Raw genomic sequence first — 288,358 nt, forward strand, 5'->3', positions numbered from 1 at the left:
ATTAAGTTTACATTTTTTTTTTAGACCTACTATAATTTCTTGTTTAACTACTTCAATATACATATCTAACCACTTGTCTCCTCCATCAGGAGGAGTCCACATGCTTGTACTATTAACCTTAATCCCATGCTCATAATTACCCTCTGAATCTGAGATATTTTCATTGAAAAAATATTCTGCTAATCTCATGCGTCTCTCCCACTCCTTTAATTCAGTGGCCAGTTTATCTTTATCAATGTATTTTTTAGTCGGTATAAACTTAAGTCCTTTACTCAATCCTGCTTTCTGGGATGTGGTTAAAGTTTTACTTGATAAATTAAATACTGTGTCTTCTGTCTTTTCTTTAGTGTATTCCGTACCTTTTCCATTTTTGGGTCTCCTATCTTTCTGTTTTGAATTCTCTGTCCTAGTCCTGTTTAATTCTCTAGTTTGCATTTTATTATTTACTTTAAACTGGTTTATTTTTTGTCTTCTTTAATTATGCCACAGTATTCAGATGTTCTTCTGGTTTCAGTGTCTTTAAGTACAATAACTGAGAAATAGTTATTGTTGTATAAAAGACTAATTGGATCTTTCTTATTTTTAATAGTTTCTATTGTGCCTTCATATTTTCAAACACACATATATATATATATATATATATATATATATATATATATATATATATATATATATATATATATATATATATATATATATATATAATTGTTAGGTTATTACCATAACCCTTGTTCACTGAAAAAGAATGACAACCATTACCGAATGGGAAGAGCCTTCTCTGACTGTCAATCACTGAGCATATATAACAAAACTGCCCTATCAGGGCACTGCTGTGAGGAGGAAGCCCCTCCTGCAGTTCTGCTGACGCCATGGGCTCAAATGGGGGACCCATAAGGACCCACAATACCAGTTCTAGATCCCACTTAGGGACCATACTTTTCATGGGAGGATGAATCCTCCGAGCCCCTTCAAGAAATTGCACTGCCAGAACGTGTGCCCCAGGGGACACAGAGCCAATTTTGTCGTGGCACACTGATATTGCTTCTAGGCATACCTTCGAAGTGGACACTGATTTTCCTGCGTCAAACAGGTGTTGTAAGAAGGTTAATATTGTCTCAATAGGGCAGGTCACAGGATCGTGACCTTCGGCAATTGGAGCTGGGCTGGGTTCGGATGCCATAATAGTCCCTCCACTTGGCTCAGGAGGTCCTTGCGCAGTAGAAGCTGCCACAGTTGGCCTGACAACATCTCAGAGAGAAGAGCAAACCAGGGGTGCCTTGGCCGTCTCGATGCAACCAGCAAAACCTGTGCTCTGTCCTCCCTGATCCTCTCTAGTGTCAGGGGTAATAATGGTAGCGGAGGGAACGCATACAAGAGCCTCTGTGGCCAGTGGGCTAGCGCGTCTACTCCCAGAGGGCCCCCGTCTCTCTCCGTGGAGAACCATAGGGGGCAATGAGTGGACTCGGCTGTGGCAAATAGGTCAACTCGTACCGTACGAAACCTCTCCCAAATCTGTTTCATCACTTGAGGTTGCAGTCTCCATTCCGAGCTGTTTGGAGCTCTTCTGGACAGGAGGTCTGCTGCCTTGTTGTCCACACTGGGGAGGTGAACCACCCTGATGGAACGCAAGTTTCTGTCCATCCAGGACAGGAGTCTGTGCACTGCGTGGTGAAGGCCTGGCAAGCGCAGGCCGCCTTGGCGGACCAGCACATGTTTCAGCGCAATCTGCTGGTGAAAATGAGATAACGGCAGGTTTACTGCTTGCAGCTCTTGGGCATTTATGTGCACTTGCTGCCAATGTCCCTTCCACTGACCTCTTATTCCTCTCCAATTCCAGACCACTCCCCAGCACAGGCTGGAGGCGTCTCTATTGACCACTTCCCTTCTGTGAGGGGATCCTAGGTGCAGATTGCCAGGATGGAGCCACCACTCCAGTGTCTTCCGGCATTGTCTGGACAATCGCACCAGCCGGTACCGATCGTGGACCGGGTGCGCCTTGAGCGTATTTACCCAGGCTTGAAGCGGGACTAGTGGAAGGATTCAAGCAGGCATCTTGCACATCGATCGATGTGAACCAGTCCCCTGGCTGGACGGATGGAGGATACGCTGTGCTGTCAACATTTTTAACTTCCTCTGTTTGAGGAACAAGTTGAGGACCCTGTGGTCCAGAATAGGTCTGAAACCGCCATCCCTCTTGGACACCAAGAAATATCTGGAGTAAAAGCTGCTGAGGGCATTGCTTGGGTTTACAAAGCACAGTGTTCTTCAGCATTGAAGATTGGCAATCTCGCTCGCTGGTTTGAAGGTGGTGAGGAGCACACCCTTGAAGGGTGGCCAGGGCTCACAAAATCGCTAGCCCGACGTTCCAGGACAACCAAAATAACACTATGTAACACAATTTTTGTTCCTGGGTAGCAAGTGTTATTTCCTAATTGCTTATGCCTCAAAAGTATAGAAAATGGCTATTATTCCCCACAAACTTTGCTTTTGTGACCAGGACAGTGATATTTCAAAATATCACTATTTCCAGTGGGAAAACGGGCAAATGTGTGTCTTTTCGTTCACATAAAGTCAGAAAAAAACAACATATGAATCCAAATTAACATGTATTTATACTAAAGTAATACATAGTATTTACAGTATAATCGTAAATCTCGAAAAACTACTCACTTCTAAATCTTTTGTAGTCATTTTTGTATTACTTTAGTATAAATACATGTTAATTTGGATTCATATGTTGTTTTTTTGCTGACTTTATGTGAACAAAAAGACACACATTTGCCCGTTTTCCCATTGGAAATAGTGATATTTTGAAATATCACTGTCCTGGTCACAAAAGCAAAGTTTGTGGGGAATAAGAGCCATTTTCTATACTTTTGAGGCATAAGCAATTAGGAAATAATACTTATTACCCAGGCACAAAAAAATAATAATAATTTGTTACACAGTGTAATCTGTCGGACAATGTATTTTTTTTTTGCTGCTTGACCGAAGGACAATCCGATTTTTTTACTCTGTAACAAGATAACGTTCTGTGCTTTAATCAAACCGCGATTTCTGAATCGAGATTCAGCTCATAGATCATCCCGGTAAAACACGTTTAGCGGGATCAATGTTTTTCATTGGTAATGCTTGAGTGATTTCCGGGGTGACATACACGTACACATTGCTTGTGACCAAATCCCGCGAGGATTGCCCCGTGTAACACCCCTGACAACTCAAGCAATCCTATCTAGTCAGCGCACTGGTGTCACATGACTGTGTCTGCTCGAAAGGTAAATGGAAACTACGACAGCAAAAGTATACACTTTTATATTGAAGGCTATGATTTTTTTAAACAAAGTTACAGACTGGAACAGTACTCTGCTCACCAAGATTCACATTTTGTTATCTTCTTGTTACCTGTATTAAATCGTTAACATTATTTCCCAACCCAGGAAAAAACAACAAAAAAGAAAAACCAATACGATAATTATTATCATTGACTCAGATTTAGCACGTAGCATGTCGACATAATTTCATTTTAAATGTATGGTGCTTGCTTGTAATTTACAGTACCGAGTGCAGCAACGGTCTCGGGTCCAAACAGTCAGCCGAGTGTAGATATGCTATTTACATCCTCGCTATAGGTCTTCATTATAGGAATAAAATACTGATTTAAGAAAAAACAATAAACAAAAACAAAACAAATAAAAACTGCTGCTGATGTTGGCTCGTACAGCTCTATGCAACTATGCAACCGGCACGGCAAAGCAACATCTTTTTTTTTTTTTTTTTTTTAAATATGGAACCAAGATTTAAGCTAACATTTCCAATTGAAACAAAACTGAAACTGCTCTTTTTTTTTTTTTTTTTTTTTTTTTTTTTTGGTAGTGGCTTTGTACTGTTTTATTCAATGAATAGGATATAGCCAGAATACTGGGTGCAGCATGCCACAAATTAGGTACTGTACTTGGAATTCTACTTTTATTCACAATCTCATTATTATTATTATTATTATTATTATTATTATTATTATTATTATTATTATTATTATTAGTGCTAGTAGTGACACATACTGTAATAAAGAAAATCAAAGAATAAAACTGTACTAATATTATTAATAATTTAGCTAATGCCTTTATTCAAGGTGACTTCCTTAACTTACTCCTGCAGCTTATATTGTTCGTTTTGAATTGTCCTTTTACTATAGTGAACAAAAGGCTTTGGACCCAAACAGGGTTGTTATAGCGAGGGTGTACTGTATTTACTTTTGACTTATAGGCTTATGTGACAAAGATGGCTGTAGTACTGCGAAAGGAAATTATAAATGGATGCGCTGCTGCTCGGTTAATTATTATAAAATAAAACAGGACCAAAACAGGACATGGCACTGGTAGCCAAAAAGCAAAGAGACAAACAAAAACGAACAACACAGACAAACATGGTGAGCTGAATTTATGATTTACTTTAAGTTATTTTATTATTACCTCCGTCTCCACACCCGTTCTCCACTCACCGAACACACAACCCTGAGTGAGTGAAAACATGCTGCTTTTATGCAGCTGTACCGAGACTCGATTGCTAATCAATCATTCAATTGGAGTCGCGGTACAACTGCACGTGAATTAATAAAGTGCAATTCGATGCTCACATATTATTACATTTTATTTGCACGTGAAGTGCTGTGCAATCCTCATGCCTAAATACAAATATACACTTTAAACACTCGTGTTACACAGACCCATTTATATCCTGTGTACCAATGACTATACACCAACATTAATACACAACACAAAATACATACAGGGGCAGGCATTTTGCCACAGCTTAGTATACAACACTTGCACATTTTAATTTATAATACGTGCACGTTTGTTATTTCATTTTTGTTATTTTTCACCTCCCATAATGTTCAGCATTTAACAGAGGATATAAAGAAGTTTGGATCAGAATCCAATATCACCCCTTACAAAAAAGTAATATACTGCAAGTATACTTGTGCCAAAATTGTCTAGTTTTAGTATAGTATTGGTACCATTATACTATTCTATTTTGGCACAAGTATACTTGCAGTATATAACTTTGTATATTCTTTTTGTAAATAATGCAATGTAGTTCTAAAATACTGGATATCTTACTTCTGTTTTGCATACCTGCATTGCCTCTTGCTAGATATGCGCCTCCAAATTCTGACAAATACTTTTAGAAAACCAGGTGCAACTTCTGCTCTGGATCAAAAAGCTATAATGCTCTGCTGCTGCCCGCCTATGTGGATAACTATCAAAACTAGTAGAAACTAACTAAAACACAAGTCTGGGTAAAACAAATGGAAGTCTGGAAAAAGTATGAAATTTTGATGTTGAAAAAGTGTATGAACCCTTTGATACTGTACCTATATTGGGTACATTGTACTTTGTACAAATCACAGTCCATAGGTCAATTATGGGCAACTTGACATTTTTTTGGACAACCAAATGTCTACATGGACTGTCCGAAGGGCAAGTACCATTACCAAAATTTTGCAAGGTCTGGATGGCAGACCTAAGCGGAATTGTAAAGCGTATCTGTGTCTCATTGTCAATTGCACCCAGGAGTCCTGGGTGCAACCTTGCCATGGGTAGTTTCCTTGGGTCACTCCGGTTGTGAGGGGGGTTGGAGGTAGGGGGTGGGTCTTTCTTAGGCCCCGGCTTCGGTTACCCCTGGCCGGCGGTGGTCCCTTGCCAATGGCTCTTCCTCTGCCTGCTTATTTATTCTGGGGTGGAGGACGGCGTTCAGGGCTGTTGCCCCTGCAGGCTGTGAAGGCCACCTTGGGCGCTGGCGGTAAGCAGGAAGGCGCGAAAATTTGGAAGTGACCTCCGTGGCCTTGTGGGACCTCTCAAGGCTCACATCAATGGTCACCCCAAACATTTGCCCAGGTGTAATGGGGGCATCCAATAATGCCACCTTCTCGGTCTCTATCACCTTGGCCTGAGTTAGCCACAGGTGTATTCGGGCGGCTACCAATGCCGCTAGAGACCTGCCTGATGCCTGACCTAATTCCCCCATTAGGTCAGTCATCACCCTTGTTACCACCAATAGCTTCTCTGAGTCCATCTCCTTTGCCCTCTCCTGCAGCCTCTCAGCCAGCTGTGTCTGGTACAAGGCCAATATGACCATAGCATTGGCCACACTGGTTGACAGTGCCGCTGATGCATACACCTTTTTTTAGCTTCGCGTCTGTTGTTCTGCACGGCTAGGAAGGGCAGGTAGGGTCTCTGTCCACTTTGGTGAAGTTAGACCCCTGCATCAGTACTGTGATTGTGTCCCCGTTGGTGGAGAACGTGCCTAGACCTTCTTCTTGGGATCCTGCGGTGTGCAACAGGGCCTCTGCTGTTGTAGAGGCTGAGGGGCGGATGCAGGGTTGCTCCAGGATGAGCGCACCAGCTCAAGAAAGTCCTGGCAGCAGCTACACGCAGCATCAAGGCCCGGAACTCCTCCCTCTGTGATACATGCAAAAGGGGCGGTGTAGAGCCCCCCGCTGTGGCCTGCTGTGGCCTGTGTGACATGACGGGTTCGGACACGTCCGACCTTGAGGCTGTGAAAGACAGCTCGTCTGGGCTTGGAGGTCTGTGTGCTGGAGATGGAGATTGGGACTGGGGTGGTTGGGGCTGTCCGGTGGTATGGAGCAGTCTGTCCTGAGATTTTAACAGGGTCTCCAGCATGGTCTTCTGAGCCCTCACTGTCTCCGCCAGCTCCTGGAAACGGCGCTCAGCTATGGTGTTTCTGTGGTGACCCCGACGGAGAGCCCCTGCACTTCCTTGAGGAAGGAGAGCGGTACCTCCTGGGTAACCACCTACCTCCTGGGGAACGTCCCCTTCAGCGGTGCCGTCTGGGCAGTGACCATCTTGCCTCTATGGATGGATATCTGTGCCTCGGCACTGGTGGTGGAGAGGGTGACGGTGATCCAGACGTGTCCCTGGATATCGTGGCGGGCGTGGTTTTTGGGGACCTTTGGGTGGGACCCTGAACCACCGATCTCATTCTCCCTTGCTCTGGGGAGAGAGATTCTGCTGGGGAGAGGGCTGCCCTCCTGCGCTTAGTTTTTCTTGAGAACTTGTGGTAGGGAGAGCAGTTCAACTCGCCTGCCAGCGCCCTGGCCGCGTGGTCTGGCCCTAGGCATCTGGCGCAGGTCGAATGCTTGTCCTGTTTGGGAAGCTTTGCAGTGCACTGGTGGAAGCCAGCAGAGGACTCAGTGGAGCGCACTGCCATGGCACAGGATGTCTGTGCCGAGCAATGCGTCGATGCCAAGTTTTGTAAACTGGCGCCGATTAATCGGTGACTGTGTCGGCGTCGAGAGTGCACCGATCGGTGTCAGTACCCAGAGAGTGTGTACAAAGTCAGGCTGATAATAAGCGCCAAGTATATCAGATTCGGTGTCGAGAACACATGGTCGGTTCCAAAGTCGGTGCCAAGACTATCCGTGCCGAATCAATGGGTGCCGAGTCAATCGGCACCAAGTTCAATCTGCGTCAGAGTCGACAGTAAGAGCAGCCAAGCTTAGGAAAGCCCGAGGCCTGGGAGGGGCACATAGGCCCGAGTTGCAAGTAGCTGAGGCAGAGTAAATCAGCATAGGGGACGATGCCGCAAACCCGCGGGGTCACCCTACAGTACAACAAGAGCTCAAAACACGGTCGAAAAACTACACGAGATAGTGGAACAGAGAGTAATGGCCACTTGCCAATCTAAAAAGAGGGGTCAAAACCAGCTCTAGTCAGTAAACTGTTGCAGAGTAAGGCAGGAGCACTCTCAAGTAACGCTCGAAAGCATAATATTACCGTGTACAAAAGTAATTTAAAGGTTTAGAAACCAACAAATCAACAAATCAACAAATTTGGACAAAGAAAGTATGAGGCAATCTGTGACCTGTCTCAGTGAAGTGAGAGAGAAAATGGCGATATGCTACTGTGAGGACGTCCCTCTTCAGGGGGAGGTGGGAGGGACTTCCTCCTCACAGCAGGGACCTGATAGGGCAGCTTTTTTATATATGTTCAGTGATTGACAGTCAGAGAGGGCTCTTCCCATGCAGTAATGGTTGTCATTCCATTGAAAGGGAATGAAACTACACCCAACCCGACCCGAACCCAACACTTATTGTTAGCTATCATTAAATTGCCAGTCTCTAATAGATGCCGGGTCTCTTTTAAACGCCGGTAATAATGCACGTCATACTGAATGTTGCAGCCAGTACACACACATTGCTGTACAGCGAGCTTAATGTAGTCTCACTGTATTATTTTCACTCTAAGTAAAAAAAACGACCTACCATAGAAACTGAAGGCGTCGGTATTTCCATTTTAGTCTCTAGTACAGTAACACTGAATTGGCTACCTACTTGGAGGACAACCGTGCTGAGCTGGTGTAGCAAAGTGGTGAATACATGCAGGTGAGTGACAGTGCAGAGTGGATTAATGACACAGATGAATGATTTACAGGTGCAAGGGTGTTTATTAAATGATTGTAATGTCCAGAGCCTTATAGCAAAACCTGCAAACAATAATAGTGTTGGAAGTGGTACAGCGGCGTGTATCACTTCTGGTTATACTCCCATGGGTTTGACCCGTAACCCAAAGTCCGATTCTTTCACCCACACAAAACACAAAACAGAGACACAATTCCAAAAGCACGTGATTTTAGTGCTAGTGGTGCAAAAGACAGTTCCAGTAATGGAAAGGTGAGTGGTGATGTTCGGGTTTTACGCTGGCCTGCGGCTGCAGCTCTGGGTTGTGCTTAGTATTCTTGGTGACAAACGACACACAAGACAAACAGTGTTATTACACAGACAAAGCAGAACACTCACAGTTTTGGTATAAACAATATGGGCTCCTTCTAGGTTGTTTGGATTAACCATATGCAAAGGAACAGATCACTGAAGCTATGCCCCCCTATTTATACCCACGCCCATGACCCCTAGGTTAACAAGCGCATCCGCTCCTCCAATCCTCAGATGCCACGCCGTCTACCGTCCGGGTCAGTGAGCTTGGGTGCCCTAGCTCCGCCCCTTTCCTAAATGGCCAACTTCCACCTACCCTATGGAATAAATTGTCTTTCCATTTACTTAAGGTCACTCTGTTCCTTCTTTCTAGTGCCCTCACAGGTCGGGAAGGAGATCTAACACCAAGCATCATTTGATCTCTGTCACAGCTAGTCATCCTTAAAGAGGTTCATTTTGTTATTTGTACTGTAATTTTGATATGTATTTTTTGTATACAACTGTAAGTTGCCCTGGGTAAGGGTGTCTGCTATGAAATAAATAAAAATAATAATATAGGGGAAATACGCCTGTTACTTAACAGTTTTTGATTGGTTTAAAATAGACCAGTAATATTTGAGAATTATGAAAAAAAAAATTATTTAAAAAAAAAACGACCTGTCACATGTACAGAATAATGAGAACTCACTTTTTTATTGAATACAGTATAAACAATACAATTACACAATACAACATGTGAAGGAAGCATGTACAAAGTGACAGATGTCCACCATACAAAACAAAAACAAGTACAAGTTCCTTCCTTAAGACAACTTACAAAAATGAACAGTATTTAAAACGTAAGCATGGGTCGCCTCATTTAAATCAAATGAAAATGTTTTAATAAGGGTAACGTTTATTACTTTTTTTTATTTTTTATGCCCATTAAGTGGTTATATCATTTTTTTTTTTATTTCCAGGTTAAATATAATAAAACATTTTGTTTATTTTTTCACTGAAAATTTAATTTCAGGGTAATTTAATTTCATTATATATTGTAATTCCTCTTCATTCACACTGGAATCATTCTAATAAAAAAAGTATATTGCCACCTATTTTTATTTTTTTGTATGACAGTCCAGAATACTCTAGTATATGTTCAGTTAATAAATAAATGTTCAATAGATTCCTTTTTAGTTAAACAGAAAACACAACTGTCCTCTATATCTGGAATATATTTAGCTAAGTTACAGGGGTAATACTTATGAACAACTTTGTAAGATACTTTAGTTTTGTTTGTAATACATATTTATAAGGGATAGTCCACACCTTTTATTTGGGATAGTCCATTCTATTTAACTATATCGAGAAGACCAGGGAGATATGGCTGCTGGTAGTACTTTTCTGTTACAAAGATCTCTAATAACAGTTATTAAAACTTATCTAATACAGAAATCCCATTCACAATTACATGTTCACAGCTGGCAAGGGATACACCCTCTGAAATTCTGTTGTCTTTTAATAAAGTCAAGATACCATCTGGAATTGCATCAAATACAATAGAATATTCTTTTGGTGAAAATTGGATTGTATATTTAAAATCTGAGTGTGTATAATTGACCACCTGAATTAATTAATAGACTTACTAATAAATATTACTATTATACCATGTCTCTAGGAACAGAGTTTTATTTTGTATTTAATATATTTATTATTCCATAAAAAAACATCTGTCACACAACACAGGTTGTATTCATCCACATCACATTCTATACTAAACAAAATGGTCACTTTATTAACACAGTTTCCCTCTTATGAAATAAAGTTCTCTTTCTTCTTAACAGAAAATGTCCTGGTCAAATAAATGTCTTACTCCCCTTTAAACAAAAATGTCTAAAATTAGTGTCCCTCCTTTTATGAAACAATAAATCCTTGTCGAAAAATAAATCCTGTTTCAACACTTAATGTTGCTAAAACAGTATTATATTACACTATGCTGTATGCGCTTCTCCCTTCTCCCCACCAGGTCGTGCAAGTAACAAAACAAAAGATTATTTCTCTCCTTGTAGATCAAAAAAGCACCGTCTCATTCAGAAATATACATCAGGCTTCCCCGTATTTGCTGATTACATATTCGAAACAAAATGTAAGCTCCTTCTGTATTTCTTTCTTTAAAAACAAGTGCTGTTACAATAATCTATTTAAATCAAAATCAAACTACGCATCCAGTAATTCAAGTTGTGAATTAGCAATATAGGAAATAGAAAATATTGGAAATTTCACCATATTTATATATATAATTTTATACTTTCGTTTATACTTGGGGGCAGCATTGTAACCAGAGCTGACATTCTACCAAGGTCAAACTTAGGTTTCAAGCTATAGCTGGCAGTACTTATAGGACTGCTTTATGACAAACCGTTTTAACATGTAATCCTCATTTGCTGATATCAGCAATTTTAATACTGATATCAGCAATTCTATTTTTGATATCAACAATTCTCAATGTTATTTTTTGATATAAAAAATAGAATTGTTGGTATTGAAAATATAATTGTGGATATCAAAAATAGAATTGTTGATATCAAAAACGCTGTTCTTGATATCAAAGATGCCATTCTTAATATCAAAAATAATACCTTGTTTTGAATTCTATTTTTGATATCAAGAATAGCGTTTGATATCAAGAATGGCATTTCTGATATCAAGAACGGCGTTTGATATCAAGAATGACTTTTTCGATATCAAAAATGCATGCTAATGAACATCCAGATTCAATTTTGGACTTCAAAAACATATACTGAGACGGAGACTTCCGGTCGAAATATTTGTAAGCACATTATCCTGGGTATGCCAAGAATGTCATGACCGATAGTGTTGATAATCTTTCTGTTGTATTAAGACATGTTTTTTCATTTGTAGAACTGGCCAGAACGGACATGCCTAACAATAATGAAGCATCAGAGTAATGACTTTAACACAAAGGTATTTTCAAAGATGAAGAAAGATGTGTTATGGTCATAACACATTGTATAATCTATATATTTAAAAAAAAAAAAAAAACACATTCTGCATTCAGAATGCTTTAGCTGAACATTACTACTTCTGTCTTAATTATTTGAAACTATATAAGCCTTGCGAGTTCCAATCCTGCCTGGAAGTGCATTTTCTATTAATTGCTCATAAAACATTGTCCATGTCACAAGAATTCTCAGATATTTTGCCAAACACAAAACAGAAATACAGACTGGGTGTAATTCCTCACCTAATTAGTATGCATTTCTGATATCAATAATTCAAACCGGATGCTCATTAGTATGCATTTCTGATATCAAGAATGGCATTTGATATCAGAATTGCCATTCTTGATATCAGCAATTGTGGATTAAATGTTAAAACAGCTTGCCATACTGCTTGGTATTTACAATTCTACCTCCAAATCCATGTTACAAACCAACAATATAAATTAAGGAGTCTTTTGTACTTTACCAGAATCTTTACCCGAGCATCAGCATTGATGATGCAAAAAAATAACCAAGGACACGACCTCGCTGTCTTCATAGCTAGTTACGGCCATGCTTGGGGGTGTACAATACAAACATATTACCCATTGACACAACCTTTAATGACGCTGCTGGAATGTTGTAATTTACTTATGTCGTTTCTATAAGGTTGTGTGCAGGCAGCTTTTTCATGATTGTATTTGCAGATGTTAGTGATCTTACATAATAAACACATAGTCTCAAATAGTCGCCAGTCTCCAGTAGGTGCCGGGGCTACTGGCAAATATTGTAAATAAACGGCAAGGCATTTTTTTAAAGATATATATATGAGTAAAGAATCCCCTAGCTAAGAACGCTTGCACCACTGCTTTCCCCTTCCAGCAACTGGCACAGTCTCAGCAAGTTTGCAGGCAAGTGTGTTTTATTTACAATATTTACATCAATAAACAATTTCTGTCAAAGTTCTCACCCTGTATGGGCCACTGACTAACTCACTTCTTCAACTCTCTCTAAGCTACTTCAAGTCGTGGAGATCGAAGAGAAAACCAAGGATCCTTCAAAAGAGGTGAGTGAACAGGGCAGCTCTCTTTTTCCTATAGCTGTCTTGAGTCACAGGTAAGTGCAGGATGGTCTCCCTCTGCTGGAGTAGACCTGTAACACAGGTAAGTCCAAAACAGGCTCCCTCTGTTGGAGTAGACCTGTAACACAGGTTAGTACAAGACAGGCTCCCTCTGCTTGAGTTGCCCTGGAACACGGGTGAGTACAGAGCATACAGAGCATATCTGCCTTAAAGACAAACTCCAGGAATACAATGAAAATGCCCTGGACGTCCAAGAAGTGAAATAGAGATAGCACACGTTATATCCAGGCTGTGAAGGTGGAACTCCTGCAGCCAACTCCCGATCGTCCGCGGAAACACACTGTATTCCTTCCAAGCATCAGAGTTGTGTCTGTGCTACAATAAACAACGTCCTGTACTTCCAGTCTCAAAATCTATTCTTTCTGTTTATTTACTGTCTCTTCAAAATGAAAATAACCAATACCGCTACCTTCTTGTAAAACAGCAGGCCCATGTTCCCCACACCTCTCTCCATGGCTCTGCCCTGCTTCCTTTTAAACCCTGAAACCCCACCCAATTAATTGGCACTAGGATTTCTGGGTTGTGTAGTTTCTCCTATAGCGCCACCATTCTTTAAAGGCGCCACTACCCTTTCCTCACAATATATATATATATATATATATATATATATATATATATATATATATATATATATATATATATATATATATATATATACACACACACACACACACACCGTTATGACAACTTAATATAGGTAAACAGAACAATTACATGTGTTGATATGTTTTTCAACTTTAAACACTGATTTACATTTTATCACAAAGGGAAGCTTAAAAGGTATAGTCGTTGGAGGAGAAATATGGATGTCCAGAAAAGGAAACTGTGGATTCTATCCCACAATGCAATATATACAAAAACTACTCTAATAAAACTGTACATTCTGTTTGATTTTGAATTATAGTATTTTCTCCATAAAACTAAGTTTGTTTGTTTTTTTTTTTACAATGTAAGTGGGGGTAAAACATAAAATATCAGAAACCCTAATTATATACCATATGTGTTTGTGATAATGCCACGGGGGAAAAAAATGCAGGTAAAAAATGGCTTGGCAAATAAATGTTTTGATTGGTACCATATATAAAAATATATGCAGCTAATATCATCAGGTCTCACTTCTGCTGTATACAGCAATTACCAGCTAAGGAGCTTACTTAAACAAATGTTTAGAGAAATGATTTATGGCATTCATTACAATGAGAGTCTGATTATATTCATACACCAATTTTGCACCTTATTTAAAAGACACCAATTATGGTGAAATCACCTTTCCTAACATTGGAGACTGCGTATCCACACAAAATTAGAATGAATTATTGATTCAACACACATATTGAGTTAATTAGATACTGGTTCAGTAAAATAAACACAGACTAAGGTGAAAGGTTCTGAACACATAGTTATGAATGAAACTGCCACAAATTATTGGCAATGATGAAAAAAGAAGAAATCAAATAAATCCTTTAATTTATAGGTTAATCGTACAGTAGTACTAAAAAAGTAGTAGTTTTGATAAGAAGACATGCATGCAATAACATGTGCAGGTGTACTGAGACAGTGTGTGAGTAAAGTAAAAGTTATTAGGATAGATTCTGAAAGCTATTTAAACAGCCATGAGAATATAGATCCCCTTTCACACTGCTGGACTGAGAGCTAGGGTCAACCCGGGTATATTGTTTCACACTAGCACGGAATGTGATCCAGGTAGCCAGGACCCATCTTGGCAAATATCTGTTTTGACTGGTAACAAAGTATTGTCTTCAGTATCATATATTGAAATAGATTGCTAAGCCCAGGTTACTTACCTTCCTTTCCATCGACTTTGCTTTCTTTCTACTGTGCTTGAAGTCCACAACCAGAATCTTTTCATCTCAACAAGAGCCTGTTGCTGCTGTGTTCTGCTGCTTCAGATAAGTTTTTCACTATGCGTCGCAACTCGACCACAGAATCAGATGTCTGAGAAACCGAGTTGTGGAGTGTGCTACAAATCCTCAACAACCCACCTCCACTGGGTAAACCTGGACTCTTCATCCTCGCTGTTCCGCTTCAGCTGCTAGTTGAGTGTACCAAAGCTTCTTCCTTTTTGACTGGTAACAAAGTAGTGTCTTAAGTATTATATATTGAAATAAATTGCAGCTAATATCATCAGGTGTCACTTCTGCTGTATGCAGCATTTACCAACTACCCGGCTACGTGGTGTCATATCATGTGATGTGACCCAGGTAGCCAGAACCCAGCTCAGGACCAGAGTAGGAGTTCTGGTGCGTAGTTGGCATAGTTCATTGTGCTTATATTATTTTATGCTATAATAGCAGTTCAAAATACACTATACATTTTAACTCTGAATTCTTTTTTATCGGTTCAAAAAGATTTGAAAAATACCTTATTGTCTGTATTACTATGACACAGACATGTAGCGCAAGAACACCATAATGTTGATTTATGTTTTATTTTAAATTTGATAACAAAATCGGAAAGCTATGATTTTTGTAAGTTGTATAAGACTTTTGGAGATTTAAACACTTAAGACCAAGTGTGACATTCTGCTGGTACTCAGTATCAGGACTTGTTTTTATCTGATTTTTATCCAATGAGCATGCATTCCATCCACTCCACCAACATTCTGTTGAAAAGCAGCCTCACCACAGAAACTAAACAATCATTAAAATATTTTCAAAATGAACCAATGGATGACCTATTGATCTTAGTTTTTAGCAGCAAGATCATGAGAAGTTATTTCACAGTTTTGGTTCTATATTAAACCAATCAGTCAGTCTCATCTTGCTATGGATTTTTATGACAGGTCAATAATCTCAAAATCACGCATTTATTGTTTTTGATGCCTGGTGATCGGTACCCTCCCCTGATATCAACTACTAAGTATCTGTTGAAGAAATGGAAAGCCAAGGAGAAGATGGTAGTTCATGGAAAGAATGACATCTGAAGTAAGTTTACTATTATTAAAACAATTACTTTGATGGAATTTGTAAAATACAGCCATTCTGGTGTATGTGAAATAAAATCAATTTAAAATTAATGTATGTGTATCAATGCATTCTGAGAACCCCAGATTAGTAGTTTTGCCATGTTAAATTAAACTCTTCATAAATCCAGTTGATTAATGATTCAGAAACTGATTTGACCATTGGGAGAAAAAAATGCCAGTTATAACAATTAATTTTAGCTAAGAAGCTGGAACTTTTTTGCATTTTTAAAAGGTTTTGTGCTGATTCATGTCAAGTGGTAGGGGTCTATTCATATAGAGTTAACGGCTGTCTTAAGGGGAAAACAGTCGTACTTGGATTTGGATTTCAACCCTAGCAGCTTATTTAACGACCATTGATAGTCATAAGGGACAACTGACATGTTGTTCAGCCCCAAGGATATTAGTATCTGAAGGAGAGAAACAAATAGAGTTTGGGATTAATAAGAACCTCATTAGAAGGCTGTTTTAAATCAGCTCTGAGCACCAACCTGCTAATCATTAACCTGAATGACTGCAAAATGTTGTTGAAAACTAGGTGTCATTGTACGCTTGGTCTAAACAACCAACAGCCTCATTTAAAAATGTAAAGTGATCACCATTGTCAAAACAAGTCATCTAAACATTTAAAAAGGTCATCCCCCCCCCAAACATTTTTATAATAAACCTTAGGGAAAATATTTAAATATTATATTATTAGACTGCTGTGCACAGTTATACAATTTGCTGTCCCCTCAACTAACACTATGAATGAATAGTCATAACATGTAAACTGTCACTGCATCTGTGTTGCCAACTTGTTATTGCCAGGATAGGTCAGGAGGTGCACTTCAGTACAATCCTGACAAGGTGTGCCGCTCATCACGACTGCATGTTGCATCTTGCACAGCATTGTAGTCAGAAGGGAACCAAGATGTGCCTTACCCCACAGAATACCCCACAATAGGTGTAACATTTATAATTTAGGCTATAAACGTCTAATCATAAAGACCCTTACCAATCGCAAACATGCCCATCCCTGAAAAAAAAAAAAAAATAATCTAGGCACGGGTTTTGGACCATATAGCCGACGTTCATTTTTCAAAACTTCTTCAATCAATAACAACATTTTCTGGAGCACAAAAACGGCCCTTACTTCGCCACTTTGGCGTGCTTGCATGTACTTCTGTATTGCTATTGGTAGGCTTCTTTAGTGTATGTTTTTAACATATACCAAGGGCCCTAAGGGAGCATTTATAGGGCTAATGATGGCATGAACGATTAAATGTCCATTCATAAATTGCTTCGTTGATGGTCAACCGTCTGCACACATTTTATGATTTCCATTACATGAGAGTAGGTGTTAAAACTTCATGCTGATATTGCACTCTTGCCAAGATAAGCACCAACTAAGACATAGCTTCTTTTACTGTAAACAAAATGTGATCCATCTGCGATTCATCAAAATAGTCACTCTGCAGCAATTTTGCAGACCAGGCTGCTTCTGAAGGCAAACCATTATTTTGCATAAGACATGATGATGTCACAAATTTGCAGGGCCCCTTCATTTTTTTGGCATTGGTGGCAGGTTCTCAGAGAGGCTGGACAAATCGAGTTACCGCCTCATTTGCATCAACAGATGTGATATTCCTTGCCAGGAGTTTCCCATACAAAATATCCACCTTCATTATCTTTTGGAACAAGTACAGGAACTGTGGCTAAAACCATTATCTTCTTTAACCATGACACTGTCAAAGTCAACTGAATCACTAATTGTTTGAAAACACTCCATAACAGGTGATTGCGCTGTTCAAACACTGTCCTCACTGCTCGACTACGAAATTCCGCTTTGTTTGAGGAGCAGTTTGTAGTCTTTTCTTTACAACTTCATCCAAAACAGCAGTATTCTTTGGAGAGCGAGAGAAAAAAGTTGAAACCAGAGAGGGTTTGAATCGAACCCCTGAAACTTGACACACTGCATGTACCATTATTATATTTAGTTGATGTGCATAGCAATAGACATAATGTGAGTTTGGATATTTTTTCCTTACAAATTTCTGGACCCCACCCGTCTCACCACGCATTACACTAGCTTCATTGTAGCTTTCTGCAATTATCGTATTACTTCAATTTGGCGCTGCAGTGTTTATTTTAAATTGATCAGAATTTATCGGTGAAGTTACCGACAGCCTATTAAGTGGGAGTTGGAAGGTCAGGGGAGTACTGTACCAGCGAATCAGGATTGTGTATTGGTTGTTAAAGGGCGGGACAATGCTGGTGTGGCAGTTCAATCCAAGAGTGTGACATAGATGTTTTTCTGCACCAAAAATTACCTCAGAATATCAGTTTGCTTTCTGTAAAAACTACAATATATCATACTCTTATTTTTTTCTCACTATAACTTGATGTTTGTAATTTCTCAGCAAGAGAAGCTGAAACTAAATCTTCTTATAGATAGTAAGCACATTGTTTTTATTTGTACCGGAATTACAATTGAACTAAAAACAAAACAACAAAACCACCTATAAGAATTTCAGAAGGACTGCTGTTTTGTACGTAGTTGATCTTACATTTTCTATCAGAAGTGTACAACCATAAAATAAAATGTGCTTAATAATATGTGTGTGTTCATTAGTTGTAATTTACATGCTAGATTGAGGCGCCCGTCTCTTCGGGGGCATTACATGTACAGTCAGTGTTGTGCGTTTGTTTACTGTGTGTTTTTTTTTTAGTAGGGGGAGAAAAAATACCTTAATGTTTCTTTATTGATAGCGGTGTTTATTCAAGGACAGCATCTATTATAAAGCTAACCTATGACTGTGGCGTCAATACGAGGGCGTCTTTAATTCAAGGGTGTCGCCAAATTGAAGTAATATGGTATTTTAGCCTTTTTTCTTTCTTCTGTGAATATGGCATCTAGCTGTTGCATAATGGCAGTGGAAGTAGCTTCAGCATTTCCACGTTGCAACTCAACTACCCCAAAAAATCGCTCAACAACACATCCAGTATTGTACCTAAAAACTAGTACACTGGGAAATATTTGCAATGTCACTGGTTTCATCAACTTGAATAACGACATAATCAGTTTCAGTTCTTTTACAATATTTTTCCTGCAAACCTCCAACATGCAGCCTAGAAATTCATTTTGAATTGTCTTAGAGGTGGCTTTAAAGACTGTGGCCTTCCGCAAGTGTGTTTGCATTGCTTGATCAAGCTTTGAAACAAAATCTACCAGCCCAAGAAACACACCAGGATTGGAAGATGTTGATGATTCATCATGACCTCGTAAGGCCAATTCAAAAGTTCTACAGAACTTTATGTATTCAGTTATGTGTGCAAGTATGTGTCGGTTTTTAGACAATTCTTCATTGTGCTTCTTTATGGCATTTCGGTAAGCAGAGCCAAGCTGGACAGCAATATTCACTCTCCCCAACATACCTAGACACATTTCACATGTCTCTTGAACTCCTGAGTTCTCATGTTTTTTTGATTTAGAGAGATGTTGCAGGTCTGTAACTCCGTGTGGCGCAGTGTCCCGCCCCTTTGTTTATTATTGTTTTGATTTATATATTAATGCGACAGCGAAAGCCGTCTGATATTATTTGTATTGTTATTATTATGTATTGTTTGGCTTGACGATCGAGACGTCGTCCACCAGGTTATTGTTTTTATTTTTGAAAACCTTGTGAGGATGCGTGACTGATCAGCTACTGACTACTGACAGTCACGCATCCTTATTTAATCTCGTGCAGACTGTGGCCGAGGGGTAATAGGGTAATTTAATTAATAGCTAGTTAACCCCTCCGCCAGAATATAAAAGCCTGCAGCTGTCTGCACTCGAGGTGGAGTGTAAGAGTGAGGAGAGACGTAAGTGTGTGTGAGGGTATGTAAAACTAAACTAAACTAAAAACAATTGCTATACGTGCTGTCTAAAACCCAGCACGATACTTGTTTGTTTTGTTCACTGTGCTTTTGTTTATTATTTGTTTATTCGTTTGGCCAACGCGCCCTTTGTTTTGTGTGTGTTTGGTTTTGTTTACACCTTTTATTTTCTGTTAATCGTTTAATAAATATACTGAGTGCTCAGTTTTCACTCGCCAGCAAAAGTGTGTTTTGGTTTTTGTGTTCTTCCGGGTCTGACGTCACCACTAGTGTCATCCTGTTCACACTGCAGTTCTTGACCATGCTGCATCAGTGTCACCCCGATCCTTAGCAAAAAGTAAGCAAGGAAAGCAAAACAGTGCATTGTTGTTTTCATTTGCACAACCCCATGGCCTAAGCTTATACCACGAATTGTTAAAGATTTGAGTGTATGCCCTTCTTCCTCCATTGTAGCAAAATTATTAGCAAGCAAAAAAATGTACTCAAATTTAAGTGTGTATTTATTTAAATGTATGTTGTCCCTGAATCTAAATCAATCCCAAGTTGAAAGACCAAGACAGGAAAAAATGGAAACCACAATTAAGGCCAAAAAAAAAAAAAGTCACCCAACAAACTAATTAACAATGAAGTAGATTTCTATTTTATTTGCAGGAACCAACAGATAATTGATATAGACCTAATAAAGACTGATCAGCTACAAACAGTAACACACTATGCAAAACTGAGAAGAGACGAAGTCGTGCTGCTCATATTTATAGCCTTTGTTGTCTTGGCACATGCGCGCTGATCACCTCATCACTGTGTTCGCTAACCAGATGCACTCCATCCAGAAATTTTTAAGCCAATCATAGCCAGTCCAGGCTGACGGCTGGCTGCTACTGTGCATGTGCACAACAGATTTGGGTGCTCGCATTTCTGACCTAGCACAGCATGGCTTCAGCCTATTAAATAGATGGGATGAATAGCATTGTTGAAAATATTATTGTGTATAATACAGTTATTCATTGGCATACAAATTGTCTCCATTTGTTTAATGTTCATGTTGGTGGAAAAAAACTGAAACACAGGTCTGCTCCACCCAGCTGCGCATATGAGTATCTGCACTTTTTTGTTCAGAATTTCACCCTAGCACGTTACTTTTTGCTAAGCACAAAGAACACTACCTATGAAAATGTATTCTCACATACATAGTGTGATTAGATAGAGATAGAGCTGGACAGATAGATCGATTCACAGACAAAAGTATTTGGGCAGTTAAAAAAAGAAAAACCACAAAGAATGTGATTTCTATCATTTCAAATTGTTCTATGAAAGATAAATTAGAGATTCAAATTTATAATAAAATGGCAAATTATTACATAACACATTACATTCACAAAACGAAAAATAACACGCAAAAACTAATTTCATACTTTGACAAGTGTTTGACCAATCAACATATTTCGTATGAAACCCATTCAGTGCTAATTAATGACAATTATCATGATTTAAAACCAACATCTGATGATAATTGTCAGATAATAAAAGATGGTCAGGAAATTTGATGATACCTTAACAGATGAATGTCCATGGGCAAAGATCAAGATGCAAATTTTGTTAAAAACAATATACAAAAGAAAGAGATTGGGATTTTCCACTGAATACTTGAAGAAGCCTGATGATTTCAGACAAATCCAAAATATACATTTTTTCACCAAGAAAGCAACAATGTGTTTGGAGGAAGAGAGGAAAGGAATTCAAAGAAAAGTTCATCATATCCTGTGTTAAACATGGTGAAGGTTGTGTGATGGACTGGGCTTGTTTTTCTTCCTCAGGCACTGGCGACCTTTGTAATATAGAAGGATTAATGAATGCTGCAAAATATCAAGAAGTTTTGCACTCTCATTTGCTACACAGTGTTAGAATATGATTATTGTACAGGAGTTTGTATTTCAGCATGATAGTGACCCTAAGCATTCTGTGAAGACTACAAAGACATTTCTGAAAAAAAGGAAGACTACAGTTATGGATTGGCCATCTGAGCCCACAGACTTGAATCCCATCGAGATGTTGTGGATTGATTTGAAGTCCAGTTGCAAAATGGAAACCAGTCGATTGCAGAACTCAAAGCTGTATGTGTTGAAGAAGGGGCAAAAATATCTGGAAAGGTGCCAGGAACTGGTTTTAAAATACAAAAAAAGACTGCAAGCTGTAAAGGAAGCAAAGGGTGGATGTTACAGGTCTCGGGCAGAGAGCCCATCAACAGAAGATAAAGTGTTTAATCTGTTAAAATAGGAAAAGTAAAGACAGGACTAAATCAATTGTTGCTTGCAGTCTTTCGGTTTTACTACTGAAAGTTTTAAAACATAAAATAATCCATCACTTCATTGAAGAAGTGCAGAGAAGAACAATAATAATCATGACAATAAAATAATAGCAATAGAACATAACCAATAACAAGCCTTTTGAGATAGTCTTCATATTGGTATTCAACCACTATCTCAGCTGTAGTATATTAAAATAAAACATGACAATCACAACAAAGAAGCATTCCACGATGGATAGTCTGTGTCATTTCTATAGTTTCTATAGTCTCCATATACATGTTATATAACTAGCATCACTATTTTAACATGTTCAGACTACTTCCATGGCACTGTTGCACAATTATTAATCAGCAGTTCAACTACAAATATCATTCAAGTCTAAGCATCCTGATCACAGTGTTAATAATGGTACATACAACTCACAATAAGGTATAAGTTTTAGTAATTCAAAACATGCATTTACATCACGTTATACCATGCCTAAATTCTACCTTTTATTAATTAGCAAAATGAAACACAGAATAACAAACATCACAGAAATATCAGTTTACACTGATTATTGGCATCAGGATAGTATGGGCTTAAATTTATTATCAGAACATCTTCAACCGTAATATTTCACAAGCATTTTATATATCTTTTAAACCAGTTAGTTTCACTTTGAAAACATAATCGCCATCTTGTCTTCACTGACTAACACCACGTGATGATCGCCACTATAATGGCCGATTCAAAATGTGCACTTTTATATATTAAAAATACACATTTAAACCACCAAAATAATGCACCACACCCACAGAATAATAATCTACAACATTTAACCTTGTGATTTATGGAGTTTTAATGCTATATTGACTCTTACTAACCTGTTAAAATAGGAAAAGTAAAGACAGGACTAAATCAATTGTTGCTTGCAGTCTCTCGGTTTTACTACTGAAAGAAAGCACGATATCACCACTAACTGATACCGCTGTCCTGCATTTAGGCTGCTCCACCTAGTGGCTGTATCAAATAGTGCAGTTTACTAGGCTTTTCCTTTAGGTTCAAGGAGGACTTGACGTGTTCCTATTTTAAAGGTACAGGTAAGTAAAAAAAATAAAGTGTCCATACTTTTTCATGTATGAATTCTCACGTTTCGTGTGCGTCACATGGGCACACAAAATACTGAAGTAATGGTGCCTAAATACTTGGCAAAACCTGCTTACATACATGTTTTTGCATGATATTTTTAATTGTATGCATGTTATGTAATAATGTGTTGAAACAGAGTTGTTTGGAAAGCCTCAGCCATCAACAGTTATGCGAGTATCCTTAGGAAATTATATGTAGGCCTGCCCTTTTCAGCATGACATCCAGAAATTTGCCTTAGCACTCTGGCGAAGTAGTGCAGAGAATACAGCACTTTCACATGTGTAGAGATAGCGATCCTTAGATTGATGCAGAGGTTTAGCTCATCCCTCAGTTCAGCTATGAGGTATAGGATGACCTGTGAAATGAGACGCTAACACTTTAGCACCGCATCCTCTGGCATCCCAAACAAAGTGACCCAGGGATTGAATATTTTTTGGCTTTCCCTTCTCCTTCGAATGTGTTCCTGCCTCTCCTCAACAAGAGCCAAGTATCCCTGCTTCAGGAAGTGCACCACAGCAGCCATCCTGAAGCCAGTGACAGGTCTCTGCAGGTGTGTGCTTTTGTACAGCTCTTAGTTTCTCACTTCTATAATGTTTTACACCTTGTAATAGGTGTAAAGTTTTTGGAGGGTCATCAGTTGCCTAAGTGCAAAGTAAAATCCTTAAATCACATTATAATGTTTTTCGCTTCCTTATTATCCAGATCCCGCCCAATTCCATGCTCTTTTCTTCATGTGAAATCATTTCAATATAATTAACGGATTAATGACGGCAAAGTGCAAATGTAGAATGCCTGGTGAATACCATTCTTTACATACGTCGCATTTTTAGCGACTGGTAAAATCAGGCCTGACTGCTGCTAAACACGATTTACAGCAGCACTATGGGGGTTTGCACCTACAAATCACTTTGCGCGTATCCTTACATCACCCCCTATATATTTAAACACAGCTGTTCAGCCATAGGTGCTTGACATGTGCAGGCATTTCTAAAGGTAGAATACAGTATGTTGTGTTCAAGCAATTGTGCTTTTTTTTAAAAAAGACATGCAGTACAAACTTGAGAAATATTACATTGAAATATAGTGACCTACGAATTCATGCTAGTATCATTAATAATACTCTACTCGTCACTGGGTGCCAAAAATGGAGGAAAGACCATGTCAGTGTCTGATTTGTCGTTATTTCCAGTTGGGGGCTAAACAGGGCGAAGGGGGGTAGCAAAAACGGGTTTTGATGTTTGTTGTCATACTAGCCAACGGATGTTAATTATCTAAGTAGTTGCAACATGTTGTGGTACATATACGATTGTTAGACGGGGATTATGTTTCCACAAAAAACAGTTTATTGTCTAAGTTACACAAGTATTATTATATTATTATTAAACTAAAAGGCAACAACATTGTCGCTTATAATGCTACAAACATTTGCCAAACCATGGATTTCGCCGTAGCCGTACTACCTTGGAGATCCGGGGCCCCCTCAACCAAAGAAGGCTTGGGGGCTCTGACATCAACCCCACCCACCACCACCCACCATAACAGCCCACCCAAGGGACATAATTGGACTCTTGGGGGAAGGGGGGAGTTGGCCAATTGAGGCCGGTGTACGTTGTACGTGGGGGGGGGGTGTGTGGGCAGAGCAAAGCTCTGCCATTTGGAAATTGGCAGGGATGGGGTTAATTTCCCCTACCTGCCTGGGTTTATTATGTTCAGGTGGCTGGGGTTGATTAGGCTAATTAACAATCAATCAGCGCCCAGCCACCTGACATAAAAGGAGGCCTCTGCTTCTCATGTGAGAGGAGGGAGCTAAGGAAGCAGGTTGATGTTTGTGGTTGTTTTGTGGTTTTTGAATTTTGATAAATCCAGTGAAGGCATTGCCCAGCCTTCAAACCTAGATCTACAAATCTAGATTTCCCTGCTGGGGATGAAAATTAAAATTCTGAGCCAGGGACACGCCCCTGTCAAATCACACTCTGCTAACATAACTTTATTTATTAAAAAATGCAAAGTAAGGCAGGGACATCCTATTGACTTAACTTATTAAACAATTTATGAAATAGATGACCAGCAAAATAACTATAGACCGTTCTATACCGAGTGGTGGCTGGTTGCTAAGTCACAACAGGCACAATTGCAAACCCGTTGTTTCATCATTGTTTTGCAAAAAAAAGGAGCTTCATTAAAGTATCGATTTCTTAATAGATTATAAACTCCTATCTCAATAACCATAGTACTAGCAATGACAGATGATGTAGTCTGAGCCCTGGTTTTAACTGGAGTAGCAACTCATACCCGCTTGTCCAATGCTGAAGCACTGCTACCGTTTGCTCAATTAGGAGCGAAGAATGAATAATGAAAATTGCGTAATTCGGTTTCGTATTCAATTTTCTGAAGGAGATTCAAAAAAAAAAAGTGATCCGAAAAAAAAAGAAATCCATCATAGCAGTAAGACAGAAAGTTCACATACAAAGCCAGCATGTTGTTGACATGCATGGATGACGGGAGTTGTAATTTTTGTCACCATTTCTGCTGATTGGAAACACCTTTAGTGTATACCAGATAAATTACCGTTCCTTTGATTGTACTGCTCACCTAAATTACATTCAACACAAAAAATCTAATTTCACCAAGGGGTTTTTATGATACACCGTAAAAATCGTTTTAAAGGTCCGGTTGCACCGGCATAAAATTCGCTCCTCCCTTTTTGAGACTATAAGTTTAGGAAAACACAATTTTTGTGTTAAAATAACTTTTTTTACAATAGATATTCTTCCTACATGCTCAACATCAATAAATAAAGAAAGATACACAGGTTTAGTTTCAAAATAACCCTTGTTTGCAAAATTTTATTCAATTAATAATTTTTAGTTAAACTGCTTGTGGCAGAGCAAAGCTCTGCCGTTTGGAAATTGGCAGGGATGGGGTTAATTTCCCCTACCTGCCTGGGTTTATTATGTTCAGGTGGCTGGGGTTGATTAGGTTAATTAACAATCAATCAGCGCCCAGCCACCTGACATAAAAGGAGGCATCTGCTTCTCATGTGAGAGGAGGAAGCTGAGGAAGCAGGTTGATGTTTTGTGGTTTGTGATTTTTTGAATTTTGATAAATCCAGTGAAGGCATTGCCCAGCCTTCAAACCTAGATCTACAAATCTAGATTTCCCTGCTGGGGATGAAAATTAAAATTCTGAGCCAGGGACACGCCCCTGTCAAATCACACTCTGCTAACATAACTTTATTTATTAAAAAATGCAAAGTAAGGCAGGGACATCCTATTGACTTAACTTATTAAACAATTTATGAAATAGATGACCAGCAAAATAACTATAGACCGTTCTATACCGAGTGGTGGCTGGTTGCTAAGTCACAACAGGCACAATTGCAAACCCGTTGTTTCATCATTGTTTTGCAAAAAAAAGGAGCTTCATTAAAGTATCGATTTCTTAATAGATTATAAACTCCTATCTCAATAACCATAGTACTAGCAATGACAGATGATGTAGTCTGAGCCCTGGTTTTAACTGGAGTAGCAACTCATACCCGCTTGTCCAATGCTGAAGCACTGCTACCGTTTGCTCAATTAGGAGCGAAGAATGAATAATGAAAATTGCGTAATTCGGTTTCGTATTCAATTTTCTGAAGGAGATTCAAAAAAAAAAAGTGATCCGAAAAAAAAAGAAATCCATCATAGCAGTAAGACAGAAAGTTCACATACAAAGCCAGCATGTTGTTGACATGCATGGATGACGGGAGTTGTAATTTTTGTCACCATTTCTGCTGATTGGAAACACCTTTAGTGTATACCAGATAAATTACCGTTCCTTTGATTGTACTGCTCACCTAAATTACATTCAACACAAAAAATCTAATTTCACCAAGGGGTTTTTATGATACACCGTAAAAATCGTTTTAAAGGTCCGGTTGCACCGGCATAAAATTCGCTCCTCCCTTTTTGAGACTATAAGTTTAGGAAAACACAATTTTTGTGTTAAAATAACTTTTTTTACAATAGATATTCTTCCTACATGCTCAACATCAATAAATAAAGAAAGATACACAGGTTTAGTTTCAAAATAACCCTTGTTTGCAAAATTTTATTCAATTAATAATTTTTAGTTAAACTGCTTGTGGCAGAGCAAAGCTCTGCCGTTTGGAAATTGGCAGGGATGGGGTTAATTTCCCCTACCTGCCTGGGTTTATTATGTTCAGGTGGCTGGGGTTGATTAGGTTAATTAACAATCAATCAGCGCCCAGCCACCTGACATAAAAGGAGGCATCTGCTTCTCATGTGAGAGGAGGAAGCTGAGGAAGCAGGCTAGTGTTGGTGGTTGTTTTGTGGTTTTTGAATTTTGATAAATCCAGTGAAGGCATTGCCCAACCTGGAAACTATTTTTGTGAGTTTTGTTTTTGCTTTATTTGTGTTTGGGTATCTGTTATTTTGCCCTTGTGCACTTTATTTTTGTGTTTATTTGTAATAAAATTGTTATTTTTTTGAACTGCAGACTGTCTCTGGGCATCTATCCACTCACCAGCCTGCCACACTGCTATTTAGTTTTTTCGAAATTTCTAATTAGTTCAAATTTAAATGCACTGTCAAAATTATATATATATATATATATATATATATATATATATATATATATATATATATATATATATATATATATAATTGTAGCAATTCATGCATTTGTGGTTATGGAATGTATTCCCTGTCTGTTTGCACGATGTGTGTTACTTGCAACACGTTGTATTCTGCCATTGCTTATTTACCTTATGTGTGTCACAGACAATTGGCTTTTACAAATTTGTTGTATTAATTCGAAATTAAAAGAAAAGTATTAAACATTGCTGCTTGCATCAATTAAAAAAAGAAATAAATAAATAGAGCACCATCTAATAACCCATAAACAAAACACCTTAGTGTTGCATATGGTGCAGTACATTTGCAATATATTTCCTGCTATAAAAACTACATTCATTTTGTTAATCAGAACCACACCCATACTTTATAAGCATGCCACTGAGTTGCACTGACATGTTGAACTAGAACAATTTACAATATTAAAGTCATTTAAAGTACTTCATTCAAACAAAATGTTGTGTACATCAGGCCATGAATACATTCCTGATAATATCATCCCTTTTTTCTTTTGCCATATTTAAGTTGTCTTTTTGTCTCCAGGCACATACTGTTTTTTTTTTTTTTTTCAGCAATTTCAAACCTGTTGTGTAGCATTTTCATTTTTATCCATAACTGCGCCTTTGGCTCTCGGGTTCATTGTGCACGAGTTATTTGACCCAACACAGGGTCAGCACTTTTACTAACACAATAAAATAAACAAACAAAACAAAACCTTAACTCCAATCGGGATTTCTAATCTACTCTTTTTTTTTTCTTTCTGATTAATCCTATCCTAACATTACTTGATGGTTAAGATGTTTCCCAGTCACAGACAATCCAATTTGCTGATTCCAACCAGACAGGTCTCCTCAGGGCTGTCCGCAGCCTTCTCCACAGCACCCCTCACTACGGGGTTTCCCCTACCTTTATGCAGGGCTCCATTAAAACAAACTAGAGCAGTCACAACAAACTCAAACTTGATCAATTTTCTCAGCTTTCTAACCAATAGCGGGTATAGTCTGAATATTGACAAATCAATGGCTCAGGAGGGTGACAATAAGGAAATTCAGAGATTGACAGCTAGTGTTAACAGAGAAGCAGTATAGGTGTGAAGTTTTTAGTCTGAGAGCTTACGTTTAACATTCATTGTAACTTAGGATATTGAGAGTAACACATTAAAACTTTGAATTAGAACAGTGGTTTTGTGTTAGAGCCTGAAAACATACTTGGGATGTTGACAGTTAAGTTTGTGTGACCCATAATAACAGTGGCTGTGGTAATCCCATTCTTGTACTGTGGTTTAATATTAGACACACCGGCGCATATGTGGCACCGGGGTATTAATCACTCCCCCCATTCGATTTATAGTGTTTTTATGGTAACAGTTTGTTTTTCAGACAAGCGTCAGTCAGTTTTGGGACTTACCCTTGGCGCCATGTCTGTTGCACTGCCATTTTCAGTTTTGGTCTCTCTATTTTGACCTGGCAAAAAGGTCCACTTCATATCATACACACAAAATGCTTTAAAATCAACGTAGTACTATTATGAGCTATCTGCAGACCTGATTGACTGTAAAAAGTTATTTAAATAATTTGAGGCTGTATTTCGAAGCCATAACCACCTACCAATTGTGAAAATAGTACATTATTGGTTAGTGCTGTGTGTCAGGAAGACATACCTCTGAATTATTTTCCTGTCCTGTATGGTTATATGAAATATATGGTTGAATTAAATGATGTGCACTGGAGGTTTGACCGGCATCAAGTTCAGCCAAGTCTCTGCTCTGAACAACGCTAGAGTACGAGTACAATTGTTAACATTAAAAAGGCGCCAAACAGGGAAGCAGCAATTTGCTGATATAGAAAAAGTACTATAATTACGCACATGTTTGTTAACAGTGTAAATAATTAAAGTATTTTTTATGCATTAAGTATCCCAAAACAGTAAACTGTGTAGGACTATATGTTAAAGCCTCATTTATTTAATTTTATGCTATTTTCTTACAAATGCATGTTTATGTTACAAAATGAGAAACCAACAGTTTGAGAGTGCTTAAGAGATTAAATTATTTAACTGCTTGATTTTGCAAAATTAACATGTGCTTTACCTCTTCAGGAGTTCATTTAAGATTGTGGTACACACTTTGAAAACATGACGTATTATGTCCTCTCATATTTCTTTCTTCCTTAGCGCTGTTTGATACAATTATTCCACATAATTTCAACATTTAATTATTAGTAGCATTACATATTTACCAGGCATGAATTGTGCAATAGGTAAAAAGAAGAGCTAGACTATACAGTATGAAGAGCAGATGATGTGGTTTAATGCTGTTAGTTTTAAAAAAGGTAATAATTAATTTACATTAATGATTTAATTAATGTGTGCAATTGTTAATTTTTATTATACGTTGTTTTTATTTTTTTTTTATTAAATCATAGAACACAAATGAAGGTGAGCTTTATATGGTCACCACTTATTTAATTTTGAGTATATTAAAGATTAACCCCAATTAGCTTTGGGAACTGTGAAGAGACATATGTTGAATGCACAGGGAAGATCATTTCACTTGACAATTTTAAGTCTTTCAAGGATTAGACAAATATGTGTTGGTAAGTTTTATCAACTCTCTTCTCTCTCTCTCTCTCTCTCTCTCTCTCTCTCTCTCTCTCTCTCTCTCTCTCTCTCTATATATATATATATATATATATATATATATATATATATATATATATATAGTGAGAAAGTGTAGTCCTGGTGAGCAAAGGACTACAACTCCCAGAAGGTCACAGACTGAAAAGCTATATATATACTTACACAGCTCTGGAAAAAATTAAGAGACCACTGCAAAATTATCAGTTTCTCTGGGTTTACTATTTATAGGTATGTGTTTGGGTAAAATGAACATTTTTGTTTTATTCTATAAACTACTGACAACATTTCTCCCAAATTCCAAATAAAAATATTGTCATTTAGAGCATTTATTTGATTGATTCATGCGTCCTTCACAAAGACAAATCTGCCCGATTCCAGCCTTGCTGAAGCACCCCCAGATGAGTCCAATTTTCAGCTTTGCCCAACACCTGGTCGTCTAATGGTTAGACTGAGACCTGGAGAGGCTTACAAGCCACAGTGTCTCGCACCCACTGTGAAATGTGGTGGTGATCTGGGGGTGCTTCAGCAAGGCTGGAATCAGGCAGCTTTGGCATGAATCAAGCCAAGTACAAGGTTGTCCTGGAAGAAAACTTGCTTCCTTCTGCTCTGACAATGTTCTCCAACTCTGAGGATTGGTTTTTCCAGCAGGACAATGCTCCATGCCACACAGCCAGGTCAATCAAGGTGTGGATGGAAGACCACCAGATCAAGACCTTGTCATGGCTAGCCCAATCTCCAGGAGTGGCATAAAGTCACCCAACATCAATGTGAAAGACTGGTGGAGAGCATGCCAAGACGCATGAAAGCTGTGATTGAAAATCAGGGTTATTCCACCAAATATTGATTTGTGAACTCTTCCTAAGTTAAAACATTAGTATTGTGTTGTTTAAAAATGAATATGAACTTATTTTCTTTGCATTATTCGAGGTCTGACAACACTGCATCTTTTTTGTTATTTTGACCAGTTGTCATTTTCTGCAAATAAATGCTCTAAATGACAATATTTTTATTTGGAATTTGGGAGAAATGTTGTCAGTAGTTTATAGAATAAAACAAAAATGTTAATTTTACCCAAACACATACCTATAAATAGTAAAACCAGAGAAACTGATAATTTTTCAGTGGTCTCTTAATTTTTTCCAGAGCTGTACATGTACATATAAATATATATATATATATATATATATATATATATATATATATATATATATATATATATATATATATATATATACACACACACACACACACACACACACACAGAATATTTACAATATTACGCATTCAGAATACTGAAATATTCACTGTTGCATGTTAACATTTTATTGTAGGTGTACATAATGGAGACTGCATGAACATTTTTCACAGTTCCTTTAATTACAATATTCTAAAGGAGTTTTGCACTATATAAATACTGTAGTAGAGATTTTTTGACAAAACTATCTTAACACTGACACAACAAGACCATCACATTAAATTAGTTCAATAATGAAAAATATAACTGTGCTATCTGGCTTTATGTTAAGATTAGATTACTTTTATTTAAAGTCTATCGCACTGACAATTTGAAGCTGCAGAATAATATTATTAATGTTGATTGTCTTTAATACGTAATTGATGTTGTATAGTTTATGCAAGAATAGCAGGAACAGACATAATAAATAATGGTGTTTTGATTTTTTTTTTTCATTTGTCTCCTTATGTTGCACAGCGAGAGAGGCTAGGGGGGTGGAAAGAAGCAAGCAATATTAGTTCTGTTATGTGCTGCCAAAGTCCTGCAGAGCATGTTGTGAAAAACCATAATAGATACTTATGAAAGACAAATGGCAAACCCTTGTCAGTAGAAGAACGGAACCATGATGAAAGCAGGACTGGTAACACATACTTATTATCAAGCCATTGAAGGGAAAGTTATCAAGGAAAATCATCCCATTCATATGAGCTAGTAGGGACCTTCTACCTATTAAAATGTGCAGTAGGGCGTTATCAGTATGGATGATCAGTAGTGCAGGTAATTCAGTACGCATACCTTTAGTAACAGAATAAAAGTCTTCAAATCCCCAAACGACTGTAATCTACCCTCTCCTCATACCTCCCAATTCTTTTTTTTTTTTATTTTTATGATTCTCCAGTTGAGCAGTTAAAAGGGGCACATTTGTCAAGTCTATTAATGGAAAGGTTCTGATCAGCCCAGTGAACTGTTGATATCAGTGGTGGCTGGTAACCAAAAAAAAATTAAAAAATGGGGAGTTTGAAAAAAGGTAGAGGGGTTAGGGGTAGGGTTAGCAGCAGTACAACAGTATTATTACAGTCATACTTACAACACTTTTTCATATTATTATTATTAGGCTTCCAAGCCTATTGTTATTGCTGGGATTATTCTTATTATTTTTCTTTCCGCCAGAGTTGCTTAAAAACTCACGAAAATAGGAAGGGTAGAAGATGCCTATGGGAAAGTGTCGGGGAAGAAAAAACATATGTCGTAGGTCACATAGTTTGGCTGCCATATGGGATTAATTGAAAAATGGGTTGCCTAAATGTAAAAATTCGCCTTTCGAAAACCACTTCCCTGAAACTGGGTACACAAGATTAACTGGTGTTCACAAATTAAAAAGCTGATGGGTTGTGTGGTATTGTGGTTATATTGGATGGCATAATCACAAATTACGAAGATCTTCTCCCAAACCGCTGGTCCGATTGGTCCGGTTGTCTTTACAATAAAAAAAAAAAAAAAAACATTGCGGCCACATTAGATGACATCATCAACATACAAAACTGGCTTAGAAAAACCTTCGTCTCTGAAACCACCAGCCCGATTGAACCAAAAATTGGCACACATGATCCTAGTCTGGTTGTCTTTAAAAGTTGTTCAAGGGAAGTTGCTACAATAAAAAACATAGCGGCCACGTTGGATGACATCACCAACTTACAAAGCTGAATAATAAGTCCTTGTAGAGTGCAGATCGGGCCATGGTTGCTATGGAAGACATATAGTAACCCATGTATGCTCTATTTAAAAAAATGTATTTGCATGTGACCTTTAACCTCTCCTAAAGTTTAAAAGTAAAACTGTCTTATAACTCCTGAGAGAGTGCAGATAGGGTCATGGTTACTGTGGAACACATAGTAATCCATGCATGCATTCTGCTCTATTTGCTAAAGCGTAGTTTCCATGTGCAGAGAACTGGTACACGAGTGAATCCAGCTGCTGTAATAAAGCAAAATGCATTGTGCCTGGTTGGTTAATAATGTGTTTTTCTGCTCTTGCCCAAATAGTTTTTCAAATGTCATTAGTAGTGAATACTGTTTCGACTAATTTACCGTAGTAATTAGTTAAAAATAAAGTATAAAATGAAACTAACCAACAGGTATTGCAGATCACCATGGCTGAAAAATGGCAGATATATATATATATATATATATATATATATATATATATATATATATATATATATAATCGAGATAGAGAGAGAGAGAGAGAGAGGATCAAGTGATGCTGCATAGACTATCCTGGTTTAGAAACGCTACCCGTCTAGACGGCTGACCGCTGCTGAGGAAGCATTCAACACCATGACTGGGCAAATACGGAAAGTGGGCACTTGAAAGGGAGGTGGCGGATACTGATAAAACGGACTGAAGTGCAACATTAATTCTTTCCCAAAATTGCCACTGCCTGCTGTATCCTGCACAAACTGTTTTCAACAACAAAATGAGGTGTTCAGGAATCAGTGGCTGTCTGTGAGACAGACGGGGAAGGTTGCCAGTGTTTCCTTTCTTTGGTGGTCTCCAATACTTGCTGGTCTCTAATATAGTGCCGGGGCTGCTGAGAAATATGGTAAATAGACACCAGGTCTCTTTTAAACGCTGGGTTATGGGCAATAATATAATGCATGTCATACTGAATGCTCCAGCCACTAGACACACATGGCTGTACAGCAAGCTTACCAATTTGCTTTTCAACAGCGATGAAGAGACCCTGAGGCTCAGGATGAATGATAAGAAAACTGAATTTAATTTATTTTAAGGTACACATAGTGCATACAGTTTTTAAATGACGATATCCATTTTAAAACCAGTTGTGAAGCTTTGTGTATGTGTATTTTTTTTATTTTTTTATATTAACAGTATTTCGTGCATTTGAGTCTTGCAATGTATATTCGTATTTTGCTCCTTTTCTACGTTCTTATTTATCAATGTATACGTATAAAAACAAATTAATCACTTTTGCTTTGATTTTGTGATAAAACTGGTACTTGTATTGATTTTATTGTTTATCTTAAAAAACAGTTTGAAGCATTACTGAGTGTGTTGTGGGCCAACAGTATTAACTTATTCTTTGATATTTACAGGATTGCATTTTTTCATATTAACACAGTATTTCATGCGGTTGTTTTGCAATGAAGATTCGTTGCTGGTTAATTTTTCATTGATTGTCCATGCTTACCAATGTACACGTTTTGAGGGTGAACAATAAATGTGTTAATAAAAGATGAAACTTATTACTTTTATTAATTTTAAAACCATGTTTGTTTGTGTTTTTTATTGTGCTGCAAGCCTACCTTAATACACGCTTGTGTTCTGATATTTACAGGGCTGTCTTTAGCGGATTTTACTGTTTTCATTATTATTGTTAGCTGTGGTAGGTGCAACAGAGCTTTACAATACAGATTTGTTCTGCATGTTTTGTTGTGTGTGTGTGTGTGTGTGTGTGTGTGTATATATAGTGTAAAGAATTATCTGTCGTCTATCAGGTTAAAGACGTTATGTTGTGTAGAATATTTGAGTAAATCCAAACAAAAGCCCTTCTTACAGTGAAACACGCCAGAGCGTGGTTTTATTTGAAAACAAAACAATCAGAAAAACAAACAAAACCTACCCCGTTTTCGGGTCCTAAACTAAACACGTATTTTTTCTCTCTCCAAACTAAGCAGGGGCAGGCTAATTCTGCTTACCCTGAAAATAAAGTCGCCTGTTCACTTTAAAGTTCTCTGTTACCTCACCGTTTGGGGTCTTCTCCTGATCTCTCCTCTCTCTTTTCCCAGACCATCTCAGCTTTACCAGTTTTAACTCCTAGGCAATCAGGTAATTACACAATTAAAGTCAATTGCTAATCCCTGTTGACCTTAGTATGTTCCCAGTGTCTTAAAACCTTCATATAACTTTTCTAACATAATACCTTTTTTCCTCTTTTAACAAAACATAACATAAACCCAAATCTGTAGTTTATCATACGACATCACACTGTGGGAACCAATTTGCATGAATTTAACTATAATTTTGCTTTTAAACCCATTTAGCATGCCCAAATGTATACTTTTATATCATAACTCAGATGTCTGTGGAGTCAAATCAAAGAATTGACTGACCCTTCAAACAAAAACATTACATTAAATACTATGAATATATTAGCATGTCCACCCCATTTCTTATACTTTCAGCACTTTCATGCTGCGAGGTGGTGGCTGGGGAGGATGGAGGCCGAAACAAAAAGAAGCGAGAAGAATGAATAGTACACAGAGCTTTTACGCGCTCGCTGATGACGTATTGGTTATGGGTGGATTCTCCTTCCAGAAAAGCAATCAAGTTTACAATTCAGCACAGAGAATCCGCCTAAATGAATGGCAATGAATGAGTGATAATGATTGCGATTGCAACTGCAGTTGATTTATGACTGTGAAGGGCATTCAGGGCCTGAGTGAAATATATATTTGGCCGGAGGTCTCGTCAGCGGATGCCCAATGGCTACCTGCGCGAGACAGGCTGGAAATACATGAACAGATACATGCATCCCAGTGCCGCAGATAAGAAGTGGCTGTAGCCACCTCTCCCCGAAATAACGAGGCCACCTAACCTCCAAATATTGAATTTAATGAAAATCAGCAGCTGAGACATGGCCCGCCCCCCAGAGCATGACTGCACCGAGGGAGAGAGCCCAGCCTCTCAAACCCGACCACGCACCACGCAGAACTACTAAATACGAACCGCTTAGCACTCAGGTAAGGAAACCCCCCCTACTCACATATTTATTTTTATTTTTTTAAGGGGAAACCTCAGGAAATCCATGGCTGAGGGTAGCCCTTCCTCCAGGCTGTAAGCGGTCAAGTCCCATTTTGGCCTCCCAGTGCTTGGCTGAGTAGCTGAAACAAAGAGAAGCGACAAGAATGAATATTACACAGAGCTTTTGGCTGATACTTAACACTAGAACTACAGGACATAGATACCTAGAACTACTGGAGCGGTGTTTTTAAACGCTATACTAAAAAGCGTATAAAACTACTGCAACATAGCATGCTAAGAAACTGTTGTGTTAAACAAAATTAGAAGTACAGGCAGGACTACCAAACGCAATCATTTCGATGCAACCTAATGTTTTTTTTTTTAATAATCAATACAGAAAACACAGATGTAACATCAGACAGTTTTACATTATTGGGGAAAAATATATGTATACTAACATATATGATTGACATAAAACTGTTTTAGACAGTTTAATTTGCTGTAAATACAACACCATTTACCTGTGTATGCTACTGGATATAATTAAACACATTTGTTTTGTAGTTCAGTCTATGTGTAATTCAAGTATTTCCTGCCCAACTCGCATGATAACTCTGGTAACTTGGAAAAGTATGGAACGCCTCCTTTATCACCAACTCCAGTTGTCCATCAACTCCAGTTCTGGGAGAATTCAGACCAATTCAAGTGCACTCAAGTCGACTCGAGTTTTACAATAAGCAGGTTGGTTATTACTGCCCATCCCACCACAGGTAACAATGTATCAGTTGAAACACATTTCATATTGGAACTGTTACGAGTGACTACACTGAACAAAAATATACAAAATATAAAGTGTTGGTCTCATGTTTCATGAGCTGAAATAAAAGATCCCAGAAATCTTCCATATGCACAAAAAGTTTATTTCTCTCAAATTTTGTGCACAAATTTGTTTGCATCCCTGTTAGTGAGCATTTCTCCTTTGCCAAGATAATCCATCCACCTGGCAGGTGTGGCATATCAAGAAGCTGTTTAAACAGCATGATCATTACACAGTGTGGCAAAGTGGTTGGTAAAGGGAACAGATGTCGCGGTGATGAGGTGCAGGAGTGATGAACAGACAACAGTGATTCAGTGAATAAGTGCTTTATTGCTCTTTTCCAGGTCTGGCGACCGTCAAAAATAATAAATCCCCGGCAATACACAACAATGTGTAAAGCACGGGGATAATGAAACCAAGGGCACAGTCCTGAACAAAAACAGCGGTACGGTCACCAGTCCTGGGTGATCGAAAACGTGCAGGTGCTCAGTGCAGTGGTGCTCCGGATAGTGCTCTCCTTTCGACAGCTCCGGAGACGTGCGTTAACTGTCTAGTGCTAAATACAAAAACAGACAGTTACACGGACAGACACAACAATACCAAACACTAACACAATCCACTCTGAGAGCTCCTCTCTCAGTCCTTCTCTCTCTCCACTCGTTTAACCCAAACGAAGGAGAAGATCAGCGTTACCCTGGCCCCTATATGTAATCCCGCATGATATCGAGATAAACGGTTGCAGCTGCCTTATTACTTGCAGCTGCCTCTCGTTTACCTTTCAAATCAATACGGTCTTACAACAGAGTCGCGCTTCCCTCCAGGCTGACCCACTTCCCTGACCCGGAAACGAACTGTCAGGCCAGCCCTTCCAGATACTTCTCCTCCCGTTCTTTAGCGCCCTCACAGGTTGGGAGGAAGATTCATCACCAGAACTCATCTTTCCATCACACACAGGTGCACCTTGTGCCGGGGACAATAAAAGGCCACTCTAAAATGTGCAGTTTTGTCACACAACACAATGCCACAGATGTCTCAAGTTTTAAGGGAGCATGCAATTGGCATGCTGACTGTAGGAATGTAGCTGTTGCCAAAGAATTTAATGTTCATTTCTCTACCATAAGCCACTTCCAATATTGTTTTAGAGAATTTGGCAGTACGTCCAACCGGCCTCACAACCGCAGACCACGTGTAAACACGCCAGCCCAGGACCTCCACATTCAGCTTCTTCACCAGCGGGATCGTCTGAGACCAGCCATTCGGACAGCTGATGAAACTGGGTTTGAACAACCGAAGAATTTCTGCACAAACTGTCAGAAACTGTCTCAGGGTAGCTCATCTGTGTGCTCGTTGTCCTCACCAGGGTCTTGATCTGACTGCAGTTTGGCATCATAACCGACTTCAGTGGGTAAATGCTCACCTTCAATGGCCACTGGCACGCTGGAGACATGTGCTCTTCACAGATGAATCCCGGTTTCAACTGTACTGGGCAGATGGCATACAGCATGTATGGCATCGTGTGGGCGAGCGGTTTGCTGATGTCAACGTTGTGAACAGAGTGCCCCATGGTGGTGGTGGGGTTATGGTATGGGCAGGCATAAAGTACGTACAACAAACACAATTGCATTTTATCGATGGCAGTTTGAATGCACAGCTATACCGTGACGATATCTTGAGGCCCATTATCGTGCCATTCATCCACAACCATCACCTCATGTTTCAGCATGATAATGCACAGCCCCATGTCGCAAGGATCTGTACACAATTCCTGAAAGCTAAAATTGTCCCAGTTCTTCCATGGCCTGCATACTCACCAGACATGTCACCCATTGAGCATGTTTGGGATGCTCTGGATCGACATGTACGGCAGCGTGTTCCATTTCCCGCCAATATCCAGCAACTTTGCACAGCCATTGAAGAGGAGTGGGACAACATTCCACAGGCCAAAATCAACAGCCTGATCAGCTCTATACGAAGGAGATGTGTCACGCTGCATGAGACAAATAGTGGTCACACCAGATGCTGACTGGCTTTCTGAGCCACACTCCTACCTTTTAATTTTTAAGGTATCTGTGACCAACAGATGCATATCTGTATTCCCAGTCATGTGAAATCCATAGATTAGGGCCTAATGAATTTATTTCAATTGACCAATTTGCTCATATGAACTGTAACTCAGTAAAATCTTTGAAATTATTGCATGTTGCGTTTATATTTTTGTTCAAGGTAATTGGAGTTAAAGATCGGCGGTTGTCTGTTCTTGACTTTTCCTAAATACATGTATTTGTTGGAAAGTGCAGCCCGCAGCTAATGTTATTGTGCAGGGAAACACTCAGGAACTGGTGAGGCTTGGTTCAAAACCAAATTATATTTATTTAAGAACACAAGGCAAAAAAAATAAAATAATTGTACAAAAAAATAACTTTCTTTTACTTGCACGTTTTTTCAAACATTAAAATACAATGTATACTATATACAACATTAGTCAGCATAATCTTGTAATCTAAATATAAACATGGATTGATGATGATTAATTATTATTATTTTTATTATTATTATTATTATTATTATTATTATTATTATTATTATTATTATTATTATTATTATTATTATTATTATTATAATATAATAATAATAATAAATAAATAATAATAATAATAATAATAATAATAATAATAATAATTAGATAAAGAAAACTGTGGTCTTTGTTAACACAAACAGGGTTCAAACAAAATTGGTCTAACAAGACATTTTTTTAAACAGACATTCCACAACCTAAAATAACCTTTAATGACGTCTAAGACAGACGTTGCCTTGATGTCATTAAAAAGTTGTGCACTGGTAAAATGTTGGTTGCCCAACTTCACGACTCAAATACAACCAATACACAACGTCAGTATAATGTTGTGTGCCCACTAGGTTATATTGTTCTGTACTGTGTTGTGATAATATACTGTATGGAGTGGAATAATTGTAATATTATAAAATGGATATTTTAAACACTATCCTGATTGGTAAAAACAGGTCACATGGGGGTGTTGATATTACAGCATTTCACCATGGGTCTGCACTTTTTTTTTCAAAAACTGACAAATTACTGGCAGATATCCATACTACTAGAATTTAAAAACAAAACCGGCAGACATATTGGAATTTATCGCAATAAACAAAACCGATGAGATTTATGTAAATTTTTAGGAAACCAAAGTGTACATGAGATAGTGAATGATTCTGAATCAGACACCAATGATTCATTAAAGTAGTGAAAAAAATAAAAAGTATTCAAATACATTCAAAACTCGACATTCTGATCGCTCTGTTCCTTCTCCCTGAACTACGGCGTTTCCCTATCCCATTTTGAAAATAACATTTCAGCTTTTCACAAAAGATTTGGGTCCTTCTTAAAAGAGACTTTGGGTTTAAAAGCTGTTTTGTTGCCGTTGCTCCCGCTGTCCGTTCTTCTTCGGTCTGCCTGCCTGCTGCCACAGGACCCATCCCCTGCGCAGCTGTGTGATCTGATGCAGAATATTTATAAATTCATCTTGACAGTTCCTCCATACCTTTTAAATGTTTCCAGGTATGTTTTTTAAAATACCATAAGAACTAAATATTATTCATTGGTGTGCTTTCCATTTGGGTTCTAAAATATAAAACTGGAGAGCCACATTAAAAATTGTGATTTATTTTAGGGAATTGGTCAATAAAATATTGCCACTACATCTTGCAGTGAAATATATATAGTTTTTATATTTGTTGGTATTAGATGATAGTACACTGTCAATATAAAAGGTAATCAGCTTACTGACATGCTGGGGGACCTGGCAGTTTCCTTGTTGTAAAGGGATTAGTTGTTGACCTGATGTATGAGAAAGGACTGGGAAATTATTATAGATCCTTTGCACAGCTGGCAGTTGATAATCAAGCAGAATCATATGGCTTTATCCAATGCCACTGAAAAAATAGGAAAGAAAAGAAAGAAAATGTGTGTCAGTAGGGTAGCTTCATAGCTTTGACATGTTGTTCAACAGTAATAATGTATAGGACTCACAAAATACAGGTACCAGTAACACAGGTAAGGTTTTGCTTCTGATCTTTTCAGAAAATCAAAAACTAGAAAGAGTGTTTTAAGTGTTCATAAACCACTGAGCGAAGGATTATCTTTGAGGCAACTCTAAACATTCAACTAAGCTGTCCGAGGACCATAAAGTCAAAAAATCTAAGGAATACAAAATGATACTTCTCCTTTACTAGGTGTTGCCTTGGCTGTCAGTCACAGACGTGCATCAAAATTTGGGTAACACCAACAGAAGTAATAAGTAAGGAACTGATTTCCCTTTGGAAGATATTCTTTACTTTGTCTAGGTCTCACAACACCAAACAGATTAAAGACTTCAAAATGCTTGGGATTTGAAAGTGTATTCATACACGTAGCCCATTTATACTCTGAGGAACTCAGTACAAGCAGTGGACTGGGAAACCAATAAAGTATCGTACTGTGTATAGTAACTGAAAATACATTGATTTGCCACAGTTGTGTAGAAAAGGACACATCTTTGACAAGCCAAATCAGGAAAAAAAAGATCACCCGAGGAGTATTAGGAAATGTGTATTGGCTAAAAGTCTGGGTTACTGCCTACTATACTCTTTATCCTCACAGCTGGCACTAGAAATATGATGAACCAATAGGCATTTGCAAATTTGATTGCAGCCATTTTAGCTATAGAAAAAAAGAAGTTTTCATGATGTTAGACATTACTTCCTTGTTGGAAGGAATACATCAAGAAGATGGTAAAAATTGGTTTATGAAAAAGTAATAGTTCTGTCAGAGTTCTCCTTCTTACATTAGACTATTCATTCCAGGTAAGTATACATTTTTATAATTATCTTTATAACCCTTTGCCCACAGGCTGATTTGGATTTCGAACTGACCAATGAGTACAACCAAAAGTATAATAATGGTTTCTTTATTACAGGAAATTGAGACAATCACATACAAATCATTTTAAATCAGACAATTTGCAACTACCCCATTCAACCACCTTGCAAAACCTATTCTAAAAACACCCAAGTAAACAAGTAACACAACAAGTAAAACCCTAAAACCTTCCATAAAATATTTTAACAGGCTACATGTAACTTCAGGGGGCTATTAGGTAAGCAAGAAGACACGACAGGGTGTGGGATATATTCTAATATCCACACGCCCCATGTGCGTTATAAGTCACGAGGCGAAGCCGAGTGGCTTTAACCACCCGGGGCGTGTGGATATTAGAGTATATTCCACACCCTGAAGTTCCTTATTGCGCTTATAAAATGGATCAACCAACATTACAAAAAAACCCCCAAAAAAACGTAAAAACATGTTTTAATTGACAAAAAGGTAATTTTTATTAAATATCCTTCCACCTCTGCCTGACCTTAGAAAAAATAGTCCCTTAAAACATAAAAAACAATAAAACCAAAAATGCATTAATTAAAAAATAATTTAAGATGTTGAATTGAACACTGCCATTGAAAGTGCAGTTGTGATTCGTTACAGTTCTTGTAATTCTTGGTTTATTCATTACATTTTAAAATAAAATATTACTGCCCATTTTCATCATGACACAGCACAAATGGGTCTGCCTTTAAATCACGCAGCACAAATAAGAATTTTAAATCATGCAGACTCTTCCTTATAAGACCTGCAATAGTATCAGGTGAGAGTGTGTTTTTTTTTTTTTTTTAAAGCATCCTTTGTTATCCGGGGTAGTAAAAGGACGTATCCATAATAGATTTGTGCTACAGCTTCCCAGGGGCGAGAAAGACGTTATTTGCATGGAATACCTGGTCACTTATCAAACTGACTGCAATTTACAGCTTGGTAACGTGGAGAACTACTGGGCCAGTGTTAGGAAACAATTTAAACCAATGCAGGACACAACAGAAGACATGATACCATCGTACATGTGTCAAACCAGTATGTTGTGTGAAGAGTGGCTCTTATTGTATAAAATATATAATTGTGCAGATTCTTATAATGAGACACTCCACGCACAAAATATTAACTTATTATAAATCACAAATACACATTGTTCCTATTGTACTCAGGAACAACTATTAAACATAAAAACGCGTATTTAAAAAAAAGAATTGTGACATATATACAGTATGCACAGGATTACATCAATACACAGCAAGATGTACTGGAATGTTGACAAATCCACAACATACTGATGGATTGCTTACATAAATATTGTTGTGATCCATGTATTGTAATCTCTGTTGTGTATATGTGTTTACGTGCTGTATGTGTCTGTCATTCCCCTTGTTTATAATTGTAATCTCCGCTTTGTATTTATCACCACTGTCTGTTACCTGTGTCTGTAAATCTAACCTGTTCGTGTGCGCATCCTGTAACTCCCCTGTAATTGGATGTTGTTTGTCTGTGCCCATTGGTGTGTGGCTGACGACCAATGGGGTGTGTGTAAGCTCTGGTACCCTGTCTGCATAAGGGGCGGAGCTAAAGGTATAAGAACATAAGAAAGGTTACATTCGGCCCATCTTGCTCATTTGATTGTTAGTAGCTTATTAGTCCCAGAATCCCATCACGTAGCTTCTTAAAGAATCCCAGGTGTCAGCTTCAACACCATTACTGGGAAGTAGTTGGTTCCAGACTCCTACAATTCTCTGTGTAAAAAAGTGCCTCCTGTTTTCTGTTCAGGTTTTTCAGTACAATATTACAAATAATAACTGAGCTACGTGTAAATATATAAAGCATATTACATACATACAATGGTTTTCATTACCATTACCCAGACATTACACACATCCCATTATGATTATAATGAAACCATTTACAGCAAATAAAAAGATACATAAAACATGGTTTATATATATATACACACACACACACACACACACACACACACACACACACACACACACACAGTGCTTCTCAAAAGTATTCGCCCCCGTGGAATTTTCCACATTTTATTGTGTTACAACATGGAATCAAAATGGATTTAATTAGGAGATTTTGCCACTGATCAACACAAAAGTCCATAATGTCAAAGTGAAAAATAAAATCTACAAATTGTTCTAAAATAATTACAAATATAAAACAGAAAATAAAATGACACACCTAAATAAGCTCTGGTGCAACCAATTGTCTTTACAAGTCACATAATTAGTTGAATGGAGTCCACCTGTGTGCAATTAAGGTGTTTCACATGATTTCAGGTTAACTACACCTGTCTCTGGGAGGTCCCACAGTTGGTTAGTACATTTCCTAACAAAAACTAAAAACATCATGAAGACGAAGGAACATTCAAAGAAAATCCGGAATAAGGTTCTTCAAAAGCACCAATCAGGGCTAGGATATAAGAACATTTCCAAGGCATTGGATATCACGTGGAGCACAGTAAAGTCCATTATTAAGAAATTGAGAAAATTTGGCACAACTGTGAATCTGTCTAGAACAGGCTGTCCTCAAAAACTGAGTATCCGGGCATGAAGGACGCTGGTCAGGGAGGCCACCAAGAGGCCTATGGCAACTCTAAAGGAGTTACAGTCTTCCACGGCTGAGCTGGCCTTTATAGGTGAGCGGCAAAAAGAAAGCCATTGTTGAAAAAAACTCACATCAAATCTCGGCTAGAGTTTGCCAGAAGGCATGTGGGAGACTCTGAGACCAAGTGAAAGAAGATTCTATGGTTTGATGAGACCAAAATAGATCTTTTTGGCCTGAACGCTAAGTGCTATGTTTGGCGCAAGCCTAACAACGCACATCATCCTGAGAATACCATCCCTACCATGAAGCATGGTGGCGGCAGCATCATGCTATGGGGATGCTTCTCTGCGTCAGGGCCTGGAAAGCTTGTGATGCAAAAAAGTACAGAGAAATCCTGGAGGAAAACCTGCTGAAGTCTGCAAGAGACCTGGAATTGGGGAGAAGATTTATCTTCCAGCAGGACAATGACCCCAAACATACAGCCAAAGCCACACTGGAGTGGCTTAAAAACAAAAAGGTCAATGTCCTGGAGTGGCCCAGTCAAAGCCCAGACCTCAATCCAATTGAGAATATGTAGAAAGAGTTGAAAATTTCTGTTCACCAAAGGTCCCTATCCAACTTAACGCAGCTTCAGCAATTTTGCAAAAAAGAATGGGAAAAAATTGGGATGTCCAGATTTGCAAAGCTGCTAGAGACTTATTCAAATAGACTCATGGCTGTAATTGCTGCCAAAGGTGCCGCTACCAAATATTGACTCAATGGGGTGAATACTTATGAAATGAATTATTTTCTGTTTTGTATTTGTAATTAATTTAGAACAATTTGTAGATTTTATTTTTCACTTTGACATTATGTAATTTTTGTGTTGATCAGTGGCAAAAACTCCTAATTAAATTCATTTGGATTCCAAGTTGTAACACAATAAAATTTGGAAAAGTCCAAGCGGGGTGAATACTTTTGAGAGCCACTGTATATAAACCATGTTCTATGTATCTTTGTATTTACTGTAAAGACTTTAATCATATGCAGATGAATATAATGTATAGGATCCAGAGATGATAAATGACAAAAACAATAAAAGTGTAAACATTACGATTAAATACCAATAAAAAAATAATCCATTGTGAGACTAAATCTTTCTGATTAATTGTGAAACGTAAATCTGTATTTCTTGTGTATTTAGTTCTTAGTAACGTTGGCCCACCTGAGGATCATGACTAAATGCCAGTGTTGGCCCGATGAGCAAAATGACGTTGGCCTGCAATCATTTGTCACATTAAAGTGCTTTGTGATGGTGGTCCACTAAGAAAGGCACTACATAACATAAAGATTGAGTGAAGATTGAAGTTGTGTTATTATTATTATTATTATTATTATTATTATTATTGATGTTAGAGATATTATTTATGTTTATACGTCATGCTTAGGGGGTGAGTAATGATTAAATTAGTGGTAGCGTTTGGGTCTATGACAATTTATCACCAACAGTTTATCACGAACACTTTATCACCAACATTCATCACCAGCAATTCATCGCCAGTGACAGTTCATCATGGAGGGTACATTATCATATCACAGCTGTTTAAAATGCTACAGGTGAAAATGACCAGTGTGGTGCTTGTAGGTAGTTTGAAATTTCGTCGCTTCTAGTGTTAAAATAAAGGTTTGAAAAGCAAACTTGTTATTTATTTATTTATTTATTTATTTATTTATTTATTTGCTTGTTTGTTTGTTAGTTGGGTGCTCACAAACTAGTAAAAGTTAGTACATTATGGGTTTTATTTATGTAATTTGTAAGTGAATACACACTGTATCTGTTATTTATGATTTATTATAGCTCTATTTGTTTTTAGCACACCTTTTATGATATGTTGTGGCCTTAATTGGTGAGATTAAAATACCCCGAAATGAATTTCTCTTCTAAATACTGGAACCCCAGTCTGCATACAGTCATTCCTTTGTTTGTTCACCCTGGATACACACACAACCAAATTAGCCTTCCCAGACAATCTGTATGTAGAACAAAAAAACAACAAATGGAGAACTGAGAACTAAGGACTGGCTTTTCAGTCTTTTTTAAAGGCATGTGGCCAGGTTTAATTGATAATCAATTATTCAATCAACACCTGGCCACATGCTGCATGTGAAGTTCAATTAGGCAGCCCTGCCAAATCTAGCACAAATGTTATTTAGCCCTACCACAAGGACATATATCCCCACTTAGAAAATCTTTATGGTACAATACACTTGTAAAATATAATGGAAAGATTTTATAAGAATAAAACTTCGGCGAGAAATGAATTAAAAAGATTGGGGATTTGATTAACTTAAATAAAATAACTATAGTTGACTACAAAGATTTTAAACAGAGGAATATAATTACATATACTGTACGTCCAAAAATATACATGAAAAGATTTGTGAGAACCTCTTCAGTTTTAATATTAAATACCAATAATTACATGGACATATCATTAAAATGTGAACACTAAATAATATCCTGTTTTTCTTAAAACTCAAAGATTATGTTGAGCTACAATATCCTGAGCAATGTTGCCAGCAGCCTATGCTCAGTGGTTGCCATAAATACAGGTGGAAATCGACTTTTTATTTCACATTTATCAATCTTCACAGTATACAGCATCATGTCAGAGGAAATACTGTGAAGTGTGAAGCTTTAAACACTTGAATGCTGCATTTTTAATCCCATTATGTTGTGCTTGTCTGAAGACAGCTATATGTCCCCAATTAACAAAGAATATTTCCTAATCTGCAGACTGGGCCAGCTCAAGAGGTCAGACTGGTCGATGAGAAGCCACAACTGAGCTGTCACAAGCCACAGTGTTGATCCGGCTGGTGGCCATCTTATCTCTCTGATGTTATCAACAGGGGTCCTTATAGCTGAAGTTGTTTAAGATTTTGAATTCCATAGTGATCACAAAATAAACAAATGTTATAATTAAAAAGTGTAGTTTAAGTAAACGAAAATGTATGTCAAATGCTAAATTAAAACTGCATTGTACTTAAAACATAACATAATAATAATAATAATAATAATAATAATAATAATAATAATAATAATGAATTTATCAAATCAACAAAGGGTAAAACACTACATATGATATTGCAACATGTTATGGGATTACCACAAATTAGGTTTGCAATTAATTTGGATGAGGCCTGTCCCAAATGGGAGCTACTTCCTCTACTTCATCTACACAGCAAGTACTATAGATCTGTGGTCATGCAACTTTTAAAAGGGCCCTCTTTCAGTTAATACCCCTTTTATATATGTTATTGGGTGACACTGTGTGATCTGGGCAGTCAGAGCCAAGTGGACTTTTAATGCCAGCAAGGATGCTGTTTGGACAGGATGCTATAGTGAGATAGAACATGTACAGTAGTTGGCAAGGAATACAAAAAGAGGGAAAGACAGGGTCTGAAAAATGAATGTGCAACAGAGGGTAAAGTTCAGGACCCTAGGTTGTTTACATGAGCTGTATTAAGTGTTTATAGCCAAAACTGCTTGTAATGTTTATTTACTGTAGTTTTACACCCCAGTTACAACTTGATTATATGAAGGTCAAGCTTATTACTTTTATAAAAAGTATGTCAGCATAAAACAGATTAGGAAAAGGTTATGCCTATCAACCATTCACCCACTGCCTTCTGTCTCCACTCCTAGCAATTTCCTTGCTGAAATTTCAACAGCTGCCAGCCATCTGGAAGTCTAAAACCATTTAATCAGACAGAAGTTTCTAAAGTTATTGTATTCACAGTTCAGGTGCTTTCTGGAAGGTACTGACCATAGCTGATTGATACCTGGAAGAAATTTTAGATTTTTCAATGCTGCTACTGTATGTGTCAGGTCGCAGTACTGTGTTTGGTTTTACTATGAGATACTCTACAGTAGAATTAATACATCAGCATAAAATAAACCTTTTTTTAAGAATCCAAGTTAACCACAATGGAGTAAGGATAGCATTTTACTTATTCAAATATTAGGTGGGTCTAAAACAGGCTAGATTAACTGAAAAAAAAAAAAAAAAAAAACTGCAAAGCACAATGTACAGTAGATGCTTGTTCAGTGCCTATAAAAAAAAAAAATTAAAAAATGTATATATATATATATATATATATATATATATATATATATATATATATATATATATATATATATATATTAGATATATTATATGTCATATTTCGCATTTTTGTACAATGTTAAATGTTTTATTTATTTATATAGCACTTTTTATACAAAAGTATTGCAAAGCACTGTACAGTACATAGCAGAAAAAAGAACAAACCACAATACATTTGTATAGCATGTCACACATACAACTGCCACAGTCAGACCATTTAAATAACAGTATAGACCTCATACTACTACGACTACTACTACTACTACTAATAATAATAATAATAATAATAATAATAATACAAAAGCAGCAATTTTAAAGTTACATTAAAACCCACTAAGATAAGAGAGCCATTTTAAAAAAGTTTGTTTTTAGTCTTCACTTGAAAACTGAACAGTCCCCCTTCCCTGACAAACGAAGGCAGAGCATTCAAAAAGCCCTACCTCACATGTTGCTTTTGTTGGCCCAAGGAATAACCAGCCGCCCCACATCCTGTGATCTCACAGTGCAGTTTGGAAGATACCGGGTCAGTAACTCCTGCAAATAACTAGGTGCTATAATTACCCTTTCATACGCTATACATAGAATTGAATAGTATGACTTGATAATGAATCTTAGTAATCCTTCCAACAGGATGTTATCAGTACCAACTAAACTGTAGAGATATAGTTTTGGAAGGCAGGGAGTTCAATTTCCAACTGGGAAATCTTTGTTAGAGGGCAGGTAAATCCTACTTGATTAAACAGATTGGTATGGGGACATAAGGGTTACAACTTGATCCCAAAGCAGTAGAATATGCCCACTGAGACTCAACTTGTAAATTGCTGCAGGATTCATTTTCAACTTGGTACGGGAATAGGAAACTACAAAACAAAACATGCTGGAAGTTGGCCAACAAACACTTCCTTATTTATTTATGTTTTTTTTTTTTTTTTTTTTTAATGAAACGTGGTAATAAAAAGAACGAGAAACTTCTACCATACCCTAAGTATATATTTTTTTTTACTTCAAAGGCCCAGAGGATTATAAATATTAACTATATTTACAATATGTTGATTTGTGTGTGAAGAAATTCAAACATTTCACCAGCCATCTGTATCCTTCATTTTTTTAAAAGCAGTATTCTAAGTGCAAAATCAGTATGCATCTCTAGATATGAGATATCCTACCCCTTTCCTCCAGGGGGAAAATGGATGCATGAGAGGGAAATGTTGTTTCCTTATAGAACCACTGAGCTATGTGGTGCACTTGTTCAGCATTGCTGGACTCCAGTCTGTATTCACATCACATCTCATTCCCTCCTGGTAGCAGACTCTCCAGTCCACAGTCTCTTGAGCTGGGAAGGCTTTTCATTTCTTCTCCCAACTTCCTTCTCATCAACCTTACCGACTCTTTTGAGTGCGCTTGGTCAAACATCCAGGGATGCTGTCACGGCCACTTTACAGCGGGATTAGAAGAGAGACGCAGTGGTGTCTGTGTGACTGAATAAAGACTAACCGCAACAGAGAGAGAAGAGCATCTTCTGGCAGTGGCTGTGACATTGCAAACCAGAGACACGGTGACAGCTCCAACTTAAACGAGCTCATTCCGCCTTCAGTCGGCAACACAACTTTACTTCGCTACACATACTGCACTAGTGTAAACACTGCAGCAGAGGGACGAAAAAGTGTTCTTCGGAAAGGTACTGTACGATTTTATTTGAACACATTAATAGCTTTTAAGTCTTACGTTAACATGAGAAGCCATGTGTCTATATGTGTCTATATAAACAAACGAAAACAAAATATGCGTTTCATCATTCAACTTTACTACACTTTTTAACAATGTGCGTAATTGTGTACATTGATGTCTGTGGATCAGTTTGTATCCTCAATACAATATTTTAATGTTGGAGTAAACGAGTTATTATCAAGCGACTTTCAAATGTTATCATATATATATATATATATATATATATAATATATATATATATATATTATATATATATAGGGTTGATGGTAGTACAATAGTAAAACCATGCTTACGAGCGCTTTCTTCCAGAAAACAGACAAGTGAATGAATGTATGCACTTCGAAGCAATTTGAAATACCGGTACATCAGATATTCGAGAAAAACTATCTGGTTTAATACGAATACATTAGAATATAGTAAACAATAAACACTGAAGTGATTCACAATTGCAATTAGTTTCCCGTACTTTTTTTTATTCTTGTTGTATATTTTCATTTTGTAATCCCAGTAAATCTAAAACCTGTTGAGGAGTACAATCTATGGCTATTTCATTGTAGGTAAAAGTAACGCGTGGTGTTTGTATAGTAGTGTTAATGTTACAAATTGTATTGGTGTTACACATATTCTTGCATAGGGTTTGCATACAGTACGTACCGTACTTAATAGCAAAGTGTGTTTCGTTGTAACGCTAGTTTATTCAGGGTTAAAGCGAGTTGTGTAAAAAAAAAAAAAAAAAAAAAAAAAACCCTCTCAAGTCAAGATATTACTTTTCTTCAGGTTGTAACTGCGTTAAACAAAACGTTGAAACAGGTTAGCTCAGCTGTTTTTAAAACAGGGTAGTGCATTACGGTTCTGGCGCAGTCGTTGTTTTTATCTCATAATAATGTCGATGAGAGTGTTTAAACATTCAAGTCATGGTTACAGATTTTGAAAGTGCGCATTATTTCATAGAGCTGTACTGCTTGAAAAGTTGGATCAAAATAAGATTAGTACCAACCAAGGAAGATCAAACTAAGACAAGTGACACAAAGTACAACATGAGGGTTTTTTTTTTTTTTTTTTTTTTTTTTTTAATACTGAATAGCAGTTTTTCATTTGTGTTAAAAAACAGTGTTTACTGTGTGCGTGTATTTTGCAGGTTTATCAGAAGAGTGAAATTATTACCTTTGATACACGTTACAAAACACCATCAAAGGATAATTCTGGCTAATACAAGCAAATATCCATACAGAACAGTTAATGTAATTTAAAAAAATGACAGCAACATATAAAATAATAAATATATTTTTCTTTTTAGCTCTGTGCCCATAAAAAAAGCAAACTGCAATATATTATCTCTGTAGTTTGTAGTCTTCTGAAACTATTTAACTGATTGCAAAATACAGCCCACATCCTTCCCCTAGTAGCAAACCTTTGGCAAAACACTGGATAATTAATTTTCAAATATTCCACTAACATCAAAGTATGGCACTTAGGTTTGAACACATTTGTAAATGTGTAAATGCTTTTATTTTAATATTTTATGTATTTATTTTTCACAAAAGCTGTATTACTAAAGCTGAAAGAATAATTGCACACTAAACCAGAGAATGGTGTCTTAATATGAATGTACTGTAACAGATTATAATAATTGAATGGCTAATTAAATTATGATGGCTAAGCATTATCTCTCAGGATGGTTTATATTGTGTTCAAGCCAGGATGTTAAATTAAAAGCTTAATGGGATTTTCAATAATTAAGTGATAATCATATGAAGCACTACAGTAATTATGTTATTTTGGTATCATTGGTAGACCATTTAACAGTTAAAAAAATGTCAACTCTGAAAATGCATTACATTTTAGTATTGCTACTTACATTTGGTTTTAATGTTTTCTATACCATAAATGGCACATTAAATAAAATAAAATGAAATAAATGGCATCTGATATTAATGTGTCAGTAACTTCACTAGCAGTGATCCAAATATATGTGGCTTTGATACAACTTGGACACATTTTTATTTTTTCATAGGATATTTTGTGCCTGGGCATCCTTGAATCCTGCATTATCTAAAGAAGGGAACAATAATGAAAACTTGCTGATGTTAAATGCAGCCTAAGTAAATTAACACTCTGTTGTCAAAGTATTTTACAGAGTTTTAGCTTGTTTAGCATGACAAAGAAATTAGCCAAAATGTTTATGTTTTTACCTTAAACAGAAACTACCCAAAACATGTGTCTGCTTGACTATTTGTATAGTTTCCTGCAGTTGGCATTTTCATACAATATATATATTTGTAAAAAAAAAAAAAATCACAAATATGCCTTGCAGGGTTTTAAAACTAATACCTTATTGAAGGCTAGCATCCTTCATTGTCAATTAATGGGCTAGTTAATTTTGTCAAAGAGGGTGATAAAAACACTGTAAAAGATCAGTAAGATTCAGAGATAACTGGCATGCGGAAAGAGTGAGAGAAAATGAAATATAAGAAAGGCAACAGATAAAGGCAGAAATTATACAAAACAAACTAGCACACATTTAACTACATAGATAGTGAACATTGTAGTGTTGTCTTTGTTATGTATGTAATAGTTCACACTTTGTTGAACCAAAGTGCACAGCGCATAATAACCCAAATGTTTGTTTTTATTTTGGAATTATGTTGTGTTGCATGTGTGCTTTTAGTGGCAGTATTAAATTATTTCACAAATACAATTATATAATATATAAAATAAACAAACCTGTGGGTTCTCAATTCCCAAACTGATCCAGTTTTTCTTTCAGTTAACATTTGTGAGAAAGTAAATACTGTACCTAAACTCCACTGCGTGTTCGATTTACAAATATATAAAAATGCAGGTTTTCATAGTTATCATTGTCAGTGTTCCTTGACATATGTAGGCTGCTATATAATTTGTTGTACTGACATCTGCAGTGCAAATAAGATATTTAGTTAAATACTCTCTGCTTAGGTCTAAATCAATATGTTCGCAAAGGAAAAGTGAACTTGCAAAGATTCATTGACAGTTACAGGGCCCTGTTTAGCAAACCACTAAGGCAATCACTTCTGCGGACAGTTAGCGCACCAAAATCAGACGCACTTGTGGGCAAACATACTTTGCCCACCTGTGTGATTTAGCAACCGCGTTTTAGTGCCCACCCGGCAAGTTAGCGTTCACGTTGGGCATGGGCTGAACTTTAGAAGAGTGTTGTCATTTACATACAAATATAGCGATTTAGCAAACCATCAACAGTGTTAGCATTTGTGTTTCAATTGGCATGTGAAAAACAGGTCTAAACTGTGTGCAGATTACATGGTCGACTGTAAATACAGCTGAGATTACCAGGGAAGCAGGCAGAGAAAAGAGAAAAAAGAGAAGTAAAAGAAATAGAGTGTGCACTGGATTTCTACTGGCCAGACAAAGAGAAAGGAAGAGAAGTCCCTAAATATTTAGAAGTCATCTATCTTTTCTGAGCCTGTCTGACACACAATGTATGCAGCAATTTTGCCTCAACAGACAAACAATCACTGACATCTGCCAACTGCTTCAAGCTGACCTGGAAGGAGACATGCAGAGAGCACACTGTGCCTGTAGCACTAAGAGAACCCGCTACACTAACATGTTATGTCACTGGCTCGTTCCAGCATACTGTGGATTACTATAAAGCCATAAGTATTTGTGAACAAAATATTTGGCGAATCACACCCATAAAACCAATTTTGTTCCAGAAATGTTGGATATCTGTTGTTAGCAGAATTTGATTTCATGCCAAAAATGTTTGCGTTTGTATGGCTTTACAGAATACTGCAGACATGAGCCAGTCAGCTGTGCAGTGCGAGATGTACCTGCAGCTTTAGTAAAGCAGGCAGGAGAATTCATCCATTTCCCTGTCTCTCACGAGCTGAAACAAAGTACAGCAGGGCTTTTTTGTGAAGTATGTGTTTCCTGGTGTCCTGGGAGTCATCGATTGCACACATGTGCAGCTATGTGTTCCAACACAGAATAGGCATCTTTTCATAAATCGTAAGGGGTCCTATTCTGTCAACGTGCAAGAAGTGTTTGACACCAACAACTTAATCACAGATGTGTATGCAAACCTCATGACTCATTTGTTATCCTTGCTAATTCGCAGGTGGTAGCTGCGTTTCAGTGGAATGGCAGTCTGAGAGGCTGGTTGATAGGGGACAATGGGTATCTACTGACGCAGTGGCTACTGACACTGTTGCTCAACTCCACGACCCCTGCCAAACAGAGGTATAACCATACCTTTAAATGTCCTCGTACTGTAATTGAATGAACATTTGGAATCCTCAAAATGAGGGAAACAGATGCTGAAATTGAGACCCATCGGTGGTGGTTGCAGATGGTACACGTGCCAGGCAAAAACATGTGTTTTTTATTTCATAAGTATTCACTGTCCACCTCCAAGCTGCTAAAAAAATGCTTGCTTGAGGGGCTTGTTCATCCTCCTCACTTGGGCTGCTGGGCATTTGTAATGTTTTTGCACTTTTGTCTCCTTTTTTTGGGTTTCAAAATGCCCTCCATTCGCTATCGCAGATGCACAGGTGTTCTTAAAGGGAATGTTGAATCCTTACTGGTTGTAACCTTACTCCCCTACTGTGAGCTTTGATTGGCTGGGCACATGATTTGCTATTGAGACCCGACCTCTAAATCACGTTTTCATGCACTGTCGCAGCGTTTTGCTAACATTGTCATTTTTGCCCTAGCGATATCGGCTGTGCACATATTTGCTAAATGCCTGGAGTGTCTTATCTTTAATGATGCTTTTCAAGTGTCTAATTGCAACAGGCAAAAAAAAAAAAAAAACGATTTTTGCAGATTAGTGGTGACCACACATCCTTTTTAGAAAAGTGGTAAAAATGGTGTTAATGGATTATTCACATTACAACTACTCTAATCATTGGTGGTATTGCTGTGGTATTGTATTGCTCTAAAATATGTTTTTGCTGTAATCTTAATGTGAATGTAATATAGTGTTACGGAGGTCATTTTTCTAGTTTATTTCTAATGACTATTACGCTTAGAAAAATCACAACAATGCTCCAATACTTTTTGAATTGAAGGCAGTCAGGATTCTAACATGAGGTTCTATTCTAAATTAGGTTTTGTTAGACATCAGGAAACAAGTACATTATCTCCTTCACATAGAGGTTTAAATAAAGAACTAATGTAGAATCCGTCATCTATTTCCTTGTTGTAAAAAAAAAAAAAAACAGTAAGCCTTTTGGCATAATTTAAGTTAAAGGAGTTTAACCAAGCATTTATGGATTAATGGCAGTGAGGTACATATACCTTGGCAAAAAACTACTGAAACACGAAGGAAAACGATTAAACCTTTTGTGTGAACGTGATTAAGAATGATGAGCTGGACAAAGTCAAACGATTTAAGTTAGTACAAGTATCCCCTGTACATCAAGAAAATTGGTCGATTTCATAAGGTTATATGTACTGTACTAATACTCAAGTTCAGACATTTCCAACATAGTTGTGGGCACCAATTAAATCTATTAGCTAGAGACAAGACCTTATATTCCCAGCAATATTGTTCTATGAAGTGCTTTTTCAAAATATGATTTTAATAATAGAAGTAGTTTTAAGCAGTGATAAATCATTTCCATGTTTGAATCAGATGAATAGTGAATGGGCATACACTAGAGAATTCTGCTTTACAGATGATTTATTGCTTGGAAAATATAGAAAACTCATTCCTTTTATAAATGAATGTTTGTTTCTTTTTATATATATATATATATATATATATATATATATATATATATATATATATAAAAAGAGAGAGAGTCTACTATATATTTAAATGTTTTTATTGGGTAACTGGACACAATTATTATATGGGAAAAAAATCTATACACCAAACCCATGAATTCTCAAAAAATATATTAATCAACATCATATGTTTATCATTATCCACATAACATACTTAGATAAAAGTGATCTGTTTTTTTTTCCCCCAATTCTATAGCCACAAGTTTTGCATCGCCTACAATTTTATAATTAAGCCATAATTACAAAAAAAAAAAAAAAAAAAAATCTCCCTATATTAACATAATTGACATATTTTATTTAACATCATGTAGTCAAAGAAACTACAAAATGATATTGCAAAACTCTGCTGGAAGCCATAATCTACGATATTTCATGTTAGATTTAAAAAAATGTCACATTAACATTTTTTCGTTAAATATATGGAAAACTACAAAGCAGTTTGTAATTCAATATGTTAACGTAACATTATTCAGCAGGATTAATTTGACTTTATGAAGCAAAATTAGTTAATCTATAGGGTAATACAAAACTTTTGGTCATAACTGTATGTTGTCACTGTATTTTATACAACCTTGCAGCTACATGGTATAACAAAATACCATAAACGGGTTACAACTTGGCAACATCTTTGAATTTTAGTAAACTGTATGCATACCTTCAGCAGGGTTGGCGTTTACCAAGTACGACTGGTTTCCTCTGTACTCCTGGAATAAGAAAATGAACAACAATCTAGTTTTTTTTTTTTTTTTTAATTATTTCTTGTTTTATTTTATTATCATAACTGAAAACAGATCTGCTATCGAATTCTTTACCTCCTTCAAATTTACAATTTACAAAGAGGTCAAACATTAAGAAAATACTGTTAAGTTGTGCTATTGCTTAATTGACTATCCACACTTGGTTATGTTATATCTATATCTACTCTAAAACACAGGCAAATATAACATACTGTTTACTCTATATAAAAATGTTTCTCTACACCACAGCAGAAGTGTCTGGAGAGTAATGTTATTTAGTGTTTTATTAAGTATGTTAATTGTTATATTAATCCAGGTATCCAGTTCAATTTCTTCCATTGTAAACTTTGATTTCAAAGAAACCGTATTGTGCATGCTTTGGCGTATGCCATATTTTCAGATTAACTTTAGGTCCATTTCAATGTGTGTTTATGTGCGTTGTACAAATGTTCATATATATGAATCAGGAGTAGAGTTTTCACAATAGGTCATCCTTTTTCTGTTATTAAATGAAATTACATTTTCAGTATTCTTTTGACTGAAGTAAACACACAGAGAATTAGTCTTAGCATGTTTGTATAATCCAAGGTAATAAGAATTTCATAAACAGCTTGGTGGATATTATCAAAGGAAACCTCTCGCAGTTTAACATATTAGAAATACTGAGGAGATTAGAAATTAGAAATCTTTAGCCAAACTGAATTTGGTTATTGTTTCTGTCACAGATAAGTCATGAGATATATTGCGTGAAGTCTTTTGTTGGTTCACAGACATATATATGTTGCCTGATAGTTGAACCTAATGGTTTTGATAAGGATGGCTTGTGATGACCTTCTGAGATTGGAAAGAATATGCACAAATATTTTACCTGCAACTTCTCATGAGTATTATAAGGTGAATAAACGACTTAGTTGGTTGCATTTCATTGATATCACACATATCTTAGTACAGAGATGGTTTGTTTTCAAAGCTTGGTTAGTGGGTTTATAAATTTGCTTTGCAAACATTTAGGAAAATGTGATTTGTTTTTTAGATTTCAAGAAAATAACTCCTTCAAGGGGTCTTTCAGTGTTATAAACCTCAAAAGTGAAGCTGAAGTGGTTTATAATGTTTCACAGAACCCTGAGATTAAATTAATTTCTTCTAATTCTATGGCAGGCTTTTCTTTTCTAATACGTAGATAAAAATCTGTAATAATAATTGAGAAACACAGTTGTTGTTGCTATAAACTGCAAAGTATCCCACCACTACAAAACATACTTTTCTAACCAAAGTAACAAACACCTTGACTGGGATTGACAGTGGTTGAGTAACCAATAGTCTTAAAGCAACAGTACTACAAGTGCACATACACAGAAAGTACATCACTTGAGTAGAAATAAGTATATTTCTATACTTAAACTGTAGGACAGTTTTAGAAAAAAAATACTGTGTCAAGGTTTTAATTATACACTTCTAGATCATTTTAATCTTTAACATACAATTGTCTGAGCTGGTGGGTAACAGAACACTATCTCAGAAACCAGCCCCACAGGGGTAATATTCAGAAAATTACAAAGCAGACTGTGAAATATGTATGAAGCACTCACAATACCATATATATCCCCATTAAATATGTATTAATACAAAAGTAATGTCCTATCATAGCATTAGTAAAAAGCTTACTGTCATTTTTTTTTTTTTTTTTTGGGCAAGCAAACGATAATACAATTATTGTAAGCAATTTAACATATTGCAACCCGAGACTGACTGCCACATGTACAGAATTGTGTTCCACCAGAGAGAGACAGACTGCTACACCACATGAAGATGTATATAATTAAATGTAGCTATCTGGCTGGGGGGGTGCAATATATGGGTAGAGATATTCTCAGGTGAACTTCTTAATTTTGTGAATTTAATGTAAGATGATAAATCTAGACTATAAATAGACTATAATAGAAATCACATTCCCTCTCATCATTTTAAATAAAAGTTTGACTCTACAAGCATTCACTGTGTACTCAGAGTAATTAAATAAGTGATAGAACCTAAATTATTTTAACTTTATAATTGTTATACTCACAGAAACCACACTAGTAAATTTTAATCCCCTGGTAAAGCAGGGCAGAGAAAAGGTGGAATAAATGAATAAATACAGTGTCACAGGATTGCAAGACATTTTTTTCAAGCTTTTGTTTTAGTGTCTATGGGGAACAAAATGTAAAGCTCAGTCACTAAATATTCTAGCAGGCACTGATAGTGCTGACTGTAATTCTATAGTGGCACCAGTTTGCAGGCTGACAGGAATCTCAGGGGTAAAGGTGTCAAGGCTGTAATATTTTCACAATGGAGTGACTGATGTTTTTAGAAGTTTTGTTTCATTTGAAAGGGCACTTTACTTTTTTCTGAAGATGAAGATATTTATAGGCTCTTGTGATGAAAACCATCTGCCTTCGCTATAGAGAAGGCACTGAAGCGAATTTTAAGGTTTCTTCTATAAGTTCGATTAATGCCATTTTTGTATTTATTTCATAAGGCACCAAACAAGGTAATACACATGAATCACATGGATTTATCCAGTTGCTGAACTGCTAAAACATCCCCATATCATGGCCGAACCACCTGTATTGTAAAGATGCCATTACTTTTGTCTTGACTAAAAATTAGAAAATGCTTAAGTGCTTTTTTTTCTTTTTATAAATGTTGTTTGTTAAATTACCAGAAATTGTTTATGTTGGCCTTTGTCATATTAATGAGTGGCTATTGTTTACTAAATGCTTGTATTTAAAATGTTTTCTTGAATTATCTTATCAGTTAACCACAGGGTGTCAATAATTTTGTCTGTGACTGTATCATACCTGAAAACATCTTTTGTTTGATTGTTACATTCAATCCCATTCCACTGCTAGTGTTGTTATTCGCCTCAAACATGTTTACAGTTTGTTCAGCTCAAGTACTCCTTTACAATTTTTGCTCTACTGAAAGGTGCCACAGTTCCAATAAAAGGCAGAATAATCTGATAACTGTACGTACCCCCCCCCCCCCCCCCCCCCGTTTATATAACATATAATTTATGTGACAACAGTTTAGGACTGACAAACTGCTGGTTTAGGACATGATACCAAACAGGTCTTAAAACATTTAATTACAAGTCTTTGGTTGCACAGAATCAACAGACAGTATTTGCGAATCTCCTCAGGAATACAGACATTTGCTTTCTATTTGGCAAAGTTATTGTAAACAATCCAAAATACTCTTTAATTACCACTTACTATTAATAATTATATGTTCCATTTAAAATGTTTACAAGTTCAAAAATATTAACCTCATGATAAAACTATAATAACTAACAATGCTAACCTTTTTATAAAGCCTGCATAAAAATCATCAAAATGGACTCGGTATAACTTCCTGTCACTTTGCACTTTCTGTAGACTCTTTTGTGTTTTCTTTCTTCATTTTTCTAGGAAGAAATGTATCCACTTTTTACTTGTGAAACAACACACAAGATAATCTGGAAGTACTTTATCAGTGAAAACAATTCAACCAACCACTATTGCAGTTACTAAAATGCAGCCGTGCCTAATAGATAAAAACAAAAAAGTCAAAGCATGAGTATTGCGATTATTATTTATGGTTACCGGAGCATTTATACTCCTAAAAAATGCAGAAAGATGTGCTTCGCTGATTAGTGTTCAGTTTAAACGACAAGTTGAAAACTGAAAAGTTCAGAGTTCTCCATAGAAGAACGCCTGCTTCACCCACCCCAATCAGTGGAAGTCTGCTCAATCGAATTCACACATGGGTATCGGTGAATGATACGTTTTAATCTATATTATACTAGCCTTTGAGCTTCTAAACAAAAATGAAATATTTATGCACAGTGGTTCAAGATAATAAATAACACAGTTAAAAAAAAATTCTATTCAACAATATTATTTTCTTTTACTTTGATTTTAATGGTTTATTTATTTTAGTTTGTACATGTCTGTAATTGTTCTGTCTGATATATTTTTCTGAAAACACTAAAGATCTAAAGCAAGTGTGATGTGGCCAAAGTGAAATCCATTTTAGTGTTACGACTTAATGAAAACCTGTGTGGTAAAGAATGAATGCTTTCCCTAAAAATAATTTATTGTTTAACTACAGTGTTTACATCAGTCATGGTTATGCATACACATTATGAGTCCTAATGCATGTACATGGTAGAGGTGTTTACATTGCATACTTTATTTCAATTGACACCCTCCATGTCGCCACTGACAGCTTTTCAGGGAAGATGAATGTTTTCTGCCAAGAACTATTGCTTCCTTGCTGAGGTAGACTTAGATGTATACCTTGATGGATGGCAAATACGTTAGGTAGAGTGCTCTTGGTTAAGTGTTTTAGTGCTTACTTTTTTTTTTATTATAGTGTCCATGCCTTTAGAGTGGTGCATTAACAACCCTGTTACATATTTGTGTTCTATGAGCTTCTCAATTAACCCTAAAACTCACTTCTTCTTCTTCTTCTTCTTCTTCTTCTTCTTCTTCTTCTTCTTCTTCTTAATAATAATAATAATAATAATAACAATAATAATACTAATAATAATAAACTTTATTTAAACTCAACAAAAATTGACTATTTACAATTTACAGGGAGTTTACCCTGCCACACCATTCATTTCTACTCAGACATAACATGTGTCTTACTGATCCAGCTAGTGGGGCCTCAGGGCGAATTGTTTGATTAGCTCATGAGCATTCAGACGTATGACGAGAAAGGGGAAGGACATTTAAACCTGGTTCACACTGGGCAAACGATTCAGATGGATGCTACAAACGGACACAGGCTGTAGTTCACACTGAGCAATCTTCTCCCTACGTTAGTTCATTCTGATTGTTTTAAAAAAGAACACTCTTCTGGAGGTTTCGGGGAGTTGTGCACACAGCCGCATTTAACCTATACACTGTATAACCAGAGCACCTCTTTTTTATAAACAGCAGATCAAAAAAAAAATGTATTGTGTGATTGACAGCAAATGGTAAAATCACTGACATTCACTCAGGCTTTGTTGAGATGACCTGCTCAATATAACCACCCCGCTTTCAGTAAAGACTGTACATAGGCTGCGGAGAGACACACATCAAACACAGGTTAAATTCCTGAGTTGTTAGTTTTCATTCTGATTTATCTGTTTATTTATGCTACCGTAAATGCTTAATTATTAGTTATTTAGACAATGTCCGCTACATCTATACAAGTATAATTTATTTCAAGTAATAAACGGTAAATTGTATTTTACTTGTGAAATTCCAAAGGAAAGAGAAAGGCGTGTGATTGGTTGAACGCGAGTGACGTCACCAACTTGTCCACAGCGTCTGCGATTTGAACGCAAGGTGGTGCATTCGTAGCGTTCATCTGAATAGTATGCCCAATGTGAACCAGCCTTAACCCTTTAAGGACCGTGATTGTGTAAATATGATCATACCGAAGTGTCATTCTGGGACGGTGATTGGGTAAACACGATAAAAACCACACTTCATTTATTTGACTTACTGGGCTGCCATACTTTGCAGTACAGGTTGTAAATTCTCCCACTTTGGAATGCCCAATTGCTTTTACCCTCACTGCAGCAATTCACCTCATAAGAACAAAAGAACATAAGAAAGGTTATAAGTACAAGTAGAAGAATTATGAGGAAGATTCATAACAATCCGAGATTGGCTGTCAAAGATATTCAAAGTGCATTGGCTGTAAGTGTGACTGGGGTTTCCATTTCAACCAGAGGTCAAGTATTGCATGGTGAAGGTCGTAATGGTCGCAGGCCAAGGAAAAAGCCACTTAGGAAAACGTCACAAGGACAATCGCTTAACATTTGCAAAACAGCATTTGAATGATGAATATGAGTTCTGGCCAAAGGTTTTGTGAAGTGATGAAACAAAAATCAAGTTATTGAGAGAAAGTATGGTGAGGCGTACAAAGAAAAGAACTGCATACCTACTGTCAAGGATGGATGTGGTAATATGCTTCTATCGGGCTGTTTTTCATCCAATAGCACAGGAAATTTAGTACATGGTAAAATGGAGTCCATAGCATACCAAAAGATAAAAGGCCAATTATATGAAACCCTCCGCTACAAGACTTGTTTTAAAGCGCAAATTGACACAACAATGATCCAAAGCAAACATCAAATTCTACTTCAGAATGGTTAATGGAGAATAAAGTCAACGTTCTGGAATGGCCTAATCGAAGTCCCGATCTAAATCTGATTGAGACTCTTTGGTATGAGTTGAATAAGGCTGTGCACAAGAGAAGTCCTTGGAATTTGAATGAACTGGAAGTCATGCTAAAAGCTATTTGACAAATATTCTGATCGTTTAAAATAGGTTATTATTGCTAAAGGTGCCTCAGCTAGCTATTAATTAAATTTTCCATGTCAGGGTATGAATGCTTTTGAATTTGCATTTTTATTACGCGCGCTCATGGCTATAATAGAGCCTTACGCCAGCAAGTGTGCTCCCAAGATGGTGTTGCTCAAAGCTACACCAGCATGCCAGTGTGTTCAATTTATTCAAAAAACAAAATGCATTTAAAAAATCTTAACATGCACTTACCCTTTTCTTCTTTAACTAAAAGCAAATCTAAGCTTTAAAAAGTTAAAAAAGCAACTCGCTAGTAGCACATTGTGTCCTCATAAATCATATGTGCACCTATTCATTTTCAAACACAAAATAATTACAGCAGTGGTCTCAGAACTAACTCTTACCATATCTTTTCATAGCAGTTTGTTATTATTTTACATTTACCATAAACAAACTGTATTAATAAGACAGACAGTCTTTGGGATTATATCCTTTTGTTATACAATGATGCAAGACAATGATGGAGTGTGTTTCTCTTTTGCTTTCACTCCATCACATGCTGTTATTCTAAAAATGTAAAACTGAAAAAAATTGAAAGATATTTAATTGAAAAAAAGATGTGTAAATGTCCATTCTGTTATTCCCATCACATCATGATTTCAAAATAGAAAAAAATTAAATTAATATGACTTCCTTTGATACTTTCATGCCAGCATATCATATACAAAATTCAAAGTGCCCTCCACTGTGTGTATTTTGTGTTGTATGTTAATGTTGGTGTATAGTCACTGGTACACTGGATAAACGGGTCTGTGTAACACGAGTGTTTAAAATGTATATTTGTATTTAGACACGAGGATTGCACAGCACTTCACATGCAAGTAAAAAGTAATAATATGTGAGCATGGGGAATTGCACTTTATTAATTCAGTTGTGCTGAGACTCCAATTGAATGATTGATTAGCAATCAAGTCTCGGTACAGCTGCATAAAAGTAACGTGTTTTCACTCACTCGAGGTTGTGTCTTCGGTGAGTGGAGAACAGGATTGGAGACGGAGGTAATAATAATAATAATAATAATAATAATAATAATAATAATAATAATAATAATAATAATAATAATCTTTAAAAAGATCAACTCACCGTGTTTGTTTAGTGTTAGTCTGTTTTGTTTCATCACTTTGTTTTGGCGAATGTGCCGTGTCCTGTGATTTTGTTTGTTTTGCAACCTTTTATTTTCTGAATGTGTTCATTTATTAAATGCTGATCGGTACCAATACCTTAGCTCCACCCAGCTCCACCTCTCTGTCGTTTATTTTCTGGTTCCTGTTTCTGGTCTGACGTCACCCACTCCAGCCGTCTTTGTGACACGTGGTGTCAGAAGAGAGATTACCAGTACCTCCTAGACGCAGACCAGAGCAGGAACCGCAGTTTCTTGTTTAAAAAAAAAAAAAAAAAAAAAACAAACAAAAAAAAAAAAAAAATGTCAGAAGATGCCGTCAGGTTGAGAGACTAGATCCAAGACAATGCTGGGCTGGAGGCCCAGTCCATGCCCATAGCCATCCAGGTCCTGTGGCTGATGGATAGGGAGTGATGGGAGGCGTACGAGAGGGAACACACCCCAAACTCCCTTGAGAAGCCCAGGCGGTTGGACCGCGAGAGTCCAGCGCCCAGACGGGGGGACCACAGGGATCCAAAGCCCGAGAGGGAGCTGTCCCACTTCAACCAGCAGAGGGTGAGTGCCTGCTTGTATCACTTCCCCTACCGTCACCACCTAGAGGAGAGGAGCAGGTGCTTCCTCTGCCTCCTTCACCTTCCCCTGCAAGTGAGGGAGAGCCGCACCAGTCCCCTGTAATACGGGTAGACTACACGCAGCTCCCACCTCCGCCGACAGGAGACTACACGCCGCTCCCACCTCTGCTGCTTGTGTGTTCTTTGAGTGGAGAACAGGATTGGAGACGGAGGTAATAATAATAATAATCGTTAAAAATATCAGCTCACCGTGTTTATTTAGTGTTAGTCTGTTTTGTTTCATCTCTTTGTTTTGGCGAATGTGCCGTGTCCTGTGTTTTTGTTTGTCTTGCAACCGTTTATTTTCAGACTGTCTGTTCATTTATTAAATGCTGAGCGGTACCAATCACTCAGCTCCACCCAACTCCACCTCTCTGTCGTTTATTTCCTGGTTCCTGTTTCTGGTCTGACATCACCCACTTTGTGAAACTCCCACACAGGATATGTATGATGAAGGGATTACTGTGGAGGTACTTATACCGTCCTTGTGTCTTTTGGTGAGAACCACTCATCAAATTATGTTGAAACTTGGCATAATGTATTGATGCAAGTGTGGTGCATTAAAAAAAAAAAAAAAAAACCTAAGTAGTTTAGTAGGGAAAATGAAACCTCTGAGAATCCATGGCTAAACAGACCACTCTTTCTCTAGGTGGCTAGATAAAGGTCACAGAGAGGTTTATATAGCATTGTTCATGACAGCATCCAGTCTATTCTTGAAGTCTCTGCATCAACAATTCTTTCATTGAGCCTGTTCCAATGGTTCACCACCCTTTCAGTGAAAAAGCTTCTTCTCCCCTTGGTCCTGAATGTGCCCTTCTTCAGCTTCCACCTGTGGCCCCTGGTTCTGTTCTCTGTGAACTGTGAAAAATAATTCTCAGCAGTTACTTTGTTAAACCCCTTGACAATTCTGAATACCTCTATTAAGTTGCCTCTGGCTCTCCTTTTTCTAGGTTATATAGATTCAGCACTTTCAGTCTATCTTCACATGGACATGCCCTTCAATTCTGTAATTAATCGTGTTGCTCTTCTCTGTACTCTCTCCAATGCTTTGTGGGTACTATTGTGGGCAGTTAATATATTCTTAAGAGCAATACATCAAAGGACCCCCAATAACTATTCTAACCTATTGTAATGCACAAACCCGTTTTTAATATCGCTCTCTGAAAACGATAGTGGATTTACAAGTTACAACAAGCCAAAAATAGACCACATTCCAGACTGTTCAAAGTTCATGAATCGTGTTTGTTCAACATGAGCAAATAATTTAATACTGGGAATCTCTTCTTAGAAAGATGGTATTTATTAAGCATACAATGAAATAAGTTTGAAAATCACACAAAACAGTTACACAATTAAATGTCACATTAAAAGCATTACAATGGGAACTAAGGTTTAAGACAACAGTTCACCAAAGAAATACCAGTACATACTGACACAAGGGGTCACAGTACCTGAATAGATATTTTAAGAGTATTGTTACCTAGCCTGAAAAGTAGTCTCTTGCATTTCTCCGAATGTCAGGGCTCCCAACCTTGATGGATAAATACTTAGAGCTGAGGGCTCCAGATGCAGTCTTTAATTTCTTAGTCTTCTTAAGTCTGAGGCAGCTTCAAAGGTTTGGGGCGGCTAGCGGGTCCAGGGAGCTAGCGGGTCGGAGGGAGCTAGTGGGTCCGGGGAACTACCAGGTCGGAGGGAGCTAGTGGGTCGGAGGGAGCCAGCGGGTCCGGAGGGAGCAAGGAGAAGGGCTAAAGCAGGGGTTTTGTACTTTTCAAACAAAGAGATTGTTTGAATTTCCCGCTGCATCCTCCGATTGGCTATTTTGTTGCACATGGGCTTGCAATCTTGATTGATTGCACACCCCCCTTCCTCTGTCTGATTGTCATAATCTGGAAAGGGGAAACTTTAAAACATGCATAACTTTTGCTAAATAATCCAGATTTTATTCTGACTTCCTGTTATTTTTACCACAAGAAATTACATTTCTTTAGATGTTATAGTTTGGCATTGGTTATGGTTTTTTCATTGCAAACAGTTTAATTCTCTTAGGGATTTATTGCTTGGGTTATTCTATACTTTTTAGGCAATTGAAGAATAAAAACACCTGCATCTTGTACTCAGTAGTATTAAATCATTATGTGAAATTTGTCTTAAATCTTTTAAGACATTTTCCTCTCTTTTTCAGACTCCTATGTTAAATCACCTCTCTCTCTCCCCCTAGACGGGTTAATTAAATCACAGAGACGGGTTTGATCTCCTGAGTGCCTGGTGCATTCAAGGTGTGAGGTTGATAGTTATCTCTAGGCAAAGCTAGACGAAGTAGATTAAGGTTCATTCCATGTAGATTCCTGATACTGTAACATCATAAAAACATAAAATAGGAAAGTTCATGACCTTTGCAATATTTGTGATGACAATGCCTATAGAACCTACAGCTTCAATGTCTTTCTTATGATACGGGGACCAGAACTGGATACAATATTCTAGGTGTGGTCATACCAGTGCATTGTATCATTTTAATCAAAAATCTTTGTTATATAACTTAAAATTCTATTTGCCATTTTTATAGCTTCTCCGCAGTCTAGTTGGCTTGAAAGATTCATCCACTACTACCCCCAAGTCCTTTTCATACATAGCCACCTCTATTTCATTACTATTCATGCTGTACTTGCCTCTAATGTCCTATGAGCAAGACTTTACACTCATATTGATCTACTGAAGCATAATTTCATAGTTTCAGCTAATTCTTACATCAAAATACTTTCAATATATTATTTATATTTAACTTAGAAACATATATACATTTTGAATGTTGGTATAAAGTTTTTTTTTTTTTTTTTTTCAGGATTTTTCTTGTAAAAAACAAACAAAAAGTTTTCAATTTTGTTTCAACTCATCTAGCCCATCCCCATTATTGATTTTGTTTCTTACGTATCTTTTGTTTTGCTACATTGCTACAAAAGAGGAGATACATGGAGAAGGGATTTGTCATTTTTTAAAATTGTGGTGTTGTTTTAAAGCTTTGGTCATGATTGGCTCAGTTAGTTACATCCTTTTGTAAACACTTTTTTACATAATAAACCGTATCTCGAAACACTCATAAGTAGGAGCCTACCTAAATCGCAATTTCACGGAAAACGTGAAATTGAGGGGTCACCGCGAAATTCACCTCTTTTAGGGGCCAGTGCATTCCGGACAAGTACGGAGAGAAAAAAAAAAAAACTTGTTTAAATGAACTACTGCACAACTTAAGCAACGAAAATTACTTATCTTCCTTCTGTAGATTGGCTTATTTTATTCCTTCGCCTTCCTGTGTGCTTTGCACTTAGGCAAAAAAAAAAAAAAAAAAAAAACACCTCCTTAGACAAATAATATTTACTAAAAAATTCTCTAAAGCAGTTAACATTCTTGTTTACCGTTCAAACAACAACAGTGTTTTAATCAGCCTATCAGTGCATCTGTACTAGCTTTTCTGTGACTACAGTAGGGGGTAGAACGTGCTGCATTGTTCTGATTTAGGTTGCTAAAATCTAGTTTTCAGCATTGGAGGTAAAATAGCAGAAACGGATGACAAAGCAAAAAAAAAATTCGGTGATTGAACGTGTCAAGATATTTCACAAAGAAACTGTAGATACAGATGGAGGTAGTTGTTTTGAACATTTTGTAATGTGACTTAAAGAAATACGATCGATTGTTATTTAGCTTCAGAAGTACACATTAAACGAAAGGTTACTTCATAGGTTGCTGAACAGAATGTAAAATAAACATCTTTCATAAAACAAACCGGAAAGTCAGCGCAGACAAAAAGTATTTCTGTTGGTTGTAACCAAGTTAAATCAGTACTACCGGTATGATCTAGCACAGCCACCTCACTTCAAACAACCTGCTGCTTACTTTTTAAACACAGTTACAATATTAGACCCGAATAGGCCCGTTTTCTTTGCTTTGAGTCGGTACTGATAAAATAAATTATTGGATGGGAAAAAATTAATGACAACGAACGTGCTACATATATTGCCTTTAGTTTTGGGACGGTTTCTAATCGATTTCCATATCTGTATAACTTGGCAAAGCTTTGCCTTAACTTCCAACCAATTCAGTGGATGCAGAACGTGCAGCAGTCTCAATGTATGAGCAAGTCAACTGCAGGGGGGTGCTGCAAGCTTGTCTTTAACAAATGACAGCACTCTGTTTTAATAAGGAAGCAAGTATCACAATTTCTAGGCTTTATAGTGTTCTGAAATACATCTACTTAGGTTTATTTAATGTTTAAACAGGTCCGCGAAATGTCCGCAAAACCCTAATTTTATTCCGCAACCTACCCATAAAAAATACGTAAATTTACGACGATTTAAGTAGACTCCTACTCATAAGTCTTTAGGTATGTATTAAAACGTTGTTATTATCATAACCCTGGTTCCTTGAAATAGAAATGTAACCATTGCTAAATGGGTATTACCTCCTAAAGACCCAAATCCTGAATTGTTTATACCAAAGCTGCTCTTTGAGCTTATGACGCAGTCGTGACCCTGCCCCAAGGGATCAAAAGTACTGCAATGACAGATCTTAGCATCATTTTTCCTTCAAGTCTGCTGCAAATAATGGGCAACGTGACCATGAAGGTTAATGGGTACATATCTCTTTCAGGGAACCAGGGTTATGATAATAACCTAACGTTCCCTTTCAAGTATGAAATGTAACCATTACCAAATGGGTGAGTATACCCAAGCCATCGCAAGGGCACCATCACAGAACGACCAGAATGCTACAAGGCTATCACTGTTGTGTTGTCTGTACGGACAAGCACATATCTCCCTTGGACATCCTGCAAACAAATTCTGCAATGCCTGGTAAACTGCCAGCAGCGCTAAAACATTGTGGAAAACCTTCCACGGGGGTTTCCACATACCTTGCACACAGTAGCCATTGCACACAGTGCACCAGCCCACACTGGACTTGTCTGTGGTGACAACTTCCCTTCTGGTGACACTACCTAGCACTACACCTAGGCATGGATGGGCCGGCTATTTCCACCAAAATAGCGATCTTAGCCAGAGGTGGGAAACTGTCAAGAGGCGGCCGCGGTTCAACGTGGGCTAGAAGACCCTGGGGTTGAACCAGGCCTACAGAGGGCACATGTGCAGGAGAGACCCAGTGGAAGGGTCTAGCAAGCTGCTGCCATCAGGCCCAGAAGTTTCTGGAATGTTACTACAGTGAGTGCTCTGTTGAACTGAAAGAGCTGCAAACAGGCAGCTATTCTGTGCACTCTGCCGTCCAACAGAGTGGTCTTCAAACCTGTGCATTCAGTGGACCCTAAAATTCTTGTCCTTAAAGACTGCATTTCTCCTGGTTGTCACGTCAGCAAAACATGTCAGTGAGTTACACGCCCTCTCGATAGAGTGTTCCTGTTTGATAAGGTTACTTTGCACACTAACCTGGCTTTTCTGCCCTGAGGTTGTTTCGCAGTTTCATCTGAACCAGTTGGTGGAATTGGAGGCGTTCTATCCACCCCCTTTCGCTTCTGAAGAAGATTTCGCTTCTGAAGAGACTTAACCCTTTGCCGTCGGACTGTTCTAATTTCGGTGCCTGAGAACCGAAAAAACTCTGTCTTCTGTGATGTCTCACAGCAATAATAAGCCGTATAGTAATCAAATCATTCTTTCTGAAGCTTGTTATTGAGTATACCTAGGCCCTAGAAACAAAAAAAAAAAAAAAAAAAAAAAAAAAAAAAAAAAAAACATGTTTCCCACTGTGTATTTTTAATGATACACTTCAAGAAAACCATGTACAGCAAATGTGATAGGCAGTGCCGACTTTTGAAGCTGAGTTACATAGGAAGTAAGAGATATGCCATGGAAACACAGCTCGAAGGCAATGCAGGCTTCTAATCTCTGGCTGTTTTTGAAGGTAATTATCTCCTGAACTTGTAATTAAATATGTATTTCGATTCAATATGTAATATTAAATGTTTTTGTGTTTTATATATATGTGTTCTTTTTTTATATAGTTGCTTGAACACGGGCGAGCTGCCTGTGTTTGACGATGACGGTACATTATTTGCTTGCACTGACTGCAATAACTTGCATTTTACATACAAACTTGCTTTGTATTTACTTTGTATTACATGTATTGCTTTATCATCATAGTTATTTTTTCTACTGACTTTTTTTCTTCTGCTGAATATATCATTTCTTATTTTTTTTTTTACTTGCTGTCGTCGCAACATGTAGGCTACATTATTCTGCTTTACATTATTCTGCTTTAATAATAATAAAAAATATAAAAGCAACTGCATAGTCACTTGTATGTATTTGTATATTTTCAGTGTAAAAGGTTTTGCATAAGATTTGACAAAAGTACTTATGATATTTTGTTTAGTCCAGCCAACTTCCATAAGATGGTGCTGTTTGGGGCATTTTTACATACAGACTATGGTTTGGACAAACCCTTGTAGCTTGTCAACGGTAAAAAAATATTTGAAAACTGTGTTTTTATTTTTCAATCCTCAAAATTTCGCAACTGCAATATCCATATTTTTTTTTTTCTATTTAACTTGGAAAGTGGTCGATATTAGCAGTTATTAAAAAAAAAATAATAATCATTTTTCGATTTGTTAATGGGGGTGAGGCTTACATATTTATTTATTTTTATATTCCACTAATTAACAAATTACATAATTGGAAAAAGCTACTTCAGACCTTTCTATTAATATATTGGGTTTTAAATTCTGATTTAAGGTTACCCAACAACAAGCAATAAAACACAATATGTTCATGTGCATGTCCAAATGAAGGATTTAAGTGAATAATTTATTCACTCACTCAGGGTTGTGTTTTCAGGGTGAAGGAACGGGAGAGAGTGAGGAGGTAATAATAATAATAATAATAATAATAATAATAATAATAATAATAATAATAACTACGAGTGCTGGAAGCACCAGCGCCGTACTTGTTTTGTGTTTAGTGTTCATGCCCTGTTTAAGTGTTATTCAATTTTGTTTGTCTGTTTTGGCCAATGTGCTCTTTTCTTTTACAAAGCATTTTTATTGTCTGTTTAAACTTTTTATTTGTTCATTTATTAAACTGCGCAATTCACATTTCACCTGGCAGTACTGAGTGTTTCTTCCGGGTCTGACGTCACCACTACAGCCTGCTTCTCACAGTCACATACTCAGGGTCAGGCACTTTCCAAGCAGCAGTTGTTGCACTGGATAGTGGGTACAGTCGAGTTGGCTTATGAGCTGGCTAACTTAACCTCTCCGAGTAACGTTACAGCTCACTCGACTAGAGGGACTATGACGTCTTAGCAATGTTTCATGGGACATCCCTGCTGGACATACATAACTCTGAGGCGTGGGCCACACCACGTATGTTTATAAGGTTTTATCGACTGAGTGTTGCTGGTTCAGTGGCACCTTTGGTGGTGCCCAGAGTCCCTGAGGCAGCTTACCCTATTGCGTGGAAGCCTGACAGGCTTGCACTAGGGCAAGGCTTCTGGTTGCTTTGGCTCACTGCGACAGGTATAAATTTCCCCAACTCTTAAAGGTTGACATTTCAAGATTGAAAGGGAACATTGGGTTACGAATTGTAACCCTGGTTCCCTGAAAAATAAATGTTAACCCTTCATTTTGCAAGGCCGCTAGCTCGCCTTTAGTGCCATTCCGGAATCAAATGACAAAAGTTTGTTTCAGAATGCAGTAGATATCTGATCACAGGGGGCCTATCGGGCAGCTTTTTGAATGTATGCTCAGGTCATGTGACACAAGGGTCATTTCCCAACTCATGATTCACATTTCTTTTTCAGGGAAACTCGCAACCTAACGTTTTGGTTCTTAAATAAAAATCTGTTAATTGACACACAATTTTTTTTTTAAAAATGTATTTACACTTCATAAGGAGTAATACAAAGACTATAAAAAGCTAGAGCTAGATAAATAATTTTGGACACCTAGTTTGGAAAATCTCACACTGCAGTTAAAGTAAAAATAGTTTTTTCACACATGCAAGAAATACAGTATTATAATAACTTTATGTCCATGTTACACAACAGTCAGTTGTCATTCATTTCAGCCTAAAATACTTAAATTCAGTCTTTTTAAAACATTAGCGCCAGAAAGCAAAGTTGCTTTTAAGTTAGGAAGCTAGTTTCTTTTCCAGTATTTTAGGGAAAAGAATGTCACGAGATAAGAGTTTGCTACCCCATAGTCACTATCGGTGAAATTCTCAATAAAAACGTGCAGGTACTCATATGTGCAGCCATGTGCAAACATAAAAAAAATTGAGACAATCTGAGAGCCAATGAAAAAGAACTTTATAAATGTATAGCTATACATTTTTTAATACCAAATAAGCCCGTGATAGGGCAAGGAGCCCTGGCTGTGGAGCGTATGGGCACATGTTGGCCATATGTCCCACGCAGTATGAAGAGGAGAAACTAGTGGGAGGAGCCCGTGCATCCAGCATCTAGATGGGGGGACCGCGAGCATCCAGCACTCAGACGGAGACTACGTACTGCTCTTGTCTCCACCACCAAGCAACTACCTCCTGCTCTCACCTCCATCGCCGGGGGAGACTGCCCACTGCTCCCCTCTTCGCCACCAGGAAACTACCTGCTGCTCTCACCTCCACAGACAGGAGCTGCCTCCGCCACCTCCACCGGCTGGAGCAGAGCTGCCTCTGTTTCCACCACTAGAGGGAGCGCAGCAGGAGCTGCCTCTACCTCTACTGCCAGAGAGAGAGCAGCAGGAGCTGCCTCTCTTACCACCTCAAGAGGGAGACTGCTCCTTCTAACCCTAGAGGAAGGACCAGGACGTGATGCAAGCAGTCCTCAGCTGCCACTGCATAGTCTGCTGGGGGGAGCACGGTGGAAAACAACCTGGCCTCAGTGGCCACAAAGAGGGCCATCCCCGCCACAGCCATTGCCCGAGTGGCCAACCCCAGCACCATGACTGGTCCTAAATTCATCCCTCCCCAAGGATACCTTCACTTCATCGCTCGGAGGTGCCTGTATGACACCGCCCAGGGATGCCATCACGCTTTGGACCCACTACATGTGTCACTCAGTCATGTACTGTAATATAACACTTAAGTTAAACCTTAAATGATAAGTATTATGAAATATTACACAATGCACTAACTGCTGTAGAGAAGGGGTTTTGTTTCAAGATATCCTAAAAAAGGTATGTTTATATATTATATATACACTGAGTGTACAAAACATTAGGAACACCTTCCTAATATTGAGTTGCACCCCCTTTTGCCCTCAGAACAGCCTCAATTTGTCGGGGCATGGACTCTACAAGGTGTCGAAAGCGTTCCACAGGGATGCTGGCCCATGTTGACTCCAATGCTTCCCACAGTTGTGTCAAGTTGGCTGGTAGTGGATCTCTACTCCAAATAGCTCATTCCATCTCATCCCACAGATGCTCAATTGGATTGAGATCTGGTGGCTGGACAGGCCATTGCAGTAAGCTGAATGCACTGTCATGTTTGTGGAACCATTACTGGACAATCCTAGTCTTGTGGGGCATGGTGCATTATCCTGCTGAAAAAAAACATTAGCAGATGGATACACTGCTGCCATGAAGGGCTGCACCTGATTGGCAGTGATGTTCAGATATCCTGTGGCATTCAAACGTTGATCCACTTTTATCAAGAGGCCCAATGTGTGCCATGAAAACACACCCCACACTATCACACCAGCACCACCAGCCTGCAAAGTTGACACACGGCATGATGGATACATGTACTCATGTGGTTTTCTCCATACCCTAGTCCTCCCATCAGCGTGAAACAGCAGGAACCAGGATTCATCAGACCAGGCAATGTTTTTGCAGTCCTCTAGTGTGCAGTGTTTTCATTCATTAGCCTACTGCAACCGTAGTTTCTGCTGAAAGAAGTGGAACTCTGTTAGGTCGCCAGCTTCCATACCCCATTCGTGTCAAGGTACGACAAGTTGTGCATTCTTTTATGAGTCTTTCGGCACCAATGTTGTACTGGCCTGTCAGTTGACTAACTGTAGCCCGTCTGTTGCTCTGCACAATTCGTGTCAGCCTCCTTTGGCCTCTTTCATCACCGAGCCGTTTTCGACCACTGACCTGCCGTTGGCTGGATGTCCTTTGGGTGGTGGACCATCCTTGATACACACAGGAAACTGTTGAGCGTGAAAAACCCAGCAGCGTTGCAGTTCTTGACACACTCAAACTGGCGCGCCTGGCACCTACTACCATACCCCATTCAAAGGCACTTAGATCTTTTGTCTTGCCCATTTACCCTCTCAGTGGCACACATGCACAATCCATGTCTCACAACCCATCTACTATTTTTATTTTAAAGGCACGACTCTTTTACTACCCATACTTTCCAGACCCTGTTATTTAATTTATTATACTTATTACTTATCCTACTATAATATATTCTGAAACTTCTCTGTTGTGTTTCTGTTTAGATTAATTACCACAAACTATTCCAGAAAAAAAAATAGCTTTTTAATGGCATGTTAAAGCTGAACAAAATTAATGTGATGGAATTATGTGAGTGTTACACATACTGTACAACTTCAATTGATTTTTCATCATAGAAGTAACATTCAAAAACTCAGTAACTTTGTAAAGTCATCATGTACATTAAGAAAATAATTATATATTATTTTTCTCTGTAGAGCTGTTCCCAGAATGCGTTGATACACATACTTTAGTTTTAATTAGAAAATGGGTCAGAGATTTCCTTTAACCTTGTTGGTCAATACAAGGGCTTTAATCTCTGTTAAAGGACCTTGCATGTTATCTTTCAAACTATGTTAAATCAATGTTCCAAATCAACCCGCCCGTAAATATGTAAATATAGTATTCATGTATTTGACCTTTTTTGAAAGAAAATCACTGTTCTTGTACACGTCCTCTGAGTGTTGTCTGTCAATGTAATGTGTTCTGCTTCCTTGCTGTCCTATCTATCTATTTCAATTTATTATAGCAAATAAAGTAAAAAAAAACAAAAAAAACAAACAGACTCGTGTTTCCTGTCAGCGACAATGCAGTTACCGGTTTGAATGACAAGTTGAAGAAATCAAACAACTTTATTTCAGCACATCGTAGTAACAACACAGGCATGATGCTTTCGTACTGAACAAACAGCACGATCAGGATTAACGTATAGATAACTGGATATTTTTAATTACTAAAACTTTATGTATTTTTGCTGATAAATGTTAGAACCTAACAGTGACTTAAATACTGAAACTTACACAAGCACACAAACATGCACTGTGGAAAACGTCTGTATTCATCAGCAACAACTACTAGTGCTACATGTGCTAAATGTTTATTTATTTTTAAGGTATCCATTTTCTAATAGTAAAAGAACCCTCACAAGAGGGTGTTACCATCTGGTTAGGCGCTTCTCGTTATGTTAAATGCCCTTGCCTTCGGCTCAGGGCATTTAACAACACGAGACGGTCCGTAGCAGATGATAAAGATCTCTTTTGTTCTGTTGATTACATCGATTTTATTTCACATGTCAAAGGCTACATTTGACACATTCTGTCATATTCATTGTTTTGAAGGTTTAAAAGAAGAAAACTCAAATACTAATCCAAGTCCACCCTAGTCACATTTCCATGTGTTTTGACAGAGAGAAAATTAACCCCCTCTTTGCCACATGGCCATTGGTGTATCAAAGAAGTATTCAGATTGTTTAATACTGTTTCAAAAGCTAATGCTAAAATATGTGACATAATAGCTTTAGATACATCTGTTTAAATATGTATATAATTGCAATGTTAATGTATACATAACTCTGAAAGCTGTATTTCATAGCTGTCTTACATAACTACCATCCTGTGTCCTTAACTTTCTCAAAACTATTGCGCTGATTAGAGTTTTTTAATGTAATATATACGAAATGCTAATGTATAATGACATTTCTTTCTCCTGTTTGTATATTTTTTTCAGCTAGATAGCAATAAATCAAGAAATATTGAATTTTGAGGCTCATTAAAGAGACATTATACAATAAAATCGCAAAGCAGTCAGCATAATCAAATGATGAATGCCTTTCACTGTCTCCATGAAAATTCTGTAAGCTTTGCTTGCTTGTATTAGTGCAGCGCACCACATTGTGCATCCCTGAACTCTGTAGGTGTAAGTGACAGATGTTTAATGTGAACCTCTCAAAAAGCATACTATCATTAGTGCCCACTGTGGAAAACAAAAATTAATAAACCGCTACACAAATGGCTGCAACAGATTGTGAATAATTTCTGGAATCCTTATTGTTACAAAATTATGTTTTGAAATAAAACTGGAGACCTGGATTCCAGCCATTGTTCCCTACTTGTGATAATTGGTTCAATTTAAATATACTTACTTTCCCTCCAACAGGAGAACACCTTATATGTACTGGTTTTATGAATATGGTTGCGTGCATTTTAGATATTAACTCCTTTATGGGATGAAACCTAATCACACCAGTGGAGCTCATTTAGCTTGATGGGTAAGACTTCTCAATATGAAGTGGGTTTACTTATTAAATTTATTAAACACCATTCTGCAACAGAGGGAGGTTTTGATTCTTTCCAATCATACAAACTTATTTTCTTTTCAAATATGCTTGCTGAAATTATTACCCTTTGTATTTAGGTAAATTCTATGTTGCATAACAGTGGAATCATCTGATAGAAGTAATACAATAAGAAGAAATAGGATATGGTAGCAGGGCAAACAATCTTTTCACAAAATGTTGGTCAAAAGCAATTGAATATATACCAACAATTACCCATCAGATTAATGATTTAGCTATACAAAAAAACTCCCAGGGGTAGATGCATATTTTTACAACATATATGGAATGGAATAAGGGAGTGGCCATAGGATTTAATCAATGAGATATGCATGGTTTTACACGACTGTAAAAATTCTGTTATGTTTAATCTGAGCTTTTTAAAAAAGAGTATCTTATAAAGTGTTTAAGAATTTATGTTCATTATACAATGTTATACCTAAAGTGAAATCTTCACCTGTTTAAACTAATTAAAAAGCTCTGATTAGGCAAATTATTAGTTCAATTATGTAACTGAGTGTTTGGTTGGAACAAAAACCAGCAGGGCAGTGTTCCCCCAGGACCAGGTTTGAGAACCACTGATCTATACCATGATATAGAAACTCTTTAATTATTGTTTTAAACATCTCATTCCAGTTTTGTTTTGACCACCTCAGGGGAAATTGATTGCCACACTGCCTTGTTAGCTTATTTTTGAAGGGAAAGAAAGAAAACAAAATCTAAAGTATGATAACTACAACATCCCTGAAGAAATGCTTAATAATTGAAGTACAGTACAGCTTGGTAGTTGTTGTTCTTAACAGTGAACGATATATTTCTACTGTGAAGGATTTCACTGTTTTAAAGGTTTGATTGCCTTTTTTATGCAGACCCAGAGACAGAAATTGATTTTTAAAGCACTTTCGTGATATTTTTATAAAATTTAACAGAAATAAAAAAAAAAAAAAAAAATAAAAAAAAAAAAAAAACATCTCCCACATGGAGTACTAACGAAACTTTTTTTTTCAGTTCTAAACTAGATCGGACAGCTAAGCCGTTACTGATTAACAAAACACAATTTTTCACGATACATCACACACAAGGTTTCACACAGTACCTTTGTTTTTCCAAGCTTGACACACAGCCTTTCCTTTTTCATAGATGCACCTACCCTGAAAGCCTCTTGTCTTCACACAGACTGGAGACAAACATTTCACTCAGGACAAACATTTCTCCTATGTAATATATCTGTCTGCTAATCCAGGCAGGTGATACTCATTAATTATTTGAGCAGGTGAACCTTATCCTGGCTCTCTCCCATGGCACTTTGGGTGATGTAGTCCCTCAGCCCCTCCTGGACTACATTTTCCTCTCCTCTCCCTAGTCTCCTCCCACCTACTCTCATGTAATGGAAATCCTCCACCTTTAAAATTCCACCATCCTTCCTCAAGTCCCACACTGTCCATTTTCACCCTTTGTTGTGGGTGAGCTTGAAGGAGGGTTGATCCATCATCTGCGACCTCGGGAAGAAACCGCGAACTGGCGACAGGGGATCCAAACGGGTCTAACTCAGCAACCTAGCTGGCTGCCTGTATTCACAGTTAGTCCCATTGGCCTCCATTTAACATTTACAGCCCTATCAATCCAAAGGATAGGCTTGAACAGAGACTGATTAACTCTGTAGTCTATTCAGCTGGACTAAATGGAGGCAGATCGAAATACTAAGACTGTTAAGATGGTTATAATACCCATTGGATTTTACTTCTTAAAGACAAACAAACACTAACAAGACTTAGAGTTGTTTTTAATACCTTCATAGATAATTTAATGTGTTTTATAGAAATGAACAAAAACAGTATTAAGATCAGTTGTTATTTACATACTATATATATATATATATATATATATATATATATATATATATATATATATATATATATAAAAGACTTTAGTACAGGCTGTTAAGTAGGTAGATTACATTTACAATTATGATGTTTAAAATTCAAAGATACAGCACAGCATACAGAATCAAGAAGTGCAGTTAACATATTTATTGACTGGTGAAATACAACTCAGAGTTGCTGTCTGTCCACTGTTTTGTCATTTCAGATATTTTCACAAAACAAACTTTAAAGTTACAGTGTGCACCGCAAAACCGCATCATGAAAAAAACACATAGGTGACAAACGCTTGCACAAAAGTTGCTATATTTATAAAAGGTATAAACACATGAAATTTTAGGTCCACTAAAATAAATGGCTTTACATAATATCTCCAAGTAAGAAAATGGAGAGTCCAGTGTGAAAACACAACAAGAAATAATAAATTAATGTAGCATCCAAAGTAGCACTATAGCATTTAAATGTTCAATACAAAAAAATGCCTGAGTTACAAGGTCTTGCAGAGTCTAAAAAAAATAAATAAATAAAAACCGGGGCGTTGACTCAGTAGAATCCGGTATTGTTATACAATATAAGATTGACTGAAATTGGAACAATCTCAAGTACAGTTGGATAATAGCATAAACCTATGGTGTAGTCAGAAAGTTATGCAAATATATTGTTTGCCCAAAACAAAGCTGCTTTTACTGTACATCAGTCTACAGGATGACCTGCCTAGGTCCAGTAGAACAGTCCAAATGGTTTGAAAAGCCAAGAGGAAAACTAATAAAATTAGAAAACTGCTTTAATAAAAGGTTTTCCTTGTCCTTATTCTTTTGTATTTTTGATCCCTATCCTGTAAAGATGTGGAAAGATGTCAGTGCTAGCTAATCTTTTACCAGTACAGACACTGCAATAACAGTGACACTGTGACAGGAATGGTGTTAGTCTATGACAGTGGTATTCAATTGCGTTCACAGTGCACTCATGACATGCGTATCTAAGGTTTAAAGTGAGTTCCCTGTCTGAACCACTGCTTTGATTAATGTGCATCATGGTGTACCATGCCACAACCAGATTGGAAAAAACGAAGACCCTAATTCTGGGACTGTAGCCAAAAATGTAAACATACCACCAAGATTCAGGATAGACCGTGCTGACATTTATTTCAAGATAGGAAAAAAAGGCAGCAAGGTCCAATACAAGTACAGTAATCCATCATGTATCCGGCCTAACTGTTTATCTGCTATGATCAAACTCTTCAGCAGCATTAGTTTATTATTGAACAGAGAAGACTAGTTTAGAGATTGTAGATAAGTGACGGCTCGTCAGAGGAGGTTAGAGTGGCTAAGCCTACGTGTAATTTTGCAAGCTTACCTTACGTCCTGCTTTCCAAGGTCTACTGTGTTGGTATTGGCTAACATTTAGCCTCAAAATGGGTGGGATTCTGTGTGTATTCCACTGCAATCACCCTCTGTCTGTCAAGTTTTAATGTATTTGTATTGGCTACACGATGCAAGCTTGTGGCTAGCCACTACCACTCATAATTAGATTGAATCTTGACATGTCTGTTGCCAGGCAGGTTATGGGTCACATGTGGCAACTTGCTTAAGTTTCGATTTCCATACATTATGTTGTGGATTTTGTAAATTCATACACTCATTTTCCTCGCTTTCAATTGAATAAAAAATGAGAATAAAGGTTGTCCAAAGCCTAAATTGGCCTTCTTCAACGGGGAGGACCAAAACAAAATTACCTTTTGAATTGCTCATGGTACAAAAAAAAACTAAATGGTTGAGTATTCACAGTTTGTTTTTTCAAACTGCCTCTTCATCTTTCAGATATTTTTTCTACAAATAACATTACTGAGGATTCATCAATCACGTCCACAATGCTTTTGTTATATTGAGTAAATTGATTGATGTGCTGTGTATACTATATTACTGTATTACATTTCTTATTGAATTATGAAGTACCTATATATATATATATATATATATATATATATATATAGATATATATATATATATATATATATATATATATATATATCCTCCCCACTCCTCCCCACTTATTAAAGTCAGGAGCCACTGCTGTTGTAGATCCTACTGGTAGTGTCACGTGACCTGTTCAGTGTGTTTTGATATGTAAATAAGTCCTGTCCACCTGCGCGGCGTATCACCTTCAACCTCCATCTTGATCTCCTGCCTGTCACTCAGCAGTGAATACATGCACCCACACGGCAGACGGCTACCCTGTCACAAGCATTTATACCCTGTATCTTTCTAAACAAGGGACTTAGAGGTGCACCCTAATAAAAGCTGAATCTCAAAACAATAATTCTGTGAATAGAGTAATTGTTACAGCTGTGTATAATGGCATTTAAAACAGAATTAATTTATCCAACATAAAAAATACATATCTGCCTTTACTCTGGTCCCACCCACCACAGTCGGATATGCGACTGACTACTGTATTGTTATTACCTATATCAACTTGATACTGGATCTTTAATGATTATGTTAACTAACTGACATAAGGTCAGAACTATTTGATACATGATATTTAAAGATGATTTAATTAAGTATTTGTGTTACCATTTCAAATTTGACATGCCTGTTCTTCTTCATGCAAAACACTAGATGTTGGATCCACAGACCCTGATTAATGCTAACCTTGGATCACCTTACCTAAAATAACATTACGTAGTCCAAGATTAGTGGTAATCATGGTCTGTGAAACCAGTGGTAGGTATTTCTGTACTGCTAAGCACCTAACACAAAGCACCAATGTTGCCAAAACTGGTGATGTAGTTGAAAGTGATATCACCTTTTGTAATACAATATACAAATAGATTGAAATTGCAGCTGCTGTAAAATGTATAGATGAAAAGAATGCATGTGCAAGTGTGAAAAGCACAAAGATCAGGACCGTAGCCAGCCCCCTCCCCCCCCAAAACAACATTTTACACAACATCACTTTACGTGTCGTTTGCCAATCTTCCTTGGACTACTGCCATAAAATGTCAGCAAAATGTCTGTTCTGGACAGATCAATCTCATCTCTGTGACAGTGCAGCAGAGGAAGAACGCAAAACCCATCTTCAGATGGAAGCTCTTGTCCAGTCCTTCAAATAATTCATAATAATTGTGCTTATTAATTATTTGTTTGAATTATAAGACCACTACTTAAAATGCTTAACAATTCATTTTATTCCACCATTCATTCTTCATTCTGCACATTATTTGCAGGAGTAGAAAGAAGTCTTAATTGGCTCATTTTGTAAATTTTTTAAATAAAAACAGAATTGGGGAAAAAAACATATTTAAAGGACAATCGTCAGAATTAAAAACCCCAAACCAGAAAATTTTATTGAAATACAGACTCATAAACACACCAATTCAAGCAACAGTCTATAAGCCTGCCACCCACAAAGAGACTTGATATAACTAAATACTATTTAAGCATACAGTATGTTGAGCTGCTCACTGCTTGACTCAACAAAAAACGACCATTTATGTACCCAATTTCAACTGTGTATTGGCGTACTCATCACGGAGCCCAGGTTTTGTCTCTGGACCCATCTGTGTCATCACCGCAGAAGGTATATTTATGTATAGTAAATTAGCATCTATTGGGGTTAAGCCCCCAAACCCCTAAACTATTGTATAGAATTAGAATGTGCATAAACTGGGTCCTCTGAATTGCAGTTTACAAGCCACATCTACTAGTGGTTTAGACTTGAAATATTAAACCTTTGTGGTCCATTTATTCAGCACTTCCCAGGTGTGTCAGGTCTAATTTATTTTCACACAAGCTGTTTATTTTACATGCACTGTTTAAAAGTAATTTTATTCACAGTAAAACAGGTTTAAAAGGCACTGCATATCAAAAGGACACACAGTACTGCATTTCCAGCCCTGTCCCACTCCTTGTTTGCTGTATTTATCACATATATCTTCATAGTAGTGGATAAATATTCTCCTGATCACTCGATTTTCACCAAACTCCTCAATAATTCTCAAATGAACCAATAGAGCACAGAGGAGACAATACCAGTATACATTTTGCCTCTCTACTTTTTTGCTCAATAGACACTATTTTGTTATGGTTTTGGCTTTTAAAGGGCTTAAAGTAATACAATAAAAACCTGAAAGTCATTCAGAAGACGCCAGAAGTCTTACATTGATAAAAGTCATTGACCCAGGTCTGCACTGCACTGTTTACAGCTGACGGCAACAGCAGTGTGTCTGCAACAAGATGCTGGGCTATTTTTGTTTGGAGACAACAAAAAATGTATTCAATAATATAGGCTAGGTAGCTTTTAGTTTAGTTTGTTTTTATTATGTATAAATTAAATTATATTCATTAAAAAAAGATGAGAGAACCAGACGTTGTTTTGTATGGGTGTGTTGCTAAGGGGCCATGAACGGATTTAAGTTCAACACCAACTCTAAATAAAACGTTCTTGCTGTTATTAAGCACTAATAATAATCAGAAGCAGTGGTATTTCAAAATAACAAAATCATGGTTTTAATTTAGTGAAGTACGCTAGAATGGTTTTATTATTAACGTGTCGTTCTTTATTAATTGATTTTCATATTAAGCTTTTTGTGCTCATTGAATCAAACTAAGTAGGAATCTGCTTGCACCATTTAAGACATTGTTCAAGTCAAGTAAGACTGGAAAAAGTAAACCAAAATTATTATTATTGTTATTACACGCACGTCTGTAAACCTGACAAAGGTTATTATTATTATTTTTTTCATGTATGTTTCAGACAGACTTGCCTAGCACCCCCCCCCCCCCCCCCCCCCCCCCCCCCAATGTAATGATTGGTTCACCACTGCTATCCAAGTCATTATTACTATAACATCTCAAAAAGCTTGGCAAGTGTCCGCGATTTGAGCTCTGGATGCGGAAGCAGCTATCTTGTGAAGGGACTATACCTATTGCTCAGATCCACCTACTTTTTTTCGGCCTGTCTTGGCCATTGAAAGCTTTTCTCATCTTTTTCCGGAGAAAGACCGACTAGGGCCCTGTGTATGATACCTTTTTGATGATGTCGGACAGGGTCTAACATCGGACCGGAAAGGAAAAATTGTAATGTCAGACCTGGGCCGACATACGACCGCAAAGGGTTAAAAGCTGGGTTTGGTAAACTGCGGACTACCAAGGGTATTATTATTAGTCTGATTATGTACTTCTTTCTAATCTACATTACTACTTTGCCTCGCTTTGTAAAAAGTCGCTAATAAGCCTTGGTCATTTTGAAAACATTCAAACACATTTCTAGCAGCTAGAACAGAACTGTATGATGTTGCTATAAGACAGTAACATATTTTGAAGAGCACAGTGGCTATAGTATCAGTGGGACTTGGAAATTAATGTATGCACACAACAAGGGATAAAATGCATTTTATTTTGTGGCAAAGCTATGTGTAAGAGAGCCTTAAATATTTATCAGTATGATTTTAACCAAGGGTCGTGCCTCATTGCTGGCTAGGGTCTTGAATAACATGGGAATTCCATTTCTCTCATTTTGGACACATGTCAGGGATTTATTACCACAAAATAAGATATGATGGAAATCCCATTTTTACAAACATGCATATGATTTTACCCTCTTTGCACAATAATGTAAAGTAAATATGTATGGATACAAATAATGATACAACAATCAATGATTCAAGTCTCCCTGCTTGAGTTAATGCAAGACATAAAACTTTAGCAAAAAGAATGACCTAAAGTGAACATAACTAAGTATTTTTAAATATTAATGGCTTGACTGATTTACCATTATAAAGGTGTGTCATGCACTGATTGACTTTCTCTTCAGGTATTTAGGTTGCTTACCAAATGTTAACTTGTTACTTGGATCGACCTGGTTTTGTATTGAAACCACTGGATTTTAAATCGATCATCAAAGTGTTACATTATCACTAGATCACAGATAGCCGTTACATGTTTTAGGTCTTATTCTTTTAAATTAATAAATGTTTTCTTCAAAAATCATGAACATTGTTAATCTCTTTAATACATTATTTAATTGTAGGCAAACATAAGAATTAATTTTTGAAAATTGTATTTCACATTACTCTATATTTCAGAGTGTATTTTATATTTTATTTGTACTGAAAAAAATCTTATTCTATTCACAATAAATGCATACAGTTGATGTTGATTGTCAAACCAAACAAACAAGAACAACATTTTAGTCATAGGTATTCATATGTAAATATTGAACAAGCTATACATTGTAAATCAGGTAGTGTTTATGTGAGTAAATCAGAAACTAATGTTTCCTAAGGAGTTGGATTCAGTATTTTGTGTTTTTAACATATTAAAATTTGATGCTTTTTTTTTTTTCAAACGTTGATTGCAGTCCCTGATGCAAATACTAACCACTAATATTTAAAAGTTAATTAATCATGTTAATTAACAGTGGAAAAAAAGACCTTGAGATGTGATGGACTGTCTTTAGATAAATTTCCCCCTGAGATGATTGAATGTTGCAGAACAGTTTATGTATCAGAACTGAGGCTTTTTTTTTTTTCTTTGGAGTTACACATACAGTTGAAGGCTCTTTATAAAGGTTTTTCCTGAATCTTCATTTTAAGCAGTTCATGCTATGATGAAAGCAGCTCAATCCATTTTTATTTTGTCATTTTTGTTGCGGTGGAAATTCTCCATCATGGTGTAAATTACTTTGGAGTTATGTGACCCTTTTAATTTCTATATTTCACAAATCATAAGTACATTACAAGTCATTATTTTCTGTATGGTAAAAATAGCATATGGTTTTACTATAAAACATTGCAGATCCCTTCCACTGCCGAAGAAAAAGGAGTAACATTTCATACTTTTTTTTTTCCAAAAGACAATTAACAAGAATAATCAAATTTTAGTATTTCAAGGGTGCACTCTTTACTGACTAAAAATGTACTGTTAATCACAAGACCCATTGAAATAAAAAATGTTGATCATTAGTGGACAGATTAACTCTTGATTCATTAGTGAACAAAACAGATACCAGATGATGGAGCTGCCACTCCTAATCATCAAGGTAAAAATCAGCGGTCTCTTCTGTGTGTGGGGGTCAGTTGAGAACTTGTAGCTGGTCTTCTTGACCTCAAACCAGACTTATGCAATCTGTTTCTCAGAGTTTGGTCACTTATGTGACAAGTTGCTGTCATGAGGTGGATATTGCTCAGTAGATGTTGACCACTGCATGATGTGACCTCTCATTACCTTATCCAGCACTGTGATGATGTCCACAATCTGGAAACAACAGAAGGTGTCACATTGAGTTGACCGGCTACATGTCTTTGTGTTTCCCAGATTCTACCATTTGGACAGCTCTAGTGGTCTGTATGCTGCTTTTTTGGAGTAGTGTACTGTACAAGAGTCAATTGTAAGAAAAATGGTTAAAGTAAATATAACTAAATAAGGAAAAAAAATGAAATGGTTAAAAAATTAGTGGGCTAATATAAGATTCTGTCACATTTGTGAAGAAACTGGATTCATAAAAGATCTTTTTCAAAGAAACTCTGCTGAGCACATTGCTTTTGTATAACACTGACATTTTATTCTCAGGGAAAATTACTCAAATCCTTATAAGATCAAGAATTTGATGGTGTTTTTAATAGCAATATAGGATTTGCAATATCCAGTTTTAATTCCAAGACATCTGAGTTCTGTATCTGTGAAGGTGTTAGGCTAGATGTCACACCAAGTTAATTTACAACTTGTATGCATTTTACCCGAGGCCAGTGTACCTTAGTCCACAGTACAAAACCTCCAGATACTTTGGCACAATCCCTGCTGTTTCAGCAGCATTCAAATATGATGTCTACTGATTTTCTAGTTTCACCAGTATACTGAGCTGTACAGGAAACACAACCCTACACAACTGCTGGCTAAAAAAATAAAACAAAATGAGAGAACGGGAATGAGCACTTGCCAAACACTACATTACACAACATAACACAACAAAAAAACTAGCCCAGTGACTACATTTGCATCACAAATAGTGGTCAAGAGGGAGCGCATGGGTAATTCAACCTTGTTTGTCCTGTTAGAGATTACTGGTGTAAAGTGAGGCACATCAAGAAGAGATAGGGTTTAAAATATAAATACAATTTAAAAAAAAAAAAAAAAAAGTATAATCAATTTAACGACAACTTTTCTCTTGTACATCCGCTGGTACAGTGTACTATTTTCTACCTGTCCGTTTGCTATCCTGTTTTGACCTCAAAGATATGCTCTGCATTGACTGTGCTTATTCACGTTTTCAATAAAATCCCCTTTACCCACACCTTTCAAGATTTTACAAAAACAATTATGTAATTATGTAACAGCTTATGTAAGATGACATATTCAGACCTGCTTGCCTGGACATTTCTTGATCATCCTGTGAATGTAGATCATTGGTACCTGCTAACTGTGAATTGTGTTTAACTGCTGTAAACAGCTCATGATCTATTTCATTTTTTTTAGTAGTAACACTTGCAGTGTAAGAATATAATCAGATGACTGTGACTGGCAGCCATTTTTTTGTATTATTCCAAAAATAACAATTTGTATACTGTATAATCACAGTTGCTTCAAAACAAATAGATTTCCATAATTAATAACTTGAAATGTCATATTATGTATACACATTTCTATTACGATAATTGATCCATAGTGATTGAATCCACATACTCAGAAATGTAGTTCGTAATTTTCAGTCCTAAAATGTACAGATTAGATTTTTGTGAGAACAACCACGCTTCAGGAATATAGGAGTGCTGCACCTGCATTTTGGAGTAGATGAGATAGCGTGGATCAGGAACAATATGCATATCACATTTTACAGGGACTAGCTGTGAAATAGCATTTTGCTAATGCTGGTTATATTGCATATTACCAATGTATTTATATCCGTATAAACAAATTAAAACAAATCAAGTTAGTTTGTGACGATAAAATAGTTATATAATATATAAAAATGATGTGCTGTATTGGGCTGCATGGTTCATTGGTTAAACCTCTATTCGGTGTCACAGATGCTTTGTTTGTGTCCACAAAAACACAAATCTATAATTTTTTGTTATATAAAACAATCCATTTGTCAAAAAGGGTGGTACCCCCACCCCTGTACATATTTTGTGTTTTATGTGGAGTGTGAAGGAGGCAGTGTAGTCCAGTGGTTAAAGTCCAGGGATTGTAACCAGAAGGTCACCAGTTCAAATGCCACCCTGCCACTGACTAACTCACTGTGTGACCCTGAGCAAGTCACTTAACATCCTTGTGCTCCATCCTGCAGATGTGATGTTAAATCAATGTCCTATTGTAAGTGACTCTGCATATAATGCACAGTTCACAGCCTACCTCTGTCAAGCGCTTTGTGATGGTGGTCCACTATGAAAGACACTTTATAAAAATAAAGATGTTATTATTATTATTATTATTATTATTGTATGTATGTATGTAGTGGTGCACTTCATGTGCAGAGTAAAGTGTGTATTTGTATGTGGGCACAGGGATTGAACAAATTAGTTCACATGCAGACTGTGCCGGGGTTCAAGTGAATGATTCATTAGCAAGCAAGCCCTGGCACAGCTGTAGATAAAAAGAGCATGAATCACTCACTCAGGAATGGGTATTCAGGGCAAAAGGACAGGAGAGAGGAGAGGAGATCTATAAATAAAACAATTGTCACTCGTGCTGACATAGCTCATCACAATATTTGTTTGTTTAGTGTTCGCCATGTTTTGTTTGTCTGTCTGTTTTGGTCACTGTGCTGATTTGTTTGTTCAGTGTTTTGTTTTGTGTTTAAAATGTTTATTTTACAATAAATTTGTGCACCAGAGCACCACAAAGCCATCTTATGACAGGGTCATAATTCAATCTGTTCTACTTTAAACATCAAGTGTTCATGGGAAGGAAATATCGCATGCTTAAAAATTCTCAAACAACAAAAAAAAAAAAATGTTGGGACCAAGATGTATTTTTTTGTGTTTTATTTTTTTTCTGTGTTGGGATTCTAGAAAATATTTTCTGTCATGCTTAAAATTCTCAAAACAACCAAAAAAAAAAAAAACTGTTTGAGACCAAGAACTTAGAATACCATTTTAACATCTGAAATGAAACTCGTGCATATTTTGGTTAATGTTAAAATCCCTGGAATGGTTTAAAACATTTTTTTAACAGGTTACAGATATATTTGGCTTTTAAAAAAAAAAAAAAAAAAAAAAACTGGACTCATTCCTATAAGTTTAAAAATTAATTTTAGGCGCTTCTCCCTTGGTGAGACCAGTGCCAGGATGGAAGCACCAATATAGAAATTATAATTATAAATTGCAATTGCAAAATAGAACATCAGATTATTTACTGATTACCAACCAGTGGCAGTAGAGTTTTCTTGTTGGAACACCTTCTGCTTGGTATTTTAGTCTAAAGTGCAACTGCCTTTGACCCCCTGGCAATTGAAAATAAACCAGCTGCAAACCCTCTGAAACAAGTTTGTTTTCATTATGTTTTATAGAGTTACCAGCCAAGTATGCTAATTAGAAACAGATCATCAGGCCCATAAAAGAATCATCAGGAAACCTACACTGAAGCCTAATCCTAGATTTCATGCTCTTTAATAATGCCGCTTCCAATGTGTCATTCTACCTATAAATAATTTATACTTCGCTACAGCAAATTACATCCTATTATGGAAATAGAGAGTCCCCTCCCTAGTTTAATTAACAGAATTAACTCAGGAGGGTATCTGAAGAGAGGCAAAATAAATCTTACAGTTTCGCATTAGAAATTAAATTTTTTTTGCAGATTGTATGATTTTAAAATGCCAAGCTGTTATTCGAAAGGGCAGTTATTTTGATATAATCATAAAACATGCAAAGTAATTGCATTCAACATGTTTTAAATGTATCATTTGAAATTGTACAGCACTGGTTAAAGCTCTTTAATCTTGGCTTGCTCAGTCACCATTACAGTCGGATCTAGCTGTTATCGTCAAATATGTTTGCATTCCTTTTTTCTGGGGACTTCTCATTGACTCTCACTATATTTTTATTTACTATTTCTAACTCCAGTCAGACAAAACTCGACACAGGGTGAAAGTCAAAAACAAACAAAATATTTCAGCACATTTTTTTTTTAATTTAAGGCATATTTAGGTCTTAAAAACATGTTTTACAAAGTGGGGACGTCCCCACAATGTAGTCTTTTCAGGAGTTACCATCTTTATAGGGACATTTTCTCAAATTATGTCCACACAATTAATAGTAATACCCCCACCCCACACTGAACACAGAAAAACACAAGCTTTTATACACATGCACCTCATACCAAATACAAACCCCCTAAAACAACAATTCAATAAAAGGCTCGAGCCACATTCTCGCACATTTTTGGTAGGGATAGGAATTAACCCTATCCCTGCCAACCACCACCAACACACAAACCAAACAAAACATTTATTTTTAAATCGCACTACATTGTTTTTAAATAAAGACAAAATACATTTAAATACAAAACCAGCAACCCATTCTTTTAAATAAACCCACAATGCATGTATTTACAAGCAGAGCTTTGCCCTTCCCCACTAATAACATACAGGGCTCTCTCCTGCTCTGCCACTGTACCAAATAATAACAACACAAACATTGGTGATTTCTTTGTGATTTTTTACCCCACCCAGTAGAGAAATGCAAAGTATCACCAAATATCATCAGAATGATCTTTAAATATAGATCAATAAAGCAAAAAAAACAAAAAAAAACAATGAAAATCAAATTATGATCAGTGGATCATTTTCTTCTAACTGCAGTTTGGTATCAGCATTCAGTACGGTTACATGAGATCAAGTTTTCAGAAAACTAACGTATTTGGAAAACTGAAACAGAAAATTGTTTTTCTGAAAAGAACTCTTTTCTGTGTTTACGTGACTTGAAATAGCTACTCTAGTCACAATTCCAATAAATTAAATTGTGTGTATGGATCAAACTTCTTGGAAAACATAGAGCATTTGCGCATATGCAGTCACTGGTAGGATGGAAACAGACAGGGCTTGGCTCCGTCTGCAGTAAAATTAAGGCCTGAATTATCAGGTATTTATGATTTAGCACAGTTGCAAATTCTTGTGCAGTAATCAACAGATTGTTATCCTATACATTTTTTTTTTCTAATTCCCCAGTGTGTGCCAACTGTCCACTCCATGCAACAGCTCGACTTTTTTCTTCATAAGCTACTATGCCTTACTTACGGTACTGTAAATTCTCATTGCATTTTATCTCGCTAGAATTAATTTACAAAAGGTATAGGCAATTTATGAGTGAACAACTGGAGTTGTAATAATGGAGTTTTCTTTTGATCAGGTACTATTACTTTAATAATAATAATAATAATAATAATAATAATAATAATAATAATAATAATAATAATAATAATAATAATATCTTTATAATAACCTGCCCACCGGCCCTCAAAGGTAAGTCCATTTTTTAATATGGCCCTCTATTCAAAATGTTTTTGGACAACTGCTCTAGACCATGCTTGGCAGTATCTCAAACATTTACCAAGCGCATTTTTGCTTGAACTGTAATGCCTGTAAACTGTAATTATATAGGTATGTCTGGGCTAGCTTTTCTGTTCCAATTATTTATGAAATAAGAAAAGGAAAAGCTGTTTGTATGGCTTTTTCGACCTTCATAATTAAGACACAGAACTACATTTTTGCGATTTGTCATGCTTTGGTCGCAAATGACCTGCAGTTTTTCAAGATTTCACCATGATTTATGTAGCCCCCCCCCCCCATTATAAAAAGCTGCCACTGCATCAAAGTATCAGATTGTTAAGCAATTATCAGGGTCTGAAGCACATGCTTTTTATAACAACCTATCTACTTGCATAATTTGGTGTGGAGGAATCACTGTTGGAGCTAGTTGATACAATCTTCAAAAGGAGTGACTGTCCTTTTCATACTGAAAATATGGGCTTTTCTACTTAAATTTCCACTGAAGATATGGCTTTTCTACTTATAATTTCCTTTTGAAGATGCCAAAGTTTTTGAAATGCAAATTGTTTTATCAACTGTAACCACTGTCATATTCAAGTGTTTGTATCTCTGCTTCAAAGAACTAGAGGTTACATCTGACATGCTTTAAAGGAAAGGCAAATCATTTCATTGATAGAGAATGTTATAGAAAGGACACAAGTACAAATGTATATATGAGGAGGCAGATATTGGAGGGATAAAGATGAGGGTCATACTACAGCATGCTAAAATAATAATAAAAAAAAAAAAAAAAAACTTGCAAATTACTGCATTAGGACCTAGAGTAATTACCAGTACAATATGTTCTTCCACAAATAGGAACACATTATATACATTGTAGTGTTTTTCATTAAATAAACACAATAATTCTGTAGTATTAAGAATGATATAGGGGTCCCCGAGTGGGTCATCCAGTTAAAGCGCTGCCAGACTGCGCAAAGAGCCCGAACGTTACTGGGGACTCCGAAGGAGGCATCACATTGGCTCTGACTTTCCCAGGATGGGGGATGGGAAACCGGTAGGAATTGCTTCTCCTCATCGCGCAACAATGAACCCTACTGGCTAGACACCGAGTACGGTCAAAGTGGATAAAAAGCTCTCTGTTTTCCGGGATAGCCCGGTATCCCGTCCACCTCTGCTCTGGCTTGCTCGGTGTAAGACTAATTCTGGCTTTAGGCTTGAGATCGGAAGATTCTCACAGGCCCTCAGAACACATGTGCTGTGTGGGGACTCACTATGGTGAGGAGAACAAACATCATTGGACATTCAAAACTGGGGGAAAATAAATTTAAATCATAATTGGTCACTCTAAATTATTAAAAAAGAAATAATAATAATAATACAAAAGAATGACCTATATACAGTAATTACAATTCCAAAAGAGTATAGATATAATAAACTGCACGAGAGCACAAATATGGAAGTAAACGTATGTTCAGAACTCAACATGAAGCCCATGTTTTGACATAGAGAAATTATTGAATTTTTGCATTACAAAATATGTTTCAAGATCACATTTTACAGTATGTACAGCAAGGTACCCTCAATTGAATCAATGGTACTACTGTATGCCTCTGCGCACACACACATCCAAACTGCCCCTATAGGTACACTGTTGTTGTTTTTGTACTCTAGCAGGGTAATGGTGCTTAAAGAAACACATCTCAAGAGGTCAAACAACCTCTTCTCCCTCCCTACATTTCTTTCCATCATTATTTATAATGGAATTGAATATTATTATATGGAATAACAATTTTTTTTATGGGAGTGCAGTAACTAGGATCTGTTACTTTGTTTGAGTCACTGCTCAGAACTTGTTCACAATTTGTACTCTTGGGGCAGTTCCATATTAAGAACTGAAAAACAGCTTGTGGCTACAAGACACTGGGTGTCCTTCTGAATACTTCTCTGCCCCCTCCATAAGCCCTAATTCCCCCCACAACACAGCTGGAAAGGAATCCCCAAATCCTTTCCCCTGCTCTCTCATTTACATACTGATTTGATTCCCATACATAAATAAAACATATATAAAACAGAAAAATGTATTATCAAAAGTGATATAATAAAAATAAGCCAATTCAACTTTGATTGACCTGAAATATTTGTTTAATCGTGTAGCTGATGATTTCAGTAATTTCGTTCAGTCGTCATTCTCCCTTTAATCTCTTCAGAACCCATGTTATCCAATGCTGCTTACTCCAAACAAGATTATGGACACTATACCTCAGAGCTCCCCTAGGAAAAGAGCAGTTTAAATGACTGCTCTTCAACCACTGAAGCTTATAGCCCAGCATTTGTATGCAGTGGTGTAGCCCACTTTTAACAACACAGATCATCTAACCTGTGACAGTAGTTGTTATTCCATATCGCATTTAACAGTTTAACAGTGTATCTGAGCATTACTGAGCATGTAGAATAAAGCAAAACCCATTTTATAAAACTGTAGGACACTGAAAGGGTTCAGTTAAGCAGTAAGCCATGACAGGGTGCACTGTTGTCTATTAATCACACACCTCTAGTGCATTGTGAGGTGCATGTGGAGTAGTTATATACACATTGGTATGTAATGTAAAGGTATTGTTTAAAATGTACTTTTTCTCTTGTACAATAACCACACTACACCTTTAATCCCCCTTCCCAAAACACAATTCCTGCTTTTATTCTTACCACCAGTCCTCCAGAATTTCAGATGTCTGTATTCGGAACTCAAGCTTGGAGCTTCAGATGCATTGATGACGCTAGTGCCCTGACATCCGCTCTCAAGATTCTGGGTATAAAGAGCCTGCAGTCTGCTCAGAGTGTTAAACTGCCAATGCAAGCAATTACCCAGCAGGCAATCCCTTATAAAGGGTTGCCACGATACATTTACATGGTTTACCATACTGTTGTTTGCCCTGATTTGCTTTTTGGCTTTTTTTTGTTTTTTTGTTTTTTTTTAATATGCGTCACCATACCTCTCTGGGCTTTACAATGCTTACCTATACTTTGCCATGCTTTCATAATACTTTGCTATGCTTTTACTATGGGAAAACATTCATAAAGATACTAGATTGAGCATAACTAAATCATGGTTAACTGTCGCCCAGTTTGGTGAAAATGTTTTTTTTTTTTTTTTTTTGCCACATTTAAAAGTTGATTTTTTTAACTATTGACATCCTCTATTAATTTCAGTATTATTTGTCTGACAAGGATAATATAAATGTTGATTTAGGTTACATATTCTAATACTGGAGTGGAAACTTAAGATTATTGGAGCAAAGCCCAGACAGGAATCCGATTGAGCATTGCTGAATCAATTTTTAAAAAAAAGCTGTGGTGAAAAGCAAAAGGTATTAAAGCATGGAAACAGTTGAGAAGAGTGGCAAAATAAACCATACATGCTTGTTTGTTACATACAAATTTGAATATTTATGTTTCATATGAATGAAAAAAATACATATTACTAATTAGGTTGTAGTGATAAAAAAAAAAAATGCTGCTTGTTAATGTGGCATACCCTGATGATTATTTTTAATTGTTTAGTTCCCTTTCAATTCGAAAATAACCATTAACGTATGGGACATTGCCATCAGGCAGTAGGGATTGGCTGAGCTTTATAGCAAAGCTGCCGATAGGCCTCTGCGCGAGCTGCCGTGTAAGCCCGGTAAAAGCTGGTTTTGGCCCCTTCTCCGAGTTTATTTCAGTAGTTTATTATTGGTTATTGGATTATATAATTGTGTTATATATTATATATATACTTTATATATATATATCCTTCACGCTTTGCTTCGGCATCGCGTTTTTGTTTAACCTCGTGGTCTCCGTCTTCTCCTATCATTATAAATATTATTATTATATTGTGTGTTTTTGGGTTGTGTATATTTCCTTTACAGATTTATATATATATTTTGACGAGAGTCGTTGGCTTTGCCACGTGCATATTGCAGTCGGTCTCGCCTGGCTAGACTGTGTATGTGTGTGTGTGCTTTGCAGCCCTCTAGAATCTTCCACTGCTGTGTGTTCCTCACCGCGTGGTAGCTGTACGGCTTGCCCTACAGTCCCTTCTACAGTACACCAAGCACTCACTGCAGCGTTCCAGGATAAAAAAAAAATTAAAAACAAAAAAACCTTTTCACCAAAAAGAAGATGACCACCAAGCACATACTCCCATTACCACCTAGGTAAGTATTAACACCAAATAAGACACTGTACCAGCACCAGCGTCTCCGCTCTGCGGGTCAGCTGACGCTTATGCGTCTTGTGCTAGCATCTCGATGCTCGGTACTCGCTCTGCGAGGTGTCAGCGCTTCGGCGCTCGGTGTAGCGCTTTCGCGCTTGGAGCAGCGCTCAACGTCGACTCTCGGCGCTTCGACGCCACGTGCTCGTCGCTCGGCGCCTCGATGCTACGCGCTTGGCGCTTCGACGCTCGGCGCTTTGACGCCATGTTCTCGACGCTCGGCACCTCGACGCCACGCGCTCGCCGCTTCGATGCAACGTGCTCGACGCTCGGCACTTCGACGCTCGACGCTCGACACTTCTACGCCACGTCCTCAATGCTCGGCACCTCGACACTACGTGCTCGGCGCTTCGATGCTCCGCTGCCACATGCTCTACGCTCGACGCATCGGCACTCTGCCGCTTGCTGTTCGACTTTCTCGACTCGACGCTTGGCGTTCGGTCAATGTTTACGGTGCAGTGCTCGCACAAGATGTCGGGCTTTCACCAGTGCACGTGCACCCTCACGAGGAGTGCGTGGCATGTCTCGGGCCGGAGCACGCTGCATCCGCGCTGGTGGATAGGACTTTTTGCAGTCTCTGTGCTGTCTTTCAGACACGCACCCTTCAACAAATGGCCAAGAAGTCAATGGGTGGGCACTCCCCTTCTCCGGAATCTTCCCACACTGTCTCAGCCCCTCCGTCATCCACTGCGACGCCGCCAGGGAGACTGCAGCTCTCCACGAGCCCGGCATCCCAGATCTCAGCTGGTCAGAGGTCCCCCACCAGACGCACTTGGGCTAGCAGCCCCTTCCCTTCTAGGTCACGCTCCAGGTCGTCTCATCGTAGGGGATGCTCTCGTTCCCCTCGTCAAGACAGGTGGCACTCGGACAAGTCTGAGGTGGCGGAATTAACCTCCAAGATGATTCAGTTCATGGAGATCATGATGGGACAGCAGTCCCTGCTTATGTCTCTGGCTACTGCAGTGCCTCGAGCCCCAGAGCAGTCCAATGGACCCGTCTACAGCCAACCAGTGGCACCCCCACAACCTCTATTGGACGTTTCCCTTCCAATACAACCGTAGCAGGACTGGGATATAGATGCTGTCTCCAGAGATGCTTCTGACATCCTGAAAGGGGACAGTGTAGAGGCTGAGGTAGCCTCCCACCACTCGGACCAGGACGCTGAGCCCGAGCCGATGGACACTGACGACCCTATGTGGTCTGTGGTTGACAGAGCAACCCTCCACTTGGGTATTGATTGGCCCCAGACATTGTTTCCATGGCGATCTCTGTTTGAGTCGCCTTCGTCCCAGTCCCGTCAGTCCAGGTTGGTCCCAGCATTCCCGGACTTTGTTAAAGAGGTGCAGTCTACTTGGGGGGCTTCGGCCTCTGCTCCTGTGACGTCTTGCAAGGCTTCGGCCTTTACTATGCAGGGGGCCAGCAAGGCTGGCCTAGCGTCCTTTCCACCGGTGGACGCTGCGTTCGTCGCATTAGTGAAAACGCTGACACTGTCTGGGCTTACTAAGGACCCAGCGTGTCCTAATAAACAGTGCAGGACCACAGAGATACACCTAAAGAAAGGGTATTCTGCGGCCACGGAGGCAGTCAGACTGTCTAACGTAGCCAGTCAACTGACAATCTACCAGGCGGCACTAATTAGAGACCTTCCGGAGTGCCCTTCTGCAGCCCTCAGAAGCGAGCTAGACACGGCCAGCCAGCTGCTGGTAAGGTTAGCCCAGCTCAATGCACGGGCTCAGGGCAGGAGCATTGCTTCAAAGGTGGCCAGAAGACAGCTCTGGCTCTCGCAGGTGAGAGTGCAGGAGCCTGACAAGGCCCCCTTGCTGGACGCTCCAATCACTCCCGGACACACGTTTGGCCCGGCAGTAGAGGAGATGCTACAACGCTCCGTCAAAGCACGAGAGGCGTCTCAGCAAATGGCCAAGATGTGGCCAAGCAAACGGTTCCAGCCGAAGCGGCCCCAGGGACAGCCCTGGCGCAAGGCACCACCACAACAGCAGGCGTGACCACGGGGTGGTAAGACCCCCCTACAGGTCTATCAGTGCAGCTTGGGGTTACACAACCGCGGCACGTAATATGGCGCCCTAGCGGAGGTGGCAGGTCACATCCTCGTGGCTCCGGACAGGCTCCTCGTGAGCGTGAGCAGCCATAGCAGCCCTGAGACACCCAGGCAGCTATTAGCCCACCCCTACACTGTTCCACAGCTCCAGTTCTGGCAACAGTGCGCCAACTATATCTGGGTGCACAAGACCATTTCCACCGGGTACACCCTTCAGTTCCGGTTAAAGCCTCCCCCCTTCAGGGGGGTGGTTGTAACTGCAGTAAAGGACTCGGTTCAGTCCTCAGCTCTGAATGCAGAGATACAGGCACTGCTCAGGAAGTGTGCCATTCAACAAGTAGACCCTGCTCTGATCGACCAGGGGTTCTATTCCAAATACTTTCTAGTGCCCAAAAAGGACGGCGGGTTCCGCCCTATTTTAGATCTGCGAGTACTGAACACATACCTGCGGCGGTTATCGTTCAGGATGCTTACGCACAGGCATATCATCCAGTCAGTCCGGCACGGTGACTGGTTTACCACCATGGACCTGACCGATGCGTACTTTCACATTCCCATCTGCCCAGGTCACAGGAAGTATCTGTGTTTCACGTTCAAGAGCAGGGTGTACGAGTTTTGTGTCCTCCCATTCGGTCTGTCGCTAGCTCCTCGAACCTTTTCAAAATGTATGGACACCATTTTATCCCCTTTGCAGGCTCAAGGTGTCTGACTGCTGAACTATCTGGACGACTGGCTCGTCTGCGCGCAGTCAAAGGAGCAGCTGGCACAGCACACAGTGATGGTTACAAACCATCTTCAGCGGCTGTGTCTGAAGTTCAATTCAGAGAAGAGGCGCCTCATGCCAAGCCAACAGACCGAGTTCGTGGGTTTGCATCTGGACTCAGTGTCCATGGAAGTGACCCTGTCGACACAAAGAGTTGCCTCGCTGGAACGGTGTCTCTCCCTGTTCAGGTTGAGAGAAACAATCTGCATGGAGCTGTGTCAGCGTATGCTGGGGCTGATGGCTGCCGCCTCACAAGCCCTTCCCTTGGGCTTATTACACCAGAGACCTCTACAGGCCTGGTTCAATGCCTTCGCGTTACATCCGCGGAGAGACAAACACCGCAGGTTGACGGTATCCCGAACCTGCTGGGAAGCACTACGCTGGTGGAAAGTTCCGGCAAACATCCGCCAGGGCGTTCGCCTGGGTCCCATCTTCCGGAGGGAAGTGGTTACGACCGACGCTTCCAACCGAGGTTGGGGAGCAGTCTGGAATGGCTCAGGGACCCACGGAGTGTGGTCAGGACCCTGGAGGTCAGCCCACCTCAACGCTCTGGAACTCAGAGCAGTGGACCTCGCCCTCCAGCACTTCTTGCCAGTGCTTCTAGACAAGCACGTGTTGGTGCGGTCGGACAACACCACGGTTGTGGCGTACATCAACCGCCAGGGCGGCCTGCGGTCCCCCCGCCTTCACCGAATGGTGGCACGGCTGTTGCTATGGGCACAGCCGCGCTTGACCTCTCTGCGCGCGGTTCACCTACCGGGCAGAGTCAATTACGCAGCGGACCTCCTATCCAGAGGAGGCCCTCTTGCAGGAGAATGGCGTCTCCACCCTCAGGTGGTAGAGCGCATCTGGGAATGGTTAGGCAGAGCGCAGGTAGATCTCTTCGTTTCGCGAGAGACCACGCACTACCCCCTATGGTTCTCGATGAGGGATCCCGACAGCCCCCTAGGAGTCGACACACTGGCTCACGATTGGCCGCCAGTCCTCCTATATGCTTTTCCACCGACTCCGATGCTCCCCGCCTTCTTAGAGAAGGTCAGGGTAGAGCAAGCGACAGTGATTCTGATCGCTCCTTGTTGGCCTCGGAGAGTATGGTTCCTGAGCGTGGTGCAGTTACTGCATGGTCAACCGCGGGAGCTTCCCCTGCGAGCAGACCTATTGTCCCAGGCCGAAGGTCGGCTTTGGCACCCGAGCCCCAAGCTCATGCAGCTATGGGCTTGGCTCCTGAGCGGGAGCGCCTGTCAGCCTTAGGGCTTTCGACAGCAGTGATCTCGATCATTCAGAGCGCCAGAGTGCCCTCTACCAGGTCGCAGTACACGTACAAATGGCAGTTGTTCCAAGATTGGTGTCTGGCTGGGGGCCGTGACCCAATATCTTGTCCTATGGCAGTAATATTACAGTTTCTGCAGAAACTGTTAGATGAAGGGAAATTTCCCTCTACACTTAAAGTGTATTTAGCCGCCATATCAGCCTGCCATGTACGCATTGACGGATTATCACTGGGTTGCCATTTTTTGGCATCTCTGTTCCTTAAAGGCGCAAGACGCTTGCGACCTCCAAGAGTGACCAGCTTACCGTCATGGAGCCTTGACGTGGTGCTAGAAGCCCTTACCAAGGCACCGTTTGAGCCTATCCACTCAGTGGATATGAAGTTCATGTCTATGAAAACCGCATTTGTGCTGTCGGTAGTGTCAGCAAAACGCGTCAGTGAATTACATGCACTGTCAGTGCACCCTTCATTATTCGCTTCGCAGGAGACGGTTCTAAGGTCTCCATGCGTACAAATCCAGCCTTTCTGCCAAAGGTTATATCCCCGTTCCATATGAACCAGCCGGTCGAGTTGATGGAGTTCCATCCTCCTCCCTTTTCCTCTCCAGAGAAACAACAGTTACACATGCTCTGCCCTGTGCGGGCATTGAGGTGTTATATTGACCGTACAAAGACCGTGAGGCAAACAGAACAACTGTTCATATGCCATGGTTCTAAGACGTTGGGTCAGCCGTTGTCAAAGCAACGCCTTTCCCACTGGATAGTGGATACTATTAAATTAGCCTATGAGTCTGCAGGCCTTCCACCGCCAGGGCAGTTGAAGGCTCATTCCACTAGGGGTATGGCAACGTCCTGGGCCCTCTTTAGAGGGGTGCCAGTGTCTGATATTTGCGCGGCAGCCAGTTGGGCTACACCGCATACCTTTATGAGGTTTTACAGATTAAACATGCTGGATTCCTCTGCTCCATTATTTGGAGCATCTGTACTACACTATATGGCACCTCAGGATGCCAGTATAGTGTCTGATACCCCACCTTAGGACAGGTGTCATTGTGAGCATAGACGCTGAGGCGCTGCTCCGCATATGCCTAGATGTATTGCCTATGAAGTTGCATTATGACGTAAGTCTGTCCTACTGCCGAGAATCCTCCCTCGCAACGGCTTGGGTACACTGTTCTCATATGTTAATGGTTATTTTCAAATTGAAAGGGAACAATAGGTCGCTCCGGAAGCCTTCTCGGCCCGAAGAGCAAAAGAGGAAGAGAGTATCTGCGCGTTGCATATAGTAAGCTCCCAGGGGGTCAGGCTAAGGCTAAGGCTAAGCGGTTAAGCTCCGCTTCATTTACCTCATAGAGGAGGGTTCTCCATGAGTCAGAGGGGACCACCAGCCAAACCCTTCCATCTGCATGTATGTTTCTTTTGGAATTCTTCTTTCAGGTCTGATGCCTCTATGTGAGGGTCCCCTAGCGGTGGCATCCCTCGTGTTTGTCGCGTCTCCTCAAAGACGGTGGCCCCTCTCCTGTTTGTCGGGTCTCCTCAGCGACGGAACCCCCCTTCTATTATGTTGGGCTTTGAAGAGGCGGAACACCATGCATTATATGTTTTAACAAATACTAACTTTGTTTTCTTTCCGGTTCGCGAGCCTCTTTGTATGTCGGGTAACCTCAGAGACGGTGCCCCTCTTGGTATGTCGGGTCACCTCAAAGACGGTGGCCCCCCTCCTGTTTATCATGTCTATCAATCAAGTAAATGTTGGGCCTTGAAGAGGCGGAACCCCTCTCTTTGTGTATATGTTTACTAACTCTGTCAATAAACACTATCAGGGGTCATAGCTCCGCCCCGTGAATTAGACACTGAAAAGCTGCACTACCCGTAGGCAGAAACTTTAATAAAAAAAAAAAAAATGTTGTGAACTTAACCCTGGTGTTTAAAGTGTAACTTTGAGTACCTCTTCAAAATTGTTCATAGGTCTGTGTTAAAATAGTGATGGATCCTATGTAATGTAAAAGTCAGTAACATCTTGAAACCACTGATGGTCCAAGGTTTGTACCATACAAACCATGCTACAGCCTGTACCTTGATTTTGCAGTTTTATGCGGTCCATCGTGAATCCTTAAATGACCCATTGATAAATTTAAAATTACTGTTTAAGTTTTGCAGCACATATATAAGTGGTCCATGGTGCTTGTTTTTATTAATTAGATATATGTGGATTCCAGGCCATTGTAATATCAAACTGTTTAGAAAAAAAAAAGTACTCAACCTGCTTAAAACAGACTTATCCAAAAGGCAACCAAATTTAGAAATGTCCTAAAATCCAGAATTATATAAATGTCTACACTTCCCTGCCCTTGATAAACCAGCAAGCCACTAAACTAAAAATGGTGCTTGATATACATGTATGACAGAGCACATAGTGTATCGATAGAGTATCGATCAGAATTGCTTCACTTGTGTAACTCATGATTAACTGACAGCCCTTTCTTTTTTTACATATCTGAAATATCACGAGCCATGTTACTGTGTGTAAAATATATTGCATAATACTTCATTTTAGTTTACCCATTCTTACAAATTATATTTGCGATTTATTCCAACCCTATTGGTATTGCTTAAACACAGTTACACCAGAATGAATCCAAGTACAATGTCAAGTGGTCTTAACTTAGGTCCTCATGTTAAGGTCAGGCACTGAAGCATATACACTATATATATATATATATATATATATATATATATATATATATATATATATATATATATATATATATATATATATATATATAAAAAAAAAGCTGAGTACTTTCTGCAGATGTAGTTAGATGTAGTTGTTTGTGCCAGATGCAGAATTGTGCTTAACAAGTTAAATATGTTTAGTATCTGTGTTTTATTACTAATACAAACATTCATCCTGCTGGTTAATATGACGTTACCACAGTAATTTCCTTGAAAGTGAGACAAGAGTTGGAAAAGTGCTTCAGCCTTATTTTATATACACGGACAAAATGCACACTACCATTAACAGTGCAAGCCTCCAGGGTGTAGTAGCTAGGTCAGATCCATTGCTAATTTTTAAGCTGCAGTGTCCCACAGTCTTGTTTAATTTTACAGTGAAATATGATATCTGGATGAATGTTTATGACATTTCTGTCCACTCTGCTAATCATTTGCACATTTACCTGAGGCTGTTTCAGCTGTGAGCAGACACACAGGTGTCCTAAATCCTTGAAGCTTTCTGGCCATCTGTGAACAAGTGAAGACATTTTCATGCGCCGCCCTGCAGCAGCAGAGGGCATTGACGTAATGTTAACAGACAGTTTTAGTACTGTATTTAAAGATACAGAAATTGTATTTTAAAATGTAGCTATTTAAGTGCACAATGCCAGCTGGAAGTGATCAGTACATGTTGATGTGCAATGCTGTTGTTGTTTTGGTGCAATATGAATCTGTCCCCCAAAACTAATTTTTTTTTTTTTTTTTTTTTAATTTGAAAATATTATAAAGTTATGTACTGTGAATTAGTATACAACAAATCAGTTTGTATTTTGGTATTAATTGGACAGCACTGCTCCTGTCAAGCCTCGCTTGTTCATTAGAATGCCACAGCCTAACATGTTTAGTAATGCCTGCTACAGAATGATACTGTTCACAGCAGAGCATGTGATCTATGTATCGATGTTAGGATGAATTACCACTGATTAATGAATCTTACTGGCTTTTCAGAACTTAGATTCAGGCAATACTTTCAGTCATGTAAAATACAGGCTTATAAATACCTGACCAGAGACTTGTTTGCATGACATTTCATATTTGGTATACTGCCCGAGAACCACAGTTTTATAGAAATACAAGCACTGTAACAATGCTAAATTATGAATTCCTATAAGGTATTTAATGTGTATGCATTTAAAGAAGAAAACAAAAAAATCTCAGTATAATTTGGTGCTGGTCTCTGTTTTAGCATTATATTTGTGGCAAATGTTGGCGTTTATAAGCTAAGGTAAATAGGGAATTTGAGGGAAACAACTAGTGCTAATTCTCACAGATTAGAAAGCCTTCTCACGCAAACTAAACACTTACCCTTGGAGAAGTGCTTTAAACCCTAAGCCACCCGTTATAAAAGTTTACTACAGTATTTTTGCCATGCTTTGCCCATGATTATACTATGTATTTACCATAGTTTACTCTGGTTTGCCATGTTTATGAACATGCTTTACAGTGCATACCTATGCTTTACCATTCTTGCAATATGCTTTATTACACCTTGCTATGTTTTTACTGTGGTAAGCTTTTATAGGGAGACTCTTGACATTGAAATGTCCTGTACCAAAGCATCTGTTAATTATCTACTATATTCCCTGTACCTGGTGATTTACCACTTAATTATATCTATGCTACTCTGCATAAAAAACAGTTATTGAGTGAACTGAAAATAAGCAATTTCATACATTCCACAGATTTTAAAAAGTAGTTTCAACATTTCATCATGACAGAACCTATATTCAGGTGTATTGTTTATACCACACATAATGATCATAGAAACAACAATTGTACTTTTTACAGTAGGAAACAACCAAATGTAAAATAAATTTAAAAAAAATGAAATATATAAAAACAGCATAAAACCCTTCAAAATCAAACGCTTTGTTTATGAAACCCTTTTTCTCAAGGACAATTTGTATTCATCTCGATCATTATTTCTGTATGACACAAAAGTCTAACCAAGAGAGCAAAAATATGAATTCCAGAATATACAGTAGTTCAGCAATAATCCATATGACACATGGAGGCTAGTCACAAAACCATAAAGACTATTTTGATTAATAAAAAAAAGTTTTCAGTTTTGTGAAACCTTTTTAAAGCTGTTTAAGAGAAGGTTTGGAGCTTATTCAAAGCACTGTTTAACCTAATGGTGTTTCTAAACACATTCCAAAAACTTATTTTTAAAAAATCCTAGACGTTTTGTGAATATGGAGCATAGTCTATGAGAGAAGTTGTAAATAAACATTTTCCTATAGTTGGTCCTAGGCCTGGAATTCACTGTCAGCTGATGTAAGGTCTGCTCCTTCACTATACTGTACCTTATGAAAAATGTCTGTGCTCACAGGATTTTAAGCTCACCGGACCATTCCTTGTGAAAATAAGTAAATAAATACATAAAGAAAGAAAGAAAGAAAGAAAGAAAGAAAGAAAGAAAGAAAGAAAGAAAGAAAGAAAGAAAGAAAGAAAGGTACCTAACCTAAACATGTACTTGTATCGCACCAGACCAACTGTTTTGACCAATACATATAAGAATGTAAGAAAGTTTACAAACGAGACGAGGCCATTCAGCCCATCTTGCTCGTTTGGTTGTTAGTAACTTATTTATCCCAAAATCTCATCAAGCAGCTTCTTGAAGGATCTCAGGGTGTCAGCTTCAACAACATTACTGGGGAGTTGATTCCAGACCCTCACAATTCTCTGTGTGAAAAAGTGCTTCCTATTTTCTGTTCTGAATGCCCCTTTGTCTAATCTCCATTTGTGCAGCACTAAAGTCATAACTAAGAAATGTAAACAGAACTCATTAAATTATATTATGGTGATAAGGTGTGTCAATCCAGGAGTTATTTTTACATTACATAATTCATATATTTGTCACTGTAATAAAGAGTACATTTATTTTATGTCATAAGCCATCAGTCTGTGGCCAGTCAATTAATGTGTAAGTCAGCATTTATCACATTCCTAAATTAAATTTTAGATTATGTTTTATTGAAATGTCATGAACTTAGGAATGTATGCAAATCGTATTTTATACAGTTTAAAACTTTTTTTTATAGTTATTCATAAATGTTTAAAAAGCAACAGTGGCACTTTCCTACTCAGTTTATATACACTGTTCATTTTATTTTAAAGGTCAGACACTTTTGTCTAACCAAGGCTGATGTGCCTGAAGTTACTGGTGATAATTAGAAATGGCAAAAATATAGAATCCTGTATAATAGTACAGTATAGGATACAACGAAATTATAGTGACAAGACTGAATACTTGAAGCAGGGGCGCCGGAGCCGGTGGGGGCAGAGGGGTCATGCCCCCCCCCCCCACCGAAATAAATATGCACAGCGGAAAAAAGGTATGTATACAGGGCCTGCCTTAGGTCTGTACAGCCTATGCAAAGCGCCACACATATTGCTTCCCTTGGTGTTGAATTTGGATACTCGCTCACACCACACCTCTGTCAAAGTTTTGTATGTACATTAGGCTACTGTTGCTTTTAGGAAGTATCCTGGGCACTGCTCAACACAAATGCAGGAAAATATTTCTTATTAGGCATCATTGTTGTGTGATTTAGTAACAGAGCAGAGAACACGTTAACAAACAACTCATGCTTTACACTTTGGGAGCCTGCACATCTGTACTTTTATTTCTGAAATATACTTGTGTGTATTATAAGTAGGGCTGTATTCTTTCACAGTAAAAAATGCTTATTTCACAGCACTTGATGGTCTAGAAATTGGTATTTGACGGAAAAACAATGTTTATTAAAGCAGAAAAATGACATTGTCAGATTCAAAATCATTATACAATAAATGTGTCTCAATAGTTAAATGCTTACCTGAAAAACAGTAAATTGTACAATATTTAGTTGTTATTTTTTTTTTTTTTTTATGTCAATCACATAAACACATTTTCTTTGTTATAAAAGTTCTTATTTAAAACAGGTCTACAAAAAAAAAAATTCCATTTCAAAGTGTGTTGCCCAAGCTGTAATGTAAATACAGTTGATGTTATCTCCTATTTGTAAATGTACATTATTTCTTTCTGATTTATATTTAAGTTTCACTTAGTTTTCTTGATTATTTGAGCAGTGCAGGGAAGTTGTTCCGAATCGTGAACAGTAACTTAACAGCAACTGTGATCAGCACTATTTCATTTTTGGGAGAGGCTACGTCACCCAGTTCACTGGCAGACTGGTAGGCTTTCAGTGTGCAGAGCTTTTACATTTGCTGTGAGATAAGGTTTTTGTTTTTTCAGTACAATAAATAGGCTACTTTTAAAATGAAAAATATACAGAGAACTTGGACAATTAAAGAATGGAAAAATGAACTATTTTATTTCACCGCCACCAAAAATCTAACAAAACAAGGCAACTTTTTAAACTATTACTGTAGGAGATATTATCCTCAGCAAAGAAAAAAAAAAAAAAAAAAAAAAAAAAAAAAAAAAAAAAACACTGCCAACTTTAAACACAGTGGCTTTGATAAGCATACATAAAGACAGAACTAACACTGTGAATGCTGCAAAAAATATGGGCATATTTATAGCAAAGAATGAGCTAGCAAATGTTTCTACATTAGTCATCTTGTAACACTATAGAAGACTGTTGAAACAAGTTGAAATGTGTGTTGCTATTTCATGTAATTTGTGTGCGAAGCAGACATTTAGAAATGTAAATGCTGTACGTGGTAATTTTCTTTTTGGTTTGTTTTACAAAACATATAATTGGTTTTGAAGTACATTAAACAATGTTTGTGGGATACCATTCACTACTCAACATTCAGATAACAAGCTCTTTATTTTTATTATTTGTAGTTGTTTTAGTGATTGTAGTCGTAGTGTATTGTTGTAAACTTTAAATAACTAGCAGACTTTAAATATATAACCGGCTTCAATATTTTACATAGTTGTTATATTGCATTCATTTATCCGTGGAGACTGCATTAACATTATTATTATTATTATTATTATTATTATTATTATTATTATTATTAATAATAATAATAATGTATTTTTTAAACAAATTGGTAGTTTTTCTATGATAGTAACGTTATCTGTTCTATAGGGGGGAAAAAAAAAAAGGTTTGGCAACAAGGCAAAGGTATGGCTATTTTTTCAGTTGTAAAATCATCCATTAACTGAACTTTATTCAAGTACAAGCTCGGTCTCATGCATTAAGTAGCTGATTGCATCTTACGTTTAAATATCAACCCGTTAAACAATCTTTTCTTTTTTTTTTTACTATAGGCATGTTTACAATTGAATTTGTCCTACAAATCTATAATTTAATTTCAATGTATGAAAATTAGCCCCAACCCCTTTTAGATAAGCTCCAGCATCAGTTAAAGCACTTATCCTTGCAAAACATTAAAAAAATTAAAATCGTATTTGTGCCACTTTTTAAGTAGAGATTTATTTGGTTTAAGGGAGGGGATCATCACTTTAATAATCTCTTAGGCGCAGCATCTGATAAACAACTAATCATCATGCATCTAGTTAACAAATGGTAATGGCAGGTACATTTTTATTCTGAATAGTGAATAAGTAGTTGGAATGGTCATGGTTGAAGCACTTAAGTTGGTTTGAGGGAAGACAGAACAATCTCTAGCATCTATGTGGCTTTCCTATTTTCTACCACTGTCAATACTCACTTTGTTTTCAAGATATCTGGAATGGAAGATTCAGACCAGCAGTTACAGCATGCAAATAATTTAAACAATTACAGATAATAATTAAACACTTTTTTTTTTTTTTTTTTTTTTAGTTTTTTGCATTGGCAATTAGATACATTGTACAGTTATTACAATACAAATGCCAACAGATAATTGACCTATTCATGCTTGATAGTTATCAAGATAAATGTTAGTGGAAAAAACATACCTAACTTACTATAATTGAAGGATGCCACTCACCAGTATGTGTTGTGTTTCTCAGTGAAAATGTCAAATTTAGCTGTTTTCTTTAAGACATATCACAGTGATATAGTTGTCAACATGCTTTGATGTATTTTGTTTTTTATGCAAACATACTAGTTAGGGAATCAGCCAGAGAATGAAAATCCACTGTGAAATTATGTACATAGTATTTATGTTTTAAAAGAATTAATAAGCTGTGAGGAAGAAACTGATGAACCCTCAAAATCATTTAATTTACAAGAGAAACAGATCTGGATATATCTTCATATGTGGCCACCTTTTAATTATACATTACTCAAAAAACAAGAACCCCTTGAGGAAAGAGGATTAATAAGCATCATACTGTCACAGAATGCTCATTTTTAGTCTACCTGAAGCAATATTATATGTATGAGCTCCACTGTTATGACATGTTCATAAAAGTGTTATAAATGCACAGCACTAACATAACAAATCAACACCATTACATTTCCAGTAGCCCGACATTTGATAATCACATTGCTGAAGACATTACCATCTCTGGGATCAGCCAGTGCTATGTAGCAAATACTGCTCGCAAACAAAGGGAATGTGAATTTATCTTCAACCCAGGAACTTTGCAACTGCTGGGATGAATATTACTGACATAAACCTCAAAAAATAAGTATTTGCATTCAATTTCACCAGAAACCTGATCCGGACAAACATATTTTGAATTTCATCTTATCAGTGAAAACAAAAATGGGGATGACTTTGAACCAAGTCTCTCCTAAGCATTCTTATCAGCGTTGACCGTTACCAGCGCAGACATAACTATGACTGAGCATTTTTTACAGCAGCCTGTCACAGTTTACACAAACAAAAGCAGCTTAGGAAAGGAGGTAAGAAACATAGAATATATAAAATAATAATAGGGGTATGAATATATTTATATACACCATATATGCAGTGGGCAGCATGTAGGTGTGGCGGTTAGCGTTGCTGCCTCACAGCACCAGGGTCCTGGGTTCGATTCCAGCCTAGGGGTCTGTCTGTATGGAGTTTGCATGTTCTCCATGTGTCTGTGTGGGTTTTCTCCGGGTACTCCGGTTTCCTCCCACAGCCCAAAGATATGCTGTTTAGGTTGATTGGTCATTCTAAATTGCCGTGTGTGTGATGCCCTTTAATGGACTGGAGTCCTGTCCAGGGTGTATGCCTTGCACCCTGTGTCTGCTGGGTGAAGCTTCAGCTCACTGCAACCCTGTAAAGGATTAAGAAGTTAATAATAATGGATGGATATATACATTTGTAGTCAAAAATTTACATACCCCAATGGAAATTTATAATTCTCAAAAACAAAGAATTTTAGCAAAAGTTTTGTGTTTGTGGATGAGGAAAAAAAAGTTACAAAAATAGATGTCTACAATTATTTATTTATGCAATTTTTTTAGCAAAACTCCAAAAATGCTAATTTAGAAGTATTCATACGCTTAATGCTAGGATAATATTGTCTACAATGTGGTAGAAATCGCAATATGATAATGCAGAACCTAATTCTAGAAAAGTCAAGAAAATGTTGGATTGTAGGTGAACATTCTTAGAGAGTATAAAAGGGTTAGACATAGGATGATTGCTGCCATTACCAATATGTTAATATGCAGCTGTTTTTCCTCTAATGGCACAGGAAAGTTAGTTCCAATACATGATAAAATGTATTCCATAGCATACCAAAATATATTAGCCAATCATCTGAAACCCTGTGCTACAAAACTTGGTTTAAATCGCAACATGACATTTTAACACGACAACGATCCAAAGCACACATCAAAATGTACTTCAGAATGGTTAAAGAAGAACAAAATCAAGGTTCTGGAATGGCATAGTCAATGTCCCGATCTAAATCCAATTGAGAATCTTTGTTATGAGTTGAAGAAGGTTGTGCACAAGAGAAATCCTTGGAATTTGAATGAACGGGAACAATTTTGCACTAAAGAATGGTCAAAAATCACAAAAGAATCATGGCAAAACCTCACTGACAAATATCCTAATCGTTTAAAAGAGGTTATTATTGCTAAAGGTGCCTCAACTAGCTATTAATTTACTTTCCTTGTCAGGGTATGAATACTTTTGAATTACCTTTTTTGTAGTTTTACAAAGAAATTGCTGAAGTAAATAATTGTAGGCATTTATTTCTTGTAACTTTTTTTCCTCATCCACAAAAGCAAAACTTGCTACAAAAGATTTTTTTCTATAATTCTTTGTTATTGAGACATTTCTAGAAATTATAAATTCCCATTGGGGATGTAAACTTTACTACACACACACACACACTTAAATATATCTCTCACTGATTTTGAGCTAGTAATGTACTTATGGCTGTGCCACTCCTATATATTATTCCATTGATATTATACGTAAGGTACATTTAAAAAAGGGCATATCACCTGTATATATGAATAGTCGTATTGTCAGCTTACAGGTGTAAAGAACAATGGTTGACGTGTTTACAGAACACATTTATCGCCATCAAATCAGCAATGCTTTTGGAGGTTTGCTGAGATTTCTGCATGCATTATACTGTGCATTTCCATAAATGGTAGATACTTTTAGCACATGAAGCAACAGTACTCGAGGTGGTGCAACCTTTGTAAATCACAATGTGTATGTTACCACCCTTAGGCGCCATCCATTCTTAGGCTGACAATGAATATCATTTGTCAATTGTACATGTCCTTGGATAAAATATAGTCCAATACGTTTGCACAAATTACAAAGTATTTCTCAAAAAGTTTTAGCATACCATATTAAAAAAAAAAAAAAAAAAAAAAAAAAGTGGAAAAATAATCAGTCCAAAGACAGTCACTGACTTTTATCCATATCAGAGTAGGGTTTTTCCTTATTTTACATCCAGTCATTTTATGTACTATGGGCATTCCTTTTTGTACAATATTAAAATAAATGTAATCGGAAACCGAAATTCCACCATTTTAGTAATAACCTACAACTTTTCATTATTTGTCGTATTCAGTCAAGAAAGAGATATTTTTGGCTTTTTAAACTTTATTGGAATTAGTTTGTTTGGTGCAAAATGTAGGTTAGCAGGTTGACCATTTAGAGTTTGACGGATGGACACAATCAGTGTATAAAGGTCCCCAATGAAGCATGCAGTTAGAGTGAGTGGTGGCGAACTATGTGACACAATAGTTGAAAAAAACAATATTGGACAGTATTCACTGTAACTACTGTTAATATACATAGGTTCAAATAAAGCAGACAGTGAATGTAGGTGGGACTGAGAGTTAAATGGTTACACTGCCACATGATTTGAATAGAAGGAGGAAGGCTGCTAGTTCTATCACAAAGGATTCTCCAGACAAGCTCAAAGGCAGGTAAATTGTGAGGGAAAGCTGAAAGAAAGTGTGCAAGTGTGACATAAGCTTTTTTTTTTTTTTTTTTTTTAATTTGAAAATCATTTTTTCTCATTTTCTCCCCAATTTGGAAAGCCCAATAATTTTTTATTTTTTTTTTTATTTCAACCCGGCTCACCGGTGCCATCCCTGCGCTGACTTGTGACAGATGAAGATGCACACATGCATCCTCCGCAACATGGGCCGTCAGCTTCTTTTCACTCTGCAGGCCTGCCATGCAGCCACCTCAGAGCTACAGCGTTGGAGGACCACACAGCTCTGGGCAACTTACAGGCAGGCCCGCAGACCACAGGGGTCGCTGGTGCGCGGTGAGCTGAGGACACACTGGCCGACCTAGCCCTCCCTACCCGGGTAGTGCTCGGCCAATTGAGCGCCGCCCCTTGGGAGCTCCCACCCAAGGTTGGAAGTGGAATAGCCTAGACTCGAACCGGATATCTCCAGGCTATAGGGCGCATCCTGCACTCCATGGCTGAGTGCCTTTACCGGATGCGCCACTCGGGAGCCCGTTGACATAAGCTTTTCCATACATTTTTTGGGGGATTTTTAAAGTGACCCCCCACATACAGTCCGACATTGTAAGGCATACCTTTTATAAAGAAGAACTGTCTTATTGTTACCCTGCTTATAAAGAGGAGGGTAATGCTTCACCACCCATTTAGTAAACCTGAAATGAAGTAAAGGAAGTGCTATTCTTTAAATTCCCAAGCTTAAACAAAACACCTGCATTCAATATGAATAATATTTTATTAAATAGATATTTTATATCATGAAGTTTTTTTTTAAACAATGAATGTATATAAAGAATTGGCAGTAATGTGTCATGCAGTGCACCACCTTCAATTAATCATTTACTAGACTGCTTTTGCAAACATTTCATATTAAATTATGTGTTGAATATTTCATTATTGATTTGTTTCCCGAGAGGACTTTTGAAGAATTTTACTAGCTTTTCTTATGCAGTGGTCTCACCATACCATTAGTTACTAGAAAAAGGTAAAAATAGTCAAACATTAAGAAACATTTATATAAAATAATGTATGCTATGTTTATTTTACATTAAAGGTTTATTGGACCAAATTCATAATGATTAATAGATTAAGTCCCAATGTAGATTGTAAAGCTACAGGTGTGTGTGTGTTTTGAGTTAATACAAAAAATATCTTCATGTGTAATTTTTCTGTAAAGTGGTTAAATGCTGTGGTATTTAAATAACAACTGGTGCAACTTGCAGTTTCTGTCATCTTAATTCAAGCATTGACATGTAGGTCCCTGTAACAGGGTGATGTTACACACCTGGGTTACAACCGAGTAATGCTTAATCAGATAAAACAGTGATTGTTGACACGCCACATAGGCACGCAGATTTAATAATAACACAGGCCCGGACACTAGGGTACAAACAATGGTAATCGTAGCGATAGATTTAATAAAGAAAACATTACTAAAAATAAAAGTTTGCTCACAAATGGCGAGAGCTATTCCCACAAAACTTCCTGCTCCAGGAACCTACTACACTACTAACACTCACGGTACTTAGTTTGGTATTAAATCCCCTAAACTACGGGTTCTCAAACTTTTTTTTATGGGACCCCCTTTGTAAATGTTTCAGGCTTTGACAACCCCCCACCCCACCCCACCCTGCGGTGTGATAGCATATGATATTACTGTACACCACTGGTCCCCAACCTTTGCTGGCCCATGAGCAACAATACTGAACAAGTAGTGCACCGTGGGCATAATCATAATTTGTTCTATCTGTCAGCCTTAAGAAACATGTATTTGTGGTGATTCTATAGTATAGCACACATGCACTTTAGGGGTTCTACAGTGTTTTCACATCTAATAAAATGCCCCACAAAGACAACTGTGTTAACCCTTGAACCCCCCTAACTTTAGTATTAACCTGGACACAGACCTTTTTTTTTTTTTTTTTTAAATCATTATCAATAAAGTATAGAGTAAAAAACATATAAATAGCATTAAAAATACTGCCGGCATTAAATGCTGGGTGAGATTGGCTCTGATTTTAAAAGCTGACTGTGACTAGAAAAGTACAAGAAATAAGAATGCTGTCAGCAATAATTCATTATTTAAAATGATCGTCAACTAATAAACCACAAATGTAATATATTTTGAGCAAGAACAGAACGAACCCCAAATGAATTTTGATATGCATCACATCATATGCTGCTTGAATTAAACTGGCGGTTAATAAATATTTCATACATTTATTTATATATTTTACACAAACCTGATTACCAGTTCTAGAGTCCAATCTACCAAATCAAAAGCAATTGCCAAACTGTTTCTACATTTTACTTAGTAACTAGTCTGTATCACAATGCGTGCAGGCCTTGCGGCTTAGTAAGAAAACATGCAAAAAACATGAAATAATAATAATAATAATTACAGACTGATATGTTTTCTATTTATTATTATTTTACTAATCTTGTTTTCTGATTTAAATAGTATAAGGTACTTCTGATTTAAAAAAAAAAAAAACATATTAAGTTCCTGACAGGGTTTGTAGTAAACAAATTACTTTTGTAAGAAATATGACTTTTTATACAGACGTTTCACTTCCACTCACCTTCCCATCAAACACATTTGTTTTAAACTTGTCACTCAAACTGCTTGCAGTGTGTGATGTGCAGGGATAGGTGATGCTGTTAAGGGCGGTGCACTTAGGATATAGCTGTAGTCCAGTAAAACAAAACAAAACAAAGAATTAATTAGCCAACCAGTAAAACACGGCAGGAGGGCTGGCTTCATAATACATCTTTTACTGTTAGGGATTAAGTGTATATGCGCTGTAATGAAATACTAAGGATTTTAAGATATGACAGTATTTTGTGATCAAGCGACCCCCTTTTGGGTCGGGACCCCCAGTTTGAGAAACACTGCCCTAAAATGACCTACTTCTGGGCTCCCAGAGTTCCGGCATCCTCACGGCGACTCTGGCCTCTTCAAACAGCCTCGGCTGGGCAATGCCTTCACGAGCACCACCTTGGAGTGGAAGGATTTCATGTGGTAGTTCTCTCCATGGAGCGGGCGCTCTCCTCCTCGATGTCAACCAGCACAAGCCGACGGTCAGTACCTGCCTGTGTAGCTATGGCATTGCAGTCGCCTCAAATGTTGGCTGCCTTCTTAAACAGGTGTAAGCTCCCTCAGCCAATCAGGACCTCCCAATCAGCTCAGCTCTGGGCAGGCCTTCCTGTACCAACGACCCTGTCACAGACCTGTTTGACACAAACATTAAATATGAGATATTTGTTTTTTCCAAGCTTCTGACTGTACTTTTTCTGGAATTCAGATAATTACTTTTTGCTTGACACCACTCTATAGTAGGATGTTGGGAATACATTTGGCTTATACTGTACATTTTGCTTGTCCCTCTATACAAAACATCACATGAAATATATTAACCTTATGGGCCCAATTTTGTATACAGCACAAGGTACTAAAGCTGAGGCAAAGGTAATTTGCAACTGCTTATGGGACACAAATTGGTGCAGTCAGCCTTGCCCTGTGAATTGATTTTGGAACCATCTTTTACTAGTTTTTATGCCTGCGCAAGTGGCAGGTGTCAGACTAAAATCCCCTAGCTGTGTTCAGATTCACAGCGTGGGAGGGATGGTACGACAGAACGCAATTAAGCTCTTTTGAATGTTCATCAAAATTAGGCTCTATTAGTTTGTAGGGCTACAGGGACATAATATATAATGATTACATACTAGTTGTGGATGTAAACCTGATATATTAAAAACAGAAAGGAAAAAGTTTAATTGTTTTAGCTTTATTAATACTTATAGCTTTTTACATTAATTATCCAAAAATATGGTAACATCTTAATTCCATTTATGTTGCTTGCATTATTTATTATATTTTAAATACACTTTATTAAAACATTTAATAAAAAGCAGGATTAAGAAGCCCACAGAAATAAAGCAAGTGTCTCTTCAACCATTAAGTACAAGCAAAGCGTGTGTATTTTCTTTAATATCCATATTTGACATTCCAGTTTGTTTCTGTGTTATCTTGAAAATAACAATTCTGGTCAGTACAGTCATCAGTTTCTATGTTCTGTCAAGGTTTTGGTTCCCACCATTGAGCTTGTGGCAGGATGGCTTGGTGCTAATGTCACAGACCACTTCTGCGGGTTGAAGCCCTGTGAATAACAAAATACAAAGTTTACACAGATCCACAAAACTGATACAAAAACAAAACAGCAAGGGGCCAAAATAAACAAACAAACACTTCTGAACAAATATTGTGCTGGTGTAGAACCAGCACAGGTAGCAATTGTTATTTGTTTAAACTCCTCTCTCCTCTGAACACCCAACCCTGGTCAGCACAAACCGCTGGTTTTTGTATTGTGGTCAAGGGATTAACTGGGCATCAATTACCTAGTTTATCCCTCGACCATATTCTGCACAGGTTTCCTCATATGTGTGGTTGACAGCCAATCTGTTAATAAATCATTAGCTGCCGACCACGCATTCTCCCGAGATGCAGTCTGGCAGAGACGAGAAGCAAACATCATCTCTGCCAAACTACATTCAATTATAACTAGGCTTGCTACTTTTCGATATAAAAATCGGTAGAGCTAGTTAAAGGTTGAATTCCCAAAAAATATGAGTTCCACTGAAATAAATTTATATACGATAAACGTCGGTAAAACCACACTTATTTTCTTACCAAAAATAAAATTTAGAAGTCATCTCTAGTTTGTATAGTTTTTATACTTGCTGTCTGTCCCATCTCCGTTCTGCTCTGAATGGCTGGGGGTCGCTGTCAGTCATTTCAGTGGTCTGTTATTACTGTAGTTTCACCCTAGCGCTTGTCATTCAAAGTGCCAATTTTGAAATTAGCGGGTTAAGGTGTATGTAAGCTTTTGCTTTAGGTATACAGTGACAGTTACTAGTTTCATTTGATAATGGCGCGAAAGAGAAAAACACAATGAATATTTTGCACAATACCGTGCCCGACTGCTGACGTCTCCGCGGCAGGACAAAGCGGGCCCGTCTGCTTTGCCTGTGATGGGCTTAGACTACGAATAATAAGTTGGTTCTGTTCAACTATCTAATGTTTTCTGTCTATATTATTTTTACTCGTAAATTTATATTATAAAAGGTCTGTGTAATACATTTTTATATGCTGCGTTTACTACAGTTTGAGACAATTTTTAAATTGTATAGCTCAGCTGTAATCAAACGTTATTTCAATTAGAATGTTGGTAACCATGGTTTTATTGCAAGTTGAATATGATAAAGGTGTAATGGCATCAAGCGCTAGGGTGCCAGAGCGTAATAAAATGTCCTATCAAATTATTTAACTTAACCACATTACCAGGACCAGAAAACCCATCACCCTAATCAAGTCCTATATAGTCAACCAGAGTAAAAGGGGACTATTAATTAATTGAATAACCAAACAAGTTGCTTATGAGGTAATATATATATATATATATATATATATATATATATATATATATATATATATATATATATATATATATATATATATATATATATATATATATAATATTTTAGATGGCTCCAGCTTTAAGTCCATTTACCCATAATAATGAAACCAAAAAACAAAAAACAAAATAAAAAAAAAAAAAAAAAAAAAAGTTTTACAAACTAAAGAAACACACATGTACAGAACAATATTAAATTAACCAAAAAAAAAAAAAAGTGGTAGTAACAAACAGTACAAGACAATGAAAAGCTTTTCATCCCTACTGGAAACCTACTTTAAATACGGTCCTTCCAAGAGACAAACTAACTTTACCATTGTGTTACCAAAGACACCTCTTTAGTAATCAATGCCAGTGATTGCGGGAATATACCCTCACGAGCCAAATTACACTATTAAACTGCAAGCCGGGTTTCAATAGTCTCAGCAAACACACACAACGCAATATACATACCCAACAATTAATCATCAACAAAGCAAAAGTTAATTAACAATTTACTAAAATAAAATACAGAAACAAAAAAACACCAGTACACTATAAAGCAATATTTAACATTATTTACTGGTCAAAACAAAATAAATAAATAAGGAGAAAATAAAGAAAATAACGAGTCTGTGTAAACACAAGGATTGTCGGTAATACTTTAGCAGTTCTGATAGAGTAATGTTCATTTAATATGCTGCAAGTCAGTTATGTTCGAGTTATTTTCTCTTCCTTACAGAGATTGTATTGGATATTTAACCAGTCAAAGAAATGTCAATTTCCCTTTAGCAATCGTACAACGATGCGGCAATCCTTTCAATAACTTAAAACCAAACTACCCATGTTCAAAGCTGTAGGACCTGTCCGCTGGAACAAACAGGTTAGTTGACCTTGTTTGTTCATCTGGCCTCCGGCACGTAGTTTGTTCCAAATACTTGGCAAGTAGTTTAATTAACGTTTTCCTCATGCAGCCGCTGATAACATAGAAAATGTTTTTCTTTTCAAATTGCTTTCGTTCGAACACACCATCACAGTCACAGCCCTCAGCTCCAAACTTCATGCTGACATCAGACAATGCCTTCCATTCCAGACTGCATAGCAAACAAGAACCGCCAACCTCTATACAGCACCCGAAGTGACCTCCAGCGAGCCTCCTCAACAAGCTAATTGTTCCACTTTTATACGCAATTAGTTCTCTTTTAAACGTACAGTATCGATATGTCGTGTTTGCCACAAAGGGGTTTCACTAAATGACTTTCAATGGCATAAAAAGTCTATTTTTCTTTTAAAGCATAAACGTCGACTTCACCCATTCCCTTCTTGAATTGAAAAATAAAGATAGAAAAAAAAAAAACCGGTACATTCTTTCTAAAATAAATGTCGATATTAATTGTAGATTTGGCAAAAAAATTAAATCGAATAGCAGCAAGCAATAGTTATAACAATAAAATAAACAAAATAGTATGTCACAGAGCTGTATACAGAGTATTTTAGATAATCAAAAGAAAAAAATGTAGCGATCTCAGTTCCCGCAGGCAGGCGCATCACGCAGAGCGAGGCAATCCACACACAGCTGAGGACAGCACGAACCCGGAGCTCTTGCACTGAAGCCTAGCAGCTATACCGCTGTTCAAAAGAGCCGGCTCCTTTGCAAGGAGCGTATATCGGGGTTATGTCTTTGTATGTGATTACTTCACCTACCAGCCCTGCTGCTAGTCTGATGAGTGTGTGCCGGGATACCTGCGTCCACTTCTGACACCGATGCAGCAAGCCGGGTCTTTTGTGCAGCAGTATCGGCGCTATGCTTTAGTGCGCAAGGTCCTGGGTTTCGCGCCTTCCTTTAGCCTGTATGTAGATTGCCTCGCCGTGTGTGAGGCACCTGCATGCTGGAACTGGGGAACGCTACAGTGTAATTATCTACAATAAATAGTTTCTGTTCATTTTTCAATGCTTAAATCGAATTTATTGTCTCAGATTAAGCCATATTAAACAAAGTCATTGGATAGTGTTGGCACTAGTTCTGGTCCTTAACTAAAATTCAATTTGAAACAAGTGTTGCTGATTAGAATAGAGGTGACAAATCTACTAAATACTATAGGGGATCTAGTGGTTAGAAAAAAAGGCAACGTTGTTTTTTTTTGTTTGTTTGTTTGTTTTGTTTTGGTTTTGGTTTTATTTTAATGCCTCTTTTTGGTGTTATATATATTTATTTATTCCCAAAATGAAAGTTGTGTTTGCCATAGTTCAGGGAAACGTTTTATTGATAGAGTATGCTACTGTAATGGGCACTTGTGTAAAGCACTGCTCTATAACTATAGTTAAGATGCTGGCTTGTGATGTCTATGTTCATGGTCTGCCACACCTGGTTTCAATAGTACTACATAGCTTCTTTTCAAACTAACACATTTGCCTGCCTGACTTTTGGTTGCAATCATATACTAGCTTACTAGAAAGGAATAACATTGCCTATAACCTTTTACAAGTAGAATTGTCAGATATTAATGTGTCTCTAGGTCCACAATTAAAATTATTTATATGCATTTGTAAGTTCTAATTATCCATCAAGGTTGCTGAACCAACCATAGCAACATCTTGATGATTGTCTTGGCTGACAGTACAAACAAGCAAAATATTACAGACATCCCAGGTCTGTCAACATAAATACATTACGATTGTCTTGTGAAATCATTATGTTAATGTTTGGGCAAAACTGGAATACCGGGACTTGTTAAAGTCATGTGTACAATACAGAGAAGAAGCAGGTATGCCAGCTCAGCTGCAACTATTTGACACAATTTCTAGAGAAGTTAAAGACTAAGATAGTAATTTCTTGGTAGTGCAGATAAATTGTCACTTAGTAATTTGTTAGGGGGGGGGGGGGGGGGGGGGGGGGGGGGGGGGGGGGGGGGGGGGTTGTTGTTGTTTTTTTAAGTGTTCAGAAATTCTTAGGGCTTGGAGTCATTTTGGATTTGGCCCTTTTTGTAACTCATATCTTAAACCTTAAAAGTATTTGCATGAAAAATCAGAACTTCCATTGCTTTGGCACAGTTTTCAGCAATGAAAGAACATTGTCACTTTGTACTGATTGAATTAATACCAATTTGCAGTGTATTCTCTTTCAGTATAAGTTTATTACCATTGATATGGATTCACAAGATTAAGCCAATGTAAACATTTTGAAAATTGGTCAATATTTATCTCCCTGTACCCAGGAAGGTGTTGTTTGTTTTATTTAGTATGTATAAAAGTTTATAGGCGCATCACGCAGAGCAAGGCAATCCACACACAGGCGGAGGACGGCACGAACCCGGAGCTCTTGCACTGAAGCCTAGCAACGATACCGCTGTACAAAAGAGCCGGCTCCTTTGCAAGGAGCATATATCGGGGTTATGTCTTTGTATGTGATTACGTCACCTACCAGCCCTGCTGCTAGTCTGATGAGTGTGTGCCGGGATACCTGCGTCCACTTCTGACATTATTTAGGAATAAAGGTTTTGGTTCTGATGCAGTAGGGGGGGGGGGGGCATTTCCCCATCGATGAAAAACAGAGAGTGACGTGTACCCCATGTAAATAACTTCAATGATTAGGCTATACAGTAGATCCAAAATCGTGGGCGAAATATAAAACAAAAAAATAAATAAATAAAATCCTTCCTGGGAACAGGAAGCAGTATTTGTGGGTGAAAATGTGTTTATTGTTGGGAGCACGACCACACACGTTAGATTTGTCCGTTTTTACAGTCAGAGTTAACACTTCCTCTGACCTCTTCTAAACAGTTGCAAAGTTCACATCCAGGTATTTGATTAAGATTTCTGACCAGCTTGTACTGTGATGGCGCTGGAATCAGAGGAGGAGGAAAATAGCCCGTTGTTTTCTTATTTTTTTAGGAAAGCCTATATTGAAAGTTAAGTTTTATTTTTGTATGTAAATATCTTAAGATACAATATTAAGAGATTTTTGGGGTAAAGCTCTCTTTGACCACATACAATATACCTGCTTGTGGCAGAAAATGGCGTTGGGGTTGTGTCAGGCCAGAAGAAGGAAGAACAACAAATGGCGTGCGTCCTTTTATTTCAACAAATAAACAAAAACTAATTAAATATTTAAACAAAAATAAACATTGCTCACAGAGCAAAACAAATAATTAAACAAAAATCTCGAAAACAAAACACTAAACGTTAAGAGCTTCAGCATGAATTTTTAATGTGGATGGGGCTTCCTATCCACACTGCAAAACATACAAAACAAAACTGCACGGCTATCCCGTTATATTTACACATATAAAAACAATAAACAAAACACATGGCGGTTCGCCGCCATGTATACAAGAACCAAATCATAATACAAACACAAAATTAGACAGGGGCAGAGGGGGAAACCCTGTTATAAAATAAACATGCACCTAGAAATAGCAGGGCAGCGGCCCCAGGTGAAGCAGAGCAGGCAGTGGCCCCAAGCGAAGCAGAGCCCTCAGCGACCCCAGGTGAAGCAGAGCAGGCAGCGGCCCCTGGTGAAGCAGAGCCCTCAGCGACCCCAGGTGAAGCAGAGCAGGCAGCGGCCCCTGGCGAAGCAGTGCCCTCAGCAACCCTAGCAGAAGCAGATGAGAGAAGGCAACCCCAGGCGAAGTGGGACCTTCGGCCACCACAGGCGAAACAGAGCAACAGGCAGCCCCAGGCGATGCGGAGCAACAGACAGCCCCAAGCAATGCGGAGCAACAGGCAGCCCCAGGTGATGCAGAGCAACAGGCAGCCCCAGGAGATGCAGAGCAACAGGCAGCCCCAGACGATGCGGAGAAACAGGCAACTCCAGGTGAAGCGGAGCAACCGGCAGCCCCAGGTGATGCAGAAGTGGCATCCTTAGGCGGTGCGAGGCAGGCATCCTAGGGCGGTGCGAGGCAGGGCAGCAGTGGTCCCCCGGAAGGCAACAGCAGGAACAGACTCTCTGGAGGCGACGGCTGCAGCGGACCCTTGTGAGGCGACGGCGGCAGCAGACCCTCGGGAGGCAACTGTACGAGGAGAGCCAGGACTAACGGTGGTGCTGGAGTTACCCCTCTTTGCAGCCTCTGTGACCCGGCGGTTTTCCCCCGTGCTCCCCTCCTCAAACTATGCAGGGGCTGCCATTGACCGGCATCATCCTGCCTTGGTCCCTCCAATGATGAAGGGAGAGGCAGCTTCTGCTTCTCTCCCTCTAGTGGGGGTGGAGACAGAAGCAGTTCCTGCTGCTCTGCTCCTGGTGGTGGAGACAGAGGCAGCTCCTGCTCTGCTCCTTGCGAAGGCGTCAGGGGCTCCTCCCCTTCTGGTGGAGAAGGCGGCAAAGGCTCCTCCCCGTCTGGCTGCAAAGGCGGCAGGGGCTCCTCCCCTTCTGGCTGCGAAGGTGGCAGGGGCTCCTCCCCTTCTGGCTGCAGCGGGGGAACCAGCAAGCATACTCTCTCTGCTGGTGGAGGTGGGAGCGGTACATAGTCCTCCCACGGTGGTGGAGGTGGAACCATCAGGTATTCTCCCTCTGCTGGTAGAGGTGGGGGCTGCACACAGTCCTCCCACTGAGGTAGATGTGGAACCAACAGGTACTCTCCCTCTGCTGGTGGAGGTGGGTGACAAGCAGTCCTCCCACGGCGGTGGAGGTGGAACCAGCAGGCATTCTTCCTCTGCTGGTGGGTACCTGGGAAGTGGATGTTCGGCCTTCCCCCTCTTGGGCTGTGGACGCACCAATTCCCCCCTCTTGGACTGTGGATGTTCGGGCTCCTCCCACTCAGGCGCAGGACATTCGGGCTCCTCCCTCTTGGGCTGTGGATGCACCAACTTCTCACACTCCAGGTCTGTGTCCCCTCTTTCCCACTCCTTCCTTCCTCTCTGCCTCCTCACCTCTGCTTTTGTGTGAGGGTGGCTGCTTTTCTGGGTTCTCCAGGGTGCCTGGTCAAGGCTCACTTGGGCAGCCAACACCTCTCCCAGATATTGGAAGGGGCAGATGGCCTCTATGTGCCCAAACTCCCACAACCAGTGCACCACTCATCTAGGACATACTGTATACCCAGCCGACATTCCTCTGCAGCTGCTGTTGCTGCTTCCTCCAGCTCCTTTTTCCTCCCATCCTCTCGTACTCCACACGTAATAACAGATAAAAAAAAAAAAAACCTACAGTACCCTTCTTCTCTCTGGCCTGAGTTGGGGGCTGTGGTTGATCCCACTCTAACACCACGTGTGGCAGGAAATGGCATTGCGGTGACATCAGGCCAGAAGAAGGAAGAACAACAAAGGTAATTGCAGTTGCAAAAAATATGCGGCGTGCACCATTTTATTTCAACAAAAACAAATAAAATATTTAAACAAAAATAAACACTGCTCACAGAGCAAAACAAATAATTAAACAAAACAAATCTCGAACACAAAACACTAAACACTAAGATCGGAATGTCGAGAGCTGTAGGTATTTATGCAGGTGACCATCCCCTGATTAGCAATAAATTAGTCGCTTAATTACTTTGGGAGATGGCCACCTTCTGCATGAGTTTTTAATGTGGATGGGGCTTCCTATCCACGCTGCAAAACATATACAAAACAAACCTGCACGGCTATCCGGTCATATTTAGACATATAAAACAATAAACAAAACACACAGCAGATCACCATCATATATACAACAAGCAAATCATAATACAAACACAAAATAAGACGGGCGGAGGGGGAAATCCCGTTATAAAATAAACAAACACCTATAAATAGCAGGGCTTTCCTACCGCCCTGCTACACTGCTTTACCATATTTAGATGTTCTGTAATATAAATAACTTTGTACACTGTGGAATCATTGATTTTAAAGTACCGACTTCTGACTGCAGCTTTACTGTGCTGAAATTAATGGGGAGGCACCAGGAATACCAAAACTTTATCCCTGATAAATATGAATTTGTATTTAGGCTATTGCATTTGCACATGTGCAAGAAAAGCTAATGAAAATAAAATTTGAAAAAAGTAACCTGATAACTGCACAAAATAAAACAATAATGTAAGCAACATCTTTAAAATATTACACTGCATTTAGGCTATCATCTTTATTGTAAAAGAAAAGTGAATAAACAAGTATAATATAACTGAAAATCTTGATTCAACATTCATTTTTCAATCTGGGTAATGGAATGGATGGAAACTGGACCAAGACAAAACTGCCAGGACTGGTCACTAAATCAATGAGAAACACCTTAAAAACTATATCACACAAAACTCATAATAGTTATTATTGGTGTAGACTTGAGGTTTTTCAAGACATTTTGTATAACTTTAATGTCCCGTCCGAGCAGTTATGTGTTGGTCTGGTTTTCATGACATAAAGCCTGCTCTTTTCATTCCATGTTGCTGAAAAAATGTCATCAACTCGAGCAAATTTAATTTAAATCAGGTTGATTTTAAAGCAGTCCGCATGTAAAACACCCTTCATTTACGTATAACATCTGACAAATTTATTTATAACAGCTGTGCAAATTATTTATGTATTTATTTATTTATAAAACTTTGATGAATCACTCCCTATTTAAGAAAAAATGTAAGCACGAATATTTCAGAAAACATTTCCTAACAAATTCTGAACACCGACACGTTGATAAACAGAGGCCACTATTACAAACTGAACTTTACCGATGAAAGCTGATCAATGCACTATTTGTATTATGGATTTAAAACAGTAAATACAGCTCTTTGCAGGACAGAATGCATTCATTTTCAAGTAAATAAGATGTTTAAACATGTTAAAGAAAACGAGCAAGGGATTAATAAAATTACTGTACCATTAAAAAGCTAACACAAGATTTATAATAATGTAACATGCTGTAGGCTATAGTATAGCAAAGTGTGTATATATATATATATATATATATATATATATATATATATATATATATAGAGAGAGAGAGAGAGAGAGAGAGAGAGAGAGAGGAGAGGGTTAATTTCCTCCATGCTAAAAAAAAAAAAAAACACGGGCAAATGCATATTTGTTTGTTTTTATTGTTTAATTATCACCCGCACCTGGGGATCATTTCAAATTAGGACCATGTGCAGGGTTTAAATAGTCAGCAGCCAGTATACTTGGAGCTGCTGATTGGAAGGAGGCAGAAAGTGTGCTCTGCTTCCAAGCAGTAAAAGTAAAGTGCTGTGTTAAACCGGTGGGGTTTGTTTGATGCTGTTTTATGTCAGGTAAACGACTTAGCCGTTCTGCCTGTCAGTCAGGGACCTGTTAATGTATAGTCAGAGCTCCAAAACGTGTCTGGGTCAACGTTTTTAAAGGGTCAACAAACCTTGAGAGTTGCAGGATCTATCATATATATATATATATATATATATATATATATATATATATATAAAAAAAAAAAATGCAAATGCACATTGGTTTAATTATTGGTTTTTAATTATATCTGTGTCAATTGTTTTATAATTAATTATCCCCTGCACCTGGTGATCATTGTAAAGTAGAGCCAGGTGTAGGGTATTTAAAGAAAGCAGCCAGTGTGCTCAGGGCTGCTGGTGCTGCTGTGTGGAGGGCCTGGTTGAGGGTGTTTTCAATTGTGTTTGAAAAAAAAAAAAAAAAAAAAAAAAAGGTACTTATGTAAAGCCTTTTGTGTGTTTTGGATGATTTTTGTTTTAACAGGTAAACAGCTTAGCTGTCCTGTTTGAGTTTGGTTCCTGTTTGTTCAGTTAGCGCTCCAGTGGGAGCTAGGTGTTTATTTTGTGTTTGTTTATTTTGTACTATTAAAAGTGTGCAATAGCGCTGAAGCTTCAATTCTGTGTGTCTGGGTCTGCTTTTAAAGGAGCAATGAACCGTAAAGAGTGAAGCCCAGTTTACATTTGGTGGCAGCGTGTGTGAGCGCCCCTAGAGACCGAGACATGGATATAATTTAAGAGAATTGATCGATAAGATTAATAAAAACACTGCTGCTCAAAAAGAGCAAAACAGGAAGTGGAGGCAGGAATGAGAGCTGCCAGAACAGGATCAGACTGAGCTGGAGCTGCTGCTCCAAAAGTGGGATCAGGCAGGAGCAGCCCTGCAGGTTCCAGCCCTCCAATGGGAGAAGCACCTCTGTCTCCTGAGGAGGAGGAGGAGTTGCCGCCTCCTGAGCCAGAGGAGGAGCCGTTGCCGTCTCCAGAGCTACCAGCGGAAGTCAAGGGGGAGGACATGCCTCCACAACCACCATCCCTGCAAGCCAGTCCGGCACTGCCGAAGGAGGTCCCATGTCCCGGCAGCATGGATACTGGGCTGGAATCCCCAGACCTCCCTTCGCTTGACCTGGCTCCCAAGTCGCAGCACAGCCAAGCACAGCCGCTTGCCTGGTCCCTTGCTCCACTCCCCCTTGAATCCCAGACGTTGCTGCGCAAGAGGCAGACATCGCTACACAAGGGGCAGACATCACTGGTGTTCCCCCTGCTGATTGCTCCGCTCCCCTTGCCTATGGCTTCGCTCCACCTGGTATCCCAGAAGTTGCTGCGCAGGTCCACAGTCGCATGCATCTGCCTGCCAGTCCTGGCTCCTAGTCACCGACCTGTGCTGTGGTCGCCCTGGACCAACCTACCCATGGAAAAAGGTTAAAATTGACATTTGTTGACTTGAGGGTGGGTGGTCTTTTAAGGGACGGAGGTGGCCATTAAATGGCTGGTGTCTTAAAGACATGGTGGAGGATGTGTGAGCAAGGAGAGGGTTAAATTCCTCCCTGACCCCCCCCCCCAAAAAAAGTGATTGTTTTGTTAATTGTTTATTTGTTAGTTATCACCAGCACTTGGCTAGCATTGTAAATTGAGAGCCAGGTGCAAGGTATTTAAGGAGAGCAGTCAGTCTGCTCAGGGCTGCTGTGTTGATGGTGTTTTCAACTGTTATGGGGAAAAAAAAAAATAGAGCGAAACCTTTTCATATGTTATACTGTGTTTTGTTTTTATGATGGGAAAACAGCTTAGCTGTCCCGGGTTAGTTAGGGCGGATACTGTGTTTTAGTTATTGCTCCAAATAGGATCTAGGTGTTTGTTTTTGTTTTTCATTTTGTTTATTAAAACTGCACGCAAGTGCTAAAACTGCAATTCTGTGTGTCTGGGTCTGGTTTTAAAGGGGCAACGAACTGTGGAGAATGAAGCCTGGTCTACTCTAAAATATATATATTTTATGACAACCTATCGTAGTACGAATCATGCATGACTAACTCAGGCAACGGGCCGGCTTTTCAGCTCCAACTCCACTGTCTTGCAATGCGTTTGCCCACATATGTAACATGAGCATCTTCTCAAAATACAGTTTAAATATTGATCAATGTGAAGGAATCTTCATAAAAGTACTATATATTGATGTTCAATTCAAATTTGATAACCCGGTAAGGAATTGCATTATTCTACTGTATATAGTTATATTTTTGTTCCTAAAGTTTCCGCCGTTTTAATTTGTTATAAACACCCTGCTATAACCGAGTCATTGGCATATTATATATTGTATAAATTTTGTTGCTATGTTCCCCTTGACTAGTACATCCCTTAAGGGACTCCGTACCCTCAACATGTACAAATTTGATGTTTTGTCATTATTCTGATATAGAAAAATGAAAACCCTATTGTAGTGAACACCCTGCTGTAACGAACATTTCTCCAGGTCCCAGGGGGGGTTCGTTATAGTGAAGGACCTACCTAAATAGGCCCATACATGTATACATAGACTTAAAGAACAAGGATTGTTTTAAATACAAAGGCATAATAGAAACTATTAAAAATAAGAAAGATCCAATTAGTCTTTTATACAACAATAACCGTTTCTCAGTTATTCTATTTAAAGACAACGAAACCAGAAGAAAATCTGAATACTGTGGCAATTATGAGCATGGGATTAAGGTTAATAGTACAAACACTTGGACTCCTCTAGATGGAAGAGATAAATGATTAGATTATATACATTGAAGTAGTTGAACAAGAAATTGTAGGACTAAAGAAAAAATGTGAGGTTAATTTAATCAATATTGAAGCGCAAGCTATGACTGAGTTGTTAAATGATGATGTAAATATAAGACCAATAGATAAAGGTTTGGGAATAGTGATAATGAACACAGATGACTATATGAAATCTGTAGAATGTGAATTAAATAATACATACATATGAAGAAGTTAAAAGCAATAAGATCAATAAATCAGTAAAAGAGGTTAAACAAATTGCGGAGAGACTATACAATAAAGGTGCTATATCAAAAGAATTTTAAAAATACATGCAGCCACATAATGCAAGAACAGGCCTAGCAAGAGGAAATCCTACAATGCACAAAGAAAATCACCCTATGCGAATGATAGTCAACACACATAATAGCTGAAATAGCAGAAAATCAACTTAGGTCACACGTTGAGAAATTACCAATCTATGTTAAGGATACTACACAGTTTTTAAAAAGACTTGAAACACTAAAGCACAACCTTCCAGAGAATACAATTTTATTTTGCATGGATGTAAAATCCTTGTATCCAAGTGTCCCTCATAAAGAAACTTTAGAAGCTTGTCAAAAAGCACTAGATAATAGACTAGATAAATCAATACCAACATCAGGAATGCTGAACATGATCAATGTAGTTTTAGAAAACAGTTATTTTACATTTGTTGGTAAGAATTACAAACAAAACGATGGTACAGCAATATGATCTAAATTAGGAATGCATTTTGTCAGCACATACATGGAGAAATGGGAAGAACAATTACTTAGAAAATTGGAAAGAGAACCTTTAGAATACATTTGGTTTGAAGATGATATTTTTGAGGTTTGGACACATGGAGAAGAATCTCTTTTCCAGTTTCATAAAATGGCAAATGAAATACACAATAATATTAAGGCGGACCTTCGATGGACAAGAAAATAAATATAATTTTTAGATACCGTAGTAAAACTTGAAGAAGGTTCAATTGAGATTGACCTCTTCTGTAAACCTATTGACATGCACCAGTATTTACACATGACCTCTGCACATCCAATACACTCTAAAAGGGCAATCCCAAAGGGTCTAGGAATAAGAATATGAAGAATATGCTCAAAGGAAAGTGACTATGTAAAACAAAGAAATGTATTAAAAGCAAATCTTAAAAAAAGAGGATACAAAGAAAGAATTATAGAGACAGAGTTAAGAAAAGTGGATAAACTAAAAAGAGATGATCTACTATTATAACAATAGAGATGAAAAGGTGAAAAGTGATGATTTACTCTAAACTTTTACTTAATATATCTAAGATAGTTGGGAAACACTTGTGGATTGTACACAATTGAGAACATTTTAAAAAGTATTTCTTAAGGCCCCAGTTGTAGCATTCAAAAGAGAAGCTAATTTAGTTAAACATAAGAATAACACATGTCCACTAAAAGTGAATACCTACTGTAAAAATAGCAATGTTGTTTATGGAATAGCCTGTGAAAAATGTGATTAAATAAAATATGCTGGAGAGACTGGAACAACTTTATATAAAATAATTCAGAACCACCTTTCATTAGAAAGAAAAAAAATGAATGAACCAATAGTACAACACTTCAACAGTCAAGGACATGACAAATGAAGTTTGTAGTATTAGAACAGCTAAAATTAGACAATGCGACATAGAAGAATAAAAGAAAGTAATTGGATAAATAGACACAACACAATTATGCCAGCGGGACTCAACAGAAAAGAATGAACTAAAATATACACTGAGTGTACAAAACATTAGGAACACCTTCCTAATATTGAGTTGCACCCCCTTTTGCCCTCAAAACAGCCTCAATTCGTCGAAAGCTTTCCACAGGGAGGCGGGCCCATGTTGACTCCAATGCTTCCCACAGTTGTGTCAAGTTGGCTGGTAGTGGATCTCTACTCCAAATAGCTCATTCCATCTCATCCCACATATGCTCAATTGGATTGAGATCTGGTGGCTGGGCAGGCCACTGCAGTAAGCTGAATTCACTGTCATGTTCGTGGAACCATTACTGGACAATCCTAGTCTTGTGGGCATGGTGCATTATCCTGCTGAAAAAATCCATTAGCAGATGGATACACTGTACATTTAACCTCACATACACAATCCATGTCTCAATTGTGTCACAGCTTAAAAATCCTTCTTTAACCTGTCTCCCCTTCATCTACACTGATTGAAGTGGATTTAACAGGTTACATCAATAAGGGATCATAGTTTTCACCTGGATTCACCTTGTCAGTCTATTTCATGGAAAGAGCAGGTGTTCCTAATGTTTTGTACACTGAGTGTAAATTTATATAAATAATGTTTATTAGAATTAATACAGATGTAAAGATAGAAGTAAAAATGAAGTCACACTATATATAGCACCCTTACATCATGTAAGAATAAATCATGGCTTTGGATATAAATAATAACAAGTAGTTGTCATGCCATCAAAAACCGATAAATACCTCCAATGTTTTGATTCAAACACATGCTAACTTAAGAAACATATGTACAACATATCGAAATGTTGGGCAGCTGGCTCTTTGAGCTAAAATAGATATATATTTTTTTGTTCAATCAAACCTTGCAAAAATACAAACATTAGGCTACAGTTGTTGTTGTTGTTTAATGAGCATCAATTTACCCGTGCAGCATTACAACAGACTCATTTGCATTTGGGAATTCAGTTTTAATTTTTACATGCTGTCATTTTGGTAACTCCTTCCGTCTGAATGAGCATAAACAATCAATTTACTTAAGAGCAGAACTCCAAACCAACATGCCTTTTAGCAATGCTCTGACACAATTCACGACTGGCTTGCGCTTCTTGCTGGTTTGATTAGTGCATTTTTTGCTCCCATTTTCCACCTTTGGCAGGACTAATGAAGTGCAGCTGATTTATTAAAGTCAGAAAAACAAGATTGCAAAGCTGTGACATTTCTGAGTTGTCGCACGGAAAACACTATAGTGACAGGTAAATTGCTGGCTGTGGCTACTACCATTTACTATATATCTCCACTGAGTTTTTGCAGAGGGGTAGTTCATTCTTATTAATATCATTAAAACCAGTGCAGGTACATTCAGAGGGTTTCCCATAATCACTCAATACCTAAGTATGTTTTGTAATATATATATTTTTTAAAGTGTAATATTGTTAACTCCAGCTTCTCACACTTTAAAGTGCAAGTGCGACCACATACAATTTCCAATAGTCTGAACAGAAAATACATATATAAAATGCATTTTAATTGAGGGTGTAGTAGCTACAGTTAAAATACGTTGTTTCTACTCTCAGCTTGAACTTCATACTAATCAAAAAGTAATACTGATGATAATAAAATGGTAGAAAATGCATTTTAAATTAATTCGGTATAATTAATTAATTCAAATGTGCGCAGTAAAGATCCAAAACAAAAATTACGAAATAAAAGGACTTTACTATTTGTCAGGCAACCGCTGCCCCCTCAAGTCAGCATCTGACCTGAGGGGGGCGCCAATTGGCTGACGAATAATAAGGCCAAATAAGATTGTCGCAAACAAGATCTTCAGTTCATATAAAATGTTAGGGTCTGAGGTGGGCTGCAGCATATCACCAGGTAGTTGTTTTGCACTATTGTTTGAAAAATGCATCCACATACCAGAAAAAAAGAATTATAACTAGTGTTAGACTCGGGGATGAAATGCTATTTTTCACACCACATCTTCATTGTTATTTATGTTGAATAGCAGCCTATTTTATTTCTCATCAATACTTGTACTGCATGTGCTCCCTGGCTAAACAATACCCTACTGAAATTGGTGTTGCAACTGTTTTTAAAAGGAGATTATTTACGTACGTTGTGTAAGAGTCCATTATATTATACTTATCAGGGATGGCATTATAGAAATTAAAAAACAAAACACACCTTTGTCTGCATAACTCATATAACCCTAATTTAATTGGTTAGATATCCATCTATTTTGTGTTTTCATTACAATATAGACATTCACAAGGATGGAAAATAATATCTACAAAATCCATCAAGCTATGTTATTACTTTTTATTGAATATTCTGTTCAACCTAAGTGCCAAATGAATTGCTAGTACCCATATAATGATCATTTCTATGAGTGGGTGACACAATAGACAACCAGCATTACCCTTACCTGAACAATGTTGCTCCTTACATACATGTTCCATGATAACCCTTTGTCAAACAGAACACCTTACTACCAACCACTGCAACTATTACTTCATTTCTATTTTGTGTTGTACTTTTGTGTAACAAAGCTCTGCATGTTAACGCCTAAACCTGGTGACCTGAAAGTTGTTTCTGCTGTGGCATTGGTTATTCACAGATGAAAGCAGGTACCTTAAGATATATACAGTGTGAGACACAGCAACTGCAATATTGTTTCCCTTTAACTGGTGATATAATGGAGGGACTTGTTTCAGAACATTTATTCTTATTGTAGGGGGTGTAATTGTATGAGGCATTTTAGTTTACTTTTACAGTGGCTTAAAATACACCTTCCTGTTTCAAGTAACATTTTGTCTGTGCTTTCCAGATCAGTAACTGCAACCCCTCATTGATCTGTATGGTATTCTATTGATCTACCACTCATCACTTATGAGCATTCAGCGGTATGAAGTTATTGACAGTGACATTTAATTTTGCAGCTGGTAAAAAGTGTTCTTGTAAACAATTTCACTCTTCCAATGTTCAAAGATATAGTGTTCGCTGTATAAATCCTGGTGTATTATACAGAGCAAAAACTGTTTTTTTTTTTTAGTTTTTTCTGGAATATCAGTGTTCATATTGTAACAGGAGCATGTTACAATAATGTGTTAGAAATGTCAGGTGTTTGTCTATTCTTTCTCTGGGTAACAGGGAATATGGCATATATGTTGTTGGAGAGCATTTACAAGTTTTTCCTCTACAAACCTTGCAATTGAGTATAGGTTTTTATATCTAGCCCAATAATGTTTTAATGGCATTCTTTTATAAAACTCATGGTCATTTTAAAACAAATTGCCATTACTGTTCTCCATTCCTTGTTGAATAAAATACACAATGTACAGGATGACAAATACTGTTGATAATATTGTCCCCGCAGTCAGACGTGGAGGTTACTAACTTCAGAAGGACATTTGATTTCATATTAAAGTTTGAGATTATTTATATATGGGTATATTTTAGTCTGTAAATACAGCATTCTGTAGATTCTGCTGGTTAGCTACAAAGTAGGACTGAGGGTGGCCCAGCCTTTAGTTAGATCTGCATAAATGACTTACATTTTGTAAACTAATACGAGACATAACCAAAATTCCAATTTTATGTGTGCAAATATTTCATACTTACACTTGAGGGTCTGAGCAATTTTTATAATGATTGTGTGAAGAATTTGTGATGAATGTTCACTATTGGATGAAATATTTCCCCAAAATAATAACTATAGAAAACCTTGGTTAATGGAATTGTGTTACATACATCTTAATGGGAACACATATCAATACAGTAATAATGTTGTAATGAAAGTAATGAAAAGATAAATAAGGCACCATTCACTACCTACTCCATGCTTCCATCCCTGTGCAATTTGCACAGAAAAGTTCTTAACCCTTTACCTGCCACGCATAGACATAGACAGTAGAAAAAATATGCAACTATAGATTCAAATTGCTGGCATCAAAGGGAACAACATTTGATGATTTAATTTTTATACTGGACCTTTAAGTTAGGAATTACAAACATCAACCAGCCAGTTGAGCTGCCATTTAATTGTAAAATAATGATTTTAACAACCTTGTTTAACAAGAAAGCATAAAACATTGCAAATGCACATAAAACCATTCTGTATGATTGAATACCACTTACATGGATGCTGAGGCAATACAAATTGAAAATTAATTGAAAGTTATGAAACTATAGCCTAGTTGGCTATTAGTTACATACAATCAGAATTCTGCTATTTAGACTATATACAACATGGAAGGATCACATGCAATAAGTTCTTTCTTCTGGTGGTATTCCACAAAGCACTGATGCTTATTGTTCAAATGCAGGAACAGCTTTCCATTGCTGCACTTGGAGCACCTCCATCGGGACACATCATTTGGGCACAGGTTGCAAGAACCACACTGGCCACCAAAGACTGGCCAGAGACTATAATTATCATAGCGCACATCAGGTGTCGGCTTGGGGCCCTAGGATTTTGGCAAAACTTCTTTTCAGGGTTTCTCACCTTTGGTGAAATTGATGGTTAGCAAACCCTGGCTGGAGCTTTGTTGAATAATTTCAGTGACATCAATCTTTTGTTTCGCCCCTTTGTTAAATTGCATGACAGAGCCAAGAGGCTCAATACCACAGGCATTGCTGAGTAAATTGACACACTTGTTTCACTGCAATAATCTCTTCAGAAGTGTGGTAGTCGGTAGTTGCTTTTGCCATGTCCAATCCTTGTCATCAATCAAGGTGTGGCAGAGAAAAGCTCTGCCTTTTTTAAATTGGCAGGGATGGGGTTAATTTCTCCTACCTGCCTGGGTTTATTATGTTCAGGTGGCTGGGGTTGACTAGTTGATTAGGTTAATTAACGATCAATCAGCGCCCAGCCACCTGACATAAAAGGAGGCCTCTGCTTCTCATTTGGGAGGAGGGAGCTGAGGAAGCAGGTTGGTGTTTGTTGGTTTTGGTTTGGTAAATTTGAATCCAGTGAAGGCATTTTGTAAGTTTGTTTTTGTATTGTTTTTTTTGTGTTTAAATCCCTTCATTTTGCCATTGTGCACTTTTATTTTGTGTTATTTATAATAAAATTAGTATTTTTTTTGAACTGCAGACTGTCTCTGGGCCTCTATCCACTCGCCAGCCTGCCACACAAGGTGTATCCACCAGTATGGTTTGTTCTCACAGTGCCAGTGCACCTGATACCCAAGCTAGTATGCAGTGTCTGGATCAGGTTAAAGCTGGTAAAATAATTGTCACAGTAGATGACAGTGGATTCTGGCCGTGTAATTGTATTGCAAAGGGTGGTCACAACTTTGGCTCCCATCAGTAAGTCCTGCTCAGTCTTAGTCAATGCAATGTTGAAAAAGATGGAGCTCTTTTGATACGGCAAAAAGTCACAAATTATACCAGAGGAATGGCCCAACAAAACAGCTTGTACTACAAGTTGTCTGGTCTGTTGGCTATGTATTGCCGGAGATTGCCAGCTCTGTTTCCTTTGTATACCACCATGACCTCATCAACACTCTGCTTAAAGGTTGGTGGAATAAAGAGACACTGCTGGCACATGTCAAAAGTCTTGAAGAAACGGTTAGGACTGTTGTTATACTGTGTATTTTCATTGAAATGAATGTATCTACATAACAAACTGAACCTTTTCACTGGCATAACATCAGCAACTAATGAGAAATGTGAGTCAACATACCAGTAGTCATCAAAGGATGGAAACTGAAAGACACCCATATAAATCAACAATGACAAAACATCCTGAATCTTACCATAGTTCATGTTGATTGAGTATGTCAGCTGTTGAGCAGAGTACAGATTGGTATTCTCAATCATCTGGTCAGTAAAGATCTTGAAATATTGATATGGGGACACGACATAGTCCAGAACATCAAAGACTGGGTCAGGAACCTGGAACATGGGGATATCAGTTTTTTTCCTAAATTCTCTGCCTAGACTCTGATTTCTTGGAGCTGGAATAAGGGTGGACAGAGTCTAGGTTGAGTCTCTGGCTGTCTTTGGGTGCCTCTGTGGAGACTGCTACAAGGGTGTGTTTGCCATTACTCTATCTTCTTGGGTGGGTTGAGCAGATGAAGTGCATGGTGAAGCACTGCTGGAAGATATTGTACAAGATACTGTAGAAGTTCAAAACCATGGTCGTCATCCTGTTCTTCTTCTGGCTTAGGGATGCAGTCTGGGTCGTCATCTAGGTCATTACTTAGATCTTCAACATCAGAGTCCCGGGGATTGTCTGGGATCAAGGCCAAAGTACTTCTGGGTCATTTTTGATTAAAAAAAAAGAAAAAAAAAAAAAAAACCTGGTTTCTATCCTGCAATTAAAAACAAAACAAACAAAAAAAAACTAACTACAGGCTAGCAATTTTTCACAGCTTGCATTGCAGGAAGTGATTATCTTGAGAGATAATAGCCAACATTTTCCAATAGATTTCCCTGAATCAGTTTAACCAATTTGTTGTTTAAATACTGGTTGTTGTATTGCCTGATGAAACAGTATTATCCGCACCCCTATTAATTACCATACTGGATACATATTGGATAACTGAAATTTTGCATAACTGTCAATTGCCAGAAAATATGAATTACCAAACATTACTTGCAGAAGAGCAAAAATAGTGTATGAGATTTGTTTTTTTTTACTGATTATGTCAACCCATCCTTGTGAAACCTACTTTCTAGTTTGGTGTTCAGATACCTGCTACGGGTTTAAGGGTTATAGGACGGTGAATTTCTGTAAATGGGTCATATTACTATACTACACACGCTTCATTCTGGAACCAAAGAAAGGTCTAGTAGACATGGAAGTCAGTTCTCCTATTAACAGTCCATGAGAGAACTGAACAGACCATCTCTTAGATCCCAGTATGTGAAGGTCAGCCTGCTTTGTGTTAACCCATACTGCAAAGGCTAAAGGAATCAAAATAATGAGAAGGTTGACAATATATTTTAGAACTGTGGCTGTAGTAGTTGGGTAGACAGGAAGGCTTATAAAACCCTGAACTGACAAAAAGAATATAGTAAAATGTAGGTTCAATTAGCTATTAAATCATGTGTAATGTCTTAAAAGGCAGAAATTGTTGGTCCAGTTCAGTTTACTGCACTTCGCAGGTAACTTTTCATGGAGATTACAGAAGACATTGTACTATACAATGCAAAACTAACAAATTAAAGGCTGCTGTTAACATGCAGCTCACAAGGTAAATTAATTAGTAAATGTAACTCTCAAGCTTCTGGTATATCAATTGTTTTGTTAATAATGTCCTGCTGTTAAATAGAAAGGATCATGGAAGGCTGAAGTGGATTTAATTGTCCCTTGTTTATGCTTTACTTACAGTATCCCACAGCAAATTAACAATTTAAATTCTTTGTTTGCGCACACAGATATACTTTGAACTTGAACGCTGGGCTGAAGATTGAGTATTGGAATCAGTATCTGGCTGAGATACTGGGATACTGGGTTAGATTTTATGAGCTTTTTCTCCTTTGCAGAGTTTGTAGAATCAGCGTTTCAGGAAAACTATATAATGCATATAACAGATTGTATGGAAAACTAGCAAGACATACTTTTATGTCAGACTGTAGTTTCATTTTCCTATAATTTGTATTTGCTAGCTGCAGTGCATTCAATAGAGGGTTCTGCATGGTAATTAATATACTTTTTTTCCAAGCGGTAGTATGATATAAAGCAGTCTTTGAGTTTTTCAGTTAGTATAGTGTTGACATAGGTATTTTTGGGGAAGCAACACATTTACTCTCAGTAAACCAGCCTGAAAAAATACCCACAGCCTCTGGATATCTTTCTATGTAAAACCAACCTTTACACAATTTAAACCTTATACTTTCTAATGATTTTTTTTTAATCTTATAAGTATTATTCTAAATTAAAGTATGACAATCTGCATGTACAAATATATTATGTCTAATTATTTTAAAAACAATTAATTGTCAAAGTCACTCAAACTTTTGAATCTTACTATCTATTAAAAAATGTCCCCTTAGACTTTCATATTTTAGACTCCATAAATATATTTGGAACGCTAAGTACTGTTATGCATTACATTCTATTGCAACAATACATTTTGACAGCTGAAAACTGTTAACTGTAGCCTGGAGTTTCATTAGGTAGGGCTTGGAGGCTGAAGACTGACAGCTAGTTCATAAATCAGGGTAGCCATGTAATTTTACTCATCAGACCACCTTAGACAAATGAGTTCCCAGCTGACATCTACAAATTATAATCCTACCTATTAGGGGTGTTCCCAAATACAAATTTGTGTTAGGATATGCACAAATAATGGTCTTCTTCCTAATATTAGTAAAGGTCGAATAGTGTCTTTCATTTTTATGAATATTAGGCAGTATTCATTGCAAACAAAGCATTTGAAATCAGTGAGAAATGGTCTCTATTCTTCAACCATGCCTCCCTCTGCGGTCGGTGACACTGTGTGGGGAAGAAGAGTACACAGTCAGTGCTTCAGTTAATTCAATTGCAGAGGGCTGACAACATAAACAAAAGACACTGCGCTTGCATTAGGGTTGTGGGTCCGGCTGACCAGCGCAAAATTTTAAAATGACAAGCAGCTATTTATTAAATTCACCGACAGCAGAAAGAAAATCGCTACCTTGAAAAATTAACGATTAATACAACCGCACTACCTGATCCTTTTGACAGCAATGTCAGGACAAGATTATTTCCAATGATTTAAAAATAAAAAAAGGCTTCCAGAGATAACACACCCAGACATCTATCATTACTTGATAGAGACAGAGTGCTGTTACACCCGAGAAGCAGTAAAGGCATATAGAAGCTTAGATGCTTACTGTTTTTTTTAGTGGGAAAGTACACAATTTGTACATATTGATCAGAGGTGAGTTATGTGTGTGCACTGTACGGAGAAGTCGGAGCAAGTCCGGCTGTTCCAAAATTGTACTGTGCTTGGCTTGTGGCTAAAAGTAGTGGTGAGGTGAGCAGTGGTCACTTGCATGGCAGGGTAGGTTAGAGTAATTTAGACTGTCTTTCTCTCTCTCTCGCTCTCTCTCATTTGTGTCATGGAGAAAATTTCGTGACATTTAGAACATACGTGTGTTGTTGACGACGTAGTATGGATTGCATATATGACTCTATAAATATTCCATATATCATGAAGCTAAGAAATGGCTCCATAATCACCACGGGAAAAGTAAGCAACAAATAAGCATTACACCTTTGCTAAATGGGGAACTTTTACTTATCCCACAGAGAAATATTAATAACAGAAAATATGTAGGCTACTTTCAGTTTATTAATAATTTATTGTTTTTTAGGTCGACCCCAAACGAGTATCCATGATACATTTCTCATTCCGTTTCACTGCTAACAGTGCTTGTTTTTAGTTTTTTTTTTTTTGTTTTAAAGGCAACTCTTTTTAAAATCAAACTGAAACTAAAAGCGAGCAAAGTTAAAATCCCCATTTTGAAATCCTAGTGACTCGTTGCAAAAATTATTTCAAAGGTTATGCAAGTTTTCTCTTAATTGTGCTTTGTGAATCTCCGATTATCAATGAATCAAACAGAGCACGTTATTCAAGTTACTGGAAGAAAGAAAACCCACAACAAAAGCCATCTTGTTTTACAGTCAACACTTAAAGGGACATTACGTCATCAAAAATAAAAAAATGAAAATGAAGAACCCTAACTATAGTACTTATAGTAGAGTTTTGTTACAAAATACAGGACTGGACTGCACAGTATATAGTATACACAGTTTAAGTGAAGTTTGCATGTGTGTTGCATAGAAAACTGTACAGTGTTGCATTATTTTATCACTCAGGACATTTTTTACAGTATAAATAAGTGCAGAAAAAATAGTTTTAAACAACTTCCGGATTTGCCCCCACCCACGTTCGGTTTGATGAATACATACCCAAATTCAGAAACAAATACAAATATGAATACTATAGCATGGGCACGAATACAGATACAGATACAGATAATGGCTCTATGTACCACCTCTATGGACTTACTACGTATGGTCAAATGTAATGCTGCTTTTATATTGTCAGGAACAGACTTTACTCTCTCACTGCCCGCAGTGACTAGTCACCCACCTGCTGAGCATTCTATACTGCCTGCGGCGGCTATAGTCGCCAGAAATGCATTGAACTTTTTTTTTTTTTGTCCAATCAAATGCTTCTTGCTAGGTATAAAATGTTGCACAGTCACAAAAATACAAGTCAAGGTAACGAAGTCTTGTTTGTATTTTGTTTGGAGAGCATATATCACAATGTCATGATCTGAAAGAGTTATAGTAGGCGATTGAAAAATGGAGAGACTGCTATATAAGAGTGAGCAGAGATTTGTTTTTGTTTAACTGGGATAGTGACAGTGATGAGGAATTTGAGGGATTTACAGAGGAAGATGTAGTAGGGCTGGAAGGTGTAAACAAGAGTGAGGAAATGGAAAGATCAGACTCAGAGGAGATAGTGACAGCGAGGGAGGAGACAGCCAGGCTGACACTAACAGGAGAAGAGGCGTGTCAAGGGGAGTGGCACGAAATAACAGGCAGGGAGAGAGAGAGCGCTGGGTGGGGCAAACCTACTGGATAAATTAATTGAAAATTTCCAAAGAGACTATTATCCCTTCAGAAATTAGATGTGGATGAGTCAATGATATCTTTCCATGGACGACTCTTTTTTCGGCAGCTCATTCCAAACAAGCATCACTGTTTTGGAATTAAAAATGTTGTCCTTGCTGACTCGTACACAAACTACATGGGATGTGTACACCGGAGGAGCACATTCCTATGATAAAGATGTCGGGATTGGTTACAGTGTAGTCATGCAGCTGCTGAACACTGCAAAACTGCTAGGAAAGGGCCATGTAGTGTACACTGACAACGTTTATACTTCCCCTGCTCTCTATGAGACACTACATGAAAAAAACACCGCCACTTGTGGCACTTCAAAGTAAATCGAAAAGGCATGCCACAGGAATTTAAAAATAATAAATGAAGCCAGGAGATCCCAATTGTTTTTGTAGAAAGTGCCTCTTTTAGCTACAAGTTAAAAAGATGTGGGAACAGTTACTTTGCTTTCTACCATGCATGACACTTGTTGTGGATTATAATCGATACATGGGAGGTGTAGACAGAGCTGACCAACTCTGCTGTTATTACAGCTTTCAGCACCACTCTGTCTAATGGTGCCACCACGTATATCACCATGCAAAGAAGGTAGTGTTAGTGAATGTGTTCATCATTTTTAAGAAAACACAAACACAAATACGATGGCTGTTGAGTTCAGAGAGAGGATTGTGCAGAGACCCCATGAACAGTGCCACAGCAAGAAACGCAGTACCAGCCCCAGTGATGGAAATGCCAGGAGTGCCAACTAAACTGCTAGGGAGACATTTCCAGGGACAGCATGAAAAATGACAGCTTGCCTGTAAAGTCTGTTCTGACAGAAAGCGAAGATGTTCAGATCAGGAACCTAAAAAGTAAGTGAGAAAGCAGTCTTTTACTGCAAAACCTGCTCAGATCAACCAGCACTATGCCCAGCCCCTTGCTTTCAACTTTACCACACAAATTTAATCTACAAACAGTGACAAGTAAGTTTACACTGAAACACCAGCCAAATAATTACTTAATAATAAGAAGAATTTCCAAATGCTAAACATTAACATATTTGTTTATAAAAATGTTTATTCCTACACTGAAGTAGTTAATACTAAAGAAAGAAAACATCAATATTAAAATTTAAATACATTGTATAAACATTTATCTCATGAGTACAAAGTAAATTTGAAAAAAATAAATATGTATAAAATGTTATTTTCCTACTTCAGATATTTCTAAACTATTTAAAGTAATAAGCAGAAGCAACATTTTTTAATGCATTTATGTGAGAAAAAACTGATATTTGAGAAAAAACAGCAATTCATACATAAATTATAGTTGCATATATAGCAACACTGATCTGACTATAATATAACATAAGTTTAGTGACAATGTGCAATATTTTGACAGGGAGTAGACAGGAAAGGAAGCGAGGAGGTTTTTTTTTTTTTCAGATCAGACTCTTTTAGAATGTTGGTGGCCATCTTGGTTGGGAAGGCCGGCAGTGTTCCAAAGCAGGAAAGGGGTGAAAGAGCTAAGAATGCTACTGTAGCTTGTATTATTAAACTCCTGTACCAGAACAAAACACATGGAATTCCATTTAATTGTATGGTTCTAAGTTATGTGTCTCTGGTGGTCATCACATTTAGGTTTGGCTAACAATATTATTATATATCCTGATGTCCCTGAGTTTCTCACTCCTTCAGGATATGAATGTGCACTGTGAATTCAAGCTGTTAATGATAGGATTTAAGAATAAGTTCACACAAATGCATAGTACAATGCCAGCAGAACCTCTAACCTCTCCCCATTGTGACATCAGCCCATCACACCACACTGGAGTACCATTATGCTATTAAAAAACATATTTTCTAATCATAGTTCATATTGCTTGATTCCAGTTTTAAATCAGTCAACAGAGCCGTTCTGCATCATGGTTGTCGGGCATTGTATTTTCCAATTCAGTTTCGCAGCTTCACCTGAAAAGCAATGTCCACTTCAGACCAGTTCCAGCAGCATTACGTTTTTGTTCAAAATAAACTTTGTACATTTTTTCAGGGACTGTGTTGGGAAATATTAGAATGTAATAATCCTTAAATGGTGAAAACACAAAGTGTGAGTTCCATCAATGATACTAGAGAAATGGTACCAAAAATAGTTAGCTAGTTACAGCTAGTGCTGTAATCAATAATGGATGGGATGTCTGATGCACGATTGTTCACACATTCCTGCGTAAGGCATCCATCTTGCAAAGTTGAGTGTTGCAATAGCACCTCATCTGTCATAAATGTCTAGACAACAAACAGTCAGGTACCTGCACAACAGCAATTAGCAGTGTGAATCAATCATGCTATGACAGCTTCCTGAGAAGAAACCTTTGAACATTTAAACCAGTCTGCCAGCTAAAGGGGGCACCTGCAGCAATGCACAGACTACAGAGATGCCCTAGATCTATCCATTGTTTTGGATAATTAAATTTTTCTAAAATAGGTTTTCAAAGTTAATTGTGGTATAGTTGTGTATAGTAATTTATTTAATCAACACAGTTTATGTAATAGAACTACGCCCATAATACACGTGTGCGTAATTGGGAGGGTTGGATTCGTTTGGATGATGTTGAAGTGCAGAAATCTTTGTTAGTAGTCTGATCTTGATAGAGGAAGCAAATGTGTAGGCAGGCATCAGCAGATCTGTATAACTGCAACTAAATTATGAAGAATAATAGTAGGCCTATTGTCAGAATTGCACATACTTGATATATATATATATATATATAGATATATATTATAATATATATATATAATATATATATATATATTACTACTAGTGTAGATGTTTAATGTATAAAAATAATAGAAGTCTTACAATAAGGAAACTAAAAAGACTTAGAAATCTAGTGTACAGTTTAACAAGTTCAAGAACAGACTCACAATCAACTTTCTTATCTGAAGAAAGAAGTGAGTTTGATTTTAAGTCTTTAATCTAAAAGAAATTATTCTAAAATAATGAAAACAGAATACTCAAATCAACAATTTAAAGTCTTAAACTGCTGCTTTATTTCTTAGAGTTAAATAAATGTACAGTTTAAATTGATTAACAGTCATGTATCTTATTTGGAATAAGTATTAAGACTTGATCTAAAATGAACCCCTGAGTTAGAAGTGTATATATATATATATATATATATATATATATATATATATATATATATATATATATATATATATATATATATATACACACACACACACACACACACACACACTATATATATATATATATATATATACACACACACAGTGCCTTGCAAAAGTATTCAGACCCCTGATCAATTCTCTCATATTACTGATTTACAAATGGTACATTGAAATTTCGTTCTGTTTGATATTTTATTTTAAAACACTGAAACTCAGAATCAATTATTGTAAGGTGACATTGGTTTTATGTTGGGAAATATTTTTAAGCAAAATAAAAAACTGAAATATCTTGCTTGCATAAGTATTCAACCCCCGCACATTAATATTTGGTAGAGCCACCTCAATAACAACTTTAAGTCTTTTGGGGTAAGTATGTACCAGCTTTGCACACAGTGTCGGAGTGATTTTGGCCCATTCTTCTTGGCAGATTTGCTTCAGGTTGTTCAGGTTGGTTGGACAATGCTTGTGGACTGCAATTTTCAAATAGTGCCACAGATTCTCAATGGGATTAAGATCAAGACTTTGACTTGGCCGCTGTAGGACATTCACCTTTTTGTTCTTGAGCCACTCCAATGTTGCTTTGGCCTTGTGCTTGGAATCATTGTCCTGATGAAAGGTGAATTTCCTCCCAAGCTTCAGTTTTTTAGCAGCCTGAAACAGATTATTTTGCAGCATTTTCCTGTATTTTGCTCCATCCATTCTTCCTTCAATTGTAACATGATGCCCAGTCCCTGCTGATGAGAAGCATCCCCACAGCATGATGCTGCCACTACCATACTTCACTGTAGGGATGGTGTGTCTTGAGGCATGGACAGTGTTAGGTTTGCGCCACACATATCGCTTTGAGTTTTGGCCCAGAAGCTCTATCTTGGTCTCATCTGACCACAAAACCTTTTCCCACATCGCAGCTGGGTCACTCTCATGCTTTCCGGCAAACTCCAGACATGCTTTCAGATGGTACTTTTTGAGTAACGGCTTCTTTCTTGCCACCTTCCCATACAGGCCAGTGTTATGCAGAGCTCTTGATATGGTTGACTGGTGCACCATTACTCCACTCCCAGCCATTGAACTCTGTAGCTCCTTCAAAGTGATTGTTGGCCTCTCTGTGGCTTCTCTCACAAGTCTCCTTCTTGTTTGAGCGTTGAGTTTTGAGGGACGGCCTTTTCTTGGCAGTGCCTGGGTGGTGTGATGCAGCTTCCGCTTCCTGATTATTAATCCAACTGTGCTCACTGGGATATCCAAACACTTGGATATTATTTTGTACCCTTTCCCTAATCTATGCATTTGTATTACTTTATCTTTAACTTCTGTAGAATGCTCTTTGGTCTTCATTTTCCTTAAGATTCACAGCCTTACCAATGATCCTTCAGCAGTGGGGTTTTTATCCAGAAAATGTGACAGAAACTTTAATGGTTCACAGGTGGAGGCCAATGGTAAGGTAATTGTGTCCTCGTTAGGGCAATTTCTTTCATCAGTGCAAACTGGGAGCTTCCACAGCACAGGGGTTGAATACTTATGCAAGCAAGATATTTCAGTTTTTTATTTTTCTTAAAAATATTTCCCAACATAAAACCAATGTCATGTTACAATAATTGATTCTGAGTTTCAGTGTTTAAAAATTAAATATCAAACAGAACGAAATTTCAATGTACCATTTGTAGTTCAGTAATATGAGAGAATTGGTCAAGGGTCTGAATACTTTTTCAAGGCACTTATATATATATATATATATATATATATATATATATATATATATATATATATATATATATATATATATATATATAGCTCTGGAAAAAAATTGAGAGCCACTGCAAAATTATCAGTTTCTCTGGTTTTACTATTTATAGGTATGTGTTTGGGTAAAATGAACATTTTTGTTTTATTCTATAAACTACTGACAACATTTCTCCCAAATTCCAAATAAAAATATTGTCAGAAAATGACAACTGGTCAAAATAACAAAAAAGATGCAGTGTTGTCAGACCTTGAATAATGCAAAGAAAATAAGTTCATATTCATTTTTAAACAACACAATACTAATGTTTTAACTCAGGAAGAGTTCAGAAATCAATATTTGGTGGAGTAACCCTGATTTTCAAGCACAGCTTTCATGTGTCTTTGCATGCTCTCCACCAGTCTTTCACATTGATGTTGGGTGACTTTATGCCACTCCTGGTGCAAAAATTCAAGCAGCTCAGCTTTGTTTGATGGCTTGTGACCATCCATCTTCCTCCTGATCACATTCCAGAGGTTTTCAATGGGGTTCAGGTCTGGATTTTGGGCTGGCCATGACAGGGTTTTAATCTGGTGGTCCTCCATCCACAGCTTGATTGACCTGGCTTTGTGGCATGGAGCATTGTCCTGCTGGAAAAACCAATCATCAGAGTTGGGGGACATTGTCAGAGCAGAAGGAAGCAAGTTTTCTTCCAGGACAACATATATATATATGCACTCTGAGCACACTCTTAAACTAAGGGAAGACAGAGATGTTTTAAACTCCTGTAAATGGTGGTTAGGTGGTTAGGGAGGACAGAGATGTTTTAAACTCCTGTAAATGATTTTGTTCGTGCATTGGGCTTGCAATATGTCCAGACAACATTTTTTTAATAATCCAGAAATTCACAGATTCATTTATTTTGAAGTTTAAACAAATCATAGCATTAGTAGCACCCTTTCAGTTTATTAGATGCTTTAAAAACTGGATTGGTTGGTTGAACAGACCACCGTAAATCCCAAGTAATAAGCAATCTGGGCGATCCAATGCTTTACAGGTTTAACAGCATTAGTACTTCAGTACAGTAATACAGATATGGTTAATGATATGCTTAGCCCTTAGGCCAGCCATGCAAAAAGCTACAACACCCATTCAGTATATCACTCTCTTAAAATTAACATATAATTTATATATCTCATAGCATTGCATCCAATATAAAAGAGATATGAATTCAAATATATGCTTACCTTCCAGTATATGGAAGTATAGTGTAGGACATCTGACACATAAGACTTCTGAATTCAATCAAACAGCAATCAATTTTTCAGAGACCCTCAGAGCATGGACAACATCAGCTTGCAAGATCAATGGTATTGAATGGCGTCTTGCTCTGGGCTTATATAGGATTTTCCTTCCATTGAATACACCAGTAGCCCTAATTAATTCTGATCATTAATCTATCTTGACAGTTCTTATCTTTGAGTTAATGAAAAGAAACTTTAAAACTAATTGAATATAACATATTTCCAAAAATATTGGAACATGATCTCATAGTTCTTTTTTTCCAACCCCCCTTATTCTAAAGTCAGGTGAGCCACAGTTCACAGGATCCTTGCTATAATACAATCCAGTAAAGGTGCTCTGCATGAGTGCAGGATGTGCCCTATAGCCTGGACATCGCCGTTTAGAGTCTGGACTATTCCACAGCTGACCTTGGACAGGAGTTCCCAGGAGGCGGCTCTCAATTGGCTGACCGTCACAGGGAGGAGAGGGTTTATGTCGGCCAGGGTGTCCTTGGCTCACCACGCACAAGTGATCCCTGTACTCTGGCCAGGCACCTGCGGGCTTACCTCTAAACTGCCTGGGAGCTGCGTTGTCCTCCGATGCTGTAGCTCCTGGGTGGCTACATGGTGAATTCACAGTTTGTAAAGAAGCACTGATGGCAAACGCTTCTTTACACACACACGGCTGACCCCCAAGTCAGCACAAGGGTGGTAGTGGTGAGCTGAGCCTAAATAATAATTGGTCATTTCAAATTGGGAGAAAAATAACAAAAAATAATTGGCAACAACCTCATTTTTTTTTAAAAAAGAAATGCTGTTTTATATATAACATCAACTTTTTGTGTGATTATATTAACCTGGGTCTACAATATATTCTCACTGAGCAGCATATCTTGTTAACCTTTCAGATGAGTTTACTTTCATATACATGTGTGTTAACAGAGTATTAGACAAAGACTGTAGTGGTTTATTAGTCACTAAGCATACAGTGGTTAGTGCAGTTATTTTCATTTAAATTTAAGCTATAATGCCTCATATTAACTGTGCCATGCTTGGATTAAACCTGATCTCTCTATTCCTAAAAAATCACCTGCACAAGTATGTTTCAGACACCCTGTTTACTTTCCAATATGAACCTCCACTGTAAGTACTTTTCCAAATTCACCGCATGAAGTCATTTTTGGCTCGCAAACATTATCCCAATTAAAATCGCTACCTATCTGATAAGGACTGATACTGTAGATGACTTCTAATTTAAATCAAATGCTCGCTTTGGCTGCCAAGTTTTCATTAATTTGTATAATCCAGTTAATCTTGCTTTGACTGCCAAAAAGGAACTTTCCAGGTCTGGCACTGTTCTATTGCAGGCAGTTAAAGGCGAGGCTATTTATCTTCCAGTAAGTCTTTTGTGTTCTACAGTTATTAAATAAATTTACTCTGTTGGCCAATATTCAGACCTAACAGTTCTTGTTTTTTCATTGCAGTAAAACCTTTATAAACCAAATATTTATATTCTTCAATTTAATTGATGTTATAATGTCTAAAATACTTTTTGTTTATTTGGAGAAACTGAACTAATTATTTAATTGATTAAATTAAATTAACATTATCTCAAATGTGTCTAAACAATGTTTTTGCAATATTGTCAGTGTCATTCTTCTATTATAATAAACTTTTTTAATATGTTCTTTCAACAGTTTAACTTTAAATGATATTATAAGATGTATTTCTAATTCAGTACTTCAGTATAACAGTTGCTCCTAGAAATTGAAGATTTTACTCCGTTGATCTGTTATGAAGTCATTTAAGCTTTTAATGGAAGGTCTTGTTATTTATATCTAAACACAAGCTACCATTAATATATTAAGATGCAATAGTATTGTTCTGACGACTAAGTTTAACCATTTTCTCTGATCACACAAAATCCAGTTGAAGCAGTTTTTAGACAACCTCTGCTTTTTGCCAATTTTACGGTTGATTAATATGAGACATTACCGTAAGCATTTTCCAATATTCATTATTTCAAACCAATTTGTAGCTTAACACAGTAAAACATCCTACACTTTCCATTCTCATTTCTTCCTGCCAGGTTCGAATTAATTTTTGTTATATATACAGTGGTTTGCAGAAGTATTCACCCCCTATCAATAATGTCACATTTTCTTGAATTACAAATAATGTATGCAGTTTTTCAAACTAACTTTTTTTTATTCAAAGTTGTAGTGGTTAAACTGAACTTGCAAAGAAAATGTACAAAATGAAATGTACTGGTTGCATAAGTATTCAGCCCTGTAAATCAGTACTTGGTAGAAGCACCTTACTGACTCAATTACTGCTATGAGTCTTTTTGGATAGATCTCTACTAGCTTTGCTTAGTAGGATGCTGACATTTTTGCCCATTCTTTACAGGAAAATTGCTCCAGTTCTGTTAAGTTTGTTGGGGATTGTCGATGGACATCAATCTTCAAGTCTCACAATAAAATTTTGCGCCAGACATAAATCTTGGATTTTTGACCGAAATCTAATATTTTTGTCTCGTCTGAACACATCTACATGCCTTTTCATAAACTCCATACATGCTTTAAGATGAGGCTTTTTGAATAATGGCTTCTTACTTGCCATCTGTCCATACAGGTCAGCTTTGTGTAGGGACCGGCTTATTGTTGATGTATGAACACTGACTCCCATTTCAGACACAGAACTTTGCAGATTTCTCAAGGTCATTGTTGGCTTCAGAGTGACATCCCAAACCAGTTTCCTGCTTTCCCGGCTGCTCAGTTGGGAGGGCGACCTGATCTGGGTAGTGTCTGGGTGGTGTGATGCATCTTCCACTTCTTAATGATGGACTTTACTGTGCTGAGAGGGATAACACTATGTAACACAATTTTTATTCCTGGGTAGTAAGTGTTATTTCCTAATTGCTTATGCCTCAAAAGTATAGAAAATGGCTATTATTCCCCACAAACTTTGCTTTTGTGACCAGGACAGTGATATTTTAAAATATCACTATTTCCAATGGGAAAACGGGCAAATGTGTGTCTTTTCGTTCACATAAAGTCAGAAAAAACAACATATGAATCCAAATTAACATGTATTTATACTAAAGTAATACAAAAATGACTACAAAAGATTTAGAAGTGAGTAGTTTTTCGAGATTTACGATTATACTGTAAAGATACATGACTGTTAATCAATTTAAACTGTACATTTATTTAACTCTAAGAAATAAAGCAGCAGTTTAAGACTTTAAATTGTTGATTTGAGTATTCTGTTTTCATTATTTTAGAATAATTGCTTTTAGATTAAAGACTTTAAATCAAACTCACTTTCTTCAGATAAGAGAGTTGACTGTGAGTCTGTTCTTGAACTTGTTAAACAGTAAACTAGATTTCTAAGTCTTTTTAGTTTACTTATTGTAAGACTTCTATTATTTTTCTACATTAAACATCTACACTAGTAAATGTACACAGATATATATATATATATATATATAATATATATATATATATATATATTATATATATATCAATTTGCTCAGCACAGCAACTCTCTCCAGAAAATTGGCTACCTTTTTCTCAAACTGGAATGTGCTAACAAGGTCTGGCACTTTAATGAAAGAGTTGCCTTCATCTGATAGAGCTTGCCAAGAGCTGGTCAGCCCAACCTTTCTCTGCAGGCTTGTTTCAGGCTTCACACAAAAACTAATATTTTTTACTGGGTATACAGATCTATTTAAAAAAGAGTACATGCAGTATTACTATAATTATTGCCAAAAGAGTATATCATATTATTTCAATCAATATACAGTATGTTAGCTTAAACCATCCAATTCACATCTAACAAATCCACATCTTGCCAACAAGATTCAAACTCTGTGTCTGGCTCAGCTCGGACTGGTTCTACAAACACCACGACAGGCCTTTTCATCCAATTCTTCACATCGCAGGTGTGGGCCACCAAGGTCTTCACTTGATACCTGCAAGACACTTGTACAAGTTTGGGAGGAACATCCTCCTCACATTCTAGTTTGCCCAAATGATCCCATGTCACTGGATGACCACTGTCACAACCCACACATTCAATTCTCTTTACATCCTGTGGGTCTACATTCAAGTGTGAAAATGACAGCCCTTCAGGACTATTACATTCAAACATAATTTGGCAATGTCTGACTAATTGACTACAGGCTGGGTTGGATTTGGACCTGGTCAATGGTGATTCACCTCTGCACTTATCACATCCACACATGAAAAAATGATTTTTTTCAACTGTTCTGCTCAGAGTCAGTTCTGCACCATTAACAATAGTCCTTGATACATTTCATGTTTTTCACAGAGGGTAATTTTTGGAGGCACGCCCTCCATCCAAAATACAGGATTGCACCAGAATTCACTATTCTTCATATAACTTGGTTGCCAGCTCAGTGGGCAGACATATTGTAATGGAATCTGGGTCCATTAAAGAACTACTAAACCCTAGCAACTGAGACCTGCCATGCAAGGGTTCCAGTGATTTATAGCACAAACGGTTTATGCCAAGGCTATATGTGACATTATGTTCCAAAATATTAAATGTTGGTTTAGATGTGATAATTGTGATGCTTAAAGAATGCAATGATTTAAACTGGGACCCATGCAAAAAAAAAAAAAAAAAAAATAATAATTCTGTAAGTTTTGTGACATCTCTTTCAGTCAAGATTAACTAAAATATTTTTCTCACAAACTCAACATGTAGTCCTGCTTTTCAACACCCAGCCCACAGTTTTTTGTATTAGTCAACAAGAAAATGTAAACACATCCAAGAAAACCACATTTGCCCTGGCTCTATAAGAAATAGCCAAGTCTGAGCTTGACACACACCTGGCAAACTGTATTTTGTTGCTCTTGCGTTGTATGACCCTAATGACCCTTTTAGTTAGTATTATTAAAGTGCATGCAAAAATAATGTTCTTGTGACTACTTTTTGTCTAAAACTACATCATCAAGGTTAAAAATTGTTGTCCTTAAAACACACCGTAAAACAAATTTAATGCAAAGATAATTAACTGTCAAGAGCATTTATCGTATCACTGCATCCATTTACCCTTGGAAGTTTCGTTAATTATTTATGTATTTATAACCCATTTTTAGGGACCCCATTAGAAAATTGACCTACTTCAATTTCTTAAAGTTTTGATACATAACAGTGTTGAGTTTCAGCCACGGTACAGGTTCTGGACAAATTAAAATTCTACATTTACAATACAATTTTAAAATATAAAGTTTTTTTTTTTTTTTTTTTTTAATCTCAAGAAATCAGGCAATTTGTTTTATGTGTGCTTGAAACAGCAGAGGTTTTGTAAAATACAGTTGTATTTTAAATCACCAACAGCAACTAACAAATATCTCCATAGGCTGGTGAGCAATTTGTCCCCATAGCTGTTCTTCTGTTGTAAAGAGAATATTAGTGATTAAAATGATTGGAATTTCAGCAAATCTAGTGATAAAAGCAAGTAAAGGGTTGATCAAGAAAAGCTTTCCTGACAGCTGTCAGTATATGGAATTGATATTCAATTCAAAACCTGCTGTAAACACATGGCTTTCTGGGGTAAAACCTTCTATTTGCCTAATTTCTGTCTGAAATAGTATGTATACAAAGTTGTTTAACAAGGGGTTAAAGCAGGTCCACCTGTTCAGCTACATTAGGCCCTGCAGCCCACTATTGGCACTTCTTATGAAAAATGACAATTAAAATTAGTTTTAATTGTCACACTGTAACACTGTAAATAAATGTAATCTAAATTATTATTTTTTCATTTGAATCTTATTTTTCTTTATTAGTATTGTAATGTTTCTTTTCTTTATTATAGATCTAAAAAATACATAGAATGGCATTGCTACCACAGCTCACAGTTTGGGAACCTCTGGGTTAGAGAATCTGGCTGGAAAAATACGTTTTTTTTTTTCTGTGGCTTTGTACTATATACAAGTACGTCCACCATGTGACTAGTCATACAGTCAGTCTAATCTCTTCAGTTTTAGATAAACTACAACAGTATTGACAGTTTAAAAAGAATGATTTTGCTGGACAAGGAACTTGCCCAAATTCAAAAATACAATACTAGTGAACACACATCAAGGTGTATTATATAGATCTAAATCATGCTTTATTCAACACACTAGGCAGGTAATAGTTTCCCAATTACCTAATTCTTTGGTTGACTATGTAAGCAATAACCCGTGACAGGGTTGCGGTAAGACCATTCTTACTGCATGCCCCAGGTGAATTAGAGGCACGATGCAAAGAAATTGGAATAAACTACCCAACTCCAAAATTGGTTCCACTTCGGTTCCACATTTTAACCCCTTTACAGCCAAGTGTTTTTGTCATAAATGCCACCCCACAACCAAGAATGTTATACCAGAACAAACAACTACATTATTAAAAATAGAACATCTTTATATAAATTATGTTACCTTATGTACCCTTGGGTAAACTACTTCCTAATCATTTAACAAACATATTTACAAAGTTATTATAATAAAGATATAAATCTATAAAGAAATTAACTTTCTATATTCTATATTTCATTATGGAGGTTATGCAAGGATACGCACAAATTCATTTGCAGGTGCAAACCCTTTATAATTCTGCCGTAAATCATGTTTAGCAGCAGCAAAGTGTGATTTTACCAGTCGCTAAAAATGCAGCACATGTAAAGAATGGTGTTCGCCTGGTATTCTGCAACCGCTGTCACATTTGCACTTTGCCATCATTAATCCATTAAAGTTATATTGAAATGCATCCAAATGAAGAAAAGAGCATGGAATTGGACAGGATTTGGATAATAAGTGGGCGCAAATATTATAATGTGATGTAAGGATTTTGCCTTGCAATTAGGCAATTGCTGACCATCCAAAAACTTTACACCTCTTCTTACAAGGTGCAAACCATTGTAGAAGCGAGTAACTAAGAGCTGTATAAAAGCAAACACCTGCAGAGACCTGTCATTGGCTTCATGATGGCTGCTGTGGTACACTTCCTGATGCAGCGACAGTTGGAGGGGAAGGGCAACACGGAGAAGACCCTGCATATTAATTCCCATGGTCTCTTTGTTTGGGATGCTGGAGGATGTGATGCGAAAGCGTTATCGTCTCACTCTGCAGGTCATCCTTGAACTCTTAGCTGAATTGAAGGATGAGCTAGACCCCCCCCGCATCAATCTAGGGATGGCTTGCCCTGCACATGTGAAAGTGTTGTGTTCTCTGCACTACTTATTCTCTGCTTCCTTTTAGACCACAGTTGGAATGTCTGCAATCCACCTTTTCCAGAGTGCTAGGCAAGTCTCTGGATGTCATGCTAAAATGGGCAGACCAATACATATCATTTCCTAAGGATACTAGTATAACTGATGTTGGCTGAGGCTTTTCTAGACAACTGTGCTTCAAGCTGAGTGGCCTTAGCCGTAAGGACTCTCAGTTCCTGCTCAGAAAACGTTTATTTTCTTTTGTGTGCACCAAGAGGACTTTGCTGCCCTTCCTCTGTCATTTTTCTTTGGCTTGTATTTTCATGCTCCACAAATGTCATACAGTGACTACTGCCCTCTGAACTCCTAACTCTGCAACTGTGGCCACTAAATAGATTGATGTGCTCATTGAGACCCTCAATGTCCTAACTGTGGATTATTATTTCTGAGTGTTGAATAATTTGTATGGCTCTTAAACTTACATAAAGCACAATACAAACTAGTTGCATGCCCACAATGAAATTTTAATTGTGCATCCGCAGTTATTTGCACTGTGCCTATACTTACATCATCCCCTCTATCTCCATCCATAACATACATTTAGAAGTACAAAGAATAAGTAAAGGGGTAGAGAAGGACTGGGCTCTGGAGGCGGGAGCGTAGAGTAGATACAGCCAGTCTTCTAGTGCAGGTGGAGAAGGGGGGGGGGGGGGGGGGGTTAGGTGGAGGTGTAGGAAGAGATATGTTAGTGAAGAATTGGATAATAGATTGCAAATAGGAGCATTTAGCAGAGGAGAGAGAGGAAAATAAGGAGAGGTGAGAGCTGTAGCGATCTAGGGCAGCAGGGAGTTTGGTTCTCTTCTATTTCTTTTCAGCAGAGCACAGTTTGGTTCTTGCTGAGCGGAGCACAGAGGAGAGCCAGGGTTGGGGAGGGGAGGTGCGGGTAGGTCGGGAGGTGAGGGGACAGAGGGAGTCGAGGGAGAAGGTGAGGGAGAAGAAGAGGGTGGAGATAGCAGAGTCTACAGAGAGTTGGGAGAAAGAGTTGATAGGAGGAAGGTGAGAGAGAGCAGTGGAGGCAAGAACAGAGGGGGAGAGAGAGCAGAGGTTATGGTGGGAGGTGACAGTGGGGGAAGGTGGAGTAGGGAGAGAGGCGAGACAGAGAAAAAGAGATTTAATAGTGATCAGAAAGGTCCAGAGGGGTGACAGAAAGGATGGAGGAGGTGAGGTCCAGTTGACGGCCAGCTTCTTGGGTAGGAGGGGATGGAGATAGAGATAAGTTGAAGGAATGAAGGAGAGGAAGGAATCTGGCAGACTGGGTAGGATTGGAGAGATGGGTATTGAAATTACCTAACAGGATAGGTGGGGTAGACAGAGAGGGGAGTGAGGAGAGGAGATAGTCGAGTTCATCAAGAAAGTGAGTGTGAGGTCCAGGGGGACGGTACAGTACAATTAGCAGGAGTTGATAAGGAGAGGTTAGTTGGACAGCATGAAATTCAAAGGCGTTAACAGAGAGTGAGGAGAGGTCAGAGGGGGCAAAAAAGAGTAAGGAGGAAGAGAGGAGAAGACCAGTCCCACCTCCCCGTCCAGTGAAACATGTAGTATGGGAGAGGATGTGGAGAGAGGATAGGGCAGCAGGAGTTACAGTGTTATCAGGAGAGAGCAAGATTTCAATGAGAGCAAGGACATCAAGAGAGAGGTGGGAGGCAAAGGCAGAGATGAAATCAGCTTTGTTAGCAGAAGTGTGTCAGTTCCAGAGGGCACCAGAAAGAGTGGGAGGGGAGAGAGTGGGAGGGGGAAGAGGCAGCAGGATGAGGTTAGAGGGGTTAGGGGAGCAGCGACTGAGAGAGGACAGAGGACGTAAGTGAGAGGACAGAATAACAAGGATGTGAGAGACAGTCACAACAGTACAGGTGAGACAGATAGGTACAGTAGAAGTGGAAGCAGGAGCGGTGGGGGGAGGGTACAGATCTGTCTAGTAGTTGACGTCTTCCAGAGCACTGCTAGGTTAAGATTTTCGCCAACAGTACAAAGCACATACAATTACTAATATGTTCACAGATTATATAAAATATAGAATAATAGACAGATAGAATATGTATGTATAAAGTAGCTAATACAGAAATTACATGGAATGTTTATACATGCATATACTTCCAAATAAAACTATTTCTAAAGTATAGAATATCCCAGAAGTAATTACTGACATGTATTAGTTTTATTGGGCCAAAAGAATCCTCCATGCTAGTGATCTGTGCATGTGTATCTGTCAGAGAAAGAAACAGTGTTGGTGCTGGAAATACCAAACAAAGACAGGATCTTCAAAGCGAACAGCCTGTCAATCAAGCTATGTAAATAAGTAGAGACAAGTCTAGTAGTCTAGACTCGGGAGTGGCAAACACGAACACACGCTGTCCTCTGAGGCGTGTGCTGTCAGCCGACCACTTTTTTCACACTCGCACTCGCCAGACTACAGGGATCGCTAGTGCATGCTGAGCCAAGGACACCCTTTATTCACTAGAATACAGATTTAAAAAAAAAAAAAAAGTGCTGGGACAAACACAAAAGAACTAGTGTTTTTTTTACACATATTGAAAGGCAAAAAAATAAATGTCTGTGTCCATCAGAATTATTTTATCTGTGTGAGATTTTTTATATATAATATAATTGTTGCGGAAGCCGGCAGCGAGATTTACTCTGCTGGAGCCGCTGCTCGCTTTCCCTCAGCATTGGGGGCGGCGTTCCCCTGGTGCGCTCTAACTGTCAGCTAAGATCAGACCGAGCGTTGCTGTTCAATCTATTTGCTAAATAAAACAGCTTTCTATTTTGGAAGATGCAAGTTTCACGCCTGGATTTTTACCGCCGCTACAATCGGGATGTTTCTGTCTGCAGTATTTTGATACAGGTCATGCTTGCAAAATGTGTTTCTTAATCAAAGTTTTAATTTTCTTTCATAAAGCAATCCTAGCAAACCTAAAAACAGTGAGTAAATATTGTTTATATTGTACAACGCCATATTTTTAATGTTTGTTTTATCTGAAGTGTTTATTCAACTTAAAAACCAATGTTATTACTTTATAAAAATGCGTCTATGACCACTTTGTATTACTGTATTGCTTTCTTTGTTTTGTAGTTAAATTCATGAGGGTAAAGTAAGGCCCTTCTTAATTCTGGAATTTTTTTCAACTTTAATACAGTGCTACATATAATGGCTTTGATAACGTTTTTAAAATGAATATCCAAACAAATATCTAAATCTTGAACGAATATCCAAACATGAAAATTCCATGTTCGACCCAGCACAAAAAAAAAAAAAAAAAAAAGCAATATATAAATAGGTACTGATCATTTTTTTATTGAGCACTCAGCAAAAAGATAAAGACAAAGAACATTAGTGATTGCTACTGCTGCTCCTGATACCTGGAACCTTTGCTTAAACCAGCGGATCAACATCTGGATCAAATGACTGGGCTGAGGATATCTTGAGTATCGAGGTAAGGTGAGAATAAAATTTTGGTTTATTGATATTCATGATGGAGAAAGATTGCTGCTTCTCAAGACACTATTTCATCAGCATTTTTTTAAAAACATGGTTTTGAAGAAACACCTATTTTGTGAGCAATCAGGCTTGCATTAACAGCAGCATCACTTATGCTAAAAGCATTAGTAAACATCAGTTGCTGCCTTTTCAATGACAATTGAATAATAATGAGTATTTATCTCCACGTACCGTTGCTGTATATGTATCATATTTCTTGCCATGGTTTGCTTCATAGTGTCTTTTAATGTTGTATTATTTCACAACAGACACATGTTGTTTACAAATAAAGCACATTGGCTTTCCATTCATGCCCTCAAAGAAATATGAAATTCCCCATTTCTCTTGAAACACACAGTACTCTTGTTCTACCTTTCTCTTCACGGATAAAGACAGGCCAACGCCAAGCGCCAGGATAACGGGTCAGGCCCGCAAAATGAAACAAGTTTGACACCCCTGATATAGAAGGAGTCTGAGAGAAAAAAATGACACCAAAGTGGTTAACAATCAGGCCTGATTTGGGCCAGCCCTGCCCAATATAAATCTAACTAGGTTTGGCCCTTACAATCAAAATGAAGTTGTCAGCACACAGTTTCTAGAGGCACATCATGCCACGGTCAAAAGAAATTCCTGAAGACCTCTGGAAAAAAAAAAAGTTGTTACTGCCTGTCAGTCTGGAAAGGGTTACAGAGCCATTTCTAAAGCTATGGGACTCCACCAAATCACAGTCAGAGCCATATTGTCCAAATGGAGAAAGTTTGGGACAGTAGTGAGTCTTCCCAGGAGTGGCCATCCTGCCAAAATCTCTCCAAGAGCAAGGTGTAAAATCGTCCAGGAAGTCACAAAGAACCCTAGAACAACATCCAGGGATCTGCAGGCCTCTCCCGCCTCGGCTAAGGTCAATGTTCATGACTCCACCATCAGAGAGACAGTAGGCAAAAATAGAATTCATGGCAGAGTAGCAAGGCAGAAACCACTGCTCAATAAGAAGAACATGAATGCTCGTCTCAAGTTTGCCAAAAAGCAACTGGATGATCCTCAAGAGTTCTGGAACAATGTTCTATGGACAGATGAGTCAAAAGTGGAACTTTTTGGCCAACATGTCTGGCCCTGTTATGTCTGGTGAACACCAAACACTGCATTCCACAGTAAGAACCTCATACCAACGGTCAAGCATGGTGGTGGTAGTGTCATGATTTGGGGATGCTTAGCTGCATCAGGACCTGGATGACTTGTCATCATTGAAAGAACCATAAATTATGCTCTATACTAGAGAATTCTACAGGAGAATGTCAGGCCATCCATCCGTGAGCTGAAGCTGAAGCGCAGCTGGGTCATGCAGCAAGACAATAATCTGAAACACACAAGCAAGCCTACATCAGAATGGTTGAAGAACAAGAAAGTTTTGGAATGGCCTAGTCAAAGTTCAGACCTAAACCCCATTGACATGTTGTGGCATGACCTGCAATGAGCAGTTTTTGCTCGAAAACCCCAAAATGTCATGGAGTTGAGGCAGTTGCATGAAGAAGTGAGCCTAAATTCCTCCAGGGCGCTGTGAGAGACTGATCAATAACTACAGGAAGCATTTGGTTGCAGTTATTGCTGCTAAATTGAGTCTAAGGGGGTGATTACTTTTTCACACGGGGGGGAATTGGGTGTTGCATAACTTTCTTTAATAAGTAAGTGAAATAAGTAACAAAATTTTGTGTTATTTGTTCATTCAGGGTCCCTTTTATCTAATATTAGATTTTGGTTAAAGAACTGATAACATTCAGTGTCAAAAATATACAAAAATGCAGAAAATGAGATTGGGCAAATACTTTTTCACGGCACTGTATATATATATATATATATATATATATATATATATATATATATATATATATATATATATAATATATAAAACAATTTGACAATTTTGTCAGCAGCTTTCCTAGGCGCATTGTTTGTTCACAAGAAAATTTAAATGGACCTAAAAGGGCCCCTTCATCCCGCTCACATAAATGACAGAAAACTACGCCATATTTCTGATATTTCAAGCATAAAGTAAACAAAACTCAAAAGTTGTCTATTTTCTTTAGCTCCATGTATAATGATATTAAGTCAAACAGTACACTTTACAAAGTATTATCAGTTTACTGGCTTGAGCACATAACTCTTTTTAATATGAACAGGATCATTATTCATTGTTACACGATGGGGACAGTTTGCACAATGTTAAATGTTAAATGTAGTTGCTGTATACTAGGAAGATACTGTAAAGTAAGGTGACATTAAAAAGCAGGGTAGGCTATTATCTATATTATCTATATCCACTTCCAGCTTAGATTTGTAGTTTAGTTTAATGTTTTTTTAAAGCTTCTTTCCTTAAACTGTAGTCTTTAAATCCTCAATGCCCCTTGCAGTTTTGTTTAATGCATTTATGTTTTCTTTTGCCACCTGGTGGCAAGAGTAATGATGTGAAGCTGATTCAAAGCCTGTCAGAAAAAAAAACAGGGTTGCAACCTTGCACCATTTTTGCGTTAACCACTGTGTGAGTCATGTGTTATCTGCACATGCCTACTAAGAAGGGACACATAGCATGGAATCGATTATAGCTGATGGCAGCTATCCATAGACAAAAGGCCACATTGCATACAGCTTTTTTGATTAACCCTGCTTTTGTTCTTTTGTGCTTTATAATGATAATTACAGGTACACCTTTTATTATGATGAGAATAATTTGGGTTTTTACTTGATTTTTTTAAGTTCATATCAGACTATGCAAATATTTCAAATACATTGCAACGCTACAGATACACTGCTACATCATAGTAACTCTGAGATCTCAAGTTGAGAATGTTGTCATTCATCAACGTATGATGAATGCTAATATGTGCTGTTGCTGTTGAATATAATGCTCCTTTCCCCAATGGTTAAAAACAAGCATTAAGCAGCCAATTACTGCCTAAAAATTGTCACATTGGAAATATAGGCAAGATTTTTAGGTCACAATGCGTGGGTCTGGTAAGTGTTGATGAAAAGGTCAAAAGATCTGGTTACAGCTAGACTAATAGTTTGAACTTCCAAACAAGAAGTGATTAGTATTAAATAAAAAGCAGAGAGAAGAGGAAAAGTTAGGAAATGTGTGATGGTGAAAAGAAGATGATTGGATTTTCAAGGTACAAAGATATGATTACCAGGTTCTAACTTTTTCCAGCAATTTACATTGAATATCAAATGAAATAATTTATAATGATGGTATGCCCCTTTCATTTACAGTAGTAAAGAATTTATTAGAAAAACATTTTAACAGCCACCAGTAAACAAAGCTGCATTTCTAATAGGTTCATTAAAATCAGAATTTTAGGTTACATAAACAAACTGCTTTCGTCAAGAAGATTCTAATAACCATCTAAAGCTTGCCAATTTCACCACTTGTGCACATCAAACACTAGAGATTAAGCTGAAGCAATTAATATTAAAGTTTGGTCATTGTTTATAAAAGAGCAGCCACCATCTGTTCATGTCAATAACCATATTTTTTCTAGGAAAGATTGTACAGTAAAGAGTTGTGATGAAAGACGTAACAGCATGCTCTGTCTAAGGAGTATCCAGTTGTCATAGCATATACATACATCACTAGGCTGTCAGACATGGTAGGAGAGATTTACTTGATAAACTGCAACATCATTAAGTAGTTATAATAAATTTGTTGACAGTTTACATCTTATATTTCACTAGCTGAAGAAGACTGATGACAAGACCTTTACTAAATATACTGTTTATCAAATACTGTAATACAGAACCAAAGTCCATTTATTTATGCTTATGTTATACTGTGCCCTGTATCTGTGTGAACCGGCACATATGGTATGTATATTTACACAATTAATTGGAAAGAAACAAACAAAAAACATTTAGGCGGGAGCAGTATATTTAAGATATATTCTGTAAAATACCAGACAAGGTTTATAGAAAATTTTACAGAGTTGGGCCAAATTGTCAAGGAAACTATTTAAAAATAGAGTCACAAATCTATTTAAAATACATTGTCAATAAAATATTTTAAATAGAAAATAGTAAATATTAATTTGCAAAAAACATGATGACCATGACAGTTAGCAACAGTATGTACAGAATAGTATAGAATAAGAATAACAATGAAACCGGTTTGAGTAGTGGCTATTCCACTGCCGACTGTGGACAGGAGTTCCCAGGGGGCAATGCACAATTGGCCAAGCGCCACCCAGGGGAGGTGGGGGTTTAGGTTGGCCAGGGTGTCCTCGGCTCACAGCTTACCGCGCACCAGCGACCCAGTCTGGCCGTGTGCCTGCGGGCATGCCTGTAAACTTCCCAAAGCTGTGTTGTCCGCTGACGCTGCAGCTCCTGGTTGGCTGCATGGTGGGTCTGAAGTGTGTAAAAGAAGCTGTCGGCTGACGGCACGCACTTCGGAGGATAGCGTGTGTTAATATTCGCCCTCCCGAGTCAGTGCGGGGGTGGTAGTGGTGAGCTGAGCCTAAAAATAATTGGCTATTCCAAATTGGGGAGAAAATAATAAAAAACAATTGGCTGCTACTGAATACATTATTTTTTTTTAAAAAAAAAGAATAACAATTACGGGGTAGATGTACTTAGATTGTGCAGTAGCAGCGCAAATATTTTTAGCATTTTCGCAATTTGCATTTTCGTTGTGACAATTCACAAAGTATACATTTTGACATATGTACTAAGATAAAATATGTTAATGAAAAGAGCCACAATATACTAATTTAAATATTTGTTGCATCCTGTTAGCGAGATCTCTAGCATTATACATTGCAAGAGTCGTGCAACACTGTTCAAATAAATAGTGGGAGTTGAGTTGTGGTTTGCTGCAGCAGAGGGTGCCAGAAGGATAACGTCTATACATGCAAGAGTGCAAGAATCGAAATAACAAAGTTTTTGTTAAATTGAATCATCATCTGTATAATGCATTCTGTTCCATCTTCATTGCACCTATTTTAATACTATTAAAAAAGGCAGTTTAATACCATCAGATTCTATAGTGGGGCCCCCACCTTCTCCCCCAAAAAGCTTATATAATCATACAGTTGCCCCTGGCTAAAATGTACATGTTTATCTGACATAAGGAGGTGTTAGGTTTAAAAACAATACAATAAAATCACACACACACACACATACTGAAATAACACTAATTTATTTTGGGTAGGCTACACAAAACTATAAATCTGTACAGTAGGCCTATACAGTATACAGTATAGTAGTTAAATTAAAAGGAATACCTAGCACACTTTCTTTTACTTTAGCCTGTAGGCTACCAGTAACACAAAATAAATAATGCTGCTGCATTGCACACATTGGTGTACAATGCAAATAAAAGATTATTTTAAACTGAAACTAAATGATTTTAGCTTTTATTATTATTATTATTATTATTATTATTATTATTATTATTATTATTATTATTATTATTATTATTATTATTAACTTGGCCTATAGTAGCTTAGGCAATTAACACAAACTAGATCATGGTCCTATACAGATGCTCAAAATGAGCTGGATGTGTTAGTGGCATATGTGTGCAGTCTATTGCTCCCAACATGTTGGGGAAACCAGAAATATCATAAAAATTTGTTTTCAAGGCTTGCAGGTACACCCTGCTTTTAGTGAAAATTAGGTACTTGGGTATTCTCCACAAAAGTGCGTTGAGCACAACTGGCAACGGAAGAGAAAAAGTGGACTGGGTAAGGACAGCAACAATTGAGACTCTTTAAAACGTTCTATGAAAAGTTCTTAAATTGATGCAATTGCCGGCAGCTTTAGTACCTCTCATTATAATATTTGAGGATCCTCATTTGCACTATCTCCGCCCCTTTTTTGTGAATTTATGCAGGAACGCCCATAATTACATATTCACATAACGTTTAACAGCAAAGAAAAATTGCTGCCGCAAAGCATTCCCTAAAAAGCCGCTAATAGCATTGCACTTGTTTTGTACATTTCACCCTAGACTTTCAACTAGTTTGCAACTAGTTTGCATCTATTGCGACAGGCAACACTTTAGTATGTCACAATTTGCCAAGAGGTTTTCCAGACATATGCAAATATATAAGAGTGACATACAGCCGATTGGACAAAAAGAAAGCCAGACACCTGATAATGTTAATAACAGACTAAATATGTTAATATTAATTGACATGACAACTGGATAAGATATTCCCAGGCTATATACACAAATGTAAGTGAAACATACAAATGGACGTACATCCGCAGGCATAACCCAGGACAGCAGAACACAATGGCACTCTGATTGGCTGAGAGGGTGTACATAATGATGAACTAATGTACAGCTGTACATACATTATTGTATCATCCCACAATCCCTCTTGTCATCGTCAAATCTGCATAAATGTAACAGGTATTGTTTAACCCTTTCAACACTTCATATTTTCTGTACACACTGTTAACATTTCTTCACCCTTTTCCAAATTTTTCCAAAGAATAAGCAAAATTTACAGATTTTTTATTTTTTTTATATGCATATGTTATCGATCACAAAGAAATAATCAATATAAATTGTAATCCTGTACCTGTTATCTGCATCCTTATTCAAATAATTATTGCTACTACTTAAGCCACCAACCCAGTCATTTGTACCAAAGCAGCACTGATAGTAACCGATTATTTCTCCCAGATTCCCTCTTCCAACATCCCCTCCACCCAACTAAAGTAAACAATTCAGACAAATTGGTACAAAAAATGGTTTTATATTTAAAAAATATTTACAAAGTAGTTTTCATTTCTAAAAAAAAGTATTTGAAATAGAAATGGTATCTGAAAATTCTATTTAAAATAAAAAATAGCAATTACTGTTTCTATTTTTATTTTAAAATAGGTATTTTGCAAACAGAAACAATGATTTCATGCCCATCCCTAAGAGCGTAGGAAGACAAGTTGACTAAGAACTTTACAGTATTTTTTTTTTTAATTGACCTTGGATCAGTTTAACCAGCAAACACCAGCTCTGATCAGCATGCACACGTGCTTGCTAGAATTTCTCTTACAGAATACTTGGTACTATATTTTAAAAGGATAAGATATTGTTTGAGGATGCCTATTATACAGAAATGTATTTTTCAGCCAATTAAGATAGAACTGTGCTGTACATATCCAGACCAAAATGTATGGGCTAATGTAAAATGAGTAATAATATTTGAATCTGTAGCTGACTGCCAGGGGAAATCGGTGTGCAAAAATAAATATACAAGTATTTCAACCCATTCTCTTGAATTTCTTACATAAAAATGTGGTCCTCAACACATGTTTCTACTATTGTCCAAGTGAAATCAAAAATAGATTATTAATGGTGAGGTGCATCTACAGTTTTGTTTTTAGCCGTTAAATATAAAGTAATGAGTTTAGCAAGGCTTAAGTTAATAAGGGAATGTTATGAAATGTAAGACACTCTGTTTCTTATACCAGGAAATAAACACCACTGTTCAGTAAGTCCAGCAAAAAAAAGTAATAAGCTAGACAGCAAGTGTCAATGACATCTGGCTATAATTGACACTTCAGCTGCAGTCCACAAACTTAAGCATATATCTGACTTAGTTCAACATTATGATTTGATGATTTACATCAGACTAGCATTGCTGTCCTCCCACTAACAGAGACAGGAAATCCATGGAAAAGTCATCCCACTCTGCAGCAACATCGTTTCCAGCTGATCTTGGTTTGTGGCCTTGACCACTTGCAGCTTCAATTACTGAATCAGATTTGTAACTCGACTCTGGGGAGGTCTTGTCATCTCTGTCAGTTCCCCATCTGTGAAATAGTGACTTGCAGTGTGTGATCTTTATTAGCATGTTGGAACTGAAATCCTGGACCAATTAGACAAGTTCCACCTGAGTTATGATAATAATGTTCCTTTGTAATTACTGTATTCCATGAATCTCCGACTGGTTAATTGACTGTGCAGCTGTTGTAAAGATCACACACCCTAGTCTCTGTAAGTCGCCTTGGATAAAGGTGTCTGATAAATAAACTAATAATAATAATAATAATAATAATAATAATAATAATTGCAGTTAACATTTGGATAGTCTTAAGATATAAGGTTGTGGCAGGCTGGTGAGTGGATAGAGGCCCAGAGACAGTCTGAAGTTCAAAAAAATAACTATTTTATTATAAATAAACACAAAAATGAAAGTGCGCAAGGGCAAAATAAAAAATTTTCAAACACAAATAGAAAGACAACAAAACAAAACTTACAAAAAATAAGGTTTCCAGGCTGGGCAATGCCTTCACTGGAATCAAACTTTCAAAAATGCAAACAAGAAAACACCAACCTACTTCCTCAACTCCCTCTTCCCAAATGCGAAGCAGAGGCCTCCTTTTATGTCAGGTGGCTGGGCGCTGATTGATAATTAATTAAACTAATCATCTAATCAACCCCAGCCACCTGAACACAATGAACCCAGACAGGTAGGTGAATTTAACCCCATCCCTGCCAATTTCTAAAGGGCAGAGCTGTGCTCTGCCACAAAGGTATAAAATGATTATTATTTTTTTATCTAGCAGACACCCTTATTCAAGGCAATTTACAGAGACTAGGGTGTGTGAACTATGTATCAGCTGCAGAGTCACTTACAACAACGTCTCACCCAAAAGAGGTTAAGTGATTACTCAGGGTCACACACAATGAGTCAGTGGCTTAGCTGGGATTTAAACCGGGGACCTCCTGGTTATAAGCCTCGTGTCTCTAACCACTGGACCACATCGCCTCCTTAAAATGCTATTCAGACACATTTTGCAATGTGTGGCAGTCTGGCAGAAGAGACGGTTTTTGCACTGGTAGCACAGGTGGCCTGTGTTTTATCTTGTGCTCAGATTTGATATGGCTGTCACTTATCTGGCAGACCTGAGAATCCATCACATTATCACTTTCACATTTTGAGAACCCCACACTTATTTTACTTTTCTAATTCAAGTTCCAGCTGAGGAAAGACTGAAGTCAGCACTCATAAGTAAATGACTATGAAAGACAAGGAAACTATATTTGTTCGTAAATTAACTCATAATGATTGCCCTGTCTACTTTAATTACTGTGATGAAGTCACCTTGAAATCCATGCCAATCTAACGGTTTCTTCTGTTACTGCTACAAATTGATTCAATTAGATTTTACATGTACATCAAGTCAGGTACTTCAAAATATTAAAGGAAAACATGGGATTTCGAGGTAATTGTTGTTTTGTTGACAATTATTGTTGTTTTTTTTTCGTAGATTGCACACTAGCTGTAAAAGAGAAGGGAAACACTACAGAGACTTTACTGTGCATATTGGATTAACGTTTTTGCAAAGCCACGGTATTTCCACATTTTAAAAAAAAACATTATTCTTTTGTTTTCTGAATAGAAATAGACACTGAGCATCACATGCAACAAGATATGTGTATAGTTAATATCTTTGCATGGTTAAAGTAAATACAGAAATACTATTTTAATTTAAAGTATTCATGCATTAGGAATTAAACACCAGGACTGTATTTAGTTATTTCCAGTTATTGTAATTTTCTGGCAACTCATATATTTTTCAGCAGACAGAATTAACCTGCAATAGGCTTTTGAAAGCTCTACCAAATACCCTATTTTTCATCAGTTTCTAATTATGCTGCAGGTCATATTTATGAATGTGAAAAAAAAAACCCAAAAAACTTGTATAACAGGCGTATCCATTATAAAATAATACAAAAAATTGTGAAACTATCTGATAGTCCTTCTTTGAATTTGTATAATGGATCATATTTCTAACAGTTTCTCCATATGGATCAGTGGTGCTCCTTTCATTTTGAGAATCTTGTGAGAGGAAGAGATCAGAAAGTAGGAATAATCCAGCCATGTTTCAAGTGATACATCCATTTAGAACTTTATTTCCAGGCCTATTTAACCTTAATTATTATTATTATTATTATTATTATTATTATTATTATTATTATTATTATTATTATTAATTAATAATAATATAATAATTTGATGCCATACCTATACTGTACATAGGGATAAATAGCATAATGGATTTAAAAAAAAAACTTCTGTCAAATTGAACAATAAAAACATGCTAAACTGTATACCAGATTCAAATTCAATGTGTAAATAGCTTTTACTGCACTTCCAACTATATGGACTTCTACATCAGTGCCACACACTAACTCGAGCAATCTCCACTCAAGTACTTCTTATAGATCAGTAACCTTCTATTTTTATAGCATGCATGATAAAAAAAGTCTGGTCTAACCCTTATTAAAGATGGATGAAATCAAACAAAAGTACTGATGCTTCACGCTGAAGTGGTGGCTTAGAAAGTGTAAGAAATAAATTGCCATTGCAATATATTTTGGCAGAATTACAGTCCATTTCCAGCAAAGAAAATGGTTTTGTTTTATGCTGTTGCGCAGTTCTGAATGCAATGTGCATAGCAATTTTAGGTTCAGGAGCAAGTCTATAAAACACTGAGGCAAAAGCATGTATCCTGTTCTTCACCCTTAATTAATCTAGGGCAAATCTTATCAATCAATTATTGGTATTAAAACACACAACTACATATCATCTATCTGAACACCCTTTTCGTAATTTTCGGTTACTGTACGTTGATCGGTGAAGGTAAATTAACACATCTATAAAATTCACAAAGGCAAAGTTATCAGAGATGCTTATTTAATCAGAATTGAAATCCATTGCTGTTTATTACCCCATCTTACTACCTAAATAATGTGTGACTTTCACTTGTTGAAAATGTGAGTATGCACAAAATAAATTAAATTTCATGTGATGAACCCACATTTGTTAATTAGTGTGGATAGGGAATATATGAGTATCATATTGAGTTTGGTTTATATGGAATGCATTGACCACAGTAATTAGGTAAAGCTCACTGTCTGTATTCTGTCGCTCATCTTTATGTGTGTAATAATCATTTTTTGAAAGAGTGACAACAAGGGGGTGTTTCCAATTGTCAGAAAGGGCTACAGGTCAGAGGGGAGAAGAAATTGGTATAGCTGCAAACGTATGGTCATGTCAGCAATGATGTCACTAGCACCCAGTATGATATGATTAATTAACAAAAAAAAGTATGGACTTTTGAAAAAATAAAAAAAATAAATAAATAAAAAACAATCTCTCCAATATGCTGTCAGGAATTCTGAGTTTCATTCTTCTGTATGTGATGTTGTATTGTCAGTGCCGAGTTAGACAGTGTTGTCCACTTAAAAAAGTATATAACAAACAATATAAATAATAATGAGAATTAAATAATAATAAATGCTTAACCTGGCATTTTGGGGTCTTGCTTATTACTTTATTTATATGAGAATGAATACATTATTAAACATTGCAGACAAAAGAAATGATCTAAAAAAGAAAATATCTATTTATTCATATTTTATAAATGCTGTATAATGGGAAGCAACAACAAAAACAAACAAACAAAAATAAATAAATAAATAAATAAATACCAACCTTCAATTAGCTGATTAACATTGGCTGGAAACTGGGACTTATAATTTACCACCTGCTTTCAGAATTAAATAAATAAGATGCTAGGGATCAATTAACAGCATCTAATGGTTTAAAATCAGCTGGTGTTTATGATAATGAGTGTTTTAGAGGTTATAAACTGTAAACAAATGTGTCATTAGAAGAACTAGCATGACATTAACATGATTTAATAAATAGGTTTGAAACAATAGACATTATAATGACTGTTAATGCCACCTTGAAAAGGCATGATAAATGTTATTTATCTGGCATCTAATGATACGTTTAAGATACAGTAGCTTAGATCCAACCACCTATTTCCTTATTATTTTGACCAAAGTTGTACGTGATCACTTACCATGGATGATTTATTTATTTTTAATCTGTTTAAACGAAGATTTTTTTGTTAAAAAATTCTGAAGCAAAGTCTGAATAGTTGTTTAACAATGCTTTAAAATCAATTTCGTAATGGTTTTATTAACATTGCACATTTACATTTCCCATCTATGCTGCGAATGGTCTTCTCATTCATGTTTATAAGGAGGTTTGGTAATTCTGTTCTGATATATCTGATGGAAGCTTATCACCTGCACAGAATAACTTCTGGTTTCTTATAAATGTTTTAATACTTTTTTTAAAAGGAAATCAGTAATAATAATTTTTAAAAAGTTACATGCCAGAAGTACAACCTTATTTATTTTATTTTTCTAATTTAGTCATTGCCAATTATTTTTTGTTATTTTTTCTCCCAATTTGAAATGGCCAGTTATTACTTAGGCTCAGCTCACCTCTTCCACCCCTGCTCTGACTCGGGAGCAGCAAAGATGAACACACGCTGTCCTCCGAAGCATGTGCCTTCAGCTGACCGCTTCTTTACACACTCTGGATTCACCATGCAGCCACCCAGGAGCTACAGCGTAGGCAGACAATGCAGCTCCCGGGCAGCTAACAGGCAAGCCCGCAGGCGCCCGACCAGACTACAGGGGTTTCTGGTGTGCGGTGAGCCAGGGGTACCCTGTCCAACCTACACCTCCCCCTGGTGACGCTCAGCCAATTGAGTGCCACCTCCTGGGAACTCCATGGTCGGCTGTGGAATAGCCCAGACGAACTGGCAACATCCAGGCTATAGGGTGCATCCTGCACTCGCGCAGAGTGCCTTTACCGGATGCGCCACTCGGGAGCCAGGAGTATAACCTTATGAAGTGATTGTACACTTGATATTTATATTGAAGCATTCCCTACAATTAATATCCTAACTTCTGCTAAGAAAATATTTGCCACATGCACGTGCATTATGGAACTGGTGTAGAAATATCAGAAATTAAAATATTCCATACATTTTGAAGTCCTTTAAGAAATTAAGAGTTTAGTACCTATTCACACTATAATGCATGATCATCTCTGAAAATGTGTTTAACGATAGGAAAACATCTTAATCCTTTTAATTTTAGGCTCAGGTATACTTTCTGTGTAATTATTTGAATAAACACATTATTCATAAGAATTAAAAAAATCAGTATTATTGATTTAAATTCTACTTTATGGAGAAAAAAAATCTAATTTGAACTTTTCTATAACAACGAAGAAAGTTCAGTTTGTCTTCTGTCCCAGTCAGCGAACCAAGGCTCCTTTAATGCATTAGATGCAGTTTTTTTGTAGTTATTTATAAGTGACAGATGCAGGCTCTCATGTACACCTGGAAGTGAGTGGGTGCACAGACTATTTACTATATAGAAGGCTTAACAGAACTCTGAAATGCACAGTGTGCATCAATAGGATCCATAGAGTAGCCACCAAGGCTCATCAAGGACTTGCTCACTATAGGGTGCTGATATTTTACTACAATAAAGACAAAGATCTACACTGTGTTACTTATGTCTATGGCTAGCAATTATAATTGGAACCCAACTTATGAACTCAGGTGAAAGCACCTTAACAGGCATTTAAAATAATTTGAAGCTATTGAACATTCCAAGTGTTTAATGGAAGTCACCTATAATTTTCATGAACCATTCATTCAACGTCTATCCCTAATGTTGATCCTATACCTGTCATGGTCTGGGCGGACCCAAGGACCCAAGACCTGCCTTGTGCCCAAATGGGTTGAGTCTATTCAATTAATGTTAATGTCTTACAGTATATCCCATCTCCATAATGCAAAAAAAGTTAGGCATTGCTATTAAAGAAAAGTGATTTTCTTTGCTAATAGTTTTTTTTTACTGTTGATAATTTCACAATACTGAATTTTGCACCCTGTCGAATTTTGTATTATTTTGAGACATGCGCAGGCGTCAATGTTTCATAAAAGCGTGTCTGTGTGATTACTTAGGCTATTAATTTATTCATCACTGTAGGTTAAATGTGAACTTTCAGTATTATAAACATAATGTACTTTTTAGACATCAAAAGAGTATAAAAACATCAAAACACAACATAGCTTAAGTGAATTGAATCACATTTCAGAGATGGAAATAACTTTATTCATTTGTATAGTAATTCTACAACTCAAAATCTAATTTGTGTAGCAAAATTTAGGATTTATATACAATTTCTGAATTAACTTTTGCATTTATTTAATTAATTTGGATATATCAAGGTACTGTCGGGATGCCATTTGTCCAATTTTTAGAGTAAATGTTGAAAACCCAGGAGTAAAATGTGACATTTTTATTATCTTGTTAGGAAATTTTGTATATGTGGCTGCTGTACTGTCTGGCGGTACAAAAGCATACTCTACTGGTCTAGGGCGCGTTGTTTGAGTGAGTTGTTTGCATTGCATCTATGCAGCTATCCAATCACGTTAACCTGCAGTCATATGATGCGGTATGCGTCATGTGTTTTTCTTGGTGCGTGCGCCTGTGCGTCCAGTTTTACTGGCGAAGTGTCATGATGGCTGCATCTACCGAATTGGTTGGAAATGTAAGGCAAAGCTTTGCAGAAACGTCAAATCAAAAACCATCAAAATCTACCAAGGTAGCAAATCCGCAGAATTTAATACCAGCCAAAATTTCCCGTTATATGGTATATACTAAGAAAATGTACGTATTATTTATTGACATGTATGTTGAAATACTTTCAGAAGACGCTTGGAATTTAATAGTTTTATACATCTGGCAGTTTTTAAGTCTGTCACATTGAGTGTGTAGCTTCAGGTGTGTCTTGTCGCCCGGTGAAAAATCACATCGAAAACGGATGTTTAGCAACTCTTTAAATTTACTATACAACCATGAATAAAAGTAAACAAAGATGGCTAGATTTGGAGCTTGAAAAAGGGTAGCAACTAAAAACATACATTTTGCAAGGCGGTGTTTTAATATAGAAGTTACTACAAGCAAAAAAACAAGTAAATTCCATGTGGTATGTCTTCTTCAATTGCGATACTATACTTTAATGTGTTTTTTTGACTGTAAATTTATATATTTATAAGCTTTTTACCAGTTTCAAAATGATTCAGATGATGATATTTTCTAAAATGGGAAATAATAAAAATCATCAAAGTATGAGTATTGTGATTATTATTTATGTTTACCAGAGCATTTATACTTCAAAACAAATGCAGAAAGAGTGTGTTTCATTTATTAGTATTCTATTATATGATGAGTTGAAAAGTTTGCCCACCCTAATATAGGAGAGATGCTTCTGTAAACTGCTGTTGTGATAAGGATATTTTTAATTAGTACTGCTTGAGAAAATTAAGCTATACAAATGATGGTATAAAAGCTATCTTTCATCTTTACTGACACAATGATTTTTGCCTTAGTTACCAGAGTGCATGATAGCAGTATTTTAGAATGTAGAGACACTGTCACTCTCTGAAAAAAAGAAACGTTCACAGTATAATTTGTCTTTGTTCCTTAAATCAAATAATAATAAAACTAAAATCATACCCCTGTGTAAGAAGATGTGCATACTGCTTCTAGTGGACTTATAAAAAAACAGCATCTAATTTGGCACAGTTTGCACAGTTGGCAGTCTTTGATTAAACAACACCATTGGGTCACATGTAGATGGAATTATCCTCTCTAATAGAGCCAGATCCCACATTAACAGGGCAATGTGTAAAGAATAGGACCCATCAGTGCTACACATTACTTGCTGAACAGAATATTAGTGGTACTTTAGTGGCCACTAAAAATGTGGCGTATGTAAAGAATGGTTTTCATCTGGCTTTCTGCACCTTCTATCAAATTAGCATTTGACATCATTAATCCAGTAAATAATATTGAAATGTATTCAAATGAAGAAGAGCATGGAATTTGGAGCGGATCTGCATACTAAGCAGGTGCAAACATTATAATGAGATGTAAGGATTTTGTCTTGCACTTGGACAATTGCTGACCCTGTAAAAACTATTGTAGAAGCTAGTAATTAAGAGCTGTATAAAAGAACACACCTGCAGACCTGTCATTGGCCTCGGGTTAGCTGCTGTGGTACACTTCCTGATGTGGTGACGCTTCGCTTTTGTTGAGGACAGGCAGGAAAACCTTCGGAGGAGAAGAGCATTCCTTCGGAGGAGAAGACTCCACATATTCAAACCCAGGGTCACTTTGCTTGGGATGCCGGAGGATGGATGCGCTGGTAAGGTGTTATTGTCTAACTCCGCAGCTCATCCTAGACCTAATAGCTGAATTTCACCTTATTGACTATCCTCCTGGTAACACCAACAGCATTGACTTTCTCCACTATAGAGGACTCTATGGCCTTTTGGTAAAATAATTGCCTGGCTGCTAGACAATTTGAATTTTGCAGCTGCAATTGTTTGAATATGCCTATCCTTATGCCTATATGCAATATGCCTATCATCAGCCCCTTAAAATGTTTAAAGTAACAATAAACAAGGCTGTTTGCCAGTTGCTAATCACAATAAAGCCCTGATTATCAGGGTTTTTAATATTAACATATTAGCATCTACATATTTAAAGAGATGGAAATTCCTAAGAAACCAGCCAGGCTTTAGCCCATATAAAATGCATAGATTCCACAGTTCAATTTTACAATTCTATCAAACAGAAATATAAGCATGGAATAATGATACATAAAATGGATACATGGAAGAAGAGAAAATAGCTCGGCCTTTGGAAAAAATAAATCAGATGATTCAGATGTAGCACTACTGTATGTGTAGCCTGACATTGTTAATAAGTTTTGCAAACTGAGCACCTGACTAATATATACTGATTTTGTAGAATAGACTTCCACTTCAGCTTTTACTGTCAATAGTACCTATTTTACATTCATCGCATCATGGCAGAGGAGTGGTTTATAAAAAAAGGGTTTCAAGGGGATACAGGGATGTTTGGTGTCTCTGCTGTCATGTTTCATAATTTCATGCTTGCATGAGCAAAGGTCCTTGTGGTTCAACAAGCTTGCACAGGGATTTGACAGCAGCATGTGGTGTATTACATTTCTGCCAGCTGTGTGGCATCTTCTTGGGTGCAAGAGGATGTGAAAGGGACGCTTATGTACCATTTTACTCTTCAGTTGTTTCAGCACTACCTTCTCTTGTCTTGCCATGAGAGGGTAATAGAGGAGGTGTAAAGTACAGTATAAATCACTTCTGTGTATTTAACGTATTTTAGTCAAAAATAGACCACCTACATACACAACAGTTGTATTGCCATGGCTGAAATGGATTCAGGTGTGTCCATTATGGTGTTTGAGGTTCAATTATACACTGACTGGCAAAAAATTAATAGTGGGTTTTACCTTCCCCCTTGTCAGGCAAGGTTGCCAACCCTTGGTGTTAGTGTTGCATACAATATAAATTGAGAGTTAGAGTTATCTTTTAAGATGGTGGATCGTGGAGCCCAGATAATGACAATGAACCTCTGGTTACAACTCTTTGTATCAGATAATTGGTTTCATTTTATTGGTTAAAATTGAGTGCCATTTTATTTTACACTTGGCACAATCCACATCGACCAATAGAGGTGTACAGTACATTAATTGACTTTGGTAACTTAAGTGAATGGCCAAAAAACTTGCAGTATATTATAGTTCCATTAATGTTTGCCAATATCGTGGAGGTATATGTCACAACATGAAGATCATAGTGATCAGCCTTTCAAAAAAGGCAGTTTCTGTTTAGAAAAAGGGGTTTCTTTAGTATCAGCTAATGTTTGTGACACTTTCCTTTTGGAAACTGAACTAGTTGACTTCTTTAGAAAACTTAGATTAAAAGTGTCTTTCTTGGATAGGAAGTCCAGTGATGTTACTAGTTCCTACTCTGACAGTAACCCGTAAGAATTAGATACAAATGTAATCATACCATGAGTATTCCAGCTATACATACTTTTAGTAAAGTGGTGAAAAAGGATATGAAAAAGAGTATTGAATAAAAAACACTATCACAAACATAATTTAACTAAGTTGGAATCATTAGCTTTAAAATCTCTATGAAAATGTGAAGATGTGGTTTTTAAATCGACAGATGAAGGGGGATCGATAGTGTGAAAGTTGTAAAAGATAGTGAAAGTTTAGAACAACTAAATATTATAAAATATTATAAAAACTTGACCACTGACTCCATAATGACATACAAATCTGAAATTGATAATCTAATCGAGATGTGTCTTAATAATACTTGGATTTCTCCAAAACAAAACAAAAAAGGTTTCAAATACAACAATATCCAAAGAGGTCAGTGTTTTTTACACTACCTAAAGTCCATGAAACTTTGATTAATCCACCTGGGTGCCCTTTAATATCAGGGTAGGTTAATTACTGCAACATTTATCACAATTTGTTGATTTTCATATACATGCTTTATTACACATGGTACTGCTATGGGAAACAAGATGGATCCCTCGTATGCCAATTTATTTAAAAGGAAGTTGGAGGAGTATAACATCTATATATGCCGCCCCGCCTTTTTTAGCATACAGTTTGTCGCACCCCACCCACCACATATATTAAAACTTTAGAAGTTACCTTTATATTTTAACAGGTGTTTTTTTTTCTGATTTTATGTAAATCATGTATTTTTTCCTAGTTTTAAACCCAAAAAGTCCAGATTTAGCGACATACATGAGTATCACAAATTCAACATTTAAAATCAGTCTATAAATCTTATTTTTTAATTTTTTTTAACACTTAGCAAGTGAACATTTAGCTGACGTTTTAAATCTGAGTTTCAAACAAATAAATCCATGAATTTAAATAGTTTGAATTTAAATACTGCAACTAGTAGCAATTCGAAAGTGGAATCCCCAGCTGTAAGAATTAGTCTCTCAGAAGGGAAGATGGTGACTAACCTGTTTTGTAAACCTACTGATCGTAATAATACACAGAGCGGATGTTTTCCATCCTCCATCTTTGAAAAAAAGGTTTGCCATATTCTCAATTTGTGAAAATAAAAATAATTGTATCAGATCCACTAGAAAAACAAATTAAAACTAACGGTTGATCATACAAAATATGGGACTCGTGGGTAATACAAAATATGGGAGAAGCACTTGCATTAAACAGAGAAGAACACTACAACGTTGAATAAAACAATTGAAATAGCATGTGTTGCAACCTAGAAAACGTTAAGTTACTTTCCATAACACTGGTTCCCTGAAAGAGAAGACGACCACCAAAACAATACTTATGGGATATGCCTTCCTATTGGTAGACTTTCACTGAGCTCTTTATATTGGAGATGCCAATAGGCCCCTTCCTGTGGTGACATCCTCTGTCTCGCCTAACAAGGGATTAAACAGTCAGCCCATGGAAGCCATGTTCTCTTTTCACATCAAACCCATGAGAGCGACTGATGCGACCTTGCTGGCTGGTGTTCGTCTTCTCATTCAGGGAACTAGGGTTACGGTAAGTAGACTAACGTTTCCTTTCAATTCGAAGATGACCACCAAAACATTACTTATGGGAAAGTATACCAGAGCCATCGTGAGGGAGAAGGAATGGCAGCATATGAGGGACGCATCAGAACCGCATAACCCCAAGTTAGCAGTGCGAGCTTGGAACCTCAAGACCCTTGTGCCTAATGAAGGCAAAAAAGGATCTATCACACTGAGGAGATAGGAACTGGAGAAAGTATGTGGCATAGCCCAGCTAGCCGCAGTATAGATCTCTACCAGCCCTCTGGTAGAATGCGTGGTTACTCTCCCAGGTGGAGGCAAACCAGCACTATCATACACAGCTGAGACTGTGTCCACAATCTAGTATGACAGTCGCTGGTTCAAGAGGGGCTGACCTGGGGTCCGTATCCCATCAGACAGAATGACACAGCTGGTCAGAATGACGCAGAGCTCTTGTCCTATCCACGTAACACCACAACGGGCAGAGGAATTTCAATCCCCTGTCCTTCTCCGAAAAAAAACGGAGGTGGATGGAAAGACTCCAGTGCCACAGAGTGGTTCATGTGGAAGGCTGTGATCACCTTAGGGAAGAAAGCAGGGTTTGTACGTAGTAACACAATGCTGCCATCATCCTAACTACGCATATAAAGGAGCTATGCACCGACGGCACCTGTAGCGCACTGACCTGCTTTGCGGAGGTTATAGCCAAAAGAAATGCTCTTCATAGCCAGATACTTCAACTCTATAGAGTGTATGGGCTCAAACTGGGCCTTCGTGAGAGCCTCCAGTACAATATCAAGGCTCAATTCAGGGAAAACGTCCTTCTTAGGAGAGCGTAATAGCCGATCACCCTTCAAAAAACCGGTCGCTAGTTTATGAGTCCCCGGAACTGAGTCAATGGGGACATTGCATGCAGATATGGCTGCTAGGTACACTTTCAACATAGAGGTGGATCGACCCACCGATAACTGTTTCTGAGAGCCCTAAGGTGGACAGACGGCCTCCTCTGCCTGCCAATAAGCCCCCCCCAACCACAGTTAGATGCATCTCTCGTCACCAACTGATGGTTGTGTATGATTCCCAAATTTACGCCTTTGCTCAGGTGAGAGGTTTGCCTCCACCAGTGTAGGCGAGACACGGTCAGCCAACGGTGTCTGTCAGGCTTGGGGTGTAGCTGAAAGGCACTGAGCCACACTTGGATCGGGTGCATGTGGAGTAACCCCAGCTGGGTGGCTGATGAAGCTGCGGCCATCAGACCCAATAGTTTTTAACACAACACCAATTGTACTGTGAACCCTTGTTGAACAGGGCCAGATGATTGCGAATGGCAGCTACTCTGTCATCCGAAGGTAGGCTTGCATCGTAAGGTAATCCAGCCGGAAACCCAAGTAGACCGTACTTTGCACTCATATTAATTGGCTCTGACATCGTTGAGGGTAAGACCCAGCCTCAACAGAGGCTTCATCACAATCGCTGTATGGGCCACTGTTCCTTCCTGCGACTGAGACAGATCAACCAGTGGTCCAGGTAGTTCATCAGCCGCAAGGGAACTAAGATGGCATCTATGTACTTTGAAAATGTGCGGTGGAATACGGAGAGGCCAAATGGCAGCACGGAAAACTCGAAGACGCTCCCCTTAAAGACGAAGCGGAGAATAGGAACGTGGAATACACATTCTTTCGGTCCACTGTTATAAACCATTCCTGGCTGGACAGACCGGCGAGTACGGCGGACGCCAGCGTCTCATTCTCTCCCATACCAGAGTACAGGAGGGGAGCATTGAGGCTTACAGGAAGAAAAAGTGTACTTTAACTGCAAAGGTAGTACATAGGAAAAAAATCTAGGCACACACAGGAATTCAGCTACGGGAGAAACACAGTCACCACACCAGGCGGGTGAGCTGTAAATTTGTGTTGTTATTGTTATTGCCAAGCGCTCCGAGCAGGCGGGCTGAAACAAGCTGGCTGTTTCAACTCGACGGCAGGACGCAGCAGAGCTGGGTCCCAGTGGAGGAATCATGCTTCTATTTTTTAAAACTGCAAGGCAGTAAAAGAAAATATTAGGTTATTATCATAACCCTGGTTCCCTGAAATAGAAATGTAACCATTACCTCATGGGTATTAATCCTTTGATACTGTTAATCTTTTGATACCATCTAACCTGAATAGATATTCCAAAGCTGTACGTAGTGCCAGTGACACAACGCATCGAATGTTTAACACCTGCATCTTCTATAGTGCACAAGCCCAGTATACACAGTACAGTGCAACAGTATTTACAGTGGACAGTGCAGTACAATATAGTGGACAATAGATAGTATACACAGTATGGTACAAACGGTACAGTATAGTGCTAATAATATCATAATGCCCAATGTATGGTATATACAAATCATATATAGCGCAGAGTACCCATGGTACGGTGCATGGTATGGTGCAACGGTATGGTGTACGGTATGGTACGGTAACCTCATTCACTAGGAACGGTGGTAGATCACTGACCTACAATGACCAAAGAAGCAATAAATATGCAGGGGTGCCCACCTGTATAGCTTTTGGCTTTACACAACAAAGCCATAAGACTGGAGGAAGCCTGCTGTCACCGTGACAGCCCTCGCAATGGTACTGCAAGCAGAGACCAGAGAGGCAACCCTGCCGGAAAGTCTGCAAGCAATCAGGCCTGAAGCAGAGCTGAGCCCAACAACTGCTAGTGAATCTGAAGGATAACCAATGTTTGCAGCAGCAATTCTGGGACCTACAGTTACAGATGTTAATGTGGTATAGAGACTCTGTGGGAAAAACTGCAAGCAGATTGACCCAGCGCATGTGTTTCTGTTCAACGCAGGACAGCTGAGCCCAGCAGCCACATCAGTAGTTCTGTAAAAAAAAACTGAAAATACAACAGAGAAAACAACTTCTTCTTGCACAAAACAGTAATCAATCAGTTACTGATATTTTAATATATTGTTTTTATATATTTTACGCTTCAACCAAAGCTAGCAGTTTACGAGAGAACACCAGTAGCCGGCTTAAGGTGTTTGATCCCGGGGAAGTGGCAGCAGAGCTGTCGGCTTCGTGGAGAGCACAGGGCCACTGAAGGACTAATGAACAACCACGGCTGAATGCACAATACGTGAAGTAATTTTTTACTAATGCAGCGGAGCCTACGCTGACTGCGTGTAGTCACACACCTGGTCAGCGCACAGCATAAACCAGGGAGACACACAGGCGAAAGCCATGGCGGGTGAGCTGAAAAACAACAGGGGGGAAGAAACATACATTTTTTTCTTTTGAAGGCCCGACACATCAGGGTGGGCGGGCAGAGGCAGCCGGCGATGTCTACTCTACAGCGGGGCAGGTTAGAACGCATCCCAGTGGAGGAATTACACAGCTAACTGGCTGTTGTTTGTTTTTTAAACTGCACTGCACTTACAATTCACAGCACAATACAGGCAAAGCGGGGTTGTGCGACAGGGCCAACACACAAGTGGACATGTAACAACAACAACAATACACAATAATATTTATTTATTTATATTTCGCCCAACTGCGCTCACGGCAGCCAGTGTAATCACTCAACGGCGGAGATGTAGCAAAGCCTAGCCCCAGCGAACAGACAGTAAAAAAGACAGCCTGCAATGCATGCCAGCTTTCAGCACGAATACAGGGCAACTGCAGTCGACTCGTTTGTAAACACAGAGTTCTTACCATACCATCTTGACAGCCAAAAAGAGAACATGGCTTCCGTGGACTCTGTTTAATCCCTCAGTAGGCGGGACGAGGACGTCACCCCAGGAAAGGGCCTATCAGCAGCTTTGATATAAAGAACTCAGTGAATAACTATCAATAGGAAGGCATATCCCATGAGTAATGTTTTGGTGGTTGTCTTCAAATTGAAAGGGAATAAGAGATCCTATTTCTGAAATTATGAAAAGACATTGACATTTAATTGCTAAGAATGAGAAGTTAGAAAAGATCTTCTCTGAACTACCAATTATGTCTTACAAACGAGGGAAGAGCTTGGGAGATATACTCTCATATTCAGAAGTAAAGATAGAAACCAAGACATATTTCTTAACTGATAAGATCTATTGGGTGAATTAACCATGCAGACACATTGCAATAATATGATTAGATCTAAGACCTTCCTCCATCCATACTCTGGACGGAAATATTATATGAAGGATTACTTTACATGTGTCTCTGCTTATGTGTTTTATTTGATAAAATGTCCATGTGGACTTACGGTGAATCTACAACACCTGTTAAAACCTGAATTTCAAAGCATAAGCGTGCAATTAGATGGAAGGATTTAAATTCTCCAGTAGCTAAACATTTTAAGAAAGCTAAACATACAGCATCTATGTTAAGATTTATAGTTAGAGAAAAAATTAGGATGCCCACTAGCGGAGGTAATAAACAAAATATATTGTTATGCCGTGAAGCTTTCTGGGTTTTTACATTGGATTGTCTGAGCCCTAAGGGACTCAATGAAGAATATGACTTAAGCAGCTTTCTCCCTGATAAAGTATCAGATATTTGTGCTTGGAAATGCATTGACTTAATTAATCACAGGATTTATTTGGGTATGTGCAGCCATGAATATTTTTTAATACTTTTGGAAAATATAATTAAATTACATTTTGAATAAGGCAATATTGAAATATATGACTATAAAAAGTAAAAATAAAGTAAAATAAATATACGTGTTTTCAAATACATCCACCCCTTGCTATACTGCGGATTCGGATATATCGTGGTCCTATAAATATCGAGATAGTATCTTAAATATAGCAAAAGAAAGTAACGTGATTACTCAAAATCAATATGAATTTTTTAAATTAAAATACCCCATGACTGCAGTTTTTTATACTTTACCAAAAATTCACAAGAATTCAATTAACCTTTCGGGCCGTCCTATGGTCTCAGGTATTAATTCTATTTCAGAAGTGGTTCTGGTTCTGAAGTAGATTTGATATTGTTTAAAGAATATATCAACAATACTAATTCCAATTTAAAATTTACTATGGAGTATAGCAAGACCAAAATTAATTTTGGGGACTTGCTTATCTCCATTGATAATGAAGGACATTTCAACACGTCTATTTTTTGTAAAATAACTGACAGAAAAACAATTTTTACGTGCAGGCAGTTTTCATGCCAAATACATGAGTAACATGAGGGCAGTTTCTGTGATTAAAAAGAATATGTAGTGACAAATCTGATTTAAATGATAAAGAAAAGAAAGGGGAATACGGTTTCAGAACAGAGATTATAATAAAAGCTAATCGATGCAGCCGTTAAAAAAAACAGAAACTAAACCTCGTAGTGATTTACTGGAAAAAAAAAAACTCCAATTAAGACTAATACTGAAGACAGCAGAATGACTTTTGTAACAAAATACAATCCTGCCTCTAATAATATATATTTTTTAAAATGTTTATAAATATTGCAAGATATTACAATCTGATCCACAATTTCAGTCATTAACAAGTATGTATCCCAGATTTAGTTTTAAACAAGGAAGAAACATTAAAAATAGTTTGGTATCTTCTATATATAAAACCCCCAAAAGTAATGGAAATTGGTTAACCAAAACCAATGCTCCACATGGTCATTTCCAATGTGGAAAATCTATCCACTGATATAATACACATGATACAAAATGTTTTAGCCATCCACTGTGTGGACATAAATGTTATATTGACAGTTTCATCAATTGCAACACTACACATGCAGTTTACTTACTTAAATGTCCGTGTGGCCTAGTCTATATATGACAAACTAAAAGACGACTAAAAATACGTATAGCAGAACATAAGACAGCTATACGTAACTCCAACAAGGACTATGCGATTGCAAGACATTATATAGCCTTAGATTTATTGGAATTGAAAAAGTATGCCCTTTGGTGAGAGATGGCAATATTGTTAATTAATTATTACAAAGAGAAGTCTATTGGATCTATACACTGAAATCCATGGAACATTATGGTTTAAACGAGACACTTGGACTCTTTTCTGTGAATCATAACATATTTATACATGACCTGATAAAGTGTTATTTTCAGTATTTAAAGTATGTATAATAAATGCAACGTTATTGTAATAATCGGTGTTGTTAATGCTCTTGAACTGTTACTTCTCACTTATTGAATTTGTAATATCAATTAAATCAATGAAAGTTCTCTTTCAGAATGTATTGATGATCTATTATGAATTCATGGGCTCTTTCATGTTTCCATAGTTGTAATAATTGAATAATGATATTTACACTATTGTGTCTTTTTAAGTATTGATATACTTTACTAAAGAGTTCATTCCATGTCAGCCTCCTTTGGCCTCTTTCATCACTGAGCCGTTTTCGACCACTGGCCTGCCGTTGGCTGGATGTCCTTTGGGTGGTGAACCATCTTTGATACACAAGGGAAACTGTTGAGCGTGAAAAACCCAGCAGCATTGCAGTTCTTGACACACTCAAACCGGCGCGCCTGGCACCTACTACCATACCACGTTCAAAGGCACTTAGATCTTTTGTCTTACCCATTTACCCTCTGATTGGCACACATGCACAATCCATGTCTCAATTGTTTCAAGGCTTAAAAATCCTTCTTTAACCTGCCTCCCCTTCATCTAAACTGATTGAAGTGGATTTAACAGGTTACATCAATAAGGGATCATAGCTTTCACCTGGATTCACCTTGTCAGCCTTTCATGGAAAGAGCAGGTGTTCCTAATGTTTTGTACACTCGGTGTGTATATATACAGCTCTGGAAAAAATTAAGAGACCACTGCAAAATTATAAGTTTCTCTGGTTTTACTATTTATAGGTATGTGTTTGGGTAAAATGAACATTTTTGTTTTATTCTATAAACTACTGACAACATTTCTCCCAAATTCCAAATAAAAATATTGTCATTTAGAGCATTTATTTGCAGAAAATGACTACTGGTCAAAATAACAAAAAAGATGCAGTGTTGTCAGACCTCGAATAATGCAAAGAAAATAATATAAAATATAAAATATTCATTTTTAAACAACACAATACTAATGTTTTAACTTAGGAAGAGTTCAGAAATCAATATTTGGTGGAATAACCTTGATTTTCAATCACAGCTTTCATGCATCTTGGCATGCTCTCCACCAGTCTTTCACATTGATGTTGGGTGACTTTATGCCACTCCTGACTCAAAAATTCAAGCAGCTCGGCTTTACTTGATGGCTTGTGACCATCCATCTTCCTCTTGATCACATTCCAGAGGTTTTCAATGGGGTTCATGCCTGGCTGTGTGGCATGGAGCATTGTCCTGCTGGAAAAAACAATACTCAGAGTTGGGGAACATTGTCAGAGCAGAAGGAAGCAAGTTTTCTTCCAGGACAACCTTGTACTTGGCTTGATTCATGCCAAAGCTGCCCGATTCCTGCCTTGCTGAAGCACCCCCAGATCATCACCGATCCTGCACCACATTTCACAGTGGGTGTGAGACACTGTAGCTTGTAGGCCTCTCCAGGTCTCTGTCTAACCATTAGACGACCAAGTGTTGGGCAAAGCTGAAAATTGGACTCATCAGAGAAGATGACCTTACTCCAGTCCTCTACGGTCCAATCCTTATGGTCTTCTGCAAACCTCAGCCTGGCTCTTCTTTGCTTCTCATTGATGAAGGGCTTTTTTCTAGTTTTGCACGACTTCAGCTCTGCCCCTAGGAGCCTGTTTCGAACCATCCTCGCCGTGCACTTCACCCAAGCTGCCGTTTGCCATTCTTTTTGTAGGTCACTTGATGTCATCCTATGGTTGCTGAATGACATTCAAATGAGTTGGCGGTCATCCCGGTCAGTGGAGAGCCGTTTTCGCCCTCTGCTGGTCTGTAGCTTTGTTGTCCCCAATGTGAGATACTTGACCTTGTTCTTATGAACCGCCATCTTTGAAATTTTAAGGATGGAAGCAACCCGATGCTCACTGTATCCCTCTGCCAGTAAAGCCAGAATTGAACCCTTCTTTTCCTCATTCAAAACTTTCCTTTTCAACTCTTTGGGCATGGTCAATAGTTATTTTTTTATTCCAATTACTTTTGAGGTACAACTAGCACTGTTTTGCCATCCAGCTGGTCCTATTGCAAGAGGATAGTGATGAGCACAGGAGTGGTTTTTATACTTTTCCTCGTTAAATAAGATTTGGTTCAGGTGATCCCCTAATCAGTACCTCATTCAACAGACACTGGAATGGAATGGCTGCCATTCTTGTAGAGATGCTGATTTAAGAAAAATTTGCAGTGATCTCTTAATTTTTTCCAGAGTTGTATATATATATATATATATATATATATATATATATATATATATATATATATATATATATATATACACACACATATATTACACACACAGATACACACACACACACACACACACACACACATTTATATTATATATATATATATATATATATATATATATATATATATATATATATATATATATATATATATATATTCCCCAAACAATTAACTTTTCTTTGCAAACATCCTTAGTCAATATTTACAAGTGTTAGAATAGGGGCAGCTATCCACCTATGCCTCTTTAACATGTCACAGATCAATGACTGCTCTGGGTTTTACACGGCATCCTGATCTGGTGGTGTTAGCTGTTCCTATGGATCGTGTGCTGTGATCATCGCTGGGAATGGTCCAGGTGTCGTGTGGTCATGTGGTTCCTATGATATATGTTTTGGTGCATTATTTGCACAATCAGACTTGTCACACTGCAACTAGTGTTCTTCATTTGTGCTGAGTAGGTGGTGGCTATTACAGCAATAAATGTGTCCATCTGTAGTGTAGATATAGTATGACTTGTTGGTGTGTGCTGGTTTGATGACAAAGGCTGGTTTCCAGTGGACATGGTCCTGTTGGATTCAGACTGAAGCACCGGAACCAAGTGCCGAAAGTGGTTTGACTGCTTGTCATAGTATTCCTGTTGCTATCTTAGCTCTCGCTTCTCATGGATTTGCACGTAGTTGAATACTTGAGGTTTGAGCTGTTCATCAGTGGCATGTAGTATGGCGTGAAGTCGACAGCTCATCAACAGCTGTGTGGGTGACTTGAAATTGTCAACTGGGGTAGTGCGATACTCAAGCAAGCATAAATACAAAGTGTGTACAAAGTGCCAATGGTAGAAACAAGATACAGCAAGCTTAGATAAGGGTCCTTGATATCTGCTTTCACTCTGACCACCAGGTGTTTTGCAGTCTGGACTGTCTTCTCAGCAAGACCACTGCTTTGTGGGTGACTTGCGGTAATGTGCTGAAAGTCCCACTTTTTTGCAAAGGTGGCATATTGTTTTGAGGTATACTGGGGACCGTTGTCAGAAATTATTTTGTCGACTTCAATTTGTGGATCACAGTGGTGCTCCACAAAAAAAAAACTGAGCAGGTAGCTGTGCCATAGTTCAAGTAGCAGCTCTCTTCATTATGAAATGAGTAGGAGAGATAAATAATGAACAAAACACAATCTTGAGAAGTGCATCGATTTCTATTTTCATGTTTTTTTTTTGTGTAATACATTCTCACTCTGCTTTTTAACTAGTAATATGTGTGCTTTCACGAAGGGGGTTAGAATGTGTTTAAAACTGCATACTTTTTTTTTTTGTTTACCTGAATCGGGTGTCCGGCAATGCACCGTAACAAAACTAAATCCTTTGCAACTATAAAGTTCAAGAACTGTGAAACTATATAAAGTCTCTCCATTGCCTGATGAAGTTTTTATTTCGAGTTTTGTTTTTCCAAAGCTGCGTTGCTAGTACAGTTTGTACAGGTTTTGTAACAGCTGTTAGCAAACTACAGTTGCGCAGACATTGCAGACCGAACAACTCATTTGATCACTATCGTTATTTAACTCCTGCCATGGATACGTCTTCAACCAGTTTGCCTGAATATCCATCTTTAACTTTCTCTTCACTGGCATCGCTTATTTGTGCTGTTGTATGGCTGTATCTAAGCCTCCAGTCTAATCTGTGTATTAGTCAGTGGTGCGTGACCAAGTTTAGTAAAAATACCCTGAATATGTATTTTTTCATTATAAAAGTTTTGTTGTTATTAAATTTGATTTTTTTTTTATACCATTTTTGTAGGTGATTTGATGTTGATCAAAGAAGTCAATGAGACAATAGTCTTATTGACAATAAAAGCAGCAATAAAAGCAGTTTATTACGCAGAAAGCACAAGTCTAACAGCATCACATTACAGTGAAACTCAAAGTACTAGATGACCCTCAACAGCACTGAAGATCACAAGGGATTTCTCTTTACAGTTTAATTTTATACTGGAAGCAAGCAGTCATTTATTAACATACAACAAATCACATACCGCTAACATCCCAGACTTACCCATTAATGGCTAACTAATTTGTATTACCCTATACTAGCCTTTTATTTGAAAGGTTTTAGTTTCGAGCAACTTAAAACATAATATATTTTTAAACCAGTTCTAAATGATTCCAGATGAACATAGCTTTGTTATCTTTTTGGCATCACACACACACACACACACACACACCGCCCTCAGGTTCAGGCTACTGCTGAGTGACTTGTATGCAGTAGTTTCAACGATGAGTGAAAACTGAAATATATACATAACAATTTCACCTACAATTTTTTTAAATTTTATTTTTTGTAACAATTAGTGTGAATCGCTCAGAAAACATAGATTTTTTGTTTTATGAATGACTATGAAACCGTCTTGCCCTTCATGACCTTAACTTCTTGCCCTATATGTGTGTGTGTGTGTGTGTGTGTGTGTGTGTGTGTGTGTGTGTGTGTGTGTGTATATATATATATATATATATATATATATATATATATATATATATATATATATATATATATATATATATGGCCCCTATAAAAACATAGACCCGACACAAACTTCAGGTTTTAGAGCTTTTTACGCACACTTTTAATAATACATAAAATAAACAAAAACAAAATAAGCACCTAGCTCTACTCAAACACTAACATACAGGAACACACTAACTATAAACAGGACAGCTAAGCTGTTTACCCGTTAACAAACGAACACACTGCAGCACGGTAACACACAGTACCTTCCGTTTGACTGCTTGGCAGCAGGGTGCACCTTCCTGCTTCCTTCTACTCAGCAGTGCAGAACAGACTGGCTGTCTTCCTTTTAAACTCTGCACCTGGCTTTAATTTACAATAACTGCCAGGTGCAGGTGATAATTTTACAGTTAACAATACAATTAAACAATTAACACCCTCCCTACCATGCTACAATTATATATATATATATATATATATATATATATATATATATATATATATATATATATATATATATATATATAAAATCTGTGTGTGTGTGTGTGTGTGTATGTGTTTAATGTTTTACTTGTATCCCACCACTTACATAACAGTATCGACTTAAGTACATTAGTGCCTTTCCAGCTGCCTTTTAAAATCCTATCCATTACCCTGACTGTCCTTTCATATTCTCTATGAAAATAGCTTCACTGCAAGCAGTTTTCAAACACCTTTAAGATCTTCTATAAGATCCCAGAACAACAACACCAGGGCCCTTGGAGACGTACACAATAATTTCTTTATGATGGTCTAAATGGCGCTTTAAAAAAATAGTTCCCATCACTGAAAAATCTTTATGACATTTCAGTAGAACCTTGATTTCCTTTAGGGGGAATGATCCCGGGACTCCCCTTGTGTCATCCCGCTAAACTATCTGTCAGTTAACATTTAATTACCTGTCAGTCCCCCTATTTAAACTGTTGCCAGCTTCCTAATTCTCGTCTTGTTTTTCAGTTTCCTCCATCCTTCCTTTCTTCCCCACTTTGCTGCGTCACCACTGCAACGGTCCTCTCTGGGGGCAAGTGAAGCTCACTCCCCAACCTTAGAGGCCAATAGTGTCATCTTGCCCTCCGAGAGGAAGATTACTGCTGGTCAGAGGGGACCCCCAGCCAAAACTATAACTTAATTTCCTTTTCCATTCTCCTGCTTAAATCTATTCATTTGCACCTGTGTCAGTCCCCCCCTTTGGAGAGCAAAGCTTGCTCCCAATTTTTGAGCTAGTCATTGACTCAACTTATTAAAGGTGGCTCTTACAGCTGGGGGGTGGAGGAGTGGAGACCCTTGGCCCTCTTTATATGTTTATTTCTTTATTCTCTTTTCTAGTGCTTTTGTTCTCCCTGCATAGATTGCGATGCTCTTTATGTGGCCATGGTGCGTCAGCTGAGTCTGACCTCTCTCGATTAGACGACTCAGTAAGCCAGGGAGACCTTGGTTCATCCTCTATCCTTCCTTAGTTTCCCCTTAGGGGAAGTTCCTCGCTTACTGGCCTTGGAGGTCGATCGGTCCGGCCTCACCTCAGCCAACTCACTCGGAAATATCTATTCTGTTGCCAAAGTCACAAGCACTTTGTCTTTATTCTAGTAGCCCCTTCACACAGGCCTGGCTCCTGTCTTGTGAAATTACACCAATACACTAATGCTTTATAAAATATGTGGAACATTTGAATATGGAAAAATGGCCTTACAAGAATTTCTCTTGAATAAGCTTCCAGTTATGAGAGTCAGATGGTGTTGCAATACTGCTGAAATAAAATAATTTAGTTCAATTTAGCAATCAGTAGATTAACGTGGTATGTTGAGCAAGTACATGTGTGCACTTGTTATGTATTTGTGGCTTTTAAAGGCACTTAAAAATGGGAGTTATGTAAGAATAAGGGTTCACTAACTAAAATTTAAAATAAAGGGCACTATAAAACTAATGATCATTTCAAAAGTGGATAACTTGACTGTTAATTATATTTCTCTTCACTAACACAACAGTTTTTGGTTGTACATTTCTCTTTATTCAAACTAATACAGTTGGACTGCTAAAAAAAATCATGTTGTTGTGCTTGTCTGTCTCCTTTGTATCCAGCCCTTTAATCAATTAGATTTTTAAAATGCACATTCATAAGGAATGACAGCCATGTATTTGTGCAGTGACATGTATTTCACAGCCTGTATCTAATTGCTTACCACACTGCTCAATATTACAAGAAGAGAAGGGAGTGACTGGCTGATTTAACTTCAATTGGTACTGATATTTAGCTAATTAAAAGGTGAAACAAAAACATCAATCAGTACAAAGACAGGATATTAAGCACTGAAGTGAAATACTCTCTGAACACCTGTTTTGGAAAATTTCAGTGCAATGGCGTTATTAAGTGTACTGTACAACATCATTAAAACCATTGTAGCGTGCACAGGGGTAGGGGTCAATTCTGGTAGGTGACGCAATCTAAACATGAAACATTAGCCTGATATCTGCTCCCAGCTCGTTTTGTACTGCGGTATCGACGCTATACTTCAGTGAAGGAGGTCCCGGATTCACATCCGACCTTCGCCTGTGAGAAGCCCCTGTCTGCAGGAATCGAGGTTCACCACACTATGTTTTAAAGAAGTATTATCTACCGGTGCAAATTTCAAACAATGGTTATTTTTACCACAAAAAAGTGATAGTCCATGTTGACAGTAGTGCTATTATAAAAAAATCCACTTGACTCTGTCCTTTTTATTTTGACATGACTTTACAACAGACTTCTAAGTGCCATGTTCGTGTTATGGTAGCATTTTAGATGTCACTCATCATAAGAACTGTTTAGGGCAGGGTTTTCAAAAAACAGTGTTATTGTATTGAACTCATGGTACAGTAATGAGAGCTTTAGTAGCAATTATCAAATGAAATATTTTAATTAAATCAATCCATTAATGTTTTGAAATTGAGGCGATTAGGTCATTAATGAGCGCATTTGTTGTTAAAAAGCTTAGTTGCTGCAGCTCAAATACAGCACTTCTTGTCTCAGCAACTAAATAAGGGGAACTTGTTAATCAAAATGCATGTTAACGAGATCAAGAAAAATGAATGAAAGCATAATTCGCTGTTATGGAAACTACTAGCGTACAGGGAGGCAGCTCTCCCACCAGCGAGCAGCAGCCAAATGGAAATGAAATAATGGGAATATCTGTTTTGCGTATAATTTGTAAATTTCATTTAAAATTGTGCATTTTGTCATGCAGAATATACATTTATTTAGATAACTTCACATATACAATGCTGATTTGCGATGATCTGGCATGTGGGTAAAAATCGTACGACTATATATATAATATATATATATTTGCATCGGGCACGGGTAAGCTATCTATATTGGTTGGAATTTATTTTATTATGTTGACATCCATTTTTGTATGTATTCTAGTATATACGGTTATAGGCTATAAATAAATATGTTTGAAGTGTCATTTGTGTTTGTAGTTGTAAATAATTTTTTTGGGCGACCCAGTATAGGCTACCTTCATTGTACATAAAAAAAACTTGATTTGGTATAATTTAATCATAATGCTATTATCAATAAATTAATCATGATTATAGCAGCCATTATTAAGTATTCTGTAAATATTTCATCTAATAGTTAAAAAGTACAATGTGGGGCTGTCAGGGCTTGTTTTCATAAAATATCGGCACAGACATTAAACCAATGGAATACTGTGTGGATATGTATGTGTGTGTGTGTTTAATAGAGAGAGAGAGAAATACATGCATGTCTCCAGTCTCAAAGTCCTCTTGGCACACAAAAGGTTTTCTGAGAAGGAGTTGTGAGACCTTATGGCTGAGGTCACTCAGCATGAAACAGTTATTTGGAAAAGCCTCAGCCAACATCAGTTGTGCGAGTATCCTTAGGTAATTATATGTATTGGCCTGCCCTTTTTAGCAGGACATCCAGAAATTTTCCTAGCACTCTGGCTATCCCTCCAGACATTCCAACCAGAGGCTAAGTAGTGCAGAGAACACAGCACTTTCACATGTGCAGGGATAGCGATCCCTAGATTGACGCTGGGGTCTAGCTCATCCCTCAATTCAGCTATTAGGTCTAGGATGACGTGTGGAGTGAGACATTAACGTTTTAGCACCACATCCTCTGGCATCCCAAACAAAGTAACCCTGGGATTGAATATGCAGGGTCTTCTTCGTCTTGCCCTTCTCCTCTGAACATGTTCCTGCCTCTCCTCAACAAGAGCCTGCATCAGGAAGTGTATCACAGCAACCATCCTGAAGCCAGTGACAGGTCTCTGCAGGCGTGTGCTTTCATACAGATTTTAGTTACTCACTTCTACAATGGTTTGCACCTTGTAAGAAGACGTGTAAAGTTTTTGGAGGGTCTGCTTCTGGTAAACATGGGGTGTGCAACAGTAATATTGTTTTGCATTCTTAAATATTGGAAATATATAAAACAATTTCATGTAAAAAAACAAAACAAAACAAACAAAAAAACCAAACAAACAGATCTATAATTATCTTAATGCGATGTTGTTCTAACAGCCATGCTGGGTTATCTATAGCATCCTGTTTGATTATAGCTTTGGATTTATTTACATTTGATTCTGCTTTTTATGGACTCATCCCTGTGTGAGTGTACATGCCATTGAAATCTAATGTCCAGCAAAAAGCAGGGAGAGGGTTTAGATTTAAATTTTGGCAATGTACAGTACGTGAAAAACTACTCACGGCAAAAAATGAAAAACAGTTCAGGGTTACCATTATTAAGTATTAGTATAAAGATGTTTCATAGACATCAGTGAAGTGATATGACACAGTATTTGCAGCGAGAAACAATTAGCACAATAGAATACAAAAAACATAATAGCATTATTTACTATTGTCCTCATAAGATAATATTGTGGTATATTTTAATCCAATCATTTTACAGTAGTTGTGTTTTGTTTTAAGGTGTTAAATGATAGAAACTATAACCGTGAAGTAGATAAACATTTTTGGCTAGTCTTTGTTCATTGTTGAATGCTGTACTGGGGACCAGGGGTAGAGCTGCCTCATTATTGCTCCTGGCAATGAAATATCTGCATTTATTTAATTCATGACTCGTCACTTACTTTTCCACCCACTGCATCTCCTGGACGTTCTTAGAATATTTTCCAATGATTCTTTTCATTTATAATTTGTGTACTTTGATTAGTAGCACAGTGTTCTTTGACCAGTAGCAGTGGAATATCATAGTGTAACAGCGGGTCAGTTTGAACTGCTTGGGAGTGGACACTGGGAGGGGAGTGGTAGTGTGGGGTATTGGTGTGTGTTTGTGTGCTGTCCTGTCTTCCCTGCCGTTTGTGTGTGTGTCACCCTGTGTGAGTCTGTAAGTGGAAGCGTGTTTTGTGTCTAGGCAGTGCTAGCATGCTGCCTAGCGTGTCACATGCACAATGCAGCTGTATGTGAGAGATGTCTGTGTTGGTTGCACTGTGATTTGTGTTCGGTTCTGCCAGTCAGCTGCTTGCACGGGACAGAGGGTCTGAGTGATTGATCAGCATGTATGTAAATGTGCCCTTGTGTGTGTGAGCCAATAGGGACTGAGGGGAATCTCTATTTATGAGCTACCTGCACGCAGCTCAGGGTTGTGTTTTGTGTCGTTGGCGATGCCTATTGAGCTACTTATCCTTTTGCTGAAAAGAGCATCCTTTTGCCTACCGTTCAATTTTCAATAAAAAATAGCAGTTTTAACTGCTTTGAGCTGCTTCCTGTGTTGTCTTCTTTTGTTCCGCTGCGCACCAGATACACCTCCGCTACAATATATTAGTTGTACTATGGGGATTTAGGGGCATTTTGTTTCATAAATCAGAACTGAATCAGTTCAATACTCTAATGGTGGTTGACTGCATTGATTCTCATGGGCTCATGATCTTAATTAAGCTGGCCCCTGGATTACAGTATCTTCATTAGTGATGAAGAGGACGGTTTCCCTTGGGGTAAGATAATTACTAGACAAGAAATATCTCTTAACAGATAAGCTGGCGAAGAAGGAGCTGACATCAAAAGGCAATGACCAAGAGTAGGTTGCAACAGCTTCTGTTCTGTCTGTTGGTGTGATATCCGAAGAAATTTACAATGGAGAGAAGTGAGGGACTGCCAAAATAATAATAATAAAAATAAAAAATTAGGTGAATTGAAGAGATGCAAGTACCAACTTCTTTCATGTATTCCTGAAAAATATAATATCAGAAAAAATAATACTTTTTTTTTTTTAAGCCTATTATCGGCTTACTGTGCCTTTGTTAATAACATTTTTTTTTTAAATTTAGATGTGTTTTTATTTCGATTTCTGTTAAACGGTGGTTCAGTGGAAGTTAATTTTACAAAATCTTTAGAGAAAACAGGAAATTAGCAAAACCCTTTTCTCCAAACTGCAGAATACCTAAGAGCCCTTGAGTTATGTATTTCTTGTTTTCTTATAATGGTTAATGGCTTTGTGACTGTACCCTAACATGTTTAAAATTAAAAGGATACAATTAAAGAGACAATGCAGAGAAAACTAACAAGTAATTTAAGTTAAAATAATGTATTATTTATTTATTTATCTATTTGTTTGTTTATTTTTAATGTGAGTCTTCGTTGGTCAATTTTTTAATGAAAAAGTTATCCTGTTAAATAGTAGCATGTATGTGTAAAATAATAATATAACATTTACCCTTCAGAATTACAGATTTCAATTTGCTAATATTTTAATTGTGAATTATTTTCATAATTGTGTTGTGTACAAGCATACTATATAAATAATATTAAACTCACATACTTACAGATATATTCTATATTGATTTTGAGTGGTTTCACTTACCTGGAACTATTCTAAACAATAAGGAAACTTGTGATGCGCCACTGCTGGTTTTCTGGAAATATTGCCGCTAGGTTAGTTAATTGAATACCATTATAAAAAGACAAAACACCAGCTGTTTTTTTTTTTTTTTTTTTTTTTTTTTTTCTGGTTTATATTTTTTTACTTTTTTTAGTTGTTACATACCTTTATCCAGCATTGACCATCTTGTAGCTGGCATCAGATTGCAATAGGTTATGGTATAACATGTATTAATCATGTTAAATGTGCCATCACCCAGTGCTGGACATACATTTTCTAGACTGTGTTTTGTCTGTTTTTCTGTGTCTATTTTGAGCTATTTTTCAGTTTTTTTCGCTTTCGCTTTTTATATACTGTATGAAATTATTGTTTTTGGTTATTTTCCAAAATTCTTGGCCCTTTTTTTCTCACAGTATGTATACTAACTCAAAGTACTTGGATACTTTCTTTTCTTTGTTGACTTCCACAACAAAATCCTTATGGTCACAGGCATATTCTACTGGGGTTTTTGTGTGTCTAGGCATTTTTTTTAAATGGATAGTGGATAGTAACTTTTTGGCATTTTTAATGCTTGGTCATTAACAAGGCTAATAACATTGCAGGTTATGTCAGCTCTGCTTACAGAGCGGTTGAGACCAGAACAGATACTTAATTCATTTTAATTGGTCTACAATACTATCCTTGCCTGGTCATCCATACAAGACTCAAAACCAACCAATGAAGCAGTGAATCCTGTTCCTGTCACCACCGCACCAGCCAGTCCACTTCCTGTCAGCTCAAATGATGCTCCAATAACAAACAATTCAGACCCTATTGTACACAGACTGTTAAGTAATTGCTCCGTTGATTTCTCAGGCAACGTCCAGATTATATAACCCTAACAAGTTAATAAAAATAAAATAAAAGGTACCCACCAATCAGTACAAGTTCAAGGTAAATCTAGGTTTTAAGGTGTTTCTTTGTTTGTTTTTTTTTCTTTTAAAGAAAACAGTGGTAAAAATCGTTTTCAAATAGCGATAGTGCTCTCTCGATGATGGCTCTACCGTGTGATAGTTGACCTTGACTTTCGTTTGTGCCCTCGCCTTTGGCTTGGGACGCATAACTCTTGACGCGGTCATCTATCACATGGTAGTGCCATCGTCTAGGGGCTCTATCGCTTAATAAGCACCCATGGTGGGATGTTTGCTATAAAGAAATTATGGAATTCTTATTTTATGTTCATCGAAAAATAACAGAAAATGCATATGCAGTAAGAAGTATTCCACATTAAAAGGAAAGTCACCACAGTTCTTTTAACTTAGAAACATTTTAGTTGTTTCTTTTTCATTTTAGAATTGTAATGGTGTTTTTTTTTTACCATTCAGTTAAAATGAGTAGCCTATTGTTCTGGATGTAAAGTGTAACCAAATCATTACCATACACTAATCTTATGTTCTTATGTGTATCAATAATGGCAAGCTAACTCTTGTTTTGTTTTTGTTTATTTATTTATTTATTTATTTTTAACAATGCAACCTACTACACGATAAATCATTTACATACACATTCCCAGCAGTATTTGACCTCTTATTACAAATAACATGAAACAACTTTATTTAAACATGATCTTGTTTTAAGATGGGGACCTAACTTTACATTTACTGTATAGTTAAAAAATGAACATTAGTCAATACAGAAATGTGAAATAATACTGGTAATATTTTTCTTTCATTTTTTCAGAAATAATAAATACATATAAAAAAATGTAAACGTATCAATCCAGTTTACAGAATTTATTTTTTGTACCCAATTTTATCAGTAGGTTGAGCACAAATTTGATGAGCAACAGGGGGTCACAGCCAAAGTCAGTGTTTCATCTGAGATTCAAAATTGCAATCTCCTAGCAGATGGTCTTCAGATCAAAAGGTTTATGTTCAGTTAAGTAGAACCAAATGCATGAGAAATGGACAGAGGTGGAGATTTTTATTTTAAAAAATGTATCGATGCAATCCGTCACAGCTGACTGCTCTAGAAATTTAATTCCAAGAATCAAAGGAAATGTGACTGATGTGACCAAATTTTCTTATGGTGTTTAAAATATTCATTAGCAACTCTTCTTTGTCCAAAAGATCTAAAGCCCAGCATATCTTAAGTTAAATAGCTCATCAATTATTAAATTGCCACATCGTTTTACATAACATACTGTATTAATAACAGTCAGCATACAGATTTTCTTTTTATAAAATATTAAACATTTTACGGGAACACATTTATAAAAGGTAAGTATAAAATATTACTACACATCAATCATTTTAAAGCTAAACTGGGAATGTTAGATGAGTGTTAAAGATCAGAAATATGAAAACCATAAATTATGTAATATCATTAGTAAGGGACTGCAAAATAGGCACATTTATTGTTTTATTTAGATATTTTAATTTTGAGCTTGTATTACAGTAGTTGTGTCCTACTCACAAAGCTTTACTTGTTGGTGGATTAAAGTGTTCACAAGAAACAAATTGCCTTTGCTCTATCCTGTGTTGTTCATATCACAGCAATTCTTTATATATATATATATATATATATATATATATATATATATATATATATATATATATATATATATTACACATTGGTAAATCAACTAGGGAATTACTTCTTTAAAATGTTTACTTGGGAATGTTTACCAAGAGAAAGATATTTATTCTTCTGATAATCACAGTGTATCCAGTTCATGCTCCCTCGTGAAACAATGCTGGTGCTGTGACATATTGTGGGAACAGAAAACCAGCATTGTTGCAGGAGGATGCATAATCTGGATACACTGCGATCCTTAGAAGATTTGTTTATCCTGGCGAACACTGGGATACGGACACATCAAAGGTAAAGTGATGTGTTTCTTCTAAACTTTGCAGGTTGTTCTGTGGGTTACACAGTACGTTATGTAACCTTATAGGGCAAAGCGAGTCCGATGACCTAATGATTCACAAGTGTTTTCTGATAGGTGAACGAATTACTGCTGAACACATTATTACATTCCATCCATGTATTGTTGATGTAGTCTGCAACTTCAGTTTGAAAAATCTGACCAGTGAATTAAACTGGTTTCAATTAAAAGAAATAAAATAAAAAAAAATAAAAAATAAAAAAAAAATAAGTAAAACAAAACAAAGAAAACAAAACAAAGACAACTATTCTTAAACATCAATGTTCTTGAGTGTGAACTAACTATTGCAGAAATAGAAGAGTATATGTGTCATCTGTAAGCTCTGTTTTAAATGGCGGTCAAATTTAACACTGCACAAAAAACGCATTGCCGTTTCCAAAGCACATACTAAAAACATTTTGTGATCTGTCATGTAAATGACAAGATCCTAGAAGCCTTCTTGTCAGCTTGTTATTCGCATCACGTTTTTTTTTTTTTGTTACTGTTGTACCAACCATCCTTATTGTTAAAAATATAGCATGCATTTGCCAAGAGTGGTCTAAAATGCTGGAACCAGAAAAATGTTTTCAAGTAAGATGACATACCATGTTCCATGGTTGGATTCATGGCTGTGGCTGAGGCTTGGATTCTGAAGTCCAATCTGAAGTTGAGCCAAGGAGCCTTTAAAGTCAAGACCAAGGTCAATGATAGGATACTGTAGTGCCTAGGCTGAGGAAACTGTCACAATGATTACAATTATGAAAGCTTTAATTTGCATTTTGAAAGCCTTAATATGCAACTGATATTAAGTTTACGTTCAATTATTCCTTGTTACTTTCCATTAACATTTAAGTCAGATTAACTGTATTTTTAATTAAAAACATGTCAACAATGGAAAATTATTACATATTTTCATGGGTAAAAAAATGTAATATAAATGGATTTGATATGCAGTTACATTTTCAAACGACATTTGGTTAACATTTAGCAAGAAACCAGCTATTGCATATTTATGAAATATTAATTCAACATTAAATTAATATGCAATTGCATATCTGTTTAATATTAATTTATGCCACACAATATGAAGCGTTACCGATAATACTTGTTTAATTCATCATTTAGACATTACTTAAGGATTCTTTCCTGTTAGCTTACACTGAATTAACTAGACTCATGCACCCAGCATTGCTACAGTGATTGAAAATGGATGTAAAATTGACAGTTTAAAAAAGAAATATAACAAAACTAATTCAATGTTTTTATAGTTTTCAACATACTGTTCCATTGTAGTATATGTCTTCACTATATCCTTGGTTATTATCTATTAACTGCAGGGAATGGAAATATCCACCACAACAAAGTGCCCTGCTGTTGTGACAATGGCACCTTGGATATAAGGGTAATTAACTTTGAAAACATTCATCACAGCGACCCAGTTAGCTTAATTACTTTAAGCAACAGCAAACCATAAAGCTGCTCTGGTTCTACATTAGGTTTTGATTATGACAATACATAGGAGGTAAGCTGATTCATGTGCTCCCTTTCCAGATGGTTCGGTAATTATCAGCAACAGATTTAAGGATTATGCTATAATCATGGAATCATAGTGCTGTACAATGTTGGGGCATTGTAATTAGATAGTAACGATATTTACTGTGTGTATTGCTTTTTTTAATGAATTTGACTGTATTTCCCATATCATATAAGTTTAGGTAAGAGGCCTCTTGTGTAATTTTAATTTCTAAACTATGGGGATTCTTAATACCAGAAACCTAATGTTCATAACCCTGCTCTATTAGGGGCCTTGTTTCAGTGTATTTTTTTTTTATTATATTTAGCAATGTTTTAAAATCACACTTGGGAAAAACTTAAAAAGAACAAACATTAAATAAATCACAAGTAATGTGTAAAGTGATATTTTGTAACAACTGTATAAGGGTGTCTGCTAAGAAATAAATAACAATACAGTCAATGGTTGTATATACAACACTCAGATACACACTAACACTCATGTACATATATATATATATATATATATATATATATATATATATATAAGATATATATATATATATATATATTAAAATGAATGGGCAGTGTGTACTAAAGGCTGAGTTAGATTAAAAACTCAATCATCATGTTTTTTTGATACAGAAGTACATGTTTTACATAAAATGTAATTGGCAGTGTCGGGTGCCCAATTTTATTTATTTATTAAAAAGTTTCACAAGTGCAAATCCGTCCATGCACATTTCTACCCAGTGCCCTTCGTGAACCCGGCAGCCGTGGTGATCAATTACTTGGCTGCCGATATGGGACTGCCCCAGCAGGTTGAATTCCAAGTCGGAGGAGCCACGCCTACCTGCATCCTCATTGGGCTGAAGGGAGACGACTTGCAGCTCCCATCTCCACCAGCAGAGGAAGAATGCCTACTGGTTTTGCAGAGCCAGAGGGAGAGGAGCCGTTGCTGCCGTCTCCAGCGCCAGAGGGAGAGGTCCCACCACTGTCTCCAGAGCAGGAGGGAGAGCCGCACCAGTCCCCTGTAATAAGGGTAAACTACATGCCGATCCCACCTCCGCCGCCAGGAGACTACACAGCGCTCCCACCTCCGCCACCAAGAGACTACACGCCTCCGCCACCTCCATTGGCAGGAGCAGAGCAGCAGGAGCTGCCACTGCCTCCGACATCTCCACCGGCATGAGCAGAGCAGCAGGAGCTGCCTCTGCCTCCGCCACCCCCATCAGCAGAGGATGAATGCCTGCTGGTATCACTTTCCCACCATCACGAGGAAAGGAGCTGGAGCTGCCTCTGCCTCCATCACCATCAGGGGGAGAGGAGCAGGAGCTGCCTCTCCCTGCACCAGAAGGACCAGGAATAGATGCTGGCAGTCCTCAGCAGCCCTTGCATAGGCTGCTGAGGGAAACACAGGGAAGAACCGCCTGGCTGCAGTGGCCAAGAAGAGGGCGGTTTTTCGGCACCCCAGCTTATCCTGACTCCCTGCCTCTCTTCGCCCAAGGATGCCTGTCTCGCTTCGCTCAAGGATGCCTGTCTCGCTTCGCCCAAGGATGCCTGCCTGGCATCGCCTGGGGTTGTCTGCCGCTCCACATCACCTGGGGTTGCCTGCCGCTCCGTATCACCTGGGGTTGCCTGTTGCTCCGCATCACCTGGTGTTGCCTGCTGCTTCGCATCGCCTGGTGTTGCCTGTTGCTCCGCATCGCCAAGGGTTGCCTGTTGTTCCGTATCGCCTGGGGTTACAGGCCGCTCCACATTGTCTGGGGTTGCCAGCTGCTCTGCATCACCTGGGGTCGCTGGAACTGCTACGCCAGGGGTTGCAGTCAGCTCTGCTTGGCCGCAGGGGTCAGTGTGGCCGGAGCCCCTCCAGAGGGAGCTGTCGGCTAAAAAAAAGGGGGGAGAGGTCAGGAGACCACCTTCCCCCGCAGCAATTTCGCTGCAGGAGTTCTGGGGGCTGGAGTCCTCCCAGAGGGAGAAGCCGGCTATAAAGGGGGGGGGGGGGGGGGGAGGTCAGGAGACCACCTTCCCTCGCAGCAGTGTGGCAAAGCGTCCGCCCCTGTGTGTATTTTGTGTTGAGTGTTAATGTTGGTGTATAGTCATTGGTACACGGAATATAAATGGGTCTGTGTAACACAAGTGTTTAAAATGTATATTTGCATTTAGGCACGAGGATTGCACAGCACTTCACGTACAAGTAAAATGTAATAATATGTGAGCATGGGAAATTGCACTTTATTAATTCACATGCAGTTGTACTGTGACTCCAATTGAATGATTGATTAGCAATCCAGTCTTGGTACAACTGCATAAAAGCAGCATGTTTTCACTCACTCGGGGTTGTGTGTTCGGTGAGTAGAGAACGGGATTGGAGATGGAGGTAATAATAAGAAGAGTAATAATAGTAGTTAAAAATATCTGCTCACCGTGTTTTGTTTGTCTTTTTTGTTTTGGCGAAAGTGCCATGCCTGTGTCTTATTTGTCTTGCAACCTTTTATTTTCTGACTGTGTTCATTTATTAAATGCTGAGCAGTACCAATCGTTCAGCTCTACCCAACTCCACCTCTCTGTCGTTTATTTCCTGGTTCCTGTTTCTGGTCTGAAGTCACCCACTCCAGCCATCATTGTGACAACGGGACACATTATTAAATAATTAAAAACATTGGTAATTGAACCATTTAAATATAAACTATTTAATGGTTATTTAAATAGCCATCCTATCATTATTTTTTTTTAAGATAGCTAATTACAAATTAATTACAAACCGCTAACCAAGAATATGCAACAGTCTCTTGACACAGGGGTTGTACCAACAGACTGGAAAATTGCAAACGTAATACCGATCCACAAAAAAGGAAATAAAACTGAACCAGGTAACTAAAGACCAATAAGTCTGACTTCTATTATAGGCAAACTTATGGAAACCATAATAAGATCCAAAATGGAAAATTACCTACATGGTAACAGTATCCTGGGAGACAGTCAACATGGTTTTAGAAAAGGGAGATCGTGTCTAACTAACCTTCTTGATTTTTTTGAGGATGCAACATCGATAATGGATAATTGCAAAGCATATGACATGGTTTATTTAGATTTACAGAAAGCTTTTGACAAAGTCCCACATAAAAGATTAATTCTCAAAGAATGCAGTAGGGATTCAAGTAAACACATGTACATGGATTAGGGAGTGGTTAACATGTAGAAAACAGAAAGTACTGATTAGAGGAGAAACCTCAGAATGGAGTGAGGTAACCAGTGAAGTACCACAGGGCTCAGTATTAGGTTCTCTGCTATTCCTAATTTACATTAATGATTTAAATTCTGGTATAGTAAGCAAACTTGTTAAATTTGCAGAAGACACACAAATAGGAGGAGTGGCAAACACTGTTGCAGAAGCAAAGGTCATTCAAAATGATATAGACAAGATTCAGAACTGGGCAGACACATGGCAAATGACATTTAATAGAGAAAAAGTGTAAGGTAGTGCATGCAGGAAACTAAAAATGTGCATTATAAATATCATATGGGAGATACTGAAATTAAAGAAGGACTCTATGAAAAAGACCTAGGTGTTTTTGTTGACTCAGAAATATTTTCATCTAGACAATGTGGGGAAGCTATAAAAAAAGGCCAACAAGATGCTCGGATATATTGTGAAAAGTTTTGAATTTAAATCAAGGGAAGTAATGTTAAAACTGTACAATGCATTAGTAAGACCTCATCTTGAATATTGTGTTTAGTTCTGGTCACCTCGCTACAAAAAAAATATTGCTGCTCTAAAAAGAGTGCAAAGAAGAGCGACCAGAATTATTCCAGGTTTAAAAGGCATGTCATATGCAGACAGGCTAACAGAATTGAATCTATTCAGTCTTGAACAAAGAACACTACGAGCTGACCTAATTCAAGCATTCAAAAGTCTAAAAGGTATTGACAATGTCGACCCAAGGGACTTTTTCGACCTGAAAAAAGAAACAAGGACCATGGGTCACAAATGGTGATTAGACAAAGGGCCATTCAGAACAGAAAATAGGAGGCACTTTTTTACACAGAGAATCGTGAGGGTCTGGAATCAACTCCCCAGCAATGTTGTTGAAGCTGACACCCTGGGATCCTTCAAGAAGCTGCTTGATGAGATTCTGGGATCAATAAGCTACTAACAACCAAACGAGTAAGATGGGCCGAGTGGTCTCCTCTCGTTTGTAAACTTTCTTATGTTCTTATGTTCTTATGTTCTTAATTTCAGCACACCAGTGGGTGTATAATTGGAGGCTAATTAGTTTAATTTGCCATATTGTTTTACATACATATTGCTCCTTTTTTTGTTAAATAATTAATTATGTAGATCGTCAATAAATTAACCTCACTGCATCAGGAGGGCTCTATTTATTGGTGTTGTTGATGTGGTTTAACCTGGTGGATTCAGATGCTTGCTCTCGCTGCTTTACCTAGTCTAGGCTGAATCCAGCCAGAATAGAGCAGCTACAAAATTACCAAACTACAGATTCATATTGCACATAAACTCAATGAAAACGCATGGCGCACTGAGGAATAAGCACGTGTACCTGTGTTAATCACTTTATAAAAATAATGTTCTTGATTACCCTAGCACCTTTTTTTAATTGTATTGTATTTGTTAAAACACTGTATGGTCACTTTGAGTAAAAATCAAGGCCAGAGATGTATTTTAATGACAATTCCACTTTTAGCCTCACCCATGTGTGGTACTGTCATCTGAGTAAATCTGGGTACAAGTAATGGTTTTGAATAAGAGTATTGGGTAATCTGCATACCCCTACAAGCAATTGTATGTTGCAAATGGTGAGCTGAAATTGAGGATAATAAAATAACATGGTTGTTAATTCTTCCTAGTTATAAGAAAACAGGGTAAATAATGGACAAGCAATTAGGGATGCACCGAATCCAGGATACCTACTTTTTGTCTACTTTTTGAGATCCTCAGATTCCACCGAATACTTGAAATTGAGTGACCCGAATCCGAATCCTATATCCATAGGATCCTATATCCCACACATCCATTTTAATGCATCCCTCCAATGTGTGGGGGTCTTCTTTAAATAAGAGACACAAATGCAGTATTGAACGTAACTTTTGTATTTAATAACAAGAACACGTTTGATGAACTCTGTCACGGCTCTCAACTCCCTATTACTGGTGGTGCACGCACTGAACACATCGCACAGCCGCTGAATGCAAACATACCCTCGCATGCAACAGCGCAGTCACCTCACATTTTTCATGGAGTAAGGTTATGCAGTAAACCGGTAATATATAGTAATGGCAAACTGTTGTAAACTTTTATGCTTTGTTTCTTTGTCTGAGACTTGTTCTAGTGATCTTACTGAGAGAAAAAATAAATAAAAAGTCGATGCACAGAAATATATATTTTTTATAACTTTACAACTGTCAGATGTGCAAGATGTGTTGGACAATATGCTTTAGTAAATAAAATTTTACATTGCTGTAATGTGCCAATACAAGTTGAACCATTTGGGAACTGCTGTGTTTTATTAAAATACATTTTAAACTATTTTGTAGCCTATTTGATATGTGTTATCCACAGGGTGCATTTAAATCAACGTGGTTTTATTTCGCTGGGGGATTCAGGTCACTCATCACAGTATTTTTTTCCTCATAGCTCTCAACAGGCTCCAGAACCTCGGGACACTTTAAGGCAGTTTTTTTTTTTTTTTTTTTTTTTTTAACTCGCCTCTCTGAACTACAGTGTATTCGACATGTAAAATGAATGTGAATTGCTTGAGCAGTTTAGTAAATGTATTTAATTGTGGTGACAATTCTATCCGGAGAGCCTCGTGACAACGATTAATCGTGTTGCTTGAAATTTTTTTATACAGTAAATAATATCTATCAAAATAGGGCAACACCATTATTATAGATAACATTGCACTCACCTGCATTCTTTCATTTAACCTTGTGACAGCAGGTAAAGTTTCTATTTGTTTAATATTTCTTGCTTCACACAATTGACACTCACTTTACTGACTGCATTGCATTTTAGAGAGGTGAGTTACAAAACCTGACTTTCTGAGATTCTGGAGCCTGTTGTCAACCCTGCTCTCAGATCAGGTGTCACAGGTTGAAACGTCATTAAAGAAAATCGTGGGTTATGGCAAATATGCAGCTCTCCTTTCTTGTAAAGGTAAACAGTTCTGTATTTTGATATTTCTATTGTGCGGGGAGGGATGAAACCGGATTCAAACAGCACAAAAGCCACTTGGAATCCAACAACAATGATATTATGTATTATATTAACATCTTCATGGCAATACCGTTTCATGTGGTTCGTGTAAACAGGTAATACAGGGAGTTACCACTGGGCAAGGATAAAATAAACAAAGGCTCTGATGTAAGAAAAGAAACACATTTGATGAGTTTTATATCAACTTGTCTAAAGGGTAATGACCTCAATTAAATCCAATGTGGAATTTTAATTGGCATTTTTAATAAAGCAATGGCATCATAAATTGTGCATTTGATATTACCATATTGTCAAACATCTAATTTCCCTCAGGCCTATCAATAAATATATAACATTCCTTGTTTAGTATAATCACAAAAGATTTATAATTCAAATAGATTTCCGATATGCTCCAAGATCCTTTCACCAACAGTCCATGGAAACTAGCCTAAAAATAATCTCAATTATCAGCCTCATACATTAGGACTTTGAGAAGTGAATTACAACACTGGTTTAACTGCTGCCCCTGTTACTTTTTCTTAAGGTTATGTGATTGGTTTGAATATACAGTATGCTGTCTAAAAATTAACTGTTTAAATGCACTTTATCAATTGACGAGTACGTCGAACTAAATATTGTATAGGATATATATTCCTATTGTAGTTTGGCTCCTGTAAATGTTTAGGTCTGTTAATTAAATATATTTCAAATATGTGTTTGTTTGTTTTCTATATTTTATATAATATCAGCAACTATTTAAGCCTGTGTATAATAGCATGTTATCAGTGTAGGTTTTTGTTTTATATTTTTTGGCTTCTGCAACTGTTGGGGCCTGTGTTTTAATCATCCTGCTGCCTATTTATTTTGCCAATTTCCATGTCAAAAAATGCATTTTTATGCAGATTCTTCATTCTTAGTCCTCAAATAAGCAATTTGGACAGTTTTCAAAACTATTTTTGCTTTATTTGAAAAAATTCACACTTTTTATTGTTAATATGGAAAACAGAAATATATTATTTCAATAGAACTTAAATAACAAAATAACAACAATTAGTTTACAATTGTAGCATTACAACAATATAAATTAATACAATAATACAATAATATTTGTTATAATAGTTTAGTTGTTTTGTTAATAAAAAAAAAAACGTAAAACTAAATAATTTAAAACTATATCACAGTACTTTAAAAATCAATAAATAGATCTCAGTAGTGAGGATTGTCTTTTTTTATCACTTGTAACCTTATTGTTTCTGTAATTATGTCGAGAAATGTCATGTGGGATTATAACTGTGGATAGACTGCCTGAGGACATTCTGTTATTTTGCTCTTAATTATTGTTTTGTCTTTATTCCTATAAGCAATTGTAGAGCAATTTAATAATTATAAGCTTCATTAGCATTTTAATGAGGCTGGTGGCTATCTTCTACAATAATTAAATTAGTCTTTGTTGTAAAGCTTTAATAAATGTAATATATTTTTATATTTCTTTAATAGATTAGCCTAGTCTATATTTGCTGTCACTATATAGACTAGAAGACTGTGTTTTTGGACAACACAAAAATAAAATCAAAGCTAGGTCTCCTAGGTTACAATGCAATACATTTGATGAGACAGTAAACCTAAACCTGATTCAGTTAAAAAGAAACTGATTGTAATCCTCGATTTAGAGTGACTGAGTGTAAAACATTGTATCCCAGGAGCTTAGTTCAGCACCTGTAATGCTTAAAGTCTCTCAGTCTTTTTAGTGTATTTATATCTGTACAAATATGTAAATTACCAGTGATTAAAATTGCTATTCCCACATCCGTCTTACTTAAAGCCATGAATGATATTGGTTCATATATAGTAGCAATAATTAATAGGTCTAATTGTATCGTATTCTTTTAAGTTGGCTTTGATCAAGCCTCTCTTAAATAAATCAAACCTTGATCCTAACTTTAGACCAATCTCGAATCTACCTTTCGTGTCGCAGGTTCTTGAACATGTGGTAGCAGAGCAAGTAAATGTCTATCTTTCTAGCAGCTGTCTATTTGAGTCTGGTTTTTGTGAATCTCGTAGCCCTGATATTGCTTTGGTATGGGGTAGTGAACAATTTATTTTTAAAATCTGATCATGGCCTTCTTTAATTTTTAATGCTTTTGGATTTGACTGATGCTTTTGGCACAGTTGACCACACAATTTTATTAAAACGCCTGGAAAAAATTATTTTGGTGTTACTGGAACCGCTCTTAACTGGTTTTACTCTTATGTACTGGACCGAAAACAGATTGGTTTGATTGGTGAGGACCCAAACCTGGCATCTTCTCTTCTAAAGTGTCACAGGGCTCAGATCATTTGAAATCATGGTGTGGATTTTCATTTTTATTCAGATGATGCATGTCCTTTCAACCAGATAACACTTCAGCTCAGTCAGTACTATCAGATTGCATCTATGATATCAATAAATGGATGCACTACAAACTTCCAGCAATTATACTTTAATTGTAATTAAAAAACTGAAATTATTTTGTTAGGTCCACATCACCACCTGCAGCATATGCAAACTCAACAGCTGAACCTTTTATGACATCTATTAGTGCAATTCTCTCCTTATTGGTCTTTTCACTGACTCATGGAAAAACTCAGGTGCCAGGAGACTGACAAAAACCCACTGTGTTCAAATAATTCATGTTTCAGTAACTGGCCTAAAAACACTCTAAAAAAAAAACAAGCTATATAATATGCCACTTTAATTATAGCCTTTTTACTGTGCACTTAGCTAGAAAAGGCAGTATATTTAACTATCATCAAAAAAAAAGTTTGTTACAATAACTCCACTCAGCAATTGAAAAATATTATCAAATTATAATTTAAATAAAATGTTATGTATTATTGTGCAAACAGGGTTGTTCTTTTTTTTCTAACAGATTGTGGTTGACAAATATGTTATTAATTGAGCATTTTTAAATTCTGGTTCTCATGCAGACCTGCAGACCATTTATTTTAATCAGTGAGTATGGGTGTATTATTCACTATAAATAATATACAGGATTATAAATGTCCTGGAGTCCTTTATTAGAGAATAATAATAAAAAAAAAAAAAGTGTTTCTTAGACATCCAACACAAGACTGAGAGTAGCATGGATTATAATGGTCTAAAAAACAGAGCTTTTTTATGACTTCCTTAATAATGGACCATATATGTAATCTGTTATAATTTATCATACATACTGTTTTTAAAATTACAACTGAGAGTATATTTTTTTCTCTGCATTGAAAAATAGATTTCCATACGACAGGTGAGGAATAGACCAACCTTAAAAAGCTTGAATTCAAATAGTTTTGGTAATAGTTTTGAATATGTACTGTAGTTGAGAAGAGATATACAATATGTTGATATTTATATTCTCTAATAGGAACATTATACAGTTTAAACAAAAACATTATGAAAACATTAGGAAAGGTGGTTAATATAGGGAAACCGTTTCCATTATATATATATAACAGTTTAATGACTGTGTTAATAACAAAATAAAAATACAAAATAAAAGCCTTTTTTCATTTATCATATCCATCCGTTATAATTTTTTACAGTATTTGAACACATTTTTCTTATATAACAATACAGTACAAATAAATCATCACACTGTGAGGGACTAGTTGGTTTTTGATTACTTTCATTTTCTATGATATACTGTTGCAAAAGGTATTATCATCAGTCTAGCTTTGACAGTGGGATGACTTGGTTCATGTGTAAATGCACATTTGTACAACAAGTAATACATTCTGCTAACGTGGAATAGCTGCGCTGAGACAACCAAACTCTCAAACTGCACTGTGCAGAGGTACAAAAACAGAAACTTTGGGAAGAAGAGTAAAACAAAAAAATCCAATTGAAATACATGAATACAAATGATAGATTGTAAATATGTTTCCAGTTCAACTGAGTGCACTTGCTTCATATACCAATATTCATACTTTCAAGTAAATGAATAGCTTGTTTCTGGTTAGAATACAGTTTGTAACTATACATCGTTTAATAAAGATTGTATCATTTAGCACAGCTATATGATTGTGCTATTGTGAATGACAACCACAACTGATCTCACATTAGTTGGTATAGTGTTTTCCTTATTACTGATAATAAAGGAATGAATAACTATTATTTCATTTATAAATATTTATTTGAGAAAGTAATTGAGAGTAATGTCCATTATTGCTTTAAAGACCTTGAGAATAAATGTGTATTATGTCATTGCAATCACTCAGGTGAAACAATGTCTTGTAATTTGCCCAAACATCAATACTTTTCAACAAAACTTTCAGGAGATATTGTAAGGTCTCTTGGGGAATTTTTATAAGAAGAGAGTCAACTACAGCTAAAAAAAGCCTGGTCCTGGGGAAGAATCCCAGTGAAAAATGTTTGGTCCTCAAAGGGTTAAGACCCAAGCATTTTAGATTAGTATCCTCGATTAAATTGATATACCGTACATGACTTCAATTGCTATGGTCTAAATGTTCAATATATATCTAAGTATAAATGTTTATTGATCCAATCAGTACATGAGTTAAAAGGCTAACTGGGGGGTTTGATCAATTGTATTCCAGGAAATATTGTAAGATGAAACCTTTTACCAACTTACAATTTATAAACCACGCAGAGGACAACGTGTTATTTTTCTTTAATTATTTATTATTTTTATAATATATTTATTTGGAAGATGCCTTTATCCAAGGTGACCTGTAGGTGTTACAGGGCAGTACAAGGTTACAATGCAAGCTTAATATTTAAATACAGTGTAGTTTACAGTAAGTGCAAATAATACTACTAAAATACAATATGATGCTGTAACTAGGATGGAACACGTTAGGATTACAGGAAGTTATATCTACAGTGACATATTAGCAGTGCAATAGTGCAAGGATAGTGCATTAGCTAAGAGTCCAGTAATGTGGTGCTGAGGTCAGGCAAGTCCAGTGCATAGTAGGAGAGCTACATCAAGAGATCTACAAGTGCAGTCTAAATAGGTGGGTCTTCAGGAGGTGGCGGAAGGCAGTGAGAGACAGCTCAGTCCTGAGGTTCTCCGGTAACTGGTTCCACCACGGATGGGCTAGGGAAGAAAAAGAGGAAGTATGGGAGGATGGAGATGAGTCAGCAAGTAAAGGAGGAGCTGAGAGGGCCAGCAATTGGAGGGGGCAGCATGGTGAAGAGAGCGGTAGGCAAGAACAAGGGTATTGAATTGTGAGCAGAGATAGGTAGTCAGTGGAGAGTGGAAAGCAAGGAGAGAGTTACAGTAGTCCTGGAAAGAATGACTTGCAGTAGTCCAATCTGGAGAGTACAATAGCTTGGACCAGGAGTTGAGTGGAATAATTCAGTAGGTGCTGCTAAAAAAGAAGCAGCAGGTATGTGACAGGGAGGAGATGTGCTGAGAGAAGTAGAGGAAGTGGTCAAGACTAACAGAAGGTAGGAGAGGCAGCAAAAGGAAAGTAGAGGTCAGATTTAGAGAGGTTGAGGTGGTAAGAATGCGTCCAAGCTCAGATAACCGAGAGGCATTCTGAGATGTGGGAGTCAAAGGAGGGAGAGGAAAGGAAGATCTAGGCATCATCAGCGTAAAGGTGGTAGGAGAAGCCAAAAGAGGAGCGTACCTAGTGAGTGGGTGTAGAGTGAGAAGAGGAGGGGTTCCAGAATAGATCCTTGAGGTACACCTGCAAAGGGGGTGAAGAGAAGAGAGAGAGCCACCCTAGGAGGAACACTAGGCAAGAGTAGTTCCTGAGATGCCCAGGTCAGAGAGAGAGAGAGAGGCAAGGTGAATTGCATGATTGACAGTGTCAAAGGCAGAGGAGAGATCAAGCAGAATTAGAATAAAGGAAAGGGAGGCAGATGAGCAGAGGAGAGTCAGTTACAGAGAGGAGGGCAGTTTACGTGGAATGTGCAGGACGGAACCCAGATTGAAGAGGGTCATGCAGAAAATGCTCTGTGAGGCAGGATGTCAGCTGGCAGTGGACAGCTTGCTTGAGAGTTTTAGAGGGAACGGTAGGAGACAGGGTCAAGAGAAGGTTTCTTAAGAATGGGGGTGCATTTTTGAAGGCTGGGGAATGAGCCAGAGAGCAGAGAGGTGATAATCAGGGAGGAGACAAAAGGTAGAAGAGCAGGGGCAATGGATTGGAACAAGCTAGTAGGAAGGGGATCCAGGGCACATAGTAGTTGGCCTGGAATCTACGAGTAAGGCACAGAGATTATTGACAGTATTCTTGTATTCTATATTAATGTTGCTAAATTAACAACAGTAAATCGATTCATCTGCCATGACAATTTATATCTCCTCCATTATTTTTACAGCATGCCCAGAGGCTTTCAGTGTGGAACTTTAAATTGTTTTTCTATTTACAGTACCTGTTGTCTCTGAATCAGATTGTTTGTAGTTACCACCTCCAGCACAATTGAAAATGAGATGAGTAAGGCTTTCAGAGGTCTTTGGGGAGATGAAGGGGTAATGAGAAAAGGCAACCTCTGTTTTAATGCAGTTTCTAAAACAAAAATAATTTTGCCCTTTTTGACCTGGTACCAGATTTTTAAAAATCCATCTTCCTGCTTGATCATTTTGGCTTCAGGGACATTAGTATGCTAGGCATAAAACCACCTTACCATGATAGCATGTCTATAATGAGTCAACTCTGCTTTTTCACTCTGCAGTTATTGTTGCCCACAGGAGGAAATATTTATAATCCCACCGTTGAGACAAAAGTAGATAGCCTAACCATAGATAAGAACTGCATATAGAGACAATAAAGGTTTTTCTAAAATGTGTTATATTTTTTTTAATATTAGTAATATATTATGCCATATGCTTACTGGACATATTTATTTTTTAGTCATTACATCTTGCAAAGTACAATTGCAGCCGTCTGTACAAGAACACGATAATTTACAATTTCTTTAAACAGTTATTTTTCACATGGTGTTTTTGACATACTTATTCTTTTTCATGGGTGTTTTATACTTTAGCGCGTATATATCTTTTATATATCTTATTATACTATTATATATATATAATATATACATTTTATATTTAGGCATATATATATATATATATATATATATATATATATATATATATATATATATATATATAGCATCAAAAGAAACATATCACTTATATTTGACCATCAAAAGAAACTTATATTTGGATAAAACTCAATATCAAAAAATGACAAACTCTGTTTTAGAGCAGGTGCAGTGACTTTTTATTGTGCTGATTAACAATTGACATCACGAAGATGCTGCAAAATTATATGTCGATATTGGGCAGGTGTTGTGACTCTTGGTCTCCCGGTTCATGGCCTTTCATTGATAGAGTGTGTCTGGTTATACCATCTCTCCAGGTTTGAAATTACTGGCTGTGAGCACCCAAGACGCGAGCTACAGTACGCTGCCCTAGTCCAGCCTCCAACATGCCGATTGCACGAAGGCGCTGCTGTCTTGCCAGATGTGGGATATTGTTTTTTTTCTGTGATTTTCTTTATTGCTTTAATTCAAGCTTGCAATTCAACAGCTGAAATCACTCCATAGCCAGTGTCCAATCAACTGTTTCACTAATTAGGTAATTAAGTGCATATGCTTCAGTAATAGTCATTCAAGCGTGTCATGGTCAAGGATGAATGATCGAGTGATTAAAAAGAAACCAAAAACATTTTGTAAATGTCCATCATTTATATGCCTTTTTTTTTTTTTTTTTTATAATAGTAATACGTTTCTTTTGATGCTCAATATACTTTTCATTGTTATTAGTATTTATTTATTTGGCAGACATCTTTATCCAAGTCGACTTACAGGGCAGTACAGGGTTACAAAATTGGAAGCTTAATACTTAAGCATAAATATTAAGATAAGCAGCAGAATTTCGAATGGAATGAAGAGGGCGGATAGCTGAAGCAGGGAGACCAGCAATGAGAGAGTTACGGTAGATGCTACTAAGAAAGAAGCAGCAAGTGTGTGACAGAGAGGAGATGTGTTGAGAGGAGAGGGGGGGGGTCAAGAGTAACACCTAGGTTTTTAGCAGAAGGTGGAGTGAGAGTGAAACAGATTATTAAGTCATTAAGAGAACATGCATATGGTATTCTTACTGATTAAGATACAGTAAATACTTCAAAGTAGTATCAATGTAACGCTTCTCAACTTTTCCTGTGCATTTATCACATACTGCTCTTTCACACTGGGCAGATATCAGAAGTTTTTTTTTTTTGTTTATTTTATTTTTTATTGCATTTAGCTACTTGGCATTGTTTTCTCTTTCTATTGTCTTCACTTGATGGCACTATTTGGAAAATTATAAATCCCGGTGTTGATGCTGTGGGAAGACGGGCTGCACAAAATGTTTTGGCTGAAACCTCAGGTCCCACGCTGTACATAAAGTGCAACATCGATAGCACTCGGTGCTTTTCATTTGTTGATTGTTATACAAATGATACACCACAATCAACACTGTACTGTAGCAGAGGCACATAGGATACAAAATGATGATTGTCAAAAGAGTTGAAGAAAAAAAGAACAGTCTGGTTGGAACAATGAATAAAGCAAGAAGAGAGCTTCCATCATCTGCGCAAAACTTGCAACCACAGCTGTACTCCACGTTAACTGGTGGACACTGAGTTTGAAATGAGTAAATCATTGTATAAATGCATCAGGTTGTCTCCAATTGCTCCTCCAGCCTTGATAAAAATCTAGCAATGACCAACACTGGGCCTGGTGGTTTGTTGTTTTCCAGCTGGTTTGCTGGTGTAAAAGCTGGTAAAGAAAAATAAAAAAAGTCAATTAAAAAGACCTTTAATTCTAAAGTCAAATATATGCTGTTTACTGTTAACAATGTATGGGATATATATACCTGTGGGGGTCCTCCCTTAAAAAAAAACCAAAAATACAGTTTTTTAAAATTTTTGTACCTTGCTTTTACCGTGGTTATACTATGCATTTACCACAGTTTAAAATGGTTTGCCATGATTTTTTTTTTTTTTGCTTTGTTTTTTTTTTTAATATGCTTTCCCTTGCATCAGGCTTTACAATTCTTTAGCACACTTTCACTGTGCTTTGTTTTTACTATGGGAAACTTTTATAAGGGCAGTAAGTAGCTTGACATTATGTTCCAATTTCAAACTCTTATCTGTTCACTAGTTTACAAGCAGTTGTACTTTTCAGTAGGGTTCCCTCTACCTTGGAGGGTGCCACTTGCTGGTTCAAATCCTGCCCGTGCATGTGTTGACCATCTTGACTCAGCCTTTATGCTCCTCTGAGTTGGGGAGGAAAATTGGCAATTTTTTTGATAGCTCACTTCATGATGAAACAAATTGGATGTTTCTAAATTGTGTATAAGTCAAAAGATAAAAATATCAGTTGTAATAATCACTACACATAACTAATCATTCTTGGAACAGTCTTGGCTATTGTATGCATCATTTGCAACCTAAAAAAAATGTTTGATCACAATATTTCAGGGTGAAGCAAAATAAATAAATAAATCACAATAAATAGCAAAATGATAGGAAACACTGAGCATTACTAATGGTATTTCTGGGAACAAACATCCAATAAACAGACTTGTTTGGTGACCTTTGTTTAATATTGCAACTTAGCTGTCAGACGGGGTATCATGATCTGATATATATATTTGTTTATAGAAAGAACTATTCTAAAAAAAAAAATGGGTTCCATGATACTGCTGACTCTCTGTTACATGGAAATATTGCCCAATTAGGATGTTTGCATGATTGTATAGGGACTGCAGTTCACAGTTACAGAGGGGAATCTATCAGATAAATATAATTTTCCACTGTAGGTCTTCCATTAGTTTTCCACTGTAACAGCGGCACTTATCTGCACCAAATATAATTCCAGATAATGCATTTTTAGCACTGTTTGTGAGTTCTAAAATAGCGGTGAGCAGAGAACTCTTTACCGATGAAAACACCTCCTTGAAAATGGTTATATGTTTCTAATGTTAAAGATAATTTTTGATTTACCTAAATATAATAATAATAATCTTTATTTTATAAAGTGCCGCATCTCAAAGCGCTGTACAAATACAAAAAGCACAGAGAACCATATATACATACAGCATAATAAGAGTATACATAATTTTGGCAAAGTGCCCCACCCCTGGGCTATTTATTTGTGTTGTATTTTTCGTGTAGTGTGTTAATGTTGGTGTATAGTCATTGGTACATGGGATATAAATGGGTCTGTGTAAAACTAGTGTTTAAAATATATATTTGCATGTAGGCACGAGGATTGCACAGCACTTCACGTGCAGGTAAAGTAATATGCGAGCACAGGGAATTGCACTTTTATTAATTCACGTGCAGTTGTACCGAGACTCCAATTGAATGATTGATTAGCAATCGAGTCTTGGTACAGCTGCATAAAAGCAGCATGTTTTCAATCATTCAGGGTTGTGTGTTCGGGAGTGGAGAATGGGAGAGAGAGAGAGCAGAAACGTAAACTATATCAATTGCTCCGAGTGGACCAGCACTGTACTTGTTTTGTGTAACGTTCGTCCATTCTGTTTTGTTAGTTTCTACTCATTTTGTTTGTCTATTTATTTTAGCCGCAAGTGCCGTGTCCTGTTTTGGTGTCAGTGTTTTTGTACAACTGTTTTATTTTCTGGTAATAATAAACCGCACAGCAGCGCATTCATTCATTATTTTACTTGCAGTGCTGTGTATTCATTTCTGGTCTGATGTCACCCACTACAGCCATCTTTGTGACAATAATATAAAAAGAAATTACACAAATCAAAAACCAAATCATGAGAAAAAAATGCCCGAATGTAAAAGTGTGTCTTTAATTGTTTTTTAAAAGCTCAAAGGTCTAGCATCCCTGATAGATTGAGGAAGGTCTTTCCATAGTTTGGGCACATAGCAGCAAACAGCCCTATTGCCCATAGAGTTAAACTTAGTTTTGGGTATTGCCAATAAACCCAAGGATGAGGAACGTAAATTACGTATGGGTGTGTAACGTGTAAGCAATTCAGCAATGTAATATGGAGCTAAACCGTTCAGAGCCTTATAGGCTGACAGTCTTTTAAAATCAATCATGCTCTCAACCAGCAACCAGTGCAAAGAAGCAAGAACCGGTGTAATATGGCCACCCAGTTTAGTGCCAGTTAAAACACAAGCAGCGGTGTTCTGAATATACTGTAGCCTGCTGAAAGCAGCCTTGGAGACACCTGCAAACAACGTGTTGCAATAATCGAGCTGGGAAGAAACAAAGGCAGGAACTAGCCTTTCTGCATCAGGCACAGACAACACAGGGCGCAGACGAGCAATATTACCAAGGTGAAAAAAAGGCACCTTGGTAACATTGCGGATGTGTGACTCGAAAGTAAGGCTAGGGTCAAAGACCACACCAAGATTTCTAACTGCACAGCTACATTAACTTCAAGCCCATCGATCACTATACTAAAAGAGTCCAAATTTCTAAGTTGTCAAGGTGAGCTAAGTAGCATTACTTTGGTTTTATCACTATTTAATTGTAGGAAGTTTTGCCGCATTGAAGTTTTAATCTCAGTCAGACAATTTTATCAAGAGCCACATTTGTATCAGGTGTAGTCTTTAAATATAATTGTTTGTCATCTACATATGAGTGAAAGCTCACACCATGATGACGTATGATTTGTCCAAGTGGCAACATATAAAAAGTAAGGATCCTAAAATAGAGCCCTGTGACACAACTGTAGATGCCGGGCTAGGGTCAGACAGGGCTAAAACAAGAAAAGGGAGACCGGATTTAAAACAGAGCACACAAGAAAAGAAGGCTTTGGCATATTTGAGCTGTTACCGCAATCATACAGTACAGTATTAAACTTACTTTAACTCAATGTAAGTGTTGTGCTTTTGGTATTCACAAGCTTCAGTATGTGACATCCATTTGTGAAACACTATATTTCAATAGTAATCTGTAACAAACCAGTTTCTAGCTAGATAACACCATCTAGCTCGCAGAAGATGTATAACAGGTTATCAAAATTGACTTTATTCATCGCTGATTTTGGCTACCACTATGTACTATTGCTTGGCTTTTAAGCAAAATGCGCACAGTATTTATTAGCTACTATTTTTGTATGCCCTGACTAGATAAAGACAGATAAATAGTAACAGTATAACCCACACAGACACAAAAAGACTTTTAAAAACAGGTATATGCTATTCGCTGTTTTTCTTTGATATATGTGCAATATGAACTAAACCTAATATGAACTTGATTTTTTTAGTTATTTATTATGTGTGTTTTAGGAAAGTATATCCTTATAAAATCCACTTTTCTCTGGTCTCGTCTTTTCCGAAACTGTAATTAATGGAGGACACGTAGCTTCTGTGCTGATGACCCCCCCATCCCAAAAAAATTGTGGTTCTCTATCTCTAGACCTGAAATTAACAGTCATCACAAGAGCTGATTTCATGCATTTTTTTACAATTTTATTTTTTTTCTTTCTGAATAATAGCAAAATCACTTGTATATTATTTGTCTTGGAAAAATGTCCATCATGTCCAAACAAAATGTTTAAACGTATGTTAATATTTAAACACAGCTAGTTAAATAATTAAACGAAATGGTTAGTTTTCTCGCCATTAGTTACTACTGCACAGAGAATCCTATAAGAAGCCCCTGTGTTTGATTGCATTCCCAAGATTATCATGCTTGCTCCCTAAATAAAGCACTCATTTGGTGTCAAAGGATTTCTGCCAGCAGGTGAATCTAATTGGATTTTAAAGTTGGCCATTGGCCAAACCACTTGGCAAGGTGTATGACATTATTTATCTTTAGATTTCATTTTGTTTAATCACATGTGAACAGGCAAACTGAGTAAGCATGTGTGGCAATGTTGACCCGTCCCTGTGTATTTCTATGTTGTATGATGCGTGTTGTGTGTTAATGTTGGTGTATAGTCATTGGTACAAGGATTGCACAGTGCTTCCCGTGCAGGTAAAATGTAGTACTATATGAGCACAGGGAATTGCACTTATTAATTCACCTGCAGTTGTACCGAGCCTCCAATTGAATGATTGATTAGCAATAGAGTCTCGGTAGATCTGCATAAAAGCAGCATGTTTTCAATCACTCGGGGTTGTGTGTTCACTGAGTGGTGAATGGGTGTGGAGAGGAGAAAGTAAAAATAAAGTATATAATAATAGCAGCTCACCGTGTTTGTCGGTGTAGTTGTTTTTTTTTTTTTTTGTCTCTTTGTTTTGGCTGCCAGTGTCGTGTCCTGTGTTATATTTGTCTTTACAACCTTTTATTTTCTGTCTGTTTCATTATTAAATGCTGAGCGCAAACAAAATCTCAGCTTCACCAAACACTTCTCTGTTGTTTATTTGTTAGTTCCTGGTTCTGGTCTGACGTCACCCACTACAGCCGTTTTTGTGACAACATGTTACTTTAAACTGCAGTTTTGGACCAACATACCATAACAGTCTGTGCAGAAACATGTCCTTCAGATATAAGAACAAAACAAAGATGAAGGAAGGCCAGTTAGGTGTCACTATCCTTATATAACTGATGAAAGAAAGTTTTTTTGTGTGCTTTATCATTATTAGTTTAGTGTCCTCTCTCAAGATGAACTCTCAGTGGCATAGTAGGACTTCAGTCATGGGTTTGCAATTAATTACGTTTGCAATTCTCCAATATGTCGGTACAACCCCTGTGTCAAGAGACTGTGGCATGATCTTGGTTAGTGGTTTGTAAATAACTTCTTTCATTTCTTTGAGTACTATTGGGAGGATCTCATTCGGCCCCGGGGATTTTTTATTTTAAGAGCTCCTAATCCCTTTAACATGTTTGCCTCGGTTATGCTAAAGTTATTTAAAACTGGATAGGAACAACTTGACATGTGGGGCATGTTGTCCGTATCCTCCTTTGTAAAAACTTGTGAAAAGTAATCATTTAATATATTTGCAAATTTTTTTTCATCTATGATTTTGCCATTTGTACTCTTATACATTTAACTTCCTCTTTGAATGTTCTCTTGCTGTTATAATATTGGAAAAACATTTTGGAATTGGTTTTAGCCCACTTAGCAATGTTTATTTCTATTTCTCTCTTGGCCTTTCTAACTTCCTTTTTGACTTGCGTTTGCAGTTCTGTGTACTCTTTCTGTGTACTTTGTTTTTGGTCCCTTTTAAATGCTCTGTAAAGTGCCTTTTTTTGCTGATTTTTTTTTTTAATTGATCTATTAACAGTTTTGCAATTTTGTTTTAGATTTAGATTTGTCTACTTTTGGGATGTAATTGATTTGCACCTCTAGTACTACATTTTTAAAAAACAGCCATCCTTTTTCTGTGGATGTTTTCTCTATTGTACTCCAATCTACTTCTGTTAGTCCCTGTTTCATACCTTCATATATAAATTATAAACCTTAGGTTTGCAATTTTAGAAAGGCAAACTATAAAGGTGGGAAACAGAGTCTAATTACACTGTGTTTTAAAAATCACTTCAAATGAGACCATGATGTGGTCTGAGTTTGCCAATGGTTCTCTGATCTCTGTTTTAGTTATTCTGTCTTCATTATTTCAAAAGACTAAATCAAAGCATGCCTTCCCTTTAGTTGGTGCCTTGACAAATTGCATTAGGAGGCAGTCATTTGTCATTTCCACCATTTCAATTTCGTCCGCCGTGCTCCCCACCAGGTTTTCCCATTTTATATGGGGATAGTTGAAATTCTCCATTAGTATGGCTTCTTCTTTTCTACACACATTTCTAATGTCATTGTATAACAGATTATTTTGCTCGATGTCTGAATTTGGCAGTCTATAGCATGCTCCTATTATTGTGCCCTTTGATTTTTTGTCCATTATTCTGATCCATATTGAGTCGGCTTTGTTTTCTTCATCCAGATTTAACACCTCGGCTTCAAGACTGTTTCTTATGTATAGCGCTACCCCTTGGCCTCTTTCCTATAAAGTGTATACCCACTAATATTATATTCGTCTCCATCACTCTCAGACAACCAAGTTTCTGTAACCCCTCCAGATTACCGACAGTACAGCTCCACGGCGATAACCTCAGAGGCCACATGATGCCTAAGGGCATGCCGCCTGCAACACTCTAGAGCCCAGAGAGGGTCTCGTTTGGTTTGTAACATCAAGGCAGTAAAAACTCACAAATGTCTGACTACCTGTCCATGTAGCAGCATTACATAACTCATCTAAGGATGCGCCATGAGGGAAAGCCCACGAAGTTGCCTGGTCCCTGGTAGAATGGGCCGTAATATCCCCCGGTAAGGGGGAGTGCGTCTGTTCATACGTCAAGCGTATAGCATCTACCACCCAGTGTGTTAGACATTACTTCGATAGGGCCTGACCTCTAGAACGGGACCCGTAGCAGAGAAACAACTGTTTGGACTGTCTCCAGGACACCGTCCTATCCAAATAACGCAGAACCCGAACTGGGCATAGCGTGTGTTGTGTACGGTCCTCCTTTGACTTGTGCGGGGGGAGGTCAAAAAGTTTCCAAAACCATTGATTGTTTAATGTTGAATTGGCAAAAAGGATGGCTTTGTTCTTAACGTTACCCGCGAGTCACTTCCAGTGAAAGCCATACATGTGTCAGAGCATGAAGCTCACTTACTCCTCTGGCAGACGTAATGACTATTAAAAATGCCACTTTCAATGAAACAGGGTCCAGTTCTGCTGATGCCATGGGCTCGAATGGGGGACCCATAAGGACCCGCAGTACCAGTTCTAGATCCCACTTGGGGACCATACTTTTCATGGGAAGACGAAGCCCCCGAGTCCCTTTAAGAAATTGCACTGCCAGGAAATGTGCCCCAGGGGACACTGAGTCATTTTTGTTTTCATGGCACACTGATATTGCTGCCAGGTACACCTTCAAAGTGGATGCTGATTTTCCTGCGTCAAACCAGTGTTTTAGGAAGGTTAATATCATCTCAGTCAGGCACGTCACAGGATCGTGACCTTCGGCAAGGCACCAGTCTTGGAAAACTTTCCATTTATAGGAGTACCAGACTCTAGTGCTCGGCACCCTAGCAGACTGTAGTGTCTCTACTACTGCATCTGGCAAACCTCGTCTAAACAGACGGCTCCGTTCAACGGCCCGACCCAGATTTGAAGCGGGCTGGGTTCGGGTGCCATAATAGCCCCTCAGCTTGGCTCAGGAGGTCCTTGCGCAGCGGGAGCTGCCATGGCTGATCCAACAACATGTCGGAGAGGAGAGCAATCCAGGGGTGTCTTGGCTATCTGGGTGCAATCAGCAGAACCTGTGCTCTCTCCACCCTGATCCTCTCTAGTGTCATGAGTAATAATGGTAGTGGAGGGAACACATACAAAAGCCCCTGTGGCCAGGGATGAGCTAGCATGTCTACTACCAGGGGGCCCCTGTCTCTTTCCATGGAGAACCATAGTATGCAATGAGTGAACTTGGCTGTGGCAAAGAGGTTGACTCGTGCAGGTCGAAACCTCTCCCAAATCTGTTTCACCACTTGAGGTTGCAGCCTCCACTACGAGCTGTCTGGAGCTCTGGACAGGAGGTCTGCTGCCTTGTTGTCCACACCAGGGAGGTGAACTGCCCTGATGGAATGCAAGTTTCTGTGTGTCCAGGACAGGAGTCTGTGTGCTGCGTGGTGGCAGGCCACCTTGATGATTTATGTAGGCTACCACTGTAGTATTGTCCGTCCAGACCAGCACATGTTTGTGCACTAACTGCTGGCAAAAATGAGATAACGCCAGGTTCACTGCTTGCAGCTCTTGGGCATTTATGTGCGCTTGCTGCCAATGTCCCTTCCACTGACCTCTTATTCCTCTCCCATTCCAGATCGCTCCCCAGCCCAGGCTGGAGGCGTCTGTTGTGATCACTTCCCTTCTATGAGGGGATCCGAGGGGAGATCCGAGGTGCAGATTGCCAGGATGGAGCCACCACTCCAGTGTGTTCCGGCATTGTCTGGACACTCGCACCAGCCGGTACCGATCTCAGTCTGGGTGCACCTTGAGCATATTTACCCAGGCTTGAAGCGGGCACATTCTCAGCAACTCTAGTGGAAGGATTCTCGAGGAGGCTGCCATCAGATCCAACAACCTTTGATATACTTTGACCTGTAGGAGAGCGTCCTCAAATAGGGAGAGTGTGGCCTCCAGCGACCGAATCCTGTCTTCCGACAGTGAGGCAAGCATGCTCACAATTTGATCCCCATGAACACTGTGGATTGAGACAGTACGAAGTTGCTCTTCTGTTGATGTACTGAGAGCCTTAACTTCGTCACATGATCTATGACCTGTTTTGTGTGCACCTCTGCGCGTGCTTTTGAATGTGTGCAAACTAGCCATACTAGCCAACCATCCAGATAATTCAGGATCCAAATACCCCGCAGCCTGAGTGTGCGCAGGGCGGATCGGGATGTGAAAGTAGGTGCCTTGCAGGTCGATCGATGTGAACCAGTCGCCCGGTTGGACAGACTGGATGATATGGTGTGCTGTCAACATATTGAACTTCCTCTGTTTGAGGAACAAGTTGAGGACCCTGAGGTCCATAATTGGTCTGAAACCTCCATCCCTTTTGGGCACCAGGAAGTACCTGGAGTAAAAGTTGCTGAGGACATCGTTTGGACTTACCAAGCGTACAGCGTTCTTCCTTTGAAGATTGGCGAACTCCTGTTGAAGGAGCATTGCCCTCGCTGGTTCGACGGTGGTGAGGAGCACACCCTTGAATGGTGGCGGACCTATGCAGAATTGTAGAGTTTATCCGTGTCTCAATGTCGATAACACACAGGAGTCCTGGGTGCAGCCTTGCCATGGGTTATTGCCATTGGTCAGTCCAGTTGTGGGGGGGGGGTTTGGCAACCGGGGCCCCTCAGGAGTGGTCTCCCTTGGGCTTGGGAGGGGGTGAGAGAACTGGTTACCCCAGGCCTGCGGTGGTCCCCTGCAGCTGGCTGCCTGCTTGTCTACTCTGGGGTGGAGGGCGGTGTTCAGACCCTTTTACCCAGCAGGCTGTGAATGCCACCTTGGGCGCTGACGGTAAGCCGGAAGGCGCAAAAACTTGGAGACGACCTCCGTGGCCTTGTGGGACCTCTGAAGGCTCACATCAATGGTCGCTCCAAAAGTCGGCCCTGGTGTAATGGGGGCATTCAGTAGCGTCACCTTCTCGGTCTCCACGACCTTGGCTTGTGTCAGCCACAAATGCCGGCGGGCGGCAACCATCGCCGCCAGCGACCTCCCTGATGCCTGACCTAACTTAGGTCAGTCATTGCCTTAGCTACCGCCTGGAGCTCCGCGTATCTGTTTCTGTAGCTCTTTCCTGCCATCTCTCTGCCAACTGGTTATGGTAGAGCACCAGTATGGCCATGGAATTTGCTGCTCGGACTGACAGCGCAGCCGATGCGTAAGCCTTTTTGAGCATCACATCCGTTGTCCTGCAAGGCTTGAACGGACAGGTTGGGTCCTTATCCCCCTTGGTGGAGGTGGAACCTTGCACCAATACTGTGACCGTGTCCCCGATAGTGGGGAATGTGCCTAGGCCTGCTTCTTGCTCCAGCAGTATAAAGCAGAGACTTTGCTGTTCTGGAGGCTGAGGGTGCAGATGCTGGGTTGCTCCAGGAGGAGTGCATCAATTCCTGGAAGTCCTGGCATAAAGGGAGGGCATGCCCTTTCTGTTGGCGGAAGCGGTTCCTCTTTCCCTCTTGTTCTGCTGAACAGGGAACGTCCGTGGCTGCCGCTGCATGCTGCATTAGTGCCCGGCACTCTTCCCTCTGCGACACATGTGGCAAGGGCGGTAAGGAGCGGCCTGCCCGATGGAGGTGGCTGGGTCCAAGACATCCGAACTGGACTCGTGAAGGACAACTCGCCTGGGCTAGGGAGTCTAGGCAGAGGGGATGGGGAACGAGACTTTGGGGGCTGGGGCTACCCGATGGTAAGGGGCAGCCTGCCCTGAGATTTTAATAGGGTCTCCAGCATGGTCTGCTGAGCCCTTACAGTCTCTGCTAGCTCGGCGAAGTGCCGCTTGGCCGATCTTGGGCACCTTCCAGGCAACCATGATGGGGATCGTCTGCGCCTGTGTGGAGAAGGGGAGCGATGTCTGTATGTCGATCACCTGTCCCCTAGGAAGGGGATCGGTGCCTGTGTGGCGACCGCCTATCCCCTGGTGAGCGTCTCCTCGAGCAGTACCACCTCGGCGGTGACCATCTCGCCTCCCATGAGAGGTGTCTGTGCCTCTGTACCGGTGGTGGGGAAGGGGAGGGTGACCCAGGTGTGTGTGAGAGCTCCTTGGTCACTATAGCGGGGGGGGGGGTCCTGGATGACCTCTGCGGAGGCTCTTGGACCACTGATCTCATCCTCCCATGGCTCGAGGAGAGAGACTCTGCTAGGAATAGGGCTGCTCTCCGTCGCTTAGTTCTCCTCGAGAACTTCTTACAGGGAGAGCAGTCCAGCTCACCTGCCAGTGCTTTGGCTGCGTGTTCTAGCCCTAGACATCTGGCACAGGACTGGTGCTCGTCCTGCCTGGGCAGTTTTGCCACGCACTGGTCACACTGGTGGAACCCAGCATAGGACCCAGTCGACTGGATCGACATGGCTTTGCAGGTGAAGCTGCTGTGCTCGGTGCCGGGCTTTAGACACTTTAGAGTGATTCACCGGTGCCGAGTCGGTGCCGAGTCAATGGGCGCCGAAGTCGGTGTCGATGTGTAGTGCGTTCATTGCCGCGCTGTAGATGGCCCCAAAGATATTCACCGGTGCTGAATCAGTCGGTGCCAGGATGGGCGTCGAAAAGAACGCAGTTGGTGCCGAGAGGTCGGTGCTGAGTCAATCGGTGCCGATGTGTAGCGCAGTCAGTGCCGGGCTGTAGACGGCTCTGAAGAGGTTAACCGGTACTGAACCAATTGGTGCTGGGAATGGGAGGAGAGTGCTGTCAATGTAGAACAGTCGGTGCCAAGTGGACCTGTTCCAAGGCACGGCTAAGCTGTAGGTGGCGCCGAAGATGTTTACACTGGGGCCGAGTTAATCAGGGCCCGGTAGGCACTGTTTTTCTCAACCTCGCAGTCGGAGGGAAACACGCGGTTGAAGCCGGGGTATAAAGCCAATTCAGTTGGCGTGGTCGCACTAGGAAAGCCTGACACTTGAGAGGGGCGCTAGGCCCAAGCTGATTCGGACACTGTGACCAATTAAATCGGCGTAGAGGACGACGCTGTGAGCCCGTGGAGTCTCCTTACAGCACCATAACAGCTCCTCATACGGTATATCAACTACATGAGGCCTCGTGCAGTGAAAAAAGAGTAATGGCCGCCGACAATCTCAGAAGAGGGGTTGAAACCAGATCAAGTCAGTAAACAGACATGAGAATTTGGTGAGAGCACTCTTAGTAATGCTCAAAAGTGTGATTTTACCGTGGAATTTTATAAATTTGCAGGTAAAACCCAACAAACCAGACAATTTCAGTTCAAGAAAGCAAACGTAAACTGATCTATCTCAGTGAAGTGAGAGAGAAAATAGCAATGTGTTACTGTGAGGACGTCCCTCTTCAACAGGAGGTGGGAGGGACTTCACAGCAGGGCCCTGATAGGGTAGCTTTTTATATATGTTCAGAGATTGAAGGTCAGAAAGGCTCTTCCCATTCGGTAATAGTTGACAAATTGAAAGGGAATTACAAATTGTGTTCTTCCTGCGAAATCAATCTGGCAGTGTGTGAGGCATGCGCTCAGAGGTGTGTTCAACAGAGAGCTGTGAGGATCTCATCGTGCAGTGTGTCCCAGGCTTTAGTCATTTACACCTGGTTCACTGTTTACAAATCATGCACAATAGTGTCTTCTCTGGCCACAACATTGCATTTCATTTTGCATTTACCAACTTTCCCTTGATGAAAACTAATCCACGTCTGGGAGGTTACCAGACGTCGTCCGCTTTTGACCAACTCTGAGGACACCTGGTTTTAGTCTTGTAAAACCCATATCGGGTTTCTGTGACAGTTTATAAATTACTCAACATTTGGTCTTGTAATTTATAACATCACAGAAACCCTAGATGGAATTATTTTAACTCACTGAAGCCCATCTATTATATATATATATATATATATATATATATATATATATATATATATATATATATATATATATATCAGTAGATTTTGGGGTTTTCAACCAGTTTTGTTGAAAATGTGGTTAGAATACAGGCAAAATATAAGACATTCTTTCACCTGGGTGATTTTAAGAATTTAGAGCCTTTTGTTAAAAAAAACAAACAAACATAACACATGGCTTAGAACTGAACACTTTAAAAATAAATAATACTGAGAACACCTATGTTATATAAATCCATCACTGTCAGAAAATTCTGATTCACCAGAGTCAGATGCCAGTTACTCTACCAATAGTGATTCATCTAATCGTCTTGTCATCTTTAAATGAAATCCTGTATTATTGTGTGCATATCAATTTCTGTAAATAAACAGTAAACATATCCACAGAGTATTTTATTATCATAGCTGTGTTACAAACAGCAAGAACCGCTGAATAAACAGTGCTAATTTTTAGAAGCAAATACAATAATATTGCAATGCCATAATAAAAGGTTTATTCTCAGGATCTTTATAAGCAATAATTTTCTGTACTCTTGATTATTTTCTCAAAATAAATATTTATAGATGAATATGTAATTATAAATCAAATATAACAGCTTTACAGGGTTTTCTCTCTAACAAGTTCCTCTAATGTTTTCTTTCTGCATGCTGCTGAAAACTTTCTCCACCCTTTCAAATGTAAATATACCCCTAAGTGACATGACACGAAAAACTATAAGAAGGTAAAATTCAACCCCTCCCCTATTATATATATAATTGCATGGCAAAGTATGGTGGCCCAGAAAATCAATAAAATGAAGGGTGTTTTCATCACTTTTACCCATTCACAGGCCCACAAAGACACTACAGTATGATCACAAGTACACAAGCACAATGCTTAAAGATTTATCAGAACTTTAGTCATTTATGTGTACTTGTTCTAGCTTTCTTTGATGTTGTAAAAACATTCATTCAACCTATCTTGAGATCTCATATCACAGGGTCCCAAACATGACTCTGTATCAGTACATTCATTTTAAATACATACAAATGCATTCTAGATCTACAGGAGACAAACAGGAGCAATTCAATCTTGGATTTACAAATTACTGTCATGTTCAAATTTGAATTGGATATGGCTTTGATGCTTTTTTTTTTCTTTTCCAATAGGTATTACTCCTTCAAAAAGCCGTTTCAATGCAGATGTAAATATAAAGACATAACAAGTAAGTGGTATGTTTTATTTATGCTAATAAATGTCATTGTGTGATGATTGTTAACCGGGTGCTTCTAAAACACCATGTCTCAGCAAATAAAACTGAATTAGGTGAAGATAACAATTTAAATATGAGCAGTGAATGTAGGTACAGCATACAAATCTATGAGGGTTGACAAGATTTTATATACGGCATAAGACATGATGTTTTATTTATCCACTGGAAAAAGAAAAATGTATAGCGTTCTAATCAAGAACAGATTGATTTAGTTATGCCTTGTATTTTCATCACTGCAATATCACTGTTGTTATTCATTAAAATGTAAATTATGATTTCAAAATGTGGTACAGCCTCTCAAGAGTAGCTAGTAAAAGAGACTTGCCGCTGTAGGCACATGGTTTCCAGATAAATAGCGATCTCTTTCTTCATAATCATGCCCAAATGAAGCAAAACCCCAGCCACACCCAATTTCTAGTAATACTTGCAAGTCTTTCAAGTCTTTCAGAACCAAAAAAACGAGAGGGGGGAGGGGAGGGGAGGGAGGGGGGGGGGGGGGAGGGGGGAGGGGGGGGGTACATTCTGCTATTATTAGGCCTCAGAAGACTCATATAATTTTGAAATATGTATTTACAAACTAAAATTAAAAGTAGATGCATTTCAATCATAAACGTATAAATCTGTTGTCTTTTTCCACATGGAACATGTGTAATAGTAATACGAGTACAGTATCAGTAGTAAACTGTAGTCTTTAGCAGTATATTGCTCCACAGTAACTGGATTGCGAATAGAGGTATGATAAATCTAATGCATAATACTTAATGCGTTGCATTAAATACTTAATGCAAGTTTCAGTAAACCACAACGTAAACAAGAATTATAGCAAAGCATGGTTTAGCATAATACATTTATTATAATAAACTGTGTTTTGCTACATTGCGTGTGTGTGTGTGTGTGTGTGTGTGTGTGTGTGTGTGTGTGTGTGTGTGTGTGTATATATATATATTCACAGCGTAATTGCAGTACAATAGTAGTCAATCACTGGGATAACATCATGAATAAGAATATTTGAAAATATTGCAACAAGAGATTTTCTTGTATGGTGCAGATATAGATTTGCGGAGTGCTGCCGATTTAGGGTTACCGGTCATCGCATAAAAACTATAATTGTCACAGTTTTCAGCCCAGATTTTTTGTCCTGGTTGGAAACATTAAAATTGTCAGATTTTCCCGGTTTTGCTATTAGATATATTTTTTAGCGTACCATACAAAACTGTAGTAGTGTGATCAGGGAAGTTAACAGCTGAGAAGTGTCTTAGATTGTGTTAACGCCATTGAAAAATAAAATAAACAGTCTTAAATTGTGGATTAGTGTTTCACAATCTGTTTAATTTCCTGGACTGTGTATTTATTTATTTATTTTTTAAAACTATTTTAGTCAGATGACAATGAAAAGAAAACAATTACTTGTTATGATCTGCAATAATTGCATGTATAACTTATACTTGATGTATAACTTTTAAATTATGATTAGGTTATAAAGTTATTTTTTTGATTGCTTGAATTAAAAAAAAGATGTCCAGATTTTTCAATCTGGAAATCTGGTAACCCTATTATTTATTTATTTTTTTTATTTCATAGTAGACACTCTTACCCAAGGTGACTTACAGTTGTATACAAAAACTACATATTGTAACCGGCCGCACTCACAGTCATTCGTTTGCCCCTATAACACAGAGACCCAGGACAGAGGAGTTTAAAGCACTGACGTGCTATATTTAATAAACAAAACAAATAAACAACTAACTAAACACTTTTGAGGAACCTTGTCTAAATAAGCCAGACAACTCAGCTAAAAACACAGTTTACCAAAAACAAAAGGAACACACAGAGAGAACACCAGGTGAGCAGCGGTGTTCTGGATAAGCTCGTGCGAATGGGTGGCGGATGCAAGGTGGCTGGCGAGGAGGGAGTTGCAGTAGTTTAGGCGGGAGAGTACTAGGGCCTGGACGAGGAGTTGGTGAGGAAGGGTTGGATTCTTCGTATGTTGCTCAGGAAGACTCAGCAGGTACGTGCTAGAGTGAAGATGTGCTGGGAGTATGAGGGGTCCAGGGTTTCTTAGAGGTTCTTGGCTGAGAAGGAGGGAGAGAGCGTGATAGATTCCAGAGGAATGAAGATAGAGATCAGAGTAGGTGAGATGAGGAGAGGAAGAAAAGGAGGTCAGATTTAGAGGGGTTGAGTTTGAGGTGATGCAAGTCCACCCAGGAGGAGATAACAGACAGACAGGTAGAGATACGGGAGGGGGTGGTAAGGTCAGATGGGGGAAAGATCTGAGAATCATCAGCATTGAAATGGTATGAGAAATTGTAGGATCTGATAAGGGGGCCCAGTGGGTGTAGAGAGAGAACAGGAGGGGACCCAGGACTGATCCTTGAGGGACTCTTGCTGAGAGAGGGTGAAGTGTGGAGGTTGAGCTGTGCCAGGTTACCTGGCAGGTGTAGTAGGAGAGGTAGGAGGTAGATTTGTACTATGTAAGCTTCTTGAGATTGGCAATGTTGACTGTGACATGAGTTTGTTTATTTTAACAAGGTACCCAGAGGTTTTTTTTTTTGTTTGTTTTTTTTTGTTTTGTTTTTATTTTATTGATTTCAAATGTAAGGAAACTTTTAATTGTATCATTTATTACACTTACTATTTTCTTTAAATTCATTGTCTCTTATTTCATTTTCAGTGATCTGACTGGCCAAATTAGTAAGTGTAATAATTCAAATTACAAAACGTACTAAAATCAAATGAGTATTTGTACTAAATATTAGAAACATGTACTAAATAACTTGTTTTGTACCTGAATGGCCTTCCATAGTTTGAAGGAGGGATAACTGCAATGTCCAAAAATGAAATATATGAAAATAAAGGTGTTTTTGGGTGTACACAAAAGATTTCAATGACTGAAAAATATATTTCAGGACGTTTCGAACAAAAGTCCTTCTACTGTGTAGAAATAAATGTGTGTGTGTGTGTGTGTGTGTGTGTGTGTGTGTGTGTGTGTGTGTGTGTATATATATATATATATATATATATATATATATATATATATATATATATATATATATATATATATATTGATGTCCAAAAATGTACATTTAATTTGTAATATCGAAAGTTCACATTAAACCACGATGATGAATAAATTAATAGTTTAAGTAATCACAAGGACAAACTTTAACGAAACAATGACACATGCGTATATCTCAAAGTAGTGCAAAATTCAGCAAGGGTCAGATTTCCATACAACAGCAATGCGAAAAGCAGACCGGGGGAAGGGTCTGAGGCTGATAAGCGTGCAGATGTGGAAAATTAGTGAAATGCATTCAGAAATTTCAATAGGAGGTTAAATATATGTCTCAAATTATTGTGAAGTATTTTTTCAATATTTAATTATATTACATTATCCCAGACTCCCAACGTTAATCTTAAACATTTAAACCATTTTATTATTCTTATTATTTCTTCTTCTTCTTCTTCTTCTTCTTCTTCTTCTTCTTCTTATTATTATTATTCACTATTCACTTATTATTAAATCCCGATTCACTGGGATTAGGGCAACACTAGTGCACTCAATTAAACAGAATCCTTAAATGCTTGGATGAATCAAATGTTGAAAAAAGTATATGGAATAAGAAACACCACTGACTGTGTGCTGGATACATGCAGCAATACATTTCAAACAATAATTGTTGTTATTGACAGAATTAATCAGCATGTGGTACAGGAGAGGCTGGTTCTAGAACGGTTCAACGTGTATATGGAAAATCACAATTGGATTTACTGCTTAGTTTGTATTTCTTTGTTTAACGTACCAGTATTGTTTTACATTTAAGACCCCTGAATGCCAGTGATTGCTATTCTGTGTTTATTTTTTATGTTTTAAATTGTAAAACACCATTATAATAAGTAACACTGAAGCAAAAGCAGATACAATGCACCCAATGGAAAGAATTTAGAAACAACATGGGTGATTATAATAATTTATACATAATGAACCCAAAATTACCATTTCATTAACTGTAATGTTGAGTGCTGTCACATTAAGCCCTGGGTTTAAAAAACATCATTATTAAACATGAATGCACTTTATGTGATTAATGTGAGTTGTATTTTAAAATAAAATAAAAAAAAAATAATAAAAGTTCACTTTTTACGTAGAGGATACTGAGTGATCTTTGCCACAGGATGATGTTTCAGTAAACCACGAGCCCCAGCAAGGGCGAGTGCTTTATCAACAAATGTTGATAGTGGCACCATATTTTGTAACACCTGGAAAAGGAAAATATTGCAATTGAGTGGCTAGAAAGTATTGTAGCTATTACAAAGCAATTGACAATATCCTGAACCTTGGAAAAATAAATTGTCAGCAGGGTATTGTACTTGATAAAGTTTTTCCTTTTCTCTGCTGTTCACTTTCGTTTTCTTGGTTATTGACTACCCACTGTGAATAGATGGTGATATTTTGTCTCTTATGTTTTCTTTATCTGAACAGTGGGACCCTGCAGTTAATTAACCTAGGGGTCAACTCAATGAGAGGATGTTGCTCAACCATCCCTGATATTCTCCCAACTCAGTCAGGTTGTTGACAAATAGAAATGAGGGAAAATGAAGACAGCTTTAACCCTTTCACAGACCCAGAGTGTTGGGGTCATGTCCTTGCTGATGTTGAGGCTGTTATATTTCAGCAACTACATTCAATAGAGAACTTCTGGCCATACAATAAGATCACATAGTTTTTCATGTATACATTTTGTATCCATGTTTACTTCATGGTTATGTGAGGCAAATGTGTTTATGTTATGTTTTATATTTAGGGTTTTAATTGGTCCACCACAGACGCACATATTGAAAGTAAAAATATAGCTCTGGTTAACCAGAGCAATACTTGTTTTATGTAGAGTTTGTTCTGTATCTGTTTTGTTTGTGTGTTTTGGCCATCGTGCCTTTTGTTTTGAAGTGTTTTGTTTTGTTTAACTCTTTTGTTTATAACAAACCGCATATAAGTGCTTCATTCATACCTCAGTGCTGTGTGTGTGTGTGTGTGTGTGTGTGTGTGTGTGTGTGTGTGTATCTCCTTCCTGGTCTGACTTCGCCCACAAGCCATCTTGCCACGCATAGGAAAATATATTCGGTCTTTTCTCATTAGAGCAGACATTTTGAAAAAGCTTTGAAACAGACTTTAACCACCCAGCTGCTTATCCTACGATTTCCATGTGGAACGCAAGCAAGTCCAAATTAGTCACTCTCTTGAGAATAGTATGCAGGGTGTTAAATCTGCATCTGAAGTTGATCACGTTTTTTTGACGTGCTTCACAATATAAATTTAAAGAATATAGGCTACTGCAGTTTAGTTTTTCGCTGGCAGATGGCAGCAGTCCCTAAGCAGTGTGCTTGACAGACCGATCCATCCATATATAAGTACCGCCGGTCATTATGTTGTTATTTAAGTTCTATTGAAATAATATATTTCCATTTTCATAGTAACAAAGTTGGCAGGATGTTATCAATGAAAAGAAAATTACAAGACAGTTGTAGCAACACGTGGGGACGTGTAACACAAAAATTTTCAGAACCTCGTTACATACTCTAACAACCAGGCGGTCACTCTGTCTTCTATCATTTTTGTTAACATCATCCCACTGGTATTAAACTTATTTGCCAAATATTAAACAGAGGAATATGTCAATTTTTCTAAAGCTTTTCATTCGGCTGTTCAGTACGCATCTGGTACAGGTCAGTAGACAAGCTTTTTTTTGGTTTGTTTACACTATGATGTGTTATTTAAAAATGAAGTTAGGATATGGTAAGCACAATTAGCTGCTAGATATGTATACTTTCTACAGGTTTATACCTTAGTAATTGTTTCTGTTGAATAAATATATTGCTTAATATTAAAGTATGATAAAAACCAAATACTTGTGTAATCCTCATTTATTTGGTTTTAACAATTTAAATAAATAAATAAAGTAATTATTGGCAAATTTTTTATCTCAACAAAATGAGAGTAGTGCAATGTCTATATTCGATTCCCCTAGTGGCCTTTGGTAGCCACCATTGGCTAGTACGATTCCACGCTATGCCTCCCTTTCTAGCTGAGTAACTTCAGCAATCCAGCATCAAGCTGAACAAAATATTGCACAGAGACAGCCAAGACTTGTTCGTAGAAGTTTCTGCAATGATGGATTCTGTGTCCAGTTTTAGTCAACACAGCAGCAAAGAGGCACTGTGGCCCTGGAAGAGTCCGAATCAAAACAATCAGGTAAATCCCAGGATATAAAGGTCTAAGCTGTCATTAAAGGCTGGAAGAACCATCATTGCCAGATCACCCCAAAAAAAACACCTCTGTCCAAGATAGAAAAAACCTTTAGATATGGCTCTTTGCACTTTTCCAGCACACTTCTGATGGCATCTTCATGACTTAGCCATGGTTGTGTTAGTTTCAGAGGGTTCTCATCATTGATTGTATGGTACAGATCTGCATAATCAAGATGATGCTTAGTGCTGTGTGCAAACCAGTTATGCACCTCTCGTACCATGAAATCAAGATGACAAGGCAGGACACCTGTGACTTTGCTGGCTGCGAGGTGAAGGGAGTGGCAAATGCATTTTACTGCAACTAAGTTTGACACACAATCTTTCAGATGTTTTGCCACTGAATTATGACATCCAACCATACTGTTGGTCCCATCATTCATTTGTCTTCATTTAAAGCATTCTTCACTGCATCAGTGATTGTTATGGCCATCCCATTCTGGATCTCAATCATCCGGTGAAGACAGTTTCAATTTTTTGTTTTGTTCACTGAAATATTTAATCATCATGGCCAGGCACTTTTTCATGGTAATGCCAGTTGACTCATCAATGATGAGACTAAATGCTCTTGTCCCAGCTTCAGTGATAAGTTCTTCATGAAAATTTGGAGCCAAGACATTTTTTATCAGGCCTGTGTACTTTGTGCAAAGCAGTCTGATTTTTGCTAGAACTGTTGCATTCTTGTTAAGTCGTAGCACCAGTTGCGCTAAATGGTCAATAGTTTGGACGGCAGAATGTTCAGCCACATGGACTGTTAACTGTAATTCAGCAGTTTTGACAGCAGCAGATGAGGTAGTTGCTATGAATGGGAGAATGTCTCTGGTAAGACCTTTTTGTTGTGCATTCAGGGATGACAGATGCTTTTTAGTTTTTGTATGGTCAAGCAGGTCTTTTTTTCGTGCACAGAGAGAAACTTTGCAAACGTTGCAAAATGCCTGTAATGGCTCTCCTGGTACAGCTTGTAACCAACCTGAAATAAATAAAAAGAAAATATATTGATCTTTAAGTACATAATATGTGAAGCAAAAAAAAAAAAAAAGATAGTTACATGCACTTTATTGAAATACTAGCAAGATATATTTATCAAGTTACCTTTGTAGTGTTTAATTAATTAATTTAATTGGTAAATATGCAATCATTAAAAAATGCAATAGTGTTTAGAAGAAATATATAATTATTAAATTTTTCCATTGAAAAATAGAGTTTTATAAAAGTAGGTTAAATTAATGTAGCTATTAGGGATGAGCATTTTAAACATTTAAACTTCAAAGATTTAGTGAAATGTTAATGGTAGTGAATAAGAACATCAGTTTTTTTTGTTTTTTTTTTAAAGATCCATTATGATTACTTTCTTTCACTCTGTGTCTGTTGTATTTCAGTGAACAGTTACATATAGAACATTGAACACATTATGTTTATGGTGGTTGACTTGAAATAGTTATGTATACAGCTGTATACATATATAACAAAATGGAAACACCAATGTAAAGTCATGGATAACATCAGTGTCATGCTCATCAAACCACTGGGTGAACACATGTGCTCTGTGGATAGGGCCATTGTCATCCTGGAAGAAACTCCCCCCCCCCGGCAGGAAAGAAATGCTGCAACATGGGGTGAAGATGATCACTCACTACCATTAAGTAGCGATTAGCATTGACCTTGCCTTCTAAGGGAATGAGTACACCCAAACCATGCCAGGAAAATGCGCCCCACAACATTATGGAACCACCAGAACCCTTCACTGTTAGAACCAAGCACTCAGGGCTGTAGAGTTCTTTAGGTTGGCGCCACACGTGCACTAGTCCATTTGTCGAGAACATGGGGAACCTTCGAAAGCTTCTTCAGCTTGCTACATGGTATCTTTCTCCTTAACTGTGATTGAACCGTTTTCTCATTTTGGCACGTGATACATCTACCACTACGCTGCCATATATTTGCAAAGGGAATGCTTGGGAGGGGTTGAATTAGTCTTAAATTTGAGCTTTTTTAATTATGGGAAAAACCTCAGGAAAAAAAAAAAAACTCTTAAAATCCAGATTTACCTTTAAAAATCTTTGTTAAATTGTTACCTTTAGAAAAATCTGAGCAAGGGGTTAAAAAAAAAAAAAAAAAAAAAACTGGAGGGAAAATGTCTGATCTGTCACTTTTGGAAAGAACTGAATCTATTTATCTTGGAACAATGAAGAATCAGGGGGGACACAATTTAAAGTCTTTACAATCTTAAAAGGACTTGACATAATTAGACTTAGGACACTTCTTCACACTGAGTGTGGTGACTGAACGGAATGGGCTACCTAATCATGCTTTTGAGACTACTTGGGTCCTTTAAGACCCAACTTGACAAAGTTCTGAGATCAATCAGCTACTAAGAAGCGGACAAACGAAGACGGATGATGTATGTATTTGATCAGTATTTCCAGGACCTCTCCTGACACACAGACACATTCACAAAGATGGCCTGCACACTTTTGTAATATGTGAGATATATGTTTATTTGGAAGTATATGCATGCAGAAACATCCCATGCAATCTATGTATTAGTTACTATATATTCATATTCCATCCTTATATTATTCTATATATTATATTTTATATAATTTGCGTAAATAGTTTTTTTTTTCTTTTATTATGTTAGTATGATAGTGAAAGACAAAGTTTAGTAGGATGAGATGCTATGAATGATTTATTTACTGTCATTCACGAGACATAAGAGAGGGCTGCATGGAGGAAACACCATCCTGAAGCACTTTGTGAGTACGTGGTTTTCCCCTTGGCTCGTGGAGAGCCGCCCTTATGGAGGCGAGACCAAACCTCCAAGGCTGGGAAGCAACCAATACTTCTCCCAAGGAGTACCTACAGGTGAGAAGATGGGAAAACAAAAGAGGGTATTGATAGATTTGATCGGGTCCCTCTGGCTGTGGAGGACTAGGCCAGCGTAGACTGTTGCAGAGGAAGACGAGCAGTCGCAAAGGTTGGGATTGCAATTCCTTTTTCATTGGGCCAGTGGAAAAGAATGTCAGGGGCAAAAGTGTTTAGAGCGCAGGAAGGATAACAATAGCTTCAGAAGCCTGGGTGACTGGACAACGGAAGCAGCCATTTTCCTTGGATTGTCCAGGAAGAGAAATGCAGTCATCATTTGAAAATTCTATTCTGAAGAGAAAGAAAAGTGCGGTGGTGAATAGCCATTTTATATCTAAATTGATCATCTTAAATTTAAATGATTAAGTCGGATACACAAAAGAAAACAGACAGCCCATTCAGGAATTCTGATTCAGCATTCAGAGTGAGAAAGCTTTGATCAGTGCTGTTGAGGGTAGAATGGTCAGCGGCGTTTGTCAGCTGTGCAGTGAAACAAAAAACGAAAAACGCAAGACAGAGAACAAGGGCACGATTTGGAGCTTAAATATGGAGACTGGCAGGGATTATTGGCAGGATAGAATGGGGGAGGAGCCCTATAGGATATAATAGATTTATAGACTTAAGAACCTTTGTAAATGGATTAAATCAATATTTAGTAATTCACGTCTCATAAAGATAATCCCCTCATACACAGATGTTCAGCATTTTATAACCCTATAATACTTAACCCCTGAACAAATACATATGCAGTGGCAATTTCGATCTGGTTTAGATGTATATAAGGTCTTATTGTAATGTTATTAATTTTCTTTAATCTTGATCAAATGCAACAGTTTCTGTGGTGCCATTAACCTTTGCAGATACAAATAATTTCCCTTGAGTATTTTACTTTAAAGCAAGGACTTTGTAAAGAAGATGAATTAGTAATTAAAATAACCATGTAGGCATCATGTCCAGACAGCTGTAACAAATCTATGGCACATAATATCTGTTTGAAATAAAGGCAGTCAACTTAATAATACTATCTTTCTAAAATATAGACTATCAACTTCATTTATTTTAAAAGATTGTTGGATTTATTATTTGACATATAGTGTAGACATATTGAGTATTTTGCCATTTTGTAACATACTGTTTTTTCTTCTTTTTTTAAATATTGTAACATGAAAAGGGGGGGAGTTACAACTTATGGTGGTCACAGTTAACATTGTTAAAGAGCAAGTTGGTATGGGTATGATATCACAATTATCTTGACAAATGTGTTATATGTGTTGGTTAGAATCACTCTGCATGTCATTTTCTGTTTCATTCATCACATCACATCCAAATAACTTGTTAAAATGTAACTTTAAAGCATGCCTGTGCCCTAAATAGTGCAATAGTGCATGTTTAAGTACAGCTGGACCCCCCCCCCCCCCCCCAACCCCCCCCCCCCCCCTCCCCCCCTCCCCCCCCCTCCCTTATTGTTTGAGACCGATTGAGACGAAGGGTGTCACAGTATACGAATCTCATTCTTAAATAACATGCTCTCAAGCCAGTTGGGGTAGCCCTATGGCTGTGGAGAACCATTTATTTAGACTGGAATGGCATCAATCTAGTTTTTCAACTTTTGTTCGTAAGAGTGGCGATGGAACAAATTGAATATAAGGCACATCGCAATGGATATGTCTCAGAGTCAATATATTGGAAAAAGAAATATAATATGTTTACAAGATACATAATTGTGATTCACAAAGGTACAATATGTGTTTATTCATTGAAAATAAAAATAGTAAAACATAGCACTACAAACCATTTAGGCTTCAATCCATCACAGCTATGCTAGGTATGTGTTAAATATTTATTCCAGTCGTTCCTTGGACTAAAATAGACACTTTACAAAATGTATGATAAAGCATTTATATGGATGTGCACAGTTGAACGGATTCTGAATACCTAATGAATCGTAATTGAAACCATTCATGCTTTTGCCTGCAGAATCCTCATTATGCAAATCTACTTGCAAGTGATGTTTTTGTTTCAGGAGACATAAAGTGATTTTGTAAAAGCAACAATGCTAGGCTTTTTAAGAGCAACATTTATATAATGTTTTGAAAATATATTACATGTTTTATTTTTTTATGACCACTTTCCAGTATAAACAACTAAAATAACCTATTTACATGCAAGAAACATTTTGTCCTCAGTCATTTGAACTTCAAGTGAACTTTAAAAATTCAAACATTTATATTGTCATTAGTGCTAGTACGCCTGTCTTCTATAAACAGCTTCAAATAGCCATGTAGCTTGATAATTTGGTCCCTGCGTGTATATATATATACACGCAATAAAACGTTGCACGTTTGAAAACGTACTTTTTAATTTAATAAGAAATGTAATGCAGTAATATAGTATCTATAACAAAAATATTGTCAGTGTAAAAAAAACAAGTAAAAAAACGCAACAGCTGTTTAAAGTGGTGATATCAAACACAAAAGCCCATATTAGGAGAAGCAACTGGGGCAACCTTGTCAAACATCTAGCAGATAGGCACAACTGGAAAGGTGCTGGGGGGCCCAACATTCACACAATTGTTGCATTTAACTTGGCTCTCCTAAGTGAGAGCCTCCAATGTCACGTCTAGACTCCATTCGGGGAGGATGTCCTTTCTAGGGGGATGCAGTCGCCGAGCACCTTTTAGAAAACTAGTCACCAGAATACAGAGTCTATAGGGACGTGGTATGCAGATATAGGTGCCAGGTACACTTTCTGCATAGAGGGACACCTGCCCACCTCTAGTAGATCTTGCAGAAACTGTAAAATAAATGCTATGGGGCAGTAGATGGGGTCATGACCTCTGGCCATACACCACTTCTGAATACCTCCATTTGTAAGCATATTGTGCTTTTGTGGAGGAAGCCCTAGCGTTCTGCAGTGTAGTAACGACCACATCTGAGAGCCCTATGGAGGACAGGGTCCCGTTCACGGGCCAGACCCACAGCTTAAGTCTGCCCAGTTCCAAAGGGTGCCTTGCGCCTGACTGAGGAGATCCATGGCAGCAGGATCTCCCAGAGCTGGCCCCCTGACAAAGGTTTGAAAAGCAGATTCTCAGCACGAAAACAAGGGAATTACAGTTGACTCAGAGGAGCTCTTTCAAAAATGCACTCTGGTTATTGACACAGAAGCGTACCTTACCTTAGGTGAGAGGCAAAAGAGGAAGTGAGCTCCGCGGAGCGAGTACTTATTCCCTCGGCAGGTGGGAATGAGGACGTCACTCCAGGGAGGAGCCGATCGACAGCTCTGACATTAAGCAGGTTCCTGTTGACCTGCTGTCACCAATACTTCTGAAGTGACTGATAACGTGGAAGTAATCAACAGTTTATTTTTATTTGTAAAACATTTGTGTGTGTGCAGTTAAAAATTACTTTTTTTTATATTAATGTATACAATAATGTAATAATAACAATGTTTTTTATTTGAACAGAAAACAAGTCAAAATGGATTTTATTAACCACTTTTAACCTAGCATAAGACATCAGAAACAAATACTTAAAAAAAAAAAAGAAAATATATTTAAAAAAGCCTTTTAATGTACAAAAATCAGTTCATTATTTAACTAGAAGTTCATCTTGGATTTAGTGTGCACGCTGAACTAACTTTGAGTTTCAAAAGGCAAAAGGTGCAATGAAAATAATAATAATAATAATAATAATAATAATAATAATAATAATAATAATAATAATAATAACAATAATAATAATAATAATAATAATATCATCTGAGGCTGAAAATGACCAGTTGGCACCAGCACCAAAAGCTTTGCCCACTTTCTTCTAAGCATGGTCCCCAAGCATAATCTTTTCTGTTCAATACAGCTTCTTTTATAGGCCCTTTCACACTGGCACACTCTACCCTGGTCTGACCCTACCAGGTGTCATGGGGGTCAGCAATGCGATTTCACACTGCTTCTTGAAGAAGCAGTGTCAACCTGGGTGACAGAAGCCTGTACACAATACGCATACAAAATGCCCCAGAAGCAGCAACGTTTACATGACTACATTTTCATCTGTTCAGACTTTCAAGATGGCATGCCTGTTACGGACGCTTCCATCCAAGTTGTTTTGGATTGAATTGTCGGACCAAATGTTGATTGGAGCTTATGATGCAAGAACTTGCAGGCTGTAGATAAAAATATCTGAATTTACCGTTGGCTTTTATTATTATCTCCACCTTTGTGATATGTAACAAGCTCTGTACATTCTGAAGCCGAAATTGTGAAAATGCATTTGCATTTAACTTCATTTGATTAGATAAGCTGTGACCTTTAACAGATAAGGCGCATTTTAAGGAGTTTGTTTTAAGAGCTATGGCGCTTTTCCAAATATTCACTTAGCACAAGGTCCTGTTTCATATTGTTTTGAAATCAAGGTGGTATCTTATTCTCTGCCAGGATTGGAAGAGTGTTCGTTTTTTAATTTATTATTTTGTATCTTAATTGACCCTGGCAGTAAAAATTTTTCTGCCTTTTTAGTGTTATATATTATTTAGGCTTCCTTCCTAGACTATATTATACCATGTGGTATCTTTGACTTGCTTTGCCTTTGGGGCTCAATATAAATTTTGCACCTTGTTGAGCCAGTGTTACAAAAAATGATTTAAAAAAAAAAAAAAAAAGTTAGTTGACCTTTTCAGCCACTTTATTGGATTGGTTGAAGAAAAAAGTGTACAAAGTCAGCAGGACTTAAATGTTGATGAAACAAAATACAGTATGACTGAGGCAGGAGTTAAAGAACTGGAACTTGTCTGTCCAAATTTGTTGCTTTTCCCTGGTGATTCCACTGGGACTGTTGTTTCTCACTTTGGGTACTTGAGGTAAGGCAGTACTGTAATTCTATCAATAACGATGTAATATAATGTATTAGATTTTTAATGTGAGTAATATTACTATTGCAAAAAAGAAACTAGTTTGTCTCGTTACCTTTTCTTTGTTGTACTCCTACATTAGTGGTATTTTCTTTTTTTAACCCAGACTCATGCTAATGATCAAGAGGAGGCTTACTTGACTGTACATATACCATTTTATTTATGTACTTGTTTGTTTGTTTGTTTGTTTGTTTGTTTGTTTGTTTGTTTGTTTGTTTCTTGCTTGCTTATGGTGGTAGTCACATTTATTGTATCATCCCATTATTTTTATTACTGCTTTATCACCATATACTATAATTTTTTTTTTCTATAGACTTTTTTTTTGGTTTATTTGCTATTCATGGTTATATTGAATTCTAAGGTTTGTATGATTTTTTTCTTCATAAAATTATTGAAAATCATGAAATGTACAGTACATTATGTTTTTGTACTGCAACAATTTTAAAAACCTGTTTGACACTTTTAAAAAATGAATTACCAGACGTAGTTAAAAAGTCAACAATAGTCACAAGAATTATGTAACAAGTAATATAATGAGCTACTTTTTTTTAAGTACTAAGGACATTATATGAGGTTTTTTTTTTTTCTGCAGAAACAAATAACAAGTAATAAGTTACTTTTTTTCAGTAAAGTGCCCAGCACTTGGGATAGGGAGGCAAAATCTTATCACTGCGCTACAACTGAGCTCGCAGGCCAGGAGCTGGAACAACATGTGGGAAAACAAAAACAAAAAAAACCCCTACTCCTGCTCCAGACTGGCTCCAGCAGCCCCTGCTCCGGCTCCAGGCTGGCTCCAGCAACCCCTTCTCCGGCTCCAGGCTGGCTCCAGCAGCCCCTGCTCCAGCTGCGGTGCAGCTCCACAGCTGCTTTTAGCTGTTCTGGCATTGGCTCCAGAGCCACTAAAACCTCAGTAATGTATGTTCTTGACTCTCATAGTAACACCTATTTAATTTTTCACTCTCCACAACTTGCAAACTAAGTAAGTTTTGGAGTTCATTGTCTCACAGGTAGATTTAGGAGGCAGTGTGGTCCAGTGGTTAAAGTCCAGGGCTTGTAATCAGATGGTTTTCGGTTCAAATTCCACCTCTGACTGACTCACTGTGTGACCCTGAGCAAGTCATTTAACCTCCCTGTGCTCCATCCTGTGGATGACATGTTAAATCAATGTCCTATTGTAAGTCACTCTGCATATAATGCACAATTCACAGCCTACCTCTGTAAAGTGCTTTGTTATGGTGGTCCACTATGAAAGGCGCTATATAAAGATATTATGATTATTATTATATTATATACAAGGATTCTGTAAAACATTTGATCTCCACGTCAAGGCCATAGAGTACCAAGCGATTCTCTCCATTTGACTTTTTCACGACAGTAGTAGAACCGATAATCAATTTGGATACATTTTCTTAGAATTAATCAGCTAGGTATGAACTTTTTTCTATTAAGTTTGAAGTAAATCCGTTAATCGCAAATAAGTCAAAATAATCTCTGTTTTCACCTCTCTCAAAGTACCATTGACCAAGAACCAAAACCACTGTTCCAACCTGCTAAGGATTCACATATATTGCTGGACAGGCGTTAATTGTACAAACACTTAGTATATTTTAATTTGATAGATGCTAGACCTAGACACACACACACACACACACACACACACACACATATATATATATATATATATATATATATATATATATATATATATATATATATATATATATATATATATATATAAATCAAATACATAGAATATAAAAAATTTTACCGGCTAATTACTGACAATTTGAAAGGCAAATTTACAAAGATTAAACTAAGATCTAAAAACTTACAAGAAAAAAGCAATCTTGAAAACTTTTGTGGCAAATGAAAATAATAACTTATTATTCAGATTAAATAAGTTTTTGAACAGCATTTAAAGGTATTTTTTTGCCAGTTCATATAATACAAAAGCCATTAAAAAAAAAAAAAAAAGGTTAATTGATTGCTTACACATGTTTATATATGTAATAATTCTAGGAAGGTTGTAATAATTTGGGACCTGTAGTCTTTATTACATTATTATTATTATTATTATTATTATTATTATTATTATTATTATATTGTTCATTGTAAATTCTCTGCCTTTGTGAATGAAAAAAGTGAATACAATGCAGTTAACTGTACAGTAAAATACATAAAGGGCACACAGGCTGAAGTAAAACAAACACTAACAAATAATTATTTTATCTAAAAACTAGTACCTTTGTTCACTGGCTTGGTAGCATTTGCTTTTACTATCTTTCACTCTCCTCACAACTCTCCTCTAAGCCCGGAGTGGGTCTTTTATATTCTATGGCTGGAGCCTTAATTACCCATTAAAAAATTACCTTATTAAGGCTCCAGCCACATTCCCACAAGCTTTATATGGGGATGGGGAATTAACCCCATCCACCCATCTACACATTATACAGGCGGCTTTTCACCGGTCTCGAATAATATATAATAACAGGCGGCTTTCGTCCACCAGCACATAAACATAATAACATAATAATAATAATAATAATAATAATAATAATAATAATAATAAAAGGGGCAGGCACCTTGTGGCAGTATGATATGAAATCACCGGAACTGAAGCAAAAACCTGAGGGTAGTAACTAGCGTATGATCAACAGCATACCATAGAGAATGTAGGGCAATATTACATTTACATGGATCAAATACCTATTGCTTCACATTCCCTCTGTTTAAGTAACCTATAATTTTCCAAAACATTACTTCACAGCTAAACTGCTAATTGAACCAACCTCTAGGTTTCACATAAAAGCCTGAACAGCTTTCATTTTTTGGCGAACTGAGTCATTTAACTTACTATATCATAGTAGCTTGGCAGGACATGTTATATTTCTAATCAAGATAATGTACCAGTATAAGATAAGAATTGTATTTTTAAAATATGAACCATCACAATATTATACTGATACATTTATTTAAAATCATGAAACAATTTCAATATTTTTTTTTCACTCTTCTAAACATTACTCATATTTATTTTTTTACACATTACTGAGTATATTATGATTTAGTATTTACAATTATGAATTTTAAATATGATGAAATACAACACACTTACTCTCTAAACTGTATTTATATATTTTATGTGCAAATTTATTTCCAGAACTGGTAAGGTTGTCACTCTTAAAATAAGAACTTTAAAATGTGGTTAAGTCAGCCACTTGCCTGTGCTCTTCTGAATTATGTCATTTTTTTCAATACGACAGCACAGTATGTGCATTTCTACAATAAAACCAGATTTTATGTCTGTTTCACTGATATTCTGAAGTGAAGCTGTGATTACAGTTGCTAATTTAAAATTTATGATGCATTGTATAACTTACTGTAACACTATCATTTATGAATTTCACAGGGAATTATCATTTTACAACATTTTATTCATTAGTGAAGGGTTAGTCAGTCAGCTGTGAACCAGGTTAAACACATTTGAAAAATTGTACAGTACAGTCTGTATTTATGTTTTGTAAACTATTTTATTTAAATTCAAATAAGCTTCAAGTAATATATTTTACCAATGGCCAGTATTTCTGCATTGTTTGGGTCATTAAATAATAATCTTTATTTGTGATTTGCCCTTATTAACTTATATTTTGTATCCAATGTTCTAAGCATTACTTTAAAATACTGGAATCCAGGTTATAGAATTGCCGTGAATGTGCATCCCTGCCAGTGTATAGTAACGTCAAATTGTAAACCACAGAAAATTGTACTTATTTTTTTTTAACCCAGGTAGTGAATTTACATTAATCTTTGTGGAAATTCTGGCCAATATACATAAAACTTACTGTGTCCTTTATCGTGGCAGTAATAGTGTTCAACATGGCAGTATTCCATCGGGTAATTCACCATTTACTGTCAAAAAAACATCACTCATGCGTCCTTAGAGACCAATTTTCTCATTAGCATATTATTCGTCTGATTCATAAATCTGTATTGTGCCATTAATTGAGTCTTACCGGCACCATAATTAATACGTACCAGGCAGATGTTTCGGCAGTTAGGAACATGTATTCAAGCCAATAGTAATCATACAAAGATATGTTTAATTGTGCAGTAATTACATAATTTTGTTATTTGTAACACATACATTAAATTGCATTGTTAACTCATCTGAACAGCATAGGCTACTGGTAAAAAAACAAATAAATCACATTTGTAGCCTATTCCTGCTTTTAGAAAATGCCAGCCTTCTGTGTGCTTGTGTGGACATCTTGTTCGCTTGTGTGCTTGTTAGGAGGGAGATCTCTTGGAACATGATCCAGAAGAGTGAGAAGACCTGCGGTTTTGTTTAGAAACTGACGTTCATCTTGCCAGCGCTTCTGGCAGTCTATGATCTCCCTTTTTGCAGTATCAACTGCAATAGCCTCATCAGCTTTCCTGCCATATGTTTTCAGCCCCAGAACCTTGTACTCAGAACAGAGAATCTGCAATGTGATGATTTCTTGATTTGGAAGTGGCACTCAGAGCCACCTCCCCACAAGACAATGCACGCTGCAAGGTGGTGGCAGGGGAGGAGGAGGCCAAAACAAAAGAAAGGATATGAGTGAAAGCCACACAGAGCCTTTATTGTGTTTGGTGATGACGTGTTGATTAGGGGTGGATTCTCCTTTCCAGAAAAGCAACCAAGTTTTCAATTCAGATCGGAAAATCTGCAATGTGATGATTTATTGATTTGCAATTGAACACACTAATGATGAATGATAAATTTGGCTGGAAACCTTGTCCGTGGGTGCTCAACAGCTACCTGGGTGAGGCTGTCCTAGAAAAACACAAGCAATATCATGCATCCTAGTGCCGCAGATAGGAAGTGGCACTCAGGACCACCTCACCCCAAAAGACGAGGCCGCCAAACCATGAATGGACAAAATAAAAATTATTGGTTAATGCAGCGAGTCACAGTGGCGCACTGCCATCTACCCCCCCAAAAAATATGGAAAAAGATGAATGAAAGAGAAGCAGCTGAGACATGGCCTGCCCCCTAGAGCATGACTGCACTGAGGGAAAGAGCCTAGCCTCTCCAGCTTGACCACACACCCTGCAGAACGAAATACAAACTGCTCAGTACTCAAGTAAGGAAAAAAAAAACCCTACTCACATTAATTTTTAATTTTTTTAATGGTAGGGGGAAACCTCAGGCTGAGGGTAGCCCTTCCTCCAGACTCTAAGACACCTCATGCGTCTGAAAGGCCAAAACAAAAGAAGCGACGTGAATGAAAGTCACACTGAGCCTTTATGGTTGGGGCGGATTCTCCTTTCTAGAAAAGCAACTAAATTTTCAATTTCCAATCAGCTGATCTGCATTGAGAAGTGTGTCTTCTTTTAATACTGCAAGTTACTGGGGAAGTAAATGTGGGTTTTCTTAACCTCTCACTCGCATCCACCACTTTTAGTACAGGAGTCCCTAGCATACAGACACAGTTATGCCATACATTCTGATATGTCTGATATGACCCCTATCATAACCACTTTAGTGTGACTGTAGGAAATGCATTATCCAAAGAAACCCATTGAAAATAAAATGACTGTTTACTGACTGGATGAAAATAAACCAAACAACAGATACAAGGCGTTATATTAAATCGTTAAAATTAAGAACATGATTAAAAGATGTTATAAACATACTGTAACATTTTCAAAGTGGCAGAAAACAGGAGAGGTGCTTGCTTTCTTTCAATGCTTTTAATTAGCACTCTCTCTCTCACACACCAGTGTCCACACCTCTGTCAGCAACCCATGATAAAAGACTGTGACAACCAAGACAACAGAATGCCAGGAACAGCCCCTTTTATATACCATATCTAAATCAGGGCACAGAGCCTCCACACATCCCATTGGCCACTTCAGACCAATGGGAACACACACAGATGGGACCAATCACAGGGGAGACACAAACGCATACATGCAGACTAGAATTACACACGCAGAGGTAAACATAGCAGCGGCAGGAGTGCAGAGCCGGAAACACAGTTAGAGCAGGTACATCCATTAGGAACAGCAGGAATACAGGGAGGGAAACACAAACACACAGATTGATATAACACTCTACAGAGTTTAAACAAACTGCGATCAACCAGTTAGATAAGGGCAAGAAGATTTCAGAAATACTGATGGACTCCAGTGGTTCAAAATGCAAGATGTGGACTACAATACAGTAGTCTCCACATATAGGAACACCTAAGGGAAGACTTCACCTCAGGGAACACCCATGTGGTGAACCAGATTTTTCCCAATGTAAATGCTCTGGCTAAAGGAACAGGAACTTCGCTTAAAAGAACACCTTCTTGGCACTGACAGCGATTCGTTCACAACTGATACAGTACTGTTTTGTAAAAAAGCAACTTCATCACGTCTTGAGGGACACCGACTGGTTTATTAAACCTTTGCAGAACCGCCATCCTATCATTGGATTGTTTTGTATTCTGATTTTCACGAGTGCACCTCATCGCTACAAAACAGGATGTAAACAAATGGCAAGATGTGTCGCTGTTTCTTATGTTTCTTATGCTACAAAAAGTTTGAAATTATTTGATTTTTTGAAAAAAACCTGAATCAGATACCTATCCTGGTGAGTTGCTTCACCATTCTGTTAAATATGGTGCATGTCTTGTGTATTGCTGCTGCACTTTGTAACATGTGTAGGGATGCTATGTTAATTTAGTTTGACAGCTAGTTTATTAAAATCAGGTTAACCCTAAGTAACAGCCATTTGTTTTTGCCTTTGCCATTGTGACAGCCCGAAACACACCTGCCAGCTAATTTCATAGTGCATAGCAATTGAAGCTTTTTGACCGTGTTCTTTTGCTTTAGTTTTATTAACGTTAGTTTGTCTGTTACTTTATTATTATAGTTTATTAACATACAACTCTGGGAGACAGTTCTTCCCAATGCTACTTATGTCGTTTAATTGGTACTAGTCTTTATTGAAATAAAATTGAGAACAAATGCTTTTTTTTAAAAGCACAATTATAAAACAAATCTATGTGATAATTAATTTGCTCTTATACTGCATTAAAATATGCATGTATAAAGAAACACAGAATCAAGTTATGTACTACAGCAAACATTGTACAACAATAACTAATCTGTTATTATTTTTAATGACCTTCTTAATTTTTTGTTTAAAAATATTATACACACCTGATTCATGATTCTTGCCAAGTTTTAAATTGTTTTGGATCATCTTTAGGGAAATGGAAGAATTTACAAGTTTCTCTTTCACTCTTATGGTTGCATGTATATAGATGAATATTCAATCTAATTAATAAATAGCAGCTAAATATCTATTTTTATGCAGAGATCAATGATTATGCTAGGCTATAGTAATACGGTAGTAAAAAAATCAGGCTTTGTGTACCACAGGCCATGTTGCTATGGGAACTTATTTTCTCATGGGTGGTACGCTGCAATGTGAGAAACATTTAATACAGCGCTAAATAAATAACCAAGTAGCCATCTGGAGCTAAATTCAGAAAACAGAAGAGAGGGAGAGAGGAGGAAGCATATAAGCTTTCTCAACAGTGGCAGAACTGGATAATATAGAGATATTAAAATATTGTGTAAGGGTTAATGTAGCTGCTAAAATAATCATACAGTAGTTTTTGTTTACAGCAGTGTTCTTCATTGCAAGGCCCGTGGGCCACTGGCGGCCCCTGGTGGACTTTAGTGTGGCCCCCGACAATACACAAATGTGAAAAAGGCGGTGTGGTGGCCCTCACACTGATGTCTTATCGGTGAAAGTGGCCCCTTTCTGAAAATTAGTGAAGAGCACTGGTAAAATTCCACAAATGTGTGTAGTTAATGATCAAGTTTAAATTTGATCAGAAAAAATAAAACTATTTAATCTTCCTTATTATAATAAGCTGGATCCCTGCCTTAGCTTTCATTGTGGAGTCATAAACTAAACTCCAGCACTTACTAATAAAAGGTTGCCATACGTAAAACAAACTCATTATCATTGATTGGTACTGAAAATGCCAGGATTCAATATAATCGTAATGGCGGGAAATCTAACCTTGCAGTTAACATAAGAACATAAGAACATAAGAAGTTTACAAACGAGAGGAGGCCATTCGGCCCATCTTGCTCGTTTGGTTGTTAGTAGTTTATTGATCCCAAAATCTCTAGTTCTTTTCCATTTCAGGTAATATCTTGTTCCCTTCAAATATGTTGAAGGAGAGATAACAATAAGTTAGTTAATCAAAATTATGAAACTCAAGCAAATATACCATCCTAACTCCTAACACCCAAAAGGAAACAAAACGAGAGGGGGAAGTGCAAATATGATTGCCTGCCCTGGGCACTAAAAATAAATGCCTAATTTACATCTCTGAGTAATGCGTATGGAGAATACATTAATGTTATTTCAGTGCAATGATTTGTACATTTAAAAAACACAAGCACTATAAATGTGTGTGTGTGTGTGTGTGTGTGTGTGTGCAATTTTTTTTAACCCAACGTCTTGATATTTCAGACAACCTGTCTCCAGACATGTCCTGTATCCATAACGTGTGAACATACAGCAACATTCTGTGGTGATAAATCTAAAACCACTACTGGCCAGTAAAATAACTCTTTTATAAATCACGTGTTTAATACTGCCCATTCATTTTTTTTTTAAAATTACCGGAAATTACCGCCATATTTTATGCATGTGGGCCACTGTTTCTATAGCTACATTTAAGTATGACACTGACCAATTCTGGACAGAATTAAACGATTCATTAAAAAAAAAAAATGATGTAGTATATTCATGTCTGATGTATTACTGAAATATATAGCTTCATACAGTATTATTAATCGCAATTAAAAAAAAAATTGTGCACTGTGGCAGTAAATCTTTTCATTTCAAAAACCTCTTTTATGATTTAATTTTCCTGTTGGCCAGTCACTGGGAAACAAATATATTTTTGTGATCGCTAGACAAATGCAGGTGTTAACTGGTTAAGCCTCCTGGGCATAGCAGATTAACTTCTAGAAGAAATATCCCTAGTCTCTTATAGAAATTCCTTCAGGGATATAAGTCATATTCCTTGTAATATACACCGGAAAAAATGAATACTTCGATACGGTATTGAACTACTACTGAAGTCCTAACTATCTTAATATGTGTATACTGTATATGGGTGACAGCAGGCATTATACAATCAGAAGACAGACAGGAATCACACAAATGCAGAGTATTTGTGCACATTTTTCTTTCGTGTGACAAACTATATACTGATATGATTTAAGTGGGGAGAAAACCATAATCTCACACATACTAATAGTGAATGCAACACAAGGACCTTGCTACTGTCACCACAAGATAATGCATGACAGGGGTCCAGCCTCTTTCCAATTTGTTTAACTTAATGGGGGAGTCATAATCACAATAATTAATACATAATAACAATAATACATTTAATTTGTTATGATATGACCAACTGGTATCTAAACAAACTTTTCAACAAATTGTTTCTTTAGTTTTATTCACAGTTGACGTTTGAGCTAAAGTATTTAAGCTATGGATGTTTTTAGCCATATTTAACCTGAAACCTATAATGAGATCTGTGGACAGATGCTTGCAGCAATATTTGAATAATGAGTTATAATAATACTGTAGCTATTCAGAACATGCAGTGGTTTGTTCATCGTCCCAGCAGAGGGAGCTATTCTTTAATTGATATTAGTATCTAGGTTTAATTCTAGCTATTCCTGGATAAGAGAATGTGGTACTGTTGTATAAGTAAGTGAAGACCAGTTCCTGGCTATCATGTCATGAAATATATCAACAGTCAAATCATTTTTTAATTGACATTAGGGCATTGTAAAAATGATGGATACATTATAAAACTGCATTTACAAGAGGATTCTTTGGTCTTGATTAGATACCAGTTTTATATAATTGAAGCAAAGTGGATCAGAAATGTACAATTATAAAAAATAAAAAAAAAAGCAAAACTTTTATTACAATAGATAATTAGCCTTTAATAGGTATGATTAAAGCTGAAAATGAGTAATACCCCTCTAATACATTTAGCAGTCATAATAATAGAATTGTTGGAGATTTATGTGTCTTGTATTTTGCCATTACACTAATTTAGTTATATCTGCTGTGCCATCTATGTGATGCTTATTGTCTAAAAACATGCCTTGCGACTAATAGCCTTGACTGCACTATTAAACCAATACATGTGTGTCTTGGGCTGATAATGAATGTTGTATTGTAATAGCATTTACCAATATAATATATAAAGAGCTGTATATATGTATATGTATTTTTGACATTGTATCTTTTTGTGTTCCCCGAAAAACGGACAAGGGTTGGGACTGGACAAAATGAAATAATCAGACATGCATCACAATCTTTTAACCGTCACTCAAGTCCAGAATGGGCATAGTTTGCCGTCATCTTTTGGATAATATAGGGGAGACCACTGAATTTAAAACAAGAACCAAGAACAAACTCAAAAGGTTACCTGTCTGGAGTCTGAACAACTAAAAGAAAGAGGAGCAGTGCATTAATGCAAACAAAATGACCTGATATAAGTGATGCTGTCAATTGTTTTGTTTCATGTAGAAGCTGGGGCAGATTGTTATTTTGTTTGTTTAGTTAAGAACTCTGTGGAGCTGGCTTGTTTGTGTTTGGTGATTTTTGAGAATTATATTGTTTGGATATACTGATACTATTTGACGTAAATTAAAATTTTAAGAAACAAGCTGATATGATGACCTATGTTTAACTAACTATCAACAAAGGGAGTTATCTTATAGGGGTTCTCATCACCACCCGTTTTTGCTAAACTGGAATAGATACATTTTGCTTTTTGTGTGTTTTTCTGTGGATGTATGCGCAGGGCTGGTGTGGTCACTCTTTACTTTTGGGATTAGGATACTGTTCTACAGGAACCGCCGACCATTACAACATATCCCCACTTACTGGCATCCCAGTAACACAGCAACCACGACAGCATTGAAGTACTGTGGTATTGCTTGGCACGTCGAAAAATACCGGTGTCTGATCAGTATTTCCGATCTGTCCAAGCCAATACTGTTTGTCAGAAATGCTGAAATTGTAAAAGCTTCTCTTAGAATTCCTCCGGAAGCTTGGTTTGTCTTTTATCAGCAGTAAAAGTCACGTTGCTGCTTGTGTATTAGGACAATCGGCTTTGTTGTTTTTTGTCGGCAGTCAGTCGCGTTGTTGTTTGTGTATTCAGATAGTTACGTCTTTTGTTGGCAATTTTGTACATGCATCATTATACTGTACTTGAATTTAAGACGCAGGGCATGTTTGAGAAGCAAAAAATTGTTAAAAAAAATAGTCTTAAATTTGAAGAAATACGATGTGTGTGTATGTGTGTGTATATCATCATATTCAGCCTTTTTCAATCTACTGCTGGATGAAGGACTCCCAAAGATTCTTCCAAAAAAGCCTATCTGCTGCATCCCTCATCCATGTTGCTCCGGCGTGTTTCCTAATTTCATTTTGCCATCTTCCTGGAGGCCTTTTTCTTGGTCGCTTTATATCTGTTGGTATCCAGTCTAGTATCTCCTTGGTCCAGCAATATTCTGTTCTTCTTGCTATATGTCCGACCCACTGCCATTGCAGTTTTTTCGCTCTTATAATAACATTGCATACTTTTGTTTGCACTTATCCATTCTTTTCTTTTCTTGTCTGTTCTTGCTTTTCCTGGCATGTATATTTCCATACTCCTTTGAGTCGTTTGTAATTTGAGTCATTTTTGCATTGAGGGTCCAGGTTTCACATCTGTAAGTTAGCACTGGCAGCACACATTGGTTTAAGACTTTTGAGACATAAAGGTAGTTTCCCTTTCAGAACCATGCTTAACCTTCCAAAGACACTCCAGCACCATTTTTGTTCTTCTGCTGATTTCGCACATTTGGTTCTCCGTTGCTGAAACTAACTGTCCTAAGTATATGTAGTTATTGACTTCTCAAGCTTGATCCCATTGACTTCAATTGCCTGTGGAGTGGTATACTTGAGTCTTCTTCAGGTTCATCTTGCAAAAAACTATGTTAATGCAGCAGTTAGGATTTAACTCATCGGCACAAAAGCAAGGAAATACAGTGTTAACTAACTCACCATTCCCACCCCCACACAAGCAGCTAAAGGAACCAGACAACACATGCAACCACAGACTGCCATCATCAGGTAACACATAGAACATGCAACTCTTTCCAGATGACACAAGAGACATCCATCATCATGGTCCGCCGGTGCTGTAGCAAAGGATATACACGTACACTTCAACACATGCACACCCACTTCAGACTGCAGAACCGTATCAACTTTCCAAAAAAAGAGTCTGTGTACAATATATATATATATTTAAATGCTCATTCACCTTGTATTACTGACTGACACGTTTTTTATTTTAGTTTTTGCTGACAACTGGACACTGTGCTGCATTTGTGAAAGTATGGTTATGTTGCTTTAAGAAAACAACACTTATCAAGCCATTTGGTATGGATTCTGGGAGCTGTAGTTCAAACGAGAGTGCATGTCTATGTGATTGCATTGTTTACAGGATTCCACAGTGGACTGACGTCACTTATACACAGTTTTGCTGACCCAATCAGCAAACGGCTTGTGTAACAAACATACTCCTTCAGGGCGGGCTTCCTTGCTCAGAGGATTGTCTTTTTATTAATAATAACTCAGGAACCGTTACAAAGCCTACAAGGGTGATTACGCGCACTTTTATTACAACCAAAAAATAAACAAACATAACCGAGCTCTCAGGAGCACTGACTACACACACAGCAGGTCCCTGACTGACTTGCAGGACAGATAAGCTGTTTACTTGCTGTAAAACAAAACACACAGTTTGCAAAACTAAACACTTGACAGTACTTACCCCGTGACTGCTCGGACACAAAGTACTTTTTCACATGTCCTTCTACTCAGCAGTTGAGCCACGGCTTGAGTGCCTTTTTGTGATTTGTTTGTTTACATTTGCTTTACTCGAGCTTGAAGCTCACTGTAATGGAGCACTGTGCCTTTAAGAAATGAAAAATTGGAATGAAAGTAGGTGACATCACAACTTATAAGCAAGTGAGCAGTAGCTTACATGCCCATGGACTTAAAAATAAAAAAAAAAAAGTTTATTGTGGACACCACAAAGACAAGAAATAAAAGAAAATATATCTGAAACTCTGTACCACCACTGAAAGATACATTGCTCCACACAAAGCTATACATGTGTAGAAAATAGTTTTTTGTTTGTATGTATTAAAGAAATAATATGTATTGCTTTATTAAACATTTAACTCAAACTGCTACTGCTTGTGCGTGTTAAATAATTATGGAAATTCCATAGTTTTAAAATGATAGCCGCCTTGAATCAAAACCAGTATTTTCTTAAATATCCAATAGGGTTTACATTAACCAGTTCCATGTCTTCTGAAACAAAATGATGTATGAATTAGACAAACAATGAGTAATTAAGATTCAGGGTATGTGAAAAACTAAGTGAACCCCTGGTTTTATCAGCTCAATTAAGGGGATATTTAGAATCAGGTGTTTAAAGAATTAGGTAGACATTTAGGGGTGATTTGGGAGGCCCCACCCTATATAAAGATCATGTTTGTGGAAACATGTCATGCCACGATCAAAAGCAATCTTTGACGACCTCAGAAAAATAGTTATTGATGCTCATCAGTCCAGTAAGGGTTACAAAACCATTTCTAAGGATTGGGGCTCCACCAATCCACTGTCAGATAGATAATCTACAAATGGAGAAAGTTCAAGACCACAGTCACTCTACCCAGGATTGGTCGTCCTACCAAAATCTCTCCAAAAACAAACCGGAAAATCATCAAGGAAATCACAAAGAACCCCAGAGTAACATCCAAGGATCTACAGGCCACTCTCGCCTTGGCTAATGTAAATGTTAATGACTCAACTATCAGAATAAGACTGAACAAGAATGGTGTTCATGGAAGGATAGCCAGCAGGAAACCACTGCTCTCTAAAAAGAGCATTGCTGCCCATCTGAAGTTCGCCAAAGAGCACACAGATGATCCGCAAGACTTCTGGAACAATGTCCCTGGACAGACGAGTCAAAGGTAGAAATTTTTGGCCTCAATGAAAAACATTATATTTGGCGAAAACCAAACACTGTGTTTGAACAGAAGAACCTCTTCCCAACCGTCAAGCATGGTGGTGAGAGTGTGATGGTTTGGGGCTGCTTTGCTGCCTCAGGACCTGGACTGCTTGCCCTCATCGACACAACCATAAATTCAACGTTTTATCAGAAGATTCTAAAGGAGAATGTCAGGCCATCCATCCATGAGCTGAAGCTGAACCGAAAGTGGATCATGCAGCAAGACAATGATCTTAAAATGCAAGCAGATTTACAAAAGAATGGCTGCAGAAGAAGAAATTCTGCATTTTAGAATAGCCTAGTCAAAGCCCGGACCTAAACCCCATCGAAATGTTGTTGCTGGTCCTGAAGCATGTCCATGCAAGGAAACCCTCAAATGTCATCGAGTTGAAGCAGTTCTGTAAGGAGGAATGGGCCAAAATTCCTCAAAACTGATTTGAGAGACTGACCAACAGTTACAGGACACGCTTAGTTGAAGTCATTGCTGCTTAAGGGGGTGCCACCAGTTATTAAATCTAAAGGTTCACATAGTTTTTCACACATGGATATTGAATGTTGAATAATTTGTGGATAAATAAAAAAGTATCATGTTTTTGTGTCATTTGTTTAATCAGGTTATCTTTATCTATTATTAGGACTTAGATTAAGATCTAATAACATTTTAGGTTTGAAATATGTGAAATATGTGAAAAATCCTAATGGGTTCACAAACTTTTTCTTGGCACTGTAATAACAAGTGATACAGTAAATTATTAATTTTTAATTATTCAGTGTTGTGTGCAAGTGTTTGATATAAGAGGTCAGTGAAGCATCTTGAGGCATGTACTGTTTTTTTTTTTTTTTTTTTTTTGCAAATCTCAGGATGTTTTGTGTTATTTTTTAAATATTTGCTTAATACCTAATAGTTTCGACAAGTTCAAAGTTGACTATAATATCCGGTCCTCCAAAAGTCTTGTGATGTGATTTATTGCTGGAATTGAGATGATGTGGTCGGACGATAGTAAACCACTCCTCCTTCTCAACCCACTTGTAGTCAACAAGCGATAGCTGCTTTTTGAACTGCGAAAAGGGCTTGGTTTGGTTCTGCACGATTTCACTTGGAATTTTTCTTGTTTTATTATTGCGAATGCCTTCACGTCCTTGTTTGCTAAGTGCTAACTTTGATTTGGTCCGGCCCCTAATTAGAACTAAGGAAAGGGATTGAAGACTTTCTGCAGTATGGAATATTTGCCAAGATATAAGTTTTTTACCACTAAATCTGCCAACAGTATTTTAATTACTAATTAACAAATTCAAACTGATGCACTTACTGGACTGGTCTAAGTGAGAACCCAATACGTCTTATTTGATTCTTCAGTTGATTAAATGTATGTTCTATCAGTAATGTTTGTCTTATGCTGCTTACGTGTGCTAAACTACAAATGTCAACAGTTCTAAACTATTTATTTTACTCATTCATTGTTCCCCCTGCTGCCTGGTTTCATCAGGTAACAAATAGAAGTGCTTGTGCTATTAGTTTTACATTTTGAAATAAACAAGCAAAACAGATTAGTATTGTAAAAAAAAAAAAAAAAAAAAAAAGTTTTTATAACACTGCATACCTTTTTTTTGGGTGGAGGGGGGTTGTAGCATATGTCGCATTTATTAAGTCTTAAATGTAAATACTGTTTTTTGGCTAGTTTTAAAAAATGCAATTTGTCTACTACAATACTTGTCTACTACAATCCGTTCAACCAGCAGTCGCATTTAATATAACCTGTACCTGAAGCCGTGCAATGAGAGAGATAATAAAGCAGTGTGGAATCACATTACATGTACATTTAACTTTAATATTAAGTTCAAATAGTATTTTTAAACTAAATATTTTTCTAACATATTTTGCTGAACAAAAATGTAAGTATTCCATAGTGTGTTGCAGACTTGGAACTACTACTGCTTTTTTCTTGCACTGAGTCAGAGTTGGTAGCCCACTGTATATGCTTGTATCTGCGTGAAGTATGCAGATGAATGTAATGTTAAGAATCGATACCCGAGTGCCAATGTGCTTGGTGCTGGCCAAGGTTGTTCCAATGGTTTCTTGAAACTTGACTTGTGTTTTTGATCTCTCCAACTTTAAATGATTGGGCACTTTTGACAACTTAGCATTTTTTTCACATTTCCAATGAGTTTTTGCTTCAAAGCAAGGGTGTCTGAAAGGCAGTGGCTTAGTTTACATGAAAAAAAAGCTCTAATTTTTGTCATGCTATTTTGGTCATACCTTTTGGGCAATTTGGGTTTACATTAAGTTTTCTTTTACGGAGAGAAATTCTCCTTCAAAATTCAAATGACCTAATTAATATTAAAACATGGGAGGGTATATTTAAATATTTCTGTGAGTTTTCCAATTTGGCCTTGCGTTACTGCTGACATTGTGTAGCTTTCGTAAACTGGGTTTACAATAAGTCTTTAGGTTATGAAGAAGAACCACAAGCCTTATCTTTAAAATAAGTATGATCTTTTACTATATGTATTTTAAAGGTTCATAGCCCTTTAATATAGACCAGACACAAGAATTGAACATTTTTGAGAACTTGTGTGCAATTTTATTAAGTACAGTTAAGTCAAGTAAATTAAGTCAAAACAAAACAAAACAAAAATGTAATTGACACATGGAGTACTAATTAAACTTTGTTCTGTCCTTGAACTACCAAACTGGACAGCTAAGCTATTTGCCAATCATAAAACATTAACATTACAACACCAACAAAAAGGTTTACACACTATCTTTTTTTTGAGCCACACATGTCTGTTCACAATTACAAATGACCATCTCTTCATACAGACTGAAGATTACCTTGAACAAATGTTTGTTTCTATTTATATACCTGCCTGCTTATCCCAGGCAGGTGACACTAATAAAACAATTAAACAGTTAATCAAAGAACTAAAGTAATTACACCTGTGGCTGTGCAAACACCTTTCTCTAGCAGGGACAGAAATTAACCCTGTCCCTGCCAACCGCCAACACATTTCCAGACAGGTATTTAATGCCAGACGCTGCCATTTACAATACACATAAATATTATATTTAAATTGCACTATAACTCCAACTCCCATTTAATAAATGACAAACTTAGTCACACGTGAAAAAACGTCATTACGGATTTCCTAAATTCTGAATAGGTTTGCAGAGATATTCATGTACTGCATAATCTTTTACATTATTTTGACTGTGAAACAGTTTTCTTTCCACTACAGAACAGTAAAGCAAAATTGTGCCAGTAGACAATACTATTAGTGTATGTTAATATGAATGTCTCCCTGATCAACCGCAGATCTAGTTACACAAGATTGTAAAGATTGTACTAATTTTTTTTTTACCGTTTTCTTTCACCTGTGACTACTCACAGTAAAATATTGCACCGATTCTGTCATTAAAACTTAATAAGTCATAGTGAGACGAATCCTTCTTTTTAAAATAATTTATTATTTTAATAAATTATTCCTTCTTCGAATCCACCTTGTTACTATTTCCAAAATATATTTCAACATATTTTAAAGAGATAGTAGCTTCAGTATTTTTTTATAATCGGCTAATAAAACAGCTAAACTATAAAGCACTATAAATTTAGGAGTCACCTGTAAATGGCAATAATTTTAACTATTTAATAAATGCTGTCACATTGAATAAAATACTGAATGAAGAGATTACAGGGCTGATGTATGTAGTGCAAACAATTGCAGCTGCAAAATCAAAATTGCCTAGCAGCCAGGCAAATATTTTGCACTGCGGCCTATGTGATCTTAAGAGCAATGCAAATTACTCAACACCCATAAGAAAAGTGACCCTCCGTTTGAATATGCAGGGTCTTCTCCGTCTTGCCCCTCTCCTCCGAAGGTTTTCCTGCCTGTCTTCAACATTAGCCAAGCATCTCGGAATCAGGAAGTGTACTACAGCAGACATCCTAAGGCCAATGCCAGGTCTCTTAGGGTGTGTGGTTTTATACAGCTCTTGATTACTCGCTTCTACAATTGTTTGAACATGGTAAGAGAAAGTGCAATGTTTTTGGAGGGCCTTACATCTCATTATAACGTTCGCGCCCGCTTAGTATTCCATATCCCAGTCCAATTCCATGCTCTTTTCTTTATCTGATACATTTCAATATCATTAACTGGATTAATGGCAAAGTGATAATTTGATAGTGGGTGCAGAATGCCAGGTGAAAACCATTCTTTACATATGCTGCATTTTTTGTGGCCGCTAAAATCCCATTTTATGGCCGCTAAACACAGTTTGCTTGTGCAAAACGACAATGTTGCCCATAATATGGGCATTTTGAAGCTGCAAATTACTTTGCACATATCCTTACATCGGACCCTTTATGTGTAAATTGCTTTGAATTTACCTTGGTACTTTAATCTCTAGTAAATATCAAATATGTTATTGTTGTTCAATAATAATAATAATAATAATAATAATAATAATAATAATAATAATAATGTGTGTGTGTGTGTGTGTGTGTGTGTGTGTGTGTGTGTGTGTGTGTGTATATATATATATTTTTTTTTTTTTCATGGTAAACATAGGTGTTTCAGAGTGTTTTATTAATAATGACCAACGTGGTGTATAGCTGAAATGATTAATGGAAAATATATACACACCTCATCAACTTTTCAAGTCTCAGATCACAATTATTTTCCTCATTACCTTCAATCCCATTATTTTTAATGGGGTCTGACAGCTTTTGAATTAGAAACCATTCGTCTGTCTCTTTAAACATGTCCGCTCTCTCCTATAGTTTATAGGCAGATGCTTTCCTGGTATAATATTACTTAATAGCAAGGAAATCTTATTTTTGAAGTAATGTACTTACCTTTCCGTGATATTTACACATTTTGGGTGGTCTGTTTGGAGGGATGGAGGGATTATTGTTTTGTTTTTTTGGTGGTTTTTTGTTTTGTTTTCCTTTGGCACCTTGTTCTTGCAACATGAATGTTTTTCTTTCATTTGGTCTCTGAATACATTTGTTGTTTTTATTTATTACATTATTTAATCAGGATGTCCCCTTGAGATTTAGTAATCTCTTTTCCTAGGAGGTCATGGGAATTAGCCATACATAAGAACAAGCACAACATGCTTCAGTTCACAGCAGAATGCATTAAAACAGTAATACAATTAAGAAAATGAAGCTAAACATTCCAGCAACAAGAATACAAATTGTAATAGTTCCTCTCCTAAAATTTTCTTTGGCACTTTAAAAGAAAGAACTTTTGTTATGTTATGTACCTAGTCAAAAATGCAATAGCCTAGCCTCTGTATGGTTATCAGAAAAATAAACTTGACTGAAATGATAAATCATATGTAAAATTCTGTTTTGCCTGACTGCATGAATTCTGTTGACTCTATTGCACATGCAAATTATTCATGTTATCCAAGTGTGCAGAAATATTAATAAATGATCATGAAAGATACATATAATAGGGGAATTAAATCGATATAAATATGCACATTTGTACAACAAAACGGTGTATATTGAAAACATTCAATGAATGTACTTATGACCTTTAATGTATCTTTAATGTACTTATGACCTTTTTGACCTCACTGATGTATGTGCTTTGTTCAGCCAAGAAGAAGAGGCCAAAAAATAATTTGGCAAATGGCAAATTGTAAATTGAAAGCCTATAAAGCATGTCTTTAAATAAAGTTTGAGTTAACGTTTTTGAAACTACTCATATTTTGTTCCATTCAGTTGATATGTGGTATCTGCAAACACATTAATGAAAGTTCCTACTTGTCCTCTTTTCTGAATACTTAGTTAGTAAACAGCGGAAGTGCGCAGTTAACAATTATTTACCTTTTTTTATTATTATTATTTTTTGTAATGATTGATGGTGTTTTATTTACTAATTTACTAAGGTCCAAAAAATAGAAATATAACTGTATAAAACTAGAGACAACTGCATCAATAAGATCAAGCAAAAGTAGGCAGAGAATTAGTATTCCCATTAACTCAGGTCAGAGTGAAAAGTTTGTGATTCAGAGATGCCTCCAAGTATTGATTGTGCAACACAAATAGCTCCTGCTATAAAAAGCAAACTATGCCTTTTTATACACCTATACTGTAAGTGGGGGTTTCTGACCTTGGAATGGCTGACAGGGCCAGTAAGTAGATTTAAAGACTAATCTATTTTAGTCATCTGTAAATTATTTCATTTTGTGTAGAATGTCCATCAATATGATGTTATTGTATAACTTCCTATTGGTAATACACTGTTGCTAGAATTGGCAAGAAAAGATCACTTGGACTGTAGCCAAGAATAATATGACATAAAAAAGTTTTCTTAAACAAAACTGTGAAGTTGTCAAGGAAATCAATTCTTTCCAGCAATGTTTGAAAACAGCAGGGAACATTCAGAGGTGTGAGCAAAACATTCTCTTAGTTCTCTCTCTCATTATCATTTTGACATTTCACATAAGTAATAAGAAACATACTACAACTGATAACACCCAAGAATAACAGAAGTACTTGTGTTGTCTGAAAATACCTGTAGTTTTAGTGTAGTAAAGCAGTGATAGTAACGTTTTTTGTTGATGTCAGAATGACATCAGCATTGTCACCTTAGGCAAAGCATAATACAGTATTTTTACTTAGATTCCAAGAAAACTGAAGAAATCCTATGTAAAACAACTTTATAATAAAAACTATACACCAAGCGCAGTTCGTCCTAATGCAGTTTGGGATCGTCACTGTTGAAGTGTTGCGAACCTGTTTCTCAGTCAAGGAACTCACGTGATAGAAAGAATATGGGTTACAGATGATTAACAATAACAGATTAATGAATACTGTACATCCTTGGATAACTCATTTAAACATTAAATATATCTTTGGCCTTTGGCCTCGCCTCTGGGAACCCCTGCCCATGAATTTTCCAGCTGATATGCGGAGAAGCTGACTGGGAAGCCATGGGCAGGGGACAGTGTAGCTGCCCTCCCCCTTAGACGAAGCCAAGAAAGCAGGTGGAGGCTGGGGAGGAGGAGGCAAACTCTAACACACAGCAGGGAGGTAATGGATCAGATAAGATTTATATCCCTTCCCTGATGATCTTTGGATAAGTTATTACGTTGTTAGCTAATGGGTACTGCTATTTTGATTGGCAGTTGTCTGGTTATTGACACTTACTAAGCTTGATTTAATTAACTGATTAAAAGTGACTTCCCTGTCTGAACCCATCGCTTTGCTTAATGTAAAGCTTTCAAATTTTTTGCCAGTTGTGCTGCTTTTTAGTGTTAGAAGGCAATTTGCCCAACCTTTTTAGCAGTAGCAGTGTTTTGGCCAAACACTTGCTTTAGTGATAATTTGAAATTTCTAAACTGCATGTAAATCAAGATATGTGTCAGATATTATTGAGAGTTTGGTACACCTATTGCCTATTAATTAAATGCAGTCCAGTTCAAATTAACTTTAAACGGCAATACAGCAATTGGTTGGTTTGGGTCTATGGTATGGTAGCAAACATCCCTGTAGTATCCTATACATCCCTGTAGTAAACATGTAAAACCTCTACCAGTTGCAGTCACTCTTTTACACATTACTAAAGCACTTAGTACTTTACACTGCAAGCAATATGTCTGATATCCTGTAGTATCCTGTATATTTTAGTAGTGGCATTTACTGTCAACCTGCTACTTTAACATACAACCTGTGTCCATATCCCCTAATTAATATTTATGGGTGGGATGACAATTTCTTCTGGTTATATGAACTATTTTGCACAATCCAAATACAATTAAACTTTACTGAGGGAATTATCTTGCTGTGTTAAAGGCATTTCTCAAATAGAACCAGTGGTACTGGTTAAAAGAAATATTTTGCCCAATAAATCAACAGATTCTACCACTACTTTTTGCAATATCTTGTGTGTGTGTGTGTGTGTGTGTGTGTGTGTGTGTGTGTGTGTGTGTGTGTGTATATATATATATATATATATATATATATATATATATATATATATATATATATATATATAAAGGCTATGTTTTGTTTTAGTAGGCCACTCCACATGCACATGTATTTAACAATGCTGATCCAAGATATAAAGAGAAAACCAGACAAAACTCCTTGTATGCATATGCAAACTACCCTTTCATTAATCCTAATTAATCCTAATCTGCATATTTGTGTCTTTACTCTCTCCAGTTTAAAGTAATGTATAAGGATGGAACTAAATAGGTTTGGCCTCATTTTTATTCCTTTAATATGCCACTTTGCATCTCAGACTGATGGATGCTTATATGGATGACTACTTGATTATATTATGTAGTGGCATACTGTATAAACCAGTTGTGGATCCCCTCCACCAGATCAATCTTGACCTGTGGCCTATGTTAACAGAAGATTAATAACTTAATAACTAGTACCTAAAGGGAACTTAAAAAAAAAAAATGTATGTACAGTATAAAACTTCTTTGTATTGTGGCGTCTCAGTGGTGCTTTTATAAGGAGCGTTACATTAGATGTGGTGCCCTTGAGGGTTAGTACAGCAAAATTGTCAGGAGCGATTCCCTTTCAATTCGAAGATGACCACCAACCAATACTTTGGGGATATGCATGTCACAGGTCAGGTTTTCACAGAGCATTATATATCAAAGCTGCCGATAAGCCCCTCCGCGGAGTGATGTCCTCGATCCTGCCTCACCAAGGTAATAAATAGTCACTACACAGAGAACTCATTCTCTTTTGCCTCTCACAAACAGGTAAGTAAGGTAAGTATAAAATAACCTGTTTCCAGTTGTTGATTGTCTCTTTTTAGAAGCCCTTCTCTCCGAGTTCCTTGGCCATTTTATTGCTGGATGTCGGCCTCCCACATCCCCGGACTCAAAACTCGGCAGCTGAAGCCTGAGTGAAACACTGCACAACAGCGCTGTGTTTTAAAATAATTATTTTCAACATCCTACATCGTCTAGCAACTTTACTAGCCTTGCAGCTTTCTGCCTGTGTATTCTATTTTCCTCTGCCCTTGGCACCTTTTGAAAAATACCAGAGAGACGTTTTCCTCCAGCAAGACTCAGCTCTACTGCCTCTACTGTTGAGTCGAGTACTCTGGGCCACCTCGGCATGCACACTTGCTGTGCACAGCCTAGTCTGCCCCTAGTGGTTGTTGATTACTATTTATTACTGCTCACAGTAAAAAATAAAAAAGCCTTACACTCCATCTTGCTGTTGAGTGTCTGTGTGTGTTACTGCCTTGCAGTTAAAACAAAAATAAAGAAAAAAAAGAAGAAACAACAACCGTGTGCTCCCTTCATTAGGTCTGGTATTACCTGGTCCTACTGTTGAGTAACCCCACACACATTCAAACCACTCACCCAAAAAAGCATGGGTAGGTCGTAAAAAAAAAAGTATTTTTCTTTCTCTCTGTCTCTCTGTTTCCCCAGGTCTGTAGGCTACCTCCCCACTGCAAGCTATGAGCTGCACCAGCTGTGTACTGCATGTGATCCAGACAGTACCATCTGAGGACTGCTCAACAGCACTATAAGTTTCGTTCTGCACCAGCTGTGTGACTACATGCAGACCAGACTGCTTCTGTCTGTAGGCTGTGCTCTACACTGTTGCTCTAGGAGATACGAGCTGTTCTTGAAATCAAGCAGCCCAGACTAGACACACAGCTCAGTACCCTTGGTGCTTGAAGCCCCCTGTACTTGGTGCTTGGTGCTTCAGTGCCCCAGTGTCTCTGGATTGACGCTCTTAGTACCATTGGGTCCTCGGTGCTTTGACGCCCTCGATGGCCTAGAGCCTCGGTGCCTCTGCGCCCTCGATGCTCAAATGTTCCCCTGCTTTGGTGGCCTCGGAGCCCCAGTGCTCCATAGCCTCTATTCCTCGGTGCTTCGGCATCCTCTGTGCCTCAACGCTTTTGCCGCTTTACGCTCCGTGCAATATGCCCCTCTGTGCCTTCAGTGCCCCATAGCCTAGGTGCCACGGTGCTTCGGCATCCATACTACAGTGCTTCTGCATCCTCAGTGCCTCAGCACCACGGTATCTTCGGTGCCCTCAACCCCCATTACCCCAGAGCCTCTGTGCTTCGACACCCTCGGTGCCCCATGGCCTTGATGCCTCAGTGCATCGATGCCCTCTGTGCTTAAGTGCTCTCTGCTTCGGCACCCTCTGTACCTTCAGTGCCCCGGTGCCTTATAGCCTCGACACCTCAGTGTGCTTCGGTGCTTCAGAGCCTCAACACCTTGGTGCTCTGGTGCCTTCGGTGTTCCCACGCTCTGTGCCTCGGTGCTTCGACATCTTCAGCACTTAAAACACTCTACACCTATTGCATCAGTGCACTTGGTGCCTCAGTTCTCTACAGCCTCATAGGTGTTTGTGACTCAGTACCTTGAACGCTGTCACGTCTATAATGCCGGGCTTTCACCCTTGCACATCTTACAAGGGAAACTTCCCTCACAGGACAAATACACGTTGTGTGTCCGGTGCTTGGGCAGGTAGCACACCTCTTCTGCCTTAGCAAATAGGACATTCTGCCCCATTTGCACCACCATGCGCAACAGACTGGCACAGTTCACGGGCGAGACATCTATGGTCAACCCAGACGAACTGTTTCTGGCCTCAGGGGCCCTGTTCTCCCCTCTCCTCCACCTGCCATCGAGCCTTGCGCAGAGCATACCCTGCGCGCAGGCTCCAGCCTCCACGGTCAAGGCAGTCGAAGCAGGCAAAATACATTTCAGACCTGATGGCTCAGGTACTGCAATATCTGGTCAGGCAGTAGGCTATTGATCCTGCTTCTGCCCCCACTCTGCCTCTGGCACTTGTCCCAGAACCGACCAGGCCTTCACTTGCAGTCTTCCTGGTCGTCTCAGAGAGAGACAAAGCGATGAGCGTGGAGGAACATGATGTCATATCCATCGAGGAATCCTGTGATGGAGACTCGATAGGGCGTCCAGAACCAGTGATCCAAGAGATGACCAAGGAGATAGTCCCCAACTCTGAGCTTGCTTCAAAGACTGACGGTGCCCCTCCCTAAAACTCTGTTTGGGAGCTCATGGACCAAGCCTCCAGCTTCCTCCAAGTTCTCTGGAAGGCAGTGCCTGAATGACACCGGTCTGTGTTCAGACCAGTGCAAGCTTTGACTCCCCAGCCTTTTCCAGTGTTCCCGGATTTTCTGGAGGAGGTCAGTCCTCCTGGCACCGCTCGACCTCGGCACCCAGTGTATCCAAGAGCACAGCCTCACTGGCCTCCTTGGAAGGTGCAGAGGCTAGCACAGTGGGGGCTAGCACAGTTTCTCCCCAGGCCATACCTTCAGGCCAGCAGTGGAAGAGATATTGCACAGGGAGGGAGAGGCGTCTCGGCAGGTGGCTGCAATGTTCCCTTCTCAGACAGTTAAAATCCCCACTGCGCCATGGGGTGACCTGAGGCACCACATTCAGGCTCCTGCAGCAGCTAATATACGGTGCTGTCAGCAAGGATGGGGAAATAAAGGACATGGGGCCCCAACAGGCTCCACCCCAGCCTCAGCAACCAGCTGCAATACTGGCGCAATTGCACCTCAGACTCCTGGATGCTCACCACTGTACACACTGTTACGCGCTGCAATTCCATAGGGGACCTCCTCCCTTTCGAGGGATCACAGTTATATCTGTGAACTACCCTCTACAGATATTGATTCTCCAGCAAACAAGCCATCCATCTCGTAGAACATACCTCTTAAGGAGAAGGGTTCTATTCAAGATACTTTCTGGTGCCAAAAAAGGACTGTGGCCTTTGCCCCATCCTAGACCTGAGACAGGTTCTTGAAAGAGAGGAGTTTCCAGATAATCACACATCACCACATCCTCTACTCTGTCTAGCCAGGTGACTGGTTTACCACTGTAGACTTAAAGGACACATATTTTCACGTCCCTGTTCATCCCGCGCACAGGAAATATCTCCGCTTCTAGGCTGCGGAGGTCCACTAGGCGTCAATGCCCTAGCCCATGAGTGGCCCAAGGCGAATGCATTCCCGCCGATACTGCTGCTCCCTGCCTTCCTCGAGAAGGTCCGGAGAGAGAAGGTGAGAGTTCCCCTGGTGGCCCCCAGAAATCCCCGGAGAATCTGGTTTTCAAACTTTTGCCAGCTGCTAAAAAGCACTTAAAATGCTCTCTACACCTATTGCATTCTGCTGCACATGGATCTCCTCAGTCAGATGAGAGGCTATAATTATTGTATACACAGATACAAATCTATTCCCTGGAAAATTGTAAGAGAAGAACATACCCTGTTTTACATAATTTGTACATTAAAAATAAATTGACTGCTTAGTTTGTCATTAAGCAATATGAATACGGGTAACATGCTGTTGATGTTTTCAGGTCACAGAAAAAAAAAAGGTTTTAGGAGAAAGTACTGTTTTTAACATAGTGATTGTATAGGGAAACAATACAGAATACATTCAAAATCTGAGCATTAACATAAACATAAACTTGCAAATTAGCATTTGGTCTGGGCTAATCAGCAATTTGCATTGCTTCTACCAGCACAACAGCATGGTGTGCAGTCATGTTGCTTTGCTGTCTTAAATCCCATCATTTATTTGAGAAAAATGAACATTAAATGGACACTAAATGAGCCCATGGTATATGGAACCATCAGGGAAAAAAAAGCGTATTCCTGCCATTCATCTTAAAGAAAAACCTTTTGACCTCTAATAAAAAAAAGTTTGACTCTAAAACAGTATGACATCTCATACTGTGTTGAAGCAGATGTGCTTGATAATATAAACCCTCTTCACAAAGCTCAAAATCACAATGCAATTATTTAAAGAATGTGTTGATGGTTACTTAAAATATTAACGTATTAACAGTTTAATATTCTGGCATTTTTAAACATAGTATAGAAATATCTTATGGATATCAGACCTTATTAAAGTCAACAAAATGTATCATCAAGCCAAGCCTTGCTGTGAAGTGGAAATATGTTGCAGTTACAAGGTATGAGATAAAGGGACATGATTAAAGTCCTTAACATCTTAAAAGGAGTTCACCATATCCAATACTTGAAGTGCTGCACAGAAACCAAGACCAGAATTCACAGTTTGGATGAAGTGGAGACAGACTCTATGTAGCTTTTAAAATAATATGCTATTTATTTAAAAGAAAACTAAACTGAATAAAATCCCTGCATGTACATTTTTTAATATGGCACCTTTTAATACTGAATATTACAAAACAATTCAATGTATCTTCTTTTCAACAAGGAAAACAGCAGTCGCTTCCTTAATTTAGATACATTTGGAAGCTGTTGCCATTTTTTTTTTCCCCACTATTCCTCAATGACATTTCAGATGTGTCTGAATTAAAAGTTACTAAAATATATTTGAAAAATGTGCAGTTGGAATATTTTTCTCATTGCCGTAGGTAAGAGGGTTACTCAGTGGTTCACCATAAAAGCACTTCCTCTCTTAGTGCACTTTGACTCATGCGATTGTTGTTTTTAATTTTGCTTGTGGCTTGTTGCAGATAATGGCTTTAGAGAGGAAATTTGCATTAGTTCACCTCACCTGATCAGTAAGTGGGCTGCAGCGCTGAGGCAATATTTGAATTAGGCAATTCAAATTGGATAGAACCCAAACATGAATAATGAAAACAATAATGGATTATTTGCTTTATGGTGCTTTACTTTTTGAGTACTTCTAGCTTTGTCAGAGATGTTCTTTCTGCAACAGGTAATTTATGGGAAGAATGTGTCTGGTCATTATGTTGATTGAAGATCAGCTCTACGCATCCTTCTGGAATATAGAACACTGGTGTTCAGGAAAATTGTTTTTATTGCAATTATGTTTGGAAAAAGGGTTATATGCCTAATAGTCCAACCCACCCCTTCTTAGGACTGTTTCAATGCTTGCTCAAGCAGGCAGATGGAAAACTCTAGTCTACCTTTTTGCAATTTTCCGTTTTAAAGAGAGATTGAAAGGTCCCTTGATAGAGCTGTTGGTTTAGTACATACTTTGTCAACAGTCCTTGTATTCCATATGCACACATAATCTCGAAACAAACATTAAACCCTCTGCAGTTGTCTTGTATTTTATTTCTAACACACAGTGAGTGGTACAAAAACACAAGGACATACTGGCAACTTTATTTACTCTTACCTATTTTGACTGCATATCAGAGTATGTTTATGATGCTTTGTGTGTATTCATGAATTATGAATTTCATTTTGAGGTGCTTATTTTTGAGTTTTATGTAAATCTGTTATTTATTTATTTTTTTTTCCGGGGCTGTCGCTTTTTATATAGTCTACTGTATGAACTCAGTGTTTTGTTTACTTTCCAAAATGCTTGTGCTTTTATTTTTTTCCTGTCAAAATATGTATAGTAGTAACTTGACAGTACTTGCACACTTAAGTTGTACCTTCTTTCCTTTGCTGTCTTCCACAATTAAATCCTTATGGTCATGGGTACATTCTTCTGGAGTTTTTATGTAACTACATTTTTTTTTTTATGTCTCCACAATTTGCAATACTGTTTTAAATCCTCTGTATTTTAGCTGTAATACATGAACAAGCATCCATTCCTATTATTGTTTCGTTCAACTTTTCAACAATCTTCTTAAAGGGAATATTTAAACGTCTTAAAGTTAAAAAAAAAAAAAAAAAAAAAAAAAGTTATACTGTTTACAGTACAGTAAATATGAACTTTGCAGTTATAAATGTTAAAGTAAAAATGCTATCCTTCAAGAAACTGGCAATGTCATGTCAGTTTTTCTCTTGCTATTTTGCTAATTGTGTCCACCTGTCACTGTCTGTCTGTCACATTAGATTTTGATGGTTCTACAGTGAAGAAGACGGTTTAAAAATTGTTATTTAGACATAAATAATTTGCAGCTTCACAATTTTTCAAATAAATAAACTTGCTCTTTTTTTTTCTAAGTTCTCAATTATGTTACATGTCACACAAAAGTAGTTTTCAATATACAGTGTTCAGAGAATATCTCATCACAAAATGGATTGATGTGTTAAAAATTGTGATAGTAATATGATAGTAATATTAAAATATTTATTTTCTTTATCAGGGATAGCTATTGCTAGCCAGTATGAAACATGTTTATTTGTACAATTAGTGCAGAAAACCAAGGCAGTTTCTTAATGATATATTCACTCTATATCGTATAAAATTAACGATATGTTATGTTTCAACTTTTGTTACAAAAATATATATATATATATATATATATATAATATATATATATATATATATATATATATATATATATATATATATATATATATATAGTATAATACAAACTACAATTATTTGCTAAAAATCATTTGTATTCTAAAAGCATTCATTCAAGAATGTTATCACTTTTGTATTCAACTTGGATTCAAAACTGATGTCAAAAGGATTATTTTGTGCAAATTGCAAGTCAACTACCAAATGAACATGAATTAATGTTAAATGAAGGCATTTATACCATGACTATGAGTGTTAATAAAATCAAGATTGATAAACTAACATTTTGAAAAAGTATATACAGCAGTTTATCTTGAAAAAAAAAAAAAAACACAGCCAAATCCATATACTGTTATTAGCACAACAACAAAAGAGGGCTGGACTTTAAGCAGAATTGTTGACTTTTTAATCAAAGATCTAAATCCAATGATGTCCCTTAAAAAGAGATGAAATATCTGTGTTCTATCCCATTATGGGTATTGAAGCTCTGTACTGAAAGCAATTTTAGTTCAGTGGAAAGTGTAGTTGAAGTCCTTGTTAATGACCTGACTGAATCTATATTATTTAATGGATTACCTTAACAACGGCCTCATAATCTGCTCTCTGACACCAGTATTTTAATCTTTATCAAGGTTAGGGAAAATTTAAATTAACCTTCAGTTGCCTTATCCCTGTAAACGGCCAACTGCCATGGTATTTAAGGGGATAGTAACATGGGAATGATAGGAGCAAATGACCCACACCTGAAACAATTCAGATCTCTTGAAGCTCCATGTGAATATTTCCAATTGACCCCAGCTTGGTTAAAACCATCCAATCCAGCTTGGTTAAAACAATCATATCCCCTATACATACTTGCTGACAGGACCCCTGTGAATTTCCGGGATCTGGTACAGTCTCTCCCTGACCTGGACACCTACCGGAGAAATAATACATGTTTAATAACATTCATTCTACTGGGTATGTTAGAAAAAACATTACAAAACCTTTTCACCAACTCTTGGAGCTCACATTTCTGTCGTTGTTCCCCCTTCTATACTGATATTGGCTATAATCTGGGCCTCCCACTCTTTCCAGGGTTTTAATAAATTGATATGATAAATTTGCAATGAATTCTGGCGATCGGGTTGTCAAATTGGTTGTCAAAACAAATTCCCGTATCACCTCATATGTTCCATTCCACTTGGCATACAATTTAGATTGTGAAGTGGGAAGTAGCAACAGTACCTTGGTCAAAAGGTCAGAATCCATGCTTGTTTGTTGTACTGTTGCTCCTGGCGATGCAGAGACAGTTTTAAGTTCTTGGGTGCCAAACAACCAACCAATTCCAGGCGGTCTCACACCATTATTAATTAGAGGCAGGTCGAACCCGCCCCGGCGCTACCTGTTTGCATTCTGGACACTCCGCCACATATCTCGCCACCTCAGTATAAATTCCCAGCCAATAAAATTGAGCCAATAGTTGTTCTTTAGTCTTTTCGCCACCTAGATGTCCTGAACAAGGAACATCGTGAGCCAAGCACATGATCTCACGTCAAAAAGACTGCAGCAGGAAAATTTGACCAATTACCTCTACCACTGCCCCAATGTACTTACCGGAGATTGGCCATACCGTTTTGGTTATGGCTGTTTCAAAATATGGCCAGTCTCGACCTAAAATGACAGCATACTGCTACCTTTTTTGTGACACCTGCAATTATTTTAAATGGTATGTTTGGTTGTGGCTTAATACATTTGCTATGCAATAGTTTTTCTGCTATAGTTTAACACTAGAACCGCCACAGCAGTCATTTTGACGGTTTGAGGTTATCCAATTTAAATTACTCTGCGTGTCTGAAAGTTATACAGTTATCTGATATGACTTTTCCTAAATACATGAATTAAATACCCTGATGGCGTTTGAAAGGCAGGATCACGAAAATAAGGAAGTTATAATGCAGTCATTTGGACTGCCTTTACAATACATGTGTTTATTTTAAATATAACCTACAATATTCAATATATATATATATATATATATATATATATATATATATATATATATATATATATATATATATATATATATATATATATATATAAACCTATCTCTCTACAGTACCTGACAGCCAGTTTCACATGTGCCTTACGTGGAATTTGGTAGGGGAAACCATCAGTGCTACACCAAGTGACACACGCAAGAGAAAACATAAGTTACTTTCGTTTTAAATTTAAAAATAATTTCGTTTTTACAGTTTACACCTGTTTACACACTAGTTTCTTTTTAAATGTTTATTTTATTATAGTTTTTCATTTTTTGAAGTAGTGCTTTATGTATGGTAAGTTAGAAAAGAAACCCTTTTTTGTTTAATTGTTCATTTTAAATACCGTGTTTAATATGACATGCTTGAATAAGACTTTTGAGTTATATACAATAGTTTGTCTTTCATTTTAATATTGACATTGTTATAAATGTAATGTGGTTTTTGGTATGTGTATAACCACAGCGCTTCTAGTGTTAAGCATTTTTTGGCACTCTGCCTCACTTGTACCTTCGATAGCGATGGATACTTTCAAGATGATAATGCACCTGACCCATCCATCATGTCAGAACAGAGATTTCAGGCAGAAGCATGTTTAGAATGAACCAAATATGTGAAATATTGAATGGATTAATACCCTTCAAGGCATCTTGTACAGTCTATGTCAAGTCACGCCAAGGCTGTGGTATGGGCAAACGGTGGCATATCCTGATATTAAATGAGCCTAAGAAAAGTGGCCAGACATTGTTTACAGCAGCTATTTATTTGTTTGTTTATTTTTTTAATCTTCAAACATATTAACCTACAGCTTGTGTTTAAGATCTTGGCACTGCACACACACACACATGTTCTGCTTGTATGTAGTCAAAAGGTTTAGGGTGAAGGTTTGTGTTATAGAAATACATAATCTGAATACTTGATATGCCTGGAAGGCACAATGAAGGAGAGTTTATGGCTTGTAATTTAAAAAAAAAAAATTCAAACAGAAAAATACGGGCCCAGCCAGAGAAGCGGGAACAAATTTCAAACTGGGGGTGCTGAAAATGAAAAGAAAGTAGTTGTACTTTGCTGTTTTGTTTCCTGACCACAAAGTACATTTCTCATGCAGGCAATTAAGTTACATTGGTAGAAACCCTCACAAAGAAAATCCAATTCACGTATATCTGTTAGCTGTAACAAATGCACTGCACATGCTGAGCTAAAAGTAAATGCATTTCCTGATATGTGTGGCAATGAAATTTGAATCAAGATGTAATATAGGTAACCAGAACAGAATGTCTTTCATACTGCACCTGCATGATCACTACTGATGTGCCATCAGTTTGTGCCCCACTGATTACTTGTATGGTAACAAATAGTGCTGATGGTTTTACTCATTCTGGAGCAACTGCCACTTGTCAAAAGCTACTTTCAATACCCCAGCTGGCTCTCTCCCGGTGACAGCCAGGGATATTTCAATACACATGCTCCTTACACAGACGGCTAGAATATATTGGGAGGCAGTGGAAACAATCTCCTGATAATAGCACTTCGGTTAGGATCCCACTTCACTTAAAGTGAGTGTTTATAGGCATGGAAGTTTAATAAAAGGGAGCTCACCTTTATTTTGTTTAATAGTCCCATTACTTTGAATACATTCTTTAGGCTCGTATATGCGACTTCAGCATCGAAATGAAATGAAATTGTGAAGAAAATGTCCCATCAAGCAGGGCTGTGCAGTGGTTCTTACTCTGACTGACGTGATGTTTTCCTGATCCCAAGCAGAGCCATGGTGGTCATATGCAAACCAACCCTTTAACAATCAGATGGGCGTGCACAAAACTCAGGTACCACTGAGATTATTGACAGACAAGCTAAATAAACCTCCAGTCACCTGAAAGGCTTTTGCAGCACCTGTGCTTCTAAAAAAGCCTATATTTAAAATAATCTATATATCATGTTGAGGTATTTCAACTTTGAATTGTTTAGGATCTTCTTAAACAAGTTTTAACATTAAGCAACTTGCCTGTGCAGTAATTATAAGATGATGTAATTTTGTACTGTCCTTAGTCTCTGGCTTATGCAACATGTGACAAATAAAGGATTTATTGTTTAAGACAAATTAATTAATTTAAAAATACAGAAACTATGGCTGGATGACACATGAATATTATGACATGTAAAGGAACTGTGTCTCTGATACAAGGTGCCATCTATATTCTTCCTCAATGTGTAGGCCCATACATGTACAGACCAGTCATATAACAAAAAATGTACATATTTAAACAAGGTGTAGTTAAAAGTTCTACCATACCATTATATGATGTTGCAGAGCCACAACTCAAATTCTATGATGTATACATCGCTTGTTTCAAAAAAGGGTTAGAGAGTGAGTGTGTACTAGGAACAAATGGAATAAATATCACACAGTGCAAGAATGAAGGCATTATATTAGCTTTGAATCAGATTTGTCAGCCATGCAACTGATTTTCAAAAACAGTTACTCTATCAGACAAAAAAGAAAAAAACAAAACTGACACATTTTCTCTGCTTTCGGAAATTAGTGGAAAGTATAGGTCCTAAAAGTAAATACGTTGCTATTTAGGATTTTTTATATATATTTTTTCTATAAATTTATTGTATCCAATTATTATTTTTATCCCGATTCACTCTCAATTTGGAATGCCCAATTGATTTTTCCCTCACCGCAGCAATTCTCCGCATGGCTAAGGAGACCCAGTTCAGTGGGTATCTTCCAATCCCACGACCGAGACAGCTCCTTTTTCACCTAGGAACTCGAGGGTGGATTTCATCGTGTTACCGACCTCTGGAGAACACAGGCCAGTGCTGCAGGTGTCCGCCTTTGAGCTCACTGGGCACCTGGCCTCCCTAACCCACGGGAGTGCTAGGTCCAAGGCGATGCTCCCTTCGGAGTCCCCTGCGAAGACCGGCCTACTTTCCTTAGCCAGGACGCGAACCTGCACTGTATTACCCACCATGCGCACGACGCAGCTCACTTCTATCAGGTGAGCCACTCAATGACCCTGTTTAGGATTTTTGAGCATTTTGTTTTTCGTAACATTTTTACTTATCAAATAAAAACTTTGGGAAATGACACAGGATTTAAAAAAAATAAATCTTGGAGTATAAGTACATTTTTTTACAAGCATGTTACTCTTATGCCAAATTGTATATGCACAGTATAGGGTACTAAGTAAAATGAAACGCTGTAAATTAACCTACATTATTTATATTAATGGAAATACAGCATATAGTTTGTTGAGTTTAATTGCAGTAAAAAAAAAGTATTTTGACAGGTTACAAGTGAACTCCAGATAATGTCAACTCCTATTATTGTCACCATTTCTGCCAGTCTTGGGCTGTGTTGAAAGGTTTGAAGGTTTGTTCGCTATCCTGGAATTCAAAGGTAGTTCTAAAACTTTGAAGGCTCGTCAGGTGGCATTCACACACTCTCAGATGTTGTGTGTGTGTGTGTGTGTGTTTTTTTTTTTTTTTTCACTGTTTGACAATTAAGTGATATTTAGTGGGATTGACTATAAATAAAGATTGGGATTAAAACAACAGTTACTATAACACTAAATAATTATAATTCACATCTGATAATGAATACCTGTTCATACTGTTTAAGTCATGTTATGATATTGAATGTAAAATTAGATATCAAGAAAAATCATTAGAATTTTTAAAGTTGAGTAAATGTACCTCAGAGATTGTATTTGGTGAATTTTTAAAACTATTTAAATGAGATATGTAAAAGGTAATGAATAATCATCAGGGAAACACAACTAGGTGATTAAACTGTTCAAGGCCAGGAGTTGTAGGACATTTATTGTAGTCTGCTATTTTGATGTATTGTTTATGCAAATCTTGATAATGAAAAGTGGATATTGAACACAAAAGCTGTAATTACAGGTCAGGGTGAAAGTTAATGAGGAAAGACACCATTTCTGTTAATTGACATAAAAAAATGTGCAGTAACATATTACATTAAAAGTGACAGCAAACAAGTAATTATTTAATCATGAAAGTCATCACTCAAGGCATCAGAGTACTCAATTATTAGGACGACTGGCTAATTTGTGCCCAGTCCCCAGCACAGGCAGAGACTCACACGGAACTTGTCACCAGCCACCTTCAACAGTTGGGCCTTACGGTGCATCAAGTGAAGAGATAGCTCACGCTTTCCCAGACAGCTTCCTATCTCGGACTGTGCTTGGACTCCGGGTCCATGCTGGCCACTGTCGGTCAGCAGAGTGCACAGAATAGCCTCCTGTTTGGAGCTCTTTCAGCTCAACAGAGCACTCATGGTAGTAATATTCCAGAATCTTCTGGGCAGCAACTTCCCAGACCCTCCTAGTGGGTCTCCTGCTCATGCTGCCTCTGCAGACCTGGTTCAACAGCAGGGTTTTTCAGCCCACATTGAACCATTGTTTAAAAGCTATGTCTTGGTGGAAACAGCCAGCCCATCTATGCCTAGGCGTAGCACTGGGCAGTGTCACCAGAAGGGTGGTCGTCACCACTGACACGTCCAGCCTGGGCTGGGGCACTGTATGTAACCCCTCATGGCAAGGTTTCCACTTCAATGTTTTAGAGTTGCAGACAGTTTACCTGGCCTTGTAGATAACCTACTGTCCCATTTGGTTCTCCATAATAGGAGACGAGGACCAGCTGGGAATAGATGCCTTGGCACATCAGTAGCCAAGGCATCTGTTATACGCCTTCCCACCGCTCACCCTGCTCCTGCTTGTGTCTGGAGAAAATCAGTAGCTAGTAGCTCCATTTTAGCCTAGGAGACTGGTTTTCAACCCTGATGCAGCTCCTCAGCGACCAGCCATTGAGACTGCTGATGTGCCACGACCTGCTCAGTCAGGCACAGGGAACCTTAGGGCATCCCAACCCATTGAGCCTGCCGCTCTGGGTTTGTTCACTAAATAGCTATATTTAAGCCATTTGGGTCTGTCCAACAGGGTTATTGACATCCTACAAAATGCCAGGGCAGCATCCACACATTCCCAGTACAGGTACAACTGAAGTGTCATCAGACGTGGTGTCTGTCTCCTGGGCTCGACCCCACTACTTGTCCCATGGCAGTAATACTGCTATTTCTGCAGGACCTATTTGATGAGGGCAAACCCTCTCCACATTAAAGGTCTATCTGGAAGCTAATTCAGCTTGCCATGTCAAAACTGACTCCGTCTCCCCAGGAGCTCACTTCCTGGCGGGGCAATTTTTGAAAGGGACTCGCCGACTTCGGCCGCCTACGAAGGACATTTCTTCATCGCTGGATGCTAATCATGGTGTTTAATGCACTTATGAAGCCTCCATTTGATTCCCTGCATTCAGTTGAGCTGAAACTTTTACAATTTAAAGATGTTTTCATGCTTGCTATCACCTCCGCAAAGTGGGTGAGTTAGCTGCAGGCATTCTCTACTGCAAAAACCCTGCTTATTTTTTACTGAGGTCAGGACAAAGCTCATGCTTCGTACCAATCCTGCCTTTTTGCTGAAGACTATCTCAGCATTCCATGTCAACCAGTCTGTGGAATTGGAGGCTTTCCATCCACCTCATTTGCAGTCTGACAGAGAGCAACAGCTCCATATGCTCTGCCCAGTTTGGGCCTTGGCATATGTTTACAGGACGAAAAGTTGGAGGCAGTCCGAACTATTTTTTGTCGGCTATGGTCAAGCCCTGTTAAAGCAGCGGCTTTCCAAGTTGTTAACAGACATGGTCAGGACTGCCTATAAGTTTGCCAACTTGCCCCCTCCAGAAAAGCTCATTTCCCATTCCACCATGGGGCACTGAAAATGTGTGGGCTTTATTCTAGAATGCATCTGTCAAAGATATTTGCAATGCAGTGGTTTGGGCTACTCCTCATACCTCCACTAGGTTCTACAGACTTAATGTTGTGGATCCTCAAAACCCTGGTTTTGGAACTAGAGTATCAAGGGTGGCTTCTCAGTCAACCATTACAACACAGGTACAGAGGTAATACTTTCCCTCAATTGTTTCACCCTAGCTACTTGTTATTGGGGTTTCAAATGGTAATGCAGCCTTTGGTTTAGCCTTGTAGCATTCCGGTCATTCTGCAATCTAGCCCCTGCAACAGCTTTGGTGCACTCACCCATTCAATATTGGTTACATTTCGCACTTGACAGGTAACTTTAGATTATCATAACCCAGGGTCCCTGAAATAGAAATGTAATCATTAACCTTTAAGGTCACTGCATCCATGATTGCAGCAGGCTTGAAGGAAAAATGACGGTGACATCTGTGATCACAATATTCAGGATTCAGGTCTTTACTAAGTAAACACCCATTTGGTAATGGTTACATTTCTTTTCAGGGAACCAAGGTTATGATAATCTAATGTTTTGAGATGTTGTGAATTAATTAATAAGGCCGGAAATAATTGCTTTCATCGAATAAAAAGGTAATACATTCTGTGCTGCTTTATCGGGACGCCTCGGGAGATGTAAAAATGGGGGTTATGTCCCAGTAAAAAAGGGGTTATGTCACGAAGCTGGAAGCTTCTGGAATGTGAAGACACTTATAGCAATTAAGATACAGTTGTAAATATTGTGTCTCTGAATTCAGGTGCACAGATTTAAGAAAAAAACTTCTAAGCATAAGGCTGTTCAGAAGCTGATTGCTTAAGAATAATAACGCCAGGAAAAAACAATTGTAGTTCAAAAAAGATTACACTTTTATTAGCTAAATAATACAGCATAACACCACTCGCTCCAATCCCCATTCTACTATGCCCGTTTCTAGTGCGGCATCACCTTATCTAGTGTTCCGGCCAACCAATCACCTTTTAGAGCGATTGGCGTCGTTTATTCCTAATATGTCATTTATTAGTAATTTTCAACCCTTTAAGGACTACATATCCCACAGTAAAAATTGTGATTTGAAAATGCTGATCGGCTGAGATAGACACTGAACGTTAATTAAAGTGGATTTTACAACTGAAGTCCTTATAACTTTTAGTGATCTTTTATACATTCTTTAGGTAGGCATTGTGTAGTTCTAAGAGTTCTGGATTATCACTACTGGTATGTTATTTGATTTCAGCCAATTTTAGTTGTTTTTATAGAGAATTACCCTTCCTGGTCCCTGAAAATGTTGTGTGGTTGTTTCCAAGAGGGCTTCTCTGAAACCTGTTCTTTGCTCATTTGTTTGTAGTAATAGAGTTGAACGTGCAAACAAAAAATTGGCTTTCAGTGGGATATCCAGACAAGAAAAATGTTAGTGTGTTCCTTTCAGTCAAATAAGAAATAATCACAGTCTCCTGCAGTTCAGCTGGTTCACATCCAAAACTGAAAAACGTATGATTAAAGGCATGTAGCCAAAGAAGGTAGTAGCTACAGTGGCTTTCAATCAAAGCTTACATAAGAGTAAGCTACAGTGACACAATGTTTTCATAAATCTTACCTGTTTTGAACTTCCATTGATTCTATATGCCTCAAATGTGCTGCATTGAAAGAAACACAAGTTGTTGTATACACGTATTTTTAATTTTATAAAATGATATCAGCTACTACACTTACTTAAATAAACCTTTGTTTGATGTCAGTGCTTTCAGGTAGTATCACACGTGCTTGGTCATTGCAACGTTCACACAGCCAAGTTATTACAGCTGAAAGCTGACATTGAAGCAGCTTGTTGGGCTGTGTGAATTGCCTGTACCAGCACAGAGCCAACATATTTTTTCTTTCAAAACTGCAGATTTGAGACCTATGGAATTGTTTTGTTAGCTACAACTTCTTTAAGGTCCCCCTGTTGACATGAGGCAACCTGCAATATTTGTGTCAAAGATACAGATATTTTTGTACTACTGACCCAATCCTCCCAAAAACATTAAACAATAAAGACTACTCGTCAAAATGTTCCATGCCAACGAAGTCTAGACTGTATTAAGTTTCCTTTTACAACCTACAGTAATATACTGAATATAATGCAAACCCTTTTACATTTTAGAAGCACTGTGACGCTCTGTACAAAGGCGTGCTTGAGTGCAGTTTACTTGTGCGTGTTATACAAGGGGTGCACACTACACAAGGGATGTAAGCTTAAACTGCTCAGTCATGTGCACTAGACACAGGCTAAGCTTTATATTTGAAAAATTCCAGTACCCTTAACCTTTAGTGGTTCATTTATTCAGCGCTTGTCATGCGCGTCAGGTCCAATTTATTTTCACATGCGCTGTTTATTTATTTGTTTTTTTCAGAGTAAAACAGGTTTAAAAGGCCATGCATAGCAAAAGGACATCAGTACTGCATCTCCAGCCAAGCCCCACCCCTTGTTCACTGTATTTTTCACATATTTGTGCATACTGATTAATCCTCTTCTGATCACTCTTTTTATCACCAAACTCCTCAATAATGCAACCCAAGTCGTTATTTTATTACTATAACATCTCAAAAAGCTCTGTGGTGCAGGGGCTATGTGTATTTCAGGTATGCTCCTTTTTTTCAAATTCATTTGGCTCCTATCGGTCTCACTCGGCCATTGAAACGTTTTCTCAGCTTTTTTCCAAAGAAGAACAACTAGAGACCTGTGCTTTGCATCTTTTTGATGATGTCGGACAGGATCCAACAATGGACTAGAAATGGAAAATTGTAATGTCGGACCTGGTCCGATATAGGACCGCAAAGGATTAAGTATCAGCATAATGTCTTCCTTGGCCTTTCTATGGAGTCTATCTTAAAGATCTATTTGTTGGCAGATCATAACACTTCCACCCTAAAACAAGAAACCTTATTTTTTGAGGGGCCTCATTTTATTGTATGTTAATTGTGTACAGAGATTGTAATGTTAATAAATGGGCCAATACTATTAAAGTTAAAGCACTATACATACTGAGGGTTCTCCTTTACACTTTTAGCAGTTTTTGACATGTAACTGTAATCCTTTCCTGCACACAAACCACAGATATAAGCAACTACCCCCTTAGAACCAAAAAGTTTCCTCAGTTAATTACAGAGGCATGTATAATCATTAATAGCCAGCTTTGTAGTTTTCTTTGTAGATTCATCAAGTGTTAATTGTGTGATTATGGGTACCTGCTGCTGTCAATAAAGAAAAGATTACACTAAACTTTTCTAGTAAAAAGAGTAGTTATCACTTGTAACAAATACAGTCCAGCTGCAAACATCCCAAATAATACCATATTACTTCAATTTGGTGCCTCTGCGTTTATTTTAAATTCATCAAAATGACTGTGGCCCTTAAATGAGGGTGGCGAATATACAAGGGCATCCTTTATTAATAATACTATACCTTACAAACACTGCAATATTTTAGTATAAGCGCCACTGTGAGAGGCTCGAATCTGCAACACTATACTCTTGTCTGTTTTTGGGGCTTGAATATAGTACATTTACTGATAGTTAACAGGACCCTATTAGGTGGGAGTTGGGAGGGCAGGGGAGTACTGTACCAGCAAATCAAGAGTGTGTATTGGTTGCTATGGGGTGGGACAAGAAGAGGAGAGTGAACCGTAGTTGAGTGTGATGCAGTTGTATTTCTTAACGAAAAATATTACCTCTGAATATCGTGATGATTTCTGTTAAAACTAAAACATATCCTACGTGGTTATTATTATTATTATTATTATTATTATTATTATTATTATTATTATTATTTTCTCACTGTAATTTACCCTCTTGTTTGTAACTTCTCTGTAAGAGAAATCAAAACTAAATCTCCTTATACATAGTAAGCATTTTTTTTTTTTTTTTTTTGTATATATATACTGTACTGAGTAAAATTCCAATTGAATAAATAAAAAACAAAACAACTAAACCCCCTACAAGAAGGTATCTTCGGCCAGCTTTCGGATAGCGCTTAGTTCCTCTGAGTTTAAGTTTTCACCATCCAAGCTGTAAACGGACAACCCTTGTTTTATCCCCTGCTGTGTTGGCACTGAACTCTTCTGGGGAAAAAAAGTGAAGGACTGTTGTGCTGTAAGTAGTTCATCTTGGGTTGTCTGTCGGGACTGTACCATAAAACAAAATGTGCTTACTAAGGTGTGTGTACATTAGTTTGCATTACATGCTGGATTGAGGCTGCAGTCTCTTTGGGGGCGTCACATGTACACACTAGCCAGAGTTGCATATTTCTTTATTTATTTTTTGAGCAGGGGTAGAAAGAAGGCGAGACTCTGTTGCAAGAATGTATTGACCTGGAAGGGAAAAAAACGTAGCAGCTGCAGATTGTAGAGACAGCTGCACTCATTTACCAAGGGGTCATGCGTGACAGCATAAAAGGGGCCAGACAAACAAAGTATTTTCCTTCGCTTGGTTTTTGTTTAAGAGACTACAAGGACCCTGAGAAACCCTAGTGAAAACTGCTATTCGTTAGTGCTTTGTTTGTTTGTGCTTGTTAATAATTGTCTTGTTTGTAAACCACCAGACAGCTAGCACAAAGCTGGAACTACACTACACCACAGTCACAAAATAACCTGTTATCACCCACCACGAGCACTACTGCACACATCCAGGACTGATGACCGTGTACAGTATTATTGTGGGGCAGATAAAGTGTATTTATTGTTTGGGCTGCAACCCGTTATTGTTATTATCTCTGCACATTACACATTGATTTGTATTGCTGGGGTTCTGTCTGTGTTATTCCTGCACTGCATCACCTCTGCACCTGTACTCACTCAGCAACCACTTTGCCACAGTGATTAACAGGTGTTATTATGAACCAAATTACACTTTGCAATACAAGGCTTAGCTAATCAGCTCTTCCCTTCCAAAACAATAGGCTTCAGATGATGGTTTGTGATCAGCCATAAGAACATCTTTGTTCATAAAGACAACAAACCTATACCCAGAGATTGAATTCTCAAATCTCTGCACAAGTAACAGAGATTTGGATAAGCACAGGAGATTGAAGAGAACAACATAAAAATAAAAGGAACGGGCATTGCTGAAAAGAAGGGTGGTGACAGAATGAAATGTGCTGATAGAGTGATGCTCTCTCACTGCTGTCTTCACTGCAGGCCATGGAAGTTCTGTTTCAACTATTTGTTTTTCAATGTAATTAAATACCTTCCTGCTGATGTTCTGTTAGCTTGGCAAATAAAGCTGACGATCTTTATACTATCTTGTACTATTTATTGCAGTACCATCATTCATGTTTAGTTCATATATATAATCCTGGGTGACTGCTTACCAAGTTTTTATGTGTACTCTACTTGGGATTTCAGCGTGTTTACATTCTGTTAACATACTGGTATTGTCGATTCCGCTCTGGACATACAATACAAGCTCCCAACCTCTTTGAATATGTCACTTTGTCACATTGTGAACTAAAACGTTTTGATCCAGCTATTACCTGCAGCAGCAGTAGAATGTTGTGAGTGTGACTTACAAGCTTGTATGTAATTGAGAAAAAAAAAGAAATTACTGAATGATCAAATAGTTTACATAGCGACTCAGAAGATAATACATAAATATATGCAATATTCTTTGTGGGACATATTCCCTGAATATGATTGTACATGAACTATGTGACCTACTGATTAGAGGACCAGCACCTGAACTGGATTAGGCTGAGCGGACAGTTTAATTATGTATAGATAATTCAAATGTGCAACAACAATCGTTTTGACATGAGGAAGACATAAACTAGCCATGTCCCAGTGGAAAAGAACATTAAAACATCAAAGGACTGGGAGTTTAAAGAGGCAAGATACAAAAATGACATAATGAAAGTAGCTACTCAGCTGAATGAAAAAGACTACAAATATCCAAGCAAAAATGAACATTTTGTGCTCCACATCGAATGCTAAACAAGGTGCTGTCACTCTGCTAAGCAAAGTTGCAACTCCAAGACTCTGACTAAAAACTGAATCAACATGGGACTCTGCCTTAAAACAGACCCAACATGAGGAAGCAAGCTGCAAGCGAGTCCATGACCACAAAAAACGAGACTGAGGCCCGTCGGGAGGACTGCCATAAAAAGACTTATCAGACAAAACAGTCTAGGTCTGCTGTACACCTAAAACCACAGTATCCAAGAAACTGTGCCCTGCTACCTGCGTAGCTAAAAGATTCAGCCAAGAGGAAGAGTGAACAGGCACTGTTATGTAACTATACTCACGACTGAAGACTTTGTTGCAGCTGTTTGTTGATTTTATCACGAATTGAAAGCTTTGTTGCCGAATTTGATCCAATGTAGAATTTAAGACTTAAGATTTAAGACTTGCGTAGAGGAGAGTTTTTGTACTGGACACTTCCAAGCCAGCAGACCAAAAGTCTAAGCTTCAAGGAACTGTTGAGTGTAATTCCATTCATGGAACTAAATTAATTAATTGTAACACATTTACATACAATTGAACTGTTAATTATTTAGTTTGTACACTTTGCATGTTAATTAACTTTTAGTGAAACTTGATGAAGTAACTATAAGTAATCTACCTCATAATGCTGTATGAAGTATTTATTTAAAAGTAAACTTGCCATATATCTAATCTATATACCATTAATAAGCTTAATGTGATATATTCTAAGAGTGTCTGCATTATTTCAGTTTGAGGCTGTGATTGGATGCGGGCGTGTGTGTGTGTGAGCGAAAGACTAGCTGCATCACAGCTTGCTCGCGCTGCAGTTTGTGTGTGAGGAGACAGGTGGTGTCATGCCAGTCAGTATGAATGTAGTGAGAGCTTTTTGAATTGTGTTTGTGCTCAGAGACTAAGAGATTTACTTTTTTAACTTTTCTGATTTCTGTTTATTAATTGTGTACTTAATAAAATACTATTTATTGAACATTCCTTGTGTCTGCGCGTGAATGTGTGTTCATAGTAAATCCTCAATCTTTGTAACACATCAATTAAATATTTTTAGCAGAGAACTAATCAACCCAGATAAACAATAAACGATCAATTATTGAATTGTTCCTACATCTTAAAACGTATAGACTTCTACAATTTTTTTTTTTTTTTTAAAGTAGGCCGGAAACATGTTGTCATAAAATTGTATTGAATACATTTCTGAAAAGCTCAAACGCATTTGAACCTTTTACAGCTGGGATGCAGTGGCTTTTTGTTGTGTTTTGGGTTGCCATATTTTTTTGTCATGTAAAAATCATTATGAAAAGGATTTTTCTGCTCCTTTTGCACTTTGTCAGGGGTATAATTTTGCCAAAACACTAATCTTAATTAGCAGTTGCTCAACTGTGCAACTTGACATGTACATTATGAATAAACATAATGCAATGAGTGTCCTAATTGAGTGTGCCAAACGTACTACTTCTCTTCAGGAGGTGCACATTTGTTTTGCCTATATAAAGGCTGACCTCATCTTCACTGTGTGCTGACTGCAGTTTGAAAGAATATTCATTACCCACAGTGGCAAAGATAATGGAAGCTCTTTATTTTTTATAGATGTAGACTTATGGGGTCACTCTTTGCATTCAGTGCACAGAATGATTGGACTGAATAAAATAAAAATATGCAATACAATAGGGAGAGCTTTTTGTTGCATAATTATCCCTGGCACAATTTAAAGAGAACGTAGCGGGGTTAAAAAAAATACTATTACACATCCCCATATGTTGCTACAACTGTTTAAATAATGTACCTGTAATTCTTCTTTTCATTTTTAACGTCCTGACAACTTTTTCACATAGCACTGCTATTTTCAAAATACTTCTGTCCAGATTCTGTGGGACCTACATAACCTTCATATCTTGCACATTGTGCTACTCTGCTCAGAGCCCTGGCTTGATATGAATATGCATGATAGGTATATTCCATCACAACAGCTGAATGAATAAAAAACAACCAAATATTATGCAATATTATATTTCATGCACTTGATTACAAACTATAGCCAATTCCAAAAGCTAATGGCAATTTAAACTTTAAAAAATACTGTAAAAAGCACATGTAATAAAATATTGTATACTTTAAGCTTTTTGCTTGTTTCTATATTATTTTTTCAAAATGTTTGAATACATGCTTATATTTCTTCAAACAGTCCAGTAGATGGGGCTGTAGTAATATGACTGTGACAAAAAAACTAACATAAAAAAATTTAATTCAGCTCAAATGTGAGATTTTTTTTATTTTTTTCTGCATCGTATTGTGCCTTTACAAATCTTGTTGTTTAAAGAACGTTATTTGAAGGTCTGAACAAAATACAGTTATGTCCATGAAACTATTCTGAACCGTTCCTGGGTGATATTAATATTACAAAATGTTATATATTATGTTCACTTGGAAAAAAAAAAGTTTATATGGAATTGTTGTCTGAGGACATTGTCAACATTATTTTGAAGTACAGTAGAGGAGTGTTTACCAGATGTTGCCAAAATCACTCCCTCCACCCTCAGCCAAATCTCATTATTTCTGAGTTCTCATCATCATTTGGGTTAATATCCATGTCCTTATTTTGAATGTATTATCTCTTCTCTGTTGTTGTAGCGAGAGTGATAATGGTAGTGGCTTGTTTTTAAACTAAGCTGCTCATTTGGGAGCGTCATGATATAGGAAGATGTATATTATCTATTTTTTGCAATTACCTACATATGTACATGAAGATTACAAGGATATATTTGTTCAATATAGTATACGGTTTCCCTGACAACATAGAATGTATCATGTTTAAGTTTACTACCCTCCCCTCATTTACTTCAGATATGTTCAACACAATATTTATCTTGCAAACATTCAAAACAAGCCTTAAAGTATTTATCTACAATGAAGTTGCATCTTCCCCTTTTTGACAAAGAGACCAGCATGCC

This window comes from Polyodon spathula, chromosome 2 (genome assembly GCF_017654505.1).
Source record: "Polyodon spathula isolate WHYD16114869_AA chromosome 2, ASM1765450v1, whole genome shotgun sequence".
NCBI classification, from domain to species: Eukaryota; Metazoa; Chordata; class Actinopteri; order Acipenseriformes; family Polyodontidae; genus Polyodon; species Polyodon spathula.